The sequence below is a fragment of the Arvicanthis niloticus genome, chromosome 8 (assembly GCF_011762505.2).
Source record: "Arvicanthis niloticus isolate mArvNil1 chromosome 8, mArvNil1.pat.X, whole genome shotgun sequence".
In the NCBI taxonomy this organism is placed as follows: domain Eukaryota; kingdom Metazoa; phylum Chordata; class Mammalia; order Rodentia; family Muridae; genus Arvicanthis; species Arvicanthis niloticus.
The window spans coordinates 65,506,507-65,794,864 of record NC_047665.1 but is presented as its reverse complement, the minus strand read 5'-3'; the positions used below and the strand labels follow the sequence as shown (position 1 = coordinate 65,794,864).

Sequence of the window (288,358 nt, the reverse complement as noted above, 5' to 3'; positions counted from 1 at the left end):
CTGTCAGAAAAATCAAAGGACGACTTATGGGATATGGCAAATTGGCCCATGTTGCATGGGAAGGCAAATATAACCAACACACATTGGAGGGAGGTTTTGAATGCTAGAGACTGTTCAAAGAAAACACACAAAAAACAAAAACAAAATCAAAACTCACTATAGAATATGATTATATCAGTCCTCATAAAACTCATTTTATGATTTGATTCTGAAAAATGACCATTTCTGGTCTAAACAGCTTTTTTCACACTCTCAATAAATTTAAGGGAAGAAATGCATTATTTTTAATTAGCTCTGCAGGGGATAGATAAACACAGTAATAAAATGTGAGTCCTCAGGCCACCTATGCAAATGATCTCACTAAAACATCGATCATTCAATACAGGAATCAATGTTATACCTTTTCATCAAAATAGAGAAAGAATATGAAAAACGACTGTAGCCCTAAAAATGTGTCAGCAAACCCCTACAGATCTGTGGACATGAGTTTGGGGTTTGGAGAGCCCTTTATAAATCTTAGAGCATAAACTAGGCCATGCTGGCATTATACAGGATGAACTGGCTAGGTGTGAGCAACAGTAGAAGCAGTCATACTTGGGTACCCATGGCAACTGTTGAGGCAGAGGAGGGAGGGAATATGCCTACAACTGGAAGGGAAGAAAAAACATGTAGACTTTAAAGGAAAGAAGAATGCCAGACTGCACAGGTCCTCATGGCTCTCAAAGATGGAAAAGCAAGAGAAAGAATTATCAGTGGTTTTAAGCATAGGCCACTTAAGAGACACATAGACATCAAGGGATTTGATCACATTGCAATATATATTTAGTTCTACCTCAAGTGAGGTTTGTAATTAGAAGGCAGAAGCCTTGGACAGACAAAGGTTGGGCCTGGAAGCCAATATTTGTTGCCTGCAAAATGGCAGGCAGGGGTGGGAGAGTGAACCAGATACTCAAAAGACTCATACTGCAGAACTGGAATGGACAGCTCAGTGGGTTAAGCCCTTATACCCTGTGCCAAAAGCCCAGGAATGGTGGCTCGTTCTTGTCTCAGAACTGGGGATACAAAGCCAGAAGGATCTGTGTATCCGGGTACTTGGCCAGCTAACTTAATCTAGTTGGTGAGTTCTTAGTAAGTATCCTTAGTTAGGAAGGATTCCTGTCTCCAAACAACAAAATCCAGTGGGTAGATGATATTTGAGGTTGTCTTCTGGCTTTTGTATGTACACGCATACACACATCACAGTACAATCTGAGATATTCAGGTTTCCAGCTGGGGATAGCAGTGCTAGACAAGATGTCATTGTGGAAATCCATTTATAAGTGTTACTAGCTCTAAAATGACCTTCAGTTTTAAAAGAGGAAAGAGGAAGTCACAGGTGAGATTTTCAGCGGTAATTTCAAGTAATTGCTATATTCTCTCCAAACAGAAGTAACTCAGCTTTCGGCAAAAAAAGGGCAGGGGGCACTTACAGCTATCCTATCTCCAAGGGCCACCTGCACAGCTGCCCTAACTGCACGTTGCCATTTGCCCTCCCTACCCAAAGACACAGAAAGAATTTTAACACAAAAGACTTGTTTCTCTGGTGTTCACCACGACTTAGTCAGCCTGCGATTAAAGAACAGCATATTTCTATGGTTGTCACAGAGGCTGGATTCTTCTGCTGGCACAAAGTATTCTAAAAGAGAATGGAAAATTACCCATTTACTTCAAAGAGCCATGCTCATTTCCTCGAAATATGTTGCACTTGTGTGTTGCTACGGGCAACTGATTAATTCACAGAGATCCTGCCTGTGACTGACAGCTTACAAAAGGTAAGTTTATGTGAAGCAGATTTGAGATTGGGTATAATGGGCATGCAGAAAGGCATCATGCAGTGCGCTAAACAATAGCAGATTTTAGATATGTGTGCACTGAGTCGGCAAAAGGCTATTGCATGTTGGAGCTCTTGTGAGAATTTGCATGCAAGCATAGATAACTTCGAAGAAAAAGATTGACCAGAGGCATCGAAATAACAAAACAGATCCAGCTAAGGCATTTTCACACAGGAAACAGAGGTTGCCACATAAAATTCAATCCAAAACATTTTAATCAGAAGTCTCAGACAGAATAGGTTAAAAGTTGCACATATAACACAATTCACGATGTGCTGGGAACTTCAGAAATGCCACTAAATTGTTCCCATCAATGCATCTTATTGTTTCTGGTTTTATACATTTATTTATTTGGTGTTTTTAGATAATAGTCATGCTATGTAGTACAGGCTGGCCTGGACTCATGATCTCTGTCTCCTGCCATCAAAGTGCTGGGATTACATTGTATGTACTATCATTGCTGACACCAAACGTCAAATCTCACATATTTATATATGTGTGTGTTTACAATGATAAATTACTAGGCACAAGCATAATTTCACTTCCATCGATTTATTCTCTTTCTGAGGAAAATAAGCAACTGGTAAATCTTTTAAAGACCTATCTTCAACCAAAGGAATATCTCCAAAATGATCTGTCTATTGAGTGTAGTTTCCGGTTAATATTAATTTGCTGGCAAAGCCTGTTGCTTGACTGTAATCACTGTTGAGTCACCGGGTGGCTGAATCCAGATTGCATAGCAAGTTGGTCAGAAGCCATGGAAACTAAGAGCAGCACACATAGCATTATGTGCTTCAGTATTGCATTGCATTCGGGGGTGGAGAGAGGGCTTGGATAACACAGACGTTTTATTACATTGTGCTCATTTATCCTTTAGTGTCACACACATTCTTACACTGTGGCTGTTGTCATGACATTCTCTTAACTTATCTGACCCCTCTATATCTGACCCCTGGGAGCTTGAAGGCTTTGGGGAGCTGTGTGCTTTCTATCTATGACTCAACAAGTGAGCCTTGACTGACTGACTGACTGACAGACTGACTGACTGACTGACTGACTGACTGCATACGTGGATGTGCACTTCTTTCAAATCTGGCTAATCATCATACATCATCAACTTGGGTATGCTAGCAATGTGGAAGACTGTAGAGTACTTGCTTCACATATTTAAGGTCCTGAGTTCAAGTCCTGGATGTGATGTCTCCCCCACAGGCACATATGTTTGAATATTGGGTCCTCACCTGGTCACATTGGCTTAGCAAACAAGTCAAGGAATCTTGGAGACATGTAGCCCACATAGCAGAAGTGGGTCACTGAAGCTTTAACAGTTATAACTAACTCTGGTTCTGACAACGTGAGCTCTCTGTTTCTTGGCTATCCATGAAGTTAACAAATCAGAAGATCCCACTATTATCTGCTAAGCCACAATGCCATCCCACCTGCACCATGATGGACTCTATCTTCCAAAAAGGGAACCAAAAGCATTCTTTAATTTATTCCTTCTGTCAGCTACTTTTCCCAAAAGATTAGAGCACGGACGAGCTCTGTGATGTGTTCTGTGAAGTCAGAAGAAGCTATGCCTGGCTGGGGGTCTATCTGGACAACCTTAGGATGAGTAAAACTCAGACTTGGGCTGAGGCTAAATAACAGCAGGAAGGACACAGGAACAAGGGAAGCAAGGGACTAGGCACTCTTGTGGGCAGTAGAGTGCAGGCTGTGCTTAGGGATTCTGGAGTTGTCCTGCTGGGCTAGAGTATAAGGCTCAGCAGGCAGATGTGATAGCTCATCATAGGAAGAAAGGTATTTGGAAGTGGACTTCAAAGCCCTTTGAAAATCACCTATGAATTAGGATGTTTTCATATAAATGCTAGAAGAATTACTAAAGGCTTTATGATGAAGATAGCTTAACTACATACTCTTTTTTTTTTTTTTTTTTTTTTTTTTTTTTTTTAAAGCACAATATATCACAAATTCTCCCTTGTGAGTCTTAGTTCCAAATCTTTGGATATGAGTATATAACCTGGAGTAGTCACAAAGACCAGACCAGTACAAAGAAACCATTCTTTGGGGTTGAGGTGGATAGAAGGAGCCATAGAGGAGATAGTACAACACAGAGGAATTGGGACAACTGAGGAAGGGGAAATTAAGTCTCCTCTGAGAGCTACAAACTATCTAACAAAAACACAAATGCCAGGCATAAGAAATGCCCCTCAAAGTTATTGATCAGGGCATGCCAAGAGACTGCTAAAACATTATATCCATTGCCCTTGTTTGCCTCCCAGCACATGATGTAAGACCCTATTGTTGATGATACCATATATTTTGGGCACAGCATTTGGATGAATCAAGCTGGAACTAACCTAGAAGCCTTCTCCTTGAGAACTAGCTCCCATGGTGTTGGAATGTGCAATGAAAGCTGCCAACAAAGAACCCAAACCATTAGTCCTACCAAGCTGTAAAGCCTATCAACCACATCATGGGCTAAGACGGCATGATATCCCTAACAGTACAATAGTGACTCCTCTTGGAGGTAACCAGTAGCTGTCTAATTGGACATAAAGCTTGCTCAAGAGGAGGGAACTCATGGAAGCTGCTGCAAACCTAGCCAACTACCTGTAGATGGTAAGGTCATTAACCCTCGAGGATAACCCACTACAAACATTTTCATAAACCACTAGAATTTCTAACTGTATTTGAAATACTTATCCTTAAACACAGGCATGTGTATCTTTCACTCCTAAGACTCCTAAGAAGCTTGCTTTTTTTTTTTTTTTTCATTGTTGTTTGGTTATTTGGTTTGGTTTTGGTTTTGGTTTTCCAGTAGATGATGTTTATTACAGAAACTGACAGCAAATAAAAATACATAGAATCATGGATGGGAGGGTTCATAACCCTAACAGTTACGTATACAACCAACTCCTACATCTAAAGCTCAGGGAACAAGAAGACTGTAAGAGCCGGAGGACTAGGAGACCTGCTGTGAGGTAGTATCTTCCATACTTGACAGGGAAGCTTTACCCATGAATTCACAACACTATGTTTACCTGAACAAGACCTCCGTAAAAACTTCATAGCCATGAGAATGTGAGGTGTGTGTGGGGGAAACACAGTGCCATGCCAATGTGAGTGTGTATGTGTGGGGGGAACATACTGCCATGCCAATGTGAATATGTTTGTGAGTGTGTATGAACACACTGCCATGTCATTGTCAGTGTGTGTGGGAAACACATTGCCATGCCAATGTAAGTGTGTGTGAACACACTGCATGCTAATGTCAGGGTGCTCATATATGTGAGAGCACACTGACATGCCAATGTGATTGTGTGTAGGAGGAACACATTGCCAGGCTAATGTCAGTGTGTGTATGAGGGAACACACTGCATGCCAATGAGAGAGAGAGAGAGAGAGAGAGAGAGAGAGAGAGAGAGAGAGAGAGAGAGAGAGAGAGAATTGGGGGAACAATGCCACACCAATGTGAGTATGTGTGTGGGGGGAAACACTACATGCCAAAGTGAGTGTGTGTTTGGAGAACGTATTGCATGCCAATGTAAATGTGTATTATGTAACACAAGAGACACCAACCCTAGATGAAATACTATTGGCAATTAATGGTTGCTGAAAGAAGAATCTGTTCTCTTCAGAGAAAGCCCTTTGACAGGTTATATATCCTAGGTGGTTGGGCTTAAACACATACACATAGGAACTACACTAAATGGACTCAGTAGACTACACATTCTCACATGTGCAAGCATATGCACATGCACACACATACACACAAACACTCACTACACAGACATTCACACACATACACATACGTGTGAGCACACATTTTCCACACACACACACACATACACACACACACACATGTGCACACACACAAATCTATGTGTAACAATAAAAACAGAAGAAGAGGTTAAAACTTTGAGAGAAAGTTGGGGGAACTCAGGAAGAATTGGAGAGAGGAGACAAATTTAAAAAAGAATAGCAACAACAACAAAATCGCCATAGAGACAATGTGGAGGATATGCCAGAAGGCAGTGACCCTAGATATCCTGGAGAAACGTTGGAAAACTGAGAGACCCATCCATTGGATGATAAAGGAATGAGAGTCTGCTTTGAAATGTGGTGATCAGTAATATAACTTCCTTCCCTCTGGGATCACTGCATTCCAGTAGTAGTTCATCTTTTATAAATGTATGAGTGTGTATGTGTGAGTATGTGTGAGTGGTTGTGTGAGTGTTTATGAGTGTGTTTGTCAGAGTGTGTGTGAATTTGAATGTGGGAATGAGCATGTGTGAGTGTGTGTGTGAATGTGTGTATATGTGAGTATGTGTAAGTATATGAGTGTAACAGTGTGTGTGTGTGTGTGTGTGTGTGTGTGTGAATGTATGTGAGTATGTGTGTGTGAATATTTGTGTGTGACAGTGTGATTGTTTTGTGTGTGTCTGTGTGTATATATGTGAATGTGTGAGTGTGTGAGTGTAAGTGTATTTGTGTGAAAGTATGTGTGTATGTGTGTGAGTATGAGGGAATGAGTGTTTGAGTGTGTGGATGCATTGGGGGGAGTATTACAGGATATTTGATCACATTGTGAACCCCAAGATTGTGAACTGGACAAATCTTGTTGTAGTGTGGCTCATCCCCAGCACACACTTTTAACTCCAGAGATTTCTGTAATCAAAAATAAAGTCAAGGATAAGTCTAGAAGCAGAGCAAGCAACCAATTGGCAGGGAGTGAACATAAGAAAGTAGAAAGAAGTCAGTTTTGCCTGATAATTGTAAAGAGAGAATAAGCTAGACACAGGTGAAGACAGAATGAGCCAGAGAATGAGAAGGACCCAGAAGATTAGAACAGATTGCTAGAATTAGTTTGAGACCATGCAGGGCAATTCAATGAAATATGGAAAGAAGCCAGTCTGAATCAGTCAACTTGGAGAGGAGTTTGATCCAGAACAGCTGAGTTGAACCAGCCAGCCAGAGCTCAGAAGGAACAAGAAAGGCTGAGTTTATTCAGTCAGCAGCAAATCTTTGAGGATGAAAACATTCTAGGCCAAGATTAGATTGTACAGAGGCTAGACGCTTACAGGTTTTAGACCTAGGTCAGCAGTCAGAGAGTAAGCTTCAGAGACAACAATTACTACAGGAGAATAAAAGTTACATTTATGTGTGTGTGTATGTGTATAAATATAGATATTTAAGAAAGAATCTCAGGTTGAAGTTCAGCTCTCCACATGAGATCTTTGCAAGCCCAGACAAAACTGTGAGATATTAAAAGTCTTGGGAGCATCCAACATTTGCATTCTCTATTTACACTGCATATTATATTTGTCTGCTCATAATTCATCTTGTCTGGACCTCATTAGGGTCTTTCATACTGCATTATTTACCATCGTCAATGCAACAAGTTACCTCTGACCTTCTGGCTTTGAACAGCACAACTGTATTGTCTGGGAATTCTGTAAATTACATATCTGACAAACTTCTCACAAGGCTGGATGTATTTTGGACTCTGGCTTTCCAGAGGCTGTAGGAAAACTCCATTTTCTTTCAGCTTCTGTAGGCCATTTGTGTCCCCTGCCCTCTTCCTCTATCTTCAAATTTGGCCATGGAGGATAAAATTCTCCTTCAAACTCCCTCTGACATTTTTTCCTCCATCCAATTTCTGTTTTTCTTTAGTTTTTAGTTTTCTTTCTTTTTTAACTTTTGAAGTAAGATTTATTTATTTTTCTCAATAGTTTATTTTTTAGTCACTTCATATCCCAATCCAGCCTCCCTTCCCTCCCCCTCCCAGTCCCACTCTTACAAATCCCTCCCCCAATTGCCCCATCCTCTTCCCCCTCAGAGAAGGATAAGCACCCCCTTGGGTACCACCCAACCCTAGCACATCTAGTCCCAGAAAGACTAAGTGCATCCTCTCCCACTGAGGCCCAATCTGGAAGTCCAATAAGGGGAAGAAAATCTAATGGCAGGGAACAGAGACCAAGATACCCACCCCCAGCCTCACTTGTTAGGGGACCCTCATGAAGACCCCTAACTGCATCATTTGCTACAAATCTGTAGGGCACCTAGGTCTAGTCCCTGTGAGCTCCCATGGGCCCAGGTTAGTTGACTCAGTAGGTCTTCCTGTGGTGTCCTTGACACAAGACTCCTGAGATGTGCATAATGTTTGGCTATGGTTCTATATCTATTTCCATTTGCAGCTAGATAAAGCCTCCCAGGAGACCATCATGCTAGGTTTCTATCCGCAAGCATAACAGAGTATCATTAATAGTGTCAGGGGTTGGGTCTCACAATTAGAATGGGTTTCAACTTGGGGCAGTCATTAGTTGACTATTCCTTTAGTTTCTGTTCCATCTTTATCCATGTACATCTTTCAGGCAGGATGAATTTTGGGTGGAAGATTTTGTGGGTGGTTTAATGTTGCCCTCCCTCCATTGGAAGTCTCTCCTGGCTACAGGAGGTGTTCACTTCAGTCCCTATACCATCCTCTAGAAGGAATCTCACTGGGGTCGCTCTACCCCATAGATTTACAGTATTCTTCCTCCCTTCTATGCCTCCAGCTAGTCCCAGAACTGCTCCCCACTGATTTACATTCTCACTCCCAGCCCTTTCCTGCCCCTTTCCCTCCATAACTTATTGCAATCCCCTTTGCTCTTCTCACCCCTTCTCCCACCTAGTTCCCTCCCTCCATTTACATCCAATAACTATTTACTTTTCCCTTCTGAGTGAGATTTGTGCATTTTCCATTGAGAGTTCCTTATTATGCAGTTTCTTTGGTTCTCTAGTTTATAGCATGGTTATCCTCTGCTTTATGGCTAATGTCCATTTATAAGTGAGTATATAACATACGGGTCTTTTTGGCTCGGGGTTACCTCACTCAGGATGATATTCTCAAGTTCCATTCATTTTCCTACAAAATTCACCATGTCTTTGTTTTTAATAGCTGAATACTATTCCATTGTGTAGTTGTACCACATGAGGTAAACTATTATCAATTTTATGAGAAAGTGACAAATTGATTTCCAAAGTAGTTGTACAACTTTGCAATTCCACCAGCAATGGAGGAATGTCCCCCTTAGTTCACATCCTCAACAGCATATGCTACCACTTAGGTTTTTGATCTTAGCCATTCTGATGGGTGTAAGATGGGATCTCAGAGTCATTTTTATTTGCATTTCCCTGATGACTAAGGATACTGAACATTTCTTTAGTGTTTCTCAGCCATTCGAGATTACTTTGATGAGAATCTGATTAGCTCTGTACCCCACTTTCAATTGGCTATTTTGGTTTGTTGGTATGTAACTTCTTGAGTTCTTTGTATATTTTGGATATTAGCCCTCTGTCAGATGTGGGGTTGGTGAAGGTGTTTGTTTTCCCAATCTATAGGCTGCCATTTTATGCTATTGACGGTGTCCTTTGTGTTTTAGTTTCATGGGATCCCATTTATCAGTTGTTAATCTTAAAGCCTGAGCTGTTGGTGGTCTGTTCAGGAAATTGTCTTCTATACCAATGCATTCAATGTTATTCCCCACTTTCTTTTCTATTACATTTAGTGTATCCAATTTTATGTTGAGGTCTTTTAACCATTTGGACTTGAGTTTTGTGCAGGGTGATATATGGGCCTATTTGTGCTTTCCTACACACAGACATGTATTTGAAGATGCTCTCCCTTTTCCATTGTATGGTTCTGCCTTTTTTTGTCAAAAATCAAATTTTTTGTAGGTGTGTGTGTTTATTTCTCAGTCTTCGATTTGATCCCATTGATAAACTTGTCTGTTTCTATACCAATACCATGCAGTTTTGATTACTATTGCTCTGTAGTATAGCTTGTGATCAGAAATGGTGATACCTCCTGATATTCTTTTATTGTACAGATTTATTTAAGCTATCTATTTCTTTTTGTTTTTTTCCCATAAGAAGTTGAGAATTGTTCTTTCAAGGACTGTAAAGAATTGTGTTGGAATTTTGATGGGAATTACATTGAATCTGTAAATTGGCTTTGGTAGGATGGCCATTTTTACTATATTAATCCTACTGACTCATGAGCATGGGAGATCTTTCCAACTTCTGATATCTTTCTCAATTTCTTTCTTCAGAGACTTGAAGTCGAAGTCTTTGTCATACAGGTCTTTTTTGCTTAGTTAGAGTTACACCAAAGTACTTTTTATGATTTGTGCCTCATGTAAATTGTGTTGTTTCCCTAATTTCTTTCTCAGACCATTTATCATTTGTACAAAGGTGAGCTATGGAGTTTTTTGACTTAATTTTATATCCAGTCACTTTGCTGCAGATGTTTAGCAGCTGTAGGAGTTCTTTGTTTGAATTTTGGGTGATATATATATATATATATATATATATTACCTCATCATCTTTGAATAACAATACTTTGATTTCTTTCTTTCCAGTTTGCATTACTTTGATCTCCTTTAATTGTCTTATTGCTCTAGATAGAACTTCAAGAACTATTTTGAATATATAGGGAGAGAGTAGGCAGCCTTGCCTTGTCCCTGATTTTAGTGAGATTGCTTTAAGTTTCTCTCCACTTAATTTAATGTTGGCTATTGATTTTTCATATATTGCTTTTATGTCTAGGTATGCACATTGTAACCTTGATCTCTCCAAGACTTTTAGCATGAAGGTGTGTTGAATTTTGTCAAAGGCTTTTTCATCATCTAATGAGATGATTATGTGATTTTTTTTTCACTTTGCTCATATGGTGTGCTATTTTGATGGACTTTCATATATTAATCCATCCTTATTTCCCTGGGATGAAGCCTACCTGATCATGGTGGATAATGTTTTTAATGTGTTCTTGAATTGGATTTGTAAATATTTTATTGAGTAATTTTGTATCAAGGGAAAATGGTCTGAAGTTCTCTCTTTGTTGCATCTTTGTGTGATTTAAGTATCAGGGAGTCTGTGGTCTGACAGAATGAGTTTGGCAATGTTCTTTCTGTTTCTATTTTGTGGAATAGTTTGAGGATTACTGGTATTAGCTCTTGGTTGAAAGTCTGACAGAATTGTGCACTAAAACTATTAACTTTTATTGACTACTTCTATTTTCTTAGGGGTTATAGTCCTATATAAATAGTTTACCTGTTCTTGATTTAACTTTGGTAAGTGGTATCTACATAGAAAATCATCCATTTCACTTAGATTTTCTAATTTTGTGGAGTACAGGCTTTTGAAGTAAACTTAATGATTCTTTCAATTTCCACAGTGTTTGATGTTATGTCTCCCTTTTTATTTCTCATTTTGATAATTTGGATATTGTCTATCTGCCTTTTATTTAGTTTGGTTAAGGGTTTGTCTATCTTGTTGGTTTTCTCAAGGAACCAGCTCTTGGCCTCAATGAGTCTCTGTATTGGTTTCTTTGTTTCTAATTGATTGATTGCAGCCCTGAATTTGATTATATCCTGCTGTCTACTCTTCTTGGGTGTATTTGCTCCTTTTTTTTTTTTTTTTTTTTTTTTTTTTTTTTTTTTTTTTTATCTTTCAGGTGTCTTTTTAAATTGCTACTATAATACCTTTCTAATTCCTTTATGAATGCATTCAGTGCTATGAAATTTCCTCTTAGCAATGCTTTCATTGTGTCTCATAAGTTTGAGTATGTTGTGTCTTCATTTTCAGTGAATTATAGAAAGTCCTTAATTTCTTTATTTCTTTTCTGACCCAGTGATCATTGAGTAGAGAGTTGTTCAGGTTATATGAGTTTGTAAGCTCTCTGTTGTTTCTGTTGGTGAAGACTAGCTTTAGAACATGGTAGTCTGGTGAAACACACAGGGAATTCTTTAAATTTTTTTGCATTCTTGAGACTTGTTCTGTGAATGATTATGGTCATATTTTTAGAACATTCCATGAGGTACTGAGAAAAAATATTCGTTTGTATTTGGGTAAATGGTTCTGTAGATATCTCTTAGGTTCATTTGATTTATAACTACAGTTAGTTTCATTATTTTTCTGTTTAGTTTCTGTCTAGATGACCTGTCCTTTGGTGTTGAAGCCTTCCCCTATTAATGCATGGGGTTCAATGTGTAGTTTAATCTTTAGTAATCTTTCTTTTACAAATATGGGTACCCTTCTGTGGGGCATATATGTTCAGAATTGAGACATTGTCTTGGTGGATTTTTCCTTTGGTGAGTATGAAGTGTCCTCTGTTTCTTTTGATTAATTTTGTTTGAAAGTCTATTTTATTAGATATTAGAATGGAAACTCCAGCTTGCTTCTTGGGTCTGTTTGCTTCCAAAACATTTTTCCAGCCCCTTTTCTGAAATAATGTCTTGCTTTGTTGCTGAGGTGTGTTTCCTGCATACAGCAGAATGATGAATTCAGTTTATCCATGCACTCTTTTTGCCTGTGTCTTTTAAATGGGAGATTGAGTGCATGTATGTTGAGAGATATTAATGAACAATAGTTGTCAGTTCCTGTTACTTTGATGTTGGTGGTGGCAAAGTGTGTGTGTGTGTATATATAATGTTATGTGGTGTATGTTTTTGTGTGCTTCCTGTATTTTGCTTTCACTGGTATGAAATAATTTATTTCCTGTGTTGTTTTGTGTATAGTTAAGCTCCTTGGTTTGGAGATTTCTTTCAAGTAATTTTTGTAGGTCTGAATTTGTGAATAGATATTGTTTAAATTTGGTTTTGTCTTGGAAAATCTTGTTTTCTTTATCTATGATGATTGAGAGTTTTTCTGGGTAGAGTAGTCTAGGCTGGCATCTGTGGTTTCTTAGAGACTATAAGACAGCTGTCCAGGCCCTTCTAGCTTTTAGAGTCTCTGTTGAGAAGTCTGGTATAATTCTGATAAGTCTCCCTTTGTATGTTCCTTGACCTGTTTTCCTGGCAGCTTTTCATATTCTTTGTTTGTTCTGTGTATTTTGTGGTTTTACTCTTATGTGGTGAGAGAATTTTATTTTTTGGTCCAATCTAATTGATGTTCTATAAGCTTCTTGTGTGTTTATAGGCATCTCTTTCTTTAGGTTTGGAAAGTTTTCTTCTATGATTTTGTTGAGAATGTTTTCTAGGCCTTGGAGCTGGGACTCTTCACCTTCAATTCTCGTTATTCTTAAGTTAGGTCTTTTCATAGTATCCTAAATTTTCTATGAATCTCATATATATATATATATATATATATATATATATATATATATATATCCATGATAGAGTTTAATATGCTGCAATAAAATACATATGTGAACATAGCCTCTCTCTTGAGATATCTTAGTGTCCCATTGTTTATTATTTTGGTGATATCAGATGATACTCAAAGCTCTTCACAGCTTCTTTTTGCATATATAAATTGTCAGCATCACATCTAATGTTCTAGAGTAGTAGTTCTCAACAGTTCTACTGCTCTGACCCTTTAATACAGTTCCTCATGTGATGGTAACCCCCAATCATAAAATTATTTTTGTTGTTACTTTATAACTGTAATTTTGCTACTGCTATGAATCATAATGTAAATCTCTGTGTTTTCCTGATGGTGTTAAATGATTCTTATGTAATGGTAATTCAACCCCCAAAGGATCCATGACCCACAAGTGGAGAACCATTGCTCTAGAGTGATTTTTAAAAAAAAAATCAAAATAAAGATTATTTGGATACATGTTATCAAGATAGTTGACATAGTGATCAAGATGGCCTCCAAGTAAGTAACGCATATATTCTATACAGTGTGGATACACTAGATAAAGGATTATTCATAGCCCATACATAGAGGAACATGACAGGTATGAGAATTCATCAGTGCTACTTGGAAGAGAGTATAGTTTAAAAATTTATGAATTGTCCTATTTATGAAATTTTTGTTCAATGTTTTCAGATCTTGTTTGGGTGGTAGTAAAGCCTTAGATTAATGGAGACTATTGTATTATTCTTTAAATGTGCCATTTTCGGAGCATTATGACAGGAAAGTACATGTAAATTGTTGATTAAGGACTGGAAAGACGGCTCATGAATTAAGAACATGTGCAGCTCCTACAAAGGACCTAAATGTAGTCACCAACACCCTCTTAAGCAGCAAATAACTCCATGCATAACTCCAGCTTTTAGTGATCACAAACCCTGTTCTAGTCCCCAAGAGCACCTGCATTCATGTGCACACATATACTCAAAAACCAAAAGTAAAATAAAAAATAATAGTGGCTTAAATAGTGCTTTAAATGGCATCTATGGACACTAGCCTTTTTTGGAGGTCGATGGACCATTAAGGTAAAGCAACAAGGCTCAAGTTGGAGAAATCAACACATCCAAGAGGAAAAAATTTGAGTTTGAAAGCTTCTAAGGTGAAGCTGTTTTCTATTTTGCTTGATGTAGGGAAAGCCATGATCTCAAGCAGTGGCTTTGGAGACGCCCATCCTACTGGAGACGCCCATCCTACTGGAGACGCCCATGCTACTGGAGACGCCCATGCTACTGGAGACGCCCATCCTACTGGCTCTTTAATCTTAGATTTTCCCTCTTGGAAAGGTAAGAAATGAATCTCTGTTCTTTATTAAACTAACCCATCGGTAATATGTTGCTATAGTACCATAACCTAATGCAGGATCACAGTATGGAACGAGCCCTATCCAAAAAAAAAAATGACTTTAGGACCATGAAAACTGGGAAATTCTGAACCCCAGAACTATGAAAACACTCATGAGTACTGACTTAAGCTAATGAGTGTCTGCTGATGTGTTACAGCAGCAAACACAGCAGGAAGCTCATGCATCCCATAATCACTCCTAAAATGCTACCCTAGAGGCCTTTTAGTCATAAAACGCAGTGATGTTTTTCTTACCACTTCTCTTTTCACCCTCTGGAGTGCTGCCAGATGTAGACAGCAGTGGGAAAAGCACTTTTTTTTTTTTTTTTTCAGAAGGTGGGAAGCAATATCAGACCTGATTCTAATTAATGCATTAATATTCCTATGCAAGAAATAATTCTAAGAATCTCTTAGAGGTGTTTTTTAAAGTTGAGAAAAAATCAGCTGAGAAGTTAGGGAAAGGCAAGTATTCCAATTTTCCTAAATGAATGAGAGTTTAACAATCATCGTGAGAGAAAAACCCTTGAGATCTGGCTAGTCTTCCTTGTAGCCTTTAACACCTTGTTTCTGTGAACACTGATTCACTCTGGCACATAAAATAAACATTAATACACCTACACACAACTATACAACATGTATGTTTCTAAACATCATATGCATTATTTAAAACCAACTAGTACTATTTTGAGAAACAACACAATACAGAAGCAACTAGATCTTTTAAGTTGACAATTTCTCCACACAATTCTCTGTAGGTCTGTTAGCCTTGCTAAGATTCAAATGTCAAATTGTTTGAACATTGCCCAGGATTGTCTGCTGCCATATGTGCAGTGTTTGAACCTTTCTCATACTCATGAGCACCATTCAAATTAATACTCTTTATTCATAAAACATTCAGAGTTATTCATGACAATGAAGTGTACGAGACTGTTGGATGATTCTCTAGAACAGCTTATGACTTGGGGAACTGCAGAAAACCTGGTGAATTATTATTGCTTAGTCCTGAACCCTATCCTCATCCCAGTTATATAGATAATGAATTTGGAAGCAACAATTCAAATATCTTGTTAATTTAGTCCTTGTGAAGTCTTGGGAAAATTATTATTTTTAACTTAGATGCCATTATCAATAAAAGGGGAAAAGAATACCACATAGATTTGATGTGATGATTTAATAAAATCATACTTTGAAGATGCTCGTAAATGTTGAAATTGAGGAATCAAAGGGTTTAAGAAACTCTCAGGGTATTTTTCTTATGGACTTTGATTTGGTAATAGAGTTTTGGATACAATATTAAAAGTTATGGGCAACTAAAGATAAAACAGATAGACCAGGCTCCAGTAAAATTAATTTTTTTCCAACCTTAAAAAAGTGAAAAGGAAATCTACTGAATGGGAGGAAGTACTTGAAGGTTATGAAGGCAATATCAGATCACACACCCAGAATATACAAATTTCCAGTTCTCAATAGCACAAAGAATGTAATTAAAAGATTAGTAGAGTGGGCTGGGGCTTAAGCTCAGCTATGCCGCATTCACCTAGCTAGGTTCAATTCCCAGCATTTCCAAAAACCAATTGAAAAAGATAAGCAGAGGGAAATCCATTTTCATTTTTTACATATGGGGAACTGGTAAGTCATTGCTTTGCCCTAAGGATGAGTAAAAACTCAAAGCTCAGTAACTGGGGGGAAAAAAAGAACAAAGAAAAAAAACCCCACAACTTTTCTTAAATTCACAAAGAAAGTGATGTTACTGACACACCCGTGTCCCAGAAACTGGAGACAAACAGTAGTCAACCGAGACTTAACAGTGGTCTCTCAAGCAGAAACCTCTCTTGAAACTGGCCAATTATCACCGATCAATCCCATGAATCTGAGTGTAAAGACTCCTGGAGCCAAGTTATGGTTGATCTTAAACCCCCAGGAGAATGAGGAGGTTCTCATATAAAATATCACTTGCCACAGGGACTGGTGGGAGAAGAGAAATTTTAAAAACCACCAGAATGCTGGTGTTCTCAGAGGAAAACAAGTCAAGCTGAGTGGAACCCACTGGGCTTTAATTTGAGTTGGTGCCTTTGTGACTCTGAGGAGAGTAAATGCCAATCTCCGCTATTCAGGTTTTCCACGAGAGAGAAGGAAAGTACCTCACATCACCTACTTGTCCATAAGATTCGTAGGAAGAGAGATGTTGAAAACAGCTGTGAAGTTTATCAAAGAGACCCTGAGACCCAATCAAAGGACCATCAAATCCTCCTCCTCAACCTTATCATTACATTATTTGGCAGCTGTTTGCAGCCATTTCTTTTATAGTAATATTGATAACTCTCTATCCAAGTTACTGCAAGCCTTACCTTGAATGTTGTAGACATCAACACTCATCCGTCAGAAAGAGATGCAGCTGGCAGGAAATCATTAAGGTGAATTCAGTGCTGGTCAATGTCAGTCAGTAGGAGATCATCAACTTCTAAAGAGTTCCTTATCGAGCAGTGCAAGACACATTGGTTTTTTTTTTTCTACGTGGAATAGTCACCAAGATGGACACATCATGTTTCTAAAACACACATGAACAGATTTTAAAACTAAGAGGCATACAAAGTCTGCTCTCAGGCTCCGATGAAATTAACCTACAAACAAGTGACAAAAACTCAGGAAAACCCCTAAATAGTTGGAATTAAGCAACATATTTCTAAACGCACAAATCTAAAAAGAAATCTCAAGAAAAACATGCTTTTCAGAAAGTGGAAATTTTAGGCAAAATTGAGTAAGAAAAGGAATCTAAGGTGAAATTTTGTAGCATTAAATACATAGATGCAAAAAAAGAAATCTAAAATGAAGGGACGGGTGGATGGCTCAGTAAGGTACTCCACAAACATGAAGAGCCCATACCCCAGCATCTACATGTAAGCCTGGTGCAGTGGCAAACATCTGTAATGCAGCTTGTGGGGAGCCAGTCTTGCCATATCTGCCAGCTTCAGGTCGAGCAAGGGACACTGTCTCAAAGAAAAAAATTAGGTGGAAAGGGACTGAGGAAGACACCTAATATTAACCTCTGACCTCCACACAAATGTGCAAAAGCATGTATGTGTACATATGTTCACACCTCAGCACATACTCAAACACATACATGCACACACACCAAATACACACAATACCAATCAGTTATATGAGCTACTGTGTTAGTAAACTAGAAAAATAAAAACATAAAGTTAACAGAAGAAAAGATGATGAGTTCGGGAGTAGAGATCAACCAAAGTGAAAACAGGAAATCAGTAGGAAAAATTCCAATAACAGCAAAAGCTGATTGGGAAGGGGTATATAAGCCTTTATCTAGGCTTAAAAAAAAAGATATAGATAACAAATTACTAATGTTAAAAATAAAAGAGAGGAAATAACTAAGATCCCACAAATATTAGAAGGATAGCAAAGAAATTTGGTGAAAATTTTCATGCTTACAAACTGGAAGGCATAAATGAAATACAGCCTTGAAAAATATCTTGAAAAATACCATCTGCTAAAACCCAAACTAAAAGAACCAGACAACCTGTGTAGATCTATATCCAGTAGAGAAACTGGGTGAATAGTTAATAATATGTCAAAATCAAGAGCAAGGGTCCCAGATAGGTCTACAGATAATTTTACCCAACATTAAAAATATATATCATGAAAATCCTATACAATCATCTTTCAGAAGATAGAATACTTCTCAGCATATTTTATGAGGTCTGCCTTACCACAACAGTAAGTTAACAGACAAAGCATTAAAATGAAAGAGAGCTTTAGACCAATATTAACATATCATTTATCCTAGCAACAGACTATGGCCAACCAAGACAATTTCCTAATTGGATTTAAAAGGGCTGACTTCCTCCTCAAAGCTCCCACAACATTGATTTAATAATCTGGGAACCCACCAACATCAGCAACATGGTAAACGTGTTCCTTTTCTACAGAGTGGAAGCTTAAGCTAATGCATTAAGACAAAAGAAGAAAATAGAAGGAAAATATTGGGAAAGGAGAAATGATACTGTTTTTTAAGTAGTCAATATGGCCAGATGGATCACTGGAGCTTGCTGGCCAATCAGTCCATCCACATTGGTGAGCATCCCTTGCAAAGTGTCTCAACAAAATATTAACGCTGAAAAGCCAACACTGGAAAAAAGAAATTATACACCATCAATAAATGGGTTTTGTCCCAGGTATGCAAGTCTGCTTCAAGTTTTTTTTTTAAATCAATTCTATTACACCAGAAATTAAAATGAAATAAACTATCCATACTTATAAATCCCTTTTTAAAAAGAAAAAAGCACACAACAAAACCCAGCATTAACTAATGATAAAAACAGTAAAACAACTCTTAGAAAACTAGAAGTTGAGGGAACTTCTGTCATTGGATAAAAAAAAAGTCTCACCTCCTTCTCAAAGCTTCTATAACAGCAACTTAATAGTGAAAAGTTGGAAAACCACTAATACCAGGAACATGGTAAAGCTGTCACTCTCTACAAAGTGGAAATTCAAGCCAATGCATTAAGTCAGGAAAGGAAAAGAGAAGGGAAACAGATTGGAACGGAAGAAATGGTTTTATTTTTCTTAATAGACAACATCTAAGGAAAAAATCCAAAGGATCAATAAAAGAGGCCACTGGGATTAATAATCAATCATAAGAAGACTGAAGATTAGTAAATGAATTTAATTTCTTTTATATTATTAATGAGGAAACAAAATTTAAAGTTAGGGAGAAGATTGAACCTCTCTTCCCCACTGAACAGAACTTGAGCTTAGGAGCCTGAAGGTCCACCCACACCCTAACACACTTTCTCTAACAAGGTGGCGCCTCCTCCAATAAAGCCACACCTCCTAATAGTGCCGCTTCCCATGGGCAAAGCATGGTCAAGCCGCCACACCCATTAATATGACCAAAGATTTATGAACCAGTTACAAATAAATGTATTTGTATAATTCTGAGGCTCGAAACTCGGGCCTTGTGTAAAGCAAGGACATTCTCTGCCTCAGAGCTGCATCCCCAATACACTAACATAATTTATTTTGAAACTAATAAAAAATAGATTGCACAGTTAATTATAAAATGGAAAAGTATGAAATTCCTAGAAAATAGTGTGTAAGATAATCTGAGTGACTCTGTACAGTGATGGCATTTTATGATACTAAAGGCACTATCTATGAAAAAATTGCTATGTTAAACTTTATTATTATTAATTATTTTATTTATTTACATCCCAAATGTTGTCCCCCTGGTCCCCCTTACAGAGTTCTTCCCCCATTCCCTCTCCACTTTGCCTCTGAGAGGGTGCCCTCTCCCCATTTCCCCACCCTGGGTCATCAAGTATCTACAGGAATAGGCACATCCTCTCCCACTGAGGCCTGACAGGGTAGCCCTATGCTACATATGTGCTGGGGGCCAAGGAACAGCCCATGTATGCTCTTTGGTTGGTGTCTCAGTTTCTGGTAGGTCCCAGGAGTCCAGGTTAGTTGGCAATGTTGCTATTCCTATGCGGTTGCCATCCCCTTCAGCTGCTTCAATCCTTTTCCTAACTCTTCCATAGAAGTCCCTCACCTCTCTTCAATGCTTGGCTGTGGGTATCTGCATCTGTCTCAGTCAGCTGCTGGTAGAGCCTCTCAGAAAGATAACCAAGCTAAGCTCCTGTCTGCAAGCACAACTTAGCATCAGTAATAATGTCAGCATTTGGTGCCCATCTTTGGGATGGATCCCAAGTTGGGCTGGCCACTGGTCGGGCTATTCTTTCAGTCTCTCCTCCATTTCTGTACCTGCATTTTATTTTATTTTATTATTTTATTTATTTTTATTTACTTATTTGTTTTTAGACAGGAGCAATTTGGGATTGGAACTTTTGTGGGTAAGTTTGTAACTCCATCCCTCCACTGGGGGTCCTGTCTGGCTACTGGGGGAGGTCTTTTCAGATTCAATATCCCCACTGTTAGGCATTTCAGATAAGGTCATCCACACTGAGTCGTGGGAGCCTTCCCCATTCCAGATCTCTGGGATTTTCTAGAGGTTCCCCCCACACACACCTCCACCCCCTGCAGCTTCATAATTCCATTAATTCTCCCAGACCTCTGGGCATCTCTCCTATCTTCCCCCATACCAGATCCTGTTCCTCCCTTTCCCTTCCCCCTCCCCTCTCAAACTCAAATCCCTCCCTCCTTCTGCCTCCCATAATTATGTTGTTACTCCTTCTTAGAGGGATTGCAGCATCTTCATTTGGTCCTTCCTTTCTGTTAAACATCTTACCGTCTGTGGGTTGTATCATAGGTATTCTATACTATTTTGGCTAATATCCACTTATCAATGAGTACATACCATGCCTGTCCTTTTGGGTCTGGGTTATCTCACTCAGAATGATATTTTCTAGTTCCATCCATTTGTCTGTGAATTTCATGAAGTCATTGTTTTTAATGGCTAAGTAGTATTCCATTGTGTAAATGAACCACATTTTCTGTTTCCATTCTTCAGTTGAAAGACATTTGGGTTCTTTCCAGCTTCTGGCTAGTATAAATAAGGCTGCTATAAACATAGCATATGTCCTTGTTATATGTTGGAGCATCTTCTGTGTATATGCCCAGGAGTAGTATAGCTGGGTCCTCAGGTAATGCTATGTCCAATTTTCTGAGAAACCACCAGACTGATTTCCAGAGTGGTTGTACCTGCTTCCAATCCCACCAACAATGGAGGACTGTTCCTATTTCTCCATATCCTTGCCAGCATCTGCTATCATCTGAGTTTTTGATCTTAGCTATTCTGACTGGTGTGAAGTGGAATCTCAGGGTTGTTTTGATTTGCATTTCCATGATGACTAAGAACTTTGAACATTTCTTTGGGTGCTTCTTGGCCATTCAAGATTACTCTGTTGAGAATTCTTTGTTTTGCTCTATACTCCATTTTTGAATAGGGTTATTTGGTTCTCTGGAGTCTAGCTTCTTGAGTTTTTCATAATTTTCATAATTTCTAGGCTGGTATTTTGTCCTATTGACTTACAGAAGCTTTTCAGTGTCAAGAGATCCCATTTATAAATTGTTTTCTTAGTGCCTGAGCCATTGGTGGTTCCTTTAGGAAATTTTTTCCTGTGACAATGTGTTCAAGGCTGTTTTCCACTTTCTCTTCTATTAAATTCAGTGTATCCAGTTTTATGTGAACATCCTTGATCCACGTGGACTTGAGCTTTGTCCAAGGAGATAAATATGGATCTATTTGCATTCTTCTACCTGCAGATCAACAGTTAGACCAGCACCATTTGTTGAAAATGCTATCTTTTTTCCACTGGATGGTTTTAGATTCTTTGTCAAAGATCAAGTGACTATAGGTGTGTGTGTTCATTTCTGGGTCTTCAATTCTATTTCATTGGTCAACATATCTGATTCTGTATCAATACCATGTGGTTTTTATCACTATTGCTTTGTAGTGTAGTTTTATGTCAGGGATGGGGATTCTCCCAGAAGTTCTTTTATTGTTCAAAACTGTTTTGGCTATTCTGGATTCTTTGTTTTTTTCCATGTAAAGTTGAGAATTATTTATTCCATGTCTGTAAAGAGTTGTGTTGGAATTGGACGGGAATTGCATTGGATCTGTAGATTGCTATTGGTAAGATGACCATTTTCACTATGTTAATCCTTTGGATCCATGAGCATGGGAGATCTTTCCATCTTTTGAGTTATTTGATTTCTTTCTTCATGGACTTAAAATTCTTGTCATACAGATATTTTACTTGCTTGGTTAGAGTTACAGCAAGATATTTTATATTATTTGTGACTATTGTGAACGGTGTTTTCATCCTATTTCTTTGTTAGCTGGTTTATCATTTGTACAATGATAGGCTACTAATTTCTTTGAGTTAATTTTATATCCAGCCACTCTGATGAAGTTATTTACCAGCTGTAGGAGTTCTCTGGTAGAAATTTGGGGGTTTCTTATGTATACTATCATACCATCTGTGGATAACAATACCTTGATGTTGAGGTTTGGTCTGTTGCTATGTATTGTAGTGTTAAATTCTGTGCCTGAAGTTCTAGGCCTACAAGAGGCTTCTCATGTTTACAAGCTTTTGTTGTGGAAACCATGTTACTTGATTTAAAACTATTGGTTAAATAGTTTTAAAATTAAATTTAAAATGGATACTGTCTCTGTGCCTTTTATTTAGTTTGGCTAAGGGTTTGTCTATCTTGTTGATAATCCCTATCTTGTTGATAAAGCCCTACACAAAAATGCAGCTATGAATCTATCACTCCTTGTGATCAGCTAGACTTCAGTGGCTAGGAAAGAAACTCAAATTGCAGTTCTCCCAAGAGCACTTAGGCCAGTGGCAGATGACCAGGGATGAGGGCAGAAAGCCTCAAAGAAGCACAGAAAGTCTGAGAGCCATGGTCAAGGCTGACAAAAGGCAAAGCAAGGACACCTGAGCTGCCTGACCTGCTGGGGCAGGGTTAATGCAGCACAAAGTATGAATTAAATGGCTCTGATTTTGATTTAACTTTGGTACATGGTATCTGTCTAGAAAATCATATATTTTGTCTAGATTTTCCAGTTTTGTTGAGTATAGACTTTTGTAGTAAGAACTGAGGATTTTTAAAAATTTCCTCAGTTTCTATTGTTATGTCTCTCTTTTCATTTTTGCCTTTTATTTAGTTTGGCTAAGGGCTTGTCTATCTTGTTGATAATTTCAAAGAGCTAGCTTTTAGTTTGTTGATTCTTCATATTGTTCTCTATGTTTTTAATTGGTTGATTTCAGTCCTGAGTTTGACTATGTCCTGATGTTTACTCCTCTTGAGTGTGTTTACTTCCTTTTGTTCTAGAGCTTTCAGGTGTGCTATTAAGTGCTAGTGTAGGATCTTTCTCCAATTCTTTATGAAGGCACTTAATGCTATCAATTTTTCTCTTAGCACTTCTTTCACTGTTTGAGTATGTTGTGCCTTCATACTCATTGAATTCTAGAAAGTTTTAAATTTCTTCATTTCTTCCCTGACCAGTTATCATTGAGCATAGAGTTGTTCAATTTCCATGAGTGTGTTGGCTTTCTGTTGTTTCTGTTGTTGTTGAAGTCCAGCCTTAGTCAATGGTGATCTGATAGAATACAAAGGGTTATTCAATCTTCCTGTATCTGTTGAGGCTTATTTTGCTCTGTAAGGTGCTGAGAAGAAGGTAAATTCTTTTGTTTTGGGGTGAAATATTCTGTATATATCGGTTAAATCCATCTGGTTTATCACTTCTGTTAGTTTCATTGTGTTTCTGTTTAGTTTCTGATTAGATGACCTGTCTTTTGGTGAGAGTGGGGCATTGAAGTTTCCCACTATTATTGTGCGGGCTTCAATGTGTGTTTTGAGCTTTAGTAAAGTTTCTTTTATGAATGTAGTTGCCCTTGCACTTGGAACATAGATGTTCAGAATTGGGACTTCCTATTGGTGGATTTTTCCTTTGATGAATATGAAATGTCCTTCCCCATCTCACTTGATAACTTTTGGTTGAAAGTCTACTTTATTGAATATTAGGATGGCAACTCCAGCTTGTTTCTTGGGACCATTTGTTTGGAAGACTTTTTCTAGCCTTTTACTCTGAGGTAGAAACTGTCTTTGTTATTGAGGTGTGTTTCTTGTACACAGCAAAATGCTGGATTCCGATTGCATATCCAGTCTATTAGCTTATGTCTTTTTATTGGGGAATTGAGTCTGTTGATATTGAGAGATATTAAAGACAGATGACCATTAGTTCCTGTTATGTCTGTTGTTATAGGTGGCATTATGTGCATATGATTCTCTCCATTTTGCTTTGTTGTGAGTTGATTAATATCTTTTGGGGTTTTTGTTTTGTTTTTTGTTTTTGTTTGTTTGTTTGTTTGTTTTGGTGTAGGTACTCTCCTTGTGTTGGAGTTTCCCTTCTAGAATCCTCTGTAGGGATGGATTGGTAGATTAATATTGTTTAAATTTGATTTTGTCCTGGAAAATGTTAGTTTCTCTGTCTATGTTGATTGACAGTTTTGCTGGGCATAGTAGCCTAGGCTGGCATTTTTGTTCTCTTAAAAGTCTGCATGACCTCTGTCCAGGCTCTTGTGGCTTTTAGTGTCTCTGTTGAGAAGTCCAGTGTAATTCTGATAGTTCTGCCTTTATATGTTAATAGGCTTTTTCCCTTACAGTTTTTAATATTCTTTCTTTGTTCTGTGCATTTAGTGTTTTGATTATTATGTGGTAGGGAGCATTTTCTTTTCTGATTTTCACCAATCTATTTGGTGTTCTATAGGCTTCCTGTACATTTATGGCCATCCCTTTTTTCAGGTTGGGGAAGTTTTCTTCTATGCTTTGTTAAAGATGGTTTTGGGTCTTTTGAACTGGAAATCTTTGCTCTCTTCTATTTCTATTTTTCTTAGAGTTGGTCTTTTTTTATTGTGCTCTAGATTTCCTGGATGTTTTAGATTAAATTGATTTAAATATGGATGCACAGTGCAACTACTGCAATGACAAAAATCCATCCAAGATGCTGGTGAGGGTGTGCATCAATGGAACCACATTAACATTGTAAGGAATACAGAACATGACTGCTTGGGTAGTTAGCTAGTTTCTTGTAGTGCTAACAATTCTTGCCATGCTAGCCAGATAGTATGCTTCTTGACATTTACTAAAAGGCATTAGAAACCTTTATTGACAAAAACCAGAAACAACAATAACAACAAAAACAACCCTGCACTTAGATGTATATAACGGTTTAATCTATAATTGACAAAATCTGGGAGAAAGTAAGGTATTCCTCAGAAAGGAGGTACATGCAAGTTTTGGTGCATTAAGACAATAGTTTTCATTTAAGAATAAAAATTCATGAGCTATGATGCTTGGAAAGACACAAGGAATTGTAAAGCTATGTTTCTAAGTGAAGAAAGCCCATGAGAAAAGGATATTTACTGCATGATTCTGACACGTGGCATTCTAGGAAAAGCAATGCCATAAAGCCATTAAAAACATCTGTCATTTCTACAGGTCCTAGAAGAGAGGGGGATGATTTTTAGGGCACTGAAGATGTGTGATATATGTTGGGATATAGATTTCTAAACTGAAGAGTGTTACAGTATCAACAGTAATATTCACTCTATACAGATCAAATGCATACTGGGCTTAAGACAACAGCAATATCTGCTGTAACAAATATTCCACTCTGAAAAGATACTGATAACAAGAGAGCCTGCACAAAGATGGTGAGCATGTCTGCACTCTCTGCTTTAGTTTGCTATGATTATAAAACTCCCTATTTCTTTAAGTCCAAGTATCTTTTAAAATAAGAAAGTCTTGAATATACATTTCTATAAAAAAGATATACAAATAGTCAGTGTGCTTATGAAAAGATGTTAAACATCCTCCATCATCACATCACAATACCATTTTAAAACCACAAGGATTGAAAATAATAAACAAATGGAAAATACCAAGTGTTGTTGAGGATGACAAGAAACTAGCCATGCCTGTTCTGCTGGTTATATTGTAACATGGTAGGGTTGTTGTGGAAAACAGTTTGGTACTTCCTAAAAATAAAAGCCAAACACCTGAATATGGCATTTCTATACTGCCTCTCAATCCTAGCCCTAAAGAACACCCTGAAAATTGAGCATAGGAATTCAGTACTCACTTGTATCCTTATAGCCATTATTGCAGAAAATAGCAGATGCCCAAATATCCAAAACAAGATAAATGGAAATACAAATAAAGACACAAAATAGAATACTATCTATCTGTACAAATAAATTCAGTTCTTATATACTTACCACATATAGAACTTTGAATTTGAATAGTAAGTGAACTGAACAGGCACCAAAGAATAAATAATATATGTTACACTTACATGAAATATCTAGAATATATAAATTCATAGAGACAGAAAGTAAATTAGAGGCTGCTAAAGATGGACAAAAAAGGAAGGGGAAATTACTGCTTAATAATTTCTATTGGGGAGATGAAAGAATTTTGGAAACATGACAGTGCAAACATGATTGACATCCTTAAAGATGTGTATATAAAATAGCAATACTATGTTAAATATGTGTTTCTACAAAAAATAATTTGGCAAAACATTAAAATGAAGCTCTGAATCTTTGATGTTACCTTTGCTTTAGAGAAGACACAAGTCCTGTGAGTCTGAGCCTAGATTCCAGAGGGAAGAGAGATATCATAACATGTTTTTCAAAGGTCCTTTCTTAATGTAGGATTCCTGGGTTAATTTTCTCACTGCTGTGACAAAATGCTGACAAGGAAGGTAAAAAAAAAATGGAGGATGATTTATTTTGGCTCACAGTTTGAGGGGGGACTCATGACAGGGAAGTCACTGGCAGAAGCTTGTGGTAGCTGATCATACTGCATCCATAAAAAGCTGAGAGCAATGAATAATGGCACTCATTTCCATTTCTTTCTCTCTCTCTCTCTCTCTCTCTCTCTCTCTCTCTCTCTCTCTCTCTCTTCCTTCCTTCCTTCCTTTCTTTTTTTCTTCCTTCCTTTTAAAAATTCAGTCAAGAATCCGACCCATGGAATAGTGTTGCCCACATTGAGATTAGGTCATTTCATCTCAATTAAGCAAATCTAGAAACTCCTTCACTGATAAACACAAAGGTCTGTGTTCTATGTAAAGTGTCCTGTCTATGCTGTCAGTTGACAAGATTAACCTGTATAACAGGCCCACTCTAGCCTGATGTGATGGTCCTCAGAACTGTGTGAAAGTTGTGCAGTGATCTTATCCAGTAGTTAGTGCCATTTTTTACTCACCCTCCTCTACTTTAGGCCAATGCTTACTTGCCATGCTATGTGCTACTTTCTCTCTGTTGAGAAAGAATGTGGTGGCTGCCCTGCTGGAGCAGCTATTGAGAAGTCCCAGGTCAAAGAACTTAAAAAAGCCAATGCTACCAAACTGGTATCAAAGTGGTTAAGCTGAAGCACAGAGGAGCATGAGAAAGACTGTGTAAGCTCACAAGAAAATATGGAGCAGCAAGCATCTCATGAGGAAAAGTAAGAAATGTCAAGCCATGAGTTGATGCCTTCAAAATGTGCTGCCTAGTCTCACATCAACTTGTCACAAGCTAGAGTCATCAGAGTGGAGGGAGCCTCAACTAAGAAAGTGCTCCCATAAGACTGAGCTGTAGGCAAGTCTATAGGGCTTTGTCTTAATTAGTGTTTAATAGGGAAGGGCCCGGTACATTGTGGGATGTGCTACCCCTGCCCTATGATCTGAGTTGTATAAGAAAGCAGACTGAGCAAACCATGAGGAGCAAGACAGTAAGCAGCACCCCTCTGTGGCGTCTGCATCAGCTCCTGACTCTTATCTTCTACCCTGTTTGAGTTGATGGTCTGACTTCTTTTAATGATGCACACTACACTATGGAAGTATAAGCCAAATAAATCCTTTCCTCCCCTAATTGCTTTGGATCATGGCGTTTCATCACAGCAATAGTAACCCTAAGTAGGACACACGGTTTTACTTTCCCAAGTTCATAATCTACAATTCACTCCTTTGTTCTATGATTCACCTAACTATTCAGTGCTCTCCAAACTTCTGTGTCCTGTGTTTCCCAGGGCCATTCCAGTCACCTGGAAAATCCAGCTGTGTCTGTCAAACCATCCACCCTCACAGAAGCAGATCAAATTCCTGTTCTGGCACAAATTCAAGTGATCACACTGTCTGGAATGGTTGAGTGAACTGTGAATAGCCACACAAGTCTCTTGGACCCGGGTCCATACAGAGTGGACTCTGTGTATATGATATGCAGAGCACAGGGCTCAGAGGTCAGATCCTGGCCAAACACTGGGCAAACATGAGAAAGTGGTTTAAAGCTGGATCTCTAAACCAAGAAAGTTAAACTAAGAGCAAAGACAACAACAACAAAATAGCATCTCCACAAAGAAACCAGATGGTGCGAAAAGACACGAAGCCAACGAACAGTTTCCTGCTGGCATGTGTACCAGCTGAGCTGAATCTTGGGGTTGGAATCTTCTGTTTCTTCCTCTGAGTCTCAACACTGATCACACTGCTCCACAAACCTGGCATCACTATGCTAGCTCCTCACATGCTCCACCTCCCTGCCACATGCTGAACTTTTAGGTGACTAGCATTGTTCCTTCCACACAATAGAAGTCACAGTGTCTTTCAAAAATAAAGTTAAATGGCTGTGTGTTGAGTTGGTGGATGGAGCATATGACATGACTGAGCATGAGGTAGGGCTCTGGGTACTTTTTTCTCTCTAGCTTATTCAAATACTGTGGGAGATAGTCATGGATTGCAGCTAGAAGGGAAAAATAACATAATATTCTGTAGCACAGTAGGAAAGTCATTGATGACAATACTTAATTGCAAACCTCAATAGGCAGTATAAAGGCTTCTTAATCTTCCCAACACAAAGTGATATATTTGAAATGATGGGTTTTGTCAATTAAGTTGATACAATCATTACACCTACATACATATATAGTACTTTACTCTATACCCTGGAATGTTGTGTGTCCATTAACAACTTTAACAATATGTTATAAAAATGACATGGGAACAGAAGGGATATGCACAGATTCTTTGACCACAGCATCACCATATAAGCCACCAGCATCCCTCTGTTTTTACAGTTTGAATGTGAAATGACCTCCAAGAGGCTCAAATTTTAAAGACTTGGTTCCCACATGGTAGTTTATTTGGGAAGGTTCTGGAAAGTTTAGGAGGTGTTACTTAGATAGAGGGTTTCAGTGAATGGGAGAAGGTCCTTCAGGGTGACTTTTCTGTGACCCCTTTCTCTCTACTTTTCTGTAGCTCTCCTCTGTCACTTATTCCCATTGTGATGATCTGCCCAAGTGCATGGGGTTCAAGCAATTATGAATCAAACCATCCAAATCTATGATCCTAAACAAATGTTCATGCTTTAAGCTATTCTCTCAGATATTTTGGTTGTACAATTGAAAAGCTAACAAACCTGCATATTTAGTCAACTAATAGGCTCTGTGGTTAATTTACTCATCCACCACTCCCAACCTGAACTCAAGCCCAGAAATGCAAAGTGATTTACTCAACACCAGTGAAGGTTTAGCAGAACTGGAACCAAAATATGCTAGGCTTCATGGTCTGCCTCTAGAAGACTCATGAAGTTTTCTGGAAATGCTGCTCACAGGCACACCAGCCTTCCCACCTGTAAACTAGAACAATCACGTACCATGAAGCTTCTTTATGAGTCTCTATTTTAGAAAAGAACACTGTATCTAGGAGATACAGAGCCACTAACACTATTTTTAGAATCCTAAGTGTCTCCCTTTAACAATGACACATTTTTCCTTCGCCCAATGAAATTTCTATAACTAAATTCATCTTCTATAATAAAGATGAGAGATAGGGAGATGGCTCAGTTGGTAAAATTCTTGCTATGCAAACATGAGGACCTCAGTTTAGATCCTCACTACCCATATTTTTTTAAAAAATGGATATAATGGCATGTATCTGTAACTCCAGTGCTACGAGGCAGAGACAGGCAGATCCCCAAGGCTTACTGCATAGCCAGTCTAGCAAAATCTATGATCTCCAGGTTCAGTTTGAGACCATGTCTCAAAATATAATGTGGGAAAGAGATTGAGGTAGATGCTTGATAGCAACACCTGGCATTTATGCGTGTATGCACAGGTACCAGAGCACTGTTTATACACATGTTCACACACACACACACACACACACACACACACACACACACACACACACGTGGTGTAGACTCGAGACATGGCTCAGTTAGTAAAACTACAAAGACAAGTTTTATCCTCAGCATCCACAAAAATCAAACCAACCAACCAAATAAAAGCTGCATAGGCATGGCACCTTCTACTATAATTACAGTGCTTAGGAGACAGAAACCCAAATCTGGGGCTTACTAGCCAACCATTCTAGTCTCTTTGGTGAGCTTCAGACCACTGAGAAACCTTCTCTCCAAAAAGGTGGACAACACCTGAGGAGTGACAGCTGAAGTTGTCCTCTGGCTTCCATACTTTTGGGCAAACTTATGCTCATGTATACATATGAATATGTGCATGTACACACACACACACACACACACACACACACACACACACCAATTTGAAAAACCTAGTTCTATCAGATCAGAAGCATCCATTATCTAATGCCTCACCCACAGAACAAATGAGTGCCAAGATCTTGACCTTCTGAGTCCTCATGTTCTTGGTCCTAAATAATAAGACCAAAAAGGGACTGCTGAAAGCTGAGCCACATGGGGGCAAGAACAGCATCCCAGTTTTGCTAGCAGTTGAATAGTGAATATTCATGCAGAAAGATCGGGGCAAGAAAGGATGCTTTTTCTTAGTTCTTTAGAGCTTCTTAAATCCCCAGCTTGTATGGAAAAGAGTAGATGTGGTGTTGAGTCATCCTAACAAAGTTCTGGTACCCAAATCCCCATGTCCTGCCCAAGACAGGAGATATGTGGGATCCCTGGTTGGTTGATTTTCCGGGAGGTTTCCCCATACAATCCAGGCAACTTGGAGCCAGCATATCTGTCACCATAAAACACTAACAGGAGGCCAGCCCTACTTCAGTGTTGACCTTATCTGAAAGGCCTTATGTGATCAGAGGAGACTTGGCAACCGACACTGACTGCTGGAGGAGAAGGCTGTAGTGCCGAGGGCTGCGATGCTGATGTCCGCTGCCCCAGATCTTTTCAACTCAGCCAAATGAAGGCGAAGCAAACAGGGTGTCAATGTGATGACTGAGGGAACACAAACCAGAGACAGCCCCGCCAAGTTAAGTACATTCAAAGGAGAAATATTTATATTTTACATTTTAAATAGTCCCCGAGGGACATGCAATATGTTTCTCATCTTACTTGTGTTTAAGAACGTACCGTGCTTGAAAAGCGAAACAGGCCCCCAAGCTGTGTATTCAAGTGATAGAGAACTTCTTATCGGCTAGATCAAAATAACAGACTATGAACACAAACACACATTCTGTGCAAATGTACAACATGGGGGATTTTTGGAGGAAAGGGGGAAAGGACAGTCCTAATGATGTGAGCACATTGTCACAAGACCTGGCCCTCTGGACACAAGAGACTAAAAGATGCCATGTGTGCTGAGTTTCTCCTGAGTACTTATGTAACAGACATACATACTCTCTGGAATGTGGTTCCTCCTAAAGATACAGATCTTTGCAAAGTGAGAATCAGAAACATTTCAGAAAACTCCCAGAAGATGCACAAATCTGGGTGATCAAAAAGTCTCAGTGGGAATAGAGATGGCATCATTCTAAACTACAGTTGGGGAGACAGAGGATAGTCATTTTTCAAGGTCCCTAAATGATCAGAAAGAGGACCATGTAGTTGTATTCATCTCAGTAGAAACCCAGGTTGATGAACAGACAGAACTGGATGGTAGAGGATTGAAAAGCACTGTACAGGGAAATGAGGAAAGAGGTTAAAAGGTAGGACCCTTCAGCAACTGAGTCACAGTCCCCATTTCCATCAAGGGTGAGAACACATGGAAAGATACCAGGCTAGGTTAGGAATCAGGCTACTATGTTCTACCCTCATGACGTTGGCTAACTTAACCCATGTGAGCTGCATTCTCCTGCTGAAGAAGGGGTAAAATGCACTCACCTCTGACCATTTTAATAAATATACACAGCCAGTCCTATGTGGCAGAAACCGTTCTAGGTAATAACTATTTAGACATTGATTTTTACAATGGCATTTTCAAGGGTAAGAATGTATCATGTGCTCATACGGCAAGGGTCCTGTTAACTTCTATTAGTGTATAGACATGAAATGCTTTTCAAAAGTACATGAGTTGAAGACCTGGTTCTGAGTACAAAGATTAGAGACAGCACACTGAGGACTGACAGGATCATGAGGGTTCTAACCTAATCGATGAACTAACAGACTGATAGATTCATGATTCAATGGCATTATTTTGTTGGTGATAGAAAATAGGAGTAGAGTCTAGTTGAAGAGAGTTGGTCATTGGGGACTTGCCTTGAGGGAAGCACCTATCTCCTAGCCCCTTTCCTTGTTCTATTTCCTAGCTACATCCCAGTGAGAAGTTCTTTTGCCATGGATTTCTACTATACTCTACCTTATCATACCCATGTGATTGAACCAGCCATGAATTGAAGCCTCTGTGAATCTATTTTGACCCATGAATCTGTGGGTCAAAATAAATATTTCTTCCTTGAAGTTGTTCTTCAAATTATTTTGTTACAGCCATGCTAAAGTGACTGACGTATGTCCCTTGCACATACAACTATTTCAAATTAGAAAGTTTTATAACCAAGATGATTAGTGATGCACAGAGAACTTAAATATTTGCCCAAATTAACACATACAATGTCAGAGGTATACTTCAAAACTCATATTACCTCACTAGTTCAGTCTATGAAGGTTGGGACTGATAACTGAGGTATATAACTGGTGAACAGCTACAGTTTCTTCTCGACTTAATAGGGTTGTATACTGATAAGAAACTCTTAAGTTGAAAATAGTGTAAATTGGCAGTAGATCTAACAAATCTCATCTATCAAATATCACAACTCAACCAGCTTTTCCTTAATCAACTGATATTATCATTTAGGTGGAATGCTTACATAAGCCTGTGGGTGGGCAAACCCATATGGTGCAAACCCTATTTTATTGAAAGCCCAAATTAATAAAAGCTGGCAACTGGAGGATTTCAGATGTTCAGTGTGTTCACTGTATAAAACCTGACACATGGTAGTGCAAAGAAGGCATGATGGAGATCCTGATATAATATGGACCTACTATATTTGGTGAGACCTCCCGAGTTCAGAGAACTTCCCAAGGTTTTCTGTGCTTAAGGCGTGACAGAAAAGGAGATCTCCCCCCCCCCCCACTCAGCAAATACACAGAGGTGAGAAGCAGCAGATGTGCACAGGAAACACAGAGGCATGCAATTCTGTGGGAGCACAAAACCCAAGGAAGATGATGGAACACACAACAGGGGAATTTGGAAGGTTACTCTCATGCAGTCTTGATTTCCTCTCACTCAGCAAGGATATGTCTGGAAGGGAAGAAGGAGAAACAAAATGTTTTGATTAGAATTCCAAAACATGGTTTGTTTAATAGATCATCTTAACTTTGAATTTACTACCAAGATGACAAAGTTGTATGGGAAATGGCATGTTTACATGAAAATGTTAAGCCTAAGGTGAAGACAAGTAAGGGTTAACTTTGAAATCCCTGCTGAGTGCTCGGTGTGAATATATGAGAAGAGCACACTCAAATACAGCTGGCAAACCCCAACAGCTCCAAAAATGTGTGGGAAAATGCTTCCCTTTCCTGAACTGTATGTAGAACAAAGTTTGTGTCTCTGTAGAGCAAATACATTTTCCTTCTCTAGTTTGCCTTTGCAAGAGTATCTATTCCCAGACTTTTGGTGTCTTAGAAATTTCCCATCTCTCTCTCTCTCTCTCTCTCTCTCTCTCTCTCTCTCTCTCTCTCTCTCTCTCTCTCCCTCTCCTTCCCTCTCTCCCTCCCTTCTTCCCTTCCTCCCTCACTCCCTTTCTCTCTTTAGTAGTTTCTCCCCACCTGGGGGACCCCTAATGCTAAAGCAGCTTATACCCCTCTAGGAAGCAGAGAAAAACTGCCTTCATCCAAGCATAACTTCTCTTTCCCCTTCACTCTTGTCTGGTATCAGATGGGAGATATTTGGGGAAACAGAATCACAGAGTCACTGCCATATCCTAACTGTATGGTCCTTGGAAAGTTTCTGAATTGTTCTATTCAAGCTGTCCATTTTGAAAGTATTTTGTGTGGAGCATAAGAAACCAATTTGATGCAAAAGATAGAGCACTTAGTGAGCACCTTACAAATATTCAATAAACTATCTTTCTAATATTATTATTTAAACCTAACTTCTATATTTGCCTTTGCACACACTTCTTTGCAAAATCGCCAGAAAGAGCATTCTGTGTGGTCTCTTCAAATGATTTTATCAACATTAATCTGCACTTTATTTATTGAGAAAGAGCTTCCCACTTGAACCCAGAGCTTTTTGGTTTGGCTATTTCTATAGTTGGGGTTAGCCTAGCCCATGTATCTCTTGGCTCTGTCTTCTGAGAACTTGGATGACATGTGGACTTCTGCATTCACCTGCCCTTTACATAGGCACTGAAGATCTGATCTGAACTCAGTTTGTCACATGTGTACAGCAAGCGTTTTATCAACTAATCTATTTCTGCAGCCCTGATAGCTCATTTATTCATACTGTTAAAGAATACTCAATAAGATGATCAGTTCACTGTCTACTCATTCATTTGCCTACTGACAACATCTCACTCCTCCTAGGCTTTGCTAAACCCTAATAACATTGATATAACCTCTTGTGTATGCATTTTTATTTAGGTGTGAGCTTTTCAAGGCATTTGAGTAGATAGCAAATGTCCATTAGAAATTCAAATGCACACAAATGACTCCACTACTTTGTCATCCATATCCCTTCTCTACAGTTTTCATTTGTTGATGGAGATTCAAGTTTCTGGACTACAGTCATTTTGTTCTGAAAATCTCTTTGGAAGATTTCTCACAAGAATCATCCATGGAGAATGAAATCTCTCAATGCCTGTTTGGGAATTTTCCTTTCTCCTTTACTTCTGAGGACAGTTTCATTGGATGAAGTAGTATATGTTGAGGGTTATTAAGTCCTTTAAAACATAATATGCAACATAGGGCATGGTGGTGCCTGCCTTTGCAAGCAGATGTCTGTGAGTTCAGAACCAGCCTGGTCTACACAGAGAGGTCTAGGCCAATCAGGCCTATAAAGAAATCTTGTGTCAATAAGACAAAATAATAAAATATTTTGTTTTATTCTTTCTGTCTCCTTTGTCAGCACTAGGGGTTTAACCTGGGGTCTTATATATTCTAAGTACTCTACATCTGAACCAAGGCCTGACACGTACATTCTCTTACATAAAATCTGATAATAATTCCTATTCTATTATTTTTGGTGTTCCTATATAGATTTTTTTTTTAAGCTTTGACTCTGGCATTTTTTTTTTTTTTTTTTTTTTTTTTTTTTTTTTTTGTCTCTCGTCTTCTGCAGCTTGAGTATGTCCCGGTGAAGATGATTATATCATTATTCATATCATTTGATGCTCTCTACACTTCCTGAGTATATGGCTTGGTATGTTATCATTTCCAAGTCATCATTTCAAACTTCTCTGTATTCTTTCTCATTCTCTCCTCCCCAGTATCATCTGATTTTACAAGTATGCTGTATCTTCCTTAATTGATCCACAGCTCTGGGACATTCTGCTCTGTGTTTTCATGTTTTCTCTACATTCAGGTCTGGATGCTTTCTGGGACATCCCTTCAGGTTGATTGATTCTTTAATTGTTGGACATGTTTCTTAAATTAAAGAACCACCCAAAGTATTCTTCACACTTCTGATTTCTTTCTCAAGAATCCATAGGCTACTCCCACCTTTTTTATTTTTAGAAAGAAACTCTTACTGTTTTACCACTATGTAAAGCAGGCTGGACTTGAATTCATGGTGATCTTCCTATTTGGCCTTTCTTAGTGCTAGTAATATTCAAAAACTCTGATCTATGTATACACAGTTATTTATTTTTCATGGTATCTTTCTGCTTACATTACTCTTTTCTGCTTTAAAAGATGGCTCATTTTTCCATCATAAGCTTTATCATATTAATCTCACCAATTTACATCCCTAGACTAATAACTCCAACACCTCTATCCATCCTGAACTGTACTTACACTGTCTTTTTACCTATGTTCTCTTGTCCTTTGGATTGCCTTATAATTTTGTAATGAGAGCCAACATGACATGCTGGATAAAAAGAAGTGATCCGAATAGGCCTTTAACAGTGTTTTATGGTTATCTGGCCAGGAACAGGTTTTGTGTACTCTAGCCAGATCATTTCTCCTGTGGTTCTTTTTTCCCATATTCTGTCTTTCCCTGGAGATTCCTCTGAACTGTAAGATTTTTCAGTTTCATTCCCTTCTGATTCTACAGGTACTGTACTCTGCTGTACTGGGCAAGAAAGAAGGTTTAATCCCATGATTAAATCTTAATCTTTAAACCTGGGGTCTTGGATCTTGACCATTATAACTATATCTCTGTTTTGTTTATTTTTGCTTTACTGTATGTTTATTAAACCACACACACACACACACACACACACACACATGCCACTTCAGCACAATTAGGAAGAAGTTTAATATGATAAAAAGAGAGAAGAAACAGGAATTTACAAATTTGCAATGTGGCTATGCAGCATGTTGAGAAGGTCTTATAGGACAGATAATTCATCTTGGGGACATGAACACCAGGATGAGTATATTGAATAAGTCTTTTTAAAGATGTGGTGGTTTATGGGAGGGACCAGGCAAGACCACTACTGGCTTAGGGTCATCTCTTGGCCTCTCAGAAGTTCTCCTACGTTTCATTTGCATCTTAAACAGTATATGATAACCTAAAGCTTATTTCCCAACCTTAAAGGACATTTAGTGTTTACTCCATCTGCTTGGCGTATGTTCAGCCTCTACAGTCCAGAGTACCCTTCCTAGGAGTGCAAGTTGTTTGTAATCTCAGCTGGAGGACACTGCCTTATTTAAATAGACCAGGGCTCCATCAAGCCAATGCTCTGCTTCCCTGTTTCTGTGGGGTTGGGGGAGCAGAGAGGTTCAGTTGAGCTACCTTTTTGTTTTCCTTGAATCTATTCAAGTCATGACAATAGCCTTGACCTCAGACAGGTCCTCTCCACTGGGTTCCATTCTCATTCTCTGAAGGATAACTGCAGAGGAGCATAATAGGTTTTGGCTTATCCATGAAAGAGAAAGGATAAGTGCAGAGGACTCATGCTGAGTGTAAGTATTAGAGGGATGGAACTTACATGGGAGAGTGTGCAGGGTAGGGCATGCCAAAGGGGGCTCCATCCCTCTTTCTCTAGATATGAGCCGAGGGTGAAGTGCACTGGCTCACATAAACATACACACATACACACACACACACACACACACACACACACACACACACACACACACGGGGGGGGGGGATAAAGAGAGAGAGAGAAAGAAAGAGAAAGAGAGAGAGATGCAGGATGGTATTGGCTCTCTGGTGACGCTAGCTTGAAGGCTTTAAAAAGAATTATAGATGGATAGCTTTTAATGTTTTCTTCGGCCCAAAGATTGAACTTACAGCCTTCTGCATGCTGAGCAAGCAAGCTTTCTATTGTAATGCCTCAAGCCCAGGAGCACAATATATTTTTTAAAAGGCTCAATCCCCACTCCACAACAATAAAAAGCATTATTCTTTTTGAAGGATACAGAACTGAGAAAAATTTAAATCTACCAAAAAAAGGAAATATCAAGGAGAGGTGTTTAATATTTTTAATCATTATCAGTATTTTGCAGGCTCTGTGCTAAGTGTTTCACAAACAGTATTCCATACTGCTACCACCACAACCTTATTTTAGTGGACAAAAAGAAATTGTCATTCCCAGCAGTATGGCTAGGGTTTGAACCTAGGTCTCACTTTGGTACCTGAATTCTTAATGACTCAACTGATGAGCCCAGATTAACCTTAATGATGGCCATCTTGAGATGATGACCTTTATCTCCAGTCCAAAGAAGGAAGAACATTGTCAATGGGCCTTGTCTTGAGAAATGAGTCTCAAAAAGAGATTCAAAGTCTCACCTGCAATGCCAGGTTCTGGGAAAGGGCAGAGTAGTTGGGAGTGGGTACAGTTCATAGACATATTAACCTAAGAGTCTGGGTCTACTTGCCCTTCAGTTGTGAAGCCATTTCTCCAGACTTTGCAAAGACACACCATGAGCGAATTCCTCTGTCTCTAAAAAAGGATCTGTCAGTAGGTGATAGATGCTTAAATAAGACAGATACATGTTCCACTCTTTGATTTTACCCCAGTAACATTTCCAGTTCAGTAGAAGAATAAGAATAAGAATAGTAGGAGGAAGAGGAGGAAGAGAGGAGGAGGAGGAGGAGGAGGAGGAGGAGGAGGCAGAAGAAGTGATGGTGGTGGTAGAGAACAAGGAGGAGGAGAACAAAGAGGAAAAGGAAGAAGGAAGAGGAAGAGGAGGAGGAAGCAAATAAATCACCAAGCAAAAGTTCAGTAGAGACATCAATTGAGTCTTGGGAAACACACCTGCTCCAAAACTTGAAAAACCTGATTTTAAGGAAATATAATTTAGCCTAAAAGAAAACACTGTCAGCCTACCCACATTTAGGCTCAGTTCATTTTCAGAGGGCACAGAACTGTCATCATATTTTTATTATTATCACTCAATCTTGAGAAATAGAAACATTTTAGCAAAATGTGTGTGTGTGTGTGTGTGTGTGTGTGTGTTAGTAAGTATATGTGTGAAGAATGTTGGTGCACACTTGCTTGCCACAGTATACATATGGAGATCAGAAAACAAGTTTTGAAAATTAGTTGTCTCCTTCCACTTTGCTTTGAGACCAGGTCTCACTTTCCTGTCATTCTAGACTAGGTGACCCATAAATGCTAAGTCAGTTCTCTTGTCTCTGCTTCCCATCTTGCTATATGGGGACTGGGATTACAGATGCATGCCAACGTATCTTGCTTTCCCTGGGATCCAACTCAGGTTATCAGGCTCACACGACATGTGCTTTTAGACTCAGTCATCTCCTTGGCCCTGTTTAGTACATCTAAGATTACTTATGGTATGTGGCCTGGAACACAATTTTGATTATCAACAAATCAATGATAAGGTGAAGAGGAGGAATGGGGAACCTAAAAAGGTCTCTCAGAAGCTACTATGTCCTACTATCCTAAGGATGACATCTGAGTGACTCAGTCTCTGTTTTCAATCAGGGAACACTAGTGATAAGCTTGCAAAGTACTCAGAATGTGTCCTTCTGATAGCTGGCTTTGTTCAACCTCCACTCCACCCTACTCACAACTCTACCAGTATCAAGATTACTCTGAGCTAAAGGTCACAGAGTCAGTCACTCACCTCTCGAATTTTAATTTAGCTTGTCTAACCTTGAACCAGAAACATAGTCATTCATCACAGCTGTTCCAATTAAGCTAGCATAAGTGAAGGCTCAATGACAAAATCAGAACCTGGGCATTGCAACATGTACACAGATAGTATCTGGTACTTCTTGTTTGCAACCTCTACCCCAGGATGGCCTGTACAAAGGAGTGCTTGTTCAATTTAGTTTCCTCACTCAAACCAGAAAGCTGACACTTTATTTGTCAGGTCTAGTTCTCTCTTTGAAAAATATCCAAGTACAGAAGTATTAACCAACTTAGTCAAAAACACACAGCTCTTGGGTAATAGACCTGTGCTCTGTTCTGTCTCAGAGCCAGATCTGTCTGACTTTTTCACCAGTAGTGGACAGAGTCTGGCCATAGCCAGCAGCTTTAACAATACCTGGAAGTTCTAAGTCATGGTCTTGGGACTCTCTGAGACCCACAGAGTCAGAAGTTATGAGAATAAATTCAGCCACTTGTGTTCTCTATAGTTAAGTTGTTACCAGGGTACACTGAGTTCTTGTATACAATAGCCCAAAGCCTCTGAGGATGCACCAAAGACAGTTGGATAAGTCCACTTCATTTTAAAATCAAAGCAAAGTGGTTTTCAAAAGATTATGTTTGCGTTGGGGCATGACAAAGAACTTCTACTGGTTGGTGAGTAAGAGGTAGGAGATACATAACTGAGTGCCATGAGTCACAGTTAGAACAAAATAATTTTTTACCTTGTCAAGGTTCACCATTAAAAACTAAGAGCAATAGTAGGCGCCCATATTCTAAGGGACAAAATGACTAAAGCATAGATTGTTTTCTATCTTAATAATTTTGTATTATCAGTAATGTTCATTGTTCATGAATTCACCTACTGGTATCCCCTTTAAAGTGACCTCAGAAATAATGCAAACATGATTCATCAGTGAGATTACTTACACACACACACACACACACACACACCACCACCACCACCACCACCACCATCACCTTTCTGGAATCTGTGAGAGCCGAGTCATTGGTTTTCTGCCTGACTCTGTTACCTTATAAATTTGGGGACTTTGCCTTTGTTTCCAATTCTTCTTGCCTACCACAGCTATGTGCTGACTTGGAGAGGAGGACAGGTGGACATTCTGCTGTATCTTTTGAACCTCCCACATAGATTATTCACATACACTGATGACCGAGGGCTTGATTCTTCCAGCTGACCATGTTGTACTAGCTTGTAAGAGAGGATTTGTTCAGACAGGTAATTGAAACTAGCCTTTATTGCATTTCTACAATTCTATTTGCTTATGCTTTATAAATCACATAGAAAACAAATGTATTATTAACAATTTTTTTAAAAGCAACAAAAGTGGCTGCTTCAAATATAATAAACATTCTTTTGTAGGGAAATAATATTTTTATGGCTGACTAGAATTCAGGATTTTCTAACGCTAGACATTACTGTGGTGCATCACTGTGTCAGAAACAAAAATAAAGATTTTAATGCAGGACAGACTCACTTTTATATATTTCTAAAAAATTACAATACAGAATTAATAAGTTAAGATAAATGACACATTCTTTGCCTCATATATAAATACCAAATGTAATGATTAGCATAGAGAACATGGACAATACAAGACATGAGCAGTTAAATTATTTTGGATGGCATTAGAGCTTCTTAACTTATATTTTAATATTCTGTTCATATACGGCTAAGAGCAAAAGAGAAAACCAGCCAAGGACCAATCCAACATTCTGCAGGAGAAACGTCATCCAGGGTCGTTGTGTCTGCACATGAGTCATTTCAGGAAGCTAAAAAAAGAACAAGAAACCAGAATAAGATCCAGATATTTTCAACTGCCGAGAAAAGCTTTGTGGGAAAGCATGACTGATTCTGTTATTCAGAACTTAATACCCTTCAACGTTCCCCCAAAGAGTCACTCAGTGTTTAGTACCTATTCTCGACATGAGTTTGAAATGTAAGCTAACTGAAGCCACTTGCCAGTGATAGGAAGGACTCTCACACTGGCAGAAATCTGAAAATGACACAGCTGTCAACAGAAGCCAGTTTTCCCTTTATTTTCAGAATTTGTTTAAATGTGAAATAGATAAGACATGAAAGGTACAGTTTCCGATTGTTCCATTAGGCTTATGAAACAACTAAATATATGAACTTTTGCAAAACACTCATGTTTATTTCCTGTCCAAGAGAAGACCAAGGTCCCCATGACATTTAGAACAACAACAAAAAATCATTTCTTAAGACTGTATTTTATTCTCAAAGAGACAAGTGGATATAACTTCATGTCTATTAAATGTCATAGCACCATTTGGAAAAAAAGGTGCATCTGGGATTCTATAGGAAGAACCCAGAGTTGTTAGACTATGTATTAGTTCAAATTTCTAACTCTCACATAACCATAGAGAATGTCATGGCATGATTGTTTCCTTTGGAATGCGTAGAGACTCAGGTCAGTGTGGCCTGGAGATCTAGCTTAATGTTGGTATCACTGAGAGCCTGTTGGATGTTCACCTGTGTCTGGTTTTCACTAGATGGCAGTTATACTAGATGTCATGAGTATATCGCCCCCTGTGATGACAATCAGAAATAGATAATGACTTTTTCTAGTGTCTTGGTAATAAGTTTATGTCTAGATTATATTATTAAAGTTTATGTGTGTAGTACACAACATTTATTCTTAGGAGCTTAGGTTTGGTGCTATCCTTAAAGAATTAACTGTATGAACTGAACTTACCCAATATCTTTGAATGTCAATAATTTTACGCAATTTTTGATGGTTAGTTCTAATGATAGGCAACCCAATTATATTGCCATTATATGTCCAAAGTCACTTAATGGATCACATTTTGAATAAACATATTGCCAAGTATTGAACTAAGATTCCCTCTCTTCCTTAGTTTAAAAATGAGATAATGATCATTTGCTTGAATGTGGCTGGATTAACAGTATGCTGCAGCTACAGAGGCACATTCCTGCCATTTCAGTACTTGGGAAGTGGAGCAAGAAGAATCAGAAGTCATCTTCAACTATATGGAAAATTTAAGGCCAGCATGGGATACATGAGACTCTGTCACAAAAACTAAAAGTCACCAAAAACTTACACAATTGTCTAACTTTGGACTGTTCTTCTCAACCTATGCCTATACACCTGCTGCTTACTTACAGTGTCTAACAAATGACAGAGAGGAACACATCTGTTTGTAAGAGCCACAGAACCTCCACCAGTGAGAAAATTGTTAATCCTCTATTCTATGCAGATGGCACCATGATCGAGAAAATACCACAAATACTTGATGCAGCACAAATAGTGACAACATTCACATTGAATATACTTTTAGAACACTTAAGCGACAAAATCTAATGTACATTCTATTTGATTTTCATATAACCCCATTTACACATTCTTTCTTATGTTTTCTCTCTCTCCCTTAATCTGTGTCTCCTCATAATCTTGCAAGAGATTTAAAAAAAAGCTTAGTTTATAACTTCAGTTATATGGAAACAATGTCTCTGGGAAGTTTATTGGAAGTATATTGGAAGTATATTGTATAGCTCATCCATAGCTATACAGATGTGTTACTAGATCCAGGGCCAGAGCCAAATCAGCTCACTCAGGGGCACAAAGGCTAACTCTAATTGAAATTCATCTTTGCCTGTTATGAAAATACCTTCCTACTTCATTAGAAAAATGCAAAATAACTATGTTAAAAGGTATTCATTCCATAGAAAATTTTCATTCTATATAAAGAAAATGATAAAAACACAGGACAGAACACAAATATGGTAGCGTCTTTGCCACAAAGAGAGCATGGTAGTAAAGTTCCATGTTTCCAAGACATATAATGTGAATTAAAAATCTACAGAGACAAACTGCCTTGTGCTGTAGAAGTGAACAAACAATGAAAATCACATTTCAAAAGGTTTTATGAGATTTGTAACCCCATATGGAAGTTTTAATTTTAATATAGGGGACATGTCTGAATGTCCCCTGTCCACTGCTAAAATGATTTGGTAACACAATGCAGCAAATTTGATTTTGAGACAACACTTGGCTCTTTCAGCAAGGTAGATACAATGTTTCTTGGACACACATCAAAATCCAAGAGAATACTTTGGAGAGTCTTTTGAAGAGAGACAAATATAAAATGCCAAGGGTCAAGCCATATGTAATTATCACTTCTCAACACTCAGAATCCACTCATAATCTTCCCCATTTCAGTCAGCAACTTTTCAAAGAAATAACGGGAATTAATTCTCAGTGGCATATATTTCTCCCTGTTTTGAAAATTCTTAACAAGAATTGAAACGCACCCTTGTCACCCCAAGGCTTTCATTAAGAAAAGCCTCTTTCCAGTACAGGGCAATAGAACTGTAATATCAACGATTTTGATCATGTTTTGCTATGTAACACAAAATAAGAGGAGGTGAAACTATGGACAGAGTATACTATGGCTGAGGTATAGAGGCAGGGAAGTAATTTTAGCAAAACCACCTTCCCAGAGATGTGCTAAGAAAAAGGCTCCTTATAGTTCTGCTCACAACTTTGAAGCCTTGAAGTAGAAAAGCAATTTAACTCTTTCACTACCATGTTTGGGGTTTATTAAGTTGCTTGGTTCAAATCAGCATCTTATACCCAAAGGATTTTAATTTTCTGGGGGAAAAATCATCTTTACCTAAAGCAGTCCTTTTCTTTATGATCTATTTGACAATATTTATAATCATCATGAAGACATACCCCAGGGGCATGTTTATGAAGGTCTTTCCACAAAATTCTAACCAAGAAGACGTGGCAATATCATCCCATGAGCTGAGACTCAGAACTGGATAAAAAGGAGAAAGTGATCTGGGTATCAGCATTCATTTCTTTCCTGCTTCCTCAAATGCAAACAAAAGATCCCCCACATTTCTTCCACCATGCCTTCTCCATATTATCAAAATTCCTCATATAAAATTCCAAAAAGCTGGAAAATCTATAGCTGATAACATCTAGACACCTCTAAAGTAAATCAAGCAAGAATAAGCAATTTAACTGGATATTTAACAAGCATTAGTACTGGAGAAGTCTTCCAACAAAGACACCTGTAGAAACTGATGTATTACTGTTGAATTCTGCCACATTATAATAGAATATACTTTTGAGTACCCTTCAGAAATATTCCATAACTGACCTGAAAGCCTTCTCCCTGAAGACTAGCTCTCATAGTATCCAAAGATTCTATGCAAGCTACCAAGGGAGAAAAGCCTTCGACGGCTGTACATGGCTATGAAGCCCACCAACCACAATACATTGACAAGACATCTTGGGGTCAACCAATAGCTATCTAATTGGATTTAAGTCTCACTCAATTGGAGGGAATTCGTGACTGATACTAAAAACCTAACTGACTACCTGTGTCTGGAGGTCATAAACATACTGCTGCCTCTTTCCTAAACCAATATAATTTCTAACTGCATTCCAAATTTTTATTCTTATACCCAGAGATAAGAGTACCTCTCACTCCTCACCAAACAAACTTGGCTATCACAGAAATCCACAACTAAGTGAAGAAAATAATAGACAGCTTTAGATGTATCAGCCTCAGCTGATAAATCTACAATACAATTCTGACAGTTAAGGCTCATGGAACTTGTGATAGAGGGGGCACAAAGACTGTCAGAGTCAGAGAACCATGTTGTCTACTGAAATATAATGTTATCTACAAATTACTAGGAAAATTTCACTAATGAAATCTCAAGTTTTTGGTCACCTAAATAAGATCACTTCACAATGGCATTATTGACATGTCAACACAGATGGGAGGAATCTCACAAGGCCCTATCCATAAATGAAGAGCTATAGATAAGATGGCTGCTGAGAGACAGAGAAGCAGTCTTCTTGAGGGACAAGCCCCCTTACAGACTATTCAATTCCAAGCAGTCAGCCCTAAACACATACACATATGAGCAACATTAAATGGACCCAGTAGGATGTGTGAATATGTGTGTTTATGTGTTTCTATGTGTATGTATGTGTATGTCTATAGCAATAATCAAAGAAAAGTTCACAAATTCAAGAAAAAGACACGAGAAGAGTTCGATAAGGGAGTGAGAGAAATTATGTAAACACAGTAAATACTTAGAATCTTTAAAATTTTAATTAAAAGAAAGTCCCATACAATTGAAAATGAAGGAAGACTGCCAATCTAATTCTATGGAATTTTACAATAATTTTTAAGTGATGAAAAAGAAACATAGATCAAACACATAGATCAATTTTTCTGATGAGCATATGTTCAAAATTCTCAACAAAATAGTTGCAAGTCCAGTTTTACAGCACACAAAATAACAACTATGATCAAGTTAGCTTTATTCCAAGGATGCAAGGATGTTTCAACACATGCAATTCTAGTAAACACATAGCACCTAACTATATTTAGGAATATAAATCACATGATTATCTCAACTATATGCAGAAAAGGCATGTGACAAAGTTCAATATCCCTGTATGATGAAGCCACAAAGATACTAATAATATGTGCTGGTTCTTCATTTGTTTGTTTATTTGTTTGATTTTTGTTAACTTGACACAAGATAAATTCACTAAAGTCATCTAGGAAAAGTGAGGAATTGCCTCCATCAAAATGGGCTCTAGGCAAGTCAGTCAGGTATTTTCTTGATTGATGATCGGTAGACCCAGCCTACTCTGGGTGGTATAACTCCTGGGTAGCTGGTCCTGGGTTGTATAATAAAGCAAACTGAGCAAGCCAGGGGAAGCAAGCCAGTAAGCAACATCTTTCCATGGTCTCTCCTTCTGTTCCTGCTTGAGTTCCTGTCCTGATTTCTCTTACAAAATCGACTATGACATGGAAGTTGTAAGTCAAATAAGCTCATTTCTGTTCCAAGTTAGTTTTAGTCAGTACTTTATCACAGCAAAGAAAACCAGGATTGAATACATGGATCATACCTCAACATAATAATTTTTATATATGTTAAGTCCTTTACAACATTATATTGGAAAAATGAAAACATTTGTTTCAATATCAAAAATGAGACAATGATATCTACTTTCTAGTCATACAATATAATGTTTGAAGTTGTTGTACAAGCTAAGAAATACAAAATGTCACAAACAGGAAAAGAAGATGATTTGAAAATATACTGAAAGATACTATAGTCTCCACTAGAAAACTCTCAGGCCTGATAAACACAATAAAGTAGTAAGTTACAAAATCTGCATAAAAAATTATTAGCTTCTCCTAAAAACCAATAATAAACTAATGAAACAGAAATCAGGGGAAGATTCCTATCAACAATAACTTTAAATTTAAACCTTAAATAAGCCAAAGTAAAGAGATAAAGGATCCCCACATGAAAACCTTAAAAACAATGAAGAAATAAACTGAAGGAAATACTAGAACGCCTCCTAAGTCAACACCTCCAAGAATGAATATTGTCTATATTATGAAAACTGATCTGCCCACGAAATCCAATCTCTGTAAAATTTCCAATAACTTTTTAATAGAACTTTGAAAAAAGATAAAAGTCCCATGAAGATACTCACGGTCAGTGTGAAGCAGAAAGAGCAGCATGAAGCTTATACAGCCTGCATCAGGTCTCCTGACCTTCACAGGTGAAATTGTCAAGTGTTCAAACTCCAGAGGCCTCAGTCACAAGGTCCTCAAACTTTTCTGAGTTTTACTTTTAGAAGTCCTAACAGACCTCAGAGCAACAGGGAGGAAAATCTCTTGCTTCTGACAAGGGTAAAGGAAGTGTAGTTACTGTTAAATAAGCCAAGTTTCCTGCTCTTTCTGATGAGGCCTGCCTACAGGGAGTAATTAAGAAGGGTCCGACTTGATTGGTTTTACTAGAGGGACCCTTAATAGCCTACACCTGGCAGATGGGGCCTGCCCAACTCTAACTTCCCCTAGCCATTCTGCTCTATGTGGGCACAGGAGGAAACAAGACAAGCACAGTGAAACATCACAAGCACAGACTAGGTCCACAGGACCACGTGGGGACCTCTCAACCTATCTAAGGATGTGGACACAAACCTGTTATCCTAGCACTCGAGAGGCTGGAGCAAAAGGACCATAAATTTGAAGGAAGTCTGAACAAAAGATTTTTCAGGTAACAAGATGCCACTTCAAAAAATCTATCAGGAACAAAACAAGGGTAGGCAAAATTACTAAAAGGGCAAGGATATTTGCTGTCAGTCTGATTCCCCAGTCATTCGATTCCCAAGGACCTACATGTGGCAGGCAAAAACTGACTCCCCAAAGTTGTCCTCTGATCTCAACATGCACATTGGGGTATGTGCCACAAAATTAATAATAATAATAATAATAATAATAATAATAATAATAATAATAATAACAATAACAACAAACTAACCTGAATGTAGAGCTCCTTCTTACCTTGCTTTTTACGTTACTACACACCAATTCAGCTCAATTCCTTTTATCCAGTATATTAGGCCCAATTCTGATCAAAAGCAGGGTTAGCTCATAATAAATCAAGAGATAGTTGAAAGAGATAACAGGAATGTTAGAATTACTAAACCAGAAAACTTTGACTATTTCAATTAACAAGTTAAAGAAGTAAAAGGGAAAGGGGAACAACGGATAAGTAGAGAAGGGAAAATTCCAAATCAAATCACAAATATATACTGGAGATAAAATACTGTAACAGAAAAAGATGTGACCTGTGAGCTCACTGAGAGACCAGGCATGGCTGTAGAAAGAAGGTCTGAGTTTGAGGCAAACACACAAGAAACTTCAACAAGAGCAGGGAGCAGGAAGACCAAGAAGACACAGGATACCTGAGAATTTTGAGACAACCACAAAAGCTATAAGGAAGCCCGATGAAACTCCTGCAGGATATCTGATCACCATGTGAACCCTGAGATTGTATGCTGGAAAAACCTATTTCTAGTTGTGTGTAGCACGGCACTAGCACACGCTTATAATCCAAGAGTGTTTTCTTTATTGTAAACAAGATTAAATAAAGTCAACCATAGGTCAAGAGGCAGAGCAAGCAACTGGTTGACAGGGCGTGAACATAGAAAAAAAACATAGAGAGTGAGAAGAAGGATGGATAGAGAGATGTACAGGAGGTAGAAAGGATGGATGTTCAGTTTGAAGGGAGTTTTAAGAGAATAGAGAAGGAAAACAGGCTCTTTCCTTCTGGGACATCAATCAGTTGAGGAAAAATGTAAGCTGGGAGCTTTTTCTGACTCTCTGAGCTAATAGGCTTTCACTCCAGCATCTGGCTCCTGAGTCTTCATTCAGTAAAACCAAATGATTGGGATTTTGTTTAAAAAACAATATGGGGAGACAATTCTATATATGAAAAAAAAATGCAATCAAAAATTTTCTCAAATAGATGTCAAGAGATTAAATATCCAGGAAATTCAGAGACTACAAAGCAGTATAAATGCCAAAAATTCCTGTATCTTGATCAAGGATTTTCAAACTTCAGACAGACTTACAAGAAACCAGAATAAACTGCCTTACCTTAAAATAAATGAAAATAATAACTATATGGCATGTCTGTAGAGACTATGGAAGCAAGAAGATGGAATGAAATACTACTCAACTAGTAAAGGAAAAAAAATACACCAGCAGAAGTCTACCTATGGTATAACATTATCATTCTGGTGACACGGCTCAAGGTGAAGGGCTTGCTGAGCCAGAGTGAGAGCAGGAGTTCAGATTCACAACCCACTCCCCCTGCCATTTAAGAAGAAAGCCAGGTATTTCAAATCTGTAGCTCCAGTACTAGGGGATGAGACATCCAATCTGCCAATCTATCCAAAAACATGAGCCCTAGGTTCAGTGAGAGGGCCATAGAGAAAGACACTCAGTGACAACCTCTGGCCTCCAGATGTGCATGCACAGGTAAACACACACACACACACACAGAGAGAGAGAGAGAGAGAGAGAGAGAGAGAGAGAGAGAGAGAGAGAGAGAGAGAGAGGTGTATACACAGAGAAAGACAGAGGACATAAATGATCTCTCAGAAAATAAACTGGAGAAAAAAATTTAAGTATGCTGTTTTTTACTACCAAATAGCATTAACAAACATACCTTATGTCAAAAGATAAAAATTTCTCAATAAAAGAAAAAGGGTATGGGTCAGAAATGTCAGTCTATACATCTGTGTATAGTTAAAGAATGAGTGAGTGAATTAAATTGCTTGTATTGTTCTTATTGCACTATTGCCACAACAGCAGAGAGATTTTAGAAAGTAGACTTGAAATTGTTGTAAATTTATTTTGCAACTTGAAGACAAGCGCTAATAAAGGGTTCTCAGGGCTGGAGGGATGGCCCAGTGGTTAAGAGCACTGGCTGTTCTTCTAGAGGACCTGGGTTTAATTCCCAGCACCCACGTGGCAGCTCACAACTGGGAGTCACACTGTCCCATGGATTTAGCCCTTTGCTAGTCTTTGTGAGCATCAGGCAGGCATATAGTGCACAGATATATACACACTAAACACACATACACATAAAATCTTCTAAAATGCCATCAAAGAATTAAAAATAAAAAGGATGCTAAGCATCCTTCGAAGAAGAAAAAGCAGAATCACATAGAATGCTGAACCAAAAAAAAAAAAAAAAAAAAAAAAGACAGCAAATGAGTGCAAAAGAAAAACAGCAGCACAGAACAAATGAGAAGAGTAACATGATAGAGATACAGTAGATGCTACTACAGATATGTCTGTAATCGCTACAACAGCGGTGGTCAGAAGACACCCATTGAAAGACATTGTCAGAGTGGGTCAAAAAGCAAGACTCAATGATACAAGTCTACTAGAAGCATGCTTTTACTATGCAGGTGTTTCGTGGTTACAAGGGTAGGTATGAGAAAGATTCACCATGCAAATACTAAAATGGTCAGAGTAGCTGTATTAACTCTAGAGAGCACACTGCAAAACTAGGAAAGTTGTCAGGAGTAAAAGGAGCATTGCATATGATAAAATGTAGCACTCCAGCAAGACATAAAGGCTTTAGTTAGTGAATACACCTCAAACACAACACTGGGGTACGTGAGGCAAAACTATTAGAACCAAAAGGAGGAATACATTAATATATGTGTTAGTGTGTGTGTGTGTGTGTGTGTGTGTGTGTGTGTGTGTGTGTGTGTGTGCACGCGCGCTGTGTATGTGCCACATGAGGAGGTCAGAGGACAATTTGCAGTGGTTTGTTCTCTTTGTGTGGGTCCTGAGGTGTTAACTAAGCTTTTCATGCTTATAGGCAGGCACTTTACCCTCTGAATCATCTCACTGTCCCTGTTCTAATGTACTATTTTAACTAAAGACCTTAACTCCTCTCTGTGATAAAGACACTGGATTCAGTAGCAACAGCAGCAACTGAATGTAACAGACATCTATCTATAGGCTCTTCTATCCTGGGAGACCAGATTACAAATCCTTCTATAGATCAAACAGAACATTCAGCAAGACAAATCATTTCAGCTTGTAACTTTAAAGACTACAAGCCATGTTGAATCTGCTCTTACAATTAAACTAGAAATGTATAACAAAGAGACTTCAAAAAGAACCCTAAAGTTAATGAAAAAAATGTTAAGAATGGCTAAATTATTTTAAGTAAAAAAAAAAAAAAAAGATAAAATAAATTTCACCAAAATGTGTGGGGTGAAGGAAAAGCAGTAAAGAAAAATTCATAGTATGGAGTACAGGTATTGGATAACAAGAAAAATTTAAACTGATATTCTAAACTTTGATCTTAGTAAATCAGGAATGATATCACAGCCAGGTTCTTTCTCCAGCATCTTCCAGTTTCCAGGGAATTTTCTTCATGTGAAAGAAAAGGACAGAATATTTTGATTTTGCTTTCTTTAAAACTTATGGGAAAAAGAAAAAAAAAAACCTGAAGACCTGATTACTAAACCCAGCCAATAAATGAACTATCAATAGTTGTCTAGGCTGTTTCATAATTGCCACAGCTCAGCAAATGCTACATTAACTGTTACTGTTATTGTTATTTCAAGATAGAAAAGTTTGATGAGAAGGAAATGAAGCAGACACATGTCTAGGATACACTTCTCATGACTTGACTATGAAATTGAACTGGATCCTACCTTTTCAGTCTTTTGCCCTCATTGTATCCTCAACATCATTTTACTTAATTTATTTGAACGGTTGTATATGTTCATGTATTAAGGTACATATTGCCATACTCATGCTAAAATTGGGACCTACAGAACTATAAGATAATGTGTCTTTTCCTGAGTACAGTAGCTAGAAAATTCCTCTAAACAATGCCCTTCACTCTGGCTTTTCTTCTTCCATTATTACGTAAGACATGCATTTAAAGGGAAAGTATTGATAGTCTTGAAAAGGATGAGACTTTGGGAAGGAACATCAAAAAATTATAGGGCAAGTTTCAGAAAACTGTGGTATGTTGATTGGCAGGTGTGTGTGTGTGTAGGGAATAGGATTGAAAACTGGGCATCTAGTCATTTGTCAGTGTCCAGAAGACATTTATTCCAGGGATGCCCTCCAATGCCAAAATTTGAAGATGCTCATATCCCTCACATAAAGTAATTCAATATTTGCATATAGTCAATATAATCTTCCTCTGTATTGTGAATCAACTGTAGGTTATTTATAAGACCTGAGAAGGAGAAGACAACACAAAAATAATTGTTGTTCTGAGCTGTTTAGAGAAAAATGACCAGAGAAATCTCTGTGTCCTGTGTCCAGTGCAGACAGAATTCTTTCCTGGGTTCTCTGGTCTGTGGATAACCAACTTCTTTAATCTACAGCTATGAAGAACTGCCTGAATTCTCATCTGATTTGCCTTGCAATTTCAAGGAAGTGGTACCCGAATTCTACTTGAATTTTTTTCTTTCCACACTGCCACCTCAGTGAGTTTTAGATCTCCAACATCCACTAGTTCTATTAACACAGTGAACCCTGGGAAGTTGTCCAGTTCCCCCAATTCCAGGGACATCTCTAGTTACAACTGCAGTCAGAGTCCCTTGAGGTTTCTACTCACTTGTTGCTATAGAAACTGACTGCAGGATCTAAAACTTTAGGGAAAAATGCCTGAAGATTTCAGACTTTGCCTCAGCTCCAAAAATAAACCGTTCCTGGCATAACCATATATTTCTTTAAAAATTAATTAATTTATATATTATAGAATATATGATAGTCACTAAAAAAATGAAGCTTCTCTACCCAAACTGCTGAAAAAGCTACTCTGAAAGTTTATTCCTCCTTACATCTAAGTGATTTATTAAATTGAGAGATGCTGAGCCTGAGAAATCCTGTACACTTTCAATTCTGAGAATTTTCTAAGAAGAGATTTTAGTTTCTCAGACAGAAAAAGATGCGTTTACAAAGCTGTCTCCGTTTCTAATTACATCTAAACATAAGCTGCTACCAAAGGGATGGATTAGTTTTCAACAGCTGCTATTAACACATGACCACAAACTGAGAGCCTTGAAACAACAAAACACATTATCTTATAGTTCTGTAGGTCCCGATTTTAGCATGAGTATGGCCAGGTTAAGATCCCTGTGCCATCAGGGCTGGCCCCCGTTCCTAAGCTTTGGAGAAGAGTCAATTCTCCTTTCCATCTTCTAGACTAGAGAGTATCCATGCTCCCTGGCTCCTGGCCTCTTCCTCTGTCTTTAAATCTAACAACTCTACATATCTTTGACCTTCATTTTATCATTTTAGCCCTTTCCCCCTGATCATAGCCAGGTCAAGGCTTTCCATTTTCAAGACTCATTTTCAAACATTTAAACCTCCATGACATCTACAAGTCCTTTTGGACATTAGATAATATAGTCACAGACTCTTCCAGATTAGGGGGAGTTATATGTTTATAATTTTGATAGAATGTTGTATGTATAAAGATTATTTCTCAAAAAATATTTATAGCAAACAGAAGACTGTGAACAAAACATTAAACCAATGGATCTGGGTGTAATTAAGATTTGGAGAAAATGTACTATGAAAACAGAGGAAAGGAATACTGAGGGTGAAAAGGTATAAACAGAAATGGGAAGAATATGGAGTGAGGAAGGTAGTTACGTGAAACTAAAGGTATATGAAGAAGCCATATGGAAACTCATTACCTTACAAGCTAATTTAAAAATATTGGCAAAGTCCTTTAAAATAAAAGACTTTTAGAGAAAGTACCATGCATGAATGGGTAGTGTTGATCCTAGAAACCAGGGTTTATTGAGTGAAAATCCTAGTGCCAGTTATGGGGCACTTCCCTAGGGGTAGTTGGTCAGGAAGGACCCAGAACTCCCTGACCACAATAAATTGAATGGGTTATGGTTATTGTCATTAGTTGTCCACCAGAACTGGATGTTAAGAGCCTGTTGCTGAAGATATCACTTATTTTGGCTGCAGAATAGCAGAAATTCCAGCTAGAACTGAACTGGAAGCTTACTCTCTGGTGGCTAGCTTTTGTTGTGACAAAAGTTGCTATGTGAGCACCTGGGGAAGGAGAGTTAGAAATGGTCTTTCCCAACTTTAATTTAATTCTTGCATGCTACAATATCAATTTGCACAGCAAGAGCTCCTTTCTGGTACAATAATGGCATGATGATTGTAGGGAAAGAAGATATATAAATACTAGGAGTGATAATACTACTACTATTGTTTGCTATTGTCAAACTGCCTCTAAATATTTAATTTAAACCAATAGGCTAGTGCTATCCTAAGCATTTTTTTTTAAAGAAAAATAGTTTCTCTTTGCAGCAAACAACATCTAATTCAAAGTTTCATATCTGGTCAAGATGCTGAGAACTAGTCATTGTTGAATGCTCATGATTAAACAGGACACACATGTCCCTCCTCCATGGTTCAGGAAACATTAAGAAGAAATGGTATAAATAATGGAAGGGCTACATGATACAGACAGGGCATGAAATGCTGACTTATGGGCATGACATTCTGTGGCACTCACAAACTTATAATATCTGTGGATGCCCACAGACAGCATTCAGAAAACAAAGCCAGTAAACATCTATCCACACATGGGGGATGGGCTCATGGGACCCCATACCACCCAAGGGACCTATTGACTATTCAAAGTTGTTAAGAGAGAGGAAGTCATTGTCTACAGTGATGTAGCCTATAATGAGTTACTCATCTTCCAGTAGACAACTTCATACCCATGCCTACATGAGGCATCTTGATTAAAACTAATGGCTCACAAAGAGAAAAACAACACAAAAAGACATGAAAATGGAATAGAGACTGAGTGAGAGGAAAGCAGTGGAGGCAGGAGAAAGATGAGAGGGTTGAAAAATGAGTGTGACTATAGTATAATATATAAACATATTAAAGTCATATATCATAAACGTATAAAATAGCACATACAAATGTATAAAATTGTCAACTTCTATTTTGGTGGCTATTCTTGGTTGTCAACTTGACTATAATCTGGAATTAGCTAAAACCCAAATGGCTGGGTACCCCCTTGAGGGATTTATTTTCTTAATTAAATCCATTGAAGTAGGAAGACACACGTTTATCTAGATCTTTTGAGGTGGGAAATATACCTTTAATCCAGATCTTTAATGTGGGAAGATCCACTTTAATCTAGACCACACCTCCTTGTGGCAGTCTACATAAAGGACATGGAACAGGGAAAGGACTCTTTCCCTCCTGCTTGCTCTTGTGGACAAGTCTATTCCTTCATTACCATTAGAGCCTTCTTCTTCAGGCTTTAATAGATCTAGATAGATAGATAGATAGATAGATAGATAGATAGATAGATAGATAGATGGAAATAGATAATTATTATAGAAAGATATGATATAAATTCATTCTATAAATTCTATTACTCTAGAGAATGCTGATTAATATAATTATATATGTGAAATATATGTATCATATAGATGTATATGAAATTATATATTATACATGTATCCAAACTTCTATATATCATATATATGTGTGTGTTTCATATATATGAAAATGTCATATATTATATGCATGCATTAAATTGTCAAAGGACGATTTTTAGTGGTTTGTAGAGCTTGAACAAGCAAGGTGAATGGACAATAAATAAAGATTGTTGGTTATGTCAGATACTTCTGCTATATCCCCTTCAAGTACTCTATCTGAGCTATACCACTTGGTTCCCAAAATGATGGGGGAAGGTACAAATACAGAAAGGACAGCCCACAACAGTTAAGAGGAAAAGAGACACCAAGGCAAGGATGTTGTCTCAGACAGAGATGGTAGAAATGTCAATTCACTAGGGAGACAGCAGTACTGCAATGAGTGCTATAGGTGTGGTCTCCACAGAACTTACACATAAAAACCTTCGCACCTATTGCAAAAACCTTTGAAGATGAGGTCCTGAGAAGTTTACCAGATGCTTTTCTACAGCTACAACCAAAAAAAAAAAAAAAAAACCCTATACTGACAACTTACAGAGAGGAAATGTCAGAGTTTGAAAGTGCCCATGGACACTTGGATCTGTAATTCTGTGCCCTTGTTAAGGCACAATATCATAGGGTAAGCATCGTGGAGATTTTCACCTTATGATAGAGAGAACACACAGACATGCACATATGGAGAAAGGGGAAGAAGAGAGAGAGGCAGAGAAACAGACAGACAGACAGAAGACAGAAAGGAGGATGGGGCCAGATATACCTTTCAAAGATATGCCTTTAGTGCCTATGATGGCTAATCCTGGTTGTCAACTTGACTACATCTGGAATGAACTTCAATCCAGAAATGGAGGGCACACCCATGATCAAGATCTTAAGGCTGGAAGATACAGGCTTCTGACCTGGATCTTGATATGGAGGCATATTGGCCATAAAAAGCTTAGGCTGAGACAAGGCAGTACATACCTTTAATCTCAGGAAACTAAATCAAGCAGATCTGAGTTCAAGGTTAGCCTGAACTCAGCAAATTCCAGATCTATGAGTGGTGGTACACACCGTAGTCTAGACTACACTTCTGCTGGATGTCTATATAAGGATAATGGAAGAGGGAAGACTCACTCTTCTTTGACTGCTTCTACTAAATTGCCAGCACATCTGTTAGAACCTACTTCTACAGAAGATAACTGAAACACCTAGCCTCATGGGACTGAGCAACTACTAGGTTCTTGGACTTCCCATTCACAGCTAACCATTGTTTGGGTAGGTAGAATATAGATTGTAAGTCATTACAATAAACTCACTTAATGTAGAGTGACATTCCATAAGCTCTGTGACTCTAGAGAACCCTAATACAGTGTCTTACTTACTTGAGTCACATTTCACCTCTAAAAGTTACTAGTACCTTACAAATCATCCAACCAGCTATGGGACAAGCATTTAGTATATAAACCTGTCACACATACATCATATTCAAACCATATCAGAAATTAATTAGGCCATGAGTGTGAGACCATCATGGTAGAATTAGTACCATTGTAAGAGATGAGAGATTGAAATCTCTCATTGCTGACATAGCAAGATGACATCTGTCTGAAACCAAGAATGCTTTAAGTGGGGACCCAATTGGCCAAAACTTTGATCTTGGCCTTCCCAGTCTCTACTCCTGAGATAAGTACATTTCTGTTGCAAGATCCACCTAGACTTTAGTGTTGTTACAGCAGCCTACACTGACAAAGAAAAATTTGAATATATGTGTAGCGAATGACAGAAGCCAGACCCATGAAACAACATTGGCAGAACTAAGAGAAGAAGCAGGCAAACCCACAGACATGAACTGATACTTTAGCATTAAACCACTGGGAGAAATCAGGAATTTATTTGAAAACATGACTCATACTATTAATCAGGTTGACTTAACTGGTGCTCTCAGAACCGCATACCTAACAACTAAAATATCATTCATCAAAACAGATTGTGTGATATACAAGTCTCAAGGCATACCTGTGTACTAATATAAGAAAACATACCTGCTCTAAAATTCCATTGAATTAAATCAGCAACTGAAAGACACCTCTATTTCAAATATTGCTTAGACAATATACTTCTAAATAATCCATGCATCAAAAAGAAAACAAAATAACAGAGGAATTTGAAAACACTTCAAAGGAGCATACTGAAAGCACAGACTTTAAGGGGGGTCAGTAAGTGATGCTTTGTGGGGAAACATCTAGCTTTAAATGCTAATGTTATAAAAGAAGCTTTTGAACCCCATTCAACATTCTACCTCATAAAGTGAGTGAATAAAGAGAAAACTACATCCAAAGTTTAAAGAAGGTAAGACTAGAAATTACAGCAGATTCAAAAGCAATAAATCACAAACTCCTGACACCTCAACACTGTTAGTTTTCCACTTGTTTTGTTTGTGCTTCCTGTTCCTAAAACCTTAAGTCAGTACCAGACCAGAGACCTTGTTCCCAGAGATAATGCAGCAGAAGACATAAGAGATCCCAATGAACTAGACGCTATGACTAAAATTTAAGCATCTAGGGAAATCCATTAGATGTTCAACCAACAAAGAATGTTGCTATGGTGATGGGCACACAGATTGCTGATTACACTGAGAAGCCAGGGTTGCTGCTGTGAAGACTCTATCTAGAAACTGGGAGAGTCCTTAGAGTGTCCCTTGGGCATTCAAATCTAGCAGTAGTGAGCAGGCCACTATTGGGAACATAAAAGATAATGACAAAGGCTCACACCTCTCAGTGGCACCTGGATTGTGCCCACCAGGAAGGAAATCCAAATTGGGACATGGGTTATATGAGGGTAAGGAGAAACAAGTTTGTATTCTGGAGGTCTAAGAAGATAAATAGCAAATAGGACCTCAAGGGCAGCAATGGACTGGACATTTTCTGACTACTATTGTAAAGTCTTTGTGGACATTTCAGCTAGCTATTTGCAGAGAGAAAGCTTGGATAGATGGAACTTGAAATTAAAACAAGGGCACATGCACTTCTGAGTGACAGACAGGGAAAGTGTTAATGGCTTTTACTTATGTCACTTGTACTCTCCCGTCCCCATCTCCGACCCCACCCAGGCCCTGGGAGATAAGGATTAGTCTTGCACAGTTGTCCTGGGATGTCCCTGATGTCATGTCATTGGGCTCTCCAAGGAAACATCTCTGTCATCTCTGTCACTGTGGAGAGAGAATGCCTATAGGAATATCTTTGGACAATGGGAGAAAAGCCCATAAGTAACACCTTTTAAAGCTGAGGGGATAACTTCATTGGTGAAGTGTTTGGCATTTACGACTGGAACCCAAGTTTTATCTCTAGCCCCCATATAAAACGTCAGGTTCGATAGCATGTACTTGTAATTCCAGAACCAGGAGGTAAAGACAAGGAGATCATGGGGGCTTGCTAGCTAGCCAGCCTAGACTAATCAGTGAGCCTTGGCTCTGAGGGAGTGACCCTGCCACATAAACAAGATGTACTCTTTCTGAGGAATAAATACTGAGGATGACCTCTGACCTCTAACTTCCAACACACACACACACAAATGTGGAGGGGTTGTTTTCATGTGTCATTGTCCTTGCTTTGAGGAAAACCCAGTTGGAACACTGATCTTCATCCCAGTATATTGATTTCCCCTGGCCACACAGAGCTGCGGTGTTTCTTCATGCCTTTTAGAAAGGACTCAACACAACTTGGAGTTCATGGGTTTGGATAAAGCCATCCCACTTGGGAGAATGAAGGCTGGCAGTTTTCCCTAGGGAAGACTTCCTTCCAACTTGACCTCATTGCTAATGGCCCCTTCTTGCCCACATTTCTTTCTCTTTAGGAGTTTCATTTCTTTGAAACAAACAAACAAACAAACAAACCACACATGTAGCTTGTCTTTTCATTAACTCTCCTCAGGGCGAGCCTGATAAACATGGAGGATCAGCAAACTGCATTACCCAAAGATGGTCTCTTTCTACCCTTCAGTTACTTTCATTTATTTTCTTTGCTGTTTTATGGTCTCTGAACCATGTTTTCCTCTTTCTAAATGACAGACTGTTTTGGTTGGCACAGCCCCAGAGTACAGCAACAGTTAAAGTCGCCGCTATGTGAAAGATCTGTATTTGTTTAGAATTTACTCTGAAGGCCGTGAGACCAAGGGACCTGGATTTTAGAAGCAGCCCCAGGAAATTCACAGGATTTTCTTTCCTGTCTTCTTGCCAGGGTGCTGACTTTTCTTTGGCCAATGGCAAGTTGCAATATGGTCAAAATTTATGCTAGCTGGTCTTTCCTAGGATATTAGCCCACCTTACTTTTTCTTTTACCCTTAAGGGATACACAGCAGGAACAGTGATAGGGAAATGACACATGACATTCCACATGACATTCCACATGACATATGGGACAAATAATCTTTATATATATATATATATATATATATATATATATATATATATAGAGAGAGAGAGAGAGAGAGAGAGAGAGAGAGTGTATGATAGACTCTGCACTTATACATCAGTCATACCTTGAAGAGCAATACAATCTAGGTTAGAAAACAAACTTCAAAAAAAGAAAATTCTGCAACTGTCTACAACTGGCCCAGAAAGGACAAGAAAGTAAGAAGCTGAAATGGGGAGGGGGGTTCAGAAGTGAACTTGAAGATTGACAGAGGTATTTGAACGATGGGTAGCTCACTTCAATTAATGAAAAGTGATGGGTAGTTCACCTCAATTAATGGGAAGTGGTGGCATGTTTTCAAACTTACAAAAGGCTAGAAATCCCAATTCCTTACTTCAGAAGAATCACAGGAGTATCCGTGACTTCGAGTTGGGAGGCAAAAGTTAGAGGTAGAACTTCATGTCCTTTTAGCTTCATTATTAAAATTAAAATGTTTTGATAGCATGGCAAGTAACATTTAGAAATATTTCTAAACAGAGAGTGTGCCTGGTGTTGACTCCATGATTAAGAGAAGCTGCCAGGGATCAGAAGCTTGGGGTTCAAAGCTGGTACTTACCCTGGGAGCCACTCTGAAATCTGCCCTCAGGACAGTCTGGCTCTCGGCTTGTAGAAGCTCCACTTCTTGTTGTCTTATTTTTTTCCTCTTAGGGAACAATTCTGTACTTACTTCCTGGACAGCAAATAACCAGGTTTCACAGCACTGTTAGTCAATCCCTAAGTATCTACTCCACAAATCACCTTCAAGACTATTTATTTGGCGTTATCTTCTCCAGGATACAGGGAATAACAGAATTTGCTTTTGTTCGGGCTGAAGTATTCATTCATTTCATTTTCCTTTGCTGTCTTCTAACTCAAAAGAAGGGTTGATAATTTACCTTTTTCTAGGAGGTCGTTCACTTTGGTTTTGAGACAAGGTTTGTAGCTTAGGCTGACCTCAAACTCGTTATACAGCTGAGGATTAACTTGTAACTCCTGATCCTTCTGTCTCTGTCTCCTATGTGCTGGAATTACAGCTGTGCATCAACATGACAGGCTTACATACTACAGGGGAATGAACTCTAGGATCTGTGCATTCGAGCCAGGTAGGTACTCAACCAACTGAGGTATATTCCCAGCCCCATCCTAAACCTATTTAAAATGAGAACAAGTCCAACAGAGGGTAATGTTAGAGAAAACTGGCCTATCATATGGAGAGAATTACACAAGAAAACAGGAAATAAAGGAAGACAGAAGAGGGAAAGAAGGCAACAAAGAAGTGGGGACAGAACATGTGGGTACAATTTTTGAGGTTCTAGATTTCTTAATATGATTATAGAGAATGAAAATTATTGAGCAGGTTTTCATTATTATTAAGGATCTCGTTAAGAAATACATTGTGATTTAGATGCCAAATGGCTGCCATAATCTTCTTTATTTCACCGGAATGATAGTCCTTCCATATTTAAAAATGAACTGTTTTTTAAGACATGAGGTTGATTGTGAGTCTAATGACAAATTTTGCTGAACTGTTGCTTACCTTATAGGAAGAATGGCTGTTTGAGAGTATTTCCATTTTCAGCTGTAAGTCTCAGCTTTTTGTACAGAGGCAGAGCAGGGATAGCATAGTTGATTGCCGGATTTGGGGCTATGATTACAGCCTTCCACTTCCATTACTGTCAGAATGTCAGCATTTTCTGAGTCTTAAGTTATGTTCCTTCTGCTTACAATTTATCTTCTTGGATTCCACAGAATATTTACTGTTCTATATTCTCTCTATCTACATTTTACAACTCCTAAGACATTCCCATTTTAATTGAAAATTAATTAAAAACTTTCTCTTTTCAGTCAGTTTTCCCATTTCTGATGTCATCAAAACAAAACAGAAAACACATAAAGCTTACCATTCCCACCAAGGATAGATATAAGAACATTCCAGCAGTCACTGTTAAAATCCAGTCTTGGACGCGTGGGTCAGCAGACACAGAGAGACCAATGAACAGTCCTATGAAGGCTGTCAGGGCACTTAGAAAGTTCATCAGGATGGCAGTCCTGACAGAGAGTCCTGAGCTCAAGAGCACTGCAAAGTCTCCTGGAGTTTGGGATGGAGGAAGAAAATATGCCACCAAAACTTATATGAAGATGCTTTTGATAAGTTCATGGACTACTGGTTTGCTTTTAATTCCAGCAAATGGAACTTGTTCAAGAAGTAAAGATGAATGATCAGCTATTAAGCACATCTACCTTACATCTCTGGAGCTCACCACCCAGATGAAGTTGAGGGTGGAGAGATTCTATTCCTTTGCCTAAATATAACCCATCCAGGGAGGTCTGTGACATGTTCTCCCCGATACTCTGTGGCATTTTTTTTAAATCAGATAAATGAAAAACAAAGACACCCTCATCCCTGGAGTTTCTGAGTTGGTTTCTGTTGTTGCTTTGCTGGATCCTTGCCACGAGAATCATGATATTCTATAGGTTTTTATAGCTTACTTATTTCAGATCTGTTTGTAGGAAAAGAGGAAAACTTCTTAATTAGAGATTTTTTTTAAATCCTCAAAAAGTTAGTAAGAGTAACAAAATCTCTATTTAGAAAATGATTTTCTGTCTTCATGATCAGAGAACAGCATACCTTGCCACACCTTTGTGTCAAAGATGAACATTTTACCTCCAAATCTAGAGTGTTTATTTCTCAGACTCCATCACCCAATAGAAGCTGAAATTGAAGAAACATGTGTGGCTCCATCCCCTGATTGCATTACATAATGGCTCCCAGAAATAGCTCTTGATGCTACTGCAGTGGCCTGCTACAAACTGCTACACTGCCAGGTGATTTGAGGTTGAATGTCAAATACCATGCCACTAGTATAGCAGCTAAACACATGGCCATGGGGTTTAATGTACAGAACAGTTAAATTTTAATGGGCGCATAAAGGACGTTGGCTAAAGGGGGTCAATAATAACTTGGTAACTGGACTTTGGGGAATGGACATTGAACACAAGAGGGCAGGAGTTACCCATGGAACAACATGAACTTGAAATTGAAAGCAGAATGAGCCTATGCTACTTTCTTTTTTGCTATGGTTATACACTCTGACTAAAATCATAGGGGAGGAAAGGATTTATTTTGTATTATACTTCCAGGTCACAGTCCATCACAGAAAGATGGACTCAGGGTAGCAACTCATGCAAGACCTTTGAATCAGAAACTTTGGAGGGATGCTGCTTGATGGCTCAACCCAGTTTATGCTTAGCTAGCTTTCTTAAACAGCTCAGGCCCCCAGATCAGGGAATGATGCTGTCCACTATGGGTTAGGCTCACCTAGCCCATCAATGAACAATGAAGATGATCCCTTGCAGACATGCCCCCAGACCACCAATCTGATTTAAGCAATCCCTCAATGTATACATCCTTCTTGGGTAACCCTAGGCTATGCCAAATTGACAATTAAAGCTAGCCAGGTAGAGGCCTCTTTCTAGTACACATATGTGGACAGCTCCCCCTCCTCTGATTCCAGGCCTGTTTTTAAAAGACTTATTTTAGTTATTTAGTTATTTTAGTCCTGGTTCCTAGGAAGCAAGATTGGTATACAAGGTTGCTAAGTATATACAGTACAAAAGATCTTATGGGTATCTGATACCATATATCTATTGCTTCAATTTTATGCTTAGCTGTAATATTCTATATTAATCATGTTGATACATGCTTTGATTTTAATTTAAGTGTGTTATCTCACAGGCCCATTTTTAAACACAATGGTATCCCTCTCAACATGTTTACTATATTTAACATGCAGATTTTGAAGTCTTTGCCAAAGTTATTTAGAATGACTTCTCTGAATGCCTCTCTCCTATACCAAATCAGCTAGAATCCCTGGGGCATAATTCCTAACCCTGGGAAAGAAGACAAAGTGTATTTGAGCTTTATCTCAGGGTACATGTTTTTGTTTTACTTGGATATCTTTTGTTTTGTTTTGCTTATGGCTTAAATAAATAAAAAAATGGGAGGTAATTGAAAAATAAGGTTACCATTTTTTTTTTTTTTTTATTATGAGTCTGGAGAAGAATTCAAGCAAGCTGTTCATGGGGATGAACTAGGAATCCCCCAAGAAACAGGAACACTTACCCATTTCATGTGGAATTTCATGACATAAAATAGCAATTGTTGTGGTCACTCCTGACTCCAATGAAGAGGAGAAGGCTGTGCCTATTACTAGGCCGTCTGCAAAATTGTGCAGGCTGTCTCCAACCAGGATCATAACGGCCAATAAGCTGATGGTTTTGCCTATAGAACGAAAGGAAGGAGTGAGTAGTATAAATAAAGTAGCAGGGATGTCACTCTTCCCTCACATCCAAGCACCTGTCCCATCTCTAACATTCTCACTTCAGACCTCACTATCTCTAACAAACAAACAAACAAACAAACAAGAATCGAATTAATGTATCAGAGTATAGTTTAGTAGTAAAGCTCCTGTCTGGCAAATATGAAGGACTAGGTTTAATCTGCAGTCTGAAAAAGGAAAAGATAGAGCAAACTTACACCTTTTCAGGGTTTACTAACTCATTTAATCCTTTGTTAAAACTGGAAAGAGCTCCGGAAATAATTAATCATAAACACACAGGATATGACACCATGAAATCACTTAGCTGCTCCTGCCAATTTTCAAAAACAAAGTTTCTTTTTATAAAGTAATTTAATTTAAAGTGATACATTTATAGAACAGCTGCCTGAAAAGGGGGGGGGGGGGACTCCTTATGCCTACAGTGCAGTTCAGATACTGATAGAATACATGCAAGTATAACAGTTTCAGAGATCTAGCCCTTTCTAGGAGACTGCATGGCCTATTTTCATTGTCTATCACTTTATCATCTCTGATTAAGGCTTCTAAATGCCACAATATGGATAGATAGGAAGATGAAAGGCAAATGCACACATTTGCATGTAAGCCACAAAGAACACACTGTGCTTCTATGCATATTCAGCAAGAGCGTTTAAGCACCAAGGAGAAGATAAGCATTTGCTGGCAATTTAATAAACTTGATACCAAAATAACTCTAATATTAAACCTTTGTTAATGTGCCTGGCAGTCTCCAGAGTCACGCATGTCTGAACCATCTAAAATTTTCCACCACAAAGCATAGGCTAGAACTAATCTGATTTGGGGTTTTGTTTATTTAAATCAGACCGTGGATAGGATTTTCACATCCTGTCTTTTGAAATACAAGTTGAGCCCTACCAATGAGGTAATATGAGACAAGCAATCACAGAGTCAAAGCTAACTCAGTGTTTTCCTGGCAAACAGCGGTTGCATGTTTTAATTTGGATTTGCTCACTGTTCTTTCTGTATGCCAAGCTTGATACCTGTAGTAGAAAGATTATTTGCATGCAATGATTGTGGCTCCCTGGTGTGGTTTCCACACTTTGCTCCTAATTAGATTTGGCATATCTTTCCTCCTTTTCCCTTTCCTTTATTTCAAAAGTAAAAACAACAAAGTCTGGCATAGACCACTAGATGCCAAACATTCCAAATTCATACTGGAACTAAAAATTATATAAGAATTAAGTAATATCTTTGAGCCAGAGAGATGGTTTGGCAGGTTAAGTACACTATCTGCTCTTAGAGAGGACCCAAGTTTGATTTCCAGCATCTACATGGAGACTCACAACCATCTTTAACTTCAGTTTCAGGGGATTTGACTCCTTCCTCTGGCCACTGATGGTACTGATCACCCATGTGGAGCACAGACATACATGCAGACAAAATACTCACACATATAAAACAAACTAAACATATTTACAAAAGAATTAAGCAACATCCTGAAAGCAGAATGGGACAGAATAAGAAATTACATATTTTGAATCAAAACGTTAGTAAATTCCCTGATTTAACACTGCTAAAAATAGAGCAATTATTTTCATAATAACATATGTAGTAATAATTTGTTCTTTGCTTATTAGTATTTACATTATGAGCTACATGGCAAACTGCAGACAATGAACATGCTTATTCTGTTCTGCAGTACATATACAAGGCCTCAAGCACAGCATATCTTCAGACTGTGTTGTTCATGCTGGTGATCAATTCCAGGGCCTTATACATGCCAGAAAAATGCTCTACCACTGAGCTGCAGCCCCAGCTCCCCAAAAAAACATCCTTAATGAATAAGAGAATTGAGAGAATCCATCAGCATATGCAGAAATAATCACAAGGAAATTTTGATACACTAATATTTCCTCTGTTCCTTTATGCCAGAGCTCACTAGCTGTGCAGCCTCACCAACAACCAGTTTATTTACTTGTGTAAGTTAAGAATACTTACTCTCATTTCATTGAACTATTGGAGAATCAAGTGAGATCATCCATCCCAAATGTTTACCACAGTGCCTGGCATATAAGAGGTGTCCATTCCATGATAACCTTTTATACTTGATCACCTAATTTATTGCTGTAGAATTAGAGAAGCTAATCATGACTGATTAGAATTCAAACATTATGAAGGTTTTGTTCCAGAAGAGTAACATAAATAAGAAAATTTCAGGTGCTAGAGAATAATTTTTTTTTCAAGCCAAACTTGAAAAGAATTATTCAGAAACATAAGCAATGAAGGATGAGATGAGAAATAGATTAAATATAAATAGATGAGAGATAGATTAAATTCAGAAATAATAGATACAAACCAAGCAGGATGGCTGATGCCTATACGCCCAACACTTAGGAGGCTGAGACAAGACAGTTGCCATAAATGACAGGTCAACCTCACCTATGTAGTGAGTGCCAGGCCAGTCTGGATAGAAGATAAGATCCTGTCTCAAATAAAAATCCTCTTCCCAGCAACAGAAATAAATTAATTGTGGAAATCAAGGAAATATAGATAGATAGTGCACCCACAGAGAAATAAATGGCTACTAGAATAAGATGTGAATGCGAATTGCTGACTGGAATGTTGCTATGTCAGTGACTGAAGTGAAAATTCCTTGTTTCTTTGGAGACTCAGTTGTGTCATGTGATGTTTTTTTTCTGGAAATTGTCTTCTGAGAGGATGTTTTTACTAAAGCAGACATGTGGGGAGATGATTTGCTGAGAGCAGACATGTGGTGTATTTCTTGAAACTGCCTGGAAAAATGGTGTGAGATGTTTTGCTAGAGCAGACACTTCAGAGAACTCGTGATGTTTGGAAAGGATATAAATATAACCCAACAGACAGTGGATGATGCTGTGTGGCATTGGTTCACCTTGCCACTGTTTCTGATCATTCTTGGTCATGACCCCATAGAGAGAAACACACCAAAGAATATCTGGTGGTCTGGCAGCTTCTTGCTGCTTCTGTTGACTCAGGCTGATCGGCAGAGCCTCACGGTTTCTTCTAGGTCGACCTGCCATTTCTGATTCTTGAATGATATTTGTGAGTAGATTGAGCTGCTGCTGCTGTTTCATGTGAACTGAACTGCTGATATCCTGACAATACAGATTAGATTCATCCCAAAGAATTATTTCTAAACAGGTTCACATTATTTTTGCTCTATTAACCTTTCCTTTCTACTACTTCTGGTGGGTGGTGGACTAGGAGGGAGATTAAAGCATTTAAATATAATTATTAACATAGGTTTTGAAAAATATAAGCCTATAGTTGACAATGTAACAAATGAGACAGACAGGAAAGAAAATAAATAAAAATGAAGTCATGCCTCCATAAGTAATAGTGAATTAAAGATCTGGAACAACATAGAAGTTTAAATGGAATAAAGTTCATATTAGTATGTGATGCTTGGGAGGAAGACAAGAATGAGTTCTCCGTGAAGATTTTATTGAAAAGCTTTTCATCATGAAATAGAGCTCTACTATGTAATCTCATTACTTTTTGACATATTTGTTTAAAAATATATATAACCTTTTTTCTGTATCACTTCTTATATTTAATTTTTAAAGACTTACTTATTTATGTATCTTATGTATGAGTGCTCTGTCTTCTGCATATCAGAAGTGACAATCATATCCCCTTATAGATGGTTGTGAGCCACTATGTGATTTCTGGAAATTGAATTCAGGACCTCTGGAAAAGCAGTCAGGTGCTCTTAAATACTGAGCAATCTCTTCAGCCCTTATTATTTGAATTTTAACTGTAAAATCGGTACTCACAGTTTCTGTTGGAGGCTGGCACATTGCTTATGGGTACCTCAGCTGTCTGTGAATCTTCTAGGCCTTTCTATGTTGAATTAAAATATAATTAGTAAAGAGTGAGTAACTGTGACATTGGGTTGGCATCTGAAATATCTAAAGAGTTACACTGGCATTTAAAAGGCATTTGAACCCTCCAGATACATATCTGAACTGCCATCTTATGTACACACCATACAAAGTAGACCAAGGACTATGAATAGAGCATACTCTTTGTATTATCTATGTGTAGGGAAAAATACTATCCACAATAGAGGACTGAATACGTTTCAGCAAGCCTGTGGTTCATTTAAACTCTTTAAGTTACATAAGCCTTTACTAAAGACAAAAGTTTGGAGCATGGTTCTTAACCTAATTTGGCATGTCTTCTGGAGGTTCTCCTGGGACAGGCTCATCTCTCAGTCTATAAGTGGCTGGTACACTCAACTAGAGAGGAAAAATCCAAGTTAACCCAATGCCATGTGCCCTCCTCTATGGCACAATGCTCTCTTATTGGTTTGCCAGTCAGTAAAAGAATTTTGCCCATATACAGAGCCAAACAACAGACAAAAAATATAACTGTATGATTCAATGTTTTTAACTATGTGAGATTTTGAAATCATCATGTACATGAGTTATGATTTTAATTTCAGAGATTGGACTGTCTATAGTTCAATTTCTTGCCCACATTCTCTGTGCTTACAGTTCTTACTCTGACTTGTAAAGAGGACACATTTAAAACAACCATTCCACCCAAATCCAGCATAGTAATCCGACACACCTATTAGGCTTCCTTCTAAGCACTTAGTGAAGGGGGTACTTAAGGAGTGTGAGTGACTGCTCAACACTCATATGACCAGAAAGTCCCTCCCCAATGTGGATCATGTTTTTCCCTTAGCTGCATAAACAGAGTACCTCCAAGGTTACATTACATCCACTACTAAATGCTTCTTTTAAAAAGTGTCTGCATTGAATCCAATCACCCAAAGTTGTGGAAACTGACAGAAATTAATGTAAGACCTCGTATCATTGTCACATAACAGTAAAACTAGAGTTCATAAGTTAAAATAATAGTAGCTATTCAGAAGATGGGCTGTCTGGGGAGAAGGGAGACTAACAAAGGAAGGAGCTGAAGGATACAGATTATCACCCCACCTGAATGGGCAATACGCTAATTATAGCTTATCCAGACATGTACTTATAATCACAAGCTTTCTGATTCTACTGAAAGATATAAATTCAAATTGTTATTTTATACACATTTTCTGAAGTTTATATGTCATTGCACAGTACAATGCAATTTAGAGGCAAGCCTCTAAGACCTCTTATAAATAAAAAGAATAATAAAGTTTCCATTTTCAACCTACATTTTCCCGAAAAAAAGGAGAGAGAAAATCAAACCCATCAAATGGTCTAATATTAATTCAAAATTTTCTTCCAGTTCTGTGCTTAAATAAAAAATGAATTGTGGCTATGTCAGGGTGAGGAGTGTTCAAACAGTTCAAAACTCGTTAAGTCAACTTCAAAGACTTTCTTCCAAGTATGTTGGCACTCCAGACCCTTTATTCCAACCCAACCAATAAAGCCAAGAGGAATATGATTTTTCAAACTAATCTTAGCCTTAGGTTATCCTCTTTCATATCAAATTTTAATGCACCTTTGCAATAAATATACTAAAGCTTTAAAATAATTTTATTTCATTAACTAATTATCATCATCATCATCATCATCATCATCATCATCATCATTATTTTGCTTTTCAGAGATAAGGTCTCACCATATACACAGACTGGCCTTGAACTCAAGAAAAGTCCACTTGGGTCAAAACTCTGTTCCTGCGTGGACGAGCAGTTTTGACCTTGGCTAGCCAACTCTCCCCAATAAGCCTCTGCTGATTGCATCCAGGCATGGTTTCTTGTGATTTTTGGGTGGTTGTGATTTCCTGAGACTTGAGGAAGGGTCTCCCAAGTTTGGGGGTCTTCATTTGGGGGCTCGTCCGGGATTTGCGACCACCCTAATCCAAGAACCACACTGGGAGGTGAGGGAACACCGCAGTTTTCTGTCTGGTTGTTGTGTGACCTATTGTCTAAATTGCCTGGTTTCTGGTTTTCATGTGTTGGGTTGTCTAAATCATCTGATTTCTCCTGTGCCGTTTTGTCTAGGTTTGTCTAAGTTGTTTGTGCCTATCTGTCTGAATTATTTGGTTTCTAAAAAGTGCACTTTTGGTTTGGACTGGCAGGTGTTTCTGTCTCATGAGGGGCAGTAAACCATTTCTGTCTCGAGAGGAGATAAACGAGTGACTGACAGACGTGTTGTGAGGTCACTAGCTGCTACACCCCCAGAGACGTCTGGGGGTTCATCTAGGTGTCAGAGAGGATGTGGAATCCCTCTTGGCTGGCACTGGGTTCATCTAGGTGCTGGAGAGGATGTGGAATCCCTCTCGGCTGACACTGGCAATTGAGACAGGCTTTTGTTAGTCTCTTTGTGTGTTAACAATGGGGCAGAGAGGAAAGGTCAGAAATGGCCACTGCAGGCTAGGGCAGCGGTTGTTGTGCTCTCACTTGTTGTACTCTCATGGCAGTATGTCTATTTTTGAGTTGTTCATTGCTGGTGTGTTAGAAATCTGTTAGACTTGGTCCAGCATAGGCTGGCCAAGTCTTCTGAATCTGTTAAATCTGAGTCTGTGAAGACTGACCACGTTGTCTGGTTATTGGAGTCTTACTTGAGAGGCAGAGGCAGGCAGACTCCTGGCTATCTTTCTATGCCCTTATTGTGTAACTTGGTCTCTGCACCCGTGGCAGGGGCGAGAACTGTCTGTATCACCTGGGTTATATGCCGCCCGTGAGAGGGGTGAGTTATCTGTGTTATTTTTGTGTGTGTGTTTTCTTGGCAAATTGTCTGTGTGTTAGCTGTTAATTTACTGTGTTAAACATCCTGAGTTAAAAAGAGATAACGTGATCACCAGCAGAGAAAGAGATGAAGCCACCAGTACAAGAGTGCTGCTGCAGAGCAGAGAGGTGGGCAGATCCCTTAGTAAGGGGCACCAACTGTGGTTTGGGTTTGGACAGCCCACCTACCATATGTAGGGTGCTTTATAGATAACACCACATGGAGGGTGCTCTCACCCAGCCTGCACTTGGTGGGAGACAGCTCATGGTTCCCCAGCACAGCCCTCTTGAGCCACCCAGCCATGCAAGTTGGCCGCCACCTAATTTGGTGTGTGTGACTGTATTGGGGACCTCGGGGTCACTGCTGTAACAAATCGGTGGCTTTCCACCTGCCACCTAATAAGATAGATAGGGCCCAGGTAATTAAAAACCTGGCAGTGGAGCCAGGGCAGCTAGACAAACAGCCCCAGCAAGATTATTCATCTGAGAGTTATAATTATATATTTTTAAAGTTAGTTATCAAAGCAATAGATAGGCCAGGATCCCTCAGACACCTAGATCTAGTGCCCAATATAGTCACCTAGATAAATCTAGTAGAAGAATAACCTTCCCCCTGATAAAAGCCTTTCTTCCACAAGACCCTTGTAGGTTCTGGTCTTCAGGAGTGAAGAACAAGAGAGGACACCGGAAAAAGAATGTTCCCTCAGACATGGGGACCCCATCAATTGATCAGGCCTTGGTCAACAGCGGGTTACAGAAGGTAAGGGACACCGATAGGCCCATGCCAGATCCCATTGATAGATCTTGTATAAGAACATGAGACCCCACTAATTTTGACCAACTCACATGAGGTTAAGCAGGGATCAGATGAGCTGCCCACAGCCTTTCTAGACATTCTGTCAGTATAGACAAGGCTTCAGAGGCTAGAGAGACAACAAGATAAGTCATTAAAAGGTTTAGTGTAAGTCTAGAGAAAAGGAGTGGAGAAGGTTTAGTGTAAGTCTAGAGAGAAGATGAAAGGTTTAGTGTAAGTTGCTGAGACTAGAGAGAGGTGAAGAAAAAGAAAGGTAACAGGAAAAGAATTTACGGAAAGCAGAGAAGAGGGACTTCAATCAAAGGGAGATAAGAAACTCCTTGAAAAAGACCAGTGTGCACATTGCAAGTAAAGGAGCCAGCTTCAGGGTCCAAGAGGGCCCTAACAAATAGAAGACAGGGCCAGGAAATCCAAGGCCTTGAAAAACACCCCAAGTGGCGAAGATATTAGCTCTGTGTGAAGACAGCTATTGAGATACACAGGGAGGCTTGGAGCCACCCAACTCTTGATAGACACAGGGTCCTCCTCCAGGCCAATGGGCCAAAATGTATTCATGGACTACCTGAAAAATGGTGGACTAAGAGATGGGCTGGATATCCCATTCATCTATGGTCATCCTAGACTGTTCCTATCCTCTGTCGGGTTGAGACTTACTCCCCAGGATGGGGGTCCAGATACACTTCCTACCTGATGGGCTGCAACTAACTGACAAGAACTCACAGGTAGAGGAAAAGCTTCTCCTACTGACTCCAGCCAGGAGCCGAGGTAACCTGCTTTACAGACAAGAGCAGTTTTCTTCATGCTGGTCAGAGACAAGCCAGCACTACTGTGGTGGACACAAATGTCACCTGGGCTGACTCCCCACCCCTGGGATTGTCGGTGCAGAGAGCAACCTTAGAACTTGGGGCCGACAAGAAATCAACATCTGCATGGACAGCAGGTATGCTTTTGCCACAGCCCACGTCCGCAGGGCTATATACCAAAAGAGAAACCCTGATAAAGCCAGCAACTATAAATATTCATTGCCCAGGACACCAGAAGGGAGGAGACTCAGTGGCCTGAGGCAATAACCGGACAGATCAAGTGGCTTGATACAGGAGCCCTTCCCGGTTTTGGGCCTAAGAGATGGCCTCACTTAAAACACAGAGTAAGAGAAAGAACTCAGATTGCTAGCCACCCTGCCAGCTACTATCTAGAGAAAAAGAGTCAATGGTGCACACAAGAAAGGAGAACTATACTCCCCAGAAAACAAAAGACTTACCAGACTAAATACACAGATGGACTCTTAAGATATGAGTGCAACCAAGCAGCTAAGAGATTTAAAGTGCATAATGGACCTCAGGTTTTGGGCCAGAGAAATAATAAGACAGTGTAAGATATGCCAACAAGCAAAGGCTTATGAGACTTAGAGTAAATAAGAAAATACCTAGGAGAAAACAGCCTAGAATAGGGACCTTCCTAAGGTTTCAAGTGTCCTAGGTAATTAGATCAGATAGCAGTTTTAATTTGTTTTTAAGGTAAGTCAGAAATTGTCAGAGATATTAGAAGCTCCACTGTTTATACTGTCTCCAAAGCTCAGGACAGGTAGAGAGAATATACAGAACCTTAAAACTAAATTGCCCTCAGGAACCAGCGCTGGCTAGAGTGTCCCTTGTCCTTGTTCCACACCCAGAATGTCCCTTCTTGCGTGAGAAATGATTTTTCAGGCTACTAAGAAACTGTTCCTGGCGCTGGTGACCATCCGACCTCCTTGAAGTTCACCAACACCTGTGCCTGATGCCAACTGGAGAACATCCAGATGCCTGAGCAACCCCCTGCTGTTTAGCTCAAGGTCACCTGCTATTCTACAATGAGCAGCAGGCCTTGACTCCTGAGACATCCCCACTCTAGAGGCACAGGGGTAATGCTGCCTTAGAGGGTGGGGCTTAGGGTGTATACACCCAAGGTTAAATGACAGCTTGTGATTCCAAGATTGAAATCAAAATGTGAATCTATCGTTATATAGATTTGTTCCTTTTTGCAATTTCTCTTTATTATATATGTGATTTCATGTGTATGTAAACAACTATGTGCCACAAAATATGTTAAAAGTCAGAGGACAACTTTGAAAGTGTGTTTAAAAAGAGACAGACCCCTAGCCAATAGAATAGAGCCCGAGGACCCCTGCTAACAGATACTTAGTGCCTAAGATTGATAAATGATAGGCTTGCAGCTCTGGGCTAACACCCTGTGTCTCTACTGCTATCTTTGATGAGAGCAAAGATTATTGTATACTTGTCCAGCTAGTTCCCCGGGTTTTCTACCACCCTACAGCTACTCTTGAACTTGAGTTTGAGATGCACCCTAGATGCTTCAGCAGAGAGCCTATTTCCTTGACTCTAGCTGTTATATTGGGACTAGGAGTGGCTGCAGGTATAGAGACAGGTGCCGCTACATTGATACAGACACCTCATTATTTTCATCAGCTGAGATCTGCCATTGATGTAGATTTGAGAGCCCTAGAACAGTCAGTAACAAAGTTGAGTCATTGACTTCCCTCTCAGAAGTTGTTCTACAAAATAGAAGAAGACTAGACTTGCTGTTTCTTAAAGAAAGAGGTTTATGTGCTGCTCTAAGAGAAGAATGTTGCTTCTATGTAGACCAGAGACAGAAAGATAGAGAGGTGCAGCAAAGTTGACTTGAGAGTTGTTCAATAAGTCCCCTTGAATGACGACCTTATTATCCTCCCTTGCTGGACCACTTGTGAACCATAGGTCCTTGCATTTTAAATAGATTAGTAACTTTTGTTAGAGGAAGGATAAGTGCTGTTCACCTTTTTGTGTTGCGCCATCAATATAGAGCTTTAGGTCAAGAAAATGATAATTATGATGACACTGGAGTTTAAACTTTTCTAAAGATTCACATCAGAAAAAGTGGGGTGAGAATAGACTTATTAATAATTGAGTTTTTACGATTAAAAACCTAACCTAATCAGAAAATGGGGGATGTAGGGTGAAAAATTATAAAGATCATTTTATGATATATATATATATATATATATATATATATATATATATATATATGCTTTTTCTTTACCCTAAACTTGAGCAAAAGAATGCAAGTTCCAGAAAGCGGAACTGGATGTAAGATTGCAGGCTTTCACTGCCCCGGGACACATTCCGGGTGGAGAGCATTATCCCTGAATCAGAGGACACTTGCTGGATTAACATTCCTCAAGCCTCAGGGTTGGGCTACGGCAAGTGAGAAATAGTTAACCTGAAATAGTTGGTAATGACAGGGTAGGGCACAGTGACATAGAAAAACTACATTCTTGAGACAAATGAGTGTGCAGAGTGATTTTCACATGACTCTAAATCGTTTAGGGTGGGTTCCTCTGAAATGTTCCACTGTTCTTGGTTATCCCCCTCCTTTGAGGTTTTCCCAGTGTTACAGCCTGCTGATGTTCAAAATTTGTAAAGCAACCAATCATGTGTAACCATGCAAAAATTCCTTCCTTTCCCCACCCCATGCTATAAAAAAAACACGCTCAGCTTGCCAGCCTTTTGTCAAAATTCTGTTCCTTCCTTGGACGAGCAGTTTTGACCTTGGCTAGCCAACAATCCCCAATAAACTTCTGCTGATAGAAAAAAAAAAAGTCCACTTGCTTCTATCCGTCTAGTGCTAGGATTACAGGTGTGCATCACCATGGCCAGCTTTAAAACTGCTTTTAAAGGAACGTTTTTTTATGTTCCCATCTTTGAGTTAACATTTGATCTGCAATCTCCTGCTACATTTCTTTGTTGTGTGTGTGTATTACTTGTATTTCTGGTATCTCTTCACATACAGCTAAGCCTTGAACTTCAACCCCCATTCATGTTCATAAGTTTAGAGTTGTGCGCTCTTGTATTTGTCCTGTCCCTACATGCTTTTGCTTAAGAACTAGAATGAGAGTATTTATTGACCTTGATTGAAATTTTATTTTTAAAATTAACATGGAAAACTCTATTGGAAGAAATCCATTCACATCAATGGTATTTTCCATGGCACACAGCACTAGACAAAATAGGTTCTCTCCTGAATTCTGAAAATGAACACTCTCATCCAAAACAGACTAACAAATCCCTTGCCCAGCATTTATTTGCATCAACCAAGAAATGACTTAGGGTTATACAAAGCGGAAAGCCCAAAGCTCAACTGGCTTATGAGAACAAAGAACTAAAATAATAATGAAAATTATTATGTTAATCATATTTCACAGTGCATCTCATAGTACAGATGCTGACCTAAATCTGTGGAGAATGTGGTTTGTGCTATAAATAAATAAATAAATAAATAAATGCTTTAAGGTGATTGCTAGTTTTCTCAGCAGCTTTTCTTATGGTTAAGAACAGGTCAGTTCATTCACCCTACCAAGCTTCCTCTGTGCACTGAGGTTTAAAGAAACATAGCTTAATCTGTAGACCACTTCAGATCACTGACATACCAGCTGGATGGTTGATATAGACTTGCCTCCACCTGACTGGTCATTTAATTCAGGATTGAGTCCAAGATGGTGGGTATGTCCCATATGTCCATTAACTAACGGCAGACCCTGCAGAAAAAGGACAGTGAAAAATGAGTCAGGGGCCAGAAGCACACATGCATACACTTTTTTTAGTCCTGTGGCTCTATGCAATGTTTTGTTTGTCAACATTTTGGGGAGGACACATAAAAATAATGCCTAGAAAATCTCATAGTAATGAATATTTATTAAAAATATCACCTTGGAATACCATTACACATACTCAGAATGCATTAACAACATACCCTTAGAAAGTCTAGTTGTGACTGAAAGAGGCTGTAATGGAGGTAATTTAATATTGTCATTTTATTTACTAAAAATTAAACTTACATAAAATTTGATTTTTATTTCTCTTTGATATAGGTACAAAAATGATTGTCAAATTGAATTGCACCCTGGAACTACTAAGATAATATCTCCCCAATTACATAATTCAATTATGCATTTGTGAACATTCAAACATTTATATTCCTTTTATTGTATGCAATAACATGAACCTTAAATTGTATTGTTATTATTGTTATTATTATTATCATTGTTATTAATAAATGTATCTCACATGAGCATAAGCCCCAGCACGTCTGTGGAGGTAAGAGGACTACTTTGTAGAATGTAGGACTTTGCAGTCCCCAAATCTGAAATGTTGTCCTTTTTAAACCAATCATGAAGGTAAACCAGAAGATTGCAACATGTATATTACCTTCTCAGTAATGGGCTTTTTAAAACTATTAATAACTATGGTTAAGAACCAACATGTTAGTTAGAATGAGCTGTATGTTGTTGAAATTACTGTGTCTTCCCTTATACAGATCGACTCATGAAGATGTCACTGTGATAGAACTGAGGATCAAATATAGGCTCTTGCACATGAGAGGCCCTTGACCACCAAAATGATCGCCAGCCCTTTAATTTTCTTAAACTTTAAATTAATTAGTTAATGGATTAATTTAGTCTGTTGGAGATAGCCCAGGCTGGCCTTGAACTCTCTATACAGCTAAGGCTGAACCTTGAACTGATCCTCCATCCTCCATTCCCCAAATGCTGGGGTTATAGTCATGTACCATCAAACCCAATTTATGGAGTGCCGGGATCAAACTCTCAGGAATTTGGGCATGGTAGACAAGCACTCCACCAATTGAACTACATGCCTAGGCCTCTTTTTATTTTATTTATTTGTATTTTGAGTCTTGCTCTGTAGCCCAGGCTGGCCCTGAAGTTGCAATCCTCTTGTCAGCCTATCAGGTACATGGGATGTAAGGTGTGCACGTCCACCCACTGCTTACTTTTACCTTTACCCAAGTCTTTCTGAAATCAAGATGAATCTAACAAAACCTCAGATCAAAGGACAAAGGAGACACAAACCTTGGTATTTGGTGATACAAGAAGGATAAAACACTTTTCTATTAAGAAAAATCCATGGATGCCTCCAAGTAGTCCCAACAGCTTCCAAATAGGACTCTGGCTTTCATGGAAGTGTCCAAGCTCTGCTTCCTGCTTATGTAGACCAAGAACCTAAAAAAATAAAAAGACTCAGCAAGGGAAGCAGGTAGGCTAACTGCAGAACTTCACCTCTCTTTTACTCCTCCAAACCCAATCTCCTAGTCTTACCTTACCTTCAGCTTTGTAGGAGAACATTTGCTGTGGCCTTACTCCCCAACTCTGCCACCCCATCCCCATCTCCCAAGGATCACACACGTCTTCCACAACCAAATTCCCTTCCTAACTCATTGCTAAATCCCAGGCCCCAACTCCAGCAGGCACGACCTAGGAACCCACAGGCTACTCCAGCCAGGGAAGCCATTAGGCTAACTGCAGAACTTTACTCCCAACCTCTCCTCAAAATACAATCACCCCCAACTCCCGTTGCATCCCCAGCTCTGAGGCAGAGCCTTGCCTCCCTCGTTGTCCTCTGTCTCCAGCACACAGACCTCCTCCAACCTTTCTTTCCCCAACTTAACATTTTAACTCAGTCCTCAAATCCAGCAGGCATTCCCTGAGACTTCACAGCCCACTCTAGCAAGGGAAGCAGGTAACCTAACTGCAGGTCTTTTCCACCTCACCCTCTTCTCCAAGTCCAATATGCTAGTATCATTTCACCATCTCCGGAGCAGACTATCTGTTGTCCTGCCCTTTATCCCCCATCTCCAGAGGATAACTCAGGTCTTTTCCTCCTTTCTCGATTATCCTGTTATAACTAGTTCTCAACTCCAGCAGCCTTTCTCTGGGAACCCACCAGCCAAGCCTGTCAGGGAAGCAGATACATGAGATTCAGATCTTGCCTTTCCCTCCTCTCCTCCATAACCAATCTCCAGGCTCAACCCTAGCTCCTTAGCAGACTACCTTTTGTGGTATCTCCTCACCCACTCACTGCCTCATTCCCAGGGGACTAACCCAATACTGGAAGAACAACCTGCTTTCTTCTCTCTTGCAGACCCCTCCTAGCCCATACCTATCCCTCAGTGTTATCCTAACATGCATTTTACCAGGAAGCCCCCAGGAGCCACACCTATCAGAACACCCAAAGAATTTTCTACCAGGCAATACACAGGAACCACATCCTAAGAACTAGAGAGGGCAACAAGGGTGAAACCAAGGAACAAATCACCCATCCAACAAAGACAAGACCAGATATTAGCAACAAGAATTGCAGTCTTCCAAACCCAGATATCTAGAAGCCAGCATAAGAGCACAATTAATAACAACCAGGGCAGTATATCTCTATTAAAGCCCAATAACCATACCAAAGAAGGCCCTAGAATTGCAACAAACTTGAAGCACAAGACACAGCTCTTGATACAGCTCTTGTGAATATGATAGAGGTCCTTAAAGAGGAAAAAATTTTTAAATCCCTTGAAAAAAATCTAAGAAAACACAAACAAACAGTAAAAGGAAATGAGTAAAACAGTCAAGACATGAAAGTAAAAATAGAATCATCAAAGAAAACACAAACTGAGGGATATTTGAAAATGAAAATTTAGAAACTCAAATAGGAACCTTAGAGGCAAATATCACCAAAAGAATACAAGAGATTAAAGCACAAGAGCCTCTCAGGCATTAAAGACATGATAAAAGAAAAGACACATTGGTCAAAAAAAATATTGAATCTAAAATACTTCTTGTGTATAACATCCAGGAAATCTGGAACACCATGAAAAGACCAAATCCAAGGATAATAACATGAATTATGAAGAAGAAGAAGAAGAAGAAGAAGGAGGAGGAGGAGGAGGAGGAGGAGGAGGAGGAGGAGGAGGAGGAGGAGGAGGAGGAGGAGGAGGAAGGAGAGGAGAAGGAGAAGGAGGAAGGAGAAGGAGAAGGAGAAGGAGAAGGAGAAGGAGAAGGAGAAGGAGAAGGAGAAGGAGAAGGAGAAGGAGAAGGAGAAGGAGAAGGAGAAGGAGAAGGAGAAGGAGAAGGAGAAGGAGAAGGAGAAGCAGAAGGAGAAGGAGAAGGAGAAGGAGAAGGAGAAGAAGAAGAAGAAGAAGAAGAAGAAGAAGAAGAAGAAGAAGAAGAAGAAGAAGAAGAAGAAGAAGAAGAAGAAGAAACCCAGGTCAAAGGCACAGGAAATATTTTCAACAAAATCAAAAAGAAAAAATTCCCTAAACTACAGAAGGAAACGGCTATCAAGGTATAAGAAGCACACAGAATACCAAATAGAAAAGAAAAGAAAGTTCCCTCAGCATGTAACAATCAAAGCACTAAACATACAGAACAAAGAAAGAATATCAAAAGCTGCAAAGAAAAAAGAGCGAGTAACACATAAAGGCAGACTTACTACACTAATACCTGACTTCTCAGTGGAGAATCTAAAAGCCAGAAGAGGCTAGAAAGATGTCCTGCAGACTCGAAGTGATCACAGATGCCAGCCTGGACTAGTATGCCCAGAAAAACTTTCAATCACAATAAGTGGAGAAAATACGACATTTCATGATAAAATCAAATTTAAGCAACATCTATCTATAATACAGCTCTACAGAAGATGCTAGAAGGAAAACTCAAAACTAAAGAGGTTAACCACACTCAAGAAAATACAAGAAGTAAAAATTCCCAAACCAGCAAATCAAAAGGGAGAACACACACACACAACCACAACATCAAAACAGCAGGAACCAAAAAAAAAAAAAAAAACCCAAAACACCACACTCTTTGACAATCCCTCTCAACATCAGTGATCTCAGTTCCCCAATAAAAGGACACAGGTTAACAGAATGAATACAAAACCAGGATCCATCCTTCTGCTGCCTTAACATCAAGGTTTGACATTACCACAGGGTAAATTATGGAAAAGGGTATATTGGGAAAAAAAAAAGAACCTAAGAACCAAACTGGTACAGCCATTTTAATATCTGAAAAAACACACTTCTCTCAAAACTCATCAGGAAAAATAGATACAGACACTTTATACTCATGAAAGAAAAAAAAATCCACCAAGAGGCATTGCAATTCTTAACATCTATGTACAAACACAAGGGCACCCAAAATCATAAAAGAAACACTACTGCAGATTAAATCACATATTCACCTTCACACATGGATAGTGGAAGATTTCAATACTCACTCTCTCCTACAGACAGGTCATTTAGACAAAAACCAAATAAAAAATGCTGGATCTAACTTAGGTCATAAATCAAAAGGGCCTAACATTCATTTATAAAACATTCTAGCCAAACACCTCATGGAATCTTCTCCAAATGGCCCACATATTGGACACAAGCAAGATTCAATAGATACAAGAAAATTGAAATAATTTCCTGCATCCTATCAGGCTACTATGGATTAAAGTTGGACATCATAAATGACAGATGCAACAGAAAGCTTACAAACTTATGGGAACTGAACAGCTCTTTACTGAATGAAAAATGAGTCAAGACAGAAATTAGGAAAAAAGCTAAAGATATTCTAGAAATGAATACACCACATTCCCAAACTTACCAGACACAATGAAGGTGGTTCTAAGAGGCAAGTTCAGAGCACTAAATGTATATATAAGAAAATTAGAGAAATCTCATACTAGTAGCTGAACAGCACACTGAGAGTTCTAGAACACAAAGAAGAAATCACACCCAAGGAGTTATAGAGGGCAAGAACTAATCAAACTGAGGGCTGAAATCAATAAAATAGAAAGAAAAAGAACAATACAAAGAATTAATAAAACAAACAGTTGGTTCTTTGAGGAAATCAATATGATTGACAAAGTCTTATCCAAAAGAGGGAGAAAAAATATACAAATTGAAAAAATTAGAAATGAAAGTGGAGACATAACAACATACACCAGAGAAAACCAGAGAATCATAAGGACATACTTTAAAAACCTATATTCCACCACATTGGAAATCTAAGAGAAATGGATAATGTTCTTAATACTTATCACTTGCCAAAATTAAATCAAGATTACCTAAGCAATCATATAAACAGATCTATACAACCCCTAGTGAAATAGAAGCAGTAATTAAAAGTCTACCAACAGCAACAAAGACTGAGGCCAGATATTTTCAGCAAAGAATTTTACCAGACTTCAAAGAAGAGTTAATACCAATACTCTTCAAATTATTCAACAAAATAGAAAAAAAAGAACATTGCTAATTAATTTTAGGAGGCCACAGTTACTCCTATAACCAAACCATTTAAAGCAGTGATTATCAACCAGTAGATTGCAAACCCTTTGAGGGTCATATATCAGATACCCTGTATATATCCTGTATATGTAATTCATAACAGTAACAAAATTACAGTTATGAAGTAGCAACGAAATAATTTTATAGGTGAGGGTCACCACAACATGAGGAAATGTTTTAAAATTGACTCAGCATTAGGAAGGTTGAAAAACACTCACTAAAAGACCCAACATAGAAAGAGAATTACAGAAAAATGTCCCTCATGACCGTAATGTAAATATTCTCAATAAAAAACTTTCAAAGTAAATTCAAGAACACATAAAAATGATTATCCACCATGATCAAGTAAGTTTCATCACAGAGAGGCACAAGTGGCTTAACAAAGATAAACCAGTAAATAAAGTTCACCACATAAACAAACTGAAAGAAAAAAAAAACCACATAAACATCTCATTAGATGGAGAGAAGGCATTTGACAAAATTCAATACCAGTTCATGATAAAAGTTCTGGAAAGATTAGGAGTACAAGAGACATAACTAAATATAACAAAAGTAGTTTACAGCAAGCCACAGACAAGATCACCATAAACGGAGAGATACTCAAAGCAATTCCACTAAAATCAGACATAAGACAAGGCTGTCCACACTCGATGTATATTCAATACAGCACTTAAAGTCTAAGCTACAGCAGTAGGATGGCTAAAGGAGATCAAGGAGATATAAATTGTAAAGGAAGAAGTCAAAGTGTCTTTACTTGCTGATATTATGATAGTGACCCTAAAACTTTCCCTGGAAAACTCCTACTTTCAGTAAAGTAGCTGAGTAAAGGAATTAACTCACAAAAATCAATAGCCCTCCTTATAGAAATGACAAATGTGTGGAAAAGGAAATCAGGGAAACAACACAGTAGCTTCAAATTACATACAATATCTTAGGGTAATTCTAATCAGGCAAGTGAAAGAGAAGCTGAGGAGGAAGGTGACCCTGTAGGAGGATCAGCAGTCTCAATTAATCTGAAACCCTAAGATCTCTCAAACACTGGACCACCAAAAAGGCAGCATATACCAGCTGATATGAGGACCCCAACACATATACAGCAGAGGACTACCTGGTGTGTGCTCAATCAGAGATGGTATACCTAACCCTCAAGAGACTGGATACCCCATGGAGCTTAGAGTGGGAGTTGGGTGTTAGGGACATCCTCATGGAGACAGGGGGTGGAGAGGAAGTATGGGATGTGGAACAGTCGTAGGGTGGACTGGGTGGGGGAATAAAAGCCAGAGTATTAAATAAATAAATAAATATATCAGAAGATGGAAAGATCTCCCAGGCTCATAGATTGGTGGAATTAACACAGTAAAGATGGACATATTACCAAAAGCAATCTTCAGATTCAATGTACTCCCCATCCAAGTCCCAACACAATTCTTAAAAGGACAATTTTCAGCATTGTGGAAACACCAAAAAACTCCAGGATAGCTAAAGCTAAAACAACCCTGAATAATAAAAGAACTGTGAAAGGTATCATCATCCAAGATTTCATTTTGTACTACAGAGCTATACTAATAAAAAAACAGCATGATATTGGCACAAAAACAGATATATTGATCAATAAAATAAAATTGAAGATTTGGACATAAATCCATATACACCTGATTTGTGATAAAGAAGCCAGAAATAAACAATGAAAAAAAGTCTTAAATGATGCTGATAAAACTGGGAGACTGCACGTTGAAGAACCCAAAAAGATTCATACTTATAAGGTTGTGCAAAATTCTACTCCAAATGGGTCAAAGATCTTAACATAAAACCAGATACACTGACTCAGATAGGAAAAAAAAATGGGGAATAGCTTACATTTGTTGCACAGGAAAAGACTTTCTAAACAAAACACTGTTAACATAGGCACTAAAATCAACAATTAATAAATGGGACCTCATGAAAATGAAAAGCTATCCACAGGAAAAGATAGCATTGGTTTAACAAAGTAGCAGCCTATAGAATGGAAAAATATATTTTCTTTTTACCAACTGCACATCTGACAGAGGACTAATATCAACATTATATAAAGAACTCAAAACACTAATTATCAAAAAATAACCCAATTAAAAATGGAGTATTTGTGGAGATTAAAATTAAAAATGGAAATCTAAATAGAGAATTCTCAGTAGAGGAATCTCAAATATCTGAAAAACACTTTAAGAAATGTTCAACATCTTTAGCCATCAGGGAAAATACAAATCAAAACATCTTTGAGATTTCATCTTACAACTATTAAAATGGCTAAAATCAATAAAACCAGTGACAGCTCATGTTGACAAGGTTGTGGAGTGAAGAAAACACTCATCTATTTCTGATGGGACAGCAACCTTGTATAGTCACTACAGAAATCAGTGTGTTGGTACCTCAAGAAGATGGGAATTGATCTACTTCAATCTAGCTTTGGGGTTTTTGAAACAAGGCTCTACCATCATCTGCTGACAACTATTCTCTCTTTGAAAGACAGCTCTGGGTCAGCTATTAGGCCTTAGGGGAAACTGAACATTTGATAATAGACCACTACATTAGCTAAGTTACCATGCAACATCGTGAGCTGTGTGTTATCTGATGGACCAAGTCATAAAGTAGGCTGTGCACTGCAGTAATCTATAATTAAATGTAGGAGGAGCTAAGGTGGGAGGAGAAAGGAGAGGAAGTGGTATGTACATGGTTGGTCCCAAGCATTTCCTGAAGGCACAAACAAGTTAGATAAAGATGTTGCCCAAATACCTATGGTTTCTACGCTTCATTATGATTCTGTCTACTGCCAAGTAGGCACCCATAGCCTCATGGGTTGTTTCTTATGATCTGTTCATAGAAGAAGAGAAGACTAGGGTCTGGTTTGCTGATTGTTCTGCACATTATGTGCACAGCTGCAGCATCACAGCCCTTTTCTGGAACAACTCTGAAAGACACCAGCGAAGAGAAATCTTCACAGTGAGCAGAACTTCAGGCAGTATACACTGTCATACATTTTGCTTGGATGGGCAGACGTGTGACTGCTTCACTGATCCATGGGCACTAGTCAGTGTATTAGCTGGATGGTCAGGGTCTTGGAAAAGGTATGACTGGAAAATTGGCAAGAAAGACATCTGGGGGGAAAAGTATGTGGATGGATCTCTCCAAATGGACAAAGTACATGAAGATACTTGTGTCCCATGTGAATGTTCATCAAAAGGTGACTTCAGCTGAGGAGTTCAATAATCAAGTATATAGGACAGCCTATTCTGTGAACAGTCAGCCTCTTTCCCCAGCCATCCCTGTCATTGCCCATAAACAAAGTAGCCATAGTGGCAGAAGTGGAGGCTGTGCATGGGCTTGACTACATGGACTTCCACTCGCCAAGCTTGACCTGGCTAGAGCTGTTGCTGAGCTACAATTCTGTCAATAGCAAAGATTAACATTGAACCCCAGATATGGCTGTCACCATTCCCCAGGGTGACCAGCCAGAGACCTGGTGGCAGGTTGACTGCAATGGCCCATTTTCTCTGTGGAAAGCATATCACTTTGTCCTTACTGGCATAGATACTTATTCTGGTTATGGATTTTCCTGCACACATGCTTCTGCCAAAACCACTTCACAGAACACTTTTCCACTATCATAGTATTCCACGCAGTATTGCTTCAGAGTTAGGGACTCACTTTTTTACAGCCAGTGAATTATGACACGACTCACCAAGGAACTTACTTATCCAGGGAAGTATGACACTAGGCCTATGATCATGGCATCCATTGGTCTTAACATGTTCCCTACCATCCTGAAGCAGCTGACTTGACAAAGTTTTTGAAGACAAAGGTACTGAACCAATTAGGTGGTAGCAGCCAGAGGGCTGGGGCAGGATTCTTCAAAAGGTGGTATATGCTTTGATTCAGCTCCCAGTGTATAGTACAGTTTCTCTCATAGCCAGGATCCACAGAACCAGGAATCAAGGGGTGAAAATGGAATAGTTGCACTTACTATATGACCCTTAGAGCCCCACTAGGAAAATTTTTGCTTCACCATCCCACAACCTTACTTTCAGCTGGTCTAGAAGTTTGGGTTCCAGAGTAGGAAGCACTCCTCCCAGGAGCCTCAAACAAATATTTTATTGAACTCAATAAAAAAGTCTGGAAGCTCAGACTTTCTCCTTGCCACTTGGGATTCTAATCTCTTTAAACCAACATAAGAAGAAAATAACAGTGGTAGAAGGGATGATTAATCCAAATTACCATGGGGAAATTAGAATCCTTCTCCACAATGGAGGTAAGAAGGGTTGTCTAGAGTGTAGGAGGTCCCTAAGGGTATCTCTTCATGCTACCATATCTTGTGATTGAAGTCAATGGGAAATTACAGCCATTAGGCTGGAAGACAAAGAACACAGACTTGTCAGGAATGAAGATATGTAAGTCATTCTTGTAGGAAAAGAGCCAAGACTTGCTGAGGTACTTGTCAAGGGTGGAGGAATTACAGAACTGGTTTCAGAGGAAGGTAGTTGTAAATAGTAGCTAAGGCCTTGTAACCAGTTACAGAAATGAGAGTTATAGTTGACATGAATGTTTCTATCGTATTTTGTTAAGAATTTGTTTGTACAGATATTTGTGTTTTCTTCAACGTTTTATCATGTTATATAACATCAATTAAGAGAATATTAATGATTAACATATTTAAGTTTGAGATGCTAAAAGACTGCCGGGCAGTGGTGGCACACACCTTTAATCCCAGCACTTGGGAGGAAGAGGTAGGTGGATTCCTGAGATGCTAAAAAAAACCTCTCTCAATGGACATCGCCACCTATTCTAAATTTATAATGCATTTGCAGTTGCACTAGAGATAGTTATAGCATATTGGACATAATTATAACCCTGTCAAACATATAATATGCTTTTAATTGTACATGGAATGGCTATATCATGCCTAGACATTATTATGACCAGGTTACTGCTTTCATTTGGAAATTAATCACAACATAAGATGATACTATTGTGTGTCATGTTGACAAGAGATGGACATGTGGTAGCTATTGTTAATTGCAAACCTGGCTGCATCTGGAACTAAAACCTAAATGGAGGGCACACCTCTAAGAGAACTTTGCTTAATTTGAAGTAGGAAGAACTACTTCTAACCTGAATCTTTGAAGCAGGAAGACAGACCTTTCATCTGGATCTTGAGGATGGAAGATCCACCTTTAATCTGGACCATACCTTCTGCTGAAAAGCCTATATAAGGACATGAAAGAAGAAAGTTTTGCTCTGTGCCTAATTGTCCTTGCCTTGCTAGCAAATCCATTCCTTCACTGGCATTAGATTCCAGAATGCACTAAAACCCAGCTGAGACATCCAGCCTTGTGAGCTGAGCACCTACTGGATTCTTGGACTTTCCAGTTCCAAAGGATAAGCCATTGTTGGATTATCTGGACTGCAGCCTGTAAGTCATTCTAATAAATCCCCTTTCTATAGATGATAGATAGATAGATAGATAGATAGATAGATAGATAGATAGATAGATAGATGATAGATAGATGATAGATAGATAGATAGATAGATAACTCATTCCATAAATTCTGTGACTCTAGAGCAGTGCTTCTCAACTTTCCTAATGCTGAGAACTCTTTAATATAGTTGTAGTGACCACCACCTATAAAATTATTTTCATTGTTGCTTTCTAGTAATTTTGCTACTCTTATGAATCACAATGTAAATATTTTGGGAGATAGAGGTTTGTCAAAGGGGTTGAAAACTGCTCTTCTACAGAACCCTTACTTAAAACAACCTCTCTTGAGCATGTATCAAAAGGATGCTTCCACAGAGACATTTGCTCAACAATGTGCATTGTTGCTCTATTCATAATTGTCACAAATTAGAAACAACATAGATGTCCCTCAACAGAAAACTGGATAAAAGCAAATGTTACTATTCTTTAATAATAAAAAAAGGTAGCAAGAACCTACAGCCAGACATTATGCAAAGTGAGAGACCTCAGAATACCCAGCCCCAAATGAGATGTCTACATCAAAGCCCTCCCCTCTAGCTTCAGGAAACCCTGTGGAAGATGAGGCAGAAGGAACATAAGAGCCAGAGGCTAGAGAGGACACCTAGGAAACAATGCCCTCTAAAACTGCATGATGGATGCACATATGAACTCACAGAGACTGTGGCAACACGCAGAGGGCCTGTGCAGGTCTGCACCATTTGGGGTCCTAGAGCTGGAAGGAGAAGTGGACACAAGGCACCATCTCAGCCCCAAAGCATCTCCAATTGATAACAACTTGCAAGTTTCCTCCAAGGGAATATCACCGGGGAAACAAACTAGAGTAGGCTGCCCGCCTAGATGGCCAACTGAAAATTAACTCGATGGCATCTTTGGAGGCTCCTTGTCTTATAATGTCATGTCTTACATAATTTTATCTTACTATTTCTATTTTTTTCTCCTTTTACCTCATAGTACTTTGCATACATATTATGCCTTCTAGTTTAGTATTTTTGTGAGATTCCTGAGTGTGTGTAAATGAGTAGAAATCTCAGTTTCTTGTGCCTTCTGTTTTTGTTTTGTATGGCCTTTATAGCATCGTATTTGTTTTGCTCAAGTACAATGTGTTAGTTTTTGTTTTAGCATTTTATTTTATTTTATTTTATTTTATTTTATTTTATTTTATTTGTGTTTCATAGTAGGCTGTTTGTTCTCTAATGTGAAACAGAAGTACGGTAGGTGTGGAGAGTTGGGTGGGAAGGGATGTGGGGAGGATCTGGGAAGGCTACAGGGATACCATATCAGGATGTATATAATGTGAGGGGAAAATCTATTTTCAATAAAGAAAAAAAAATGAAAGAAGGGAAAAAACTTTCAATGATTTAAATATCAAAGAGTAAACCTAGAAGTTGAATGAATTCCACTCTCAGTCTGTGGAATGTCATGACAACCAAAATCATTCAAATCTCAGCAGGGCATGTGAATACCTCCATGACGTAGTGTGATTGGTATCGGAGAAAATGTCAACAGACAACGAAAGCAAACTTCGACTAGCTTCTGCTAATGAATAGATGGGTGCCAATGCTCCGGTCGAGCACCGGGCTTTGGTCTTTACATCCTTCTGGTTTCTCTTCCAGAGGTCCCTCTGTGTAGTAATGCTTCATGACATGTCAGCATGCTGTACACATGGGGCACAATGCAAAGGTCAGTGTGTCCTCATCTGCCTCTGCAATTAAACTGTTAATTCAGTTCTGCCATAGTAGAGAAATCTACCTTAAAGTCAACGCAGCACACAGTGCATGCTGTGTGACCAGGAGTGTTAATCAGTTTTCTGAAGGGTGTTGTCAACTTCCATCCAGATAACTCAAGCTTCACATTCAGCACCTAAATGACTCTATGATTGTGTGTAATATTACCTGATATATTCCTCTTTCAAAAGACAGCAAGCTGGACGGTGGTGGCGCACACCTTTAATCCCAGTACTTGGGAGGCAGAGGCAGGCGGATTTCTGAGTTTGAGGCCAGCCTGGTCTACAGAGTGAGTTCCAGGACAGCCAAGGCTATACAGAGAAACCCTGTCTCGAAAAACAAAACAAAACAAAAAGACAGCAATTTGTGAGATACCTCACTGGATTGTAGAAGTAAGATGATTGTGAGTTCCAAATAAAGAAAGTAGAAATTATATAAGCATATATATCATTTATGTATATATAATATAGTTTGGGGATATACATCCACCAAATAAAGAATAAAAATACTCAGAAAAAACCCTGCATTTCTACTTAGGCCTTATGCCTTTCTTGTTATTATTCTCTAAATAATATGGAGTTGCATTTATTTTACATTGTATCACATACTGTGAGTGATCTAAATGTCATTTAAAATAACAAGCTATACATAGGTTGTATGTATATTCAATACAACTTTCACAAAGGAACCTTGAGCAGGTGTGGGCTTTCATATCCTCAGGAGTCTGAGAACCAATCCCCATGTGGATACCATGTGTACACAGGTAAGCACATATGTGCACTTAAAACTAAAAACAAGACTATGGTGGTCTGCTTGCTCTAACATGTTTGATTAATAACACTAATGTATATCCACCTCATATTCATAATCAATATTTCATAATGTTTGGAGCATTATAGTATCACAAATATTAAATAAAAGCAGAACTAACAATCTCGAGTTAAGACATAGGTTTTAAAGTTGAATACACTTAGCAATTATAAAGTCAATCAAGCAGTGATATTCTCTTCCTTCTGTACTGATCTCTGAAAATGCAGATAACTTCCCAGGTCCACTGATTTCTCTGGCTCTCCATCCCACTTTACACAAGGTTTTTCTTCCTCTTTCCAATAACTCTTCTCCTCATCTGTTTCCAAGCCAAAACCCTGCCTTCTAAATACTGTAGGCACAAGCTAACGTTTTCACTCGGATCTGCAGCATTTTCTAAGCTCCCCAAGTCCAGGCTGGCTCCCCAGCTGTGCACTAAGCCTTGGAGGAAAAACCGGGCAGCCTCCTGCTGTTTCCCATGATCCCAGGTGACAAACAACTCAGTATCTTCTGCAGTGACCTAGAAAATGGCTGTGGCCATTGCCTTGAGCCAATACACAAAATCTTGAAGTATTTCCAGAAAAATTGGATTATGAGGAAATCTAAAACCAACAGTGGCTTGTTTGATTTCTCCAATGCTCACTTTGCAAATTTTTTGAATATCAAGTAATTATTGCGCCTCTAAGCAACAACAGTGACCCCAAGGAAGTTGCCAGAGGCTTGTAGAAATGTTTACCACTTCCTACTTCACAGGGGGCAGGATCCTTAGTCTGCTGTCACCATTCCTATTAAGAGCAAATGACAAAATCCTTTGCAGTACCTTCTGCTTCACCTCTGCCACCACCTCAAGCTTAGTCCTTTGATTTCTGATAAATGAAAAAGCTTCAGAAGACTTGAACAGATGGCCACTTGGTGTTTCAATCCAGGGGATGTTGGTAAAGTACTCACCTCACAAAAACAAGGACCTGACTTCAGATCCCTTGCATTCATTCACTTGAAAATCTGGATGCCGCAGCATGTGTTTGTAATCCCAGGAAGGACTCAGGGGCTGAGTGAGAGTGGTGGATCCCTGGAGCTCATTAGCCACCAGTGTAACCAAACAGATGAGCTCCAGGTTTGGTGAGAGACCCTGCCTCAAAGAGTGAGGACGCTGATGTTGATATCCAGGCTCCACAGTCATGGCCAAACTCACTCATTCAAACTCACATGTGTATGTGCACACACACACATGAGCATGTGTACACACACACACCAAGCAGAGCAAAAGAAAGAAATCCAAACACCATTATTAAGGTGAGAAAAGAAAGTTTGTTCTGAGGAATCAGAGGCAAAGATACTCATGGTGACTCTGTGGCAGAGACTCATGCAGGGTCAAGAAACAGGGACCCAAAGAATTGCAATCCAAGAACTTATTTCCACCTTAATTCTGAAGGGACTAAGATAGGAAATGGCATTGCTGGAACTTTGAGAGAGGTGATACTGAGCATGGAGCCTCCAGATACAACATGACAGTTGTCAGCCGCTTTTGGAGCAGGTGCCAGAGCCAGAATCTGGAGTGAGTTGAAAGAAAAATGACCATCCCTCTTCCTTTTGCCCTGAATTTCTCCTGGTGCTTCCCATTGGCAGAAACTAAGCAAAAATTCAATTGGCAAGAAACCCAAGAAGAAACAAACTTGGGGGCACAACACAAGAGCAGAGAGAAATGGGTCTATCTATGAGAGTGAAGGGAAGAAGTTGAGAAATTCTGATAATGAGGATGGACCCACTGTCTGCTTATCTCTCTTCTCCTCCACAGGTACAGAGATGCTCAGGGCGGGTGGTAATATTTCCCAAGGAAAACACCAGCCATTGTCTTTGTTTACTGAAGTTCACACCAAAACTTTTGCATAAACATCTCAAGTTTGTAAATGGAAAACCGAGCAGACACAGCCCATCTGGGATGGAAAAAAAAAAAAGAAAGAAAGAAAGAAAGAAAGAAAGAAAGAAAGAAAGAAAGAAAACAAAACAAAACAAAACAAGACTACCTGAGGAATGAGATGGAGCAAGGCGTCCCCAGACAGCGTCCCCACAGCCAAGCCCACGAACAGCTGTAAAATAAGACTGTAGTTCTCCTCACAGCTGTGGAAAAGGACCAGAGCCGTTCCGAGCATGGAACCCAAGGTCAGGAGTGTTACTGCCGCTGTGCTGTAGCCATATTCTAGTCAAAAGAGATGACAAAGGCTGTCAGTGTGCACTGCTCTTCACTCATGCCTCAGCTAGCAGAAATTCAAATCCACTCTCCGGAGGTCACACTCCATGGGGATGCACATGGTTTTCTAAGTGTTGTATGGGATAAAGGATTATTTTTATTTGTAAAGCAAAGAGTAAAGTGCTGTGTTCTTCTATGACTTGCTGTGTTCTAAATGTTTATTACTCCTCCACCCCAGCCCGCAAGGTGACAATACAAAGAAGGTGAGAACTTCAGGGGGTCATTAGGTTACTAGGATTCTGTTCAAGTGAATGAGGTAGGTGCTTATAAGTGTTGGGAGCCAACTTTTAGCAGAAAGCGGCTAGAAAGCAGCTATCCACATGCTATCCACGCCATACATGCCTGCAAGGCGCATGTGCACTGTGCACGTGCTATCCATGCCTGTAAGGCTTACATGTGTCTACAAGGCACGTGGCAAAAGTGTATAAATACCCCAGATTTCCCTTCAATAAATGAGACTTGATCATAACCTCTGTCTTGTCGCTATTCTGTGCGTCTCTTCCCCTTATCCCCACTCTCTCTCTCTCTCTCTCTCTCTCTCTAGACCCTGACCGGAGCAGCAGTGGTGGCGCAAGCCTTTAATCCCAGCACTTGGGAGGCCAAGCCAGGCAGAGCGGAGCAGATTGCAACATTTTTGTTATAGTAACTATTCAGGCATTGTTAAGTCTTTGTCTCTAGTCAGGCAGAGCGGAGCAGGCCGCAACATATAAGGAACCTCCAGCAGGGGGAGACAGTGAGCTCGTACCATCCTGTGAACCAGAGAGTAGACCCCCATCACCACCACCATTAAACAATCCACCAATACGTTGACTTGCGCTTCTTGACTTCCTGAACTGTGGGAGACAATTTTCTGTTCTTTATAAGTCACCCAGATTATTTTATCACAGCAAAGACTAAGAGATGAGATTTTTGTTTGTGTCACTCTGCCCCCCCCCCACACCCCCACCCCAGACCCTCACCTCAGGCTTTGAGGCTATCCTCTGCTTCTTTAAAACCACTGAAAGAAGTACATACACCGCCTACCTACCACCCACAGAAAAAGGTGATTTCCAGACTGGTAGATGCAACACCAGCATTGAGAGACACTAGGACTGATACCATCTAATGACACTTAAGTACTTCAAAGGCAGGAAGCTGTGCTGAGGGAGCATGGGATATGGCTTCACTGTAGACCAGGGCTCCACCATGGCGGGCTGATCTCTGGAACTGTGAATTAAAGCAAATGCATATCCTCCCTTCTTTAAGTTGCTTTTCTCACAGCAACTATAAAAGCAGCCAATTCAATAAGAGTTTAGGATTAGTTTTTTTTTTTTTTTTTTTTAATTAATATCTGTGTATGGAAAACTAAGGAACAAATGGAACCCTTCAGCTATCATGGTTAAATCCAATTGTAGTTTAACCGATTTTGCTTTTATTGTTTTTAATTATTCATATGATAAGTGTGCAGAAAGAATAAGCATGGGAGGAAGCAGGATTGTCGGTCACACAGGACTACTTACTTCAACTTGCAATGATGCCTGGCCACCTGGAATGGCTGAGGGAAAAGAGGCCAATCAGCCTGATTCTTTGCTCGTACATTAGGAGCCAGCCTCTACCTGAATCCCCAGTATCCTGGACATTGTTAGGCCCTAATCCTGCAGGACTAGAACTCATCCCTGAGAAAGAGGCCCCTTCTACTTTGCCTCCTCCATCAATAGAGTCTATCCTTATCTTCATCAAAGAGCTTTCCTCTAGGTCCTAGCTGTGAGTTCTATTTATCAGCCAATAGAATTCATTCTTACTTTAAAGGTCACAGGTTACAAATTCTACTATGTTGAAATGTATAAGAAAATATAAACCATGAGGTCTTGACCCAGTGCCTTCAAAGATGGTAGTGTCCCAAGATGGTACCATCCAAAGATGGTAGTTTCATTCTGCACTTCACATGGATCCTCCTGCTTGTGTGGGTGGGGGAGGGGAGAGAGAGGAGGGAGTGATTGAAGAACCAGCCTGCCTCCAACTTAGACTTAAAAGCTACCTTATAGTTAAGACAAACTAGGCTCATTACTATTTGTGATGAGACATGTTTCTCAGTGATTGGGCTATGTCTCCTATGCCTCACAAATGGTTCTGTACTGCCTCTTCTAAGAATGGTGATCATGCCTTTGTTTCAAAAGGTTAATAACCATCTTGCAACCCTACCTTTGTTTCAAAAGGGCAGTTATGGCTACCTTGTTATGACTTCCTGTTGTTATAACCACCTGGCAAATCATGTCTTTGTTTCAGGAGGCCATTGTGACTAATTTGTTAGACTTATTTTCTGCCCTGTAACCCTGCCCATCAAATTGCCTATTTGGAAATTCCCTACCCACCTGCCTTCCTCGAATCCAATATGACCTATCCAACCCCCACCTTATGGAGAGGCAGCCCATATGTATGATTTTTTTTTTAAAGCTTGCTAGCTTGGTTTAATTAATTGCTTGCTTTAATTAATTTGACCATGATGATTCAGATCAGTTGTCTTTCTCCTCCCATTTTTGGGGTTAACATTGTCTGACATATATGAGTGTCTATGATTATATGGAGCAATATGTAGGTGCCTGTGGAGGCAGCTGTTAGCCATTTGACATGGATGCTTGGAACCAAACCCCTGTCCATAAGAGCTGTCCATACTCTTACCTGCCAAGTTGTCTCTAGCCCCTCAATTGTAGCCTCAAAGGAAATATCCTCTTACAGTGTGTTATAATAGAAGAATGTTGGGGGAGGGGAACATGAAGCCCCCTCCTAGCTCAGGAGCTATGGCTGCTGGTGGAGGGAAGCAATGATTTCTCGGCAGGGGTGTGGCTGCCCGTAGGTTTCCCAAGTTCAGATGCAAACCTCCACACTCATTAGCATGTTGGTGGAACTAATTGGATTCCCTGGATTTTGTTGTTGCTGTGTTGTGTTTTGATTTTAAAAAAGAGAGCAAGAAGTAGGGAGACTTCTTGTTGGGGGCTCAGGGTAGTGGGAAAGGAGACCTAGAAGTAGCTATAATCAAGATACATTGTGTCCATGTATGAAATTGCCAAAAAAAAAAAAAATATTGTAAACATTGTTTTTAAGTAACTAATGCTCCTTTCCTGCCATTCTTACATGTTTCTAGAAGGTTCTCCCTTCACATCAGATCATGTTAATCACAAAGCAAGAAGCTGGAGATTTTAAGAGCTGCTTTGTGGGTTCCCAGCTCTCACTTCAAAGGGATAAAGGGAGTTGGTAGTGTGCTGAGTAAAGGCAGGAAGTTGCCAGTCCTCAGTCTCCTCATCTCCTCTGCCAATCTTTCACTGTGGATTCCCTCTAGACTGCTCTAGGGGACAATGAAGACTCGGCCTTTGCCAAGTTTGGAAATATGAAAAGTTAGCTGTTTCATAGCTATGTGAATACACAGAACACTGCTGAACTGTACAAACAAAAGTAATTAAGGAGTTGGGAGCCCAGGCCAGTGGTACAGCATGTACTTAGAATTCACAGGGCCCCGGCTCCCTTCCTCTGTCTGCATCTGAAGAAAAAAGTGAAGGTAAACTTTATGATGTTCATATTTTACAACAGTTAATTTTAACAACTTTAAGGATGGCTGGGCTGCTCACATACCTACACAGCTGTTATATTTCATTATAATTTATTAAGGACACAAGAACTCTCATGTTATTAAAGCATCCTTGAGGATTTTCATAGCCCATCCATTCCCAGCTGAACTTTATTAATGGATGGCATTGTTTTCTCCTAAATGTATGAAGTTATTAGGATTTTAACATGGGCAACTGGGAGTTTTGAATAGTACCTACAAGAGACCATAACAATGCCAAAACCTCATAAGACAACTGAAAGTCTGAAAGTGTCTGGTATTCCAACTTCCTTCTGTTCTGTGGGCAGATACAAACTGACACTGAAGGAAAATGGATGTTTCATGACTTTGGAGCTTCTAAAGACCCTGTGAACTAGATTTTTGCCTTCTTTCTAGTGAGTGGAATAGCCTGGAAGTCATAAAATCTCTGATGTGCTGTAAAGTACTCTGCTGATTTGCCTTTAGCCCCAGGCCAAGCATCGTGGCATCTGGACCTGTGTCTGGTGACTTAGCACCAGCTTCTGTCTCAGTATTTCCCATCATGACAGAACTTGCTGAAATTTGATCTAAACAAGGTCCTAGGCTCCCTCCCTAGGAATGAGGCTGAAAGTGGTGTTTGCTGTATGTTATTAATAGGATATTTTAAAAGATTTCCCTCGAAGAGTCTGGAGGTTCTTTTTACCCATAAATCTTTTTCCCATAAATCTCAAATTCAATTAGCTTTCCTGTTAGCAACTTGTATGCACCAGGCCCCAAGAAAAGAGCCAGGCCCTAAAACTGGAAGAACAAGTTGCTCAGAATCTCAGAGTGCCTGAGACTGAAAAATATGTCTCAGGTAAACATTTTTAATTCCAATATCAGTATGTTTTCTTTTTTACACACCATTTCTCTCCCTTTGCTGTCTGTTAATTTCTCTGTCTCTTGATCTCTCTGTCTCTGTCTGTCTCTGTCTCTGTGTGTCTGTGTGTACATTCATGAATGTGAAATATGGGCTCAACATAGGGCAACTTCCTTAATTACTCTATATTTTATTTGTTCTGATTCCTTTTTAAAACCCAGTCTCTCACTGAACCTAGAATTCGTTGATCTGCCTGTATTACAGACCCCTGAGATTGTCCTGTCTCTACTTCCTAGAACTGAGATTTCAGCAACATGCCACCACACTTGGCTTTTGTGCATGGGTGCTAGGAACCCAATTCATGTCCCCACACTTGCCTAGTGCGTGCTTTGCTGATTGATCCTTCTCCAGACTCCTTAACCCTAGAATTTTAAGTTGCTTCATGATTTAGTCAAATATGAAGGACAGAATCAATTTACATAAAGTATATACAAAATATTAAATATTCTCTGAAAATCATCTTTCATGCTGGTACATATCCATTATCCCAGCATTCGGGGATAACAGAAAGATCACAAGTTCAAGGCCCACCTGGGATACAAAGCAAAACTCCATCTCAAAAGTAACAACAAAAGTTCACTGAAAAGCATGAGAGACTCTTGACTTGGCTTGACTTCCAATGCCATTGTGTTAACAAGTGTGTAACACTCATGCCTGTGTTTCTTCATCTCTAAACTGGGATCATCCCTTCTCTATATATGGAAGACGAAGTAGGTTGGTAAATGTATAATGCCTAGGATCATTCCTGCTGCACAGTGGGTATGTTGCACTTCCTTCTATATGCATTGTGCACATGGGTGAGGAACCCAGACTTACTCTCCAGAGTGGTGGGTGGGGACTTTGTTTGCTGGTCCATGGGCATCTGACAAGAGCAGCTGAGCAGTTGCTGGATGATTCCTGGACTTAGCTGCTTAAAGTCTTCCCGAGAAATGGACAGACTGCTATGGTTTTGAAGAAATATCTCCACCAACTGCCTAGCAGAGAAGCAAGCCTGTATGAAGAAAACATGGAGTTACAAACCTCAGCCTTCAATCAGCTGTAAGAGCCACCCAAGGAGGCAGAGCTCCACAGGACTGCAACAGATGTGTGAGACATCATTGCGATGACATCATTGTGAGTTCCCTCAATACCTTTGCATCGTTAACCCTTTATTGTCTATCTCCCAAGGTTTATTTAAAAATCTATAGTACCTCTCTTTTAGTATGAGTATAATTTCATATTCCTGGGATGTATCTTTTCTTTCTGGCCAAGAGAGACTGATTTACAATGTGTTGCATGGTGTTCTAACCAGAGACCCCCTCAGAAGTTTACAAGTTTTTGTTTTCCCACATTTTTCAATTGGAGAAATTTTGTATGTGCAAAGCCAACATTATATGCTAAAAAGGAATCATGTGGTAATGAAATTGGTGGCTTTGGTACTATCTCACTTAACAAGGCTGAGTCAAAATGTGTTTTCAAAAGAAATGAAAGGTTAAATTTAGAAGAGAATGCTATGTCAGCTAGCCAGTATAAAAATTAAATAATAGAGTGACCTGTCTCTGTTAACATTCTATACAAAAAAGAAACAGCAAAAATAATTGTTATTTTTGACTAACTTTATTTTTATCCAGTTTTACCTACAGTTTTGTTCTTTCATGTTATATAGGTATACTTGGACAAACACTCCTAAAATAATTGCAACATGCCTTTAAAACAAGCCTAAGATTGTTTTTGCATTTTAAAAGTAAAAAGTGGGCTTGTATGCAATAAAAATTGCAACTTAAGAAAGTCTTGAGTAAAGATTCATGCCACCAAGGCTGAAGGTCTCAGTTCAATTGCTGAGACCCATGTGATAGAAGGAAAGAACTGACTCCTTCATGTTGTCCTCTGACCTCAAAGAAGGTGTGTGTGTGTGTGTGTGTGTGTGTGTGTGTGTGTGTGTGTAAAATGTTCCACAATAGTATTTCTTATTAAAATATGTGTGTGTAATTAACTTACTTGAGCAACATTTCCTAAATAATAATAGAATAAAGAACAAAGAATAAAGAATATGCTATTAACCAAGCTATATGCACATTCTGTGTCTGCAATTTAATTTAAGCAATTACTACCTCTATGCCTTATCATTAGGATGAAATATTACAAAAAGTAGTCTTACATATTAGTTTTCATATGAATGAGATAATATAACTCCATGCGCAATGCATAATAAATAGTCAATAAGTATGAGCCATTGCCATGAGACATTAACTTCTGAACATTTTAATGAGCTATGCAGAAAAATATTCTACAATAGAAGTCGGTACAATACTGTGCTTCTTGAGATGAAAGAAATTTGTTTTCTAATGGGCTTCTCAAGACTGTCATGTGACACAGTAGAATATCTGTCTTGAGAATGGATTTGCCCATGAGCTGACCATATAGGGTGAGTTCAAAGAGAAGCAAAACCTTTGATTCCAGCTGCTGAAGAGTCGGAAACAGGAGCCCTGCTAGTGCAAGGCCTTTCTGCATAGATTAAAAAATTCAGACAGGACCAGGGAAATTAGTGAGACTATGTCTCAAGATAAAAAATTGGGGGTTGGGGAGATAGCTCAACATGTTAAATAATTGTCATGTAAGTGTGAGAGTCAGAGATTGGATCCCCAGAACCCACACAAAATCTGGGCAGGTCTGGAAACCTGCCTGCACTCTTGGTGTACTGCAAGTACGGAGAAGGGACTGCCAGATCAAACTGGCTTACTATGGTAGCAGAATTGGTGAGCTCTGAACTCGAGTGAGAGAGCTTGCCTCAATATATAAGGTGACAATCAATCAGGAAGATTCTACTACCCCCTCTGACCTCTACACACATGGTACACATATGCATACACAAACATGCATGCACACACGTCAAGAAAAAAAAATAAAAATCTTAAAAGAGCTAAGGATGTAGTTCAATGATAGTGTACTTATATAGCCTAGGTTTAATCCCCAGAACCATTTGAAAGAACCAATTTATTATACAAATATGATTCTGTTAGTCAACACACAAAGGAATCTCTTCCTAATCTACATTAAATTTAAAGTGCTGGCTTATCACTGTTTTTACATATGTAATAATTAAATTCTCTGATTTGTATGATTCTTATGCCCAAGGCCTATCTTTGACCAATGTGGCATTCTTCATGCCAAGATAGCATTAGCCCATCTTAAACGCTTAGTATATCTTTTCTAAATTACTTATTCATATATTTAGTACGGACCTAAAAGAAACCCTAAAATTTTGGCCTATTTCTATGTTTGTAGAAATCCACTTACAGAAAAAGAAAACTATAAACACACCACAGAGAGATAAAATACTTTGAGAAAAATGCACATTTTCTTCATAAGTTTTTTTTTTAAGTCTACTAAAACTTCCTTCAGCAATAAAGAGTAATAACATAAAAAATGGAAATACCTGATCCCAGGAAAGAGAATGATCATCAGACTTATTGTCTGTTGCTGTAGATGTCTTGGGGTCTCTCAAACCATGTACCTCTGTATTCTGTTTTCTTTGGTGTTGATGGAGAGTATCCTTTTTGGCACAGGCTCTTCTGGTTGAGAGCATGCTCAGAAGTTGCTCTAGTTCTAGAAATTTCATATAAAATCTGGTGTCACACAGAATAGACAGGTCACATTTTGAGTAGTCACAACTTCCATGGACACAGCACAAACTTTTTATAAGGTAACATGGTTCTATTGAGAACGGTTAAAATGGAACAACAGAAGGATGTTTGTCTTGCCACAGGTACTAATCTCTCAAAAGACCTTGGCTAAACTTGGGTGATAAGTCTTTTAAGAATAATCCTACATTATTACAACCAAGACATAATAAAAGTGAGCAGCCAGTGGACATACATTTCACTGATGAAGGAGAAAGGAAATAGCTCAAGAGTAAAGGCATTTGCTACCAGACTTTATGATTCACTTTGATTCCTGGATCCGAAGTGGTAGAAGGAGACAGCTAATTCTAGACAGATTTCCTCTGATCTTTTCTGGTGAACTGTGGTACCCTCATGCATACACACATATACACAAACATATCCATGCACTCACACATACATACATATAAAATAACTAAAGTGCAATAAAAATGGTAATTAAAAAATATAAAGTTAAAAACTGGCCTGATCTTCAGGAAATTTAGTCCCTTAATGTAACCTACATCCTCAAAAGATTGCATAGTTCTAATGTATATAAATCAATCAAAATGTTTTCCTTTTAAATGTATATGCAAAAAGAGAAAATAAGTGAAAGTAAGCAGAGATTAGAGAGGTGCCCTAGATCTTATTTTTAATTCTGCTGTTGATGGTGCACATATATTGTAATTCAGCATTCTTAATCCATCTCTTTGCTATTAAAAACATGAATACAGAGAGCAATTAAATAAAATAGCCATTTTATACGGCATTACTTTTTAAGTAAAATATAATTTTTCTAAACAGTATAACCAGTATTGTTTAAATTATCAAATAATTTTATTGCAAATGACTAATTTTAAACAAGAATAAAAATACTACCAGCTTTCCAGATAATTTGGAAAACGTGACCTGTGTTCAGGAAAAACAGCAATCAATGGGTATATCTCAAAATATTCCTAGATATAAAATTTCATCTCCAAAGTCCCCAAGGCAGTTAGCAATAGTATATTTAAGAAACTAAATAAAACCATATTTAAATAATTAAAGTTAAGCATGGTAAAAAAAATTAGATAAAAGCCAATTTTCAATAAGAAGATAAAAGTTATATAAAATTTCCAGCAGATATTTTGTTGAGAGAAAACGGAAAAATAATTACCAAAAAAAATCAACAAATGATGTTTGTAAGAAAACAGAAAGTAAAATTCACCCATCATTTAGATTGGGTAGCAGAAAGAATTTTTCCTGCAGAATAGCGGGGTAGGGAGAACGGGAATAAATTTCAGAGACCTAGAAAACAACAGCTATTATCAACAGATACATATTGGCAGCCACAGGCAGACAGGACAAAGGCTAACGAAAAGATGCTGATGAAAATAATAGTGAAGAACTCAGGTGTATTACAAAATCTTCACTAGATGCTCAGGAACTTTACCAAGCACAAGGAGGTTAAGCAAGGAAACATCCATGTCCACACACATTGTAGTCAACCTGCTTAAAATCAAAGACAAAGTCTTGAAAGCAACAAGATAAAGTGACTCATATATGTGAAACAGGTGATGGCTGACTTCCCATCTGAACAATGAAAGCCAAAAATAAATAAATAAATAATAACAGGATGATATATTCATACAATGGAAAGAAACAGTTGTTAATGGTTTTATACCCAACAAAACAACCCCTCAAAATAAATTGGGAAAAATAAAATCCAAGCAAATAGGAAGTGATAAAATTCTTTGGTAGTGAACAAGAAATACAGAATTACATTCTCCTTTTATAAAAGATTTGTTTTTAGTTTTATTTATATACATGTATATATACATTGAGTGTGAGTATGGGTATGTGTGTGCAGGTACCTATAAAGGCCAGAAAAGGGCAGTGAGTTCCCTTGAGCTGGAGTTTCAAGCAAGTTGCAAGTCTTCTGGTATGGATGCTGAGAACAGAAGAACAGTAAGACCAATTTACAACACTGAGCATCTTGCCAGCCCTGGAATGAAATTCTTTAGGCTGGAAAGAAATGACCTGAACTTTCCTTTGGGTAAAATTTCAGTTTGTTCAAGTTTAGTATAGAAAATGAAGAACTTTGGAAACTGTAAGTTAAGGTAAGAGACTCTGTAAATATATCTATAAATATAAATAAATTCAATGATAAAATATTACAGTTTTTTTTCAAACTCAGAATGACAGGAATACAAGTAATCCACTGTATTCTTGAATATTGTACTGCAGTTATTAAACAAAGCAGGCAGATGAGAGGGCAAAGAAAATTGCAGAAATTGGAAGGAGACAATACTATTTGGCTATGATACGTGTGTGTGTGTGTGTGTGTGTGTGTGTGTGTGTGTGTGTGTGTCTGAAACTTCAGGAAACCAATGCAAATAACAATTTTCATGAAGCAAATTATAACCTATAAAAGTTACATATACATACACTCTACAAAAATACACATATAGGCATAATGAAGTTGAAAGATATATTATTGGATACAATGTATAATGTGTTACAAATGGCATTCCTCCCCAAGCACTGTGGGTGTTCTACAAGGGCACTTGGTCTGTTGTCTACTGTCATCATGTAAAGATGTGCCTTCCTCTACTCTAAAATGCACTGTGCATGTCTTATATGATATGTGTTTCTTTTCTGAATTCTCCCAACAGAGATAGATCAAAAGGATCAGAGAGTGGAGACAAGGCCAGAATAGAGCATTAGAGCATCATTTTATATAAGCTTTATATAACCACTGTAGACAATTACCTGAAGCTTATGAACCTCATACAAAAGATAACCAAATATTACCAGTCCTTTGATGGAAGTCATCAACCACCAAATGGAGCTCTTCAGTAAATAAATGAAAACGAATCAACTTTCCACCTACAGCCACCAACACACAGGGAATGGATAATGTGGACATTCATGTTAATTCTGAATGCAATTAGCAATCAACAGGGCAATCACTCCTTTACTCCCCCAACAAAATAATTTGTGATAAAATAGACCAGATGAGGGTACAGGCATATATGCCACTTGTAAAGGAAATGAGAATCCTACCAACATTTTACATTTTGTGGATTTTAGATATAATTTGTCTATGTGTGAGCATGTATATTTATGCGTGTGAGGATAGGCACGCATGTGCATGGCATGCATGCGGGAGTCTACAGTGTCAGTCCTTACTTTCCACCTTGCTTGAGACACAGACTCTTGCTCCTACTGTTTATGCCAGGTTAGCTGGCCCATGAGCTTCTGAGGGTGTCTTCTGTCTCTGCCTGTCTTGCCAGAGGAATGTTGAGGTCACTAATCGCTACCATGCCTGGCTTTATTTAGATTTAGATGTGCTGTGCGGAATCTCAACTTAGCGTCTTATGTTTTCACAGGAAGCAATTTACCCATCTTTTTAGTTCATTTTATGAATCTTATCTGGACCCTGATTCATTAAAAAAGTAAAAATATTTTTAAAACTCAGGTCCAACGTTCTCCAATGCTGAGAAGTGATTACTTTAGGCTGGTATTGGTAATGTGACCAAAAAGAAAATTCGCCTTCAGACACTTAGATTCACATATTGAAACTTTCAATTCACTTCAGATACTTAGCTTTCAAGTCATTTTCCTTATTAAATGCAAAGAAACATACAAAATCAATATTCAGATTTCCTTCCTTGTAGCACATTTCATCTTGGAGCCTAGAAATAATTTTATCACAAATTAAATACGTATCAGTGAATTAGTTAAACCACTTTGACTCGAGGCAGGGCATGCACTCTGCACCCACCCAAGAGCTCTCTGGATTCATGAATGAAAGAAATACACACATACACACACACACACACACACACACACACACACTAGCTAATTTTGATATGCCTTGAGGGCACTTCTAAACTTTCCCATGGCTAGCAAACACTTTCTTCCAGTATTCCTGAGTTAACATCTTTAAAATCTATATTTCATCTCTGCTACTCCAGACCCAATTAGGGAAGTGGCCCGTAGGGCTACTTTCCCAGATTCTTTAAGTTTCATCTTTCTGCTTTCCCATCATGGTGATTCTCTTCTTCCCCTCTCTCTCGGTCTCTTGCCTGAGCAATCTAAAAGTATCTCCCTGCCCAGGAATTCTTTACTATCAGTCAAAGCCAATTGGGGGCAGGGACCCTCAGATATGGAAGTACGGCTTTGGGAGCAGAATTCAGACAAAGCATTAGAATCAATTCCCAATAAAAGTAGATGAATACCATACAAGTTACTTCTGCTGAGAGAGAAATGGCTTATTTTTATGATTACATGCACACTTCTGCAGACTCTCTTAGGGCATTTTGAATAGCGTTTTTATCATTCCATACTGCTCTGCCATCTCGGGTCCAGTGTTATATATGAAATAGGGAAGGGTTTAGTTAGTTCTCAAAGACAGGATTTTAAATCTGTCCATTTTGTTACATATCCGTAATTTGTATCCCTACAAAAAATGGGCCAAGTTCGTGTGTATGCTTCATCAACCAATAGACTTCTGCCCTAAAAGGCCATCTGTGCTCTCTTTATCACATGCCAAGATAAGACGATGTTTAAAACAGACCTGGATAAATTCAGTCAACAAAATACTCTAGCCTTTGTTTTCTGGCACAATTAATCAGACAGATGTGACTTGGAAATGAAATTTGAAAAAAACAATCTTACCAGATAGGTGGAGGGTATTGCTACTATTCAGGAAGCTGAAAATATAATCTGTAAAACCATCTGGGGAAGGCAAGCCTTTTCTCCCCAGACAAACTCCTTGGAGTGACAGAGCAATGATGGTTGCGGCCAGCTGAGGAAGTGTCTTTTCGTCAGCACCATTGCTGCCCTGAATGCCGGATTCCCTCTGCAAAATCTTAGTTTCCATACACTACAGCCAAAAACAAGGAGGAAATGTTAACTTCTAGAGTTTCGTTGAGGAACTGCATATCTAAAAGAAGATTGGTCTGTAAGGAATGATGTCATCATCTACTACCTGAGAGGAAACTCAATTTGGGAAACATTTGACTTTTTCAAACCTAATCCCACCCTCCTGCGTCTGAGTTATCTACCCTTCCTTATGATTGTCTTTGAAAAAGACAATCTCTTTTACATGCTCTTACAGCTTGCATGAATTTTCTCCCAGATTCAAGGACTCTTGTAGGCTAGATGACCTTCAACTCTGCATTGATGACACACTGGGACCTGCAATGATTAATCTTAACCGTCAACTTGAGGAGGTTCAGCATCACCTGGGAGAAGGGTTTCTAAGCATGCCCATGAGAAAGTGTCTTAATGAGGTCAACTGAGGTAGAAAGAGCCATTCAATATAGGTGGTGTCACTCCCTAGGGCTGGGATTCTAGGCTGTATAAAAAGGACAACACAGGCTGGTGACAGCAGTATTCACTGCTGTTTTCCTACTGGTTGTGGGACTGGGTGACCAAGTATTTCATGTCTCTACTGCCTTGATGAACCTGGTGACTAACATTCTTTTTTACAGCCTATGAGAAATTTACATCACCATGAGGGTTGTGCTGTTATGTCTCAACTTGTTCCTTTCTCTCATAGAACTTTCCAGAATTTATCAACAATGTACTATGAGAGGTTCTGTTGAGGGTAGATCTCCAGCCATTTTTTTTTTGACCCAAGAAGTCCTTAGAGTACAATCAATATCTATCTTCCAGAAGAGGCAGGGCTAGGATGAGCTATGGACAGATCCATGTATGTTTACCATAGACCCAGCAAATAGCAGAAAGAACCGCAAAGGCAAGCACTGGGGATTGATTGAAGACAATGAAATTACTTATGGAGTTACTTATGGAGGTGGTAGTGAAGGAATGGGTTGACATTTATATTCTGTTCTTAGAGTATGGCTGGATGAGGACACTAAGATATAAAACCACTTCTAGATTATTGATGGTTGATTAAGGACCATCTAGAATGGCTACTGGAGGCCTACCCTGTGGAAGTCAAGTCCTGTGCATTTTAAGAGCTGGGACTGCAAGGGATAGGCTGGCGTGTAACTCCTATGCTATCTAGAACAAAACATTAGTCTGCAGAGAGATGTCACCAGCCTTCTGCAAAGGCTGGACTGACTGAATGACTGACTGACCACGTAGGTCATTGTGGGTAAATAGACTACAGGAACCATCCAGAAGTCATGTACATACATTGGTATAGTTGGAAGATCACTGTGCTAAAGCCTAGAAAGGTACATGACAGTAGTTTGCTTCTTGTTAACTAGATTTTTTAAAAAAGTAGTTTCCTATGCCATGTTATTTTATTCTCTATACATGTTTGATCTTACAAACACTGCAGAGGCTGAACACTGACCATGTGGGCAGTGTAACTAGAAACCCACCGCTACCCATCATTTGCCCGTAAGTTCTGGATTTCCATTTCTATTTAATCTATACCAGTAAAGAGGCAGGATGTCTAAAATCCTAGTGGGTAATTCAAGACAATCTTACATCATAGAGAAATCGCAATGAAGATGTTACATTTAGGAACACATCCTTATTCAAGCTAAAAATTGAATTATATTAAGTAACCTTTTTCTAACATGGAAACAGGACTCATTTGGCCAAAGGTTAATATTCACAGGATTAGAGGTGCCATACAGATCTTTGCAAGGTCCTCAGTAAATATGCTTTTTCTTGTATTCTAAGTAAGAAGAGATATTAAAAACATTTGTAACATATAGGAAAGGGATTTGCTAGTTGTTGAGCCTGAACAGGCCAGCAGAGACCTTTTGCTCTTGGACAACAGAATGGAGACTAAGAATTAAGCTTGCTTTTTTTTTTTTAACAAATCAATGAATAATTCAAAAGATAATAAAGATTCACAACCATTATTTCATAAATAATGTACATACCCTTTCAAATTGTGGTATGGATTCTCAAAGAACTCTTCTGGAAATATGACTCAAGATTTATGAGGCAGAGGGTGCAGTTCAGTGGCAGGATGCTTGCCTAGCAAGCCCAAAGCCCTGGGTTCAATCCCCAGTATCAATGATGATGATGATGATGATGATGATGATGATGATGATGATTCGTGGTGGTGGTGGTAGTGATGTGTGTGTGTGTCTGTGTGTTATAAATATGTGTGTAAATGTGTATGTACCCTGATTATGACCATGTGGAAGACAGAAGTCAATGTCAGTAATTATACTCTACCTTTATCTTTTTTGAGACAGTGTCTGTCAATAAACTTGCAGCTTGTCGTTTTGGCTACATTAACTGACCACAAGTCCCAAATAACTGCCTTTTCTCCTCTAACCCCGAGACTGCAGGAGTAATAGTAATCCTTGGCTTTTATATAGGTGCTAGAGACACAAATGCAGGTGTTTGTGTTAACGCTTCAAGCATTTTGCCCCTGATCCATCTCCTCAACTCCATTGATGACAATAATAATAATAATAATAATAATAATGATAATAATAATAATAATAATAGACATTGCATTCAGATACCTTTGTTTGCTGAAACTTCCCATTGTAAAGCAGAAAGTAAAAGCATATTTGAAAGGCCAGCATTTCTAGAATAGTAGTGAAGGCAGGTGCCCCTGTCCTGGGCTGGGGGGAGATGAGAAGGAGCCAGGACATGCAATGCTAAGCAGTACAGGGCTGCTGTTTGGGGTTGAGTATTGCAAATAATGCTTTTGCAAGCGATTTCATCAATGGAATCACTAATGATAAATCATCTCTTAAACTGTTTCTGCCTGGACAGAAGCCATGACAAATGGACACATGGCCTTCCACCACTTTAGTTCAGCTCTTGGAAGGGGCTCAAAAGCTTTGAGTCATTGTTATTAGGCAGTTGAGAGCTGCCCTGTCACCTGGCCTGCCTACTCACTCACCCACCCACCCACCCACCCAGCTTCTGGCTAAAAGTCATCTGCCATGTAGTCATCCCATTTCCACTTGGACTTTTAGATTATGTCACTTACTATCTGGAGTTAAACCAGAAATAGCTGTCGCTCTTAGAAGTTCACCCATGTCCTAGGAATAAGTGGTAAAACTAAGACCAACCATACAGCTCAGCCCTTCCTCACTTCTTACCTGACTACTGGAAGTGCCAAAGTGCTTCCTGGTGAAAGCCAAGATGTCATCAGTCTCCTTCTCTGAAAGGAGATAGGAGTCATCATCCTGTCTGAGGCCAAGTAGACTGTGCAGGTAAAACTCATATTCTCTGTTGCTCATGTTGAGCTTGGAAGAACAGATTTCTTCCTGATGAATGATGTAATAGAGGAGGAGGAGAGAAACTCTCTGGATCACCTCCTCTCTCAGCTCATCCTCCAAATTTCCCCCAGCTGTGAGTAACAGTGCATCTGGTTCCAAACACTGTAGGGGAAGGTAAGGAAGAAAGAAGACAAAGCCAAGCTTTACACAGGGCTCTGAAGTATTATGCACACAAAGTTTCAAGTGCTTATGCCTTGTGTGTGCAGGGCAAAGCGGTCAGTCCCTGCAGCTACATTCATGAGAGAGTGAGTCATGGTGAGACTTTTGTCTGACCACCATCTCCTCCTGGGGACCCTTTTGTAAAAGAGGACTCTTTGTCCTCAAGATGTTGATTTGCTCCTTTGTATAAAACCAGCCAATTCCCTGGCTTTTAAAATGATGTTCTGTTCCACATAGCATCCTTTGTCTTTTTCCAACCATAATCCTTGAAGGGTAGTGGGTGGTGGAAGGGATGTTCTAGAACTATGGCTTTTCTGACTCACAGAAATAATAGTCCTAAGTGAATAAGTTCATATAAATGAATCAGATACACGAAAGTTATAGCAAGTGAGTTGGGGGTGGGGCCAGTTGTGGACTAAAACCAGTTCCTTAAAACAGTGGCTGTGGCCTTAAAAGGATCTGAAAACTACCTGAAATTTTCAGTTGAAATCCTAAGCATCTAAGACAGATAGATGAAGAGGGCAACGTCTGGGGATGGGTTTCTGAGGAATGTCATCGTTCCAGAGTTCCTGAAAAAGGATCAGACATTGCCTTGAAGACTAGAGACAATAAGGAACCGAAGGCATTGTGAGCTCCCCATGTACAGCACATGCATCTTTGTCCACAAGATCCTACAGAATTATCCCAGAAGAGACCCATTATCTTTGATTAAAGATTGGAAAAAGAGGTTCAATATGCCTCAATGGCTAGACGTTTCCCCACTAGAGGTATTTGCCCTCCTGGAAGCTATGCAGGGTCCTAAATCCCACTATGAGTGAGATAATTCTGTAGGAGCTACTAATGTTAATCCCAACAATGGGAAGAAACCCATTTGGGTCGAGAAAAACCCCCAACCCAAAACATGGAAGGCAAGCAATTGATTAGAGCAAGGTTTTTTGGTTGTTGTTGGTTTGTTTTTGTTTGTTTGTTTGTTGTTTTGTTAAACTAGGGTGGGGTTTGAGATGGCAGTCTTGAATATGAAGAAGACAAAGCTTTTATAGAGCTCAGGGTAGAGTTTCCGAATGGGAGATTTGGTGGCCAAAACAGCCAGGATTACAGGAGAAGAAAAATAAGCATAACAAGTCAGTCCCTCCTGAGACAAAGGTAGGGTTGCAAGATACGTTTTGAAACAAAGACATGATTCCTGTTTCCTGGAACAGGCAGCCCAGAAAGAATCATTTGCAGTTAAAGTTACAGGTGGGGCAGATCGAAATCTTTGAGAAACAGAGGTTTAATAAAAAACAAGAATGAACCTAGTTTGTCTTTACTATAAAATAGCCTTTAAGCCTAAGATGGAGGCAGGCTGGTTCTTCATTTAATCACAATGTGAGTCCATTAAAACTCCATTCAGGGGCTGGGAATACAGGGCAGGTGCCAGAGCTCTTGTCTATTATGCATAAAGCCCTAGGTTCAATTTTCAGAACTAAAAAACAGAAAACATTCCAATTATTCTTACGGGGGGAGGGGAGAGAATAAGCACCAGGATCAGGACCAAACTGTTCATTTTTAAAAGTTACAACTTGAATGTCTTTACTCTTAAAGGCCTCATGTTTTCAGATCCCTCATATTGATTTTTTCTAATTCCATTTTACTTTTTTTTTTCTCCTCACAAAATCAATAGCACCACCTCAGTCTTTCTTTCCTCTGGTCCTGAGAGATATAATCCCATCCCTCACTCTCCTGGTTCCCCACAGAATATCTAACATGAGCACAACCTGTCAACAATATGTCTTAAATTAACAAAGAGATTCAACAGCAAAGCCAAACCCTGTTGTTTGGGCCAAAACCCGAATGTCTGTACAACTGGATAATTCCTCCCCACCCCACCCCCTACACGCCACTAGCTTTTCATGAAGGACAAGAAGACATTTTCAGGCATCTTACAAAAAGAATGTTCTGGAGAGCCAAGCCCTCTCCTATCAGTTCCCCTTCTCCTCAGTTTCCCAGAACAAGTGAATGAGCATCCTGAAGATGTGGCACTCTTAGACTGAGCATTTCAGAGCCCAGGAATAGATATAATTCAAGTGGAAGCTAAATAGCTTAAACCCTTGATAATGTCACTAAAAACAACATACAACACCCCCTCCCTCCTCTTCAGCCCCAAACATGGAGAACAGTCTTGCCTGTTTATGTTCATCCAGCAAAACTAATATTCAACCAGCCTTAATAAGGCACTTCATGTCATTAAAGGAGAGCATGGCCCTGCAGCAGATTCTCAGCGGAAATTAATAAGCTCTGACTCCTGGTTATTTCCAGTGGGATGTCTGTTGTTACTATCTATATCTATTCATGTCATCACAGACGAGCTGCCTGTTATAACACATCTCCTCTGGGAACCATTGGGTGTTTTAATAATTATGGTGTTATTTATCATTCACAAAGAGCAGAGAAAAAATTCTATCTGTGCAAGACCCTTTCTGTCACAAGAAGGACAGAACCAGAAAATATTTGGCCAGGAAATGCACACCCTCACCCCACCCTTTGTCCAGATCTCTGTGGGAATGAGAAAGCCAGTCCAGATTGACTTTGGAAGCAGCTGTGCACTTCTGGTTTGCTTATATGTGCTTTCAACTTATCTATGTATCTATAGGTTTTTTTTTTTCCTTTAAAACCTCATCCATCTGGGATAGAGTGACAAAGAGGGATTTCATGGGCAGTTGTTTTATAACCCAGGTTCTCCTCCACTGAAACCTGATGGACCTCCTCCTAAAACAACCAAAACCCTGGGATTAGCAATGCCTCCCCCCTCCTCAATTTCATGCTAAAGCAATCTGGAGAGGGTTGCAAAGGCAGAGGGTGGGTTTAAAGGGATGGGGAGATGAGTGGGACTGAGGTACATGATGAGAAATTTACAAAGAATCTATAAAACATAAATGAGAAAAAAAGAAGGGGGAGGGGCAGATAGAGAGGGAGAAGGAGAGAGGGAGAGAAAGGGAACAACATATCACCAACAACAACATAACCAACCTAGGCAAATCGAGATTCAGCCTGGGAAGGAGGAAGCCTTCTTGTGAGCTGCACAACTGACTGTGGTGAGGAGACAGGGTAGGGCGCACTTGTTAGGTCAGGAGACGGGAAAGCTGTGGGAAGGCTGTGGAATCGGTCTAGGGAGGCATGGTAAGAGTTTCATCTCAACTCTTCTCTCCCGCGCTTCACTTTCTCCTGCAGCTCTGACTGCTCCCTGCTTATGATTATCAAGGCATTAACTCCAGGCCACACAGACACAAAAAAAAAACCACCATCTGATACCTAGGCATGTACATTCATTCGGGAACTGAGTGTCAGACAATTATCAGAATGCTGAGATCGTCTCAATAGCCTCTGTCTAACATCGTCCGTGGTCACTGCAGGGCAAAAATAAAAAAGGATCTCAGGAAAGCAGAAAGGAGGAGGGGCCAAGCATTCATCAGCAAGCCAGTGTCCCCAAACAAGCAGAGAGGCTCTGGAAATCGTAAACACTATTTTCCTAACGAAAAACACAATCCCTTGTGAATGGGTTGTTGGACGGAAGATTTGGGCCATTATCGCGCCACGCTGCACTTTCTGCTTGCATATGAGCTTTGTGTGTCATTTTGCTGTGATAACATCATCTCTATGTGATCCACTGTTCCCTTTGGAGAGATCCTTAGTACCCGGCCCCACTTTATTTCACTAACCAGCTCGCAATCTCCTTGCGTCCTGTTTTTTCTCTGTGGACACCCAGTCCTCTCCAACAGAACCTTGATGAGGCTTTGTGGATGGTTGTGGGACTGGTGGTCATCAGCAGAGAGGACCCTCAGAACTTCTAGCAGGTCTTGGCTCCCAGCTCTGCTGTTATCCTGAGTGAGGGCTTTGCGGGTCTCAGTAGAGGAAACAAGGCTGAGGGAGTGGGACAGTAGCACCATCCACACTGAGAGGTTTGTCCAGAAGCACATGCTCACTCTTTGTCTTGAGTTGCTGTGGATGTCAGTGGGAGGCTTTGTGCAGGATAAACTTACAACCAGAGGGATTCCTGTGGTAGAAAGAGAAAAAGAAAGACTTAAACGACTGTGCATGCAACATGTTTGAAATTACTCACTAATTGGATGCCTGAGCCAATTCTCAACAACAGGGGGTCTGGCGGTAGCTTATAACCCCAAAGACCAGACCAGGTAGGAAACTTCGTACCTCACAGTGGGCAGGAAACTGTGCCTACACTACTCAGTCAAATGGTTAAATGAGGGTGCACTTTCCTTGTCTGCAGCCAGTGCCTGGCACAGGACCCAGAGTGAGCTGCAACCCCATTAAAAAAAAAAAAAAAATCTGTGCAGTCAGTGGAGAAAATTAAAGAGAAAATGACTTCTAATACACTTCCAATATCACACTGAGTCAGAAGCCTTTGAAGAGGACAATGTCCTAGAGAAAATTAGTGACATTCAAGAAACACTAGTTTTCAGCTTAGTAAAACCATCCGAGACACTGGTGAATGAACTATCTCTGAAAAATTCCAAGGCCCCAGAAGGATGATAAATCTATTTACTCAATAGTCTGTGAAAGGATGGGAAATCACTTTAGAGTCAATCAGAATTTACGGAGAAAACAGTCTTGAGCTGATTGTTTAAGGAGTGCAAAATGTCAACAGCGTCTCTTGTAGTATCCAGAGTTGAGCCAAAAATGACCCTCGGGGTAGTAACGAGATCCTGAGATTATTTTTATGGCTTAAACAACAGTTTCTGACTCTTCCGTTAGCAGTTTTAAAAGGAGACACTGGGAACACAGACCTTTCTAAACCCAGCACTTACCTTAAGAAAGGGAAATGGTTATTTATCTGGAGCTCCCTGGGCCTTTAAATTTCTGAGAGCATTTTGTGGTCCCACAGTTCTCCGTTTTAAAATTCCTTGACTGTGTGCTGGGAGCTGGAGAGGATTATTTCAGCCCAGAGACATTTCTAGTTGCTATGGCGAGAGCTGCTCAGAAGGTAAAAATGAAGGTGGATGAAAGCAGACAGTTTCTGGCTGACAGATTTGCAGGATAAGCAAATAAATGTGCTTGAGGAATTATCCTTTTATATCAACATTTAGCACAGTATTTTAAAATTACCTATAGTCATTTGCCTTCCAAGGGACAGAATCTAGGTCAAAAAAAAAAAAAGAAAGAAAGAAAGAAAGAAAAAGAAAAAAGAAATAAAATTCTACCTTGCAAAGGGAAAGAGATTAGTGTTAGATAAGGCATTTTCTTGAACAGCAGATTTTGGTTTAACCCAGGTTTAAACCAAAAGTCAACAGAAAGATTGGCCCTTTAAAACTCTGTTTTACAACTTTGAAATATTTAAAAGATATGAGAATGTGATAAATAATGGTTTAAACTAAAAGTATTTGTTGAAGGAACACATTTTCTACCTGAGAAGTAAGTAGATACAATTGGGGGACCTGTGCCAATCACCCATTGGGTATGAAAACTGGGCACAATCAACTGAGGTAACCAGGGTTCAATTTAACTACCCATGTGTCCATGGTTTTCTCTCAAATGTAAAAGAAATGGACTGGATCTTTTTCTCAGAAGCACCATGGTGATAGTAACTGGAGATAAGGACCAGACTCACCCAAAAAGCAAGGAATTAGACCAAAGTTAAGACTTTCAAACTGAAGGTTGAGCAATAACTGAGGAACCAGGAGGCTTTGGCCATTGGACCACAGGACATTGGATCAAACTCCCTGAAGGCATGTGCGCATCACCTGTGGCAGTCCCTCCAGTAGGAACCACCATGTAAAAGGCTTGGGTTATCAAGAGCTTGGTTAAAAGGTTACTAAAGAAATAATAGTTCACTGCTGGTGCAATATAGCAGGTGTTTTAATCTCTTCACTAATTAGTCCTTTTACAAGGAACAGATCATATCGTCAGATTCATTCAACCCCACAGCATGATCTGCCCCATTATTCCAAGACTAGTTTCTGATGTGCTCTGACCACTACTCTCAAGACCACAGCTTTGTCAGAGCCCTTCCAGTCATTGCCTGTTCCCTTTAGCCAGTGTCCAAACTGAAAGTTCCACATGGTTTCAAGTTCTCCGACTCAGGGGTGTAGCTGACCCCTTTGTGCTCACCCTACCTGTTTCCTTAGCAAGCCTAAAATTAATCTTTCTTAAATGTGTTTCCATTTTCAATCCAGACTAATTTCCAGGAAGTGAACTTCATGTGTTTACTGACTCCATAACAAAGGAGATTTTCTACTTTTGATGGGAATATGTGAGATAATTGGCTCACATTTGGAACCCATCTCATCCGATGCAGCATTTACTAATTTATAGATGCTTATGTGCAACTTGTATAATTTATATATACAAATTTGTTTATGTGATGGTTTGTTTATGCTTGGCCCAGGGAGTGGCGATATTTGGAGGTGTGGCCTTGTTGGAGTGGGTGTGTCTCTGTGGGCATGGGCTTTAGTACCCTCATCCTAGCTGCCTGGAAGCCAGTCTTCTGCTAGCTGCCTGTGGAACAAAAGGTGGAACTCTCACCTCCTCCAGCCCCAGGTCTGAAAGGACCCTGTCATGATCCCACCTTGATGATAATGGACTGAACCTCTAAACCTGTAAGCCAGTCCTAATTAAATGTCATCCTTATAAGAGTTGCCTTGGTCATGGTTTCTGTTCACAGCAGTAAAACCCTAACTATGACTATGTATGTATGTATGTATGTATGTATGTATGTATGTATATTTTATGTTTGTGTAATTTATAGAAGCTATGGTGGAAAGGAGGGACTGAGTCTGGTTGATTACCCCATCATTTAGCCCAGTTATTTGCTTTCCCATATATCTTGAGCTTCACACTTCTACTAGACGGTGTATTATCATGTATGTGTTTGACAAGAAAGAACTTCAAGGGACCTGTTAAAATGGAAGAGACCAATGATCGAAGATGAGACTCAAGCAAGACTGAGATATCCAGTCCTGGGGTTCTATGTAGGTATCAAGTAAGCCACTGTGGGGACTGTGTCTCACTTCTGTAATAATCTTGGATTTACATATTTATTATGACAGATTTTAAAGCATATAGATGTATTGAGACACCTGACAATTCACGCATGTGTACATTTTGATCCAATACCATGGCAGAAGATGCTGCTCTTCCTAGATACTCAGTTGTTCCTAAGGAGATGTCTCTGGCAGCAATCTGGGATCCAATAGCTATGAGCTATTTCTAGGCCACTTCCCCCATATTCACTCTGTGTTGCCTACTTCCCTCTTTCCGAACACTAGCCCTCCTAAATGGCACTTGTGATATTGTCTCTTAATTTTTAGCCTCTTTTATGCATAAGTATTGTGCCTGCTTTAGCTCCTATCATGAAACACCAGTTAAATGTTCAAAACTCCTTACAGTACAATTCAGAAATGCTCAGCATCACACAGCTAGTGTGCATCTCCAGAAATCTAAGGCTGTTTGCATCAGAGGTGGTACATGCCCTACCAAGCAACTGTTGGTGGCCATGGGAGCTGTGGCTTGTTTGTCTTTTAAGGTTTATTTATTTTTATTTTATGTGTATGTGTGTTTCTGAGCATATGTATATGAACCACATGTGTGCAGGTCCCCACAGAGGCCAGCAGAGAGCACCAGATCCCCTAGAGCTGGAGTTGCAGGCTGTTGTAAGCTACCAAGTGTGGGTGCTGGAGCCAAACTCCAGGTCTTCTTATTGGAAGAGCAATAAGCTCTCTTAACTGCTGAGCCATCTTCCCTGCCTGTCAACCATATTTATTTTTAAGTTTCCAAACAGCATGTGAATAATAAGAAGAACTAGGATTCAGGGGACAAATGGTTCCATTGAGAATATACTGCAGAGTAACAATACACCATGTTTTAATCTTTGCTTTCTTGCCCCTTCAGTCCAAACATCTTCAGAGAAAGACAATTAGAAAGTAAAAATTTCACACAAATATAAGTTAAGGTTTACTCCATTTGTAATACTTGCTAATCATATTTATTACTGGGTAGTTGGATTAAATAATTTTCTTTTTCTAAATGGTTTTCTCCAAGTATGTATTAGCTTTCATCACTGTAATGAAATATTAAGAGAACAACTTAATAGAGAACAATTTATCTTTCCTCACAGTTTCATGGTTACTTGGTTCCATTGTTCTGGGCCTGTAAGTGGTGAATGGGGTAAAACATCCCAACAGGGAGCATGGCACACTAACCTCATGGTAGACAGAAAGAGAGGAAGAGGGAGAGGGAGAGAGAGAGAGAAATACTCTCTAAAAACACCTCTATTAACTTACTTTCTCCAGCCAGCTCTACTTCCTGTAGCTATGAGCTCAACAGAGTAATCCACTGACGAGGTCAGCATGCTTATCACCCAGTTACATCTCACCAGCATCATCTGCTGTGGACCACACCTCCTTATGAACCTGTAAAGCCATTCCAGGCTATAACAGAGTATGAACCCACTATACAAGCAAACAGGGAGTGCTACAGGCAGCAACTAGTCATGTACACCCTCTGTGACACTGCAAAGTCATAGCATCTCCAATACTTAGAAAACTGTCACATTGTATGAAATTTAGCTCTATAAGTTGCCTTTCCTTTGGAAGCTGATAGTAAATGATAAAGGAAAACAAAAGCTAGCAATTTTATATGAGACTCTCCAACACTGTTTCTTTCCCATGTAGAAATTGGGCATGATTACAAATTAACATTTGTAAAAGAAAAATGACAACAAAACAAACCATAACCAAATGAATAGGTTTAAAAAAAAACATCAATTATTCAACAAAGATAAAAAGCCAAGATAAAAGAGATTATCTGAGGTAGTTTGGGTCTTCACTCTTTGCTCCTTTAATGCAATTTCAATTATATATCTATTTCTGTGTTCACTCTTTATCTACGGAATTATATCAGTCTTGTTAGATGTTATCTGCTTTATCTTGTATGATATGTATCTGTCATCTTGAAGGTTCGCTTCTCAGAGAATGTAGCATGCTATCCATGTTACTCATTGAGTTGCTGGCTGCCATCTTTGGAATTTAGAGTAAGACCAATAAACTCCCATTCCTGTGAAAGCACTTTTCAGCTTTTTCACTGATTTGAGCCAAATGTCAACCCAAGTACAGCTTGATGCAACAATGACGTGTCTTGTCATCTTTTTGCAACACTGTTTCTTCAAGTGACATTTTCAGGCAAAGGAGAAACTAGCAAAAACAGAATCTGGTGTTAGGAAAAGTGGTGCTTTCAATTTCACAGCTACTGTCTGAGTCACTGGGAACGAGCCTTGACACAAACAAGGTCTGCTCTGGGTTTCAGTATGAAAAATTGACATGAAATAAGTCACAGGGAGATGCATGACTTAAGCCACAATCTTTGTGGGCCAGGAATCCTCTGCTTCATGGTGTCAACGTTTTCAGCAAGGGTTGGGATTTCTTTGAAGGCTTGCCTACATGGGGTTCCCTTTCAAGCATACATGAGTGTTAGCAAATGGTGGAATTTAATTGGAGTATCATTTGCATTATAGTGGTTAAAGGTGAATCCCTGGTCCCATTCATACTTGATGGACTACCACAGGCTCCAGCTCACCAAAAACGTATTTAGGGCCATAAGGTGCTACAGGTGGATGAGTAAGATGTTACAAGTTGATGAACATTCCAAGAGAGCATGTTTGTCACCCATGGCCTTTCCTGGGGTGGGGATCGGTGAGGCATTGCATCATCGATTGATGATCATACTCCAAGTTTACCCATTTTTAAATGCCCTGGATTAGTTGCAAATACCACCAAAATATATCTTAACATTAATATTTATTCAGAATCCTTAGTAATCAAGTAAAAAGACATTTAAGTAAGTAACACTTTGTTTTGCCCCAAGTTTGAAGGTATAGTTCACCATGTTGGGTGTCTTAGTTAGGGTTTTACTGTTGTGAACAGATACCATGACCAAGGCAACTCTTATAAGGACAACATTTAACTGGGGCTGGCTTACAGGTTCAGAGGTTCAGTTCATTATCATCAGGTTGGGAACATGGCAGCATCCATGCAGGCATGTTGCAGAAGGAGCTGAGAGCTCTACATCTTCATCAGAAGGCTGCTAGCAGAATACTGGCTTCCAGGCAACCAGGATGAGGGTCTTAAAGCCCACACCCACAGTGACACACCTACTCCAACAAAGCCACCCCTATTCCAACAGGGCCACACTTTCTAATAGTGCCTCTCCCTGGGCCGAACATATACAAACCATCACAGTGGGCAAGGCAGCATTAAAGTAGGCAGATACATTGCATCCACTGTCAATTATATTGATTAGACTACTTGGGGTTAGAAGGCCTGCCCACTATGGTTGTCATTCCCTGGACTGAGAACTTGAACTGTACAAAAAGGAGAATGTTATTTGAGTAAAAGCATTCATCATCCTTAACTTCTTGACAGTGGATGATGAGGGAACCTTAGATGAAATGCCCTACAATGGGGAGAGGAAACTTAGAGAGCCCACCACCAGTAGAAAGACAGGACATCAAGTAGAGGGGTGGGGTTGCCATTTCACAGTCAAAAACTCTGATCCAGAAATATTCCTGTCTAAAAGAACTACAGGGACAAAAATGGAGAAGAGAGTGGAGAAAAAGGAGGTCTAGTGACTGGCCCAGCTGGGGATCCATCTCAAAGGGAGGCTCCAAAGCCTGGCACTATTACTGATGCTATAGTGTGCTAGAAGTTGTGGAGGAGAGTGACCCCATAGGAAGACAAGCAGCCTCAAGTAACCTGGATCCCTGAGATCACTCAGACACTGAGCCACCAACCAGGGAGCATACAATATGAGGCCCCCAACACATATGCAGGACTGGTCTGGCCTCAGTGAGAGAAGATGCACCTAATCTTTGAGAGACTTGAGGCTCCAGGGAGTGGGATCTGGTGGGGTGGGGGAGTGGGACCGGGGTAGGGACATCCTTTTGGAGATGGGGGAGGAGAAATAATATGAGGAACTGTTAGAGGGCTGACCAGGAAGGGGATAACAACTGGACTGGGGAGGGAGACATGGAGGCTGGAGGGAAGCTCCAGCTTGCTCACCCCTTGCTCACCCCACTTCAGCACCTTCTGACTCTTGATGCTGTCTCTGGTGGATACTTACTCTCTTGCCTTTGGGTTGTTCTGGGTTGCCTTTGGTTTGGCTCCACCTCATGGCCAATTTCACTCTGTCCTGACCCATTCTTTCTCCCTCTTGCCCAGGAAAGAATGTACAGAGATAAAAACTCCTTGTTTTCCTGTCATTTTATTTTTTATTTCTTTCTCTTTCAGAGTTATCTTGATTACTCAAGAGCCAGCCTTTCAGGCTCAGATTCTGCCTCTGCTACTTGAGCTACAAGAAAAGCTACATGATGATCCTAAATTTTCTGAGTAACTGTCTTAGCTACTGCTCTGTTGCTGTGCAGAAACACCATGACCAAGACTGCTTGTAAAAGAAAGCATTTAATTGAGGGTTTGCTTATAGTTTCAGAGGAGGCATCCATGACTATCATGGCAGCAAGCAGGCATGCTTAGCTCCAGAATGGTAGCTGAGGGCTTATATCTTAGCCCCAAATCAGAGGCAAACAGACGGACTACAAGTCCTAGGATGGGCTTTTGAAATCTCAAAGCCCATCCTTACTGACCCCCTCCACATAAATCCACACTACCTAAACCTTCCTAAACAGTTCACCAACTGGGAACCAGCCAGTCAAACACATGAGTCTGAGAGGCCATTTTCATTTAAACTACCACAGTAAAAATAGAAATGTGTCTTCCAAACACAATGGATAACAGTTAGGACTACAAGTGCAGCCCAAATTCCAGCACAGATGAGAAGAAACTAGAGGATTCTCACCCCTAGAAAAGGTGTCATATTGATAGCTGCTGAAGATGGGGGGTGTTGCAAGTAGTTTCTACTACCTACTGTAAGCTCTGGGCAAACCCCGCTACCCGCCATTGTCCTGGTTCCCTTGGATCCATGGATGAAACACACACACATCTTAGCTTATTTTTAACATACTTTTTACCTCAGTGGCTGGGCACTTCTAAGCCTCCCTCAGCTGATGTGCCCTTATGTTCGCTCCCTGCTTAACAACTGCAAATCTGCTCTTAGCTTAGTTTACCGGTTACCTTCTCCTTGCTCAACACCCTACATCTGCCCTCAGCTTAGTTAGGTGTCTAATCTCCCCACTGGGGAAGTAACCAGTGGCCACTCCACCCGAGATCTCACATGGCTGATGATTCTCTCTTCCTCCCCTGCATCTATCTCCTAGCCCACTTGCAAAAACCTGGAAGTCCTGCCTCTTCCGTTCAGCCATTGGCCGCTACCATCTTTATTGATCTATCAAGAACCAATGAAAGGCTGCCCATGCTGCACTAGCAGGTCTTACATTCATAAACCACATGAAACAGTCCTGAGTAGACTTTGTGGGTTTAAAAAAAACAAACAACAAAAAACCGTGCATTTGAAGTTGGAAAGGAAAAATGGTAGGGGTGATAGGAAAAAATCTGGAGGGCATGGACTGTAAATTTTATTAAAACACATTATATACATGTGTGAAATTCTCAAACAATAAAAACACTAAAGCAAAGTTACTTACTGGTCTGTGACAATCCTTAATGTATAATTGAGGACAGAAAATTTGGGGCAAAAAAAGTTCAATTGGCCTTGAATTTTATAATAACATGGAGATTTCTATGAGAAATCAAGTGGACCACACAGGTCAGGATCGTCCTTGAATAAATGGCTATTGCTGGGTACCAACTGGCACATAGCCACAGCTGTCAAGGATTCCTGGGGACTTGTATTGGACCCTCAAAGTAGGTCACAGTGTATTCTGGCTCATTAAGAGACAGTGATCGCCAAGTATAAATGTATCTCCTTGTTTGAACTCCACAGGCTTCCCTCAGAAGAAAGTGGGAACACTGAAAGGCAAGAGCCACCATGTCTCCTGACACAGAAGGTCAAATGCTCAGCTCACGACTCTCAGATTGTTGTGAACACTGTCATGGTACCCTAGAATTTATTTCTTACATACAAGATTTTCCTACCATGAACTTGGAGAATAATCCACCCTTCCTTCCTTCCTTCCTTCCTTCCTTCCTTCCTTCCTTCCTTCCTTCCTTCCTTTTCCTCAGTCCTGTTTGCTGTTTGCTGCCCCATTTAAACTAAATCTCTCTCTCTCTCTCTCTCTCTCTCTCTCTCTCTCTCTCTCTCAGACATATACATGTATATCAGATATATTTCCTAATAAGATTATGAAAAATTAGCTCACAAATTGCAAAGGCTGATAATTCCAAGACCTCCCTGTAAGTTGGAGACCCAGAGGAACAGGTGATAGAATTCAATCTAAGTTCTAAGTCCCACAAAGCAGGGAAGCCAGCCAGTGGTATGATTCCTAGCCCAAGGACAGTGAGGTGGGACACTCCCAGTTTAAACAGGAAGACTAGAAGCAAAGGGGTGGATTTATCTTTCTTCTGCCTTTGTTCCTTCCAGGCCCTCAGTGGACAAGGAGATGCCCACCCACACAGCAAGGTGAACTACACTGTTGAGATATCAAGATCTCAGCTGAGGACGATGGCACGTGCCAGTAATCTTGGCGCTTGGAGGCTGAGAAGGACTTACTGTGCTTTTATTCTACCATGAACTCGCTCTCATGTGCTGGGGCTTTCAGTTTTTATCTTAGCCTATGTGAGATTTCTTGGCAGGGATGTTATCTTGGCTAAAGCGTTCTGCTTCTTGTGAAGGCGCAAGTGTTTTGTAAGCAGTTCTTTGATATCCTGAGGCTTGGCACCACACAACGTACTGGGTTGAAGACAAGCCAAAAGAACACAGTGGCTTGGATGTCCAAGGATCAACTTCAGGAAAGGTGGCCTGACACAGCCTCAACTTCCTCAGCTAATTTTTCTCACTGCTGCGCATGTGCAGAGCTCACATGTTCGCTGCCCTTCAAGGAAGGAATCTGGCTTTTAAATAAAACAAGAAAGGAACAACATCAAAAACCAGGAAAACTATCCACACTGGGTGGGGGGTTGGGGGTGGTGGTGCAGAGGCAACCTTGAATTTCAGCCACACAGGCTGGCCAAGGCGCTCAGAACGTGTGCCAGATTCCTTGCTACTTGGCAGTAGATTCGAGTCAGCTGCTCAGGCTAAGGTCCTAACTGAATCCGCTTTCTTCATACCCTGCAGGTTTTGCCTGGAGGAGGTATAGCCCTGCAAACATCAAAACAGGAATCCTACCTGTGATGCATGTGTCACAGGTGCCTGAGACCCATTGCTGACACATTCAGCCTGGTTGCTGCACGTACTCAGACGGCTGTCAGCAGAGGTTGCCGAGCACATTCAACAGGAATAAACTATTCTGACAGAAGCATTTATTTCATGACCCATTCCTAGTAACAGTCAGGCTGGCAATAAGGCCCAGTTGGCAACGTTCTTGCCAAGCAAGTACGGGCGATGTGCGTTTCATCTCCAGAACCTCCACTTTAAAAAGCACACATTTGTAATTATAGATCTGGAGTGGCAGAGACAGATAACTTGTTGACCAGCCTCCCCAGCCTTCTTTCGGAGTTTCACTGGGATAAGGAAGGAAGGAAGAAAAACATCACTGGAATAATACCTATGATAGATCTTTGGCCTCAATATGCGCATGTGCATACACATAACCATACATACAAAAATAATAAAAGGGAAGCAGAACTTGTTCTAAGACTCAAACTAAGTAACACAAAAATCACAGAGAAGTAGGTCCATCCCTTTGTTCAGAGTATTTTCAAGAGAGTCAAATCTTACCAGCAAATTAAATGTTTCTATTCAAAGAAACAGATTCATAAAAACTCAGTAACCCCTTTTCCACTGGGCACTTTAAATCCTCCTTTGCTCCAGCAACATAAGATCCAGTGTCTCTGAGTTTGGAATCAAGTCCCGGGGGTGGAATGAAGCAAAGAAGGGCCGTATGGAATCCCATTAATTTCCCTGCCTTGAGCACAGGATGGGTACCAAGTCAATTATTGTATTATAACAAATGGTACTGTTACCTTCATGCATTTGAGGGGAAAGAGCCAGAATTTCCTTCAAAATATGCATTGCTGTTCGCTTAAGAAGCTGATGTGGTTTCTACTTCTGCCTTTAGGGAAAAAAAAAAGGAGAATAGAGCTGTGTTAACAAGTTCTGCTCGTTCTGTGCTCTCAGCACAGAAGCTCTTGCTTCCTTCCTTTTAGGAAAGGAACAAACTCTGACCCAAGGATTCTGAAATTCTCATGAGGTCAGCATAGCTATGGGGACACTCTCCACTGTTATCAATAAGGTACAGATGTCGCTCCTTTCACAAAGCTGTACGTTCCTCCCCAGAACTACAGAATATCTGGCCACTCTTCTCTTGGAGTTCATACTCCAGAATTTGACAAATGAGAAGTATTTGCTTGCACATAAATGGTGTTGATGAAAGGGACCTGGGAACAATAGAGTGCAGGAAATCGAAGAAGATCAAAGCAAAGGCATCATGCTGCCAGTTTTCTGTTACTATAGCACAACACCTGAGACTATTCATTTATAAAGAGAAAAAGGTATATGTAGGGTGCCTCCTGTTTTTAGTCTCAACACTCAGGTGCTGAGAATATAAGGACCATGAAAATTTAAGGACAGAATAAGCTACATAGAAGTTCTAGGCTGGTGTGAATGAGACAGTAAGACCTTGTCTCAAAAAGAGAGAGGAGAGGAGAGGAGAGGAGAGGAGAGGAGAGGAGAGGAGAGGAGAGGAGAGGAGAGGAGAGGAGAGGAGAGGAGAGGAGAGGAGAGGAGAGGAGAGACATACAGGAAAACAGGGGTGAGCTAAAGGAAAGATGGGAGGAGGGAGGGAAGACAGTGTTAGAGATTCCAGCCTATGACTACTAGTTTGGGGGCACTGCTGTGAAGAGACATCAGGACCAAGTCAAAGTCAACTCTTAGAAAAGAAAGCATTGAATTAGGATCTGGATTATAGTTTCAGGGGATAGTCCATTATCACGATAGGGGAAGTATGACAGTGCAGAGGTGGACATGGTGCTGGAGAAGTGGCTAAGAGTTGTATATCCTGATCTATATGCAGAGAGAGAGAGAGAGAGAGAGAGAGAGAGAGAGAGAGAATATGAATATGAATCTGGGGCCAAGTATGGGCTTTTAAAAACTCAAAGCCCTCCCCCCTAGTGACACCCTTCCTCCAACAAGGCCACACCCACTCTAACAAAGCCATATCCCCAATTCCTTGTAATCCTTTCAAACATATCCACTCTCTGGTGACTAGCATTCAAATATATGAGCCTATAGGGACCATTCTTACTCAAACCACAGAAGCCTATGTTAAGGCAACATGTTGTGGAAGGGGTGAATAGCACAACAAAGATACCACACAAAGAACCAGAGAACAAGGATGAAAAGAAAACTGGGGACTGGAGGTCTTATTATTACCTTCAAGAATATGCCCTTAAGTACCTAAGGAGTTTTCACCAGGCACTATCTCTCAAAAGATACCTCGCTTCCCAGTACTGCCACTGTGAGACCAGGCCTGGGGACTATTTATGACCCAATCTACATCAAACACAGGAGCTGAGTTTAGAACCTATGGTTACTGACAGGGAGAAAAAAATGGAGATGCTATACCTTTAGTTGATTTATATGCTCTTGGGCTGTGCCCTCAGGTTATGTGAGATTCCTAACAATTTAGGGACATACTATTTTAATACAATATATAAATAATACAATGTAGAGTGCCCTGAAGGTATAAACTTTTTGCAACCTACTTTTAATAAGGGTTCACCGTCTCCTCTAGCCCACCACCCAGCAGAGGCTATGGAAGAGAAAAGTTATTAGGATGTGGGGAAAGTGGACCTGTTCAGCAATAGTTCTTTGGGGGCGAGCTTGATCTTCTTTGTCAGCAGTTCAGTTCCACAGCAAACACCAAGTATGACTCAGCAGCTGCAGATCAGTCCTCTTGGCGGGAACTCACCACGCATGAACCAGCAGCTATAGTTCAATCCTGAAGAAAGTTCAAGGCTCACCAACTGGCCTGAGGCAAGGCCATGGAAACAGCAAGCTGCTGAAAGAACTTCACGAGCAGTTCTTTCTCGAGAGAGTTCCTCTCAGTGGCAGCATTACCACAAGCAGAGCTCAACAATGCTATGTGAGGTAAACCAATACATACAGGTCTAGCGAAAATAATGAGGTGAAACAAACCAACAAACCAAACCAATGCTCGGTGCTCATCTCCCACTGTCTGTAGGCGCATATTTATACTCCTTCATCACAGATCCTTTTGTGTGTTTGCTATATCCAAACATCCCTTCACCCGTGTCTGCTTCAGGAAAACAGTCTTTCACATGTTTGCTTTAGCAAGACATCCTTTCACCTTTGTGCCCCAGCAAAACATCATTTGACACAACTGACTTTCCAAAGAAACTACAAGTTTCCACTTCAGAATCCATCAGATTCATTGAGGAGCTGATGAAAATACAGGTTCCAGGACTCTGGCCAAGGTACTTCATCAAAATTCCAGGCATGGACCTAAAGAAATGGGAACTTTGAACAGGCTCCCAGGGCTCTAGCATGCAGCAGGGTTGGAGATTCCCCCACAAAAGCCATGCACCAAAGAAAGACAAAGAGACTTTGGACTTTCTTGTCCTTTTACATAAAGTAGATAAAACCTATTGTTTTACATAAATAAAATCTGAAAACCAGCAAGAAAAAGAAAAAGTTATATAGAGCTACTCCACAGGAATCTAATCAGACCCCAGAGGAGGAAGCTATCCAAGGAAGGGTTTCCACTTGTCACTCAGGGATAGCTCAAGATCAATAATTATTGCCAAACAAAATTAGCAGCACACAGGGTCTCCAGCCAACAAAGGGAGTCTTCTAATGTCCCTGTCACCTTCTTTTAAAGGAGCTGCCTGTCAGGGGCCCTTATAAATGAAAAAAAAATCTATTTACAGAATGCAGAAGAAGAGTTGCTAATACCAAAACAGACATTCAGGTACTTGGTGGTGTGGTTCGGGTAAAATTTTTCACTGAAACCATCTTCTCCTGATACATTTTTAATGATAACATTTCTTGAGACTTAACCAAAAACAATATTTTTATGGCCATTTTTATGTGATCTTTGGACACAATATGTATTCACTATGAAAAAAAACCCCAGCAACATGAAACAGGCAAAAATTAGATCACTTTTGGTTAAATTGGTTTGAATGGAAATTGGTTGTTTTAGGAACAGTCACACTACACTGGGAAATGGGCTCACTGCTCTCCCCATAACTGGGAAAGAGCTCACCCACCACTTTCATTCCTCAGGAATGCAGACACCTCAGGAATGGTGAGGAATGATTGACACTACCAGCATGGACTGTTTTGTATCACTTCTTCGTCTCTGAGGCCCCATTGTGCTATCGTGATAGAAGTGGGTAACTTAAGAGAACAGAACTACTTACTCTCTCTCTCTCTCTCTCTCTCTCTCTCTCTCTCTCTCTCTGTCTCCAGGAGAAGTCCACAGGCAAGGTACTAATTTGCTAGAGCCTCCTACATTGTGCTTCAGAGGAGAAGAAGGCCTGGTCCTCACATGGTAGAAGGCACAATGACAAAAAAAAAAAAAAAAAAAAAAAAAAAAAAAAAAAAAAAAAAAAAATCTTAATGCGTGTAGTGACTCTTTCCTAAGGAACTCAATCAAATCTCCAAAGGAGGAATTCCTGACCTAACACCACGAAGCAGCCATCTGGCAATACCATCCCACTGGCTTATAAGTTTGGATACAACTTTAAGAGTATGTCTGTCAATCAAGCCTCGGAAACTCATTACCCAGTAGAATTGTCTGGATTTTTCTTCTGTCTGGAAATTTTCTTTGTTGTTGTTTCAATGCATACATAGACACAGAGGCCATAGGCCAATCTCAGATGTCATCGTAGGGATGTCATCCATGTCCTTGGAAACATTGTCTCTCACCGGCCTAGGGTTGAAATGACTGGACACCGAGTCCTAGGAACTTTTCTGCCTCCACCATCCACGTGTTTGGATGATATGTGTGCCCCACCATGCTGGTTCTTTACATAAATTCTGGGGGTTGGGGAATCAAGGTTAGGTCTTTATACTTTCCAGGCAAGTGCTTCATCAGCTGAGATGCACATGCGCGGGCGCTGGTTTCGGCATAGGCATGCGTGTGCGTGTGCATGAGCGTGCATGTGTGCGTGCGCGTGTGTATCTGCCTGTCTGCCTGTCTGTCTGTCTGTCCCTTACCTACAGGTTTTATTTATGCTATTGAATCCCTCTCTCTTCTGATCTAAGAGGTCTGGGGGAGGGCCAGATGATTACATCTAGTCGCAACAGAACACTCTTGCTTAATGAAACTGTCTCTCCCTAAAATCTCAGCTGAGAAGTTCTTACTAGAACAGGCATTTTATTCTCTTAATAATACAACAGTTTGCAAGGAAAGGACATGCTGAGTCTAGTCTGCTACTGAGAAGGCAATGATATTGTGATTTGGGGTTATTATGTGTTTATGCACATAACAGTTCTGTGTCCCCTGAACTGTGGAGACATCCGACCCTAATTCTCTGTGATTATACCAGATTATGGCCTGGGAATTTAAATGCATATAAAGCAGAAGTACTTGTAGCTTTTAAATTAAGTCAGGTCAGGCAGGCAGCTTTCATCCTGCAGTCCCTTTGATAGGTCACTTCAGCAGAGCCTGACACCAAACACATCAGGGCACTCTAAATGCGGGTGGAGCACAGGAGCCCACCATGTCTGAATCACAGTCAGAGGCCAGCAGTCCTCTTACATTTCAGATTCACCTGCTTGCATGAGTCCCTTCCAAGGCCCTAGCGGGTCTCTCACATAGTTATGGGATTTTGTTGCTGTTTTTTCTGTTTTGGGGGGTGGGGTCTTTTTTGGTGGCAGGGGCCGGAGGGGGGGGGAGGGTAATGGGGGTGGGTCTTGTTCTACAGCCAAGGCTAGTCTCAAACAGGTAATCTTCTGCCTCAGCCTAGCTAGACTGCATATGTCGCTATGCCTGGCTGTCATGATTGTGTTTAAAAAAAAAAAATAAACATTTTGTAAGATATTTTAACTATAACAGTTTTAATTTTTAATCAAAAAATATTTTTGCCTGTATTTTTGTGATAGCATTTATCTATGTGAGCAGAATGTCCTGATTCTCACTGTGTAGCCCAGATACATTTTAAGTCACAGCAAATGAGCCTGACGTAGCCGCTTAAGTTCCGGGATAGCAATCATGCACCACCATACCTACCATTATAACTGCTATAGATCTTTCATCTCAACTCTCCCTCAATTACCTTCCTCAAGTACCAAATACTGATGTGCATTTGGGGGAAATCAAGGTAAACAGACATTGAGATCGGGATAAATTATGTGGCTATGGATATAGCAGAGATACGTAAGTCAATGGATGGATGGAAAACCTAGAGGGGGCTGGCAGTGGCGGTGAACTTCTGCCATCCCAGCACTTGGGAGTCTGAGACAAAAGGATTAAGGATTCATGAACATCCTAGTAAAGCCATGCCTCAAAAAAGGAAAGAAAGAAGAAAAGAAAGACAGGAGAAAGTGACAGGAGATATTAAATGAGAGCAAGACAGAGGCTGTCACATGCAATTGTGCCAGAATGGCACATGTGTGACACTGACAGGCCACCAGGAAAGGGGGACCAGGGCAGCATCGGAACTTGCCTGGTCAAAGCTGTGCTCCAGGCAGGAGTCCCTTCCTTCAGCCTTCAGAACTAAGAGAGACTTAATTTCAGCTGATAGAGAGACTGTAGATACTTTCTTACATTAGACTAGTAGACAGGAAATTTATCAGATTAATTTCTAACAGTAACATACGGCAGTATGCACATTGTGATGTCATGCCTGGCAATTTCTCATGAATAGTCTAGTTTTCCCTTGCATATCTATGTTTGTGTTTCTATGAGACTGTCTCTCGAAATATAATATTAAACTTGTTTATGTCCCTGCTCTTGAAAGATAGAAAAATCATAAGTTGATCCCCTGAACCCTACTCTTAAAAGCAAAGACATAAAAACCTGTAAGTCAAACACTGTGTTGCCTCAGTCCCAGGAAATTAGCTGACCATTTGAACAGATGGCCCTAACTAAACAAACCTTAAGATTCATGGTGTCAGGATGCTATGGGCCCGAGATTAGCCTGGCCAGGCTTTGAACTAACAGCCCTGAGACAGTTGGTGCCAGGATGCTAAAAGTTTGAGATAAGCCTGACCCCCTTGAACTGGAGCTCATGATATATAGTGTGAAACTAGTTCGTAATAGCCAATTATAAAGTGACACACCATCCATCTTAAGAATTTGAGATCAAATGTATCGATGACCTAGTGACCTGTTCCCCCTCCTTCCCCCTTCCCTAACTCCACCCCCACCTGGTTTGTAGATACCCCCTTAAAAGCTGTTAACTTCTTTGGTTCTGGGCTGAATTCCACTGCCCCTGCGCGGGCTTGAAGGAAAGTCAGCCCTGGCTAGCCAGTAAACCTCTTGCGATTTGCATCAAGTTGTGTTTCTCGTGAGTGATTTGGGGTGCCTCTGCAGTTCTCCACGGATCGGTGAGGTCCTTTTCATTTGGGTTTTACACTCTCTCCTCCACAGATACCTGTAGAATGATTTACCAACACACCCACCACATTGTCATAACGTGATGGTGGTGGGTCTGCAGTTCCCCTTTATGAATACAGGCACCATTTTCACATACTTGTGAATCTACACAGGACATACCATGCATCTGTCTGATGACAGAATGGATAGCCTATAAGCAGAAGCTCAAGTGGATGCTGAGAGATACAGGAGTGACCCAGACTCCGTTGAGATCATCTTTGCTTTTAGAATTCAAGTTGCACATGATTCATGGGGTTTTTGTGTGTGTTTATTTGACTTGCTTGGAGAAAAGAGTGCTTAAGAATTATCTGCCTACTGAACGGTGTTGAAAGCCAGGAGCTAGCCAGTGAGGAGATCAAGGAGCATTGAAACGGCTAATCTCAAAGGAGAAAGTTCCAGTGAAAAACATGTACACACACCAAACCCATTATAACAGCCCAAGACATGAGTGAGTAAGACAACCCACACAGAGCCTGGTCTTTTCACCTCTTATAAACTAGTGCAGTTGCAGATCGGGACCTGCAAATGCAGGACTCTTCTATTTGGCCTTATGTTTTAGGGAGGGTATGGAGGTGTGAAATACAGTACTCAGAAGCTCTATCAAGCACAGGTTGTCCCTTGAAATGATAGGATTTATGGGTCTGGGGTGAATGCTGTTTATAACACAATGAATTTTCTATAGGAATATAACCAAAATTACAATGAAATGACTGCTACAAGAAAGTGTAAACTACTTTTACTCGTGTACTCCACCCTGTTCCATAACTACCATCCTTTCCTGTACCTCAAGGAGGGTGGGTAGGACAGGATGCATATATACACAAAGAGAAACGGATGTCCTTCAGATACTTTCCCAACTACTGCTTTGACACCAGCCATCCTTTCTGTTAGAACATGCTCAAATAGATTAGGTATCATTTTTACCAAGAAAATGAAAAGCATTTGCTTTTTATTATTTAATGTGTAGAAAGGAATTGTTGGCACCTAACAGCATCTCCCACAATTACTCACATCTCAAGTCCTGTTTCCTTCTCCCTGTAACATGTGCAGGCTGCGGTACTGGCAACTCCATCACAGGACTATTCTATAACCCGCTTCTTACCCTTTTGTTATATTATGGGCTTTCTTGAAAATATAATTCCTCTGTCCTCAAATAAAAACTCACAAACCCATATGCACATAAACCCACAAAATTCTAGCTGGGCATAGTGGTACAGAGCTATACTTCCAGAACTGGAGAAGCTGAAGCTACACAACTCCAGCATGTCTAAGACCATCCTAGGTTAAATAGTGAGTTTGAAGCCAGCCCAGACTACTTAGCAAGACTCTACCTCAAAAAGTCACAGAAAGGAAGGAAGAAAAGAAGGAAAGAAAGAAGGAAGGAAGAAAGGGAGGGAGGGATGGAAAGAGGGATGGAGGAAAGGAGGGAAGAAGGAAAAAATACGTTTTACATCATCTCTGTCTCAGTGATGCAGGCCACAGAGGCAAAGCCTGGGTGAGAAATCGTTGTGTATGAGTGATCCATTGGGCAAGAGAAAGGATAGTCTAGTTTTGCACACTCCTGTAATCATAGCACCTGGCAAGCAATGGGACAAGAATCAACAATCTGAGGCCAGGCCAGAAAGATGTCTCAGAAGGTAAAGGCACTTGCCACCAAGACTGACAACCCGAGTTTGATCCCTGGAACTCACAAGGTTGAAGGAGAGAACTAACCCCCATAAGCTGTCCTCTGACCTTTATATGTGTGCCTATGGCACATGGGTGAATGGACATGTTTGCATGTATGTACACACGTGCATGCATGCACAGAGAGAGAATATCCCAGGCTCTAAAGACTCTAAAACAAAGAAGCAAAGAAACATAAGAAGTGGCAGAGGGATAACTGTGGGAAATTTGAAACCTACAAGCTATTTCACAATTTACATAAAATGTTACCTAAAGCAGTTCTGTAAATAATAAGACATTACTAATGGGGAAGGTAGTTATTTGTATTTCTCATTCCTAATAGTGATGTCATGGATTGTTAGATCTTAAGCGATTGTGTAGCTTTTATAAAAAATAAAAGATCATGTTCCACAGTAGTCACCCAGAGATGAAATCCAGTTGGCATTTCTCTACAATTCGTTCATCGATTTTAATAGTTAAATGTAAAGCAGCTAAACTGTATGTTCAAGCAAATGTGTACTTAACAAGGTCACAGAAAATTAAAATAGATGTCATCTTTAATTTTTATTTCACATTAATTCATCACATTAATTAGATAATAAATAGCACTATTTATTATCTAAGTACACCCAGTTATGTAAATTTACAGGGTTTTTTCTTCACATAGTCACCTTCCTAATATACATACGACAGAACACAAAACGCATTTGCAATATTCAGCCTGCCAAACCTTGCCTGGGACAAACAAGATTCTCAGTAGCTTTATTATTCTACATGTGGATAAATACAGTCCTCAATAATTGACATGAATGAGGACTGCTGAAAAAGAAACGGAATACATTCTTATTCCATCTGGGGTTATGTGCACTTGTTTATTTTAACATGGTCTTCTAAATGTTGAATTACAATTCAGCTCATAACACATCTCTGGGAGGTCTTGAAAATACCCTGAATGGTTTACGTGGTTATTTCTAGAGCTCTTGACATCTGTGGTGTTGACATGAGGCCTACCACCAGTGTAGCGGTGTGGAGACTGTAGTGCTGTGTATTCACCAAAGGTATCTTCAAAAGTGGTAATCAACAATCAACATTATTATCCCTCTTTTGTTTTTTGTTTCTCTAATCTTGCCAGGATAGAAAAATGAGCAATTATTATTCTATTAGGCGAAGAAAAAAAAAACAGACCAACACAACCCAGTGCTATTTTTTTTAAAAGAAACAATCATACTGAATTAACAAATTGAAACCTTTAGTTAAGACGTCATGAACTTCGAATGTAAGACAACCGCATCAGAATGCTAAATGACAGCATGCTCATTCTGTTCGATGTTGCCCATGAGATCTTTCGTGTCACTTGTTCCTGGACTCGGATTACTGTTGAAGTAGAGAGTGTTTTCAAAGCTGGCCTCTTGAGGCATGTGGAGCACACGCCTTTTCTTATAAAGGAAATAGGCGGCAATGCCAGCACCTGTCACAATCAGGAGGACCACGATGACCACTCCTGCTGCTTTGGAAGAGCCTTTGGGCTGAGGATCCATCTTCCGCTGGTCAGCTACAGACGAATGAAACCATTAGCAACCAAACAAGTGAAGCATGGGGGGAAAGGGTGGGTGTCAGAAGCTTCGGAAAGCAGCACAGCTGATCTTCCTGGGAAGCTTCAACATATGGGTATTCTTTAAAATGGTGTTTGTCACAAGATGTGAAGGCAGGAGTCAATGTGACATAGAGGACACTTTAACATGTTCAGTTGAGTTTTGGGTTGGTAGAATATTTCACCTCTCTATGTAACACTGAGGTAGTGCATCAGGTAGAATTCACACATATTTCTTGCATCAAAATAATTAAATAATTGAAGGATGGCTGGAGGGAAGTCTCAGTGGTTAGGATCACTTACTGCTCTCCCAGAAAACCAGAGTTTGGTACCAGCATCTACTGCCAGCTGCTCAGAACTGTCTGTAACTCTAGCTCCAGGAAACCTAATGGTTTCTCTTGTTCTTTCAGGCACCAATACATATGTAGCAGCCTGTCACACAGACACACAGACACACACACACACACACACACACACACACACAGACAGCCCCACACAAACATATTATAAGTAGTAAAATTTTTTAAAGTAATTATGTAAGGCTGCTTACAAGTATGCTTTCAGGAGACAAAATAAAGTGGTGGTGGTTGGTTTAGCAATTACAAATAAAATTTTAAAACTAGGGGAAATTTCATTATAATGGAAATCTGAACTTCTGAATATAATTAATAAACAAATGTCATTCACGCGATCAATAAGGTATTTACTAGCAAGCCACTGATCTCATTTTGATTTCCTGTAGCAACCACCAAAATAGGTAAAATACGATTAGTTACCTAATTAATGTTGTCTATAAAGATGAAAACAAACAAACAAAAAAAAAGCAAACAAACAAAAAAAGAGAGACCTAAAAAGACCTTGAAGGAAATGTCTTTCATAGGATCTCACAAGGCAACTTTTTGTAATTCAGCAACATCTTCAAGAACTTTTTAAGATAAAAATATAAATTTATTTTTCTTAAACATTATGAAAGGTGGATTGTGGCCTAATGATAAAAATTAGCGTGAGGCAGTCTACTGAAAGTGAAGGAGGAGAAGGAGGGATACCATGGCTTTTAAAAAAAGCAGAATCATAGGACCAATGGTGGCATTGAGGTTTCATAATGATCTTACCTTTGGTCGTAATGGATGAGTGTGTAGTTACAGGATCAATAACTGTTGAAAAATGGAAAACAAATGTTAGAAAAATCTATAATAACTAAATGTAGATAAATTGTATTCAGGTCAAAGATGCATGACATCTTCCATTGTTAACTGTAATGTGATCTGATATGATGTAATCTGATGGGTTCTCATGTGATCTGATGCATTGTGATCTGATCTGATGTCATGTCATGTGATGATGTGAATGCCCAGATGGTGTGATTGATATCCATAAATATAGATTTAGGCATATAAATAGAAAGATTATCTGTACCTTCAGCTATCTACTACCTATCTACACACTTACCTATCTACCTGTCTGTACCTGTCCATCCATCCATCTTTCTTTATGTTTTTATATCCAAATGTAGCATCCTATACATATGGATAAGTTTGAATATGCTAGAAGATTTGAAACTATGAAACTTCAAGTTTTATGTGAGCATTAATACATCTCAACACCTACAAAATCCATGTGTAGCTAAGGTAATCTAGACTACAGGTTTTGAAATTGGCACAGCAAAGTCTAAACTGTTATAAGACAATTGACTGAAAAGTAAAGTAAGACACCAACATTGGTCCAGAGACTGTAACCACAGCTCTATACCAAAGGGTGTAGAATCTTAAAGTACAGTTATAAACTAAAAATCTACACAGTTCCAAAACAATAAGACCTATTGAAGAAACAGAACTATGTTCACTGCTTGCTGGCTGGCTGGCTGGCTGGCTGGCTGGCTGGCTGGCTGGCTGGCTGGCTTGCTCACTTGCTTGCTTGAGTGATTACAATCATAGGAATCAAAGTCAGGGTCCTATTTATGCCAAGCAAGGGCTCTGTCACTGAACAACCCCAGGCCTCCTCATTTATTTCAGATTCCTACAAATAACTTTTCTCTTGGGAAAGATCATGCATCAGGTAGAATGGCATAAAAATATCACTCAATTACAGTCAGTGGCACACGGAGGTTTACCAGTTGTTGTTTCCCTTTGCATGCTATTACCACTTAATCTCAGATGAAGACTGGGCTGATTTTATATGACTTAATTCTCTTGCTTCGTATGATGTGAACTAATGACTGCTCTTCCCTTTTCCCTAGTGCAGTAGCACTGTGGAGATGGGCTGTCCAAATTGCTTGTAACTTAGCACAACATTAAAATATACCAGTAAACCAAGGTTTGGCAGAGCCATCACCTTTCACTCAAAGCTACAGGTGGAGATTGATCTTTATGGCAGGACAAATTCCCACCAATAACGGGGAAAGATACACAAAAGGGATGCAACTACTCTAGCACTATGTCAGCATGTTACAGTCAGAAAGAGATGGTGGTCTGGGAACATATAACCATAGTACAAAATGTTTACTTTTTGGCATTTTACAAATAAATCCTTTGTACGAAGAACAGTGGATATTATTCCAAACGCCAGAAGACGAAGATAAAACTACACAATCATTCCGTTCGCCAGAGGGATCGCCTGTTTTCCAGTTGACAAAGGAGACAGGATTGTCGTTCAACCAAAGCCACTTTCCTGGTCATCAAATAAAACCAGCAAAAGCACAAGTTAAAAATAATCCTTTTTATGTTCCTCTCCTTAACATAAAATTCCTAGCCTATTATTATTATGTTATGCAAGAATCAATGGTTTCTACAACTTCTATCAGGCAAGACACTAATAGAAAATTGTTACAGAAAAGAAAAACAATGTATTTGTTAGATTGTTAGTTGAAATTTTATTTCTACTTAATAGAAAAATGTACACTTATATTTCTCTAGCATTTTTATTATGGTGGGAAGAAAAAACTGTTCTCTGAATATTTTTTAACTAATAGCTACAGGAGAGCTTTTTAATTGACAACTTTCAGGGCTGGACAATAGGTAGGTTGTTTAAACTTTTGGTTATTGCAAATAAAATATGATTTTAACTTTTCAAACTCACCACAGATTAATTATTATTTAAGGCATGATTTGCTGGAACCAAAACACTGTTTTCTATACAACATTTAAAAATATTAGCTATTAAATAATGGTTTCATAAGAGTTACCTTCAACATTTCGGAACATGCCTATCCAAAAATTGGTTTTACTTTTAAGAGGCTCAACACGGTATGACAGAAAACTTGATTCAGCAGCGCTGTCGATGGAAGCCAGAGAGGCACCTGCAAAGTGTAAGGCAATAATGAGAATAGCTGAGAGCATTCCTGTGAATATTCCTGATATTAAGAACAATAAATGACAACCTGAGCTCTACTCAAGGCTCAGTACACTGTAGGATTGTTAGCCCAGGGCCATGTATGGAATTATTCAAAGACTGAAGAGAAAACTGAACACTTTTCAGACAGCATATAACTAATAATTCCTCATCAATCACCAGTGTTTGCCTTTATAGTAAAATCCTACAGCTTAGCAATAACTAATATATTTTAAACAGTCATGACAGTTTGCCTTGGACCTCACAAACATTCTTTTACTAAATCTTTCTAAGACCATAAAATAGATACTTTTGTTAACTCATTTTCCAGATAAGAACAATAAAGCACACACATAAGTAATTTATTGCCTGGGGTCCCAGCACTGAGCACAGAATCCTGGCATGACCCAGGCATCCTGAATCTGGAGAGGTAATATTGAACCATGTGGATATACATTCTATAAACTGAGTTCTGAGTTAGCCCCTCAGTGACTGTTAATTGCATGCTTACTTAATCCATCATTGAATATACTTCACAGCTATTAGGCATTTTAAAATACTTCTGACATAGTTTTGATCAAAGAGAATTGCTCCTTTTATCTGCTAAATAAAACAACACCTAAAATTGAAAATAACGTTTGTGTATATTCATTGTAAAATTTAAAAACAAAGCACTTAAGCAACATGTAAGGATTTAAAAAAAAATTTTTTTTGAGAAGTCAAAGGCATATTGCAAGTCCTCTGTGAAACAATGGCGGCACTTTCTTAGTCATGGGCTTGCAAAGATTCAAGGGGGACAGGAAGGAGAGGAAGAGAGGGAGGGAAGAGAGGAGGGAGGGAAGGAGAGAGAGAGGAAAGGAGAAAGGGAAGGAGGGAGGAAGGAAAAGAGAGAGAGAGAGATTGAGAATATGATCATGGTAATATGCCCACAGCCTTTCTCTAGTCCCATGGTACCTTTGAAAGCCAAAATCCCAACAATCACAGTGAAAACCAGAAATCCAGTAGCCACAGGGGGAAGAGGGGGTGTCAGAATAAATTTGGAGTTCTTTTCAAATTATGAAGTTCATTGTAATCCTCATGACAACCACTAACAAAGTAACTAAACAGGAAATAAAGGTTCCTTAGGATCAAGTGGGGCTGAAACTCAATAAATTCATTGTGTAGTTCAGAAAGCTTAAGTTGAATGAACCATTGTGAGTTGGAAATTCTTTTTAACTTGGACATGGTGTTGTATGCTTGCTATCCCTGCACTTGGGAGGCAAAGGCAGGTAGATCAGGAGTTCAAAGTTATCCACGACTACATTTCGAATTCAAAGCCACTGGAGTATGTGAGACCCTGTCTCAACACAACTGCAACAAAGCTATCCTTGCTGTTTCTGAGATTGAGTTTGGTTTGGTTTTTCCTTACAAATAAAATAGATAGGCATAAAAAACCACTTCTATTAATAATAAAAAGTCAGTTCCTAATCAGTTATAAAATCTAAATTTATTAGCGATAAGGAAATATAACGCTTTGAGTAACTTAGGATCAGAACCCTAAGAACTTAAGTATTTGGATAGAAAGATTTTGTATTTTAATAAGAGGGCTTTTAAACCTAAATTCTTCAGATTCTTCATTTGTGGGAAATGATGTTGACTATTCTGTTAATAGAAAATTATTTTTAAAAACTACCCATGTGGTTGGGATGTAGCTCGCTAGCAAAGCTGCAGAGCACTCTCCTAGGGATGCCCTATGTTTGATTCCCAGCAACAGAAAATAATAGAAAAGCACTTAGACACCTTATATTTTAATTTATAACATTTTAATATCATTGATCTAAAAATAGATTGTTATGGGATTTTCTTTCAGGAAACATGGCACTCACCCATTCGAAGGCATTCCAGGGAAGCTTGACCCCAACTTCTTGTAAAAGAAGATTCAATATAGTAGCAATGGCCAGAGAAAGGAATCCACGCAGTCTGTTCTGAGTCTGGACACTTGCCAGGCAGTTGTGGAGGCTCAGTAGCAGGGATTTCTGTAAGTAAACATGTATTTAAAGCATAATCAAAATAAATCATAAATAAATCCGGGGCTACTGCAATCTGTGGAATCTTATTTTTATAGCTAAGGGAAATTATATTCTCTACCATTACGTGTCATTTACTGGTGTTCGTTATTGAGAGCCACCATTTTTCTTGGGTTTTCATTTACTTTATTGTTTCAAATGTATTTCAATAGAAAACAGTGGCCATGAATTTTATTCCTCATAATTTACAGTTAGTGATGTTTAGATTTCTGCAATGATGTTTGAGATTAAAGCTGGGAGTGGTGGTATATGCTTTTAAACCCAGCCCTCTGGAGACAGGTGGAGTTGTGATCCAGCTTGGTCTACATAGCAAGACCCTGTCTCAAACAAACAAACAAACAAACAAATAAAAGTGGTAAGAATTCAACAAATTATGTCAAAATAATTAATGAAGTGGATTTCCTTGTCAAGCCACTTCTTTTCTGAGATTCTAAGTGCTGTAATGTCCTCTTAGCTAAGGACAGCTGTGAAAAACTGCCCTAGCTTGAATTCTAGGACTGTGTCCATAGCTTTGCTGATTGTACTTAATTTGTATGCATCCTGGTATAACTCTGCTGAAGCAGATGTACTGACACCGAAGGGAAGGGCAGCTTCTTGGAGAATCTGTCACTGTAGATTCAGAGGACAATTTCAATAACATTCAGAAATCTATCACGAGCAAGTACATCCTAAAAATGATGCAAATTTTGACCTGTGCATATTGGTTGATATCTTTTTGTTAGGTTGATCAGACAGCCTATTTTGCTCTCAGCTACTGGTTCATAAAGTCAGCAGTGATGGGTAATAGTTTATTTCAGACAACTCGATATTCCCCAAACCCCTTCTGTATATTCAATTACCATCTGATTTTTTGCAGAGAAAATAAAAACTTTCATTGCAGTATGATGTCTTCCAGTAGCCATCAACATCCATGTAAACACATGCTGACTTAAGTTTGGGCTCGTCAGTGCCCCAGTTAGTGTACCGCACCCTCCATTTATCCGTCCAAGTATATTCATTGTTGGTCTGAACAAATAAGAACAATCATGAAGCTTCAGTCTTACTTCTCATATAAAACATGAAAGAAACAAGCAAGAAATAAGTATAATACTTAAGGCTATAACTGAACACAGAACCTTGAACATTAGTAACTTTTAATAAATTACAAGTCATGCTACTAACTCAAATTCAGTAAAAGCACCCTTTTGAAAAAGTGATTATTTCATGGCCATCTTTAGGTCCACAACCTGGAAAGTAGTTTTGCTTTTTTTAAAATGGTTTTTGTTGTTAAATTTCACTTTTTGTTTTTCTTTCTTTTCTTTATTTTTTAGAGAAGAAGAAAGGAAGGAGGAGAGAGAATTTTGAGACGTGTGTGTGTGTGTGTGTGTGTGTGTGTGTGTGTGTGCGTGTGTGAGAGACAGAGACAGAGACAGAGAGGGAGGGAGGGATGGGGAGAGAGGAGAGAGAGGGAAAAAGAGAGAGGGAAGGAGAGAGAGAGAATGAAAACAGAACATTAGGTGGGTACAGAGATGAAAATGATCCCTTGGATGGAAGGGGTTGGGGGAATGGAAAAACATGAACAGAACTATATGTATGAATAAAAAATTGAGGAAAAGAGTTACAACTGATGGTTTTAAAGAAGATGATTGGTAAGAAAAGAAGACAATGACTAAAGAATGTGTCTTATTCCATAAAGCTGCCTTTGCTTTCGGCTTCTCATGGCCAAAGAGACGTTGGATCCTCATAACAATAAAATGTTTATCTTACTGAAATTAAAGTAACATCCATATCACCTAATCCTGAAAGAAAGCCTCATTTGTTCTCATGATCTTGTTCTGCTGCTGAGACAGCAATGGTAAGTGATAGCTGAGTCCATTTATCCTTGTAGACTCTATAGGAGCTGGGGGTCTTGATACGACATCAGTGGCCTTTCAACTATGTGGATTGTGCTATTTTTAAAAAGCTGGTTGTTTTACTTCATTTTCACATTTGGCATATTTTCTTATTAAATGTAGACAAACAAATGTATGATCACATCCAAGCTAATAGTAATATAAAAATTACCACTTATCAATAATAGCACATAATCTAAAAATGGTTTTAGAAGTAATGCCTAAGTACAACGTTATAAAACATTAGCCAAGGAGAAATAATTGTTTAAGGCTGCAACACTTTCTTCATCTTAATTCCATCATTTAATTTACCAAGACAATCACGAAAGACACAACAGGAAAAATTAAAAACACATTTTATCTCAAGGTGGAATTGTGCAGCATTCTCTCATTTACTCAAATTATTCTTGCATATCATCGACTCTAGACGTGTCATGAAAATAGCATTACTATTCTACTCATAAATTTTGACATTGAGGAAAAGTATTTCATCTTTCAAAATATAATTGATGGCCAATTTGAAACACGATTATGAGAAGAATTGAATGATTTATCAGATCATTAATTATCTAAAAAATAGTCAACAGAAATATGAAAATCTCTTATCTAAGCACAATCACCAAAACCACATGGGGCTAATTATTTTAAATATTCTTCACCCTATTGAGGAAGTACCTAGCTTGCATCTCTGCATCACAGCCTAAAGCTTGGCAAAACCTGACCTCAATCCACTATCCAATTTTATACCTTTCCTTCCTTCTCATCCTCTCTGGTACCCTCCCTCAGCTCTTACTACCCTGAGCTATGTCTTAAAATGGTGAGTATCTTGGGATCAGGGCAAAGCTCGGTAGTAGAACCCTTGCCTATCATATGTGAGGTCCAGATTTAACCCAAGTACTGAAAAAGAGAATGGTTTGAATTTTTTAAACAAGGTTTCTTGAGCCGCTCCCCTGCCCCAGGACCTCTGCAATGCTGCTTGCTGATTTGCTAGCTACCAGGTGGGTGGAGGAATGGTGGGTATGTATGTCTCAGGAGTCTCTCTACCTTATTGCCTCTCTGAGTTGGAGCTTCATCCCTCACTTTGCCCCAGTCCTCCACCCTTCTCTTTCTGCTTTGGAATAAAAGGATGAGACTTCAACGAAACACTTCTCATACATAGATGGAAACTCTGTAAGACTGGGACTCATAACAATTCTAAACTCTTTTGCAACAAAACATTAAGTATCCCATCCCCATTCCCTATGCTCCTGACCTACTTTCTCTTCTCATGCCGCAGCTGTGTAACTATGAGTCTGGAGAGGAATAAACAAATGAATGGAGCTGTTTAGATGTATAATATAAATTTGGATATAACTATTCGAAGCCAATTATTGTATTATTGTTCTCAGTTTGGTTTCTGACACGTTATCATTAGGTCACTAGGCCATTGACAGTGGAGCCTCATGTAAATGTTCAACTGAAGAAACAGAAAGAGAAACACGTTTGACTATAATTTATCAATCATGTTGAGCTGTGAATGTTTTAGCATCTTACCAAGTTACTGTTCAGGGCAATCCATACGGGTACATTAAATGGGTGCATTTTCATCCATGCAAATGCATTACTGTAGGGGTCTAGAATGCTAGCAAGCAGGGAAGTACGATCCTTGCAATATTTCTCTGCTTCATGCCATGGTAGCTTCAATTTCATAAGGGAATAGCTGCTTTTACCGTAGTTAACAAAGCCATCTTTTGGAGTTGTGGTTGGAGAAACAGGCAAGGAAGGGTCTAGAATAGAGTGATTATTTTCATTAGCATTGTCAGTGAGCCAATAATTGAGTATCTTCAATATTCAACTTCCTGCTCATCCATCATAGATGTAAACACAAATTCCTAAGTCCAAACTGGCAGGGCTTAAAAATATTTTCACCACATATTTTACAACATAAAACTAGTATTTCTCTCTCTCTCTCTCTCTCTCTCTCTCTCTCTCTCTCTCTCTCTGTCTCTCTGTGTGTACAAATTTGTGTACATTGATGTGTGTAGAGTAGCACATGTGTAGGGGTGCACATATGTATGCATGTGCATGTATAACCAGGGGTCAACCTTGACTTTCTTTCCCTAGAAGCCAACATTGTGACTTTGAGAAGGAGCCTCTCCCTGAACTGGAATTCCTCAAAGAGTGTGAGCTGGCTGGACAGTAAGCCTCAAAGATCCACCTGTCTCTTTTTCCCCACTGCTGGGATTATAAGTGTGTGTCACCTCATGTGTCTTTTTATGTTGCTTCTGGGGATAGAACTCCTTACATCTGCAAGGTAAGCACTTGACTGACTGAGTTCTCTCTCTAGCCCACAAAGCTTTATTTTTAATCAGTATGTCTGATTAAACACTTTCTAAACTGTAATATATATATGCATTATATGATTATGCATCTGTATGTGTATATATACATATATGTGTATACGCATATTACATATGTATATGCACACTATTTATATCTAATACACACACACACAAACACACACACATATATATGAGTCTAGAAGGAAAACTCAGCGGTTTAGAACACTTGTTATTCTTGAAGAGGATCTGGTTTAACTCTCAGCAACCACATGATGTCTGAAAAACATCCACAACATCAATTCAAGGCAATATGATGCCTTCTTTTGACTTTCATGGCAACCAGGCATGCACATGGTACACAGTCATATAAAGCATATCACTTTATACATAAAACTAAATTAAAATTGTTTAATATATATACATATATTATATATGTTAAACAATTTTAATTTAATTTTATGTATAAAGTGATATATATATATATATACATACACACACATATATAAATATTATATATATATATATATATATATATATATATATAGTTTCTAAGTAGAAAACAAAGGCTCTTGAAAATCTTCTGTGATCTAGTGCCCCTATAAAAGAAAGGCCACAGTTTAATGCTACAAATTAAACAGTATCTGTCTTCCTGCCATCATTAGTCTTTGCTTTTTTTCTCTTGGTCAAATGGCATAATCAAGGATTTTTTCTGAGGCTGGAGAGATGGATCAATGGTTAAGAGTACATGTTGCCTTTTCAGAGTCCATGTGTTTGGTTCCTAGCACTAACTGCTCACAACCATCTGTAACTCAAGTCCCAGAGTACCTGTTGCCTTTTAATCTTCTCAAGTGCTGCATGCACATGATATACAGACAGGATTGCAACCAACACACACAAAAAATAAACACATATATTTCCTAAAAGAAACCCCTGCAGCCCTTTTTTGATTTCACGTTTATATATATCCAACTCTATCTGTAATACGCCTGTAGAAACTAGTGCTGTCTTATTGAAATTAATTCTGAACCTTGGAGCCCCTTGAACACAAGTCTTTTCTCCTTTCTTTAATGTCCCAGCTTGGACTTACTGCTATTTTCTATGTGGATTCTAAAGCACCCACTTAAGACATAGGAAGCAGAGGTTGTTCCTGTAAACCTTAGCTAATGCCACTGAGCAGAGACCAGCAAACAGGAAGAAAGCTAAATCTGATCATTTCTCTGGTTTTGTAACATATAAACTACAACTTGCTTTTGGGGGTGGGAGCATAAATGATTAATGTTTCTTGACATTATATGATAATCAAATTTGTGCCTGTAAAGTTCTATTGGAAAGCATCCACTTTCATTTATTTACCTATTATCTAAAATTGTCCCTGACCATGACAGAGTAAAGAGATCTTAACGGACATTGTGTGGCAGGCACACCTCAAACACTTGGGTCTTTACTGAAAAGTAATCAGTAGCGGCCAGTTCTATTTACGCTTGGCTACAGGTCCTAACTGGGCTAATTCTCTAACCTGTTCAACATAAACATCTGCCTTATTGTGTACCTAAGAGGTACCAAACTTTCTCTTTTCAGTCATGCTCTTTAATCATAAGTCATTTTCAGGAAATATCAGCCTCCCTCTCCTCTGCTGCTGCTGCCATCTTGTGTTGGTACAGGGTCCTTTGACTAAGAGACCCTAAACAAACTTCTTAAATTATCACATCTTACACGAAAGCCTTAAAACTTCCCAGCCTAGGAGAACTGGGCATCATGCCATAGGAATTTTTTTTTTTTTTGGACCATTAAAAGTGCTAAATGAGGCTTGAAGTGAAGTGAAGAAGAGGAGGAGGAAGAAGAGGAGGAGAAGGAGGAACAAGAACAGCAAAACAGACAGTTTTACAGAAGTTAATACATAATCAAGACATTTGAGTGTTAAGTCCATTGTACTTATTCCTTAAATATCTATAGAAAAGAAATGCTACCAAATATTGAGAGATTGTTTCCATATGGCTAGATTAGGCAACTTTTTAGTTTTTATTTATTTTCTATGTGGGAGTGTTTTGTGCATACATATTAGTATACCATATGCATAAAGTGTTTATATAGTTTAGAAGAAGGCATTGGATCTCCTGGATTGGAGTTACAGATGGTTGTGATACATTATGTGGGCACTGGGATCGGACCTGGGTCTTGCCCAATACTCTTACATCCCTCCTGTCCCACTATGTGCTTTCCAGAAGCTTCATCACTAGCTCATGGCAGTATTATGAAGAAGAAAATTAAAGATGGATGGATTAACATGTAACATGGCTGCTCTGGCAAAGAATCATATCTGAATATATAATCTGGTAGAATTGCAGACACATCCTGGATTACAGAATGATTTGGCTGGAATACAGACATGCCCTTAAATACACACCTTTAATCCCTAACAATGTAGGTAAGTTTAGTTTGTAGAAGGAAGCAGCTATGTTGGATAAGGATATCTAATTGAGGGGCAGACAAACTGATGAATCAGAGAACAATTTGGCAGAATGAATCAGACATAGAATACACCCCAGTCTCACAAGAATAGACTGGAAAGGGGATACTGAAGAGAGCAGTGTGGGGGTTGGGGGGGAGTTTTATAGAGACAGGCTATAGAAAGAACAAGCTAGACACAGGTGAAGACAGAATGAGCCAGAGAATAAGAAAGAGTCAGAAGATTGGAACAGATTGCCAGAGTTAGTTTGAGGCCAAGCAGAGCAATTCAGTCAGAAGTCAAGAGAAGCCAGTTTGAATCAGTCAGCTTGAAGAGGAGTTTGGCCCAGGACAACTAAATTGAATCAGCCAGTCAGAGATTAGAAAGAACTCGAAAACCTGAGCCTATTCAGCAGTAAGCTTCTAAAATGACAATTATATCTGGAGAATAAAAGATACTTTTATAATGAAGCAATAGCCCTTTCTTTCTTTCCCTTTTGTTTCCCAGCCACTGTGACATGGATGTGTTGGCCTGCTCCACATTGTATTTTTCCTTACCACAGGGCTAATGTAATGGAGCCTAGAGACAAGACTCTGAGATACAAAGCCAAAATAAATCTTTATTGCTTTTACATTAATTCCTTTGGGTATTTTTTCATAGTCACAAAAGGCTAACTGACATATATTACAAGTTTCTAATTAAAAAAAAAAACACTTCAAGTTTAATCTGCCCAGAACTTTCTGCAATAAAAGGGATCAGATTCATGAATAAAGTATAGAAAATAGCACCTCTTTGGAGAGGGGTAGTCCACCTCTTTCGTCTGTCATGGGCTCATGTGGTTTAAACCCAGCCCTTGCCAGTGAGGTTTGGCAAAACTTACCAGTCTGTGTTTGGCATATATAGCCTTGTTTACTCTCACAGGTGTCATCCATCCAGGTCCCTGCCTCTCGTGAACTGCCACCAATCACAACAACACAGTCAGCCTGTCCATTTGTGGATAAGGAAAACAGAGGCAACAAGGATAACTTAATAATGACTCAAATCAATCCATTAGTAAGAAAACACACTCTTGTTATTCCTCATTTACAATTAAGATCATCTATCCGCACAGCTTATCCAACTCACTACCATCTTCCAATTGCTGCATCCACCTCCCATGCAGATCCCCCACACACACCTGAACCTTTACTTTTTATGGCTTCCTAGTGCATTTTATTTTAACCTCACCATGTTTCAGCCCTAATTTATACACTCAATGCCAAATAATTTCTACAAAGAAAATCACTTACATATCAACAGCATATAGCTGTCAAGATAACTGTCATAAAAGCCACACTGATCAGATCATTCCTCGCTCAGCCTTACTCTTTGTTTTCCATCTGTCAACACACAAACTCTCTCACAGAGCTTCAATGTTTCTCTCAGTTCTGCTGACTCCTACTTTTTTCTAACATAGAAACTCCCACTGCCGTCTGAGACCTTTACCCATTTTTAAACACACCTGGAACATTTTACAGAATGACTTTTTTCATCTCACTCACCTAGCATGGCTGCCATCTTTATCCTCTTTAGCTTTCCTGATTATTATGTTTTAAGCTTCCTGAAAATAACTACCCACAGCTGATTCTTTTCCACTCCCACCCACTGTGTCCTGCAATGACAGTGTCTGACACAAAGAGCTCCACAGGTGCATACCCACACAATGAAATCACCCTATCCTCTGTCTTCTGGCATTGGACAGCAGACTCTGTCATGTTATACTTGCATTTCTCTATTACCACATTTGTGATATAAGACTTTAAAACTTTTACTTTTAAATATGGATAGCCATATTTAAACAAATCACAAACAGATTCATAATTTTTCATGATGTTCATAATCCTTAGGATAATGTTTAACACTAGCCAATTGATCATTCAATGATATAAGAATGAAGGAAAAATTTTAAAAAGAAGGTAGAGAAGCAATAGTCTATATTCTGATGTATAGAAGCACTTAGCATGGTATTTGTCATGGATCAAGTGCTGTATAAATGCAGGGTAAATAATGGTCATGAAGCTGCTGTCATCTTCAGAAGTAGTACTGGCATCCAAACCAGCATCCCAATTGCTGCAACAGCTACAAGGGATAAGGGGCAAATGGTGCAGTTATAACCTTGGTATCAAGTTTGTCTCCTGCGTACCAATGAGGCTTAGAGTGAAGCTAGATTTCTACCACTCACTGCCAATGAAGAATTCTTAACTAAACATCCCTTCTCTAAGGTTGATTCAGTCTGAGAAAGAAAAAAAAAAGTTCTGCATAATCAGGAAAAAGGAAGGAGGATTCTTGGGGGTATATCACTGAAAATTAATCAACAACATGACTCTTTGCACATAAAGATGGTATGGAGAGATGATGCAAAGCTTAAGCTCACATCTTCGTAAGACAGGCTGCTTCTTCTTCCACCAGGATATCCTTTCCCCCAGTTTGTATAATGAACTCCTCGTCCATCTGTCCACAGGAACGTGTGTTCTGAGTTGACATCATTCAGCCCAGTCCAGGCACTGAAAGTTGAGTCTCTCATGTGATAGGTAAGAAATGCTGAAAACAAGTTATACAAGATGACTTAAAATTTGGGACTGTGAACAGTGAGAGTACAAAGAAATATTTTAAATATGTTAATTTAAAAATACTGACCACATAACTCTTGTTAGTATTCCCAAGCCCCCCCCCCAAAAAAAAAAAACCCTACAAAAATAGACAGAATCTAATCTTAGTATCCGTATCAGGAACCAAGTTTCAGACTCATTGATGCTAGTCTGGGCCTCATACTACTATCGCAGATAGTTGGGAAAGTTGTATGCCATCCAAAGATACCAGATAAAGGCTTAAGAAAGTCTCAAAGCCACCCCATCCACTCATGCTGGATACCTCAGTATGAGCTATGGCTGGATACCTCAATATGAGCTGCCTACTAGCTTACAGGAAGAAGCATGCTCTTCTAATTTATTAAAACTCATCCTATAATTCTATTTTGTAGTTTCGTTTTTAAGGGTTTATTTATTGATGTGTGTATGTGTGTGTGAGAGAGAGAGAGAAAGAGAGAGAGAGAGAAAGAGAGAGAGAGAGGAGAGAGAGAGAGAAAGAGAGAGTGTGGGGTGTGTGTGTGTGTGTGTGTGTGTGTGTTCACATGTGTTGGGGTACCTCAGAGGACAGAAGAGGATGCTGGATCCTTTGGATTTGAAGCACAGGTCGCATAAGACTTTAGACCAAGGATTCTGAGGCAGGAAGATCCCAAGTTTAGTGTTCTCTGGACTACAGGATGAATTCAAGGCCAGCCTGGGCAACTTGGCATAACCCTAACTCATAATGAAACATGAAAAGGTGACAAAGCATATAGAATGAGCATGGGCAAGGCCCTGCTTTCTGCCCCCTTGTACTTCTCCCTTTCAAAAGAAAAAAAAAAAAAAAGCACCATATAAGTTACCAGTTGTCCTGGTTCTGTAAATAAAAACAATCTGCTGACAATAATTAAGGGAGAAAGAGTTCCCAAGCCAAAAAGGCTCTGAAGATCAAAGCCATTTATCCAAACAAGAAGCACCCTGCCCCCAAATATTAGTTTCACAGAACACCCAAGCAAGGGTTATCTAATTAGAATCCCTCCAGAGAAGCAAGTCCTGGGGAGCCTTGGTCATCTAATGAGGATGTACAGACCCAGATATCCTTAAACTAAAGGGTTCATTCACAACATGGAATTAGAAGATCTGGAGTATATAGAATGCCATCGCTTTTCGTTGCATCAATAATTCTGTGGCAGAGAGGACAGGAACAAATATCCAAAAACAATGGAAGATTTTATTACCCATATGCCCTGTACCTTCCCTTCACCATGCCCCCACAAAGCCTCACTCAGCAGCTGCCTCTTAATCCCACCATCTATATCTGTTAGGTTAACAGTATCTCTGTTTGCTAAAATAGTAACATATGCCCCATAAATATGGACAAGAAATTGAAGGACACAGCATTTGGGAACTCTGATAGAAAAGACACAATAGGGGCCTGGAGAGATGGCTCTATATTTTAGAATGCTTGCTATATTTTCAGAAGGCCCAAGTTCAATTCCTAGTACCTACACTGGGTAGTTCACAAGCACCTGTAACTCCAGCCTCAAAAGATCCAACACCCTCTTCTGGCCTCCACAGGCAGCCACATCCATGTGGCTTTCCACACACACACACAGAGAGAGAGAGAGAGAGAGAGAGAGAGAGAGAGAGAGAGAGAGAGAGAGAGATGCACATACACACAAATAAAAAATTAAATCATTTTTAATGCAAAATAAAATCTGCAGAGATATAACCACCTGCTCGTGCATGAGCACAAAATTCTGTGGAACAGTAGTTCCTAAATCCTAACCCCATTTTCAAACAGAAGAGCCTTGTTCATTTTTACATTTTTCTCAATTAACTAAAGATAAAAATATACCCAAATGTTTCTATTTCCATATTCTTTAGTGAACTAAGAGTGCAGATGGATATTTGTTTCGGTTTTATTTGTCTCCTAAACAAGACAGCAACGTGTCTGCCTCCTGCTCAACCTGAAACACGATGTGAGCAGCTCTATGTGGTAGCACACAGCACTGACTCCCCCCCCCCCCCACCATCACCACTGCCAACAACCACATTATGAATTCAACAGAGTGTGTCTGTTTCGCCAGAAATAATGTTATTTTATCTGAAAATTGTTTCCTTCTGCACATCTCACTGTTCCGGTTCTAACTCTGTTATGCCAGGAATCAGCACTTTGTGGGGAAGAGAGGAAATCCATTACTGTGTTTCCCTGCTGGGTAGCTAAGGCAAAAATGTGGTGAGCCAGCTCAAGAAATGTGAATGTTATGTCCTTGTATCATGTGTTATTGTTTGATCCTTTGCTGTGGGTGTCTGAATAGCTGGTGAACTTGTCAAAGATTCTTGTGGAAGCTTGGTTGGTTTCATGTATCATGTGTCCTCTGAAAGTATACATCTGTGCCTTAATAGAGCAAGCATTTGGAAAAGCAAGATTCAGGTTTCTAGTGTCTTCTCTTCTGTACTTTTTCAGATACATAATTTTGGATAATTATTTTGAAAGTTAAAGATGCTCTGGGGCTGGAGAGAAGAAGTTGTAAGAGTTAGAACCCAAGACCTCTGCCCAGTCTGCTCTTGTGTGGACCTCGGATTCCGCTGGAGACATCCTGGAGGCCCCGTGGATCCCACAGCCGTAGGTAGGAAGACCCACACACTGCCCTAAGCCCATACCTGGGTGCTGGGAGCCCTCAGATTCCAGCAGATACCCAACCCCCCTGACCCTGCATAATAGCACTCCCCTTCCACCCCTCTCCCAGATCTGAGGCCTGGAGCAGACCTCTGCCTGGTCTGCTCTTGTGTGGACCCCGAATTCCGCCCGAGACATTCTGGAAGGTCCACTCAACCCAGAGCCACAGAGGAACAACTGAAAACAGAGCATCAGACAACAGATCCTGAGATATCCTGGAGGAGCCACTGCACTCAGATGAGTGGGCACCTTATCCTGAGACATCCTAGAGGAGACACTGCACCCAGAACAGCAGACACTAGCTGGTCTGCTACCTTGGAGGCACCATATTTTGAGGCATCCTAGAGGTACCACTGTACTCAGTGCAGCTGGAGATCACAGAAACATCAAGACACCAAGGAGATCAAACACAAGCAAGATAACTGGAAAGGCAGGCTTCAGTCAGAGACAGCAAGTACAGGCAGCACTAGAGTTAACCAGATGGCAAAAGGCAAGTGCAAGAATGTAAGCAACAGAATCCAAAGTTACATGGCATCATCTGAACCCAGTTCCCCTATCATAGCAAGCCCTGAACACTTCATCACACCAGAAAAGCAGGATTCAGAATTAAAATCACTTCTCATGACGATGATAGAGGACTTTAATAAAGACATAAATAACACTCTCAAAGAACTTAAAGAGAACACTGGTAGACAGAAACCCTTAATGGGAAAACACAAAAATCCCTTAAGGAATTGCAAGAAAACACAACCAAACAGGAGAAGGAATTAAACAAAACCATCCAAGATCTAAAAATGGAAGTAGAAACAATAAAGAAATCACAAAGTGAGACTACCCTGGAGATAGAAAACCTAAAAAAAAAAAGATCAGGAGTCATAGACACAAGTATTACCAACAGAATACAAGAGATAGAAGAGATAATCTCATGTGCAGAAGATACCATGGAAAACATTGACACAACTGTCAAAGAAAATGCAAAATACAAAAAGCTACTAACCCAAAATATACAAGAAATCCAAGACACAATGAGAAGGCCAAACCTAAGGATAATAGGTATAGATGAGGGGGAAGACTCCCAACTTAAAGGACCAGTAAACATCCTCAACAAAATTATAGAGGAAAACTTCCCTAACCTAAAGAAAGAGATGTCCATAAATATACAAGAAGCCTACAGAACTCCAAATAGTTTAGACCAGAAAAGAAATACTTCCCGCCACATAATAATCAAAACATCAAATGTACAAAACAAAGAAAAAATACTAAAAGCAGTAAGGGAAAATGGTAAAGTAACATATAAAGGCAGACCTATAAAAATTATACCAGACTTCTCACCAGAGACCATAAAAGCCAGAAGATCCTGGACCGATATCATACAGACCCTAAAAGAACACAAATGCCAGCCCAGACTACTATACCCAGCAAAACTCTCAATCAATATTGATGGAGAAACCAAAATATTCCATGACAAATCCAAATTTACACAATCTCTTACCACAAATCCAGCACTTCAAAGGATAATTGGTGGAAAACTCCAACACAAGGAGGGAAACTACAACCTAGAAAAAGCAAGAAAGTAATCTTCCAACAACCCTAAAAGAAGGTAGCTATACAAACATATCTCCACTGCCAATAACAAAAATAAAAGAAAACAACATTCATTTTTTCCTTAATATCTCTTAATATCAATGGACTCAATTCTCCAATAAAAAGACATAGACTATCAGACTGGATAGGTAAACAGGACCCAACATTTTGCTGCATACAGGAAATGCACCTTTGTGAAAAAGACAGACACTACCTCAGAGTAAAAGGTTGGAAAACAATCTTCCAAGCAAATGGTCCTAAGAAACAAGCGGGAGTAGCAATTCTATTATCAAATAAAATCGTTTTTCAACCAAAAGTAATCAAAAAAGATAAAGAAGGACACTTCATTTTTATCAAAGGAAAAATGTACCAAGAGGAACTCGCAATTATGAACATCTATGCCCCAAATGCAAGGGCACCCACATACATAAAAGACACTTTACTAAAGCTTAAAGCATATATTGCACCTTACACAAGAATAGTGGGGGATATCAACACCCCACTCTCAGCTATGGACAGATCATGGAAACAGAAACTAAACCAAGACACAATGAATCTAACAGAAGTTATGAACCAATTGGACTTAACTGACATCTATAGAACATTCCATCCTAAAACAAAAGAATATACCTTCTTCTCAGCACCTCATGGTTCCTTCTCCAAAATAGACCATATAATTGGTCACAAAACAGGCCTCAACAGATACAAAATGATTAAAATAATCCCTTGTACCCTATCAGACCACCATGGACTAAGACTCATCTTTGACATGGACAAAAACAATGGAAAGCCCACATACACGTGGAAACTGAACAATGCTCTACTCAATGATAACTTGGTCAAGGAACAAATAAAGAAATTAAAGACTTTTTAGAATTAAATGAAAATAAGGACACATCATATCAAAACTTGTGGGACTCCTTGAAAGCAGTACTAAGAGGAAAAATCATAGCTCTAAGTGCCCACAAAAAGAAAATGGAAAGAGCATACATTAACAACTTGACAGCAAACCTGAAAGCATTAGAACAAAAAGAAGCTAATATACCCAAGAGGAGTAGATGGCAGGAAATAACCAAACTCAGGGCTGAAATCAACCAAGTTGAAACAGAAAGAACTATACAAAATATCAACAAAACCAGGAGCTGGTTCTTTGAGAAAATCAGCAAGATAGACAAACCCTTAGCCAGACTAACCAAAGGGCACAGAGACAGTACTCAAATTAATAAAATCAGAACTGAAAAGGGAGACTTAATAACAGAAACAGAGGAAATTTTAAAAAATCATCAGATCCTACTACAAAGGCCTATACTCAACAAAATTGGAAAATCTGGATGAAATGGACAATTTTCTAGATAGATACCGGGTACCAAAGTTAAATGAGGAGCATATAAACCATCTAAACAGTCACATAACTCCTAAAGAAATAGAAGCAGTCATTAAAAATCTCCCCACCAAAAAATGTCCGGGGCCAGATGGTTTTAGTGCAGAATTCTATAAGACAGATTAGGAAGACCTAATACCAATCCTCTTCAAGCTATTACATTGAATAGAAACAGAAGGAACACTACCCAATTCGTTCTATGAAGCTACCATTACACTCATACCTAAACCACAGAAAGACCCAACAAAGAAAGAGAACTACAGACCAATCTCTCTTATGAATATTGATGCAAAAATACTCAATAAAATTCTCACAAACCGAATCCAACAACACATCAAAACAATTATTCATCATGATCAAGTAGGCTTTGTCCCAGGAATGCAGGGATGGTTCAATATTCAGAAATCCATCAATGTAATCCATTACATAAATAAACTCAAAGAAAAAAAACCACATGGTCATCTCACTAGACACTGAGAAAGCATTTGACAAAATTCAACATCCCTTCACGTTAAAAGTCTTGGAAAGATCAGGAATTCAAGGCCCATATCTAAACATAGTAAAAGCAATATACAGCAAGCCAGTAGCCAACATCAAACTAAATGGAGAGAAACTTGAAACAATCCTACTAAGATCAGGGACTAGGCAAGGCTGCCCACTCTCACCCTACCTATTCAATATAGTACTGGAAGTCCTAGCCAGAGCAATTAGACAACAAAAGGAAGTCAAAGGGATACAAATAGGAAAGGAAGAAGTCAAAATTTCACTATTTGCAGATAATATGATAGTATACTTAAGTGACCCTAAAACTTCCACCAGAGAACTCCTAAACCTGATAAACAACTTTAGCAATGTGGCTGGATAGAAAATCAACTCAAATAAATCAGTAGCCTCCCTCTACTCAAAGGATAAACAGGCTGAGAAAGAAATTAGGGAAATGACACCCTTCACAATAGCCACAAATGAAATAAAATATCTTGGAGTGAATCTAACCAACAAGTGAAAGATCAGTATGACAAGAACTTCAAGTCTCTGAATAAAGAAATAGAAGAAGATCCCAGAAGATGAAAAGATCTCCCATTCTCCTGGATTGGCAGGATTAACTTAGTAAAAATGGCCATCCTGCCAAAAACAATCTATAGATTCAATGCAATCCCCATCAAAATTCCAAATCAATTCTTCATAGAGATAGAAAGAGCAATTTACAAATTCATTTGGAATAACAAAAAACCTAGGATATCGAGAACTATTCTCAACAATAAAAGAACTTCTCGGGGAATCACCATTCCTGACCTCAAACTGTACTACAGAGCAGTAGTGATAAAAAACTGCATGGTATTGGTACAGAGACAGGCAGGAAAATCAATGGAATAGAATTGAAGACCCAGAAATGAACCTGCACACCTATGGTCACTTGATATTTGACAAGGGAGCTAAAACCATCCAGTGGAAAAAGGTCAGCATTTTCAACAAGTGGTGCTGGCTCAACTGGAGGTCAGCATGTAGAAGAATGCAAATTAATCCATTCTTATCCCCTTGTACAAAGCTCAACTCCAAGTGGATAAAGGACCTTCACATAAAGCCAGATACACTGAAACTAACAGAAGAGAAGTTGGGCAAGACCCTAGAATACCCAGACACAGGGGAAAAGTTCCTGAGCAGAACACCAATGGCTTATGCTCTAAGATCAAGAATGGACAAATGGGACCTCATCAAATTGCAAAGCTTCTGTAAGGCAAAGGACATTACCAATCCTACATCTGATAGAGGGCTAATATCGAATATATACAAAGAACTCAAGAAATTAGATGCCAGACAACAAAATAACCCCATTAAAAATGGGGTACAGAGCTAAACAAAGAAACCTCAACTGAGAAACACAAATGGCCGAGAAGTACCTTAAGAAATGCTCAACATCCTTAGTCATCAGGGAAATGCAAATCAAAACAACATTGAGATACCACCTCACACCAGTCAGAATGGCTAAGATCAAAAATTCAGGTGATAGTAGATGCTGGCAAGGATGTGGAGAAAGAGGAACACTCCTCCATTGTTGGTGGGGTTGCAAGCTGGTACAACCACTCTGGAAGTCAGTCTGGCCATTCCTCAGAAAATTGGACATAGCACTATCTGAGGACCCAGCTATACCACTCCTGGGCATATACCCAGATAATGCCCCAACATATAACAAAGAGATATGCTCCAGTATGTTCATAGCAGCCTTATTTATAATAGCCAGAAGATAGAAAAAACCTAGATGCCCTTCAACAGAAGAATGGATACAAAAAATGTGGTACATCTACACAATGGAGTATTACTCAGCTATTAAAAATAATGAATTCCAGAAATTCTTAGGTAAATGGATGGAACTAGAAAATATCATCCTGAGTGAGGTAACCCAATCACAAAAGAACACACATGGTATTTACTCACTGATAAGCGGAGATTAGCCCAAAAGTTTGAAACAACAAATATTCAACTAACAGACCACATGAAGCTCATGAAGAGGGAAGAACAAGTGTGGGTGCCTAGGTCTTTCTTAAAAGGAGTAACTAAATACCCAAGGGAGCAAATATGGACACAAAGTGTGGGACAGAATCTGAAGGAGAGGTTGTATGGAGACCATTCTACCTGGGTATTCATTCCATGTGCAGTCACCAAAAATAGACGCTGATATGGATGACAGGAAGGGAAAGCTGACAGCAGCCTGATAAGGCTGTCTCCTTAGAGGTCCCCCAGAGTCTGACATACCCAGAGGCAGATACTCACAGCTAACCATTAATCTGATCCAGGGTTCCCAATGGAGAAGTTAGAGAGTAGACTGAAAGAGCCTAAAGGGTTGGTGGCCCCATGAGGAGAGCAACAATACCAACCAGCCATAGCTCCCCAGGGTCTAAACCACCAGCCTAGGAGCACATATGGAGAGACACATGACTCCAGCTGTATATGTAGGGGAGGATGGCCTTGTTGGGCATAGGTGGGAGAGGAGATCTTTGGTCCCATGAAGGCTGAACACTGAGTTGGGGGGAGAATCTGAGGGTGGGGAGGGGAGAGTGGGGGGTAGGTGGCTGCGCACCCTCATAGAAGCAGGAGGAGGAGGATGGGATAAGGGGTTCCTGGGTGGTGGGGGGAATGAGGTAAGGGGATAAAATTTGAAATGTAAATATTATATCCAGTAAAAGAGGAGGAAAAAAGAAAAGCTGTTAGAACCAACATCTTTAATAAAATGTCAGCCCTCTTTAAAAAAATTATCTTGATACTAAAATTTGTTTTGAGAATTGTATATTGCAGAATACACAGCCTTGGTGTATCTACTCATCAAGCAAGCTGAGCAGACCTGCTCAAACCTCTGAGATCCAGGAATTCCATCTGGATGCAGTGAAGACACAGCATCAGAGGTTTATCAATTTACTCTTCCCCCCACTCCTCTTCTAATATCTCAACGCCCATAATCAGCTTGAAGAAGTTAAAGAAGAGTCAGCGCCCCTATTCCCTGGGCTTGGGGACTAAGGTGGTAAATATTGGGCTGTCTTTCTGGGGAAAAGTAGTAGTTTTGTGGGAATAAAGAGGATTAGCTAGGATTTGTTGCATAGCCATAACCTATTAGTAGAAATCTGTACAATTATTATCAAGATGAAGATATAATTTCTTAAATGGCACCAATTTACTTTGATTACAAATTTTAAGGTTTTCATTGGTACAAACTTCTTATTGATATAAAAGTGAGATGAATATTGATTGATACTCTCATGGACATTTTACCAGTATAAGACATTTAGGAATACAAGGCTTAGACCCAGTCCTTCTTTAACTTTTTAAACAGATTTGAGATGGTTAGCCTGTGAGTTAAGGGACTATAGCAAATTCATGGCTTGGAGTTTATTGTTAGGGTGTTTTCTATGTTTTATTTAGAAATAGCTGAGTGGAGTTAACAGACAACTGTCCCGATTACCTTACATGGATAGTTGGTTTTCAAAACGTCAGAAGTCCACAGAATTAACGTTACAAACATTTCTGTATTGATGTTCATTTTGATTAGAGACCTGTCTGCTCCTAACAGCTTCCTGTATTGGATTCTAAGAAGAAATTGAGCATCTTTGGAGTTACTCCAATATTGGTGAGACACTAGACAAGAATTGCCTCTTTCCATCTACAGACAAATTACTGTCCAGAAAAGGACACACTTGCAGAATAGTCGACTGATTATATCTGCCTAGACAGAGTAATCAGCCCTTAATAATTCTGCAGCACTAAGGTCTGTCAGATGATCCTGGGCCAGAAGGCAGAAGAACAGATGCTCCAACGTTTTGTAGTATAGGGAGTGTCCAGGTGTTCAGAGGTCTTGAAAAATTGGCCAACTGTTAGAAGCTATGCTTTGTGCTTCCCACAATTATAGTTAACCCAGTCATTCTGGATTTCTGACAGGGTTGAAAACATATAGTCTCATAGTCAATTCTGGCTATTTACTTTGAGAGAAAAGATTTGAGTGGATGGTTTTCAGCTGACATTCATTCTAAAGCCAAGGAAAAAGCCAGGGTTCAGAACTAAATGTTTTAGTTAGGAGAGATGACAGATGTTCTGGTTAGTCAACAAAATGATGGACTGGGTATTAGGTCTATCTTGTACCTCACTGGTACAAATTGGCATAATTATGCTCTAATTGTGTTTTGAGAGAAAAGTTTTATTTTAACAGGAAGGGTGATATGTAGGAGGAGCTAAGGTGGGAGGAGTACTGAGAGGAAGAGAAGGAGTAAGGAAGGAGGAGAAGGAGAGGAGAAGCTAGGTGATGAGAGAGAGAAAGAGAGAGAAAGAGGGGGAGACAGGGAGGCAGATGTTCACGTGTCTCTGCCAGTCAAAGATAGTTGATATATCTAGGTTGGGTAGTGGGGTACACTTCTGATTGAGCATTACCAAACTTATAAAGCCTTTGATTAACATTTTTAAAAAGTGTATAAATGCAAAAAGGAAAAGGGGGCAAGGGATAGAGGTTTTCTAAGTGGGGGGGATGGGGAAAGGCATGGCATCTGAAGTGTAAATAAAATATCCAATAAAAAAAGAGTCAGAACCCAAGTCTGGATAACAAAAGACCAGATAAAAGCGAGATATGGTGATATACATGTCTGTAACCCCAGCATGGTGGAGGATAGAGGCAGGAGGATCACTGGAGCTGGCTGGATGCTAGCCTAGCTGAAACTTCAGTGAGAGACCCTGACTCAAGATACAAGGCAGAGGATGACAGAGCAGAAGATACCTGGTGTTCTCCATTGGTCTTCACATAATCACACACATCTATGTGCACCTGCACACCCATGCATGTGCATACCATACAAGTATATGTTCCCCCACATCTATCCAACTAAAAGAGAAGTTAAAGAATACATAGCCTACTTTTTTCCTACAACCTTTTTATAAATTTACACATACAACAAACCTCTATTGGCCTTTTTTTGTACACAACAGTATATATGGGTCTACCGTGTCCACTTGAGCACCACCCAACTTAACCATTTCAAAATCCTTTGCAAACCTTGCTCCATTTGTGATGAGACAATGTGTCTCATCAGTCCTGGCCATGGCAATAGCCTCCTCATTTTGAACCTAAATATATATTCCTTGTATCCATCACTCATTCACCCAGATCATCCTCTGAGGACCATACAAGGTGGACCATCAAAGGACATGTGATATTTTTTCTCAAAGTGTTTAACCTGAGGGTTTCTGATGCATACCTCAACCACTATGGTTTCCATATTCTTCAATAGCTCTGTCTAAATCTCCTAAAATTGCTCAAGATCTGCCTTAGAACACAAATCATAGTTCGAATGGGATACCTATTTCAGCAAAGGTGGTCCCCAAAGGATCACGCAAGAGTGGTCAATACCTTTATTTCTGGGTAGAAGAGAGAAAGTCTGTGTGTTCATGCATGTGGGCATGTGTGTTGAGATGAGAGTACCTCTGTATTCTTCAGGATCCAGCCAACTAAGGTTTTATGTAAAAAGGTCTCTTACCAGCCTATAGACGGCTGGTTTTATTAAGCTGATGGGTCAGAAATCCTCAGGGATTGTCCTTTCTCTAACTCCCCTGTGCTGGAACTAGACATGGATGTCACCACCCCAAGCTTTGCACATGGGTGCTGATGATTAAACTCAGGTACCCATAGCTTGTGCAACATGCACTTCACTGACTGAGGTTTCTCCCCAGCTCCAATTTCTTCCCTTTGACAATGGTTGTGACAAACGTTCTCTTATCAGATACTCCCATAGCTCCATCTTATCCTTGTATCTCATCAAAAAACTTTTTCCTGCATTTGTTCAAAGTTTACATTAAAATGTCAGCTTTGCTGTGTTGTAAATTATATGATCAGGGGCCAGACAAGGAGCATGTGGGAGACCAGCAGCTCCTCATTTCGTTCTCAGAGCTGTTCTTCTTTGGTCCCTTGCATAACAGATTTGTTGGCAATGGGACAGGATGTGGGCTGGTACTCAGGGTTTTGATGCTAAACTCCACTTCTAACCAAGCATGCTTCTTCCCCCAAGGCTCTATGAATGCCATTTCCTTGTCCATAAACTGGAATAATAATAATGCCTGGCTCATAGAGTTTCTATGAAAATGGGAAGGAATTCTAGGGAGAATTTTTTAAAAATCCCAGTATATCTAGCATCAATGAGAGGGGAGGCCATTGGTCCTGTGACAGCTCGATGCCCTAGTGAAGGGAAATGCTAGGGTGGTAAGGCAGGAGTGCGTGGGTGGGTAGGGGAGCACCCTCATAGAATCAGGGCAAGGGGGATAGGATAGGAGGTTTGAGAAGGGAAAACTGGGAAAGAGGATAGCATTTGAAATGTAAATAAATAAAATATCCAATAAAAATACATTAAAAATCTGAGTATAGTATCTAACACTAAATAAAATAAAATCACTCCTAATAGGAAATTGAGAAGATTTTCCCCTACTGTATCTTATTCCAGGAAAAAAGTCAGTTATAACAGTCTATTACTTTAGGGCAAATTTAGACATATATTCATAAATGGCAGGAGTATTCACAACTGCCAAGGTGTGTCGGTCTACACACCTTGCTCTTTTGCATTCTCTATGGACACCAGGTTTCCTTTCAGTCCTATGCAAGCTTTCCGTGCCTCTTGCCAGCTTTTTTTTTCTTCTTCAGCAAATCCAAAAATTTTAAAGCACTGAAACGGAAGGGGAGGACAAAAGCAGAGGTTTTAGTTAAAGATAATAAAAATCACATCCAGAAATCAAGTCATTCATGACAAGTACAGATAAAGAAAATTTTTCTCAGGTCTAAATGAGAGTTAAAAAAGAAAATTAAACCAGCTTCATGGCCTACATATTCTCTCAGCAGAGTTTTTTTCGGCACAGATTTTTGGCTAATAGCTCATGTATGTTCTTACTTTCCATTGAGATTTTGTGATGAGAATCTCCAGTTATTTTCGCACAAGTTGCCCTAAAGTGATGATGTAGACAGAAGTTAACTATGTGGGTGGCAGTTAGCACCTGCCACTGTCCCACAGTGAACAGCACTGATGGGGTTTAATGGGAAATGATCCCCATAGGCAAATGCATCTGAACTCTTGCTCCTCAGATGACGGTGCCGGTTTTTGAGAAATATGTAATCTTTAGGACATGGACCTGGCTGGTGGATATAGGACATGGAGGTAGATCTCCAGGGATGCAACTGGACCCTCTTCTGGTCCTTATCTTGCTAATCCACTATGGCCCGAAGAACCTCTACGATTTGTTCCCACCTCCATGGAGTTGTCTGCTCCACTTGCTTTGCTCTGATAGACTGAGTCCTGAAAATAGGGAGCCAAAATCTCTCTTGCTTCTATTGTCTATTTATTTTTACAGCAACATTTTCTTCCCCCAATACAAATACCAAGATTGAGATCAATTTTCTCCGATACCTTGTTATTGTACAAATGCCAACCTTGCTTGCAGCCACCTGGGGTTGGGGGCGTGGTTGGTATGGCAGTGGCATTGATGCTGCTGTTGTGTCGCTGGCAGATGAAGTTATTTGGATAACCACAGTTGATGTCATTCCAGAACCCTGTAAAAGAGAACAGCTAAGGTAGACCTGCATACTCTTAGTTTAAAACATACCTTCAAAGATACAATATCTCAGGTGGGGTCTCAAAAAATGGTTCAGAAGAACTTTACCTTATTTTCACATGACTAGAAGAACCTATGCAATCTCCCTCTCTCTCTGTCTCTGTCTCTCTTTCTCCCCCTCCCCTTCCCCCTCCCCCCTCTCTGTTTCACTTAGCTCATAAGAGTTCAGCTTTGCAGAAAGATTCCTATATGCTGAGCATGCTCTTAGTGTTACAAATATATTATTAAATTATTTATCACTAATATCAGTCATATAATACTAAAGTATGTGTTTAGCATTAGATATTACTTCATTTAATCTTCTCAAGAAAAGACAAATTACATTAACACTCCCATTTTATGCAATGAAAAAGAAAAGACCTAGAGAGAGATAAAAGTGATTGGTTATAAGCACATTCTAGGTATTTTCCTCACATAAGAACATAAAAATGCCTCCCAATTTGGAAGAAATGAGATGATACATCACTTGTTAGCTTGCTGATGAACATCCTGATAAATTTATCTTTGCGATTGGAACTGTTACATAAATAAAATTTGGAGTCTCTGTTATTTTTCCTATGAAAGTGTACTACTTGCTATTTTTAGCCTAAAAATGCAAGAAGTGGCACACATCACACCCCAAAGCACATTCAATAAGATCGGTATATGATTATGATCTACCTGAATTTGTGTACATCGTTACACAGTTTTCATCATCATTTGCAAAGTTGGGTTCCCCTGTAGCCCAAGCCACAAAATCTACTTTGCTTCCATCCATCCAACTGCAAAAGAAAATTGAAGCATTTTTCAACAACCCAGACAAAATGACTGACTACACCTCAGAGGTGGAAAAAGGCCAATACATCAAGATGAAGAGGGCATTGGATGTGTAGCAAATAGGAGGAACCTAAAGAAATAAATAGGAACTCTGAAATGTCTGGTACTAAGTATACTTTGTGTTCCTCTGTAGTCTCCCTGATACCTTCAGGTCAAATTCACAAACAACCACAGTTAGAGTGAATCTTGTAAAATAAGAATTCTCATTATTTGGGGAATTCATAGTCCATTACTAAAGAATCTACTTAAGAAGATGCAGAAAATTGATGTGAATACTGATTGCTGGTCCACCCTCTTTGCACTCCTCAGAACAAGCTCCCAATAGCACTGAAGAGGGAAACATGTAAGCCTGATTAGTCTGGAATCCAGAAGCGAAATTCCTTCCAGAGTACTCTTCAATCATGATTTCCATACAATTTAATGACATACAATTTCCATACAATTTATCAAAGAGGTGGCAAATGCATTATTTCTCATTAGCTCCTTTCTGATTTTTTTTTTTTTTTTTTTGCTTACTCCATGTTTTCATAAATGGGTAAGCCAACAACTATTGTCATAAGTTATAGAAACTCAAGGATTCTGGGAGCTGGAAATAAAAGAAATAATAAAAATCAGCCCTCTTGTTCTGGAGATGATCAAATGGGTATTTGTCCATATTTCTATTCCCTAGAAATAACAAACTTGACTTTAGGTCTCAGTTGCTCAAAGGTAGCAATCAAAATTCCAAAGAATGTGTGTCATTAAGATAGCTGTATGTGGGACAGATAGACACATCTGCTCTTGAAATTCAGGAGAACATATTAATAAACATTAAAAGAAACACGTGAGATATAAGAGTTCACTTTCTCTAGTACAGCCATTCCTGTCCCAGAGTCTAAGGATGAAGCAAGTCTGCTCTTCTGGGGCAAAGTTTCAGCATGAACTTGAATACATTGCCACTCCAAGGTGGGGCATAGAAAAGGGGACATTTAACCCTGTGTACCAACAATGGTCCAAACAGGGTAGCAATTTTGAAAATATATTCAACATTCCCCTCTCTTTAACACATCTTAGCCAATGGTTTGCTGATGGCTAGTACCCTAAAATAAAGACTAGTAACATTTTGTGAGATCAAATCCATTTTTGAGCTTTTCAATAATTAACAATGTTGAAACTCTTAATAGAATCATCTTAGTTTTACGTTCACATTTTTAAAGATTTTTTTTTTTCAGATTCAGATTGTCATGGAACTTTTAATGCATTTGGCAAAGGTCTCAAAACAACTCATGTGTTTATCAGATCTCTTTTGTAAGCCATGACATTAGCTTAATTTACTTACATGAACTTCTTATCCAAGCTGATCAACATGCCAATAAAATATGGTGACTGTCCACCATTCTTGTTAATCTAGAATGCAAAAGTTTATACATACAATTTACAGTCATCTACTCAGCAAATTGGGCAAAACTTATGTATGAGTAAGGGGGCCTATTTAGTTTTCCAATGAGGAATTCGTGCACAAATACTATAGAACCATAGTCATAAGGATGAAAATATGTTCTCAATGCAATAACCTGTGTTTACAAAGTTAATACCTTATGAAATTCACTATAATAACAAATATATTTAATGGTTGGGTGCTTAAGAATAAAATGGACAATGGGTTTTGTACATTATACATAAGAACTTAATATATAACCTGTATTACAAATAGGCATTTATGCAACATTAGGGCATATCCTGAGAGTTTCAAAGCAAGGATATCCACAAAGAGGAAAATGTTATGCTATATTTTCATATCTTTGTACTCAAGTGAACTTTTCCTTTAAATACTGAAAAATCTATTTTCTACTATTCTGTTCATTCCCTCTCTGGCAAATGACGAGGAGGCCATATGAAGATTCTTTTTTTTTTTAAAGCAGAAAAGTACTCAGAAAATACTAAAAAAATTACTTTTAGAAATACCTGATAACTTGGGTACTACTGAGATTTTTATATGAATAATAAAATTATACTATCTGTTCACAAATAATTTGAATTATATTGTATGTTATACACGTGGTCTAGGATTGAGACATAACAATTAGTTAAGACATGATCCTTGAAAATTAAATCCATAAACCAAAAGGGATCTTCACAATGTTTAGACTTAATTGATGTTCTAACAATAAAGTACATCCCTCTGTGGGGCTCTGTATCAGGGCATCAGGAACTTGAATCACTTACCCTCAATTTAACCTTGCATTTAGTACATAATTTGAAATTTTGTTTTAAGGTACTGGATGCAGAAATCATTGGGAGTGGGTGTCTGGGTGAGGGAACACCCTCATAGACGCAGGAGGAGGAGGGTGGTATAGGTGATTTCATGGGGGGAAGACTGGGAAAGGAGATAACATTTGAAATGTAAATAAAAAATATCCAATAAAAAAAGACATCATCTTTCTTTATAACATGTCATTCTACACTTAACCATCTTAACCATATCCTTACATATTTCCATAGAAACTTCTTTTCACTTTCACTTTTAATAGTAGCAAGATCACCAAAATTCTTCTTGCAAAATGCCCGTGCGTTGTCCATGGTTTCTTTCTCTTTGCTAAAATAGTACTGGTAGTCTTTGTAAATGACCCACCCATCTGCAGTAACTGGTGGATCTGAAAAAAATAAAGTCAAAGAAAAAGATATTTCTTTACTTAGAAAAATTAAGCAATGTGGTGAGCAAGAATAAGCACTACGTCAAAGATATGAAAAACTCCAAGACCCCAGAATATGCAGAATGTCCTCAGGGAGAGACTGGATTCTTCCAGGCTAGTATCTACTTTCTGTCAGTTTAATGAAGATCAGCCTCTCTCCTCTTAAGTAAGATCTATGAGTGACTAGTTAAAAGAATTCCTGGCATCATTTTCACTGGCAGGACAGCAGATCTAGCAAGATTTATACACATGCCTGTGATGTCCAAGCACCAAGACTTAGGAACTATGAAAACTCAGATTTCATCTACACCCCCAAGACTTCTTATAAATGGATTTGAGTTGTTCATGGTAGAATTAAAGAGCAAGGAAGTTAATTCATGAAGAAGGTATCTAAATCCTCTTTCGGAGCGTAGATTTTTTTTTTTCCTATACCGCAAAAAGCTGTAAAGGCATCTATGGTCTAATCCTAGAATGTCGGATTACAATGGAAAGGACTTTGTAAATGTGATTAAATTATGGATCTTGAGAATGCAAGATTATCTTGTTTTAAATCTAATGCAAGTGCTCTCAGAAAAGGATGCAGAGACAAAGGTCCAATGCATAAGGATGCAACATGACACTCAACCATATGGCACAAAGAGGGGTTGAGGATGGAGCCAGAGGCATTTAGGAAAGACCTCAAGTAAACCAAGTGAAGGCCAGTGGCCAGAACCTCTGGTGGGGGAAGGAGAGGTGGTTCTGTGGATGAAAGCTTGCGTTCTGACTCAGTGGAACCAATTTCAGATTTCTGACTTCTAAAACTGTTAGCAAATAACTGTGTGCTGCCTTGATCCACCAAGTTACAACTGGTCATGCGCTAAGGAAAATCCTGGGCTCTCGGATTAGACTCATGAAATCACAAGAGAACATGCTAACAGGGCAACTGGTGTGTGTTATCTGCTCTCCGGAGATAAAACTCCAACCTTTCCTGAGATCCTCAAAGATACTAAGAACTCTCTCCCCACCATCTCCCTTTTCATGAAGGAAGGAAAGGAATCAGAAAAGGCTATAATTGAGAAATCAGAAAACTCAGAGACACCTACTGTCTTGCGGAGCCGGTGTGGGCTCAGGTAGTAGTGTTTTCCCTGTAAAATAAAAATATAGTTGTTAAGCATTCACTAGTGCCGCTCTTTGTATTTTCCTGTGTTAATAAAATCTTGACAATCTTCCACACTTGTCCCATCTTCCCTCCAATGCACATCACATCATCATGTGGAGAATGAAAGAAGAAAGAGGGACGAATTGAGGTTTATGCAAATGGATACAAATTCCGTAAGTAGCAGGCAATGTCTAGGCTCAAATTGTGCCAAATAAAGGAAAGAAAAGAACATTAATTCTAGAATCGTGAAGTCCAGCTTCAAATCCCAAACTATTTGGTCTTCGTCCCCCTCCCCCAATTATAAAAACGGACTAACCATGTTTATAATTAGGCAGGGTAAAAAATTAAATTTTTGGTTTGCAGTCAGTGTTCACTACACAACAGTTTTCCAGGTAGACATTTTAGTAGTAACTATGAAAGAATGTATATACTCATTATCTGGAACTATTTAATGTGAGTTGTATATGGATAAAACACAAATATAGTTTTTTCAAAGAATCATATCCTTACTAAACTTTTACTTATAACTCTAGGATTTTTTTTTTTTTAATATTTTTTCTTTCAAAATAGTTAATATCTGGATTTTGTTAGAATCTGACAAGAGGGCACAGATAATACTTAGTTTTCTGGGTAACATATTTTCTATCTGCCAAAGTAAAACAAAGCTACTAACAACATAAAGAGGTCCTGATGAGTCACTGGTAGGCAGCAGGAGACTGTTCTTAAATACAATGCAATGATTGTTCCATTCCAGAAACTCAGAAGGACACTAATCTAGAAACATGTGCATCCAGCCAGCAGAGGGCAGTCCCAGGCCTCTTAACTGCAGAACGAGGGCAGCGGCCACAATTCCCCAACAGCAGAGGGCAATGTGGTTCCATTCATCTATTGCAATGGCTTCAATACATGTTTTGATTCAAGAGTGAGCTTGTTTCCTCATTTGTCATAACCCAGCTGCTCTGACCTCAATGCCTAACCCGTCTTTGCGCTAATTTCCAAGTCATCATAAATAATAAAAGGTGGGTCCCATAACACCAGGGCCTTCCCCACACTGCTGGTTCTGTGTGTGTTCTGGATATTAAAACATCTGACTTGAAGGAAGCTTGTACCTGTGTCAGAGATAAAATAGAAGGTCAGAGGGTGAAAGCTCCAGAAGTCGAAACTACATTGCCTTTCTACAGCACTAAAGGGCAGGACTCCATTAGCCCCTGAAGCTGCAGAAGACTGCCAGAGTCCCTGCTGCTGGTGGGGGTGTTTCTGAGGACATGATTCTCATCCAGGATTCTCGGGTGGCCTTTTGATCTCCTGTTCCTTGGGAAAACTTATCTTTTCTCAATGCCTCCAATCTTTATCCTGTGAAATAAGAGCACCACACTTCCCTGATGCTGGTATTTTTGTTTGTATGTGTCAATAGAGAAAACAAATTAGGGAGAAAGAGGGAACAGGATTTGTACCTTTTTGTATCTGACAAATCCAGTTGTTGAGGTGTTCACAGTTAATATCATTCCAGGACATGCCAGGGTCACCTTTCAGCTCACCACAATATTCAACATTTTGGTAATTATTTGGCTCACCATAAGCCCAGTTTTCATAAGAAACCTATGGTAGAAACATCACACTTGATGTGAACCACAACACCAGGTTGCTATGCTGTGCTAGAAACATTAGGCTGCAGGTATTAACCACGTATACCAGACCAGTGCAAATCCAAATTGGGGGAGGAAAAAGAGGAGCTGTTTGGATTCTTCATTCATTTTGAGTTTTACTTTTAGCTTGGGAAGCACATTTTATGGACACGAGTGAGAAAGAAACAGCTTTTATTACATGGAAACTTTTGAAGCCGACTATGGTAGGGAATTGGTTTTTATAACATTTCCTTTAGTCCCATTAAGCAGAATGGATCCAAGGGCCACAGCAGTAGGATTTATATGTAGGAAAAAATGAGCAAGAAACTTCCACATCTCGGTCAGCGGTTGTAATTTCCTAAATTTACAGCCCATTCTTAAGGGATGATATTTCAGTAAGTTGTTGGAAGCTTTCCCTCTATTACACAGGCTACAGAAAAATAATTAGAGAAGAAAATGTCTTATAAAATGTGGCTAACAGAATGACCAGCCTTTGCCAAAATGAACAATGGAAACAAACTGGGGAGCTGGGTGGTTTTCAGTAATCAGAGTCTGAAGGGGTCTGGATTAAGAATTATGACCTCTTTTCTATAAATACAAACATGAAATCCAAACTCCAATGCAGCCACCAAAGAAACCATGTCACCTAAGTACCTTGGAAGATGCCTGTGGGTTCTAAGAGCAAATCGTGTTAATATCATAAAACATCTTTCTCAAGATGACCAGGACCGCTAATTGTTGCTAGCAAAAACCAGAGCTTCTCATTTCTCAAATTTGGAGAAGTCCATCTGACTCTGATGGCTACCAAAGTTGTGTCTAGTTTCATTGAGCTAAAGTCAGCTGCAAAACAGTTTTGAAGATATTTAACCACCTAAATGGTGGTTCTGTGCAGAATGGAGTCATTTAGTATAAACTGAGAGGCATGGCCATTCATTTGTTAGGTTATTCTCACCCATAGCTATGTTTAAAGTATGTGGAAGCTGGGTAATGAGTCTCTACTACACTTGTATTTACTTTACATAAAATGTTGCCAACTGTCTTAATGGCGTACCTTGATAAAACACCAATTAATCCAAATGATGATGCCAAAATAAATACACTACAGGGTAAAAAAAAATGATATATTTAAAACCACTTACAGGAGAACCATCACTCCAGGTGAACCCCTCTGAAGGACTTCCATAGGTCAGTCCCAACCAAAACAGCTCATGGTAGCTTCCACTGCTCCTGCAACATTCAGAGAAAGAATATGCCACATCCTGGAAGGGACGTCAGTTTTTTTAAAGGACCATCAAGAGTTGATAGGTCCCTCTAAAACACACGTTAGATCATTAGATAATATACAAGCAAAGAGAATAACAATTAAATGTGTCCTATGAAAGCAATTGCTCCTGGTGGTTACTGTTGGTTGTACACTTGATGGGCTCTAGAATCATCTAGCAAACAAGTCTCCGGACACATCTATGAGAAGTTATCTAGATTATAGTTGTCTTGAGGCATGCCTGTGAGAAATTATCCTAATTAGATTGAAGTGGGAATACCCACTCTAAAAGTGGGTGGCACCATTCCTTGGACTTGTGTCCAATACTGCATAAAAAGATCGCTAGCTAAGCACCCCACTAACTTTCTATTTCCTGATGCCAATCCCATTTCCATATTGCCAATGCAATGTGACCGGCTGCTGTCCGACTCCTAGGACCATGCTTTCCTGCCATAACAGATATGAGCAACCTCTCAAGCTATCAGCCACAATAAACCGCGTCACCTTTAGGCCACATCACAGCAAGAGAAAAGTGATTTAGGAAATGTGAATTTGGGTACCACTTATCAATGTTTTGAACATGGACCAGTATTTGGGGAAGGGGAGAGGATCATAGTAAAGCACGGAAAGATATTCATTCATTCAAAGATGTACTGGATGTCTTGTACATTTATAAAGTGATCGATTGTAGAATTTGTAATTATTAAAGGGTTTTGAACTGAAACTAAGTCAAATATTTTTTCAGCATTATAGGTATCATGTGGGTACCACCCAGCAGCCCTGTGCAGAAGAGGGACTTACGTAATCAGCCTCCATATCACTTGCTGTTCATCTTTGCTCTTGATGCTCGCCAGCTCCCCACCTATAGCTTTGCAAAAATCTCGAGATTCAAACCACGTTTTCTTTTCATGTTTTCCCTTGGCATACAGCTAAAAAAAAAAAAAAAATTTATTTCACGTTTGGTAGCTGAACGAATCAAAACGAACAAGTCATCTGCTTCTAATGAGATGTCATTTGTAGACAAAGCAAGCAGTGCCATGTTCCCAAACAATGCAGGGCTCTTGGGTGAAAATCAATTTCTGAGTGACTATTTGGACAGCTAAACAAGGGGTGGGAGGTGATTTCATTGAGAAAGGCTTACAAAATAAAAGCAGTTTAAAGCCTGGGGGAAATTAGATTAAAATATTGGAAGCTGAAGACATGTGGATTGGGTATACAGATCATTGTGGAAAAGAAAGAGAGTAATTTGATTAAGTATAAAAAATGCATTAGGACACACACACAAAACAAAGTTTTGAAACAGAGAAAATAAACATGAATAAGCAAAACACTGTTCCCTTTGTCATCCTGTTCAACTTAAACAATGAGTACCCTGGCAAACTTTCAACCATATTGGTGATGTCCTTCAAAATGGTTGTCTCTTTTCCTTAAGCCTGCATATTTTAACAACTACTAGAACACACACCACAGACGACTTTCATCTGACAGAAGTGGGTTAAAGTTAAATTTTGCAGACTGTGTAAGTAAGTACTAGGTCCTATCATCCTGAGAACTGCAAACAGGATCCACAGTGGTAGTATAGGGCATGCTTAGTGATGCTAGCAGGAGCTTGCTAACTGTAGCGGGTAAGGGAAAGGGCCCATGGTCAAAATGGCAAGTGGCTCAGTTACAGTGAGAAAGGATTCAGGGAAAAGGGAATGTTACGGACAGGAAACAAATAAGTTTGCAGCAGAATGCAAGCTACCAAGCTAAGTAGGCAAGAGGAGGGACGGGGCCCTGAGCTAGTGACCATTAAAGTTAACTAAAACCACTGCAGCTGATGAGGAACAAGGAGCATCTGGACCAGGTATATAGAGGAAGCAGTGGGCCAGTGACTGCCGGCTAGCAGAAAGTCACAGTCTAACTAACCAAGCTTAAGTTTGCGGGGGGGGGGGGGGGGAAAGAGAGGTTCCACCTACCACTAACTGGGTTGGCTACACAGGAACAGGGTATGACCATTTTCTTGGTTAGACCAGAAGAATATGCACAGAGTTGTGCCAACTAATTGCTCAACTAATGAAATCACCTTAGTCTGCCATAAAATTAACCTGAACAAAGAAGATCAACAGCTTTTCCTCTTTGAGGAATTCCTTGCACTCTTGAGAGTTACTCTTGCTTTGCCTTCATCATCATCATCATCATCTGTCCATTTGTCATCTTTCTATAATTTTCTTTCAGAGACTGTGTTTCTGCTTTACTTAATCTGACAAACATCTTCATCTTTAACCTTTATTGGCACTCAGATAATGAAATCAAGAGTTATTCTCTCAGGTCTATTTTTGGTGACTGTTTTTGGGTCAAGGATACCTGGGTGGAGAAAGATACCATTTCTCTTTAAAAAAAAAAAATTGCACCAGAACCACTAAGCAAGCAGAACCAGAACTTGCTGGAGCCACCAGTTTTTAAGGTTTTCCTTCATTATTGTTGATGAGTCATGGCTCCCACCAACATAGGCTTGCAGAAAAGGAATTAGCTTCCTCTAGGTTGTGGCTGCCTAGGTGGTTAACACCAATACCTTGACCTGGACTTGGCTTGAACTCCACAAGTAAGTGTGTCTTACGCCAGCTTTGTCAACAGCAGCTCTCTCAACTCTACATCAGCTTCCTGTATCCTGATATTGGATTTGTTTCCTTATCTATCCACCAAATGTAATCAATTTCCACATCTTAGAATTCCTAAGAATAGCTTTTATGTATGTAACAAACACTACTTCAAATACTTCTGAAACAACGTAATTCATACTGAGGCGCATAACTGGATCTGGCAAACATCTAGATTTTGTCGTTACTGGAATTCCTAGTTCACAGCATAGCTACAGACAATTCTACTGTGATCAATCACTTCAGCCTATTTTACCTTCAGGTATCTGTACTGTGAGAGGTGTGGCATTTGAATGATGATACATAATTTCCAGTATCTATTTTATAAATTTTCTCTTGCCTTGCCCCATAATATTCCTTTTCATGAGAATTATGTTTAGCTCTTAATAGATCAAACTAGATTAAACAACACATGAATCTTCCCATCTTCAAAAGGAGTTCCAGTTCAACTAGACATTCTCTTCTCCAGTTAGAGCTCAGACAACTTTATTTTCTCATAGATTTTTTTTCTTTATTTGGCACTGAGGATGGACCCAGTGTCTCTCACTTGCTAAGCAAGGACTCTACCTAGAGCTACATCCAGAGGCTCTGATTGAATTCTTCAAATCTCACCCAACTGTCTTCCCGAAACATGTCAGAACCATGTGCCTTTAAAAGGGATTAGACAAAAGAGGTCCTGAGTATAAAACTTTATCATTAAGCAGTAGTTATGTTTCTGTATTAGAGTAAATTTCAATTTTTTTCTGGGAAGTTTATGGCAACATAGAGAGGGGAAGGGGAACGAAACAAAACCATATTTCACTGGATGTTTTGTTTGGTTGGTTGATTTTGGTTTTGTTCCTATTTGTGTTTGACTGGTTGATTATTTTGCTGACTGCATAAAGAGAAAACAGAGGGTTCAAGCTAACAATATGTAAAAATAATGACAGAACACTGAATCCCTATTTAAAGGAATTGAAGGGCTATGTACACTTCCATAGTCCATCATTATAGTTATTAAGTGTTAAATTAGAAAAGTAGAACATGAACTATGTAATACTGACACAATATAATTGTAGACCAGGTTTTTCAATTAAGCTAACTAAAGTTCAGGCTTGAAGGCAAGGGCAAAACAAAATGCCAGAGGTTAGAGTAAGAAAGAACAGATGTTTTCTTAAAACGAGCATTAGGACATTACAAGCTCAGTACAGGGCTCGAAAGTCATGGAGGAGAAACAAAGAGGGAATGATTACAACAAAGGAGATGAGGCAAGAGGTCTGAGAGTCCTATCTGGGCTGTTGCCTGTATTTGTGGATCTCAGTTAACGAGTCCTTTATCTCTAACTATGGCACTCACCATCAATAAAAACAGATTAAAATTTCGACAGGTAGAACAGGAGCTGGATGTTGCATCTTCTGTAACTTGGTTCTAGTTCTTGGATATTTCAGATTTTTTTTATTAGTTTGACAAGTGATCCTTACCTTGAAACACATGCTGGTTTTACTAGTGGTACCCCAGTCTTCTGGACATTTGGGTTCAGGAGTTGTCGTGGGCTCTGGTGGGCGAGTCACTCCTTCTGCCCAATGTTTGCACACAAATTTTGCCTTTTCTTCACAACCCAAAACATCCCATAGGCCACCTGCCACTCCGGTTTTCATGGCAACACATCCTGCCTTTCGTCCTGCATTAAACAGAAAGTAGAACTCAATCAATGGGTTGCATACTGAAGATCCACCATGCTCAAAACAGGCAATCAAAGTGGTGAGACAGTGTGGCTCATTCCTACATGTTAAGAATGAAATGTAGCATTTGAAAAGGTGGGTTGCCATAATTTGCCTTTTATTTGTGTGGTCTATAGTCCCAATGTGATCATCATAAGTATAGGAAGTTTTGATAACATCTTATATTTTCCACATCTGGCAGGGTGGTCCACATTTAGACATTTGATAATAAAATATTTCTGCTATAATAGCAAAGATAATAGCATAATGGATTTTCCTTCCTGTCCTTCTGCTCGACTTCCTCCCTTTCCTTTTTAATTCTTTGAGATTCTCCCCTCCCCACCATGATCCACTTCAGCCTCCAGGAGCAAAGCACTTGATAAGATTTCCAAACAAGACACATCCGGGTTTGAGGATTTGGGACAGGTACTGGAGCTCTCTTGTTTCCTTGTCTTAATATGTAAACCACAGGCTCTCCTACGAAGAGCAGTGATGTTGGTAGCGAAGTTCATAAAAATCAAACTGATCCCAGTAGAATTAAGTTTGCAATTCTGTTTTATGGCCATTGTAGTAAGAAGTTTACATAGAGGTTTAAAAACATCAAAACTCTTGCTGCTAAGAGGAGCTAATAATGTTATCAGTAGTTTTCAAAGTATCTTAAATGTTCATTAGTCATAGTCAATGTTTATATGTCATAGTTCTAAGAAGACATATATCCTTTCTAATTTGTTTTCTCTAAAGCCCCCAATTTCCCGAGACATTTTTCAGATTCCTATAGTCATCTCCTTTCCATTACAGTCATGTACTGAAACCAACTACTACTGCACTGGATGGCAGCTGAGGCTGCTGTGACCCACCGATCATTGGTTACAAGAGTCATTCATCTTTCTTGATACTCAGGTCAGGTCCCAAATGCCCTGCCTGTTCTTGAAGCTGTACATTTCGGCACTGAGTCATCTTTCCAACAAGTAGATACAGGATAGTGGGGCCTGAGGGCAAGGCTGGTGCCAGCACATGGAGGGCTGAAACCGGAGGATCTTGAGTTTAGGACCAGCCTACAGAGTAAGCACCATAGGGAGGTCTACTGGCTACATAGTGAGTTCCATTCTAACCCTGGACAAGAGGCTTTGTCTCCAAGACTCTCAATGGTCACAGCTGAGTTATGGTTCTAGTTTAATGAATTTTTATTCTTGAAGGTATTCCAGGACTCATCACTCAGAATCCTCCTGGCGAATAAGTAACTGAGGCAAAGTAAAGCCACTACAATAAGAACTGTGACTTTCACCAAAATTGAAACAAACAAAACGAGAATGTGTTAATTTACATGATCTGGAATCTCACAGCTCCTATAATGTTTAATGATTTAATAATCAAAAAGCAGTTGTACAAACAATAATCTGACTGAAGACATCAGTTCCCCACTCAAAGCTGATTATGCAAATTTGAATAACAGCTGGAGATTAGGTTGTATTGGGCCAAGTAGCAAACCCATGCACTTAAGCACTTAAGGGGGTATTTCTCTTTTAGTTTGTGATTCTTGCACACTGACTTTTCTGTAAAGGGTGTTAAACTGTCTCAGAGATGGCATAGCCATTTATATCATTTGCCAGTAACATCAGTGTAGAAAGATGATAAAGGAGCTTTTATGGTCTGTTAGAGAGGCCACTTCAGGTCTCCAGTTTTAAAAAGCAGGTCAAAATACCAGGGCAGCTGGTTGATCCAAAACCAGATACCTCAGACTAGCTTACTACCCAGATTAGTGTAAGTCTAAGCTTGGGCATCTCTAGTCTTATAAATCCTGAGTTTCAACTTCCACATCTTTTAAATGGAGATACTTAAATGCCCCCTTGTTATTCTTGGAAAGATAAAATAAAATTCAATGTTTGTACAGGGTTAATGATAAAGATACAGGGAAGAAATTGGAATAATGATTCCCATGAGCACCTCAGTCCCACCATTCAAGGACATTCATGTTCATATTCAGCCTATTGAAAAGTTTTACATCTGCCTCCTATAGAGTCTATTTGGGGGAAATTAGGCAGACATTCATAACACCTGAGAGCATTTGAAATGTTTCGTCTTTTTGAGTACACCAGAACCAAATTACTTAACAATTTTTTCTTCCTCTTTGCCCCAAAATACTGCAAGCTGGATGGGAGGGCATGGAGGAAGAGAAACATAAAGATTACGGAAACACAATTGACTCGAATGCTGCAACAGAGGACCAAAAGGCTCAGCTGGCAGGGGTGAGGGAATGCCCCAAGCACAGCGCACCCATACCTGCCCTGAGCACAGCATCTGCATACCTGGCATGTCGGCATTCCAGTGTGTAAACTGCACCTGCTCCTCCACAGTCCACCGAAATGTCCCTTTGTTTTGAACATCTGACAGTCCTGTCCAAAAATATTTTTCAGGCCTCAATCCAACCAAACTAGTCAGGAATGCTTGTTCATATCTTTAAAAGAATTAAATTCAACTAAACTTTAGAAACATTTACGCACATTGCTTAAATTATCAACATGAAAATTATTTCAATTGTATAGTTGAGTTATGATTTTGATGATAAATTCAAACAAAGCATTATTATTCTGTAGCCATTTCCTCTGGATTCTAACATTCTCTCTTAAAGACAGAACATATCTCATAGATTTAGGAAGCTAAGGGAACTTAGAAAGCTCAGGAGGTTTATGAAAGTTACAAGACTCACAGGACCTCTCCCTTGGATTATAGATAAATAAATAATTGCTAGGGAGGCGAGACTCTTCTATGGAGCTACCGGTAAGTTGGTCAAGGAGTGTCAGGGATGCAGCCTTCATGAATCATCACCCATGCTGAGGTGGGCTTTCCAGTGAGGAAGCTGTCAATGAATCACTCATACCTATATAGGCAACCTTTACTCACACTCCCCCTTAAGGCACCCCATAAACTCCCTGATTCACCAAGCTGAACCTGGGCAGAATCATTTCCTTTAGGATCTGGCATGAATAAACATTTCATAACTTCCCACAGAGAGTCACACAGGAGTCATAGTTTTATATCATTTACATTATAATATTCCTCACTAAGGAAATGTAAGTTTATGAAGTTAAACTACCATCTAGCTTAGTGGATCGATCCACTCAAGATATTGTTTTCTCATTCTCATACTGGCCTCTCTAGCCTTCACAAAATTTAACAGAACTTTGAAAATACAAAGGAGAAAACTACAGCAGTTGGAAAAAATTATCTGAAACGACCGGTCCACTTTTTACACAGGTCAAGTATCCTGCTCAATTCTTGATTACAGGTGACAGGGTTATCAAGGGGAATCAAAAATTGGGACCATCATGTTTCCTTCCCTTTCCAGTGATAGACAAAGCAAAAGGATCTGTCTTGGCTAAAAAACTCGAGACGATGCCAGCAGCTTGGGCAGGAACATCTCAGAAAAGAGGCACTCCATTTTCTGGAACATGGAGAGCCAGGGAGAACAAAGAAGACTGTGGAACCTGCTAAAAATGGCAGATTTTTTTTTAACCATAGTCGGAATAATCCCAGATGCCTAAAAACAGCAACCAAAATGCTATAAGGTCAATTTAGTTTTTAAAACACGGAAAGCGAATTTAATGACAGTTAGTAGACTGCTGAATACAAATAGCTCAGAGAACACATGAAGAATAATTCTCTTCTTGTATATGAATCTTTAACCAAACAGTCACAGTGCAGGCCAAAATGTATCCCCATGGTACTTAAACAATCCACCTTCTCCATCTTAAGAGAATACATATTTGTGTTCTTGTATTCAGATGTTTATATTAGCATGTCAAGGCTGTGAAAGATGCAGTTTGAAACACAATCCTCTGATATTTACTTTTATCACAGGATTTTTAAGTATCAGCAGGACTCTGTGGGTTTTGAGTCTGCCCTGAAGCAATAAACTGTCACTAACTTTTAAATTTTTTGAAGTTTCTTGAATGTATAATCCAAGCTTTGAAAAGAGTAAGAAAGAAAAAAAAAAAAAAAAACAAAGACGTAAATAAATCTCAAAAACGGATGGAACCTCAGAGGTTAAAGTTACATTTTTAAATTTCTATTTAAATTTTCTATTTTCTGTTTGATTTTCTTAGCCTATCAGTCTATTAGCCAAGCCAAGCAAAACTTCACTGATTAATTAATTAATTAACTAAAATAAAGAATAGAAAGAAGAAGTAGAATATTTGCAGATACTGCAATATATATTTAGGAGGTTGGGATCATAATTTGGGCCTCTGACCTGCTTCAGTAATAAGTGATATTTATTCACTTCAGTAATAAGTGATAAGACCCATCATATCAACCCCAGGGATCAATGTGCCACACCCTGGAGAGAGAAAGACTGCATACACTGAGAGACACAGAAGAATCTTGGCACATGCCGTGTTTCCTTGCTTAGTCTATTAGCAAGCATCCTCAAGCAATAAGGTCTCTCAAGAAGCTCACAAAGTGTTCAGAAAGCTTCCACATGGCTGAGCGGGTGGAGATATCAGGATGGTGACAGGATAGCAGAAATGATGGAATCTCTACATACCCTGTCTTCCACTTCACCCTGTGTCTCTCCACCTGTATCCTTATACAGGTGTGTGTGTGTGTGTGTGTGTGTGTGTGTGTGTGTGTGTGTGTGTATGTTTCACATATAAAAACCAGAGATCAATGTTGGGCATCTTCTTTACTCTCTCTCCACCTTGTAACCTTGTGTTTTGAGTCTGGATCTCCTGAACCTGGAGCCACCAGTTCACCCAGGCTGTCTGGCCTTAGGGACCCTCCTCTATCTTCCGTAGAGCTAGGATGACAGACGTATACTACAATGCCTGGCCTTTTACCTGGGTGCTGGGAATCCAATCTCAGGTCCTCATGCTTTGCATGACAAGCACTATACTCACTGAGCCCTCTCCTCTGACTCTCTTCTTATGACATCCCCCAAGTGAATCAGGAAGTGTAAGTACTTCGTAGAGTTCTCTGAGTTGTTCAAGCAAATGAGTGGAACCTAGTGTGGGGTGGTAGAAATGCCTTTCTATAGCTGGCCATTCAGAAATGCAGGTGACATGGCTTAGGACTTGCAATTGGACCCGCCATGAGTAAAGTACAACCTCCAGAGGACCAAACCCTGCCTATGGGATCTGACATTATTTCCAAACAGATAACATAAGAACTGAATTCAGTTCAGGCATCCTAGGGTGGAGTCACTGAAGAACTGCTTGCTGAGTGCTCTGTAGGCTTCACAGGAGAAGACTTAAGGGGAAGTCTTGACACCTTTGAGATTATAGAATTGACTTGATCTGTGAGTGTGCATTAGGAAAATATACATGTGAGTTGGTCTTTCCTCGGAGTCAGTCCCCCATGGCCCTCTTTTCCACAGAGTGAGCGCTAAAAGCACAAAATGGGGTGGTACCTGGACAAATCTTACTCTTTTTTTTTTTTTTTTTTTGCTTTAAAATCTGACAACTAATACACTAGAAAACACTTGGTCTGTAACATACACTCAGTAGATTAGCCATAAACTTCTGAATAGGGATGCCAGTCATGATGTCTCACACCTTTAATCCCAGATCTCAAGGCCAGTCTGATCTACTTGGCAACTTCCAACCAGCCAGGCTACATAATAAGACTCTGTCTTAAAAGTAATGTTCTAAGTAAACAGATGCCTAAAAGTAACAAACATAACTTTGTGGTGTTTTCAATTAAGCCAACAAATAAGAGTATTTTAAACACTTCTACCTTTATAAAGCATGATTCAAGAACATATGTAATCTACTTCAATATGTATAGCATGCTAATGCAAAGATTTTTTTTTTTTTTAACAATTTCACCATTTGGCTTATTTTAGGATAAGGTGAATATAGTTCCATACCTGTCTTCAACTGTTGTTAAGTAAGCCTTCTCATTTGTGCATGTTTGGTTTGCATCAGCAAATATTGAAAGGGTGGATCCAATCAAGTAGCAGTAAAACCCATGCCGTTTCCAGCCCTATGAACACCAGCATGTAACAAGCAAACAAAAGGGTTACCATACATAATTATTAGGAAATACTTTTAAATAGTTCCTTCCTGTAACACAAGTTGATAAACAGGAGAGTCTAAAGGAAACACATCAGGATGCTATAAAATGCAATGGGAATTGCTTATGCGTTTGAATGATGAAAACAGCATGAAATTGTCCCTCACAGAACAGACAATGACACTAAAGGAAGGGTAGGCTGTCCTCTGGCATTTCAGGCATTCTGAAAGGCACACTACTTGTGAAATGACCCCTCAGGAAACCAAATAATACAGCACAAGATCCATTTCACATGAGGTCATCCCAGAAAATAACTTGAGAACTGTAACCGTAGATGTCTACTGATGTCAAACGTAGGTGATGAACATGAAACTGTATCTCCTGGCCATTGGACTTCATGACATTCATTTCCCACATTTCAAATACACAAAATACTACATAAAATCATGCAAATTCAGATTCCAAGGAAGAGTTTGAAAGGAACTGAAGAACTCTCCAGGTACAAAAAAAAAAAAAAAAATCAAGTTGAAAGCTAAACTTGTGGTTGGCTAGGAGTATATCAAATGCACACTGGGGTCTGGGGGCAGGGTCCTGCTGTCAACACAGAGCATAGTGTTTGGCTTTCTTCTATGGTGAGAGCAATAGAAAATTCTAGCTACACAACTCCAAGTTAACAGGCCCGTTTTCTGCTTGGTGTGTTAGATTCCAGAAAAGAGTCTTACGTTTCAAAATAAATGCCATCCATGTATGCCTGCAATGCCAAACTTACGAAACATAAAAGTTAGATTCCAGCCTAGATTATATACAGCAGGACCTTGTGAAAAAGCCAAAGATGGGTGACTGTATCTCAGTGATGAAGTGATTGCTTACTGTTTTCAAGACTGTGGTTTAAAGTCCAATACTGCAAAAAATCAATCAATCAATTGACAAGACTGCTACAGACAGAGTCTAGGTCCAACACTGCTGTGCAGGCACTGTGTGTCTATATTACCAAATGACAAAGTAGTGTTTTGTTTCCACAAAGAGAATATCTTAGATATTCTAAGAAAATACAAAAACTATACAATAAAAAAATTTCCACAAACCAGGCCATAGAGGGTGTTAGCACCTGGGAATAGCCAGATGGGCACTAACTTACACACAAAAGTTATAAACTAATTGAGAAGATGTCTTGCATTGGGTGAGAACAATCAAAAATTTTTATTACACAGATAATCATGTTTGAGATGATTTAACAACCAAAGATAAAATAAAAATCAAACTGTGGAAGATTTAAACTGAAATAGAACTTCTAGAAGAGGAAAAATATAGAAGTAAAGTTTAAAAGTACAACAATCAGATTAAATACAGTAAATAGGATTTCAGAGAGAAATGGTAAGTTAGATAGATGGATAGGAAGACAGAAAGAAGCTTAAAACACAGAAAACATATTTTCCCTATGGAAATATAAACACTACTTTTGGTGGTTTGACTATTGTTGGCCCAGGGACTGGCACTATCAGGTGTGGCAATGTTGGAATAGGTGTGGTCGTATTAGAGGATGTCTGCCACTGCAGGGGTGGCCTTTGAAGTCCTATGCTCAAGCTCTGCCCACTGCAGAAGAGTCTCTCCTCAATGCCTTTAGAAGACAGTCTCTTCTGTTGCCATTGGTAGAATGCTTGGCTCCTGCAGCACTATGCTTGCCTTGACATCACCATATTTCTTGCCATGGTGATAATGGACTTAACCTTTGATACTGTAAGCCATCCCAAAGAAATTTTTTCCTTTATAAGAGTTACCTCAGACATGCTGTCTCTTCTCAGCAATAAAACTATAGACACTAGTACTAAGGGTAAAGTGCTTGTTGAGCAGGAACGAGGACTGGAGTTCAAACCACAATTCATGTAAAAGGTGTGGTAACCACCTATAATTCCAACACTCAAGAGACAGAGACAGGAGAGCCCCAGGTTAAGATAATTAGCTAGAATAGCCAGAATTAATGATCTCAAGGTTCAATAAGAGACCTTGCCTCTGTACATAAAAATGAAAGGCAATCAAGCAAGACACCCAGCACTAATTTAGGACACATACATGTACACACACACACACACATACACACACACACCTACACAGGTGAACAGGCATACACACATGCATGTGCGCCACATACAAATATAAAAACATAGAGAAAAATAGACACTAGGACACTGAAAATATACATAAAACAAGTATCAGAAGCATAGTGAATAGACTAAAAGAGTACATATAGTTCAAGAATTGAAAGGTAAATACAAGCCCTCAAAATCAAGAATTACATGCAACAACAACAAAAAGAGTCATAAAAATTGTAATATGAATAAAATACATTTGGGGTTGCATTATAATAAAAACACGGTTTTAAAGAATGGCTAATCAATGGTCTCAGTTCCACCTTTCTTTCCTGTTAGCACTTAAAACATGCATATACTATATCCCTTAACTCTCCCGAATGAAAATCCTAATACTACATTGAAAGTCAAGCTCAAAAGTGGCTCAGAACCACTTTGTGTTAACATCTTTATTTAGCATTTTTTGCTCTGGTAGCGTAGAAGAGAAAGTGGAATCCCCTGAGGCTGGTGAGACAGTTCAACTTGGTACAGTGTATGTCCTGTAGACACAAAGGTCTGAGATCAATCCCCTAGAAGAAAAGACAGGTCTCCTACTAAAGTGGCCACCTCCTGTAGACAGCCAAGACTTCCAGGACAGGAAGGGAGAAACCAATCCACCTACAAAATTTTGGCTCAAAATCTGTCTTGCCTACAAGAGGTGCAGAGATAAAGATGGAGCAGAGATTGAGGGAAGGCCACCCAAAGACTGGCCCAACTCAAGGCCCATCACATGGAGAGAGCCAACTCCTGGCACTATTAATGATACACTATTGATGCTATGCTTGCAGATAGGAACCTAGAATAACTGTCCTTTGAGATGCTACATCCAGCAGCAGATAAAAACAGATGCAGAGACCCACAGCCAAACATTAGGAGGAACTTAGGAGTCTTGTGGAAGAGTAGTGGGTAGGACTGAGGGTCAAAAACACACCAAGAAGACCTATAGAGTCAACTAACCTGGGCCCATGGGGGCTCTCAGAGACTAAACCACCAACCATAAAGCATGCATGCACTAAAGCTAGGGCTCCTTGGTGTCCATGTGGATCCCCCAGTACCTGGAGCAGGGGCTGTCTCTGACTCTGTTGCTACCTTTGGATCCCCTTCCCCTACCTGGACTGGTCTCAGTGGGAGGAGATGCATTTAGATGTGCCAGTGAAGGTTAGTACTCAATAAGGGGCTTCCAATTCTCTAAGGAGAAGGAAAGAAGATAATGAGAGTAGGGATTTGTGAGGGTGAGACTGAGAGGAGAGGAGGGAAGGGGCTGCAATCGTGATGTAAAGTGAAGAGAGAAGAGAGAGAGAGAGAGAGAGAGAGAGAGAGAGAGAGAGAGAGAAGAAAGATCCCTAATCTCAGCACTTAGAAGGTGGGAACAGATAGATTCTGGGGTTTGTTGGCCATTCACTCTAGCCTGTTTAATGAACTGCAGGCTAATGAGAGACCTTGTCCCAAAAAAACAATGTGGGGGTCATCATCAGATAACCTTCCCCCAACAGCAGATGGGAGCAGATGCAGAGAACCACAGCCAGACGAGAGAGAGAGAGAGAGAGAGAGAGAGAGAGAGAGAGAGAGAGAGAGAGAGAGAGAGAGAGAGAGAGAAACTGGAAGTTCTCCATCAAATCCCTTCCCTCAGAGCTCAGGAAACCCTGTAGAAGAGGAGGCAGAAAGAGTGTAAGAGCCAGAGGGAATGGAGGTCACCAGGAGAACAAAGCCCTCTGAATCAACTAAACAAAGCTCATATGAGCTCACAAAGAATGAAGCAGCAAGCACAGGGCCTATGCAAGTTTGGACCAGGTCCTCTGTGTGTATATTATAGCTCTTAGCTTAGTATTTTTATGGGAATCCTGATTGTGAGAAAGAGTGGATCTCTGATTTTCATGCCTACTCTTGGGATGCTTTCCCCCGTTGGGTTGCCATGTCCAACTTTGATATGATGATTTTTGCTTTATATTATTATATTTTATTTTTTGTGTGGTTATTATCCCTTAAGCCTGTTTTTTTTTTTCCTTCAATAAGGAGAAACAGAAAAGGAGTGACTTAAGAGGTGAGGGGAGGAGCGGAGAAATGGGGAGGAACTGGGAGGAAGAGAGAGAAGGGAAACTGTAATCAGGATATATTGTATGAGATAAGAATCTATGTTCAATAAAAGAAAAGGTAGCAAAATAAAACAAGCAAACAAACAGCTAACAACAATAAGACAATATGGGAAGCCTTCTCATTAAGGATAACATAGGTTGCTAAATAGTCTCAACTAACACACACATATAAACACAAACATGCACACACACACACACACACACACACACACACATAGATGGAACGTAGTACTTGAGGAATGACACCCAAAGTTGATCTCTGGCCTCCATACACACATGTGTACACATGCACAAATACCAGCACACACACACACGTGTATCCACAGAAACATGCACACAAACCAAAAGAAAAGAAATCTTTATAACCTCCTGGCTGTGTTTCTGGAATGCAAAATTAGGAGGAATTTCAACCACTGTTAAGGCCCTCATGCATCTATCAGATGCTGTGATTTTTCTGTTATCTACTGCCTTTCTTTACATCGTATTTGCCCCATGAGCTGTTATGAGTCATATATTCCTATATTTCAGTGTTTGTTATCAGATGATGTGATCACAGCATAGCACTGGAAATGCTACCAAAAGACCACTAGTTTTCAACTCTGCCCTAAATTCAGGAGAAGTGAGAAAGTACAAAAGGGGAAGACGAGCTACTCATCAGATGGGAAAACAATAACCTACAAAATAAGAAATAAGCCTACAAAATTATGTTTGTAGTTTCTTCATGCTTTTAGAAGTCTTTTATAATATAATTTATTTTAGCCTCCTAGAACTCTGCATGTTTCTGTGTCTGTGCATTTCTGTATCTGCTTCTGTCTTTGTGTGTCTGTCTCTGTGTGTGTGTGTGTGTGTGTGTGTGTGTCTGTGTGTCTGTCTGTCTGTCTCTCTGTATCTGTCCATATTTATCGACATTCTACTTATCATCTATCTATCTATCTATCTATCTATCTATCTATCTATCTATCAGCAACCTACCTATCCTTTATGTCTCAGTGTGTCTCTGCCAATAAGGTGCATACACTGAGTTTGTGTAATTTTATTTAACAGTGTTTCTCAGCACAAGTTGAAGGCTAGGTGCCCTGCCTCATACTGTAGTGATGTCCTGAAAAGTTTCCCCTAACTGGAAAAAAGCTCATTTAAAATACCATAAGCAGGAAAGTGGCCACTAATGGCTTGCTATCAGTGTGTCAGCATTCAAAATTATTCATGCTGTTAACTGCCCATAGGATCTCAGACTCCCTGATTCCTGCACAGCAACTTTTCATGAGTCTGTCTTCATCTCATCTCCAAGCCTAGGCTCTTTTAAGTGTTTCATTTTATTTTTTATTTCCCTTTCAGTTCTCATGACATTCTGAATGGAGTCAAGGAGTGTGTGCACCTCCCCATTAACCAGAGACTGTCCCAAGAAACCTTCAAGAAGGGTGAAGTTATCAGACAGTAAAACACCGAATATTTACACAGTTCAAACACTGGCCTTTGATGATAAGCAGGCACGGCTTCATACGAAACAAAGCTAGCTGTCCCAAATGTCTATCTTAAATCATCGTGGATGGTCCATACTCACCTTCCGGCAGCCCTTTTCTGCAACCTCTGGTACTACAGCATGGGTTTGTGATGCCATCTTACAGATGTAGCCCAGTGGTTGCTCACAGGCTCGATCTGCCCAGTATCCATCCTACAGAGCAAAGACAAAAGATTATCTGTTTTAGGACCTTGGTACATTTGTTTCCTTCCAGTGCTGAACCCCCGGGGTTTTATGCATGCTAACTAGGGGAACAAATTGTACATTCATATCTAACATGTTAGCAGTATATTTGTCTCTAACTGTACAGATGCAAAGAGATTGTAGGACTAATGTGATTCTTTATCTTGAATATTCAAAGCCAGTATGTGTAGTTGGCCTCATGCTGTTTGCACTCTAATGTTAACTCTGCTTCCTCGAGAGTGGTTTCCCCCGGATGAGCAGACCATCACATACTCAGGTGATGTCATGTGAACCTTCTCCCCAAGTTAACTGGTCAATAAAAGGCTAGAACCAGTCCTTGGACAGTGGAGAGGAAAGGTGGGACTGGAGATTTAAGAGTGGGGGGCAGGAAGAAGGAGAGGAGAAAGGTGAGAGGAAAAGAGAGGATGGAGAAAAAGAAGAAGCCACAATGAACCAGAACCACGAGGCCAGGGGCAACCAGTAGAAGGTGCAAAGCTCTGAATTGTTGAACCAAGTCATATATATGCACGCATGCATACATGCATACATATTTGCATCATAATACATATATAAATGCATACATAAATATGTCCAAAATAGTGCTGTATACACAGATACAGCATATGCATATATGTATATATATACATACACATCCATATACATTCATATATATATATAATTTCAGAATTCAGCACACAGTATTATTAGTTATTCCTTAATGCTATCGTTTTTAAAATTTGTTTTATTGGATATTTTATTTATTTACAAAACAGATGTCATCCCCTTTCCCCATTTCCCCTCTCTAGAACCCTCCCATCCCATCCCCCCTCCTCCTTTATGCTTTTATACCATTTTAATTACATGTGATGCTATCTTTCAGCCAAACTTTATATCATTTGTCTATCTTGTGGACTTCTTGACTTCGCTAGACTATAGTGAGACACTCCAAAAACTGAATCTAAATTGTCGCACAACTTATATCTCAACCAACAGCAGAATCCATCTCAGCAGATAAGAATCAGGGCAGATAAAGGAGGTCACGGCACCACTATCTGACATCAGCAGAGTGCCTCACCTTGCCTTTCATCACCACGCAGTCCTCCTGCCTGTTGTTCTCATGGCTTGGTTCTCCGGGAAGCCACTTGGTAAATGTCACTGGGGTCCTATCACTCCACTCAAAGTACATCTGAATTTTGATGTCGTTTAACCCAATCCATAGCTCATCATTTGGCTCTACAAAGGAAGAGAATCACCTAAGTACTTTATGTACTGCTTTCTAGAAGTGATACACAAATACAAAAGGAGTATACTTTCCAAAGGCCAGCAGAGTACCTAAAAAGGGTGCTGGGCTGGCCCACTCAGCTCTGCTCCCTTGATCTATAGAACTATCATAAAAGATAATCTATATGCAATAGATACATACTGGCTCCATATTATGATGTCAGTTTTAGATTATTCAATGTTTTCTTTCTATTGTAAATACGACTGTATTTCTAGTTACAATATTATAATTTATGGGAGTTTTAAAAATAAATTGACCAACCCCAATCTTGTGAATCAGTGTTATTGTTACAAATAACTTATACTTCTGGAACTACAGTATCATATATACATACATACATACATACATACACACACACACACATACACACACACACACATACACACACATACATACACACACACACATACATACACACACACACATACATACATACATACACACACACACACATACATACATACATACACACACACACATACATACACACATACATACACACACACACACACACACACACACACATACATACACACATAGTAATCAATGACAGTCAAATAAATAATGGAACAAATTTGTAGTGAATGAAGATCTCAGGTTTCATAGTTACAAAATAAACATTTCCAAATTTAAAAATTAAATGCTATACAATTCAGAATCTGTTTAATTTCCTTAATTGTGAATGGCATTGTAGCCTTTGATTCCCATCTTTGACCAGTACAAGCCAATCACTTCAAAGAATTATAAAGATGGCATTTGGTAGAAAATGCTAAGTGGCTGATTTTCTTCCTCCTGAAAGCTGTCAATCAGCTTCATTTTTGCAGAAGTCCTCCAGTGGCCTTCTGCCAGCTTTAGCAGATGTTTCCAGCATCCTGAAGCACGGGGGGTGGGGGTGGGGGGATAGCTCCAGGATGGGCCCCTCTTCCTTTCCCTTGAGTTGGCAGATCAGGAGCTTCTGAGTAACAAACAGAGGCTTCAAAAAAAAAACCTTTCATACCTTCAAGAACTTTAGGATAAAGACCAGTACAAAATTACACAGGTACATGTGAGTTTTCTGTGTACACTTGCTTTGATTTATTTTTATTAGTTTACCAAGAATTAGACTTTATTATGGCATTCCTATGTATACTTTTCTTACTAAACCGTTTTCCTGTTAGATTGCTTACAATTCTACTAACGCACATATACTCACACACAAACACACTGTGTGTGTTTCAAGCTTTTAAATCAATTTTCATAATCCAGTTAAACAAATTGTATGTACTGGAATTTATTCCTCCCATCCTTGGGCTCTGTATTATCTACTTTGTACTTTATTTCTATGACTAATATTAGAGCTTCTATCTCACCTAACTAATTTGGTTTTGAAAAAAAAATTTTATTTAGAAGCAATACTCTTAATTTTATATTTTACTTTTATTGAGGTTATTGTATTCTGTTAAATAAGGAAATGCTGTACTAAAATATAAATGTTTTTAGTAACTTTTCTTTTTTTTAAGATTTCTTTTCTTTTATGTCAGTTTTTTTTCTTCATGTATGTCTCTGTGCCAGGTGTACAGTACCCACTAGGATCAGAAAAGGGCATCAGATCTTCTGGAACTGGTATTACAAATGGCGGTGAGGTGCCATCTGGGTGCTGTGAACCAAACCTAGGTTCTCAGCAAGAGTAACAACTGCTCTTAACAGCTGAGTCATCCCTCTAGGCCCCATAATTCCTTTCTCTCCCCAATGGTAAGCTCTCTAGCTCATTCATTTGTTCTCAGGCTAAATTGAAACTGATCATCCAGCTTCTACAAATTCAGTAATAAAAACACATGGTTCTGCTGTGGCTATGTCATGTCACACAGAGTAGAACGGACATCCCTTTGGCATCTTAACTAACCTGCTTCCAGCACTGGTCCATTCGAAGCTTCCCAATAGGTCATGATAAGCTTGAGTGACTATTAGATACTCCCATTAAGATTACAATTCCATCACTTAATCTGAGTTTTTCAGGATAGGTGAGCACAGAAAAATTAAGTTGTTCACATGTTATAAGGTCTATTTTCCCGTGTGTGTGTGTGTGTGTGTGTGTGTGTGTGTGTGTGCGCACACGCGCGTGCGATCATGGGCATGTATGGCCAGGGGACAACCTCAAATGTCCTTCTCCAAGCTCCAACAAGTAACTTGCAATGTCCACCAGGCTGACAGGTCAATAACCGTCAGAAGAAAAAGAGCCAAAGAAAACACACAAGAAGCACCCAGTTGTGTGTTCATTCTGGAAGTCCTCCTCATTCTATAGCTTATGGAGATGTATCTCTCACCCTTCAGAGCCTCAAGACCACACTCAGTCACATCCTCAGAGGCAAATGGTTTCTACTGGAGCCTCATGCTGGGAACAATAGTGTTTGCAAGCTCTTCACATCTTTCTCTGCTCCTCCTGTCTTATTTTCCCCTCATGCATTTGTTAAATACCTTTTCTTCCCCTGCACCCTGGTAACTGTTCAGGCAGTATGTTTCAGGAGGCGAGGCCATCCATCACCACCATTTCCTCTTATTTTGCTGGGTGGAAATTGGGAAGAGCTGCAGCTGTTCAGCAGGCGCACCAGTGAGAGACACATGGGTGTCATTTAATCAGCAAGTCCTCAGAGGGCCTGGCCTTCTGTCTCTTGGCCTGCATTTCTTCAGAACAAACACTCCAGGGTCACTCAGCTCCTCTGGAATCTTATTTCTGGGCTTTTACATTCTCTATGTATTCTCCTAAGTATATGCCTGAAATTGAGAAATTTCTTAAAATCCCCTTGTGGCAAATTCAGGTTTTGCTCAAAAAGTTTCTGAACCTAAATTGCTTTCATGGCCACACGGGTGGTGTCTTTTGGGAGTGAACGAGTGGGACGTGCATGGACGTGAGGATCACCAGGGACCTGTACAGTCATCACATCACCAGCCTGCTGCTCGTGCCTCTCAACTTCTCTCAAAGGTTTAGGGCAGTGCGTTTTGCAGTCATTCACTTCTTACTCTGTGTGACACCCCAGTAAGGAAAAGAAAATCCCAAGTATGAGAAAGTGTATTTACAGATATTTGTTGTGAACTATAATATGGCCTTACTGAGGAAAAAAAAAAAAAAGACCAGCAGACCAAAATGTTGACATATAACACACACACACTCACACACACACACACACACACACAATTCCAAATTTTACAGTGGCCAACTTAAACACAGATATCCTCAAATCCAGATACGTGAGAAAATAATATTGAAAACTATTCATAAAGAGAACATTTTAAATTTCTTAATGATACAATTATTTAAACTACTATAAATTTTTTGTTGGCAGAAGTACCATTTATTTAAATCTATATTGTCAATCAACTATCAATTTAAATTTATTAAACTGAACATTTATCATTATATTCTCAAGATAAGGGTGGAGAGGGGGCAGCCAAGATGAGCTCAGAGTCAGGGGGATGTTTCTCACCGTATCCCAGCTGGGAGAAGATGAAGTCAAACTCCTCAATGCTGTGAATACTTGCCAGGTCACCGCCTTCCTTCTGACAGGCTTGCAAAGCATATTTCTGGATCTTCCTCTCTTCCCTATAGATCCTATAGCAGTGGCCTGCATAGGGCCACCACTGATTAGGGCAGCTAGTAGGCACATCACTTTCTAGAAAGAAAAAAAAAAGTTTAGAAAGCATTTAAAAGAAATTTGTTTAAATTTGCAACATTTTCAACTACCTTGTGTATAAAATATTTTATTATGTATATTTATATAGTACTCAATTTTAGACATAAAAATAACATTTTTTATTTTATGGCATATGCATTTATAAGAGATATATGAGAAAGAACTATTCTATCTTGTTTATTTTGTTTTAAAAGGGTGATTTGAAAAAAAAGTATCTTTTACTTTAAAAGGAAGACTGGCAACAGAGATCACTAGGCTATCCTGGAAGCCATTGAAGAGGGTCCTTAAAATCTGTGAAAAAGATGCTGAGATTCAGAGTTGATGGGGGCGAGGGGACTAGTCCCCTAGTAGGGACTGGGGAGGGGGGAACGGGCTTAATTATCTTTAAGGGGCTGGTCACTGAGGTTTTAACCCTGTTCCATTGAGAATATGGGCAACACAAACTGAACTTGGTGTATTTTTTTTCTTTTTGGGAGGAAAGCAGGAAAATGGGAGGGTTGACCTGTGCAAAATGGGAAATGGTGCAACCAGAGAGCATTGTATAAAATAAATCAAAATAAAATGTCAAGGGCTGACAAAATGGGCACAATGTTAGTGGGAGTGTGAGGTCTCAGGTACAAGCCCCAGGGCCTCAAAAATAAATAAATAAATAAATAAATAAATAAATAAATAAATAATAGAATGCCAACAAATGAGAAATCTATTTTTGAAATGTGTGCCTTTAATGAGACTATCAACAGACCAATTGTCTAATTTTATCTGTCCTTCTCACTGTCAATCCTGAACTAAGCATCTGTGATCTCTGTTTAAGACTGATATCTAATCTACTCTCTAAAAGGATGCAATACACCCTGTTCTTGTGGGCAGTAAGGAAATGTCATCCATGGAGAAAGAGCAATACTTTTCATGCAGGTAGGAGAGGTGTTAAGAGCAGAATGGGATGGGAATGGGCATGGTCACCAAGGGACCTGTACAGTCATCATAGCATGAGATGCCACTCGTGCCTCTCAACTGACCGAGCACCATTCATTCATTCCCCAAAGACACCACTTGTGTGGCCAGGAAAGAAATTTAGGTTCAGAAACTTTTTGAGCAAAACCCGAATTTGCCACAAGGGGATTTTAAGCAAGTCACAGCCTATGAATTAAAGTAGCCATTTGATAGTTTGTATATGCTTAGCCTAGGGAGTGTCACTATTAGGAGGTGTGGCCTAGTTGGAATAGGTGTGTAACTGTGGGCGTGGTCTTAAGACCCTCATCCTAGCTGCCTGGAAGTCAGTCTTCCACTAGCAGTGATCAGATGAAGATGTAGAACTCTCAGGTCCTGCATCATGCCTGCCTGGATGTTGCCATGTTCCCACCTTGACAATGGACTGAACCTCTGAACCTGTGAGCCAGCCCAATTGAATGTTGTCCTTTTAAGAGTTGCCTTGGTCACGGTGTCTGCTCACAGCACTAAAACCCTAAGACAAGCCACATACGTTTTTGTTTTTTTTTTTAAAGCAGAACCCATATTAAGGCTACATTGTTCATCTTCACTGTGTTGTGGATGAGGAAAAAAAAAAAAACAAAGACACTGCACTTAAAGAAGACAAATCACACAAAATCATTATTATTTAAATAAATCAGTGTTAAACATCCTCCTTGTTGCTATGAGAAGTTGTGGTCAAATGTTGTTACCTTGATGATTAGATGTTGCAAAAACTTTAATAGTAATGAGCTATGGGGAGCTACAGTGAAAGCTTTTGAAGCGAGAGACATTCTCATGCCAGGATGCCCTTGAATCTGGCATGGGTCCTGGCACACAGTAAGTGCATTGAGTATTGAATAGAAAAGAGAATGATACTATATTCAACACATAGCACATTTGCTGTTTTACGAATACCATTCTACATAACCTGTGATACTGGGTCGGTTTATGTATTTAAGCTAGATATTATTAAGTGATCTCGAGTGTGCTGCTTCTCTTAAGACTTGATGCTGGTCCCTTTGGTGATCCTCTCATGCGGGTGGGAGGAGGAATAAGACAGAGTCTCAGGCAGTAGCTGAGTGAGGATGTCCTTGAACTCCTGTTTTGCCTGCTTCAGCCTTTCAGCTGCTGAGATGACAGGTACACATTCTCACAGCTGGCTCTCTGTCACTCTTTGAATCCTGTTTCTCCTTCATAACAGAGACTGCCTAAAGCCTCTTTGTACAGAGAAAAAATTCAGGAAAGTTCTAAAGCTGTGTATTATAGCTCTGGAGATGTGGGAACTATAAACACACAGGGAGTATGGCCAGGACTAAAGGTTTTAAGACTGGATTCTTGCCAAGAGGAGCCACCAATCGGGAATGATACAACCTTTTAACATGTGCAGTGGCTCCAGGAGGGGAAGCTGGAACTTACTCTGCAGACTAGACAGGCCTTGAACTCAGAGACCCACCTGCCTCTGCCTCCTGGGTGCTGGGGTGAAAACTGTGTGTCATCACACCTGGAAAACTAAATCTCTACTTACAGGGGTTTGTCTATACAGCACAACAATCCTGTCAGTGTAATGATGCAAAGGCCAGTGCTGAGTGGAGCTGAGAAAGCAAATCAGGGGCAGTTGTGGATTTTACAGTCCAAGTTTGATGATATAAATGAGATTTTGCAAGAAGAAGAGTTGCCAACATTCATATTTTACAAACGAGGAACTTAAAACTGGTGGATTAAGCAATAAGGCCAAATTATAGAATTGTGCGTTTCATTCCAGAGAAACTTAAAAATAACTTTTCTCTACTTCCCCAAAGTGGCAACTTCAGGTCTCTGAAGGAGAACTATATGAATTCTTCCAAGAAAGATTTAGCCATCCTTTCTACAATAGCAATAGAAGAGACACAACTGCAAGCACAATTGATGTCTCCACAGGTTCACCCACAGTGACTCTAGAAAAATCTGTAAAGCAGAACTGAGACCATGAACCAGGGGCCTCCACCCATATCCACAAGCGTTCATAAAACAGGGCCCTCTACCATGTCTATCAGAGATTATAAACTAGGGACCCTATTGTGGACATCACAAGTAATGTACCAGAGTCCCCATACAAATCTATCAGTGATCACTAACCAGGGGGCACCCACATCCATCAGAGGTCATGAACCAGAGCCTTTATGTACATCCATCAGTGATCACTAATTAGGAGCTAACCACATCCATCAGAGGTCATAAACTGGGACCCTCCACCATGCCTATCCAACAGCTTACCTGCTAAAACTGAAAAAACACCTACTCTCAGATGTAAAAATTCTACTTCTAGGAACATCATGTCTGCAGAATGGCATGCCTGTGAGGTTATTCAGTTTCACAAATGATTAGACACAAACTAGCTGTCAAGGCTGGGGGATAGCTCTGTTAGGAAAGTGCTGTCTTTTTAAGTACAAGTACTAGAGTTAAAAATTCAAAATGCATATTAAAATAAAAATCATGTGCTTATAATCCCAGCACTGGGAGGTGGAAACGGGAAGATCCCTAAAGCTTACTACCCAGCCTTGCCAACTTGGTAAGTTCTGGACCAATTAGAGACCTAGTTTCCAAAAGCAAAGAGGGGGTGGACAGAATGACTGGGAAATACATCTGACCTCAAAACATATACACATAAGCACACAGAGGAAGCAAATAAAAAAATCTCTTAATCCAGGACTGATATTTCCATATAATGCTCCCCCAACCCTAAAAGAGTATGGAAAATCAATTTACATAATCAGTAGAATGATGAACAAAACTGTTGACTAACAAAACCTTAGGATGAGGACTACCTAGAAAATATCGTGCAGTCAGGTGGTGGTGCTGGTCAAGGCAGGTGAATCTCTGTGAGCTCAAGACCAGCTTGGTCTGCAAATCAAGTCCAGAACAGCCAGAACTATTATACAGAGAAATTATGTCCCCCCCCCAAAAACCCCAACAACAACAAAAACAAGAACAAAAACAAAAAAATGTATGCTGCCATTTGTACAAATGAGAGGGAAAAACCACTGTGAATGCATTTGCCTATACAGCGCAGAAGTATCAAGGGGTATAAACACTCTGAAACTAAGATCTTCTGATAAACAGCTCTGGGTGGCAAAAAAATAAAAAGATAGGGGGAAAATATTATCATTGTTGATAATTTGGTGCCTTCTGAATTTGTAACCAGGTAAATCATGTTTACAAATAAATAAAACTGCTTCTAGGAGTCAGGAGAGAAAAGGTAAAAAATGGGTGGTCTTCGTCATTAAAAAGCATTTATTTGAGGCTCATGGTTCCAGAGGATTAAAGTCCATGACATACATGGGGATTATGTCAGCAAGAAGGCAGGCATGGTGCTGAAGCAGGAGTTAAGAGCTCACAGCTTTAGACACAACCATTAGGCAAAGATAGAGAGACCCTGGGAATGGCCCCAGCCTATTGAAATCCCAAACCCCATCCCCAGTGACACATGTTCCAATAAGGTCAATCCTTCCCAATCCTTTCCAAACAGTTCTACTGCAAGGGAGCAGAGGACTGAGTATTCAAATATTTTAACCTATAGGGGACATTCTCATTCAAACCATCACATGGGCCATCAAGTTTCCTAAGCAGAAACAAAGTAAATAAGTAAACCCAGGTAAAGCATGAATTATGCCTCCAGAATAACTGTAGTAATGAGATGAAGGTTATCTTTCAGTACATTGAAAGGGCAATCTATTGCTGCCTTAGCTGCTCAATTCTTTTATAGAATTATAAAGCCACTCATTTGTTATTCTTCTGGAGCTCAGTAGAATATACAATGCTTAGTTACTGTGTTTGTCTTTTCAATCATTTATTCCATTGTGTGAAGATTTCAATGCAAGATGCTACATTGAATCCAACATTATCTGTGTGCACAGAATAAAGTCTTTCCCTCCAGATAGTTATTTCCTAGTTTTAATTCCAGTTTTGTTAGGTAGACAGGAATTATATATCCTATGAATTTCTCTTTCTTCTTCTATAACATGTGAAAATAATACCTACTTTACAAGACTGGAGAGATAAATTTCTTACTTATATCAAAAGTTTTGCCCAACATTCAAACAGTTCTTTCTGTTCAGGAAACATCAACAGACAGTAGGACCAAAGAAAGAGCTTTTGAAGACATACCATTTTATTAATCTATACATAATTAAAATCTCCCTAGAATCATTTCATGCAATTTTGATTGAGTTACAGTTTTATTTCTCTTTAATTTCTAATAGTTTGCACATTTGATCACAGAGATCCACTTACCTGAGGGAATGATAAATGGGTTCAAAGTATTGTTGCCCTTTTTACAAATGTAGCCAAGCCTCTGAACACATTCCAGGTTCTCCCATTTGGCATTTTTTCCAGGGTTTAGTGACACACAGCTCTTTCCAGGCTCTGATGATGGACTTCCTTTAAGCAAATTACAAAGTTAAATTGGGACTACTGCATTCTCCTAAGTGGATGGTTTCCATCTGCCAACCACCACACCTCACATCGTCATCCTTGGGATTTAATGGATCCCCATCCTGTCTTTTGCTACACATTCACAAATGATTATTTACTGAGTGCAGAGCAAAAGGCATGGTGGGTATCTATTTGGTTTCTTGTTGCTGGCTTATTCCAAGGCTTAAAATGTTGTCACAGTAGAGTGCTTTGAAATAACCACCCAGTACAATGGATTACATTAGACTTTAAACTTTAAACAACTGTGTGATCATATATAATATCATGTGTCGATATATGATATCACATATAAAATGACTGAATAAAAGTAATGTATGATTCTCTAAGCTGGCCATATCAATGTCAATAACAACCCCCCAAACTAATTGAAGATAGCTAAAGAAATATTCCAGATAGGCCAGATGACCTCTGTTAACTTTTCCCAGTCAGAGAGGAGAGATCAGAATAAAAGACAATGGGAGGGACAAACAGTGAAAGAGATCTAGAAACCAATGTGCCACTACAAGAACTAAGATTCTTAGTGCATTTAGTTGAAATAATTGAAGAAAATCTTTTGGAGCCACCTCTTCCTTTTCTCACAGGAAGCTGGTTAAAGAAGCAGATTTGTTTGACATCTATATCTATGGAGACATCAGTCTATCACTACATCCTCTGATGTATCATTTCGCTACTGCAATGGATGCATGCATCTATCACTGTATCCTCTGATGTATCATTTGTCTACTGCAATGGATACATGCATCCATCTACATCCTCTGATGTATCATCTGCCTACTATAATAGATACATGGATCCATCCCTACATCCTCCTATGTGTCATTTATTTACTGCTATGGATACATGTGTCCATCCCTACATCCTCAGATGAGGCATTTATCTACTACAATGGATTCATACATCCATCTCTACACTCTCAGATCTATCATTTCAACCCCAGCGTTTCAGAAAGTAACTTCATCTCATACCTAAGTCTAACAAATTAGCTACAAACATTCTGTCAATAATTCTATTTTGTGACTTCTGACAGATGCTTATTATGCACTGGAATTTCACTCTCCCCATAAAAGTAAAATCATGTCACCTGCCCTTAGAATTCTTTAACAGAAACATTTTCCAGGTTGCATAAATACTATAAAAAGTTTTTTCAAAAATACATATAAAGATGTTTTTAAAAATCTATTGATAAAATGGCCAAGATAACAGGATAGTAAAGCTTACAGATTCTGCATCAGTGTGGAAAAAACCTTCAAGAAACAATAACACATTTAATACACACTGGTCTTAAATATTATGCTCTTTTGTAAATCAAATTATATATTCATTTATCAATACAACACCTCTTCCAACCTTGAGACAGCAGCTAGAGGTCTTTACTAATCTCATGACTATTATATAGTTGAATTTATATTTCATCATTCACATAAAGTATTCCCAATTGAAATTCAATTATATTTTATCAGATGCATTGCTTAGTAAATGTTTAATTGAAACAGTTGACTGAGTAATTTAAACAGAAATAGTTTAAATATTCTAATTTTAATTTCAAGAAACTTTCACATTATTTAAGAAGGTGAGTTAGTGTTGAACCTATTTTTTAGGAATAAGAAAAGCATTTTTTCCTTTCCTATTATGCCTTTTCCAAAGTTAATACCCAAATTTCTTCAGTGAGATCTAAGACCACAAGGGGTTGGATATTAAACTCTTTGTACACAACTGAATAGTAGAGAAAATGGTCTATTTTATGAAGTAGGGTTCTTTTAACTACTAAAAGCAAGAATGAACTGAAGTCCCCTACCACATGATTAGCATTGTCTGAAGCTTCTATGTCCAGCTGAGATTCTCTAACTTTCCTTGAGCCCAAGAGCAGCAGACAAATGATATCCTCACTCATGATAAAAGGGCATCTATATTCATATGCACTGACAGTTACTTCCCATATTTCAGAAGATGATAAGGCAGATTATCATTTCAAGAATCAAGCCATAGGGCTGGGGATAGCTCAGAATTAGATTAACCAGTCATGATTTCTAGTATAAAACAATTCACATAACATCCCTATGTTCATCAGACAGTGAAAGAACATGTTGAATGGAATTTCATGGTGAACTGTAACCAGTACAAACATATATTATTTTTGCAGGATTGATCATTGGACCCAGGACTTTGTGCATGTCAAATGAGTGTTCTGCCCCTGAGCTTTGTCACAGTCCCTGAAGCCTAATCAACTTAAATAAACACAATGCCCTAGATGTTGTTCTCTAAAATTCTCTCCTATGTTTAAACACTTTTAAAAAATACTTTTTTATCTATTTTTCTTCTTAAAAAGTAAAAGTCAAGATATGAAGCAGAAAGCTTAACTTGTTTAAGCCAAATGGTTTTAAAACACATTTAATGTCTCAAAAAAAAAAAAAGGAAGAAAAAAATTGTGAAACAAGGCATAGCCTGCATATTTATGGTTGGTCCCAACACTCAGAAGGCAGAAGCATAAGGATCAACTGCTTGAGACAACCTGGCCAATAAAGGAAACTAGGCTGGGAGTGGGGTAATGGAGAGGAGAGGAGGAAGGGAAAGGGGAGGAGGGAAAAGGGAAACCTCAACTTTTCAAACACAATCTCAACAGTGTCTGCGGCAAAGCTGATAAAACATGATTAATACACACTTCTCCTTTCCTGATCCATGGCAGGAATCACTAATCATTAACTTTACTCTTCTCCACTAAGCCAAGTTCGGTAGTGTGCTATAGTTAGAGAGGCTTGAATCACACTGAACACCACTCCAGTGTTAACATCCTACTACTCAACAGATGAAAACATGTCAGAACTGATCTTTATGTTTCTCTGAAGAATTGCATCTTATGTTCAATTTATATACAGCCATGAGTCTCCTATTGTGTTCTGTCAACCTTGTATGCTGAAACAAAAGAAAGCGATAACAAAGAAAGAACAAAACCACACACACACACACACACACACACACACACAACCATAGAAGTGTATCAAGATGGAAGTTATCGCTTTTCTAACTTCAAAATAATCAGAAGCTGCTGAACATCCCGACTTTCTCTTTTATAATCAAACTGTATATTGTCAATAAAACAATTTTACAAATTTACAATTTGTGGTTGAGATAGTATTTTAATTTAACCCTGTTATATTATAAACAACATGAAACAGTATTACCATAGACTTTAAGATCACGGTAATATTAAAAATATCTTACGACCTAAGATTATGAGAAATTCACCACCAACCCAGATATTCAGTTCTCCTAAATTCATAATGTGTATTTATAGATATTACTAGATATGAACATATGTGCGTTCCCAGGCCTCATGTCATAGGACTGAAATCCCAGCTACTCAGGAGGCTGAGAAGGAAGGCTCCCAAGTTCAAGGTCTTCCTAGAGTAAATTCAAGGCCAGTCTGTATAATTAAGTGAGACTGTTTCAAATTAAAAGCATATAGAGGGCTGAGAACATAGTTTAGTGGTTCTCTAACATGCACAAGGCCCTAGGTTCTGTCCTTAGTATCCACCCAAGTGTGTTATATCATTGATGTCTATATAGCATTGCATATATCAGAAATATATATGTGTATAAATATATGCTTATATATAATACATAAGCAAATTTTAACTAAATTTTAAAAATTCAGATAGTACAAGAGAATCCCAAAATTTAGGGACAGTAATAGTCATACAAAAAGTTAGAACACTTAAACTCTACAACAGTTGTTTCAAGGACAATGACAAAGTTAATACAACACAAAAATACATATTAACACTAATTCTATTATCTTTAATCATACGTGAGAATAGGTACAAAATATACTTTTTGAGTGTAAAACCTTAACAAACTACTTAGAGAGTGCAGACATCAAACAGAAGTGAGTTGACTGTCACAATTATCCTGGGAGACAAGTCCTTACCCAGAAAGCTGGTCTTGTGTAAACTTACACATTAGATAATCAAATCCAGGCTGTAGATTTCAAAGCATAATGGGAAACGAGCTATTTCCCATTGAGTCTTTTTGAAATCTATATGTAACATGAGGAAGACCTTTAAGATATCTCAGTGAATTACACTCAGCCAATAATACCAGGCAGGCTTAACCTTACCTGGTAGCCAGTTTAGATACCGGAATGGGTGTCCTCCAGCCCACTGCCAACCAGTGCTTACACGCAGACTGTTGAGTCCAATCCAGAGTCCCGAGCTCAAGGAACTGGTTAATCCTATAGGGCAAAAACAACACAAACAGGCATTGAGAAACGACAGTGAAATTAAATCCAGAATTAAATGTATTTATTTAAGTTGTCAGAGAAAGTGCTGGAAAGATAGCTGAGTAGTTGAGAGCACATTCTGCTCTCTCAGAGGACCCTAGTTAGGTTCCCAGCACTCATGTTGGATGGCTCACAATCATCTCTAACTCCTGCTCCAGGGGATCCAATGCCTTCTGGCCTCCAAACGAACTTGTATATGCACACATGCATGCATACATGCACACACAAACACATACACACACACCTAGAGGCAATAAAAAAATAAAATATGTTTCTTAAATGTGAGGGAAGTAGTGATTAATATCACTAAAACTTAATAATCTACAACAGGTAGAACCATGACATCCACTGGCAGGCAGAGAATGCTGTGATAAGCCAGCAGGGCTCTGGGTCAGGGTTCCACACAAATGCCATCACCTTATCCACTGTATACTCTCATGCTTCTTATGTGGACATTAACTCATGAAATAATGACTTTCTTACTTCCTTTGAGAGTACAAATAAGATTTATTTTATAGAAAAGCAAAGCTTCTCTGCGGCAGAAAATTTTTACTAAAGACTTTGACCGACATTGTCATAACTCATTACTTCAGCTTTGTATTTCAGAACTTATTTTGAGAATGTATGATATGTTTTAAGTCAATTTTACTACTTTAACAGTGGTGACTAAACTGAACATTTTAATATTTATTCCAACACAAGCAATGTTTTCTTTAGGCAGATAATAAATAATAACCAGAGTGGTTTTGACTACTGAAGCCTAATATGGAAATAAAAATAAAACTGCCACATGGACCCGCTAACGTATTTTAACCTCTTACAGTTTGTATCTTTGAAAACAAATCAAAAGTCAGGATTTTCTAATCTCTCCAAATTGTTTTAGTTACTGGGAAACAATTTTTAAATATATACTTTGATTTATTTAATTAAAAAAAAACACTCAAATTTTATATATGTTAGAAAACAAATTTGCCAGTTGATGCTGAGTGGTATCGGCGGGACATTTTCCTCCATAAAACGTGTTAGCAGGAAGGGTTAGCAATTAAGCACTTGCCCACTTGTTTCCAAGGCTAAAAAAACAACACAGGAGAGGAGGCAGAAAGAATACAAGAGCCAGAGGATGGGGAAACATGCAGCAGAAAGATGGTTCTGAACATGCACCACCATTGTGCTCAAGACTCTGCAGCTGTGGTTATCTGCAGGAGAGCAGGGCCCTCAGTATGCCATCATGGGTAGGGGAGGGAATTCTGAGGCCACACCCTTTTTTGAGGGGCTATTGGCCATTAACAGTTGCTCCAGGGAGGGAGAATCGTTTTCTTCATGGGTATATAGCCACTGGTAAGTTGCCCTTACCCCAGGAAATAAGCTCCCAGCCATGATCAGTCAAGAAACTCTAATCAAACTCAGTATGAAACACACAAAGGGAGACTTGAGATAGGAGGGGCTTTGTTAAGAAGAATCACCCCAGCAGACAGTGATGAGAAGCAGGAATTCTATATGCGAAAGTGACTAAAATGGATTATGTGAATGTATGGGGCCGTCAAATGACAGTTTTTTAATTATCTGTAAGTTATATATACAAAAACAGTTGAAAAACTATGATGGAGTTTTTTACCCAGGGTCCATATGACAGTGGTTCTCAGATTCCATAATTAGAATTCAATAAAAAGTCACTCTGAAGTATATCGAAGCCACTAAAATTGCTAGGTTTCCATTAGCCTATTCATGCACATATTAGTGTCTTCTATTGAAATATCTGGAAATGGGACACCATGGCAATGTCAAGGTCAGATTCTACATCTATTCATGCCAATTCCAAATACGGTGTACTTTCTTGGGAACCATGCCTTGCACCTTGCCCTTGGCTTGTTCTCAGCTAACAAAGGCACTGCAAAGAAAGATTACCTGAGGGTATTGGTCAGGCTGATATTCATTAGTTCAATAGAGATTTATTCAGTTTTATTATTTAACTGTCCCCAGGACTGGAAGCATGTGCTGAAAAATCAACCCACGAGGATGTTTTAAAAATTGATTGGTTTTCTTTCTGACAGTGCCATGTTATGTAGCCTGGCTTGCCCAGAAGTCACTAGGAAGACCAAATTGATCTCAAAGTCACAGAGATCTGCCTGCCTCTGTCAAGCACTGGGGTAAAAGACGTGTGCCACCAAACCCAACTCTTATTATGACATTTTAACATGAACTAATAACATGAGAAAAATAGAAAGGAATTAAATACTGACATGTACATTTTCATGGCAAATAATTCAAATTCACTTATTTTTAAGGTGTACAGGTATTTTGCCTGCATGATATATTGGCACATGGGTATCTGGTGTCCAGGCCAGAAGAAAGTCATGGGTCCCCTAGAATTGGAGATTTGGTTGTAAACTACTATATGGTTGCTGAGAATTGAACCTACGTACTCTGGAAATGTGATCAGTGATCCTATACTGCTGGGCCATCACTCCAGCCTCAGTGTATTCTTTATCAGGCTTTCTAGAAGAAAAAGGCTGAAGAAGTAGCACAGCACTCTCAAGTACATTATATTTGGGGAAGCATCTAGTCCTGCTCCCTCATGGAACAGCTAGGACAATCAAAGATGGACAGGTTAAACACCTTGCTGAAAGTTACATAGTATTCATATGGGTCAGAATCAGAGCCCAAGGTTCAGCTGAGTATTTCCAATGATTTAATCCTTTTTAAACTTAAATTTCCAGGGGCTAGAGGGATGGCACAGTGAATAATAGCATTTATTGCTCTTGCATAGGACCAAGATTCAGCTCTCCGCATCCATATGGTAGTTCATAACCATCAGTAAGTTCAGTACCAGGGGAGCTGATGTCCTTTTGTGACCTCCACAGGCATTGGTCACATATGTGGTACACATACATACATGCAGGCAGGCAAATACTCATATGCATGAAGTAAAACTAATAAATCTGAAAGCCAAAAATGTCATCAAGAGGGGAGAGATTCACTTAGTCTTAAATCTATGTTATAAATATCAAATATTCTTTATTAAAAATAGATGGTAAATTTGTGTCATGTCAATTTTATAGTTTTCTGTCTTACTGGTAACTCCTTTTACTTAATTTTTAAATATATTATTGAAATTATTTTGAATAATATATCATCCCTTTAGGATGATGAAATCAGCTTTAAAAAGTCATTTCACTCTTAATGCAAGAGAAAATATGTCTCTAAACTGTGCTAAGAAATAACCAAAGATCAATACTGTATAGATATTATCCTGTATATTAAAACAATTACTGTTTAATGTTAGATTTTTTTTCACAAATTCTATCATAAATAAGGTTATACTAACTTGACTAGTAATCACTCTTATATTTCCCAGGGATATAGTAGAGAAAATGTTCTTTAAATTACAATTTCAACTTAAACATGATGATGCATGTCTATAACCTTAGCATTGAGGATGCTGAGCCAAAAAGAATGAAGAGGAAGAGGCTGAGGTAAGCATGATGGCGTATACCTTGCATCCCAGCACTCAGGAGGCAGAGACAGGCAGATCTCTGTGAGTTTCAGGCCAGCCTGATCTACAACTCAAGTTCCAGGACAGGCAGCACTACACAGAAAAACCCTGTCTCAAAAACAATAACAAACTCCCTTAGGATGAGATCCTATTTCCAAATTGGAAATTTAGTGGTATTTTAAAATGTTAAATCAGCTATTACAAAAAGTGCTCTGGCACTTTAAATATATGAGCAACTAAAGACATAAGAGGTAAACATAATAATAAATGTTTATAATCTCAGCACTCTAGCCTGAAATAGAAAAGTTGCTATGTGTTTGGGACCAGCTTAAGGTACATAATAAGTACCAGGCCAACCTGTACTACATAACAAGATTCTGTCTTACAAACAAACACGCCTTTAATCCCAGCACTTGGGAGGCAGAGGCAGGTGAATTTTTGAATTCTAGGCCAGCCTGGTCTACAGAGTGAGTTTCAGGACAGCCAGGGCTATACAGAGAAACCCTGTCTCGAAAAACCAAAACACAACAACAACAAAAACAAACAAACAAAATGCATAAGATTTTCAAAGCTATGAAAAACTCAGTGATGGATGAAGAATTAAAGTGTGTTCTGTATCACACTTTTCACCAGATCTGGCACCATGAGAAGTTGACTGCAGCTGTTTAAAGAAACCACCCTCTGGCGACTTCAAATCTGTGCTCCAGACCCCAGACCCTGGCTTCTGTGAGTTGCCATCCTCAGCCCAGAAAAAAGAAAGAAAAGGAAGGAAGAAAGGAAGCAAGCAAGCATCACTGAATTCAGACGGGCATCACCTACTCTCCTGCATGTGTATAATTTTATAAAGGGTCAGACCAAGAATTTTTATTTTTATATTAGCTATATAGAGCATCAATTATCAATTCCAAAAAGATATTTTTGGTGTATGCATTGTATAATAATTATATAATGATGCATACTTAAGTCTACTTTTAAACCTAGCTAAGTCTGTCCATTATTGCACCAGTATCTAGATTTTTCTTTCCATGTGTATATCTCTTTTGTTTGCATGAAAGGAAATTGGTTTACACACATGTGCACACACATACACACACACACACACACACACACACACACACACACACACACACACACTGTGGTAACAGGCCAAACTTCACTTCCCCCAGCTCCAGTTCTTTAAATAATCATTCAAATTACACGTAGTTGTGAATTAGGTTCAGGAACTGAGGATTAAATAGAGTATCCTGACATACATGTTTCTGGAGAGAAGATACCATGGCAGTGGGCTATGTGCAAATAAGCATCTGGGTAGAAGCACGCTACCCTGGAGATAGTATAAAACCACACTACAGGTTAGGAAGACATTTACTGGCAAGAGGAGATTCTGATGAGTGAATTAAGCTTCTCCCTGGAGCTCTGGACATGCCAGATTACTGCTATTTTATGAGTGAGACTCAGGCTGGGTAAAACTGAAGACAGACACAGACTCCAATTCATCCCGTTTTTTGAACTTAAAACATGAAGCAACCTACCTCAGCTTTCACCCACTGATCTGCCATGCCCTTTCTAAACTGAGATAACGATATTTATTTGCAAGGTTAATGTGGGCTTAAGAAGTAAATTCCAGTTTATAGCACATGGCCCCATCCAGTAGAGGTCACCAAATCTGTTGGTTTGTTTATTTATGACAATCTTCCTATGAACCGTGGCCTCAAGCTTGTCCCACCTTGATGTTTGAGCATGGGGATGACAGGTGTCAACCACCACACCCATACTAACAATAGTCTTTAATATCAGAGTCATCGCTATTGTGTATGCATATTTTAAAAATCCTGTTCACTTTCCAAACTCCTTTAATAAGATACACTTTATTTCTATTATGGGTTGTTTTCCATTTTGAATGTCTATTTCTCACAACAGAACATAGCACAAACATCCATGTGCCACACCATTAGTTCCTAGATTCCTCCCCAGGAAAAGCCAAAGGATATCGAATACTGTGAATATCTTTCTTCTTGAGAAAGGAATGCCTTTCCTCGGTTTCAAGATTTTTGCATTTCCTGTCAGATAACCTTTCCTTGTGGCATGCTATTTCAGACTTACAGAAAGTCAGGAAGTGCCCTGGCTCTCCCTGGAAAAAGCCACTTATATCCAGATTCTACTGGAAATCTGCTGACTACATTCTGGAAGTTGAATAAGATTTAAGAGAAACATGTGAAATGAACTCAGCCCCAGCCTCCAGGGCCTCCTGCGGCCCTGATGGACATGCTAACTCACCTGCTGATCTGACTATGGAAACCAGAGACCAGAGCACAGGGTCTAGTTTGGTAGAGTTGCTGTCCACACCTAAAAATCACTTGGTATATAGTCAAAATACAGATTCCCAAGCTAGATACTCATCAAGACTTAGATAGCCCTGTACCTCCACCTCAAAAATATGCTGCCTATGATGAATAACTGGCATCACTTTTAAGAACTATAACGCTGAGGCCAGAGAGATGCATTTGCAGGAGAAAGCACTTGCCACCAAGCTTAGGAACCTGGGTTTGATCTCTGAAACCTACATGACAGAAGGAGAGGACCAAGTGGAACAGGCTGTTCTTTGACATACACAGACAGACAGACAGACAGACAGACAGACAGACACACACACACACACACACACACACACACACACACACACAGGCCACTATACTGTTTTCTTGCAATCAAATAGCTGTTCCATTGTTCAAACTTTAGGGTGAATTTCTAAACAATTACCTTTATTTTTTCATCATTTGCCATTCAGCAAATATTGAGACACACTTCCTTAGAAGGGTCAGTGAGAATCTCCCTAGAGTGAGAGGCACACCTATCATAAGGAGCCTCATCTCAGACAGCTTACCTCATGAGATCTCTCTCCACATTGTACTCATTTGGCTTTCCCTATGTGCTTCCTTCCTATCTCTGTGCCTGGTCACTTGTTGGGTTTCTTCTTTATATCTTATGAGACTTTAAGTCCCGTGTTCATAGGCCAGGATCAGCCTAGGTATCCTAACAGAATGTCCACTGCAAAGTTATCCAGATAGATAGCCTGCTCAGTAAGTAAAGGAACAAATGTTTTTATCTATGTAAAGTGTTTATAAGTAGATTATGGGGAATTTGTGCAAAGCAGCATGTACATAGGTAATAAGAAGAGCTAAGGGGATAATTTCATCAATAATGTGATTGCTATGTTACAAGAACTGAGTTTGATCACCAGAGGCTCCATAAAATGTCTTCTGTGGTGGAGCATTCATACAGTCCCAGAGTCGGGGGAGACAGAGACAAAAGGATCCCTGGGTCTCAGTGGACAGTCAGACTAGCCTGATCAGGGAGTTCCCAGTCCCAGACAGAGGCCTTGTCAAAAAGAAAAATGGTGGATGGCTACTGAAGTATGTCACCCAAGGTTGATGATCTGAGTCCAGGGCAGGACCCACACACAAGAGTTACTGACCAACAAAATTTGGATGCCATATATTTTGCTTTACTTTTGTTGTGGTAGTGATTTTACTTCTTTGTTTGTTTGTTTGTTTATGAGTGAGTGAGTGAGTGAGTGAGTGAGTGAGACCATCAAGTTGGATGGGTAGGGATGTAGGAGAGAAGCTAGATCTGGAAGGCACTGGGGAAGCAGAATGACTATGATCAATATGTTGCATGAAATTTTCAAAGAAGAAATAAAACCATTATTTCATTTAAATAATAAAGTGGCTGACTTCTGAGGCACATCACCCAAGGATGACCTCTGCTTTCTACATGCACAGGAAAACATATGTATGCAAACCTGTACAGACATACAAACTGTAAATAACTATGTCATAAAAGTGCTAATACGAACATGAGAGAAATCAAGAGGATTCCATATTCAATGTGTACAGTTTGGGAAATTCTAGGTTTAAAATGAGGTGGGACAGAGAGCAGTATGAGACAACCATGCCACCCATGAGGAACCAAAGACCTTTGGTAAGAGGCAAAATGCTGCAGTGGGGAGCTGTAGGTGGAGAGATGGCATCCTGGAACCAGGTAAAGGTGTTTCTGATGAAAGGTTAGTATGCGTATGTTGTAACAGCAGTCACAGGTCCAAGACCTGTTAACAGTAATGCCAGGGAAACTGAGGGAAGCAGGCTCCGACAATGGGGAAGAAGAGATATGTTTGTTGATATTTGTGGCTTTTTGTTGACTTTCTGTTTAGTTTTATATTTGAGGCAGATAGCCCATAGCACAGACTGATCTGCAACTGCCTGTGTGCTGGAGGATGACCTTGAACTTCTGGCCCTCCTGCCTCTACTTCCTTCATGCTGGAAATATAGGTGTACACCATTGCAGTGGTTGGAAAGAGAAATACCCCCTCCCATAGGTCTATTCATTGGGATACTTGGTCTCCAGTTGGTCACATGGTTTGGGAAGGTTGTAGAACATTTAACTGGTTGCGCATTGCTAAAGGAAGTATGTCAGTGGGGGCGGGCTTTGCAGTTTTATAGACCAGCCTCACTTCCTATTCTCTCTCTTCCTCTGCTTCTTCTGTGTAGCTCAAATGTGATCTCTGTGCTTCCTGCCTGCTAGGTGAGCCTATGCACCTGCTGCCCTAACTCCCATGTCATAATGGATTCTGCCCCTCAGGAACTGTAAGCCAAAATGAACCCTTTCTTACCTAAGTTGATTTTGGCCAGAGGATTTTATCACCATGGAATAAAAATGATTGTTATAATTATCATGCCTGTTTTATGCTTCTGTGGTTGATGTTGTATTTTTTAAAGACAGAACAGTTAACTTGTGTGAGTAGATAGGTGGGAGAAGATGCTGGAAATCAAACCCAGCTCCTCTTGCCTGCTAGTCAAGTTTCTAACAACTGACCTACCTCTCCAGCCCTCAGGGCTGAGTACCAGAAATTAAATGTATATTGTTTTCTCAATCAAATACTAGTTCACAACTTGATAACGATAACAGATGTTTTTGGAGAGCCAAACAATACACTGTAGAAATAAAACCTGAAAATATACAGAACTGGGGGTTAGAGAGGCACAAAGCAAAGGGGACTTAGGTTTGCACAGGAATTATTGACTTGTCTCTGCTCCTGATTGTTCATTTCCTTTTAACACCTTGACCTCTCTGATGCTAACAAGAAATGTTTGGGTTTGGTGAGACATGGGTGCTACTGCTGGATCCAAAAATTCATACCATTCCCTGACAGTAGCTGCCTTTGTTCTTTTCCCAGTTCCATCTTCAGAACTGTTTTTAACATGGACGCTAAAGACAGTCACAACTGAGAGAACAAAGTTCACTCAAGAAATGACAGCTGCTTGCCATTTCTGGTGCTGCTTTCTGAACACGGATTACTTATATGAACTGTACCATCTGCTTGGGGACAAACGTTTTCATGACATTCATAAAGCTTCTGAGTATCTACTTGTAACATGCTATGGAAACCAAGTAACCTGACTGTACTGACAACTGTGAGCTCTGTCATTCATTACCTGTGAGGTACATTTGCTCGTGAATCTCCGTGACACTCAGGAGGTCAGCATTCTGCTGCTTGCAGCTTGCCCTTGCCTGATGCCAGGTTAAAGCAGACTTGGAGTTTATCTGGTAAAGGATGCCAGTCAGTGGAGCTGTATTCCATAATCTCTCACTGCCCTCAACTGGGAAAGAAGACAATGAATTAGCTGTGTCACACTTGGGAGATGCTTCCAGTGAACAAACAACACACTTTAAAAATCCATCCAGTTCCCATGATCACATCTGCTGCTGCTGCCCCTTATTTTAAAGCCTTTCTTCACTCCTGAGATGAAGAGTAGATTTCTCAGGAGCCAACCTCATCTACAATGTTTTATATGCCTAAGGAAAGAAAGAGACACCTTCTCCCTGGTTCACTGCTGAGACATTTGGACCAGATGATGGGGTAGACGCAAGGAAGAGAACTCGGGACACCAGACCAGTGTTCTGAAGCAGGGAATGAAGTAGGTAAGGGAGAGAAAATAAAGGAGTGGTTTCTCATGGCAAGGGGGTCTCTGGTCCCATTTGCTCTTTTAAGAAAGAATGGCATAGAAGGGAAGTTCACAGGTTTCTTCAGGCAGGCTGACAGTAAAGTGACCTTCAGAGCTTCATTTTCTCATCACCAGGACATACTTAGCCTAGGTCTCAGCAATAGAGTGTGTTAATTATTAGGCTTCCTTCTCTTAGTTAAAAAAAAAATGGCCATTTAGCTTATATTGACCCTGTGCTGTTATATGACTGAAAATTTGGTAGACTCTAGACAAGGCCAACACTACAGATACGTGACTACTATTTATAGCTTTTTACATATAAGGTGTTTGAAAGCTAGCAAATAAAATCTTCTGTATCACTTTCTTCATATTTTAATAAAACAAAATTGTGTTTATGACCCTGGGAAAGAAGGCATGACCTTCTCATTTGTTTTACCAGAGAAAGAAAAGAAATTATATAATTTTAACAATTATATAATTTCATTCTATAACAAAGCATTCAGCTTGCCAAGTTGTCTGTAGCATCTAGTGGATGCCATCATAATTCTTAACTCTGGCTGGAATTGTGTTTCATGTCCAATGAGGAAGTGACAATCCGAATGTTTTCAGATACACGTATATACCTCATCCTGTGATTTGACGTTTGTAGTAACCCCACACATCAAAGAGAAATGAAGGCAAGGCAAAGAAATGTCCAAAGTTTGTTGTTGATGATGATGATGGAGATGGAACCCTCACCTCTGCAGAAGGCAAGTAGGCACTAGACTGCTGAGCTCCTCCTGATCAGCACTAGAACAGCTATAAAATCACAGTATGCTTACAAAACAATTCCATTACTAATTTAAATCTTAGAATTAATGTAAATCTGATGTCTGACAAATTTAATGCTTGTGTAAATGAGATTTACCAGTGAGACTTACTTACATTGTATGTGGAGGCAAACATTCTAAAGACTATTTTATAATGGTGGGGTTTGCTTAGAATAAGGTAGAAGATGCAACTGTTAGCTAAAGGAGGGTATTTTGTTATTTGGGAATAGTCAAAAGGATGTAACGACCCCAAAATAAGATGAAGTAACTCTTCTCCTTTAAAGAAAGTTTCCCTTAGAGTTTAGATCAAAGGGTTGAAACTTATCTCTCAATGGACATACAAGTGTGGTGAGTGTGCAGTTCCCCAGAACTCAGCTTTCATCAGTAAACCAGGAAAGCCAATGGGAAAAGCCAAAGCTGCAAGCTATGGACAACTGGAAGCATGGGGTCTCTTCCTGTTCCTGTTCTCATGATCCATGAAAATGAGTGTCTCAATAAAATACATTACAATAAACAACCCAAAGGACAATGATGGAAGGTGTTTGGTGTCACTAGCTCAGTAACTGATACCTCTTTGCCCTGTATCAATCCTATTGGGCTGAGGGCTAATATAAAATAATATAAAATGAAATTTTGCTTTGAATGGCCCACAAAGCCAAATTAAAAATGTATGCAGATGGAAATAAAATAGCTCTTCTATAGGTATTTGCCTTTTACAGATGTTTTCTATCAGGAAAAAATATATCATTTGTCTACACAGAATACACAGAATTAACAAGACAGAACAAGAATATTATTGTGCTGGATATACTGGAGACTCTCTTTCCACATATATCCAAGGACAACAACGCCTTCTTTATGTTACTGACATCCCATTTGTGTTCCACACTTTCTCCATTGCATGTTCATGCAACAAGCTGCCTCTAACAATATCAGTATCAGTAAGTGGAGAATACTATAGTTGGACCCGTGGAACATACTCCTAAGAAAAACTATTTAGAAAATATCACTTTTCCTAAGTAAAGACAACTAACTCTTCACTAGTTGAAAAATAGGTGTGCTTTAAAAAAAAAAAAAAAACTTCACTTTTTTCAGACAAAAGAGTTCTCATTCAGAGACATTATTAGAAATAATATTATAAATATTAGAAATCTGTAAACCTTGAGTGAAAACTCAGATTTCTGAATATTGATATGAGAGGTAAATTCATGTACCTCATGAACTGAGGTCAGAGAATTGTACCATCATGGACTTGAAGCCTGTGAGCTTCAAATGTTGTTATAACTACATCTACCTCAGTCAAGGCCAGAGGATGATATTATTATGGACTTGAAGCCTGTGTCATACAAAGCATGAACTCAAGACTATTTTTAATAAGATGAATAGGAATTATAAACCAAAAAGGTCAAGTAGAGAAAATTCTCCGAAGTCTGGCTATCATCTGATATTAAGAAATGTTGTTTAGCCTCACTGACTTAGAATATTGGCATAGTTAGCATCCTGATGTGTGGATCCGTGGTCACAAAATGATTAGTAGAAAACAATAGTATTATAACTCAGATAATTCCACAGTAGTTCTGAACCATGCTGGAGTCTGCTCTCTGGCCCAGGTTCCTACATGGGGTAACAGAAAGCCCGTCTTCTGTGTCGTGTGGAAACGTGCTTCCATAATCGAGCGGTGTGAGAGAGGATGGCTGTAAGTAACCTAGAAAGGGTACTTGACTTCTGGAAGTATGTTCAGAGAAACAGAAGTTAACCCGAGACCTCAACCTCCTCCCTCAGTTCTAGCTCTGCCTCCCAGTTGACCTCCCCAGCACCCTCAGCTGCCACATATTTTCTTATAGATTCTTAGGAATGGATAGAACCACACGAATTCAGGTTCTGTTACTTTATGTGGTCTCACATGTTCTAATGACACTGAACTTCTATTTTCCAAGGACTGAGAAGCATAGGTTACCCACTTCCCTTGATTTCTAGCTCAGTTGAATTCCACCCTTCTTTTTAAAAAAAAAATAAATATTTTATTTATTTACATTTCAGATATTATCTACTTTCTCCATCCCCCTGGAAATCCCCTATCCCATCTCCCCACCTCCTGCTTCTGTGAGGGTGAGCCCCCACCAATCCACCCACTCCTGCCTCCTCGCCCTCAAATTCCTTGAGATTCACAAGCCTCTACCTGTATCATCTGTACAGGGAGGAGCTCCAGCACATGGAGATGCAAAACGCAAGAGCCTTCATAGACACTCTCCCACCAAACACATTTGTGGTATCATTTAAATTCCTGTTTTAACCTATGGCTTTTTAAGACTAAAATACTTGGAGTTTGGGAGAATGATGTAGCTATCTCCAGCACTGACTATGTATAATGCTATTTACAGTATGATTTGCCCTAAAGTCTTAGCAAATAACTGACAGGGCCAGAATATGTAGCTCAATAGTAGAGTGTTTGCTTATCATGTGCATGGCTGGGTTTGATTCCTAGCAAACAAAAAGATGGGGAGGGGGGAGAGAGGGGAAGGAGGAAGAGAAAGAAAGAGAGAGAAAGAGAGAGAAAGAGAAAGAGAGAGAGAGATATCAAGGAACAAAGAAAGGTCGATAAAGGGTGAAAATACAGGGGTTATTTCGTGCAAGGAATGATGTTGGAGCAATTGGAAATGTTGCATGGTCTTTCTCCCAAGATCTAAATACAAATGATGGTCTTTAGCCACAAAAGTTCATTTTCCCCATGGTAAAATGGGAGTCATGGTGTCTGTAAAGGGTTATAGTGGGATACTCTGGAATAAGTGTAAAAGAAATTGGTGGGCCATGAGCTACAAAAAGTCCAGGTCCTACCATCATGTCGCCATGCTGAATGTTCCAAGTGTACCATTATCAGTTACTTACATTGCAATGGACAAAATCCATACAGCTTGTCTTTGTCGTAGTCAGTGGTGGTTCCACACCAGAGCCATCCGTCTGACCGCCCGGCAGAGGTGCAGTCTGCGTACCACTTGTTTTCAAACTTGAATGGAAATGCACAGACGGCTCCATTTGCATTGCCCAGTAAGGAGTACATGGCTGGAGGGACAGAGATTGTGCATTTAGAATGTGAGTGGCTCATATCTACTATCTATGTTGACTTTACAATGTACCCTGAAAGAGCTGGTCTCATTCGTCTAATCTGTTGACTCTTTCTCCCTTCGATTCTATGGAGTCTTTTGCTGGGTATCAATGGACCATGTACTTAGGAACCTTTAGTACTGCCCCTTTGCAACGACATTTCCGAATGGACTATCCTCCTTTCTCTAAGGAAATAATGGTAATAAGCTTTTCTAACACCAGCTTTAACTTCTAGCTGCCCTCCAAGGCAACACAGATGCTATCCTCTTCCTCTTGGATGGAATTATAGTCTCAGGAACTATTTAGATTGAAAACAACCTTAAAGCTATGAAGCTTGCAGCAAGTGAGGGTGGGAGTTTGGATTCAATGGACCCATATACATGGGGAAATGCAAGCGATCCCCAGAGCAAACTGCCTAACTAGACTCACCAGTCAGTGAGCTCCAGGTTCAAGGGAGAGACTCTGACTCAAGATCAAGAGAGTGATCGAAGAAAACACGAGACATCAACCTCTGACTAGTGTGCACATACATCCATATATACATGTTTATCTACACACATGTAAACATGAATGCCATGCATATATACACACATGCAAAACATCCATGGCGTCAAGCACACAGGCAATATTCAAATCCCCTGCAACTACTTCTGAGCAAGTCAGCCCTTATCCTCTCAACTGTGATGTGGGGAATAGGGTAGGAACCACAAACTTCTCTAATGCACGTCCTAAAAAGAAACCACTCAAAACCCTTAAAGGCAGTGTTTGCAGTTAATACTTTTCTCTTTGAATTTATGAAAAAAAATGTATTTATTTTTGAGGCACAGAATCATTATTAAGCCTACCATGGCCTCGATTTTTTCATCTTGCCTCCGTTTCCTGAATGCCGAGCTGGCAGGTATGTACCACGACTCCAACGACTTTTTTACTGGGTTTTGTTTCCCTTTTCATTTTACCCATTATACGTATTTCAAAACTCCATTCTAGCCTTAGTTCTGCTATGTGAAAGGTCAGATCTTTTTTTTTTTTTTAATTTATTTAGCAAAGTCGGGCAGAGCGTTGTGCATCAGGTAGCAGATGAGGAACTGAGAGGGCAACCTGGTGGGTAGGGTCTCTCCATCCAACCATGTGTACTGCAGGAACTGAACTCAAGTCATCAGGCTTGGCAGCAAGTGTCACCAACACTGAGCCATCTCACCAGCCCCAGGACCAATCCTCATATCTTAAGTTTGCATAAGGAGCATGCTGGATACAGTTAAGAATTGGGCCAAGTCTTAGTGCCAAGGTTGCCTGCTCCTTCCTGCAGAGAGAGTCATAGGGACCACCTCAGGACCAGTTGTGCTCTTCAATAAGTCAGACAACACAGCCTCCTATTGGATCTATACAAGTGGCTCTTTGAGAGGGCTATTCAAGAAATGGGCACAGAAGAGATTCAAAGAGCCACACTCCACCCTGCCCTCCTTATTAAAGAGGAACAAAAAGGCCATCAATTAGTGTTCCCTTTAGCGCTCAAACGTCCAGATAATCCTTTAAAATCATCCAAGTCTGCAATTCTGATACAGTTATCAACCAGTTCTCCAATGGGATGGTGACTTCAGTTCTAATCAATATTGCACTAAATTAATTAAATGGTCACTCTGGGGTTGGAGAGATGGTTCAGCACTTAAGGGTATCATACAGAAAAAGGAGAAGCAGAAGGAATGGGGAGCAGGTAGTGTTCTTGCAGAGGGCTCATGAACTCATCTCAGGTGGCTCACAACTGTCTTTTTTATGCTCTTAAAGACAGATAATTCACTTATAATCATTCTTCTCTCTCTCTCTCTCTCTCTCTCTCTCTCTCTCTCTCTCTCACACACACACACACACACACACACACATACACACACACACACTCATGCATGCACATACTCACAATGTAATTTTTTAAATTAAAGTCATTTCGAGTGGCTATGCCCTTCTGCAGTATTATTTTAAATATTGAAAGATCATCAACGTGTTGGCGAGGTGTGGGCCATCTTCAAAACCATGCCCGGATTCTTTTTTGTTGGTTTGTTTGTTTGTTTGTTTGTTTTTGAAGACAGGGTTTCTCTGTGTATGTAGCCCTGGCTGTCCTGGAACTCACTCTGTAGATCAGGCTGGCCTCGAACTCAGAAATCCGCCTGCCTCTGCCTCCCAAGAGCTGGGATTAAAGGCGTGTGCCACCACCACCCGGCTTACCGGATTCTTCATAAAAGTAATTCAAACACTCTTGGGTCCTCCTTGTGTACTGATTAAGAATCTGAATGGGGGAGGGGTGAGTAAAGCCTGGAGTCTACACATTTAAACAAGCTTATCAGATGTTTCTTAAACACATTAAAACGTGCTGATTGCTATTCTAAGTACTATGCACGGGGGAGGGGGGTGCGGGCTACTACTGTATTTTGCAGTATGTTAAGGCAAATCAGGTGGTACAGGCCTGTAATCCCAGCTACTGAGAGGACTGAAGCAAGAAGACATCATGTTTAATTGGTGGCTGACTGGGCTACAGAGTGAGTTCAAGGCCAGCCTGAGCAACCCAGTGAGACCCTGCCACAAAATAAAAGGTAAAATCTAAAACGACGGAGATGATAGCTCATTGGGAGAGCACATGCCCATAATGTGTGCAGCCTAAGGTTTAACCCCAACTATTGTGGGGAAGAAAGTAAATAAATGACTTCAATGAGATGACCTCTAACACTATTACCCTCAAATTTAATTCCTCAATTTGACAATTGTTCCCTTTTTAGAACGGAACATGGCTCAAGTTTGAGTGACCCTCTCTGCCCTCTGAGTTTTGTATTGAGTTTCCCCTGGAAGGGATGTTGCTTGGGTTGCCTCTCTTGTGATTTCCAAGTTTATATCATGTTCAATAAATGTCTGGAAATAACTTCTCTGAACTCCACTCTCACCTACTTCAATTTCTCCTCTCCTCTTCTCTTTAGGACAGAGAACAGAAAGTAGACAGCCTTTTTACAGGGAACCGGGCTCCTGGCTGTCTCACTGTGATAACCTAGGTTCAACCCTTGTCTGCAGCCCCAGCAACAAAGTAATTTTGGAATAGGTTTCCCCGGTCCCAAAGACCCACTCTTCCTCTGACCTTGAAGCTGTTCTAGATAACGCCTCACAATAGCTCAGTATCCAAAAGAGAAGTATGGTTGCAGGATCATCCGACCCAAGACAGCAGCCTTTGTTAAAGGCTTCGGGTTCTTTAGAATTGTCTTTTGGTGTCTGATTCTGAGTGAGTGAAATTTGATCAAGACAAGGGGATGTTAAATACTCCAATTTTATTTTCTTCCTCGAGAGCCTAAGGAATCAACTGCCTGCCCCCTGCTCATGCTACCCCTTTTTAGGACAAGTGACTAAATATGTTTGCCAATTCATGAGCCAGTTCTTCACTCTGAATAATCCAGAATGATTATCATCTCTAAATACTCCGCAGTGACAGAATAAATCAGAAATTCTTGGGATTACTTCTCTAGAGAGTTCTTAACCTTACCCTTGAGGTAAAGAAAAGTCTGGTTAGAGTTAATGAGATAATCTCATCGTGTCAAACAGGAGGCTTCAGGTCAAAGGCCACTATAAAATGTTTCTGAAAACTCTCATGTCTTGCTTCAAAATAAGTAATATCAAGACATTCAAAAGTAATATTTATCTGTGAGTTACCAATAACTAACAGTTATTGGAGACATTTCCTCATACCTATTGGCCATCATGTCTGTCCAGAACATAGGATAATTTTAAAGTTGTTTCTTGTACATACCATTCTAGGGCATGTTTATCTCCCTCAGTGTCAAACTAGGAGATGAAGAGACAGCTGACAAAAGATGAATCACCCTCAGCCTCTTACCTTCATATCCCCTGGAGCACAGGTCATCTGTGGTTCCATAGACCTTCCATCTGCTCCACAAACCGGAACCTTTGTAAAGCTTGATGTTCTTTTCTTGTCTGTTGCCATAATTAAAATATAATTCTATGCCTTTGAGTCCAAAGAGTGTGTCATTTTTACACTCCCATTTCTGAAGTTCAGTTTTTGAGTCGCAGGCATACAGGGTGACGGAGGCCCAGTCAGTTTTCGATGGCACCCCCAAACATAATTTGAAAGCAACACTCATGACCTGTGACTCTGACACCCAGCGGAATTTCTGGGATTCAGCTTCCGGGTTGCAAGTTGCCGTCTGAACTGAGGTGGCACTTAGAGCATCCACGCAGCGCTTGTGATCTTCATTATAGATTAAAAATTGCCTCGAGTCTGTTCATAAAAAGGAAAGAACACATGCTTAAGTATGTTCACATAGAGAGGGCAACACTTTAGAATAAAAGTTCCTAGACTTTTATTTTCCCAAAAGAGTTATGATTCCAGAAAAACTGGTGGAGGTAGCTGTCTGCGCCTTGGAGTGCGGGAGGAAGAGCGAGCCTGGAGCAGGGGCCTGGTGGTTGAAAGTAAATGAGTATGGATAGCTGTGGCACATTTTACATAGCTGACCTGGGGTCAAATGGGATTTCTTTAGGTGAAAAAACAGTTGAGAAAAAAGTATTTAGTAAGCATAAATTTCCCTACATATGAATTCACGTCAAAGTGTTTCCTTTCTGTTTGCTTTTAAGGACTATACAAGGAAAATAAATGACTATATTTTGGTGGAAATATATGCTAACCCCTTCTTGTGACATTTCCCTGCATTTATTTTGTCTGCTTTGTGTGGTTCTTTCCACATGAGCTGGTTCAGTTGCAGGCTTCTGAGAATTTGAATAAATGATCTTGGCTGTTCTTAATCAAACTATTCTGGGGTTGAAGGAAGGCGAGGGAGAGAGAACACCAGCAATCAGGAGAGTCCCCTATTTCCAGAGCATTTTCAAAAGAGTAATGCTATTTCCTGGTCCTCCCCAGCGCAGTTGGTACCACCTACACCCGAAGTCAAACCTAGGACCTTTGACTTCAAGCCTGTAATAAATCATAGCCTCCAAAGGTCATTGTCTCCTGACACATCTGCTCCATCTCTCCCCTCATGCCCACACTAGAAGAGACCTTTAGTCTCTTCTCACCCTGATTCTTGATTTTTGCCACTCTTTTCTGGGGAACCTGATGTTGTCCATTAGAACTCCTTTGGTTTCCTGAAACCAAGACTCCATAAAGCCTAGATCCAGGACACCTGCTACCATTTGTTTCTCTGGAGTTGACAACTATCCCCTGTGTATGCCATAAGCTGACCGGGTCACGTGTATAACTGAACTCCGTTTCATACCTTACCTCCCTTTGTTATCCTCGTCAACAAAAATGTAAAGACTACAAGTAGGGCGCTTTGCTCATGCTAAAGTACAGGAGACAAGGAAATGAAGCTTTCTGTAAAGCTACTATGAACACGAGCATTTATTATGCGCAAATGCTAACTTAGCCTCCTTTAATTTAAAAATAAAGCAGTCTGAGAATCTTCCATTGAGCTTAGCTCTCCCCCTGACGCTTTCCTAGCCAGCACTGGCTTGCACTTTTCAGAGCGCTTGTCTTAGCACATTTCTCTTCACTTCAGATTTCAGACATTTTGGGTTTACTGTTGACAACCTTTATTAAAAACCTTTACTAAAAGAAAAAACCACCCAAGAGGCAGCCGCTCACTGATGGTAAAGGACAGGAAAGTCTGTCCACTATGCAGCTCAGCAGGGTTCTACTTTCATGTGCTTAATTTTCATCTGTAGCTCATCTTAATTCCACTTAATTACAGTAGTATTTTAACGCACTGACTTAGGTTTCTAGAGCCGCGATAAAACACCATAACCCAAAGCAACTTGCTGAGAAAAGGGTTGTTTCCAGGTTACAACTCTTGGGTCACAGTCCCTCATCCAGGGTACTCAAAGCAGGAACCGGAGCAGAGAAAGTGGAGAAACACTGCTCAGCATCTTGTTGCCTTTGCCTTGCTCAGCTTTTTCCGACTCATGACCCCTTGCCTAAGGGCAGTGTAAGCCCAGTGTCTCCTCACAATCATTAATCAAGAAAATGCCCTAAAGTTTGCCTACAGGCGATGAGATGGAGGCAATTCCTTACCGAGGTTCCTCTTTCCAAATAACACTGACCTATGTCAAGTTGAAAAAAAAACAAAAAGCAATAATAAAACAAAACAAAAGCAAAAAAAAAAAAACACCAGCCAGGACATGAACCAACATACACTCTTTTTTTTTTTTTCCTCAGTAATGAACCATCATGCACCCAGATCCACAAGCCTAAATCCAGTTGTCACCCTGGATCCCCAGCTTTCCCTCCCTCTCTCTCTCTCACCCATGACCACCCCTACAGACTCTGTTCCTCTGCAGAACTGCAACACACTCCTCCGTTTTCTTCTCTCCAATGTCACTGTCATTAGTCAAGTCTATGCCACGCAAACACAGTCTTGCTCCACTCGAAACTCTTCCCGAAATACAATCATTGAGGATGATAACTCCAGAAGACCTAACTTCTTTTGCTATGGTCCTGGCATGTGTCTATACTACAGAGCCTCCCCCACAGAATGGTTGCATCTGCTGAACCACATAAAAGAGTCACAGTCTTTAAAATCTCGCCATCTCTTTTCTGGATTGCCCTATGTGCATTATTCTAGTTGAATGCTTATTGGTTAATAAAATGGTATTGTTTCTTTTCTGTCTTAAAGAGTTGGGGGAAAACTTTGTTTCTAATTTAAATAGTTGTTCTCTAACTGCAGAAATCCTTCCAAACTGGAATGAATGTTCCTAGCAGGGAAATATCTGGCCTTCATGAAGCCCACCCCTGGACAGGGAGCCACCCAACCCTGACACTTTTCCCTCTAGCCCCTCAGCATGCAGCCCCCTTCCCCTCATCCTCTGCTCTCTCCCCCATTTCTCACCTCCAGCTCTGGGCCTCTCTGTCACTCATCACTCCTGGCTGGTTGCTACTTAAGCACTTCACGGTCCCAGCTCAAGTGTCAGCCCCTCCACCAGCTGACTACTCCCATTCCTTCTGCTTCTCCTTTTTCTGTATGATACCCTCAACCATCTTGAAGTATATGTTCTCCTTTTATTTGTGAGCTTTGTGGAGGTTGAGATTTTTTGAGACAGGCTAGCCTTGAAGTGTCTATGGTACAGAAGCTGGTCTTGAACTCCTGGTCCTCCGGCCTCTGTCTTCTAAGGACTGAGATAACAGGTATGTACCACCAAACCTTGCTTTCTTAGTCTCATTGTGTGTCTTTTTGCTATAACATAAACTCCATGAGATGGACATGGCCTCTCTGGGTCAATATTCTCATCTTTCCACAGAAAGCATAAATAATATTTTGAATAAACACTAGTTGAATGAATGCTCTAACTGAAGCATTTTTACTCAGACAAGTTATTTATTCAAAGGTGGTGGATTCATGATTATGGAACTATTTTAAGTTAGTGTTTTTCACTACAAGCTTATTTTTCGCTAGACACATGTACAAGCATCTGGGCTTCTAAGATGAGTGCCTGAGGTGATGCTAAAGTACACACTTATCAGTGCTTATTTCCTGTGTTTCTCCTTTGCCGCTAGATGCAGAGCAAGAGTGATATAACTGCCATCAGACAATGCAAGGAAACACAACGTTATCATGACATGATAACAGAAACACAATGTTTATTCTCCTAACGGTCAGTTCAGAGTTTCTCTTTCACCATTGTCTCTTTCAAATGCATCTGGTTTTAAAAGTAATACATCTTCTTCCAAAGAGATGTTGAAGACATTGACCAAGAGACAGCTTGTGGCATGGCTGCCATTTCTCAGCATTCCAGTGGACACATTTGTAAACATCTTAATGCTGGTCCGTGCACGTTATGCTTTTATGACAAAAATGTCACTAAGCTGAACACATAGGGACAGACGGACAACCATGTTTATTTCTTTGTGGTCTCACTATGGACCAGGATCTCTGAAGATTTTGTTTAATACTTACATACTAGAAACATGTAAAGGAGAATCTCCTTTCACCTTTATCTTTCTCACCTCATACCTACTTTCCAACAAATACCTGGCAAACATCTCCTGTACTGAGTGTTGTGCTGGTGACAATATGAAGAATACAAAGACATTCATTCCCTCCACAGACCAAGGACATATGCTGCTGTGGTTATTTCAAGGACTAGAGAGAAAGAAAGAAAAAGGAAGAAAGGAAAAAAAGAAAGAAGGAAAGAAGCAAACAAACAATGAGAAAATATATGGGAAGAAGGAGACAGGAAATGGTTGAGGCCTAACAACACTGAACCAAAGGATGAAGGAAAACCTGAGTTACTTTATTCTTCACTTTGATCCTTTATTCATCCACTAGAGTGTCATAGAGGTTACTAATTTATGTCACTCCACATGGTCACTTGGAGTGGATTAAATACAGTACTAAAACGGGTTCTGAGCTCAGAGAAAAAGCAAGGCATTGAGTGTTTTGGTATCCCTCTCATCCTCCTCACAGGGTACATTTCACAACTTCCCCATCACGTATCTTGGAGGGATGGCCTCCCCCACTGCTCTGTGATCTCTTGTTCCACCTGTGTCACTAATTCGTCCCTTCAGGCTTTGCCTCTCCACTCTCTCCTACGTCACCAACTTTGCGGCAGCAGCCTCTTCCCCAGCTTGGGGACAACAAATGCCTGCAGATAAGATATCCTCTCTGCATACTGCTTCTTTCTAGTATGGTCATTAGGATAGCTTCATCTCAGGTATCCATCACCCAGTACGAACCAGAGTGTTAGTAGCAGACAGTGAGAGGCCACTGCTCACTGCCTGTGGCTTTGCTAAGTTTCCTAGTTATTTCTATCACGTCAAGAGTGAACCATGGGAACGAATATGTCCATAATAATTAAATGAGACCATTTAAGTGCGTGGAACGGCAAAGGATGCAGAAATGACTCCATACATGTTTCTGATCCTGATCAGGAGTGTGGAGAAAACAGGCTTGAATGGGGGTGAGAGACAGTTCAGAACAGGATGAAACTGGAAACAAAAAAACAAGCTGATGAAGCAGCTAGGCTAAGGGACAGTGGGACAGAACAGCGGTGGAGCCTGGAGGAGGTCACAAGGTCCACAAGGGATGTTTTAGAGGGTCTGGGACTTCCTGTGTCGCCTGAGTTAAACCCCTTATTTCATATCTGTATCTTTATCTGTAAACGGAGTGTAATATTCTCTGACGGAATCTCTGTGAACCTCCAACTGATGTGCTGTAGGTAAAGCAACCAGCTTGTTCTTCTCCCTAAAGGAAATGCTTAAACACTGATTCCCTCCTTCTCCTCTCTTGAAAAACAAAACAAAATAAAACAAAAAACCTTCATGCAAATCTGAATATCTAAGTCCATAGTTTAATCTGCTGTTGTTTTGAACCCCATGTTCCTTTCCTGAACAGAACAGTCCAGTTGATAAACAGTATCACCTCCCAGCCTCAATGCTGAAGTCATACTCAGGAGCTGGGTGTCACTGGCTCACAACTACTGAAATCCACTTTGTCTTCAAAGCCTAAGTGGTTTTCATGTAGTAAAACATGTCACTTTTCTCTCTGCTCTGTAGGACACTGTGGCCTTCAGCTCTATGCTCATAGCATGACCTCCTTTCTAACACATTGACTTCATCGTGCATTAGTTTGTGTATATTTGTCTATTATATATGTAAATATATATATATATATATATATATATATATATATATATATATTAAATTTTAAATTTTAGGGCTGACCAGATAGCTCAATGGATAGAAGCACTTGCTGCCTGAAGACCTGAGTTTGATCCCTGGAACCCCCAGGATGGAAGAAATGAAGCAAATCCTACAATCTGTCTTTGGACTTTCACATGAATGCCATGACAAGACCTGGCCCCCACACAGACACAGACACACATAATACACAAATTTAAATGTAATAAAAATATGTTTAACTAGAAATAATCTAACCTAGGTATTTGTCCCAGGTAAATGAGAAAACGGGCTTTCCAACATGAAGTCTGAGAAAGATGCAGAAAGGACCACGGAAGCCAACAAACAGAAGGATGGAGGGTGAGGCCAGTTTTCTCTTCCCTAAATTGAGCTCAAGCAAATAAATACAGCATCCATGTTGTAAGAGATGAATGTAAGATGAAATCAGAGTTTGCAAGAGCGACTGTAGGAATGGATACTACAGTAGCCACGGGACAATTAGAATAATTCTCTTCTGTGCATTAGATGAAGAAACAAAGATGGGATACACATCCAGGTGAATGCTCTAGCAAGATGTCAGTGCCAGAATCACAGCTTAGCTGCTTCCCATCTGCTTTAAGTTCCCATTGTGCTATATAGCAGGGATGCTCTAATGGTTTTATATTATGGCAAGAAATCAAAGGGGGCTGGAAGAGCCAGAGATGGAAGTGAGTGGTACCCTAGGATGGCTTCTACCTGCTATCCACTAACCTGGGCACTTGACTGCCCAAGCCTATTGCCATCATCAGAATCCAAGGTGGCACCTGTGCTATTGAGTCTTTCCTCCGAATGAGGTTTCCCCCCATGGCATGACTTCCTCTCCTTTCCTATGGTTGAACTTCCCCTCATGTGACACCCTGTTTTGCTGTGTTCTAAGATCTGGAAAGGTGCCCTGGTTGCTTTGTGGCACCAACCAACCAGAGTCTGTTGCTTGCTTCTCTTTCCAATTCTGCTTACGTGGCCTCAGGGTAGTAGTTAGAAGTGAACTATGATGGGAATATTTATACTATAGGAGGGAAAAACAGCAAATTCCACCAATGAGCTAGTATTTTATGTTTTGTTTATTCCTACAAAAAAAATGTCATTTTGTTTACTAACACACCATTACCCATGAGCCAAACCCACCAAATTATATTTTTCCACTTAGTGTTCAAGGTTAGTGTCCAACGTCTCTAATTAAGGATAACTCCCTACCTACATACTGATGCTTAAACACTGCCAATAATGCCTGAGAGGTGGGTCAGAAGAGCAAGAAGGGCCAGGCAGCTCCTCTATTACCATCTCTAGACTCCAATCAATCAGCACTGGAATGCATTCAGTGATGTTGGGGTGGAATGCCCCCTTGGGGTAAAGAAAAGTTTGTAGTTTATCAGGTAGCAAAAGATTTTCCATGGATCTTGTGTGTTGATGGGAAACCAGGAAAGGTGGTCCTGAGAACTCAGGTGTCCTTTAATCAGCTGTTGACTAAGCAAATGTTCTGACCTTACCCTTAGGGACTTGGGCTATTGAGAGCATGATAAGATAAAATGAGCACAGATGACCTTTAGGCCAGAGGTGGCTCAGCAGATAAAGGTGCTGCTTGCCAGGCCTGACATCTTGGATTTGATCCCTAGGACCCATATAGTAAAGTATCTTCTGACTTCCACATGAATTTCTATGGCACACATATGCCAAAATGAAATAAACATAATAAAACTTCTTTTAAAATAAATAAATAGTAAAAAGAGTCTGGGGGTGTGCCTTTACAGCAGTGTACAAGTCTAGAATCCACCCCCCCCCCCCCAGTTGGGGGCTGAAAATCACAGGCTCTCGAGTAACACAAAGACATCTGAATCTGGAAGGGCCTCTCCTGTCCCCAGTTTTTATTTGCTTTTTATTCTCTAGAGAGACCTGAAAGACCTGACACTTTGTGTCCCAGTAACTGAGTCCATCAAGCAACCCATAGGACCTCACACTCTCTCAGTATCTGTTCCCAACGAGACCCACAGGACTTCATACTGTGTTCTAGCAACCGTGCCCAAACAGACTGGAAGAACCTCACACACCATCCTGTCCATATTTGTAGCCTCAAAGAGAAAGCCATTAGGGAGGCATCCTGCTGTCTCAAAGAGGGAAACATTCCTAAGCTACTTGAGAAAATCTTTATCAAACAGCTCCCTAGCGAACTTCCGGCATGGGTGTCACCACAGGACTTGGGCTAAAACCAAGAGTACGAACTGTGTCCAACAGGCTTTAGTTGTCTGATAAAAATGAAGGGTGATGAAAAGCCAAAATAAGTCTCGGAATAGACCTGGGAGTGCAGACTCTCCCACTCCCTCCCATTCTGGTGCCTAAAGAGTCCAGAGAAACACAGACTCAGCAATGCCCTTGAGCATCTAAGGAGCCTTGATCAGTTCCTACTGACATGTCAACCTCCTTCAGACTTAAGCATCGAACACATCCACCTGTGAGACAGTATGAACAATTTTGGATACAGAAAAGAATGGACTTTCTAGCAATAAAAATTATGAATGAAAAGGCTCATGGAAAAAGCCGAGTGTGAGAATCCCAATGTCCCTTCACGAGGGAGATTCCCCTCCTTATCAATTAGCATCTAGGATGAGGGGCAGCAACTTCCTCTTTCCCCACCGGAGATGCTCAGAGGTATCTGTAGGGAGTAAGGTAGCAATGGCATAAACGGAAAACTAGGGCAAACCATAAAACAAGAAGCCACTGCACAAACCAGGTAGAAATACCCAGACATGAGAAATGTCCTCGGGACGAAGGAGGTGCTGGGGAGCTTCAGCCTGTACAGCATCTAACACCGGAGAGCAGCATCATCGACTGGCTCTAGCTCAACACCCACCCTGGATGCCAGGCCAAGGCCAGATGTAGGCCAGATGCGGGTCAGGTAAAAACAAAGAAAGGACAGTGCGCTCAACTCCTCTTCCAGATGTGCACAGGACTCCAAACAAAATGGTACGCAAAGCCCCCACATCAAAATAGACTTACCCAATAGCTGAACAGCGACCGGGATGACAGAGATAAAAGCTAGGAGCAGGGGAAGCCTCATGGCCCAGAGCGTATCTTCCATTGAGGGAGAAGAGGGGAAGGGGAAAAGCTGAAGAATACAGCCAGGTCCCCGGGTTGTCCCTTTGCTTAGTCCAGGGTCTGGGAGCTGCCTGCTGAAAAGGAGGACAGAGGAAGCTGTCCCTTTTAAAGGTCTCCTGAATTTAGGAAAACCCTCCAATTGAGAGATATCCTGTCACATGGGGGCGGTTAGAAAAACAGGAATTCAAAAGTTACAAGTTTGCTTCGTAAGCTAAGGCACAGGGGGAAGGGGAGAGAGGAACATGTGTAGGAGAGGAGTGAACGCAGGAAGTGGGGAGAAATTAGGACCCAGGCCTCGGCTGCAGGAGGGAGAGGCAGCCCAGCTGAGCCCTCCACAGGTGCTGGGCAGTAACCACATAGGAGGGCACTATCTGGGTGGGGAAAGAGACAATCTCCAGGAGGAAGCCGTGGAGGCTCTCGTGGCGTGTAGTCAGAAAGGGAGACACTCACTACAAAGGTCAGAAGCATTTCCTGAAGGTGTAAAACTGACCCCTGTCCCAATCCTGTGTTCAGTCTTAGAGCCTTGCCCCCTCACACACACACACACACACACACACACACACACACACACACACACACACACACACCTTGGGAAGGATCAAAGGTATGATTCACATAGAGCTTCACTCCATCTCTACAATGAAAATAAAAGAGAAGTTAATTTTAAGACAATCTCAGTAAGACCCAGAGAGAGAAGGTTCTAGAAGACTTTCTCTAGAAAGCCAGAGGAAACGGTCCCAAAAGCTTTGCTGTTGGTTCGCTGCCTGGCCTCAACCATCACAGTCCTCTGAGTTTAGAAAGGGGAAGACCTCTCTCTTGCAAAAGAAAGCCTGGCTTGGGTCCAAAAGTTACTTGTTGATTTGATGAAAGTGGGATTCTGTCTTCATAACATTTCAGGGTCGTGCACAAAGCACCATGCAACCAACCTAAACATTGATTTTTTTTTTTCTAGGAGTTCAACAAGAATTAAGAATATTTAGAAATGGATAGTAGTGGTTAGTCAGGGAAGACCTGAAACTGGAGCGTGGGAAATGTCAGTGCTTCAAACTGAAGCTTCTGGAAACACTGGAGATTTAGAAATTGTAAATAAATGGCTTATCTTCAAATGAAAAGCTGTTAAGATCCATCAACTCTGAGGCAAAGGTACACATTTACTTCCCAATAAGAGTTGTGATTTCTCTCAATTATTTTCTTTTTTAAAAAGCCTACATTAGGAAGATTTTGAGAGAAGAAGTAGGAAAGTTCCTTTCCATTCTACCAAGGCTTAACTGACAAAGAAAATTCTCCCCAAACTGGAGAGACGCTGCTTAAGCTGGCTTATCAGAAGAACACTGAAACAGTCTTGCTTTTGTAGCTCAGGCTGGCCTTGAATTCTTGATTCCTCTGTTTCAGCTTTCTGAGAGCTGGGATTATAGGTGTGCCCCACCATGCCTGCTGCCCCAAAATGTTTTAATTGGTCTTTTAAATGCAAGCCATTCAAATTGTTTTGCCTAATTGGGGTTTACATTGATTTATTTTCAGAGGTAAATAAGAGTTAACTTAATTGCAGGCATTTGTATATCCATGGTTTTATTATGCCAGTGAGTTGTACACACACATGAATAAAAATCAGAATCAGTAAGGAGTCCCTGGATTTGATATAAAGTGAAGTTCAACATCCCACAAGTTTTGTCTTTATCGTCGTCTTTATCTTATTGGAACATTTATCAGGTTAGAAGGGATGACCAAGTCAACACAAATCCATGATTTCAGGTGATGGCGGAGTGGGAATTTCCATGGCACTGCCCTTAAAACAATCTTTGTATTGCCAGGAACCATGAAAAATAGCACTTTCTCTCTTCTCTCTTCTTCAAAACCCTGAAGCATCCAATTCAGAGCTTAGGGTTTTTTTTTTAAATTGTTTTATTTATTTACGTTTCAAACATTGCTCCCTTCCCTGTCCCCTTTCCACGAGTTCTTCATCCCATTTTCCCTCCCCTTTGCCTCTGAGAGGGTGTCCCCCCCCATCACCCCCATTTCCCCTTGCCCCTCCCCCACCACACCCATACACACACATCTCCCTCCCAGGGGCATCAAGTCTCTACAGGATTAGGCCCATGGTCTCCCAGTGAGGACATAAGAGACATACATATGCGCCAGGGGCCACGGCCCAGCCCATGTAAGTCTCAGGGAATCCTCAGAGGTCTAGGTTAGTAGACACTGTTGTAATTCCTATGGGGTTGCCATCTTCTTCAGCTCCTTCAGTGCTTTCCCTAACTCTTCCATAGAGGTCCCCAACCTCAGTCCAATGGTTGGCTGTAAGTGTCTGCATCTGTCTCAGTCAGCTCAATCACTGCTCCATTTTTATCCCTGTATTTCTTTTAGAGAGGAACACTTCTGGGTCAAAATTTTTGAAGGTAAGTTGGTAACCCAATTCCTCCACTGGAGACCATGTCTGTCTACTAGAGGTGGTCTCTTCAGGTTCCATCTCCCCACTGTTGGGCATTTAGGCTAAGGCCATCTCCACTGAGTCCTGGGAGCCTCTCTCATGCCAGGTCTCTGGAACTTTCTAGAGATTCCCACAGACCCTCACCCCCTGCAGTTGCATATCTCCATTCATTCTCCTGGTCCTCTGGGCTTCTCTCCTGTCTCCCCACACAAGCTGTTTTCCACATGGACTATTCCAATTTACCCTCTACTTGACCAAGAGTCGAATTTCTCCACATCCTCACTAACATGTATTTCTGCTTCTGATAAGACCCATTCTTTTAGATGAGAGAGGTGTCTATAGTATGATTTGCATTTCTGTACTGGCTGCTGTGATTACAGTTATTCACATATGCCCTCTGGCCACTCACAGATTTTCTGTGGAGAAGTACTAGCCCAGGTCCAGAATTCATTCTTAACATCTGTGGTTCTGTGGTTTTTGAGTAGATTTTTATAGTCTGAATACTAATCTTTTATCAAATGAGTGTGTTGTTAAAATTTTCTAGTAACCCGTGGTCTTCTTTCTGCTTTTTCCTTCCTCTGTTTTTCTCATTTTTCTTCTTCTCAGCTCCCTCTCCTTACCTCCAACACTGCATCCTTCATTTTTTTTTTTTTTTTAATTTTGAGTCAGGGTCTCACCATGTAACCTAAGCTGGGTGTAAACGTGTCATCCTCCTGTATCAGCTTTCCAAGCGCTAGGATCACAGACACATGTCATTGTGCCCAGCTCACTCTTCTGATAAATGTCCCTTGACATAAAAGGTCTTAATCTTGAGAAAGTTCAGTGTGTCTATTTTTTTTCTTGATGTCACAGCCAATGTGTCATTATCAAATCCAGTGTTAGGAAGATTTTCCCTGATTCATTCTTCTGAGGGTTCCATAGCCTTAGCACATGTGCAGATCTTTGATTCACGTGGGGTTTTCTGTATGAGTATGAAGCCACCTGTCATTCTACATGGGGGCACCCAGCTTCTCCATCATTTCCTGTTGAAATACTATTGCTTCCACAATAAATAGTCTTGTCCAAAGTCAGCTGCCACACATGGTGGAATTTCCAGATAGGCTCTGTGTTAGCCCACTGGTTATCTCCTGCCAGTATTATAGTGTTTATATTACCGAAGTATGGTTTAGTAGTAAAATTTAAAATCAGAAATTACAAGTCCTCTAATTTCTTTGAAAATTGTTTTGGCTATTTGAGATTCCATGCAGATTTTTGGATAGGATTTTCTATATATAAAGTTAAGCAACTTTGTGATTTGGATAAGGTTGGCCCATTTCTGTGCATCTCTTCAAAAACTGCCATCCACTTCATAGTATTTAGTTCTATTGCATGAACTTGGGCAATCTTTCTACTTAATTCTTCAATTTCTTTTAGCTATGTTTTATACTTACTTTTAGCTATGTTTTATACTTAGCAGAACATAAAAATTTTAAGGTTATTTTTTAAATTTAATTATATTTTTTACATCCAACTGCAGCTCTGCGTTCCCATCCCCCACCTCTGTTTCAATTTAGAAAAGGTCAGGCCTCCCTCCCACGGATATCAACCAGCCATGGCCTATCAAGTTACAGTAAGACTAGGCGCATCCTCTCCCGTTGAGGTTAGAAGAGGCAGCTCCTGCTCCCACTGTTAGGAATCCCACGTGAAGCCCAAACTACACAACTGTAACATATGTGCAGAGGGCCTAAGTCCATCCCATGCAGACTTCCTGGTTGTTAGGTCCATTCATGTGCCCTCTTATAGGCCCAAGTGAGCTGATTGTGTGGGTTTCCTTATGGTGTCCTTGATCCTTCTGACTCCTACAATCTTTTTCATCTACAGAATTCCCCAAGCTCCACCTAATTTTTGGTCTCTGCATCTGTTTCCAGTTTCTGGGTGAAGCCTCTCTGATGACAACTGAGTTAGGCACCAATCTATGTGTGTAGCAGAATATCTTTAGGAATCATTTCATTTATTTTCTTTTTCCTTTCTTTCTTTCTTTCTTTCTTTCTTTCTTTCTTTCTTTCTTTCTTTCTTTCTTTTTCCAGTTTTGTTTGGTTCTATCCCAAGTCTTTAGGCTATCCAGCTTCTGGTTTCTGGTTTCTGGTTTCTGGTTTCTGGTTTCTGGTTTCTGGTTTCTGGTTTCTGGCCCTTCAAACAGTGTCAGGGGCGGGCTCCCTCTCATGGGTCTCAAGCTGATCCAGTCATTGGTTGTCTACTTCCACATTTCTATGTGATCTTTACCCCAGCACATCTTGTCGACAGGAGGAAGGTTTTGTGGCTAGGTTGGTATCCCAGTTCCTCCACTGGGAGTGGCTGCCCAGTCTGGTCTGATTACCGTAGGCTCTGTATCCCCGCCTTACTAGAAAGATTTCCAGGAGTTTACATTGCACTAAGTTTCTAGCTCATCTCAGAGATGCTCCTGCCTGGGATTCTAATTGTCTCTCTCAGTACTCTCTCCTCTGTCCTCCCCCAACCTCGTCCTGCCTATTTCCATCCCCATCTCCCTATTGAGACCCCCTCCCACAAGGAAGTCTATTTCCTTTTCACAATGAGATCCATGCATTCACCCCCACCTTGAGTCCTATCCTTGTTACTGAGCTTCCTGGAGGTTAAATTTACTCCTAAATATTTTATTATTTTGAATGTTGTCTTAATTACTTTTCTATCACTGTCCTAAGAAACCATGAGAAAGACAACTATAGAAGTGTTTACTGGGCTTACAGTTTTAGAAGGTGAGTCCAGGAGCATCATGGCAAGGAGCATTTTAGTGGGCGGGCAGCCATGGCACTGGAGCAATAGCTCGGAGCTTGCATTTGATTCACAAGTATGAGGTACAGAGTAAGCTAACTGGGAATGGCACAGGCTTTTGAAACTCTGAAGGTCACCCCCAGTGACATATTTCTTCCAACAAGGCTACACCTTCTAATCCTTCCCAAACAGGTCTACAAACTGGGGCCCAAGCTTTCAAATATTTAAGCCTACAGACAACATTCTCATTCGAACCACCAAATGTCAATTCAAACCAAATGTCATTGTAGATAGAATTATTTCCTTGATTTCCCTTTTGGGTTGTTCATAATCAGAGTATGAAAATACTATTGATATTTGTATATTTCTTGCAACTTTAACAACATTCTAGAGCTTTCTACATATAAAGTCATACCATCTACAGACAGAGGAAAAGTCCCTTTTTTCTCTCTAATTTAGGTGATTTAAAATTTTAACCTGATTCCTCTGGCTAGAACTTCTAGTTTAAGGTTAAACAGAATTGCCCAAGTAATTACAAAACACGTCACCCTCAACACCTACAGTCTGGTATTTGGAGAGTAAGGTCGTTATTATCCACACTGTTTCTAGGAATGTTGGGATTGCCCTTCTAGCCTGAAGAGTGAGTGATGAGGAGGGACGGGTGAGAGATAGATTATGGAAGCCTTCAGAACTGAACAGCTGAAATTCACTGACATTCTAACTTTTTAACCTTGGGGCTGACAAGATGGATCTGCAGACTCTTTAAGTGCACCTCGGTTGTTTGAGATTCCTCTGTTGAGAATTCTATGTTTAGCTCTGTACCCCATTTTTTAGTTGGGTTGAAGTCTAACTTCTTGAGTTCTTTATATATTTTGGATACTAGCCCTCTATTGGATGTAGAGTTAATGAAGATCTTTTCCCAATCTGTAGGTTGACATTTTGTCCTATTAACAGTGTCCTTTGCCTTATAGAAGCCTTTCAGTTTCATGAGGTCCTATGTATCAGTTGTTGATCTTAAAGCCTGAGCCATTGGTGTTCTCTTCAGGGTAGTTGGACCTGTCCCCATGTGCTTACACATACACACCTCTGTTTCTCTAACCCTGTCTTGCTGTCTCTGTGTTTGTACCACATGACTGCAAAGCTGGAAAGAGAGGCAGACTGCCAGGCAGCTAAAAGACAAGTAAACACACTCCCATAATGAAGCAAACCTCACAACAAAAGAGTTACTCAGATTTTAATTAAAAGGTAAAAATAACTGAGCATGCTGGCACACACCTGTAACTATCCTAGCACCCAGGAGACAGAGGCAGAAGGATCACTCTTGGCTTGAGAACAGCCTGGGCTATGTAGCAAATCCCAGGAAACCCAGGGCTACACAATGAGACCCTGTATATAGATAATAAATAAATAAAATTTAAAGATTAAAAATGACAAAAAAACCCCCACAAAAACAAAACAAATATTTTTGTTCCATATATTAGCCATACCTTTCCTTTTTTTTAATTATTGTTTCCTCATGGATGTAGGGAGCTATTTTGACACCATTAGTGCTAAGAGGTATATCTTGTTTTTGTGAAATCCAATTCAACGTACTTTTAATGTTCATTAGGTAGAAAAGGTTGTTGAGGTATTTGGTAAAACAAACCACACAGCCCACGTTGTGCACACAGCAAGCAAAGCAAACTGCTTCCTTTCTCTTTAGGTTCTTGTGCCTTAGGAGAGTGGCCACTCAGAGAAGTGGCATGCTAACTGACCACTCAGGCTGGCATACTGTAATGCCAGCATTAACTTGAAGAAAGAAAAGGCACCAGAAAAAAAGACAATTAAATTTCCATATAAATTGTTATATGACACTAGTCCAGTCATAGATACATTTTATGTATCTCAGCAGTTAATCTTATATAAAGTTGACATTGAATGAAGACATAATTGTAGTGAGAATTTTAATTTCTTTTTAAAAAGAACACGCAGTAATGTTGCATGAATGTTTTTGTTTTAATCCCAGGTACAGGCTATAGGGCTGCTTCAGGCTATTCACAGTCACTAACTGTGATTGTCTCATGCTCTAGGAGAGGCATGATTTTTGCCAGCTCCAGATAGTTTATGTTTGGAATTCTGGGGACTCCTGAGAGGATATAAGTGGGAGAGCCCCGTGAGGGTCTATGCTGGCTGCTGCTCCCCGATGCTGCCCCGCCAACCCCCACCCCCGTCTGATCCCTGCTGCTGCTGGTTCCTGCTGCTGTGTTTGCTATTGCTAGATTGCTGGTTGGAAATATTCTGATGATGAAGATTGGATTTGCTCCAGGGAACTTGATGCCTCTAGTCAGTAGGAAATAGTCTAAAAAGGTCTGCACCCCCTTTCCCCTCTAACCTTCTTTCTCTCCTACCTACTGTTGAGGGGTTGGAAGGGATTAGGCTGAAATAAGGGTTGGCAGGGAGATAGATATAGGAACCCAATAAAGCAGCCTCCAAAATATACCTACACATAATTATCATGCAACTTCTTATTTTATTTAGAGTTAAATACCACATAGTCTATTGCAGATCTGTCCAGTTTTTTCATTCACACTTTACAGAAGAAGTTAAGTTTTTTATTAGAACACAAACCTTTAATACCATCAACAATAAATAGTTTATAAGAATTACAGTACAATTTTAGTAATATAGGTTTTAATTACATAATGTAAAACTATCGATGCTACATTTGCATAAATTCTTGTAATGTCTCTTAAATACCATAGGTTTGAGATTTATAAACATCTGTGCATTCAGGCTAGAGACTCAAAGCTTTTCCTGTCTGACATGATCTGTTTGTTATATATGCCTTCATTACCAGTTTCAAGTATTGCTAACATCCCCAGATATCAGGCATATCCATGTTCGACTGTCAGACACAAAGTGCAGATTTAGCTCAGGTAATACTTTAGAGTTTACTGAGTGCTCATTCCCTCAAAATTGCAAAATAAGGATATGTACATTTATGTAAACGAGTTTTGTATTTATGAATATTGTAAATCAGTCACTTGGTTGCAGGCATTTCTTAATTTTAGAAGGTATGTATTTATGTTAGAAACATTGTGAGCATCTAACCGTAGGACAGAGGCGTAGCTAAACAAGACACTCTCAAGCTTCCTCGTGTGGGATTGTCAAGTTAATGAGAAACCAAGAAAAGTACCTATATAATCAAAAGCTTTCAAGCCCAGAAAGTGCAGTCCAGGGGTGTGGCTTAGTGACAGGTTGCTCGTGTGGCATTGGTGGGCTGGTGAGGGTGTGTTAATTCTCAGCAATGCACATCTTTGGAATCCCAGCCTTGGGAGTGGAAGCAGGAGGGTGATGAGTTCAAGTTCAAACTTACATGGCTACACAGTGAGTTCGGACCAGTCTGAACTACATAGGGAGATTCTGCATCCAAAATAAAAAAAATTAAAATAGAAGAGACACAGTGCCATAGTCTGAGTACTTTGAAAACTCAAAGAAGTTCTATTCAAGTGGAAGAACGGCTTTCCACATTCACTTTCATCTAAATATTTAACAATTCATTGGCTACTGACCACAAGAGTGATGGATAAACACTTGTCTGGGGTAACCTTGAGATCAGACATGCTATATGTCATAAATGCCAGGTATAAAGTATTATTCTCAAAGGGTGGGCAGAAATGTGGGATGGTGTCGTTCAATTCTCAGCATTTATTAAGGGGTTATTATTTGTTCGACACTGTGTTGAGATCACTCCAAATCCCACAATCCCCTGACACTACTAAATAAGTATTTATATTGTGTTCACCTTTTGCGTACCAGTGCGGGGAGGGCACAGCATTCAAGGAACTAGCCTCAAATCACAGAGCTGGTAAGCAGGGTTTAACAATTACAAGATCTCTACTGTGTAAGAACTATGAGACATAATGGGAAAGGGGCTTGGGGGAGGGGCACAGAACGGAGGCCAGGTACATTCAGAGTTACTCATCTGTTCGTAAGCTATTTGTTTCCACATTTCTCTGCAGAGATCAACTTCTTACATACTCCTCTTATGAACAGAGAATCTCCGCTTGGATATGAGTATCCAATTTAGCACATGCAGAGTTCGTGACTGTGTGTATGATCGTTGGAGCAGGAAGATACTCAAGACCTAGTGTAATGCAAGACACCTTCGGCATCCCACTAAGCTCAAACTATCATTTTAAATAAGCCTTGTAGTTGACTTTTTTATGATGACATCAAATTCCATATATGTTTCACTCTTGCACGTTGTGTTCAGTTTATGGTGTCCATGATAAAACTATCTAGGAATCACAACGTACCTTGGCTCCATTACCCTCAGTACTGAAGTACTAAGAAGCTTTAAGGAAGCTTTGTCAGGCTGGTGTCTGCTGAAGGCCCTAGTTTTCTACGCAGTCAATGAACATAATAGAGGTCACTGCAGAGGAGGAAGAAATGTATTTCTAAGGCCAGGGATGTAGCTCACTGGTAGGTGTGTGCTACTACTAAGATGGTGTGCCCTGCGGTTCAATCCTCACTGCTGAAAACACACACACTCACACACACACACACACACACACACAGAGAGAGAGAGAGAGAGAGAGAGAGAGAGAGAGAGAGAGAGAGAGAGAGAGAGAGAAATTTTGAACAAGACCCTAAAACTCCAGTTTTCAGACAAACTCTAAAATATATTCAATAACCTCAAGTTATTTTCTAAAACTAATTTCAAATAATTAAGCCACAAACTGTTCGTCAATGGACTAACTGGGTAAAAGAATGGATAAAAATCTCATTCTTAAGCTATCTTGTGGCTCCTGTTATTTTTTAAAAGGCTTTACTAAGGAGTGATTTATAGCCAAAAGTAGATTATGCATGTCTAAAGTTAACAACTAAGCTTTCTGGAAGCCTGGAAGAGGCAACTTGGAGAAATATAATTTTGTTTAAGTGTAGCACCATTTATATATATATATTTAAAAAGCTATGATACAGGTTGGAAATGGTTAATTCTATATACCATAAAAGCTTATGCCTAGAAAAACTTTACAAATGTGTTTACATGCATAATCAGAAGGACTTACTATTTGAAGAACAAGCATTTGCTGTTCAAAATGGAGAAGTTTCAAAGGCAGAGAAAGGCCTGAGTTTGGTTACATAATTGAAGTAAATATATGACACGGTCACTAGGATATTTTTACAAAGGCCCAGTACTGGCGTGATCGTCCCCAAGGCAATGATTAAACTGAGTCTAAGAAAAACAAAGGGCAAATCTTGCATCAGGATCCCCAGGGAACTGAGGAGAGGGTTCTTAGGCGTGAAGACCATTCGCAGGAGAGAGATGAAACTGAATAAGTAGACCGGGTACAGCCAGCCTGACTTGTACACTGCCTGGTGCCCGGCCACGCGGAGCATTTCTACTGTGTCGGACCACATGAGGAAGCTTCGCAAGAACAGCTCCGCCCGGACGTCCCTTTGAGACATCGTCCTCAGGATTCCAGACTCAAAGGAGGGCTCCAGGGGCTGGACCACCACTGCCACGTGATTCCGGGTCCGGGGCCTCGGAGTGGGCTTGACTGCCTGGGCAGATGCAGGATTTTCATCACTCTGAGCCACCTGTTCTGTCACGGTTTTTATCTGTTGCAACGAGGTTACACGGATGTCATTGTCTTCATAACCTACAAAACATTGATAGATTTGAATACTAACTGTTTCTTTAATCTAAAATTGTTTCATTTACACATCTAAACTGAATTCAATGGTGGTTCTACAATCTTAGTGTGGGAAGAGGACATAGAAGCTGGAAGGATGGCAAAATAGAAGTTGATCTAAGGTACTTAGAAAGACCTGTTGCAAGGACAGTGTCACAGGCAGATAGATAGATGATAGATAGATAGATAGATAGATAGATAGATAGATGATACATAGACAGATATATAGATGATAGATAGATGATAGATAGATAGATAGATAGATAGATAGATAGATAGATAGATAGATAGATAGATGGGAGGGAGGGGGAGGGGGAAGAAAAGAAACGGGGAGGGGAGAGAGTAGGGATTGCTCTGTTGGTAGAATCCATATGGAAAGAAAAGGACTCTGTGACGTGCACATGTCCCTTTTGACGAACCCATGCCCGAACGCACATGTAAAACTTAAAATTCAAATTGAAAATAAAATTCTATGCGCTGGAATTTTATATGGCTAGGCGGCAGCAATGATTATCTCATACTGTTCTTGCTAGTGTCCAGAGGACCTGAGTTCAGTACTTAGCGCCCTCGTCAGGTGGATCTCTGCAACTGCAGCTCCAGCAGACTGAAAGCCTCCATCCCCAATGTGCACCTGCTCCCGCCTGTGCACACACCTCCACACAGACACATAATGAAAACAAATATTTTAAATGTTAGTTCTTAAGATAAAAGTTCAAATCTTTAACATGAAGAAAACAGTGGCTGAGTGAATGACATACTAAAAACGTTTCAGAAGTTTGCTTGGCATGTTGGTGTTTTTTCTGGATATGAAACCTAAGTGGTTTTCATGATTTGACAGAAAAGGCATTATTGATTACTTATTGAATCCTTGGGACCAATGAGGAAATGATTATCAGTCCATTTCCAGGTTTAGAACTGGAACACGTGAGGTTAAATGATGGTCCAGTTCAAGATCAGGGCAGAGCTTGATCCCCCAGCCTCAATGGCTGGGCTCCAATTGGCAAACTTTTAATGTTATAACTGTTATTGTCTGTGTAGAAGCAAGATTATAAAAGACATGAATATCAAAACCAGGTGAACGAAGCATTTACCAGCTTGTCACTCGGTAAGATGAAATAGGTTCACAGGACCGACTATACACTAGTTTTCTAGCATGGGAAAAGCTGTTTGAGCCACAGAGAATCTTCATAAAAATAGGTAAGCAGTTCTTTCCCAGGGTTTGAGAAGCAGACAACAGGAGTGTCATATTTCAGTCATGAGCTTGTATGTTGATCAATGTACTTGTCAGCAGAATGGGAATATCACTGATCCCTGTCACACTGTGTGTGTGTGTGTGTGTGTGTGCGTGTGTGTACATTGTACATGTGTGGGTGAATGTGCATGTGAAGGGATATATGCATGTGGATGCAGATGATAGGGGTCATCTTTGGATGTTGTTTCTTAGATGGTGTCCTCCTTTGTTTTTACATATTGGGTCTCTCACTGGGAACCAGGGTGACGGACTAGGATAACCTGGCTAGCCAAAACCACCCAGAAATCCACCTGTCTCTCCTCCCCAGGGTAAGGCTTACAAGTACCTGCCACAATCTCCAATATTTTTAATCTTCATTTTTTGAGATTTATTTTATTTGTATAAGCATTTTGCCTATATGGATAGCTCTGTCACATGTATATCTGATCCTAACAGGCCAAAAAGACCATTGGATACCTTGAAACTAGAGTCACGGGTGGTTGTTAGCTACCATATGAATGCTAAGAATCAAATTTTAGTCCACTGGAAGAGTAGCCAGTGCTCTTAAGTGTTAAGTAGTTGCTCTAGCCCCATGTCTAGTTTTCATGTGGGTTCTGGGGATTGGATTCAGGTTCTCATGCTTGCTTGCAAGGACTTTACTGACTGAGCCCTCTCCCAAGGCCCTATTGCACATCATTGTCAAACACTTATCCACTTAAACACCATTTTTTTGTTGCTAAGATTTTATCAGCCTCACAAGTTTATTGAGAAAATATTATGGGAAGTCCTGTTATCCAGACAGACCAAAGGTAAAGGGAGTGTTCAGTGAGAAGATCCGAAAGTCAAAGACACAATGTCAATAAAAAACTATCTGGACTGAAAGTGAAACATTGTGAGATAAGTTTTGCTTCATGACTAAGAAGCTTAGTTACTAAGATAAGACTATTTATTAAGTATACATTAACCCTCAGTCATTTTTTCATATAGTTAATTATTTACAAATTTTAAGATTAAGCTAAGTTTTTATAAGCTACAAAAATTATCTAAGTTTTTATTGCTCTTTTGTTTGTGTTGGGGGATGCATTGGATGTGGTGTGTGTGTGTGTGTGTGTGTGTGTGTGTGTGTGTGTGTGTGTGTGTTGTGTGTGTGTGTGTGAAAATACATGTAGAAGCCAGAGGTTGACTTCAGGGGCTTTTCTCAATTGTTGCTCTCTCTCTCTCTCTCTTTCCTTCCTTCTTTTTTCTTAATTTCTTTTTTCTTTTCTTTTGTTCAATCATTCATTTATTCATTTTTAATAAAATGTGATTATTGTTTTATTAAATATAGTTTTTTCTCACATAATATAGCATATATATTATAATATATATCTATTTTTCATGGTTTATCACATCTCCCCTCCCATCCAGATCCATTCCCTTTCTGTCTCTCATTAGAAAACAAACAGGCCTCTAAGATATAACAATTAATATACTAAATGCAATATAACATGATAAAAAACATAACTAATACATTGGAATTGAACAAGACAAACAAACAGAAGAAAAAGTGCCTAAGAGTGTCAGAAACCATCTAGGAAAGGTTAAAGGCATGCAAGTGACTTTTCTGGAGATGGCTCACCATTTTGCATGTTCTGCAATGGGCAAACTCTGAGGCAAGGTCCCAAGACACTTCATCCCTGGATTGCTTCTTGCTATTGATATGCCTTTTCTGTCACTATTATATAGCCTAAGAATTCCTGGGCATCAACTTACCCTATTGAGCAGATTTTCTGCAGATCAACATAAAGATATATAATCATGTAGTAACAGTGTAGACAAATTGATGATTTCATAATTCCTAATAATTTTATAAAATTCCTAAATTTATATGCACAATTTCTAACCTCTAAAGCTACAAATAGGACTCCTTAAAACTTCATGTGTCATGGATAATGGCACTAGGATAAGAAAGCAGGCTTGGAACAAATTTACAATCAGGGAAAATTATTCCTTCTAGGTTAGCTGTGAGACCATTATCTGGTAACTAAAAGTCATAAACTGAGAATGGAGAATTTATTGTAGGTGCAAGGACAAAAAAAATAAAATAAAATATTGACTAGTTTATCTATACAAAATTTCAAAACTAGATCAGGATATGCTCAGCTGTTGTAGGCTATTGTAATCAAGTCTGTTGTCAGGGTATATGGCTCAAGATGGCTGCAAGGATCATAGCCGTCTTCTGTCGGCTCCCCACATCTAGGGGTTACAAATCATAGAAAATTCTTATAGATCCCCAGCACCCAAGCAGAAAATCAACACTATGCTGCTGTGGTGGGTGCAGGGAAGGTATGGAGAAGAAGAGATTTGACACTCATCACCAGCAGCCTTAGCAAACCAAAGGGCTCCAGGTTCAGTGAGAGACCTTTCCTTAAAAAAACAAAACAAAACAACAACACAACAACAATATGAAACAAAGTGATAGACACTGATCTATGAGTGTAAAGAATGTCACAAGGAATCATCTAATTGTTACTCCCCCACCCCCAGAGCAGTAGTGTTTGGTTTTACCCTAGGTCCCTGGGTTATCTAGTCTCTGGTTCTTGGTCATCAAAGCTCAGCAATGAACAAAGAATAACATCTTTCTTTAGATACCCAGGATCTTCCCTTGGGTGTATGAGACTTAAAGCTGTGATTTAGAGCTTAAAGGCTTTAGACTTTAGGGCATGATTTAGAGATCAGATTTAGAGACAAGGCCTAAGGGCATGACTTAAAGATGTGACTTAGAGGCGTGGCTTAGAAGTGAGACATATAAAAGGCAAGAGGCAGCCAGAAGAGTTCAGTACAACTTGGAACTAGGAATTAGGTTAGACTGTACAACTTAGAGTACAACTTGGAACTAGGAATTAGGTTAGAGAGTACAACTTAGAGTACAACTTGGAGTTAGTTATTAGGCAGTAGAAATTTGGCACTTGGAAGAAGTAACTTGGAAGTTGGAGGCACTAGGAACTAGGAACTAGGGACTAGGAACTCAAGACTTGGGACTTGGACTAGGAAGAGAGACTGAAGAATAAATGGGATTGAATCACACTCTGTCTGGTCTCCATTATTCCAGTCCATCCTCACTCTCTCTCTCTTGCTGAACCCTGACCCGAGGACTGGAGCAGCTTGGGGCAGTACGGTCTAACAAGTTAATCCCCAAGGCTTTTTGGCAGTGCGAGACATTTTGGCCTCCAAACGTGGGGTAGTGCAGTTCTCAAGATTTCTGGCCCCCAAGTGTGGGGCAACTTGGGCCGCAACACCTAGATACCTCTTCTCTCACAGTAGAAGCCACAATGGTCCGAATGGTTATCATTTCATGAACAATGCTAAAAGAATACGACACTCTATAAGTTATTATTGCTTTAAAATCCATAAAGATCCTCTTTTTAAAGTCAGTTGCTTACTTGTATATTTCACTTAACTTTTAAAGAATCCATAGAGTGCTGGGAGACAGTGGTTGGTTAACACTTGCTGTGAAAGCATGCATGTAGCTTGACCCCAGAACTTACATTTTAAAACAATTTTGGATATGGAAAGGTAGAGACAGCCAGATCCTAAGGGCTCATTTGCTAAACAGCCTACATAATGATCAATGTCCAGTCTAGTGAAAAATCTTGTTTCAAAAGCCAAGTAGACAGCTGCTGAGGACTGACACTCAAGATTGACATCTGAATTCTACATGTACATACTGTTGTGTAACTGTCTCCTCTGAGATGAACAGAGTGCATCCTGAAGGGAAGCTCTTTAAGCAGGATGGTAAAGAATTCAAAATAGCTTCAGGAAGTTCTTAAACCAGACCGGACTCACTAGGCTCCTCCCTTCCAGAGTAAGCAATAAAATCTGGGAGTCCCTCTCAGACTAGGGTAACCGAGCCAAAAAGATTAAGACAAGCTGCAAAGAAGACTCTGAGGCCAGACTAGCTATCAGGAAGAAACAAAAGCCAGAAAAGCTTTCTTGGAAGATGTTTAGAGCAGCTAAAAAAAAAAGGGGGGGGGGAGACATACTCCAGCCCCATGAGCTGCCTGCAGGCTGTGTAGTGGACTCCAGGTTCCCAGCTCTGTGAACTGTCACCATGCTGGTTTGGGCTTTGGTGATATAGCTGTCTTTGAATCATTTTTGCTCCTGCAATTATCTCCTCAACCATAGTCCTCTAAGTAAGCCCAGTTAAACTGTCTGATTCACCAAGTTGGACTTTCTTGGTATCAGTGCTTTGGTCACTACCTGGGGTGAATAGATCTGTGTATTGTATCTCCCTCAACAAAGTTTTTTTCACATAACACATATACTCATGCACATATATACACACATGAAAGAGTTCAAGAGAAAATACATTTCTTAGAGTATGTCATGGCATAGAGAACTCTCCTTTGCTTCACTTAGTAGACAAAGTTATTTATATGAAAAACAAATCTTGACTGTTAAAAAAAAAAGAAAATAGAAAACAAAAGAGTATTATATGTGTGTGTGCATATATATATATATGTGTGTGTGTGTATGTTTATGTGTATATGTATATATTACACAAAAGCAGAGGAGACCCTATCAGACAGAATGAAGGGGACCAGCAAGAGAGAATAAGGGAATATAGAGAAGGCCAGGGGTATGTATGAATACAAGTGACACACATCAACAAAAAAAGAATAAAGGAAAAACCTAAAATCCTTTTGCAAACCTTAATACCACACACAACACCAACTTGACAAATGATTTCAAATTATGCTTTGTTTTAAAGCCAAGAAGTGACACTGTAAGAAGTGACACACTATGGTCATTCAGAACTGTGATATCTAAGAAGAGCTGTTGGTCAGAGCACCGAGTCCTTAGCTAGGGTTTGGTTTTGAAAATATACTGAGTCAGTATATCTTTAGTAAAGTTGGGTCTGGGAACATCATGTGTCACACCAGCTCTATGGGGATGAGTTTAGATTTGGGGGTGTCATCCTGACTTCCACTGTGATGAGCTAGAACTATAAAGCAGGGGTCTCTCCCTCCCAGTGGAGCAAAAGTGGGCTGAACAAGCCAAGAAACATGTGGTTCATTGGAGTAGACCAGCAATGGGCTATCAAGACAGAAGTGCTGCAAATTCAAAAGCTGACCCCAAGACTACCAACCTTTCCAAATTAACACTGCTTAAATTTCCTCCTACAGTCTTCTTCTTGCTGTTGGTTATTTGTTCTATTTGGATAGATAGATAGATAGATAGATAGATAGATAGATAGATAGATAGATAGATAGATAGACAGACACACATACATATCAGAAAATGAAGAAAAGATTTGAGCTTAGAGACTCAAGGTGTCTGAATGCACTGAAACCTGTTCTGCATTTGTGTCAATGGCTGAAACAGCTTTTATCTTTATTCTACCAAATGAACAATTAAAACACATTATTTTGGTAACAGTTGAGCTTAAGAAGGTAATCTTTGCCTGCTCTACTTCACAATTTACTTGTATTTCTGCCTCTCACTCCCCTGATGTCTTGATGGCTCTCAAGGAGAGTATATGACACTCCAGAGCAAATCAGTGGTGAGGCATTTTTAGTTAATGTGTGTTTCCTCTTGCAAAGAGAAGGCCATAAATTATATAAACAGAATGAAAAAAGGCCACAGGGAGGACTGGAGGAGAGGAAACTTGAAGATCCAGGGAGGAAGCTGATACCAAAAGTCACAAAGTAGACTCCCCATTGGCTCTTCTGATCAAACAAATGTTAGGATACCACATAAAAGCTGAGCATGGTATATACACTTATAATCCCAGACTTGGGAAACTGAGGCAGCAGGTTCATCATAATGGCAAAGGCTACACAACCTGATTTTGTCTCACAAAGTAAAAAGGCAACCAAATAAAAAACATCACTGCATCAGGTGTAAGCTAGACTTTAGAGAGTTATGAAGCAAACAAGACAGAGATAGACCTGGCTGCTAGGACTCTGAGCCTCCCATAGTTAGAGCAAGAAGGATAAAATAACAGATGATGATGGGGCTTGAAAAGGAAAGTATGGTTATCCCATGGGATTCGTTCCTAGGATGTTCCTGGGATGCCAAATCCAAGGATGCTCTAGTTCATGATAAAAATGATGCAACATTTACAAATAAGCTATGCATATCATCCTGTGGAGTTTAAATCTTCTCTATGCTGCTTATAAACACAATAGATCAAGAATATATATATTACGATAATATTATATATATATAAAGGGATAATAAAAAGAAGTCAGTACATAGTGCAAATATAATTTTTCTCAGGCATATACTTTTTGGTATGTGTTCCTGTGTGTGTATACCACCATGTGCATGTGTGTGAAGGCCAGCTGACCTTAGATGCCCCCCTTACTTTTTCTCTACCTCATCTTTTCAGGCAGAATATTTCACAGGCCCTGGAGCTAGCAGACTCGGCTAGAACCCTGTATCTTCTCTCCAGTTCCACAGCTCTGAGATTGCAAGCACCTAGCTTTTTTATATGCATTCTGAGGATTCAAACTCTTGAGTCCTCATGCCTGCACAGCCAGCACATCACCCACTGAGCCATCCTCCAAGCCATTCAAACACTTTTGGTGTAAGGTTGGTGAATCTGTAGATGCAGAAACCACGGGTGGTGGTGGAGTTGGGGCAACTCTAAACTCTGTAATGAGGCACTCCAATAACCACTGCTGGTCAAGGAGAGCTCATCTGAGAAATGACAGATGAAAAGGGAACTTGACAGGAAGTGAGAACAGCACATATCAATATCCTTCCGTCTTCAGGAATTGAAGCAGAAGGGAGGAAGCAGTGAGAGTTGACACTTACTGTTCTCTGTATCAGGCACAGTTCTGTGTTCTTTATACTTACAAAGCCATTTACCTAGCCACATAAACACCTCCTGTTTTCTCTTTTACATGATGAGCAAACTGAGGTACAGAGAGATTAAAAGCTATTTCCAAGGTTACAGAATTCACAGGACTTGAATCCCAAAGTCCTAAACAGTCTACAACACTGTCTGTGGTAGAGACAGATTGAATAAGACCTGCGTGACCAAGATAAATGTTTCATACTTTATTCAAAGCTCAGTAGCAGGAACTTTTTTTAAAAGATGTGAACAAGAGAATGACACACTTAAAGAAGAATAGAAGGCACTAGGACCAAGAAGACAAGTGAGGTCAACAGAAAAACAATATGATCTCAATTCTCTGGACACAAAGAGTTACCCAGAATAAGAAGTAAAATTGGTCTTGGCCAATAATCTCTAAACTATTTTCTCTGAGAGTAGCGTATTCCACAGAAAACTACCCGCTAATGACGCAGACACAACGTTGTGGGGAAGTACAAAAAATTAGCTGTTGTTTTAATATTTTCTTTAAAAAAAAAAAAAAAACAGGTAGTCACAAAGCATGTGTCAGCATGCCACTTGTAGAGGACAAGAGGAAAAAAAAACGGACAATGTGTTTGAGTTGGTGCCCAGGGGAATGATGGCCGTAGTAATGTTGACACTCCAGACTCCTTGAGGTGGAAACACAGACAACAATTTAAATTAACAAATGATTAGGTGTAGCTCCTATCTGGCTTAGCTTTAATTAATTAAATAATTAAGTTAATTAGAGAAGAAGAGAAAATCAAGAAGGTGAAGCAAACAGTAAGAATGACTAAAGTCACGGGTGGCTTGGTGCCCATGGAGAATTTCCACAAGTTTGAGAAACAGGGTTATACTACTGTCTTAAGATCATGAACAATTCCTCATATTTGCCCATCCTCATCACCAAGAAGAATGCTGCCCTGGGAATACTATTATCCTCAATAGAGAGCTTATACCCTCAAGCAAGAACTCACGGTGAGCACCTCTTCCCAATTTTGGAATCACTAGTGTGATTTTATTTTTATAGGAGTGTTTACACCACAGGCACTGGCAAGTGCTATGAATCAGGGGCTGGGAGATGGCTCTTAGCCAAAACGTTTGCAATACAGGCAAGAGGACCTGAATTTAGATCCCAAGCACCTGTGGAAAAGATGGGCATGGTGGCACCCATCTGTAATCGCAGTGCTGGGGAGGCAGACAGGAAAATCGTGAGCGATCACTGACCAGCTAGTTTAGGCAAACTGGCAAGTACTAGGTTTAGTGAGAGACCCTGTCTCAAAACAACAAGGTAGATGACTGAGGACTGAGCTAGCCATCCTGGGATCAGTTTCTGATCTTCATATGTACATATACATGTTCCTATGCACAACTACACATTTGCATACACACATATGAACATGTTCATACACACACACACATATGTACCTAGAAGCCAGCTTTCTCATTCAGAGTTCCACACTGGAGAGCAGCAAGTTAAACATTGACCAGCATAATAGTGGCTGTTCCCAAAAACATATGCAATTTTCACCAAAATGATGAGGGAAATGAGGAGGAAAAAAAAAAAGACATCAGAGGCATGGCAAGGAAGAAAAGCAGGAGCAACTCAGTACAATGAATCAGACCATCATCATTTTGGGAAGGGCTGGTGAGCACTTCCTCGATGTGAATTAGCTGTGTCAACTTCCATTCAAAAGACAATGCATGATTATTCAGAAAATTCAGAAACCCTGGTATCCAGTTTCAGTTTCCTGTAAAGCATTGCATCAATCTGCTAAGAGAAGCATGTGTCATCTCTGGGCTTTAAGCAGTGGAAGCTGAGAATCCAACGAGAAGGCTGGGGGTTTAGAGGCTGTTTTCTCTGCTGTTGTTACTCCACAGATGGAGCTAACACTGAACCAGAACTGTTGAACCTGGTGCTTCAGTGTTTAAAGGGATTCCATTTTTGAATGTCGAGAAAGCTTACTGATTAGAACTTCCTGCCCGCTTCCCCTGGCATCTCATGCAGGCAGTTCTGGCGTTTCCCTGCAGTCAAAATAAGGTTGGAGAACAGGATTGCCTTACTATGTATGTAAATAGAAAAGACTCACAACAGTATACATTTATAGTATGTACACTTCTAAGCATGGTTTATATATAGAATGCAAAATAACATGCCAAATATTTTAAGCACATACCAAGGCTCAAATCATTCTAAACTTGGAAGGTGAAACACTTTCAGTATTTCCTGTATTTTTACAAATAATTGGGGGATTCAAGTGTCCAAATACAGACTAGATTTAGAAATGTTGGTATTGCGCTGAGGCTGGGTTACAAAGGGTGACACACATGAAAGTGAGTTTCTTCACAGCCTTCAGAGCACCCATCTCAGCTTTATCTATGCATACTCAGCGGTATAGCTTAGTCCCCTAGACTAAGAGCTCATGCCTCTTCCTACTCTTGTACTCTTGCTGGAGTACTACTCCAGCAGTGACTACCCAGCTACCTTACTGTGAAATACTTATGCTAAATAAAGGATGGGAGGAATATCTGTCCTGGAGTCTGTTAGCACGAGGGAGCAATGAGCATTCTGGGAAAGAAAGAGCTTACAGTAAGTTAGCATGCCAAAGCATGGAAGCGTGGTCCCAAAACAATGCCTCTGCCTTAAGAGAAGGAAGCACTTTTGAGACCTGCGTAGGCTCAACTACTCAGCTGATCTCTTAGCCCTGTCCTTAAATACATTGTAAGACTGAGTCCCTTCGAAAGCCCTTGAAGATATCTGGAAAAGCTGGCACTGTGACCTGAGAACCCAAGTAGCTCTACATAGAGATAGAAGATGTGTCAGGGCCATGGCCCCTGAGAAGGACGACCGCCTAGTTCAACATTTACACAGGACCCAGGCAGAAAGAAAGGTTCCACCTCCAGCATTCGTCATTCAAAGGATTTCAGAGGCCCACAGGAATAGCATCAAGGGTCAAGAGGCTAGGGAATAAAAGTCCTGATATATTTATTATTCAGAAAATACTGTGTAAGTTCATAGCAAGCAGTCGTGACTCATATTCCAGTAACCAACCCATGCACACCCTGTGAAATAGGGGCCTTGGTGGGAGCTTAAGAAAGGCAACGTTCCCATAGATAGGACCCCATCATCAATTTTCACACGACGTGAACACAGAGCAAGGGCGAGCATGTGTAAACAGTCCCCTCTTGTCTAAGTTTCGAACACATAGACATAGAAACTCAATAACCCCGGCCTGTGATTGCAAACTTGCCTTGGCTAATACGGCCGTGAAAAATGGAGCTTGGTGTTTATTGTAAAGAAACACACACTGGATTCTTTATATCTCTTATTAGACTCTCTGGAAACCTTAACATTTACCCCCAAACATCTTATAACTGTCAGTATTCTTGTCCTGCATACTAAAGTTGTTCATGGCTTTCTGCCCACGGAGGAGAAAAGTGACCATTTGTAACGCACTACTGAAAGCATCTAAAGCTGAGACGGTGGAGATGGCTGCAGTTGGTACAGCACTTGCTTTGCAGACCCTGAATTTGGCCTCCAACACCAACATAAACATCTGGGGAGGGGTTGCTGCATGCTTGTAATCTCCATACTTGGAAGGCAGAGACAGGCAGATTCCTGGGACTTCCTAATAAGCAAGCCTAGCCCAGTTAGTGATTCCTAAGTCCAGTAAGTGATCCTGTCTCAAAAAAAGCCAAGGTGGACATCTCCTGAGAAACAAAAGAAACAGTGGCCTCCAGATACATGTGCAGACATATGCATGTGTATCCAAACACACACGTGCGCACACACACACACACCTGACCTCATAAAATGGAGCCTGAACTCAGGGCTATTCAGCAGTGTCTGCTGGCACGTGGCTCATGCCGAGAGCTTTTTGGGACTTGTCTCTGTGATCTAACCCTGACAGCTGGTACTTCATTAGGAGGTATAAATCAGAAATTTGACTCTCCTCTCCCACACAGTCTGGGAAATGGACACTTATTTCTTCAGAAAAGGGGGAAAAAATCCTAAAATTACACAGCTTTCTGAAACTTCCTTCTCTGGGAAAGCAAGGAAGGGAACAGACTCGCTCTCAGAACAGCCCCGGACACAGTGTTCCTCAGACCAAGCCCCAGCACGCTGCCAAAGTGCACATCATGGAAACTTAGCTTGCACTGTATGTGCCCATATTGTTTAATAAGCTGTTCCTTAAAAAGAAACAAAGAGGAACTCAAAATGCCATTTTACTCAGAAAAATATCCCATGTCCCCCCTTTTCCTCATCTGTGGGTTCATACATATATAGAGTATTTATGATTATATCTACATACACACACACACACACACGCACACGCACGCACACATTTCCCTCTGGATTTTCCACTCCTTTTCCTGACACCACTGCTTTTCTCTCCAGTCCCGGAGTGGCTGGGCCAGTAGTGAAAAGGACACCCGCCTCCTTGTTTTGTTTGAAGAGATTTTCTGAACTGTGCCCTGATCTCATGGATATGCTCATGGTGCAGCCCAAGACAATCGTCTTTGCTGCAGCTCCCCGCCCTTGTTGTTGGATGTGCTGCATCTATGACATGAAGACTAGATTGTGCCTTTGTTGACAGTAAAGAGGAGGGTGATTCTGGATGGTAGGAAATGAAATCTAAGGAAGTACATTCATCACAGAGTCCCAGACTTCATGGCTTCGGAGGCATTGAAATCAACATGGTGTTCAGTGGATTGAGAACACAGGGGTGACTTGACATGAAGAACAATAGGATAATAACATCAGGTGACTTGAGGAATCAGAAACACAGTACTGCATTTCTGAATGTGCCTCCATCAGGACAGAATCACCAATGGCTTCCCCATGTTATAATTATATGGCCAATCTATGAACTGAATGTTCTCCTTTTGTGGACTAGTGTGTCACTAACCTCAGTCTTAGGTTTAAAATCTCGGTATCCCATGACCTCATGATGTATGATCAAGAAGATTATAATCTAAGCCATGTTGGTAGCAAAATGCATTAAAGTCAATTGTAACAAAAAAAGATTTCTCAAAACAAACAAACATGGAGTCAGTTTAGTGTTGGGTAGTTTCTCCTAGGTTTGGGGCCTGCCCTCAAGTGTGGTTGATATACCCAGTGACACCCCATTGGAGAAAACATTTTGCTGTTGGCAGAGGGTAAGTGTTGCAGATAATTTCTCAGTTAGGAGTGGTGCTCTACATCCACCTTCCCTTCTCAGTTTTGGGATTTTGTCTGGTTTGAACCTGTGCTAGTCTTGTGCGTGTTGTCACAGTCTCTGTGAATTTATACAGGCATCATCCCTGTTATGTCTAGAAGCAGATGTTTCCTTGGAGTCATGCTCTCTCTGGCTCTTAGAATCGTTCTGCTTCCTCTTTGGTATAGAACCCTGAGTCTTGAGGGAAAGAGTTTGATAAACACCATTTTGGGTGTTTTCTATTTTGTTGTCTCAGTACTCTAGGCTGGCCGTATGCTGGCTATCTTCCTGCTTCACTACCCAAGTGATGGGAGCATAGCATGTTACATGTATACATAGTTTGAAAGGATTCTTCTGGTGGTTTGACTTGCGAGATCCCATGTGTATGTTAACAAGTGGCTTCTGGTTCAGCTCAAATAACTTAAAAGTACCACATATATCACCATTGCCATTCAGTTAAGTAATTATGTACAGGTGCTGGGTATCTAGTTTTGTGATAAAGCATGTGATTATTATGTACACAGACATGGGTTCACTTTTTAACACAGAAAGATGAAGAGGAAGAGGAGAGTGTAAAGGAGGAGATAGTAACTATATTTTGATAAGACACTATCAGAAAGACATAGACCAGAGGAACGGTTCCTTTTCTTCCTTCCTCCATTCTATATACAGTGCTGAATCAGGATCATTGCTGCCCCTCCACATCTTCTATAGCCAATGTGAAGATTCCTCGGTGTTGTTGAACACACTCCCATACTGTTGATTAGAAGCAGAAGAAATTCTTTCCACATTGTTTCCAGCAAGTTGCTTATCCACCTGTTACCCTGTCCCTTACCTGTCTCATCCCTGCCCTGTCCCTCCAATATAGGCCCTGGGCTTCCCTATCTGCACACTCTCCCTCCAACCATCCTTATGGTTCCACACTAAGCATACATCCTAGTTCAGGATGAAGTTGTGAACATCACAAGTTGTCAGCTATTGTCATTTATTTCTCTCCATTCCTTCTTCTTTTTTCATAATTGAAAATCACCTAAGAATCTAAAAATTACTAGTGCTATGAAATTTTATGAAAACATTAAATAGTAAAATAATTCACTATCTCTTTTAAAACTACAAATGTGAAAATATTACTGCTCAAAATACACATTAACTATCTTTGGATACAGCCTGCATTTCATAAAACACAAGACCCCATATTTGATTCTAATATATACCTGTGAATGAGTACCATTGCTGTTAATTCAAGACTCAAATCAAGATTCATCCAGTGAGGTTTTCTGTTTAATAATCTACGCGTGTCTGAGTCTAGACCCAGAAGTTCTAGTTTAGTCATGTTTAAGATGAGTCATGTTTAGAAGTCTAGGTTAGGACTGTACTTGGCTCTAATATCTTTAATATACACCATCAAATGGTTTATTTTAATTTTACCCTGTGTGTGTGATATGTACATGTGTGGATGTGTGCATGCACACTCCTGAGCACGCACACGCGGAGAAGAGAGGAGGACGTTGAGGATCTTGTCCACTGCCGAAGTCACCCCAGCCAGACTTTCTCACTGAACCTGGAACTAGGCTGGCAGCCAGTAAGTCTCCAAGATCTCCCTGCTTCATTCACATGGTACAGCGTTGTAGCTAGAGGTGTATGAGGAGCCTCTCCAACTCCCAGCACTGGGGTTGCACACATATGAGGTGCTTTTTATGTGGGTGCTGAGGATGTGAACTCATATCTGCATGCTTACCTACTGGGCTATCTCCCCAATTCCTGTAAGTGGTTTTTATATGCTATAAGCCATTAGAAAAGTAGAAATACAAGAGAGGTAGAAATCAAAAACTTCTCAGAAAAGTAAATTAATGTGTTAACTTGTTAATTTATCAATTATTTTTGAACTAGCAAACTTGTATCCTAGAATTCAACTTTTTGCTTGCTTGACTCAATTTGCTTTGGCTTTGAAACAGGGCCTCACTATGTGGCCCAGACTGGCATGGAACCCAGAATTCTCTTGCCTGAGTCTGTAGAGTGCTAGGATTGCAGGGGTGCTCACCAGGCCCAGTGTCAACTTTTCTTCATCAGACTTCATTTAAGAAAAAAAAAATAATATTTTTTTTCATTTACAGAAAAAGAAGACTTTTAAGCATAATGTCAAAGGCCAAACCAATAAGAGCAAATGGGTAGCATGAACTATGAAAAAAATTAACAATTCTATCTAAACCATCATAGCAAATCGAGAGGCAAAGAAACGACCACATTGATAACTGCAGCTGTGGCCAGCAGAGCTTAGCGTCCCTGACAGTCATGGCCACCCAGAACACAAAAGCCCAAAGGCAGTGATATGTCGTTATTAAAAATCTAAAAGTTACCAATGAAATGGGATCATTTCAAACACAACCAAGATGTTTACAAAAGTAAGGTATGAAAGCCACATGATACTATTTTGCCTCTGAAATTGGTAAAAAAATAAATTAGAATAAAAATCATGGTTGAGAGGGGGAGTGTGTGTGTGTGTGTCTGTGTGTGTGTGTCTGTGTGTGTGTGGTGTGCATGCATGTGTATGTTTGGGGGGTGTGGGCATGTGTGTGTGGTATGGGGGTGTGTACATGTGTGTATTAGTATGTGTGTGTAGTTTGTGTCTGTGTGTGGTATGTGTGTGTGATGTGTGTTTGTGTGTGTGGTGTGGGGTGTGTGTGTACATGCATTTGTATGTGTGTGTGGTGTGTGTGTGTACATGCATTTGTATGTGTGTGTGGTGTGTGTGTGTACATGCATTTGTATGTGTGTGTGGTGTGGGGTGTGGGGGGGTTTACATGTGTCTGTATGATATGTGTGTGTAGTTGTGTCTGTTGTGTGGTATGTGTGTGTAATATGTGTGTGTGTGTGTGTGTGTGTGTATGTGTGTGTGTGTGTGAATGCATTTGTATGTGTGTGTGGTGTGGGAGTATATCTGATGGTGGAGATATACATGTGTGTGTATGGTATGTATGTATGTGTGGTGTATATGTGTGTATGTGTGTGTGTGTGTGTGCTCACACCACTGCTTAGGAACTGAAATAGAGCATTTGGAGAGAAAGCTATCTTTGGCTACATATATAAAAAGTCTTGCAATCTTATGTGGACTTTGAGTGAGAAATTTGGCATGGAAGCATTTGTCCTAAAGAAACATTCACCTGTGTTACCAAGGACTCCGCAGTGCCTGGCCTAGGACCATGAGTTAAAGAGAGGGGTGGTGGAGGGAGAGGATGGCACTGGGAGGAGCGGAGGGAGGAAAACTGCTGTCAGAACATACTGAATGGAAGAATAAAATTTTAAAAACATAATTTTAAAAGGTTGCCTAAAAGAAAAGAAAGCAAGCAAAGAAATATTCACCTGTGTTACTGAGGTCCCTGCAGTGCTTGGCCCAGGACTGGGAGTTAAAGAGATGACACCACAAGAGTTGGACTAAGGCCCTTGTAAGAAGATTTATTTGAAAACCTCAGCCTGCCAACATCATACCTGGCATCTCCTCTGCTCTGCAGTGCTGAGGTTTTCCACTCAAATAGCCTGCTGACCTCATCTCTGACAAGCCCTCACTGTCTATGCTGGAGGCTCTAATAGCCAACCACGATTGCCACACACCACACCAGCTTCCCATCTCCTTCTCTAGTTCCCTGCGTGAGCAGCCAGCCTGTAGTAGTCAGTGTCTTCTGGCAACATGGTTGCCAAGGAGTCTGGGTGGCAACATGGTTGCCAAGGAGTCTGGGCATGAACAGGCGCTCCAGGTCTTCTGAGGACACTCTGCACTCATCTTCCTGATATCTCCAGGCTACCGTCCAGAGGTGGTTAACTCTTCCCATTCCCAGCTCCTGTTTGGTCATTCACCTCACTGAGTGGCTTCTAAGTCCCCCACACAGTGCAGAGTCACTTTAAAAGAGACTACCTGCGCTGTATAATAAGCCTACTCTGCCCTTCATGTCTCTCCTTCCTGATTCAAACACACATTGCTTGACTTGCTCTACCCATACTCCTCTCCTATACAACAACAATAATAGAAAAAAGTTTTAAATAATAAATCATACAAATCTAGATGCCATTAATAGGTTACTTAATATAATGGAATAGTATTTGACCAATAAAAATGGTGGTATAGTAGATAAAATAACAAGACTAGCAAGCCCAGTATACATTGTAGGGGAAAAATCACAAAGTAACTTCTTTTAACTGAGTATGTAACAAGAGTCCATCAATTATACATTTCTAGCTTATAGACTTATAGTTGGTTTATTTTTCCTTTCCCTCCCTCCCTCTCTCCCTCCCTCTCTCTCTCTTTCTTTCTTTCTTTCTTCCTTTTTTTGTTGTTGTTTTTCTTGACACAGGATTTTTATATGTAGCCATGGCTGTCCTAGAACTGGCTCCATAGACCAAACTGGCATCACTTATTTTCCTTTTTAAGATGTCTATTTTATAATGTCTTTAAACAAATATATATATATATATATATATATATATATATATATATATATATTTATAAAAATAAAACACTCAAAAATGAAAGGGTTCAAAACAGTGCAATGAAAAAGTTGTGTGGTTTGCGCTGACCCTGTGTGTTCCATCAGGATAGGCTGAGTTGGCTCTGAACAGCAGGAGCTATGGTGAGGCTTTGCGTGGGGTTCCTTCTGCTTTTAGATGACCTTCTGCCTACAGGGCCATGCTTCCCAGAAAGCCAGGTCTATAGAGAGCCTGAGCTACTCTGTTATGGCGCTGGCTGAGAGGAGGCACAGTCTACACTTCTAAATGAGCTTCTGGATTAGTGGTCTTCAAGCATTTGGAGAAAATCCTCCTGTTATCTCCAGACAGAACTTTATATAAAACATCCAAACAAAAGCCCTTATTGTCCTGCTGAAAAAGGGACTAAGGCCTCTGATCCAGTTAAACCTCCTTCACTTCCTTCTCCAAGTCCTCTCCCTCTGAGTTTGCACTGAAACTCTCAAAGCTGTTTTGCAAGTTTTCCAAGTGACACATTGACAAACTGGTCATAGATCGTTTTCAGAAGGCAATTTCTGTTGCAGCAAGGTTTATTGACTGATGATGTGACATCCAACCAAGCTACTTTAACCTCTGGAACACACCCCCGTGGTTTCATGCACACTTGACTTTTTTGCGGTCCAAGCTTGCTCAATGTTTCCTCTCCATAACCACCTACAAACCCTTGTAAAACTCAGGCCTCTCATTTGGTCGCTGCTGACCTCTAACACCTAAGATGACATGAGTGTCCCTTCACCTGCAATTGATTATAGTACTTTACACACAGACCCTACAGCACTTTTAATACTATACTCTTTACATTTTGTAACATTGGGTCCACCTAGGCTACAGACACTACTTAACTGAATTCTGCTGACAGGACTGAAAACTCCTACCCAGCCACTGATATTCTAATGTTTATGTTTGTATCTTCCTGGTTCTGTGGGGTTGAGAGATCCTGACAGAGGCAGGGGGAAGAATCCAACTGTGGACACCATTGGGATTCAGGCAATAGAATATCTATTATAAATCCTGATGTAAGGAGGGCCTATGAATCATCTAGAGAAGGTTATCTGGAAAGGAATCTAACTTTATTAGATTCAGCTTCAGCCTATCGGTAAGAGGGGACACTGCTGTCTAGAGGAGAATAATAAACATTCCTTGAAATTCCTGAAGCCCAGGCAGTATGTTAGCACTTGTACATTCTGGAGCTAAAGGGCCTCATTTCCAAACAAAACTTCTAATCTTCTGTTTGCAACTTGTCCAGAAAAGTAAGACGCAGTGGAAGGAAGTCAGCATTCCAGCTGTCAAAAAAAAAAAAAAAAAAAAAGAGAGAGACAAACTACCTAAAGTCCAGAGAGCATACCCGGGAAATATCCCAGACACCAAGGACCGGGCTAACTGTTTGGAGCTGAGCGTGGTGGGCAACCACACACCAGAGACAACTCTGCTTAAAGTGGAAGCTCCAGGACAGTCTGAACCAACAAACAGGAATACAGGAAACCAGTTAGAGTTTGAAATGGGAGCAAGGACAATATGGTGATTGAAAGCAAAGAGTGGTAGACGTTCAACTCTCTGGAGCCACAGGTAAGAACACAAAAGTCAGCATGAAGATTCTCTTAAAGTGCGAGCAAGAAAGACACGGTGGAGAAGTCTACTCATTTATAGGAGACTCAGCTGGCCAGCCTCAGGCAGAAGTGAGAGACTGGCAGTAGATACTACATGTGTCTATGAAATTATCATGCACAGAGATCCATGTATCCCATGGAGGTTCACTGTACATGAGACCCTGCACTCAGAAGCCATGATGTCATATCATGGGACACCCCAGTTCCCACTGGTCCCCACCTGTAACTCAAGCTCTCAGACGGTAGACTCAAGAGGATTCTGAGCTAAAGAGCAGGCTGGGCTGCACAGCTGGACTGCACAGCTGGACTGTCTTTGAAACTGATTTGTAAAACCAAAGTGTTTAAGCAGTAACTTCTAGAGGATAAGTGAGAATGCACTGTAGACTCAAAAGTCACGTAGTTTGTTGTATTAATGGGCATACTAAAATGAGGGTAGAGTATCTGAGTTCAAGATTTACATAAAAAGTGAGTATTTGTAACACTAATATTTACAAAGGTATTTTGAACCAGTTCTAGGTTTTAAAGTGTGACTTTGTTATTGACTGGCAGAGCTATTGCATTATGTGTCAGTTAACCCCACCCCACCCCGAGTTCTGGCAGAAAGGGGCTGGAGGTGATGTCTCAACTAAGAAGCAGAAGGGCTTCATTCTGTTCTAGTCCCTTTCCAAGACTGGCTGCTTTGGAAGCCTTTATTTAGTATCTCAAAACATCACTTCAGGATCCAAAAGAAAGTGTCCAATTGTCACTATAGATAACTAAATGTTGTTAACTACTTTTATTATAATAAATGTATATATACTTCTATATATTATATATTATTACATATAATATTGTTATAATATATTAACAAATATAACAATTTTAATATAATTATATAGTATAATAAAATATATATTGTATACTATGTATTATATAACATATCAATGTATTATATATTATATAATTACATATATTATTACATAATGTATATTATATATTACCTATTATACACAATAATAGGTAATGTGTAATATATTATATATAGCAATATATTATGTTATATATTATATGTTGTATGTTGTAAATTGATTATTAATTATATTAATTAATATATGTTGTATATATAACATAATATACCATTATATTATATATTATTAATATTGTTAATATAAAATATATATGACATAATGATTCTATAGAGTATATAGATATATTAATATATTTTATTATATATAATTTAATATATAATTATATTGTATATTTATATAATTACATTATATATAATACAATATTATACAAAAAGCATATATTATTTATATGTAATTCATATAGAACTACATAATATAATATATACTTTATATATAAATATATGAGTTTTTTTCTAAAAATGAAACTTTTATTTGGGCAAGAAATTTACATAGACATGTAACATACAGTCATCAAAACCAGAACAATTTGAAAACAGTTTCCAGGAGCCTAGAGACAGAGCAAGTGAGAAAGGTGTAGAGTGCTACAAATTTAAAATAAAGACACTTGGCTTTCAAGGGAAGGTGGAGCTTGGGAGTAGTTTTCCCTCAGTGTCTGGCCCTTGGGCTGTCACTGAATTGTCACCTGTGTGATGTTGAATATAATGGCATGTAATCTCTCATGCAAGGACCAAGTGTAAAATAAAAGGCTCTGCCTTCCTGGTGGCCTACAAGACAGACTTCCTTGCCATATCCAGAGCAATAGTGACTGCACAAGAGTTATGTATAGCCCACAAATGACTGTCTCTGGTCATTATCCTTGCTACTCTGAAGCCCTTCTCCATTCACCTCTTGGCAGTGATCTCCCAGTTGCTGCATATTTCAAGTACACACCCAACACAATTGTATTCTTATAATCCAGCATGTCAATCATTCATTAGCACATGAAGCTAAATGGAACTGGAAAGAATTCATGTCTGAACGAAGAAAGTACTCAACTCATGAAATACATTTCAGAAGCCAACCTATATTTAATTTCAACTTTGTGGGAAAGTGGTTTGTCTCAATTTTACTAATGTGAATTTTGTGGGTTTTTTTATAATTTATAATTTGAAATATGCAATTCTCTAAATCCTAAGCAGGACATACAGTTTATTACACTGATTCTTGTAGCAAAGATCTTCAAACAAAATGACTTTTTTGTTACTGTCTTTGTTTGTTTTTTGAGACAGGGTCTAGCTACATAATTTAGGCTGGCTTCCAATTCCCAGTTCTCCTATCTCAGAGAGAATACGGCTATGTGCCACCAAACCAGGCCCAAAACTATTTTATTCCTCTAAATTTAAGAACATTTCAAAAATACCATGTCAATAATGTTTTTGTGCTAGAGTTCACATTAAGCTTTATTGGTATTAAATAGTAAATTAAATAATTAGTATTAGGTATTTTTACAAATCTATAGGCACTACCAAAATATAAATAAGTAATAATGACTGGTACCAAAGTATGTTTTAAAATATTTATGTCTAGGTATCTTAATTTTCAAACTTCACTCAGTGATTAAGAAACACTGCATTCCTGGCATCTGGGACTTTCTAGTAGTTCCTACTGTTCCCCATCCTACACTGTTCCCACAACTCAATGGAGATGACATTAGCTGAAATACTCAACAGTGGGGAGATAGAACCTGAAGAGACTCCTCCAGTAGATATACATGGCCTCCAGTTGAGGGATGGGGCCATTTACCCATCTCAAAATCTTTAACCCAGAGTTGTTCCTGTCTAAAGGAAATGGGGGAGGGGAAGAAAAATAAAAAAATAAAAAATAAAAAAATGGAGCAGAGACTGAAGGAAAGGCCATCCAGAGGCCACTCCACCTTGGAACCCAACCCAGCCACAGACACCAAACCCTGACACTATTGCAGATGCCAAGAAGTGCTTGTTGACAGGAGCCTAGAATGGCTGTCCTCTGAGACGCTTTTGCTAGCACCTGACTAAGACAGATGCAGACACCCATAGCCAACCATCAGACTGAGTCTGGGGAACCCAATGGAGGAGTTAGGAAATAGACTGAAGAAGGTGAAGGATATTGCAACCCCATAGAAAGGACAACAATATCAACTAACTGGACCCCCCAGCGCTCTCAGGGACTAAACCACCAACCAAAGAGTAGACATGGAGGGACCCATGGCCCCAGCTGCATATGTAGCAGAGGATGGCCTTATCTGTTATCAATGGGAGGGGAAGCGCTTGGTCCTGTGGAGGCTTGTTGTCCCAGCCAATGGGGATGCTAGAGAGGTAAGGTGGGAGTGGGTGGGTGGGTGGGTGGGTGGAAAAGCACCCTCTTAGAGGCAAAGAGGAGGAGGATGGGATGGGAGTTTGCACAGGGGAGACCCGGAGGAGGGACAACATTTGAAATGTAAATAAATAAAATAATTAATAAAAAATACTGTCATTAAACATTTTATCAAGCAATGGAATAACAAGATAAAAGCCAAATAAAAATTTAAGTATTGAGATTTGAAAGGATACTTACCCTTTTGACTCCCTCTTAGAGGATATATCCTGAGTTTTTCAATAATGTCAACCACGATCAGGGACAACAGAACCAGAGATACTGGCAGATCAGGTAAGGAATCAGGCAAAAAGTCAGCTGAGCCGTTGATGTTCTTTTGAACCTGTTTTCAGAAAGTCACATAAGCGCATGTAATCAGTTTGATTTATTCATTCTAAACACCGTCAATAGTTTGCAGACCATACTAAACTTATTGTAAATATATTTACTGAAAATTTCAAAGCTCTAGTTTTAGCTTCTCAGATTTGAACTACAAGTCTTTGAACCATTTCTACATATGTAATGAGGATTAACACAAGGTTTCATTTAAAATAGATTCCCCTAAATGAATGCCAAAAGTACATTAATAAAATACTATGCATGTAGCTCAGTTGGTAGAGCACTTGCCTAGCAGGTGTGAGACCCTGGATTTGATCCTCACTTCTGGCGTGTGTGTGTGTACGTGTGTGTGTATGTGTGTGTGTGTGTCTGTCTGTCTATATGTCTCTCTGTGTTTATGTCAGAGTGTGTTTGTGTGTATTTGTGTGTGTATTGCTTGTCTCTGTGTTTATCTATGTGTGTCTGTGTGTGTATATATATGTGTGTGCATCTGTATGGTATAAGTGTGTATGTGTGTGTATCTGTGTGTATCTGTGTGTGTGTGTATCTGTGTGTGTGTGTATGTGTGTGTTCAGTAAAAGTGAAATGGGCCATTCCTTCCAATTTCCTGCTAAGTGGAGCTCTGAAAGTCCTGGGTAAGATCAACCGAGCTTTCTTCTTTATCTGCTTATGGTTTCTATAAAGAACAGACAAAACAAGCTACAGCCTGCATCATATTCATGGTGAAATATTGGAAGTTTTCTCTCAAAGACAAGACAAAGATGCTTTCATGATCAATTCTAACCAGCTTGTCCTGAATATCTTAGAGCTCCTAATAAATCAAGAGAAAGTAATAAACTGTATTTAAGAATGAAAGATTAAACATCGTTCTCATAGACTGTGTGACTATATATGGAAGAAATGCTCCCAAAGGGATATATTCTTTTTAATTGCTAGTGACAACAAAACATAAAAATAAAAATTGTTTTAAAAGATAGAACCACTAACTGCAACTTCAGTGAGCATGTCAATTATAATGTTTATGCTAAAATGAGTGTGGAAATAAAAGGGCAAAGAGTTGTAGAAGAAAGAGAAGATAGACCAGATTGATCTTCTACTTCCATAGAACACTTATAAAGCTACAAGAAGAAGCTGTGCAGTGTGAGTAAGAACAGAAGAGACAGGAAGCATGAGGACAGGTCACTCACATGAACACCCAACTTGAGAAGACTCTACTGAAACAGACAAAGGACTAAGTTTTTATCAAACGGTACTCAGCTCATTAGGAAAAAAGCAAAAACAAAACAAAACTTGATCAATTCCATCCCTACACAACATAACAAAACAATTCATTAAAGCTAGACTGTGGATCCAAAAGAATAGGAGGAAGAGGAGGAGGAAGAGGAGGGAGGAGGAGGAAGAGGAGGAAGAGGAGGAAGGAGGAGGAGGAGGAAAACACAGTTTTCAGAAAATGAGATCTTTAGGACTTTGCACTTTAGAGTCAAAAGTCATCTCAGTTCACTCACAAGAAGCATTTTGCACAGATAAAAGAGTTGGCAAATCAGACTATTTTAAGCAAAACAAAACAAACAAAACCTTTTCATCAAAAGACACCAATAAGATTGTGAAGGCAAGTGCCACAGTAAACATATTAAAGTATTTTAAGTGTTGTAATTTAAACATGTGAACAGCACTTTCATTATGATTTTTAAGTAATTCTCTTATTATTGAGATTATAATATAATATAATTATATCATTTCCTCTTCCCTCTCCTTCCTCATAATTCTTCCATGTTACTTACCCTCCACCTTGCTCTCAAATGGTCTCTTTTTAATTGTAGGTGTGTGTGTGTGTGTGTGTGTGTGTGTGTGTCCTAAATACATAAGTACAACCTGTTCACTCTGTAAATCAATTTTAAAAGATAAGCAAAGATGAATGAACAAAGATGAAAAGTGAAAACATGTGAAACCTCACTTATTTAAAAAAATGAAATCTTAAAGTCCAGTGAGCTTCAAAAATATGTCTCTCAAATGAGCTAAAGACAAAAGGCAAGTTCTGGTAAAGAACAGGAAGCCTGGAGATTATTCATTCTCTGCTCCTGGAGTCTGCAGACAGATGTCAACACAGTCTTTCCTGATACTTGCTTGACATAATAGATTGCATCTGATGGTTAGATATTGTATAAAATATAACCTGCATATTCTACTCCTGTATGTTAAATCAACTGATGCATCACACATCTGTAAAAAATGTTTGACCTAGTTCCCTGCAAAACGTTAGCTTGAAATGGCAATAACTGAATTTGTCATTAAGAACAGACCTGACCGAACTGAGAAGGTGGCTGAACAATAAAATCCTCACCTCAGATGTGCAAAGCCCCAGGTTCCATCCTCAATGCAGCAGCAACAACAGCAGCAGAACAGAACTGTTCAGCTAAAATGTAAGTTGGACCGTTGGGTTGGGCTGGTGTATCTCAGAGATACAGGACACACTTAGCACAAAGGCTCAACCCCAACACAGAAAAATAAATGAATTATAATAGCCTCAAGATGAAATATTTGCATCTGTAGTGATGAAAATAAGTGAACTATATCTGGACATAAACACGTGACTGACTCTCACCTCATATTTTTGAATAAAATAGAAGACATACACCATTATGGAATCAATATGTGTAGTTGGAATTTGACTTTCCCTAGTAGAAAAATTCAAAAGTAGGTAAATGACTCTGTTGTAAACGTCAAGGTGAAGAGAGGAAAGAAAGGGGGGGCCTGGCAGAACCAGTAGGATTGAGGCTGCTCAGACTGCATTTCGTGACTTGAGTTTGTTTCCATAGGGATCAATTGTGTGGCATTCTGTTAATACTATACAGTTGTGCTTCACGTGGGTTCCTGTTTATGTGGTGCACTTCAGTGGGAATTTAATAAAACAAGAAAAGACATTTATACAATGGGTGAGACATCTTAGGAATTAACAAGGAAAAAGCTACCATGTCCTGGATACACTATCACTTTATGAACTGAGATTAGAACTCTTGAAACAGCCTTCCCCACCCCTCCCCACGTGATGATCTTCTCTGTCCCAGTATCTTGCAAGTTAATAACATCATTGGGAAGGCCTTTCCTGACTTCTGTGGGAAGTGAGGGTCTTTCAACCTGTTGGTTTTGCCTATGATAGTCCTGACCTATGGTCTGGTTAGCTGCTGGAAAACTTTTGAACCCATATTTCATCAAAAGAAAAGGCTATCAACAGAGTTAACATGTGCAAAATATTTATCAATGGGTGGCTACACATAGATCAGTGTGTAAGAATGTAGATAAACTGTCATTCTTTACTCTTTCTGACTTTGCAATATACTCTTGTATCATATACACAAGCAAAGAAGTAATCTGTGTTTTAAAAACTAAATGCCAGACTATCCCTCAAATCGTGGAAGTAACAATTATCTTATAATAAGCAGTGTGTGTGTGTCTGTCTGTGTGTGTATGTGTGTATGTGTGTGTCTATGTGTGTCTGTGTGTATATGTGTCTCTGTATGTGTATGTGTGTATGTGTGTGTGTGTGTGTAATGTGTGTGTCTGTGCCTCTGTGTGTGTGTGTGTATGTGTGTGTCTGTGTGTGTTTCTGTGTGTGTTTCTGTGTATGTGTCTGTGTGTGTTTCTGTGTGTGTGTCTGTGTGTGTTTCTGTGTGTGTGTCTGTGTGTGTTTCTGTGTGTGTGTGTGTGTGTGTGTGTGTGTCAATTTGGTAGAAGATTGGAGCCAGTTAAACAGCAGAAAATGATTTGGGTATGCTATTCTCTTGAAATTCAAAACCATGCCATTTTAAGATCTCATACTCTTGCAACAGAAGAAATCAAAATCGGATACCTCCGTCACTGCTATGGAGAAGCTGAAGCTGGGGAGAGTCGTGAGCACGACACACATCACCAGAACAGGTCGCCTAGCAAAGGAGAAAAAACAATAAGCAACAGCAATATCACGGCCTGTCAACAGTTCCTGTTAACATTTCGCTAATTTTGTAGTTCCTCTTTCATTCATCTATAGTTTTTTTCCTAAGAAGCTCACTGCTTCCCTATTTCCATTTCCCAGATGTTTGAGCATGGCAAAAAGTAACAATGTGCAGAAAAAAAGAAAGAAAAGAAATACAGAATTCCTTTCTCTAACAAACAATGGAGCGGTTTCCCAGTAGCTCAAATAATTAGTAACCTAGTGATTGAGATATGAAATAACTAACATATGTATTGATGACTGGGATAAATCAAATGGATGTTTGTTGTTGTTTAGCTTCTTGAATGAACAAGACAAAAGACCGAGCTTTGGGGTATGTGTGAGTGCAGACACGGAGGGACGGTGTAGCATGCATGTGGTGGTCAGAGGATAACTTGAGATATTGTTTGTAGTTTGGTTTCTCATTATTTTACCTCTGGGTGTGCTGGACTAACCCATGAGTTTCTGGAGTCTCCTGTCCATGCCTCCCAACTCCCCATAAAAATACTAAGTCTGGCCCTTTATGAGGGTTCTAGAGTTCAAGTCCCATGCTTGAAGAATAAGCACTTAACCCATCGAGTCATGTCACCTGCCTAACAAAGCTTTTATTTGTTACAATAAAATATTTAAAATATTTATCTCTCCTTTCCCTGAACACCTTACCTTAATTGTATTCATATAAAGTGCTCCTCAGTATAAGAAGTATTGAGTATTTTAAAGTATTAATAATTTCTCCTCATTTCTGCATGCCTCTCTTATCTCAGCTCCATCTTAGAGACATAATTAACAGAGGAGAAAGAAGCCCCTCTGTAAGCCATATCCACTACAACCAGCTAACACTGGGTACTGTGGGATTTAAAACAGGCATATCAGAACTAATTATTTTGTTCCTTTAATAAAATAAGACATAAAGAAGGAGCTGGTTGCTTTGTTTTGTGTCTCAGATCAGAACTATATTCCTGCAGCGTGAAGCTACCTAAAGGACCATGGCTAAGGATGGTAGCTAAGCACGCGTGGGGTCCCATCCTTATTACCCGACTTCTGAAAGAGGCAAATGTCGAGAGGATTATTCCTTCCCTAAATAATCTCCCAATCACTGAACCCATTCCCATGCTTTTAATTACTAACCTACTTCCCCAGGGCATTCAATAATACTGTACTTCCCCCTCAGCTCTAGACTTAGACAACAAACAGCCATCTCTGCCTGAAAGTTTAAGAGGCAGTCCAAAGTAGATATATCTAAAGAGAATGAAAGTCCTTCCTCACACTCACTGTAACTTACCACCCCTCCTCCACACTCACTGTAAGGCATCATCCATCCCCCACACTCACTGTAACCCACCACCTCTTTCTCTCTGACTTCCTGCGAAGTCCAAGTCCAACCCACTCTCTGTTCACTCACGCCAGAGCCCGTCCTGCGTCAGCTCCCACTTGTAATTTTTCCTCACGGGTTTCCTGTTAGAACTTCCGTTCTTGACACTATCTAATGTCTTCCTCTCTTGATCTCTGACTTATACTTTGGAATAGGGTCTCTTGCTGATCCTGAAGCTCACCATGCCAGCTAGCCTTTGTACCTAGTGATCTCTCTGTCCCCACCTGTCTCTGTTCCCACAGCACTGAAGTTACAGTACACACATCCACCATACCAAGCTTTTATGAGGGCTGAGGATTGACACTAAGTTTCCCATGCTGGCACCTTTACCCAGCTTGCCACCTCCCCCAGCGTCACATTTTAAAATGTAAAACACATTTTGCATCTTATCTTTAAATATAGGAGGCTGGGGGCAAGGGATAGGGAATTTGTTTGCAACGGTATAAAGATTCAGTCTTGAGAGATGAGAAGGGTTTATATCGACAGATGGTTGACACTGATAGTTGCCCAGCAACACAAATGCATATAATACCTCTGAGCAGTACACAAAATAGCTCAGGTCATAAACTTCATCTTAAGAATACTGCAATCACAGACATCTCTGGTGGACACGCAATGCATTTGAAATACAACTCATCCTTCTCACACTTTGAGAAATCCTTCCTCCTGTTTTTCCTCATTTAAAATGATCTACCTTCCCCGCAACCTCCTACTTAACACCAGCCATTCCAGCTTTCCGGTTATCTCATGATCTCTCCACTCTGGCTTTTCCTCAGCCTTGCCTCAGTCTCACACTACCTGTTCCTCTTGCTAGGGCCTCCATGACCCATCTGCTTTCCTGTCTCTATGCTGTCATCTCTGCCTGATTTGCACACTTGACCCCTCTGATGACCCGAGATCCTGCTGCTTTTCTCCTGGCTTTGTTGCTCGTCCTCTTTCTTCATCTCACAAAACTGAAACTATTTATTCTTTGTTTCCAGCATCTAGAATACTGTTTTCTGAATCATTTTTATGCATAAGAATCAGTTAGGAATCTATTGAATCTTGAGGTATGAAAAATTAGATTATGTCAGGATAAAATCTAATTGACTAAAAATAAGATGCAGATTTTCATAACATGAAGTTGAAGTCATCTGTAACTCTATTAAAATAATTCTTTAAGTCTCCAATCTTCTTAAGAACTGTGTACAATGAATTCAAGTTCTTTTGGAATTTTAAGCACAATAATTCATATACCTACCTACTGATGTACTTCCCCAGAGGTGGAATGCTTAAAACTTGATTGAAAGTTGCAATGACTCAAAGTCACAATGTAGTTACTACTGAATACCAAATTTTAAAGAATCTGATACATCTATAAATAGTGTGATATGAATAGATTGCATAATAAGTTATAGTTCCTGATCATTGCTGCCAAAACTTATATTATGTAACCTGCTAGCTTTCAATTACAAGATATGTCTTTATTAAGTATTCCATTAGTTTGGTATGGTATTGTAAAATACTTGCTACATACTAATGGAATAGTTAATAAATACCAGCCCCCTGCTTATGTTTTCTTTAATGGCTGTTACTGCTAAGTCCTGCTTATAATTTATCAATAAGAGACATGAATTAATTGATATGCTTACCTAAAAGATGTGCTGAAGTCACAATGCCCCAGTACCTTGGAACACAGCCTCATTTGGAAATGGGATTTTTTGCACAGAATGATCCAATTAAAATAAGATGATTAGAATGGGTCCTAACTCAATATGACCAATATTTTTATAATAGAGACTAGCATAGAAAAAGACATGAAAACATTTGGAGAATGCCATGTGGCAGTAAAGGCAGAAAGCTCAGTGATTTCCATATTACTCAAGGAATGCTACAAACCATCTGAATCCAGCAGAGGCTAGGACAGAGGTCAGGAATAGAGGTCACTCGTATCCACCAGCATCAGTCCAACTGATACTTTGGCTTCTGGACTCTAATCCAGTGAACAATGAATTTACCTTGTGTATATAGCATGTGGCTGAGGCACTTTGTTCTAGCTTGTCTAGAATATAAGCCACTGGGCAAGAGAGATGCTATTGAAATGTCTGAAAATGCAGACTCAGCTTTGGAAGTGAGTAACAGGGAACCTTGAGGTGCACCAGACAAGCCGAGAACACCTTGGAAAAGTTGCTGGAAATGTAAATGGTACAGGAGATTCTGGGCAGGGCTCAGAGGAAATATCTATAGTATCAGAAAAAAAAAAAAGACATGCTTTTGTGAACAGAAAGCTGCTAGAAGTTTGACTGGAAAGGTACTTCTGGTGTGTAAGGTAGAAACAAGGAGGACTTTATCGGGACCTAGAAAAAAGGAGGTACCTTTTGTAAGATGGCAAAGAACAGGTAAATTGTTAGAAGGAAAACAGAGTTTACATATCAGTTACTTTTTCTTCACTGTGACAAATCACTGCCAGAAACCATGTTGGGGCATGAAGGTTTATTTTGGCTCACAGTTTCAAAACATCAGGATGCAGAAAGCATGCTATAGCTCACGGAAGTAGAAGGGGTTGTAGATACTTTTCGCGTGGCTGTGGATAAAAAGCAGAACCTGGGGGATATATGCTCTTCATTCTCTAGCTCTAGCCACGTACTTACAGTAGCCAGATCTCTATCTCCTATGATCTTCACAGCGTGGAACCAAGTGCTAACAGCATGAGCCTGTGGGACCCTTCCAGATCCAAACCACGGCAATTTGCAAGCAATGAATCATATACAGCAGCGCTAAGGACTGTATTCTCCTCATTATTTGTGGTAAAAATTAACTAAAGAGCAATATTTTTTTTAAATGCGTGGCAGAAAAGAAACTAGAACTTTAATGTTTAGAAAGCTACTGGCCCTTAGCCGGGCAGTGGTGGCGCACGCCTTTAATCCTAGCACTTGGGAGGCAGAGGCAGAGAGGCAAGTGGACTTCTGAGTTCGAGGCCAGCCTGGTCTACAGAGTGAGTTCCAGGACAGCCAGGGTTATACAGAGAAACCCTGTCTCACCCCCCCCCCCCAAAAAAAAAAAAAAGAAGAAAAAAGAAAGCTCCTGCCCCATCCATATTGAGAGGAGGAACTGAGAGGAGGAGGGGTGACAAAAATATGTTCAGAAGAGAAGATGGAGATCGAGGCTTGTGAATTCAACCACACCAGCAGAAAGCCTTGGGCTGAGAGACAAGGCGTAAGATGAAGGAAGGCTGTTCGGCTTCTGGGACTCTCAGGAGAAAATGAGCTGAACTGCTTGGCTACAGACATGTTATTCCAAAATAGGGAAGAGTGGCTCTAACTGGTTCAGAGGCAGGTTTCCTCTATGAATCCAGAGAGCAAATCCAGAGAGCAGAGGCTACCAACCATGAGCCAGCTTCCGATGGGCCTAGAAGGTGGATCCAGAGAACAGAGCATCCAGCCACAGAAAATCATCCTCAAGCTTAACACTGAGTGGAATTTTCCGTCCTCAGTTGTATCGTTTTTGGAACCCATGGCTTTCCCTTTCCTGTGTACTGTTTATCTCTCAAAGAATGGTGATGCCTAGTTTGTCCCACTGTATTTTGGAGGCAATGTACTTTTTAAAAGATCTGTAAGTTTTGGGGGGGCATGCACGTGTGTGTGTGTGTGTGTGTGTGTGTGTGTGTGTGTGTGTGTGTGTGTGTGTGTCTGAAAAGGCCAGAAGAGGTCATCATATCTCCTACAGCTAGATGCTCAAAACTGAACTTGCATTTTCTGCAAGAGCAGCACGCATTCTTAGTCCCTCTCTGTAGGTCCTACAATCTACTTTTTGGCTGGTCTCACAGGGTCACAGATAGAGAGGAATTTTGACCCAGAACAAGTCCTTCCCCAAGTCTTGCTCATAAAATGGAGATTTGGGGGTACTTTGGGATGATGTTTAGATGAGCTTTGAACACGGAACTGATACTAAAATGAATAAGACCTTTTTTTTAAGAGGGTAAAATGAATGTTCTTTCTGCAACAACAGTAACAACAACAAAAGTGAAGTTTGAGGGTTCTAAAGGTGGTATGTTGTGGGGTAACTTTGCATTTCAGTTATGGTTGAGCCCCTATTTCTAGTCCCTCAGAATGGAAACAGAATAGAATTTTGAAAGTATTGCTTTACTAAAGTAATTAAGCTAAAATAGAATATCATAATAGATTTTAAGTCAATATAATAGGAAGACTTTTGGAAGCAGACATAAACAGTGGGGATACCTCGAGAGGAAAGACAGGAAGAATGTCATGTGATTATGGAACTCAAGACCAAGATGGCAGACCACTGCTACATACCCCCCAATGGACATGAAGCACATTCTCCCTTAGGTTTCTTCAGAAGGAACCAACATGGCTAACTATTTGACTTCAGACTCCTAAATATCTAAGACTTTGAGATGACAAGTTCTGTTAGGTCACCAAGTTTATACACTTTGTTCTAGCAAGTTTCAAATGCTGCAGCATAACTCCAGACAATGAGAATTTCAGATAGAATATTAGCAGCATCTTTGAATGTCTGCTTACATTTAAACTAACCAGATGCCACTAAATATAACTGCACAGAGAAAAAGAAGACCTGTGTCATGGTGACACGTGACTATTGCAAAAGCGAAAGCCCCATGACTTCAACAACCATGGTTATTGAAAGAGCAATGAAAAGACTCTTCCAAGAGTTAAGCCCAGGATTAGAAGACCAGGCTCAAGCACAATGGGTTAAAACTTCCTGTTTGTGCAGCAAGTTTGGTCCTGAGATTACTCATGGAGGAAGCTTGGTGGGTGGAGAGGTCAGATAATTTACTTGGGAAGTGACTCTCTGCTAAGAAACCTGTAAGAGTCTCTTTTCCCTAAGTCATTAAATCAAAGTTTCCTGCCACAAGGTTCCCTTGAATCTGTTAACTCCCCCAACCAAGCACACTCCTGTACTATCTTCTTAGTGGCTACTGAATGCTGAGTATTTCAGTGAAGATGGTGTTTCCATCACCCAGACCCCACCAAAGCCTCTCACTGATGCTGAAGCTGATGAGTAAGCTTTAATTCATCCACTTCACGCCCTCCCCTGGGATGTAAAAGATGAGCTCCAATCCAGGGTATTCTGACTGCAAATCTCATGTTCCCAATGACTGTGATGCTAAGCAGCTCTTTCCTTTCTGCTGGTTCCATTTAAAACACATTGGTCTTCTCCCACTCCTTAAAACATATACGCTTCTTTCCCAGTCAGCTCATTATCCATCCTCACCCATGGAGATATCTTCTACCCTCTTCTTTTCAAGTTCAGCTCAAATTAAGTCTACACTGTGACTTTTCCCTACTCTGAAACCTGTGGTCACACACACCCAAGCTTGACAACCTGATTCACTCAAGGCACCATGGTGCTGATGGACTGAGGCAGGGTGGGGCATAAAGAATAATTTTTAAATGTGTGAGGGAATGTTGTGTGAGGAGCCACATCAAAAGCCAGGCAGTGCAGAGTGTTCCTACAGTCTCAGCAGAAACAGAAGAAGGATCCTAGGGCCATTCTAGCCAAAATAGCTAGATCCTGGTTCAATGAGAGATGTTATCAAAAAATAAAATAAAATTGAACAGCAATAGAGGAAGTCACCAGCATCAGCTTCAGCCTTTACACATACACACATACATATGTGCATTCTCAAGAATACATGTACATACATGCATACAGACATGCATACAGACATACATTCATACAGACATACAAGAAGAAAACTCTCTTACTGTCAATATGACATCAGTATTTTCCATGAATAATTATGTAATTTCTACAGTAGACCACAATCATTAAGGAAGTGCCTAGTGTGGTGAAAGATTTCCCTATAATTGTTTTTGAATAGCACCAACTACATGAAGAATTTGTATAACGAGATCGTTTGAAAAGAAATATCAGTGTTAGAGGGTAGACAATCTCAAATGCCAGGGATATGGTAATTAGTATCCATTATGGTAGTTTTGGGACAGTCCTTTCAGGTAGTGAATGGCTAATATGTAAATGTTTAGTTAAAAGAGGATTGTATGATTGAGAAGCTGGGAATTGCAAAGTGGTCAAATATCTGAAGTTATAGCTATTTATGCAAGCCCTTATTTTTCCTAAATCATTAGAGTACACTGGTAGATTATTGTTAACCCAAGGAATTTCTGGGAAGATCATTTAGGCTAAGATATTTTATGTGACTTGACCAGAAGTAAGGAAGTTACTTCAGCTAACTAGCAGAAAACACAGAATAAAATCAGGCTATAAACTTTCAAAGTGGCACCATCTAGAGCTTAAAGTTTCAACTGAGTAGAGAAGTATTTTAAACTGGTATAATTATATTAAATCAGGATAAGAGTAAACTAATGGAAAGCAGGGCGGAGACTTTCTGCTGCACTAGAAGCCACACTGAACATCAGAACTCCCAGTAGAATGCTTACCTGCAGACGCCCCTCTACCCTTTCAGTACCCCCACAACACTCTCCCCAATTCTCCCTCCCACCCCCACTGCCGTCTACCAAATGCCAAAGTGGGCAGAAATACCCCCCTTCTCAATAGCAGATGATACACGCCAAAGAACAGAGAGAAAACAGCAACCAAGAAACAAAATACCCATCCAACAAAGAAAAGCCCAGAAATCAGCATGTAGACCTACAATCACCCCAAACCCAGCTGCCTAGACACCAGCATGCAAACACAATAAACAAGCCTTGAATATTCCAACAGAACTGAAGCACAAGAAAAGGACCTTAAAATGAACTTTAGGAAGACAATAGAGGTCCTTAAAGAAGAAGTGAATAAATCTCTTAAAGAATGCCAAGAAAGAACAAAAAAGAAACAGAGTTGAAAGAAATAAATAAAAATGAAAAAAGAATTGAAGAGCTGAAAACAAAATAGAAAAAAATAAAGAAAAAACAAACTGATGGAAATCTAGATATGGAAAATCTAGATAAGTGAACAGGAACCACAGATACAAGCATCACCAACAGAATACAAGAGATGGAAGAGAGAATCTCAAGCATAGAAGATATAGATACATCAGTTAAAGAAAATGTTAAAACTAAGTAATTCCTGTCACAAAACATCCAAGAAACCTGGGACACTATGAAAAGACTAAATGTAAGAATAGTAGGAATAGAAGAAGTAGAAGAATCCCAGCTCAAAGGCACAGAAAATATTTTAAACAAAATCATAGAAGAAAAATTAGTAATCTAAAGAAGATACAAAGAAGAAGAAGAGGAAGAGGAGGAGGAGGAGGAGGAGGAGGAGGAGGAGGAGGAGGAGGAGGAGGAGGAGGAGGAAACCTATAAAGGTAAAAGACGAATATAAAATACCAAATAAATTGAACCAGAAAAGAAAGTCCCCTCACTGAATAATAATCAAAACATTAAACATAAATAACAAAGAATGTTAAAAACTGTAAGGGGAAAATATTAAGTAACATCTAAAAGTAGACCTATTAAAATTAAATCCAAATTCTCAATGGAGGCTTTCAAGGCCAGAAAGGCCTGGATAAGTTTCCTACAAACTCTAGAAGATCACAGATGCCAGCCCAGAGTGCTATACCCAGCAAAACTTTCAATCATGATAGATGGAAAACACAAGATATTCCATGATAAAGTCACATTTAGAAAATATCTATCTACAAAACAGCTATACAAAAGATACTAGAAAGAAAAGGTGGTTAACTACATCCATGAAAACACAAGAAATGAATACTCTCACACCAGTAAAACCAAAAGAAGGGAAACACACAGAGACACACCACCACCATCATGAACAACAATAATAACAACAGCAGCAGCAACAATAACAACAACAACAAAATAGCAGGATTTAACAATCATTGGTCATTATATCTCTCTATATCAATGGTCGCAGTTCCCCAATAAATAGACACAGACTAACAGAATGGATGTGAAGACAGGATCCATCCTTACACTACATTTAAGAAGCACATCTTAACATCAAAGATGATATTACCTCAGAGTAAAGAGTGGGAAAAAGATTTCCCAAGCAAATAAATATAAAAAGCAAGCTATTATAGCCATTCTAGAATCTAACAAAATAGACTTTAATCAAAAATTTCTCAAGAAACGGGAAAGGTACTTCACACTCAGCTAAGGAAAAATCCACCAAAATGATATTTCAATTCTTGACATCTATGCCCCAAATGCAAGGGCACTCACATTTGTAAAAGAAACACTATTAAAATGTAAATCATACATCAAACTCACACATTAAGAGTGGGAGACTTCAATACCCACTCTCACTTACAGACAGGTCATCAAAACAAAAACTAAAATAGAGAAATGCTGGAGCTACATTGTAAACCCAATGGACCTGACAGATACCTACAGAACATTTCACCCAAACGTAAATGAATATACCTTCTCAGCACTTCATGGAACTTTCTCTAAAGTCTTGGAGAGATTAGAGATACAAGAAAAAGACCTAAACATAATAAAGGAAATTTATAGCAAGCCTGTATAACCAAAATCAAATTAATTGGAGAGAAATAAAATACTTTCACTAAAATCAGGAACATGGCAAGGCTCACCACTGCATATATGTTACAGTTGTTTATCTTGGGAATTTTGTGAGACTCCTTAACAGTGAAAGCTGAGGAGCCTCTGACTCTTTTGCATGCTCTTGGGACCCTTTTCCTCCTACTGGATTGTCTAATCCAGCTTTGATATGAGGGTTTGTACTTGTTATTGCATCTTGTTATGCCTTGTCCAGTTGATATCCCTTAGAGACCTGCTTTTTTCTAGATGGAGCCAGAGAAGTAGTGGATCTGGGGAAGAAGAAAAGTTGTATGGGGGGTACTAGAACTAATGCTAGGTGGAGGGGCTGTGGTTGGGATGTGCTGTATGAGAGAAGAATAAATAAAATGAAAAGAGGAGGAAAAAGAGGGAACTACTGAATTGAAAATATGAAGACCCATACACATAAAATAAAAGTTTCTTTCCATATATATTCAAAATAGTACTTGAAGTTCTAGTTAGAGCCATAAGACAACTAAAGAAGATTAAGAGTGTACAAATTGGAGAGGAAGAGGTTAAAGTGTTGCTAATTGCAAATGATAGGATAGTATACATAAACAACTCCCAAAAAATCTATAAGGGAATTCCTCAACTGATAAATACCCTCAGTGAAGTGACTGGATACAAGATTAACTTAAAAGAAAAAAACAATAGTTCTCTAGAAAGAAATCAGGGAAATAACACCCTTCATAATAGCCACAAACAATATAAAATATCTAACCAAGCAGGTAAAAGACCTGATAACAAAAACTTCAAGTATTGGAAGAAACTGAAGATATCAGAAGACAGAAAGATCTCATGCTCATGGATAAATAAGATTGATGTGCTAAAACCGGCCATCTAAAAGCAATCTAAAGATTCAATGCAATGCTCATCAAAATTCACAATGCTCATCAAAATTCCAACGTAACTCTTTAGAGATCTTGAAAGCACAATACTCAGTTTCATATGAAAAAAAACCAAAACAACAACAACCAAAGAATAAATAACAATAAAACAATAACAGAACTTCTGGAGGTATCATTATCCCTGATTTCAAGCTGCAACAGAGCTATAGTAATTTAAAAAAAACATAGTATTGGCATAAAACCAGACACTTTGATCAATTGAATTGAATTGAGGAGCTGGACATAAATCCACACAACTATGGACATCTTATTTTTTAATAAAGAAGCCATAAATATACACTGGAAAAAAAGAAAGCATATTCAACAAATGATGCTGCTCTATCTAGATGTCTGCATGTAGAAGAATGCAAATTGTTCCATAGCTGTCACTCTTCACAAAACACAAGTCCAAGTGGATCAAAGACCTCAATAGAAGACCAGATACATTGTACCTGATAAAGCAGAAAGTAGGGAATAGCCTTGAACCACTGGCACAGTGTTCTTAGACAGAACACTGATAGTGCAGGTACTAAGATCAATAATTAATAAATGGGACCTCATGAAACTGAAAAGCTCATGTAAGACAAAGGCATTGTCAGTAGGGAAAATACAGCAGATGACAGGCTATAGAATGGGAAAAGATTTTTAGCTACTCCATGTCTGACCAAGGACTAATACCCAAAATATACAGAGAACACAAGAAACTAGACATCAACAAACTAAATAATCTAATTAAATTGGGGTTCAGACCTGAACAGAGAAAACTACTCTGAGATTCCATCTTACACCTGCCAGAATGGGTAAGATCAAAAACACATACATCAGCTCATACTGGCAAGGATATGAACCAAAGGAAACAGTCCTCCATTGCTGGTGGGAGTGCAAACTTGTATAGCCACTATAGAAATCAATATGGCTCTTCCTTAGAAAACAGGAAATTGATCAAGAGCCAGCCATATAACTCTTGGACATATACTCAAAAGATGCTCCAGCCTACCCCAAGGATACTTGCTCAACTATGTTCATAGTAGCTTTATTCATAGTAGCCAGAAACTAGAAACAACCTAGATGCCCTTCAACTAATAAATGGATAAAGAAAATGTGGTACATTTACACAATGGAGTAATCATTTAACAGTTTTTTTCAAAGTGACATTATGAAATGTTGGGACAAATAAAATTAGAAAAAATTATCCTGAGTGAGGTAACCAAGACTATGCTATGGACTCTCTTATAAGTAGATATAAGTAGGTATTAGCTGTTATGTAATGGATAACCATACTACAGTTCAAAGACCCAGAGAGGCTACGTAACAGGGAAGGCTCTAGGGGAGATGCCTAGGTCACCCTGAGAAGGGGAAATTGAATAGATTATGTGCATGGACTAGGGGAAGGTAGGAGTGGGAACAGAAGGAATCAGGAGAGGGACAGAAGCACTGAAGGAGAGAGTATGGGGAGAGATGATTGGAATTGGAGGGAGGCATCTGTAGGGTAATAGACCTAGGAGAGTAGAAACTTCCTGAGACTTATGAGGGTGACTCTAATGAGAACTCCTAGTAACAGAGAATATGGAGCTTGAGCCAGTAACCAGGCTAGGCTTCCAGTGGTGGGACGGGGGCACCAACCCAACCACAAAACCATTGACTGACAATCTATCCTACCCACAAGATGTGTTCATATAAAGGTGGTACAGAACTTGTAGGAGTGGCCAACCAATAACTGGCCTAACATAAACCTGGAGCCTCGAGAGGGAGAACATACCCAACACTATCTAGATGGCCAGGAACCAGAAGCAGGTCAACCCAGAAGCCTAGGGTAGAAGCAAACACAACTGCCCCCTCAAAGTCAATGAAAGAATGAAATGACTCCTAATGATACTCTGCTATACTCATAGATGGATGCCTAACCCAATTGTCTTCAGAGAGCTTTCCTCCAGAGCTTGGGGAATCCTGCAGAAGAGATGGAGGAAAGAGTGTAGGAGCCAGAGGGGTTGAGGACACCAGGAGAACATGGCTCTCAGAGTCAATGAAACAGGGTTCATGGGGGCCCACAGAGACTGAAGCAGCAATCATGGAGCCTGCATGAGTCTGTGCTAGCACCTCTGCATATATGTTATGGTTGTTTACCTTGGGGATTTTGTAGGACTCCTAACAGTAGAAATTGGGGACCCTCTGACTCTTTTGCCTATCTTGGGACCCTTTTCATCCTACTAGGTTGCCTCATCCAGCTTTGATAGGAAGGTTGTGCCTAGTCTTATTGCATCCTGTTATGCCTTGTTTGGTTGATATCCCTGGGAGACCTGCTCTTTTCTGAAATGAACCAGAGAAATAGTGGATCTGGGAGAGAGGAAAAGTTGTGTGTGTGTGTGTGTTTTGTGTGTGTGTGTGTTTTGTGTGTGTGTGTTTTGTGTGTGTGTGTTTTGTGTGTGTGTGTTTTGTGTGTGTGTGTTTTGTGTGTGTGTGTTGGGGGGGGGGGGTTACTAGCAAGAGTGTTGGGTGGAGGCCTGTGGTTGGGATGTGTTGTAAGAGAGAAGAATAAATAAAAAGAGAGGAGAGAGAAAACTACTGAATTCAGGTTTAATTAACCCATTCACTTGCCTATTCTCCTCAACTGTGTTAAATGTATGTTCAGTACAAAGTGTTCTAAAGACAGAGAAGTAATGACCTCTGTCATTAATGCATTTTTGGGCTTGTAGGTGTTGCCTAAGTTCAGGATAAGGAAACCTCTCTTTGAAGTTTCAGTCAACTGGGCCCTTAGTTGTAAAGCTGGTGGTGACATGACTGCAAATGGAGCCAATGATGTTGAACTGATGGTTGAAGTCAGTATTTTGAAGCAAAAGGACATCAAGATATGATATCTGAACATTAGAAAGCCAGCTAAGTCCGAGGAGACTTCTAGAACTGTATAAAACTCAGGAACCACAGGGTGTGGAGGACTGGTGGGATTCTGCAAACTGAAAACAAACAAACAAATAACCCCTCCCCCCAAAAAAACAACCAAACAACAACAAAACCAGAATGGCTTGGGTCATGTCTGGGCCCAGTGGGGTGACCTGACTATGTTCATCTGTCTGAGAGACTTTGGGACAGAAACAGTGTGCTAGGAGAAGTCACCCTGGAAAAACATCTCAGAAATGGCAGTTTATAGTATGACAATGAATAATGTGCTTAAGGTATGACAGAGAAGGGGTTTGGGGGAGTGATAAAAAGAAATCCTGGCCATGGACAAACTCACTGATATATAAAGGGAGGTAAAGTCTTGAAAGAGGATTGAAAGGCAGCCACACAGTGGCAGGTTTTGTCTGATAAATAAGAAAGACCATTCTGGTAATTAAAACCACAAAACATACTAAGCTCCATGTTTTAAAGAAAGAAAAACAAGAGGCAGATGATCTATCTATCTTGCACAAGACAGTTTAGACACTCTGTGGTTTCTTCCAGCCACCAATTTTAATTTTAAGGAATAAAGTTGATGTTCAGAAACCTTTATTCAAGAAGGATACAGCTGCTGGGTGGTGGTGGCCCAGGATGTTAATCTCAATACACAGGAGGTAGACAGATCTTTGTGAGCTCAAGGCCAGCCTGGTCTATAGAGCAAGTTTCAGGACAGCCAGGGTTACTCATAGATAGATAGATAACATGTTCAGAAGTAAGCATGGCACATTGGAGGTGATCAACAAATGTTTGTTCTTATTCCACTGTCATGACCACAACCATACAAAGCAAAAGCAAAATCACAACGATCTAAAATGTCACTCAAAATATGGTCTTTCAAAATTCACAAATTCCTGACACATCATAGCTTGAAATAGTTGTATTCTGAAAAGGACTAGAGAGAATTCCTGAGACAGCTCTAGGTCCTGTGGCAGTCTGGGCATACCACGTATCCTACAGAGATGTCCTGTCCCCAGTGAGCTGAAAAGGGTCTGTCTCATGGGTTGGCATATGCACTTAGTTATTTACTTAAGTAGCTTTTCTTTATTCCACTCTGCCTCTCCCTAATCCACAGGAATGATAACAGGCAATCAAGAAAGGACAACAAGTCTAAAGGAACGAGGAAGTGTTGGGTACAAGTGAAAGTTCAATCTCTTCTGTTGATTTAGTGTATGTCTTCAGCTCCGTGACATGCTTCCTCTTCTTAAAAGGAGGATTATGGCCACCTGGTCAATTCACAGCACTGCCCAGTAGGTCACAGAGAAAAGGAAACCCAGAGCACTTGTTTGTAAATGCAAAAGTAACTTCTGAGGATGTAATGGGTTTTCATGTTCAAATGACAAAACAGATCCTACAAAATACTTCAAATTCTAAGGGCACCACTGTCTGCATCTGCTTTTCTTTGGTTTTAGTCAGATTTATTCCATTTCTCAAGATTACTCTAAACAAGTTCAAATTTTAAACGGAAATAATCAGCTCAGCTGAAGGTCAGTAACACTGATATCCATATAAAGCCTCAAGGCGCTGTTCCAGTGACTTCAGATGCACAGTCTTATACTTTTTTTTTTTTTTTTAACAAATGCTCCCAAATAAAAACTAGATTGTCTCTGTTTGGTTCTTGAGAAAATTAAAGCTCAAAGAATATAAATAGCTCATATTAGCCAATGTCAAAACTGAGATTTGAATCCATGTTTGATCTTTCTTACTTCTATCCTTTGGACAGACTCTTGATTAGCTGTCTGGTACCTCTCTCTCTAAAATGTCAGTTTCATAGGGTTCATGTGGTCTTTCCCAGGATGCTTTTAAACAGTCTCATCAATATCAAACCTATGAACTTAAGGATCTGTGAAACTTCAAATGAACAACTATCTACCTAGTTACTCAACGATAAATAATAGATTAAAATAGTAATGTTTGTGGTACCTAATATGTATATTAACAGTTATGTGGGGTTTTTTTTAGCTATCTTCATGTAGCAATTAAGGTTTAATACCCTTCTTATGACTGAATTTGTGTAAATGCAAAAATAACTTTGAAGTTGTAATGTGTCACTATGTTGCCTCCCATATGTTCAAATAGGAAACAGGATCCTAGAAAGTGTCATTGGCAATCATCTGTGAATACTACTGAAACAAACATCTTTGAACAAAATACATTGTAATGCCATTAAAGTAAACCATTTTGGCCTTCAAAGTCAAAAAATAAATAAAAGAAAAAATTCATAAAAAAGAAGAAATTGTTTAGAATTGTTCAGAGAAAGCTCTGGACTTAACAGATCCCAGAACTATGGCAAGCTAGACATGTCTCTTGACAAAGTTATCACTTTAAGTTTCTATTTTTTCAGATATAACGTGAAGGCAGCAACACCTAACTTCATTACATTGCCATAAAGTCTAAATTTAGCTTTGCTGAGTGTGTAAAATGCCTACAATTGTTTTCATGAGCTGTTTCCTCTCTTTAATGACCCTAGAAGGTAACTACAAGATAGTATCCACAAATGAGCCTATGAGGAAAAAGTGACAGAGTTCACCGAAATTACAGATAAAGTGATATCTATGTAAAACCACTGATAGCACCCAAGGCCAGCCTCACCTACAAACAGAAACTGAAGTGTGGGAGAAGTTTGTCCAGAAGAAAATACTGAAAGATGAAGTTGTGGCAACTAACTGGAATCTTAGATGCAGGGACTACTTGAGACCTATATAAAAATAAAGTTTGAGTAGATCCCAAAGGGATGAGAATTTGCCACTCCCTGAAGATTAGGAACAAAGACTTGTCTTCCACTCAACCTCAGTTGCCTACAGGCCTGAGACCTTGTTCATCAGAGATAGTCTGGAAGGCAGTTGGAGTATGAACCATGAATTGAAACGGGCCAAAGTTCAAATCCCAGTTTTATCATCACTTAGTAGAATGACCTTGGAAAGTTACTAAGTGTTCCTGAGTATCAGTTTCCTTTGGGGGAATGCTAATGACACACTCAACACAATGTCTACTTTTTGAGGTATGAAGTGGTCCACAATTAAAACATAAAAATCCATGTATATCCTCAGTACACAGGATCTGTGAAAAGGCCATTGTAGCTTAATACCTACCATATTGATAATACGTTATATGGGAAAGTTTGCCATCGGGATAACATTTGGAACATAAGGTACTGGAGATATGAGTCAATGTAAAAATGAACCAGCAAAATCAAGAGCCTTGGGCAGGAGCACTGCAGTGAGGTATTGTCCTTTACTCTCACTGTCATTTGGAACTGCCCTTATCTCCCCAAAATCCTTTGCTCATCTAACAGTCTCGGAAAGTCAAAGGACTTTGGGGTATATGGTTTACCTCTAAGACACCTATTGGTGACACTGAGATTCAAGCCAAGGTTGAACAGTCTCTGCCTCATCCCAACCACAAAATGATTTACTTCTTAGAATCCTTACCCTTAGGGAACAGAAAGTAGCTTGGCCACCTCCAGTGTTGTGCCTGTGGAGCCTTTGGTAAACTCCACCCATACTTCAGCTCTGTGTGTCAGCATCCTACCCAAGATTATTACACCACTGTATGTACAGCTTTTACATTTCTACCCTAAATTATATTACAATGCTTAGCTATTTCCTGTTCAAATTGCTCTATGTTGCTCATCCATGAAGTAAAGCATCACTAATGAAAAAAATTAACTTATCAGAGAAAATAAAGAAATCCCTGATGAGAGAGAACCAGATCTAAAGGGAAAAATACAGTAGTAACAGGGGTTGTTCTCTGGCTCATCAGTCAAAGATGGCAGGTAATGCCACAGGAGGAGGAGGAAGAAGTAGGAGAAGGAGAAAAGGAAGAAAAAAGAGAAGGAGAAGAAAGAAGAAGAAGGAGGAGGAGGAGGAGGAGGAGGAGGAGGAGGAGGAGGAGGAGGAGGAGGAGAAGGAGAAAAGGAGAAGGAGAAGGAGGAGAAGGAGAAAAGAAGAGGAGGAGGAGGAGAAGAGAGAGAGAGGGAAGAGGAAGAAGAAGGAGGAGGAGAGGAAGAAGAAGGAGGAGGAGAAGGAAGAGGAAGAGGAGGGGAAGATGAAGAGGGAGAAGGACAAGGAGGAAGAGGGACAGAGAGAGGTAGAAAAAAAGAAGGAGAGGGAGAGAGAAAAAAAGAAGTTGTTTTCACTCTTTTTAAGATCTCACTATGTAGCCCACACTGACCTAGAACCCATGGATCCTCCTGCCTCAGCCTCCTGATTGCTGGAGTTACAGGCATGTGGCAATATCTAATGTTTATCTAAGGTACTTCTGTATTATCATGGACATATTTTCTCCCTGCAAGGGTTAATAGGATTACCTGAAAGGGTTAATAGAATTTATGACCATCTAAAGCATTCTTTTCTTTTTAAATCTTAGTAATCAAGTTGCCTAAAACATCTAAGTTAATGAATGGCCAAATCGTGCCTTAGACCAACAAAGTTCGACATAAACACTTAAAAGGAGAAGCTACTTTCAGTTTGGCATAAAAGTGAAATTCTGCATTCTAAGCTTGTGATTACAATGTGTGTAGAGCAACTCTGAAAGACTTTGTACACTTTAGTGTACTGAGAAACTACTGGCAATATTGAAACCAACATACCTTGTTAACTTATGTCATTCGTTATTTAGGGAAAAAAATGATCATAGAAAATGTAAATGATGTCAATTATGTCAATACCTTGACATAAAAGATATAAATGATACCACAACATCAATATGTTTACAGAAGTTAAATGCAATGTCACTATTAATCTTGTACGATCTTGTGCTAAGTTCACTTGCTTAGCACACATGCACACATCATATGCAGGGATAAAAGCATGGCAGGGGGTCCCTGCTAATGAGACCCTCTACTTACCATCCTATAATTTTCTTGTAAAGATGTCGTTTCTTGTATAGGACAACCTTTACCGGAACCCAGATTAAGAGACTCACTACAGCCACATAGGCGATGGAACAGGAAACAATGAGCCAATAGTGAGTCTTTTCATCCTTTGTTCGCTGATTGGCAGTCGCAAACTGCTCCATTATCACAAGGGTAGGAACGGAGAAGGCAGCAAACTCAAGAAGCTCAAAAACCACCAGCTTGATTATTTTGCCAGAAGCCATCCTGAGAAGCAGTGAGCAGTCGAGGACCTGACACTCCCCTGTTCACAGTGAGCAGCACATAAACACACTGGGATCAAGTTCCTTGTACTCAATTCTCTAACCAGGGATTTTATTCTTTTATTGACCCTCATATGGTTCAATGATCTGAATTAACAGTCATACTTCTCTTAAAGAAACAGAACCTCTGTAGAAGTGATCACTAAATGTATTTACACATGCCCTACTAGAAGTCAGGTGAACTCTCAAGCATGGAACACTGGTAAAACAAACAAACAAACAAACAAACAAACAGGGGTTTGTTTGTATTGTTGTTGTTTGCTGTTTTTTTAATCCAATGTTTATGGATAAATTTGCACAAGAGTCATTTATATAATAGATAGCTTTTATGATATAGAACCACTAGAATAATGTAATTCTAGAGTTAAAAAAAATTTACTTACTAGATTATATCTGTACTTTCAGTACCCTTTTTTTTTTTTTTTTTTTTTGTTTTTTTGGTTTTTTTTTTTTTTTTTTTTTTTTGGTTTTTCAAGACAGGGTTTCTCTGTGTAGCCCTGGCTGTCCTGGAACTCACTCTGTAGACCAGGCTGGCCTCGAACTCAGAAATCCGCCTGCCTCTGCCTCCCAAGTGCTGGGATTAAAGGCGGGCGCCACCACTGCCTGGCGTACCCTGTTTTTATACCTAAGTAAACTCATGCAGAGAGGGACACTCAAACCCAAGACTTCATCTTCAAAACTACTCTTCATCATTCTTCAAAGTTCTGAGAAAAGAAGTTTGGATTGAGTTTATCAGCTTTCTAACCAGGATCCCTCCTGACAAAGGCTTCCCTCATTATTTCCTCTAATTGGTGTGCAGCAAAGATTTACACTGCTCTTTGCTCCTTGATCAGGAAACTGTCACAGAGTTAAGAGAAGCCTGTCACTAGGATTTGCACACTCAGAGCTCTTTACCTTGCCTAAAAGTCACATGAAAAACCTAAAATACATATGTACCCATGGAAGACACTTCCTTCATAAAACTCATTTGGGGCCCCATGGTGATCTTTTTACTAGGTATTCTAGGGTGACAATGAACGACAGGGCTGCCTATTCTGAATGTGTTCATAGTCCAGTAGAGAGAACAAACCTCTTAACAACAACAGAGAGCAAAGGCCAGAGATATAAACTACATGGCACGGCAAGCTGAAGTGTGGGACAACTTCTTTGCCTTGAGAAAGAAAATGAAAGATGAAGGGTGAGCAAGGTGAAGGAAGGATATTGGAGACACCACAGACAGAGATGAGGGAGCTGCAATGGCCAGCGAGAGCCATCAGGACAGAGCAGGTCCAGGAGAAGGCGACATTAGAAGACAATACTGAGTCCTCAAAAAATCAATGTCCCCTATGTGTAGAGAGAACACTAACATGAACAGCAATACCAAAAAAGTGATTTTTCTCTTCTTTTAATTAATTAATTAGTTAATTAATTAATTAACTTTGGTTTTTTAGGACTGAGTTTCTTTGTGTAACCTTGGATATTCTGGAACTAGCTCTGTAAATCAGACTGGCCTCGAACTCACAGAGATCCGCCTGCCTCTGCCTCCCAAATGCTGGGATTAAAGGTGTATGCCACCACTGCCAGGGTTTGATGTTTTCCTAAATCTCTCTGTGTGTGAAGGAGTCCAGACAATTGTATAGGCCACCAGATCGGGGTGCTGGGAACTGAACTTGTTTTCTCTGCAAGAGCAGTATTCTTTTTATTCTTATTCTTATCATCATCATCATCACTAGATATTTTCTTTATTTACATTTCAATTGTTTTCCCCTTTCCAGGTCTCCTCTTCAGAAGCCCCCTACCCCAACCCCCTCTCCCGCATCTATGAGGGTGCTCCCCCATCCACCCACCCACTCCCCTCTTTCAGCCCTAGCATTCCTCTACACTGGGGCATCAAACACCCCCAGAACCAAGGGCCACTCCTCCCACTGAAGTCCAACAAGGCCATTTTTCTGTCACATATGCGGCCAGGGTCCCTCCATGTATACTCTTTGGTTGGTGGTCCAGTCCCTGGGAGCTCCGGGGGGGGGGGGGCTGGCCAATAACAGTATTCTTAACCCCTGAGCCATCTCTCCAGCTGACATCCCTGCTCCCTGTCCACAGACAGCCCAATACTACCATGTGAATAAATGTTGACTATATTTACATATCCACTGAATATTTAATGTATGCAAATCACCACCATCCCTCTGGGAAATGATACAAATGCATAATGAAACCTGGAAATTTTTATAGAATGTGCTAGACAGATCCAGGCTGGGAAAAACTGCTGTGTCTGATTCTTCCACCCTTCTTCAGTCACATGCTCCTTAACAAAGAGGAACATCCAGCAATCTTCCTAAGACCTGAAGTCCCATTGACCCTTCAGACTTTCTCCTAGGAATGTTAACTAAGAAACACGGGGAGTGTTCTAGTTAGTTTCAGTTGCTATGATAAAACACTAACAAACTTGTTGGAAGGGGATCTCTCATCTTATACCTTATAGCTCATCATGAGGGGAAGTCGGAGCAGGAACACAAGGCAAAGAATCTAGAGGAAGGAAATGAAGCAGAAGCCATGGAGGAATGCTGCTTATCGGCTTGGGCTCCAGGCTCACACTCAGCTACCCTTTCTTATTCCTCTGAAGACCAGTTGCCCAGGGGTGGCACCACCCACAATGGGCCAGACTTTCCCATATCAATCATTAATCTAAAAAATGTCCCATGGACTTGTCTACCTGTGAGGAGTAGAGGAAGATCTGAGTGTGTCAAGGCCCGAATAAACATGTTATTGACATGGCCATGGTCATGGCAAAGACCATGGCTTCTGATCCATGGGCAAATGACAAAGGGTGAGGCTCAGAGATATGGCTAAGCACGTATAGTCCATATGTGGATGCCATCAGTGTGTGCAGAGAGTGCCCACCATAGCTTCCCTCCGTGACCCACCCCAGATACTGACAGTCTGAAGACTGCTCCCCTACAGAGTCGGCTCCTACTTTTACTCAGCTATAAGCAATGATCCTGCCTTCCTATTCAGTGTACATACTAAACGCACTTAGCTCCCTAGGCACTGTGGTTTCTCCATCTGAGATCCCAGCCCAAATGATTCCAGCCCCTCTATGTCCTTGAGTCCATGTGTCTGCTATTTTTCATTCCTCTGCTGCCCTGGTCAGGTCAATAAGGACTCAGCCCCTACACACTAATCTGATCAAAGTATTTTTGCAATTGATGACCCGGTTTGTTCCAAACTGACAAAAACCAAACCAGCATAGGAAGGATTGGGTAAGCTGAGAGGGCTATTATTTTTTAGTCAGAATTAAAACAAGTCTAACTAACTGTATTTACTCACACTACCCATGACACATTGTCAATTATTTAATAACTGTGATGGTTAATTTGATTATCAATTTGACAGGATCTAGAATAACCTAGAAGGTAAACCTCTGGGCATAGCTATGGGAGATTATCTAGATGAGGTTATTCCCTGACCATGCCTATATATATTGGTGTGGTGGTTTTGGTAGAATGCCCCCTCATAGAGTCATATTTGAATGCTTAGGAAGTGGAATTAGGAGGTGTGGCCTTATTGGAACATGTGTGCCTTTGTTGGAAGAAGTGTATCAATGAGGGTAGGCTTTGGGGTTTCAAATGCCCAAGCCAGGCCCAGTCTCTTTTCCTGATGCCTGCCAATCCAGATATAGAACTCAGTTCCTTCTCCAGCACCATGTCTGCCTGCATGCTGCCACACTTATAGCCATGATAATCCAGACTAAACCTCTGAATCTGTAAGCCAGCCCCAACTAAATGCTTTCCATTATAATAGTTAGCTGTGGTCATGGAGTTTCTTCACAGCAGTAAAAACCCTAACTAATACAGAGTATCTCAATTAAGCTAAATGAGGTGGGAAAACCTTCCTATTATGTACCGTGCCATCCAGGGTCCTGGACTGAATACGATGAGAAAGCCAGTGGACCATAGCAGTCTTCACGCTTTGCTTCCTGGTTGTGAATGGAATGTGACAGCTGTCTCCAGTTCCTGCCACCATAGCTTCCCATCCGTGATGGATGATATCCTTAAATCATGAGCCGAAATAAACCTTTTCCTTCATAAGCTGTTTCAGCCAATGTATTTATCACAGCAACAAACAAATTAGCGAAGACAATAACTCCGTGATAGACGATTAATGAGCAAAAGCCAGAGTCCGAGGGAACAGAAGACTCAGTAAAAGGATGATGTCAATCCAGAGAGTGAAATGACTAGGATAGAGTGATAAGAAGTAAGCAGACCAAGAAACATCCACTCTAGTGCCGCCTCAACTGCTCATACGAACCCTTACAAAAGGAATCGCTGTGCTCTGCATGAATGTACATGTACCTGCGCGTGCACACACACACACACACACACATACACACACACACGCACACACACACCGCTCACTGCGAGCATTAAGATAAAGAAGTAAGGCTTATATGTAATGGATAAAAAACCTTCAGAACTGACACGTGCTGATGATTTGAAAAAGAAAACACAACATTGAAAAGAAATGTAGAAAGCGCAAGGCCATTCTCTGAGCTGGGTCTGGACCTCTACTGCTCTTCCTCCTGACTCAGAGCAGGCTCCATGTCCTGCTTCAGCGTTATCTTTGCCTGAGGGAATGGGAAAGCATCTCCTTTGAAGATGGCTGTAAGGCTGTCGGGGCCTACAGAGTTAAGAGGAGATAGAAGGCAGTAAGGTGCAGAAAATGTGGTTTCGTTCCCGGGGAACACAACCTCATTTTTGCTTTGAGTTGTTGTAGTTTTAGATATTCATATAAATTTAAAATTCAGAAAGATATCCATCAAACTCATAGTGTTGTGTATGTGAGGGAGAGAATTAAAAAAGAAAACCTTCTCATTAGTATTGCATCATCTAAATGACTCATAACCCTAAAAAATTGGAAGATAATTTTAGATTAAGAAAAATAAGAAAAACGTATTTTAAAACCACTGCAACTAGGCTGGAGAGATGGTCCAACAGTTAAGAGCACTTGCTGCTCTTATGAAGAACTCGGATTTGATTCTCAGCACCCACATGACTCATAGTGACTCAGTTTCAGGGGATTTGACACCCTCATCTGGCTCCCCAAGGGAGCAAGGTATTCATGTGCTACAGAAGCACACATTTCAGCCAAACTCTCATCACATAAAAACAAAAATTAAAAAGCATATATATATATATGCTTTCATTTACCAATTTACTTCCCTCACTTTTCCTTGGGCAGAAGCTA

At 39.7% G+C, this 288,358-nt stretch overlaps 3 protein-coding genes across 6 annotated transcripts; all 3 read right to left on the bottom strand.

The window, feature by feature from the left end:
• Positions 1–40,649: 40,649 nt before the first annotated feature.
• Slc39a12 (solute carrier family 39 member 12) lies at positions 40,650–113,396 on the bottom strand. 4 transcript variants are annotated; one of them, XM_076939522.1, is made up of 14 exons: positions 113,295–113,396; positions 112,191–112,525; positions 108,157–108,438; positions 104,780–104,987; positions 99,895–100,064; positions 97,296–97,470; positions 91,778–91,950; positions 77,467–77,616; positions 76,027–76,134; positions 67,845–67,911; positions 63,834–63,992; positions 61,612–61,799; positions 60,288–60,401; positions 40,650–41,202 (listed from the first exon to the last, which is right to left on the bottom strand). In XM_076939522.1, the coding sequence occupies exons 2-14, from the start codon at positions 112,446–112,448 to the stop codon at positions 41,074–41,076; spliced, it is 2,181 nt and encodes a 726-aa protein (XP_076795637.1). In that variant the 5' UTR covers positions 112,449–112,525; positions 113,295–113,396; the 3' UTR covers positions 40,650–41,073. The 4 variants fall into 4 exon arrangements, with proteins under 4 accessions (XP_076795637.1, XP_034366111.1, XP_076795640.1 ...); XM_076939523.1 differs by lacking the exon at positions 113,295–113,396 and adding an exon at positions 112,681–112,758 and having other exon boundaries at positions 40,941–41,202; XM_034510220.2 differs by lacking the exon at positions 60,288–60,401.
• Positions 113,397–132,324: 18,928 nt separating this feature from the next.
• Positions 132,325–226,546, bottom strand: Mrc1 (mannose receptor C-type 1). Its single transcript, XM_034511122.2, has 30 exons — positions 226,311–226,546; positions 217,494–217,895; positions 213,413–213,586; positions 209,208–209,372; positions 200,061–200,174; positions 195,746–195,892; positions 190,301–190,486; positions 186,633–186,790; positions 185,417–185,527; positions 179,491–179,606; positions 175,934–176,082; positions 173,388–173,587; positions 170,090–170,217; positions 169,167–169,254; positions 167,857–168,001; positions 166,347–166,388; positions 165,062–165,225; positions 163,911–163,978; positions 162,437–162,537; positions 161,572–161,714; positions 160,722–160,836; positions 147,815–147,981; positions 146,282–146,384; positions 142,168–142,400; positions 139,603–139,768; positions 138,563–138,712; positions 136,552–136,665; positions 135,873–136,037; positions 134,483–134,524; positions 132,325–133,331 (listed from the first exon to the last, which is right to left on the bottom strand). Exons 1-30 carry the CDS (start codon positions 226,390–226,392, stop codon positions 133,078–133,080), a joined length of 4,392 nt encoding a protein of 1,463 aa, XP_034367013.1. The 5' UTR covers positions 226,393–226,546; the 3' UTR covers positions 132,325–133,077.
• A 7,549-nt stretch (positions 226,547–234,095) lies between these two features.
• Positions 234,096–283,153, bottom strand: Tmem236 (transmembrane protein 236). Its single transcript, XM_034509562.2, has 4 exons — positions 282,828–283,153; positions 264,144–264,216; positions 260,159–260,300; positions 234,096–237,254 (listed from the first exon to the last, which is right to left on the bottom strand). Exons 1-4 carry the CDS (start codon positions 283,076–283,078, stop codon positions 236,686–236,688), a joined length of 1,035 nt encoding a protein of 344 aa, XP_034365453.1. The 5' UTR covers positions 283,079–283,153; the 3' UTR covers positions 234,096–236,685.
• Between the last annotated feature and the right edge of the window lie 5,205 nt (positions 283,154–288,358).

Excerpts from the sequence above, each read along its gene's own strand:
- Tmem236 (XM_034509562.2), bottom strand. The coding sequence starts at position 283,078 with ATGGCTTCTGGCAAAATAATCAAGCTGGTGGTTTTTGAGCTTCTTGAG. Across the intron at positions 260,301-264,143 it reads TCTCCATAGCAGTGACGGAG|GTTCAAAAGAACATCAACGG; the intron begins GTATCCGATTTT and ends TTCTGAAAACAG. Across the intron at positions 237,255-260,158 it reads TCTAAGAGGGAGTCAAAAGG|GTTATGAAGACAATGACATC; the intron begins GTAAGTATCCTT and ends AATGTTTTGTAG.
- Mrc1 (XM_034511122.2), bottom strand. The coding sequence starts at position 226,392 with ATGGAAGATACGCTCTGGGCCATGAGGCTTCCCCTGCTCCTAGCTTTT. Across the intron at positions 209,373-213,412 it reads TGGATTTTGTCCATTGCAAT|TTGAGGGCAGTGAGAGATTA; the intron begins GTAAGTAACTGA and ends CTTCTTTCCCAG. Across the intron at positions 200,175-209,207 it reads CGAGCAAATGTACCTCACAG|GATTAACCAGTTCCTTGAGC; the intron begins GTAATGAATGAC and ends TTTGCCCTATAG.
- Slc39a12 (XM_076939522.1), bottom strand. The coding sequence starts at position 112,448 with ATGTGCTTCTGGACAAACCTCTCAGTGTGGATGGTGCTACTGTCCCAC. Across the intron at positions 97,471-99,894 it reads ATTCTCTTTCCTGGGATCAG|GCTTGCTTCTCTGCTAGGCA; the intron begins GTATTTCCATTT and ends TTCTTCATACAG. Across the intron at positions 61,800-63,833 it reads TGAAATTCCACATGAAATGG|GAGACTTTGCAGTGCTCTTG; the intron begins GTAAGTGTTCCT and ends CCCAAACTCCAG.